The 234,379-nt window shown below is 41.5% G+C and overlaps 8 protein-coding genes and 1 long non-coding RNA gene across 23 annotated transcripts; 2 read left to right on the top strand and 7 right to left on the bottom strand.

Moving 5' to 3' along the window:
* Positions 1 to 4,369: 4,369 nt before the first annotated feature.
* Positions 4,370 to 23,027, bottom strand: opn4b (opsin 4b). Its single transcript, XM_028568106.1, has 11 exons — positions 22,905 to 23,027; positions 16,324 to 16,460; positions 16,042 to 16,175; positions 14,365 to 14,568; positions 12,223 to 12,394; positions 11,709 to 11,870; positions 10,239 to 10,346; positions 8,882 to 9,053; positions 8,560 to 8,751; positions 5,877 to 5,948; positions 4,370 to 4,546 (listed from the first exon to the last, which is right to left on the bottom strand). Exons 1-11 carry the CDS (start codon positions 23,025 to 23,027, stop codon positions 4,370 to 4,372), a joined length of 1,653 nt encoding a protein of 550 aa, XP_028423907.1.
* Positions 23,028 to 39,776: 16,749 nt separating this feature from the next.
* Positions 39,777 to 53,321, bottom strand: LOC114548696 (uncharacterized). The gene is made up of 3 exons (XR_003691388.1): positions 53,034 to 53,321; positions 41,881 to 41,969; positions 39,777 to 40,109 (listed from the first exon to the last, which is right to left on the bottom strand). It is a non-coding gene; the product is annotated as an uncharacterized LOC114548696 (long non-coding RNA).
* Positions 53,322 to 56,746: 3,425 nt separating this feature from the next.
* Positions 56,747 to 62,668, bottom strand: LOC114548667 (inactive ubiquitin carboxyl-terminal hydrolase 54-like). 2 transcript variants are annotated; one of them, XR_003691386.1, is made up of 5 exons: positions 62,112 to 62,668; positions 60,470 to 60,597; positions 60,236 to 60,367; positions 59,884 to 60,023; positions 57,037 to 57,102 (listed from the first exon to the last, which is right to left on the bottom strand). XR_003691386.1 is itself a non-coding variant. In XM_028568677.1 (4 exons), the coding sequence occupies exons 1-4, from the start codon at positions 62,455 to 62,457 to the stop codon at positions 57,016 to 57,018; spliced, it is 693 nt and encodes a 230-aa protein (XP_028424478.1). In that variant the 5' UTR covers positions 62,458 to 62,668; the 3' UTR covers positions 56,747 to 57,015. The 2 variants fall into 2 exon arrangements, 1 of the variants encoding a protein (XP_028424478.1); XM_028568677.1 differs by lacking the exon at positions 59,884 to 60,023 and having other exon boundaries at positions 56,747 to 57,102.
* usp54b (ubiquitin specific peptidase 54b) lies at positions 62,619 to 112,912 on the bottom strand. The gene is made up of 19 exons (XM_028568547.1): positions 112,822 to 112,912; positions 112,143 to 112,727; positions 102,876 to 103,485; positions 94,090 to 94,182; positions 86,033 to 86,167; positions 84,643 to 84,756; positions 84,412 to 84,494; positions 82,375 to 82,480; positions 77,665 to 77,811; positions 73,331 to 73,480; positions 72,504 to 72,696; positions 72,083 to 72,265; positions 71,482 to 71,701; positions 70,607 to 70,993; positions 70,193 to 70,320; positions 69,947 to 70,108; positions 65,525 to 65,672; positions 62,739 to 62,938; positions 62,619 to 62,638 (listed from the first exon to the last, which is right to left on the bottom strand). The coding sequence occupies exons 3-19, from the start codon at positions 103,029 to 103,031 to the stop codon at positions 62,619 to 62,621; spliced, it is 2,625 nt and encodes an 874-aa protein (XP_028424348.1). The 5' UTR covers positions 103,032 to 103,485; positions 112,143 to 112,727; positions 112,822 to 112,912.
* A 2,436-nt stretch (positions 112,913 to 115,348) lies between these two features.
* On the bottom strand, positions 115,349 to 123,426 carry myoz1b (myozenin 1b). Of its 2 annotated transcripts, none has more exons than XM_028567918.1 (6): positions 123,257 to 123,426; positions 120,032 to 120,118; positions 116,681 to 116,847; positions 116,509 to 116,575; positions 116,205 to 116,391; positions 115,349 to 115,846 (listed from the first exon to the last, which is right to left on the bottom strand). In XM_028567918.1, exons 2-6 carry the CDS (start codon positions 120,114 to 120,116, stop codon positions 115,612 to 115,614), a joined length of 741 nt encoding a protein of 246 aa, XP_028423719.1. In that variant the 5' UTR covers positions 120,117 to 120,118; positions 123,257 to 123,426; the 3' UTR covers positions 115,349 to 115,611. The 2 variants fall into 2 exon arrangements, with proteins under 2 accessions (XP_028423719.1, XP_028423718.1); XM_028567917.1 differs by having other exon boundaries at positions 116,509 to 116,578; positions 123,257 to 123,425.
* Positions 123,427 to 126,471: 3,045 nt separating this feature from the next.
* synpo2lb (synaptopodin 2-like b) lies at positions 126,472 to 139,176 on the bottom strand. 2 transcript variants are annotated; one of them, XM_028568228.1, is made up of 5 exons: positions 138,887 to 139,176; positions 135,742 to 135,893; positions 135,341 to 135,631; positions 134,791 to 135,179; positions 126,472 to 130,107 (listed from the first exon to the last, which is right to left on the bottom strand). In XM_028568228.1, the coding sequence occupies exons 1-5, from the start codon at positions 138,986 to 138,988 to the stop codon at positions 127,367 to 127,369; spliced, it is 3,675 nt and encodes a 1,224-aa protein (XP_028424029.1). In that variant the 5' UTR covers positions 138,989 to 139,176; the 3' UTR covers positions 126,472 to 127,366. The 2 variants fall into 2 exon arrangements, with proteins under 2 accessions (XP_028424029.1, XP_028424031.1); XM_028568230.1 differs by lacking the exon at positions 138,887 to 139,176 and adding an exon at positions 137,412 to 137,575.
* Positions 139,177 to 141,005: 1,829 nt separating this feature from the next.
* Positions 141,006 to 165,380, top strand: sec24c (SEC24 homolog C, COPII coat complex component). 2 transcript variants are annotated; one of them, XM_028568329.1, is made up of 24 exons: positions 141,006 to 141,190; positions 142,943 to 143,121; positions 145,603 to 145,683; positions 146,754 to 146,874; positions 147,984 to 148,150; positions 148,299 to 149,033; positions 149,289 to 149,431; positions 153,962 to 154,070; positions 154,316 to 154,443; positions 155,618 to 155,756; positions 155,860 to 155,975; positions 156,779 to 156,903; positions 157,276 to 157,467; positions 157,568 to 157,661; positions 159,038 to 159,154; positions 159,312 to 159,482; positions 159,693 to 159,789; positions 159,883 to 160,028; positions 160,402 to 160,540; positions 160,842 to 160,960; positions 161,795 to 161,974; positions 163,427 to 163,612; positions 163,891 to 163,980; positions 164,663 to 165,380. In XM_028568329.1, exons 2-24 carry the CDS (start codon positions 142,962 to 142,964, stop codon positions 164,801 to 164,803), a joined length of 3,696 nt encoding a protein of 1,231 aa, XP_028424130.1. In that variant the 5' UTR covers positions 141,006 to 141,190; positions 142,943 to 142,961; the 3' UTR covers positions 164,804 to 165,380. The 2 variants fall into 2 exon arrangements, with proteins under 2 accessions (XP_028424130.1, XP_028424131.1); XM_028568330.1 differs by lacking the exon at positions 145,603 to 145,683.
* Positions 165,381 to 167,135: 1,755 nt separating this feature from the next.
* On the bottom strand, positions 167,136 to 173,333 carry LOC114548097 (NACHT, LRR and PYD domains-containing protein 3). Its single transcript, XM_028567816.1, has 10 exons — positions 173,245 to 173,333; positions 172,894 to 173,035; positions 172,407 to 172,544; positions 172,265 to 172,315; positions 170,102 to 171,884; positions 169,514 to 169,675; positions 169,234 to 169,401; positions 168,946 to 169,113; positions 168,216 to 168,262; positions 167,136 to 168,129 (listed from the first exon to the last, which is right to left on the bottom strand). The coding sequence occupies exons 2-10, from the start codon at positions 172,937 to 172,939 to the stop codon at positions 167,609 to 167,611; spliced, it is 3,084 nt and encodes a 1,027-aa protein (XP_028423617.1). The 5' UTR covers positions 172,940 to 173,035; positions 173,245 to 173,333; the 3' UTR covers positions 167,136 to 167,608.
* Positions 173,334 to 188,015: 14,682 nt separating this feature from the next.
* Positions 188,016 to 233,353, top strand: LOC114548031 (calcium/calmodulin-dependent protein kinase type II subunit gamma). 11 transcript variants are annotated; one of them, XM_028567682.1, is made up of 23 exons: positions 188,016 to 188,236; positions 190,271 to 190,365; positions 202,092 to 202,151; positions 210,338 to 210,392; positions 210,555 to 210,620; positions 212,230 to 212,302; positions 213,567 to 213,669; positions 214,152 to 214,235; positions 214,666 to 214,760; positions 215,396 to 215,518; positions 215,722 to 215,805; positions 216,374 to 216,416; positions 217,233 to 217,295; positions 220,083 to 220,123; positions 220,878 to 220,961; positions 222,490 to 222,534; positions 222,663 to 222,708; positions 222,922 to 223,002; positions 225,532 to 225,672; positions 229,224 to 229,299; positions 229,502 to 229,596; positions 230,182 to 230,418; positions 230,731 to 233,353. In XM_028567682.1, the coding sequence occupies exons 1-22, from the start codon at positions 188,172 to 188,174 to the stop codon at positions 230,412 to 230,414; spliced, it is 1,851 nt and encodes a 616-aa protein (XP_028423483.1). In that variant the 5' UTR covers positions 188,016 to 188,171; the 3' UTR covers positions 230,415 to 230,418; positions 230,731 to 233,353. The 11 variants fall into 11 exon arrangements, with proteins under 11 accessions (XP_028423483.1, XP_028423482.1, XP_028423484.1 ...); XM_028567681.1 differs by having other exon boundaries at positions 222,663 to 222,717; XM_028567683.1 differs by lacking the exon at positions 217,233 to 217,295 and having other exon boundaries at positions 222,663 to 222,717.
* Positions 233,354 to 234,379: the final 1,026 nt, after the last annotated feature.

The following is a 234,379-nucleotide window of genomic DNA, read 5'->3' as shown; positions in this document are numbered from 1 at the left end:
GAGGAACAGTTAACCATAGTCCTCATAAATCCACCGGAGTTTAAAATTCCAACACAAAGAAAGCAGAAGGGAAAGGACATCGGTGAAAAGATGTGCATCCGGAGGTATTTCCTGCGGCACCGGAGCAATTCCAGAAGTGGAACGTCGTGGATATAAACTACCTCAGTTAGACATTTTCGGTGGCATTTTCGCAAGGGGGAGGTGGGTGTTGATGAGAGGCTCAATTTGGAAAATGTTGTCCCTTTCCATACTTCCGAATGGCGGGCCTCTTCATGTACATTAAATGACCCTTCTTCTTCCCCCTCAGATGTTTGTTTTCTTCTGGTTTCGCGCAAACGTCATCAACACGCCCACTCACTCGCTGTGAATTCTCCAGACAATGACCTGCTCATTCACACATGGGCTTAATCTGATATCACATTACCTAAATCAGTGGTTCCCAACCCCGAAACCGAAGTTGAGGTAACTCTTGAGATAGAGCCTTACTTTCTTTTTTGATACAAAAGAGTTATCAGCACTTTTACGTTTCTCCGCCATGTTTCATTCATAAAATAGTGATGCTGTGGCGGCAGGAAAAACGAGGATGATAGCAGCTAGCAGCTGACCTGATGACAGCAAGTCTCGCAGGTTAAGAGGTCCCGGAGGTTTGGCCTTCTAAGTAGATTGCCCACAATTTTAAGCGAGAACAAAAATATATAGTTTTTATACAGACTTTTGTATACATTATATATTCTAGTGTATTATCATAATTTGTTTAACATGTGCAATTTTTTTTTTTTACCTCAACCTTAAACCAGATAAAGACTTGCGCACCCCCTGTGATCTTTGCCGCCCCCCTAAGGGGTGTCCGGACCCCAGGTTGGGAACCACTGACGTAAATCATCTACTCATGCAAATCAAGTACCAAGTCTCAACTCTGCAGGGCGCCATAGTTCGGCATGGACGCCTATCCAGGTCAAAGAGCATGCAGATAACTTTCCATCAAATATTGGACAAATATGACCTACACTGATGCCACTCTGTTATCTGACATCGGAATGTTCCAGCTGTTATCTGCTGTGCTGGATGGCTCTCTTCCATTTAGGAAAATGACCTGATGATTTACAAAGAAATTGGTTAGTGGACACTGATGAACAGATGATGCATTAGGAGCTCCAGTGACCACAATCATTATAATGCTGCACATAAATGTGTGTATGTGAATAAATGTGTGTGAGCGGAGCAAGATGCTTTTTTTATTGCCAAACAAATACTCATGACTGATTCTTTAGAGAAGAGTTGTAGAACTCTGTAATGCATAAGTGCAAGGTGTACAAAGTGATTAATTAAAGAAATAATAGGCAGATTAATTAAACGTGGAAATTATAATTAGTTGCAGCCTTTAGTTCAATGCATGGCTAGTTTAAGACATGGAGACATGGCCACCAGTTGTGCAGAATTTAGCAACATTTTTATTTAGAAAATAAATAGCAACACAAAACATTTTGTACAAGAAAGATCAACATGAAACCATCACCTCATGAAACCATCAATTCATTAAAGCAGAACTTATATTTCATATATAATATTATATATTTGTTTGGTCAAAAAAACGTAATTTTGTACATTCATTCATGGGTAGTGCAGAACAAATGAGCAGTGGTGGGAATGTATCAACCTTCAAGTAACATTTAAATTTGTTTATCATTTAAAAAAAAAAAATTACTACAAATATAGTCAATAATGCAGCAATCTTAGGAATGTCAAAGGGAACTGCAATGTACAGAAGTGGAGAAAAAGAGCTTTGAAATAAAAAAAAAAGATGTCAAAACATAGTTAGTGTTCTGTACATACTGTCTTTGATGAGATATATAATAACAATCCTGAAACCACACTCTAATAACAGTAAAGTAATGTAGTAAACTGTCATCAGCATATCTAAAAGTAGACATTACAGCAAGGTTTGGAACCAAAAGTACAGTAGTGAGTCCAGTTCTTCAGTGCGGACACACACACACACACACACACACACACACACACACACACACACACACACACACACACACACACACACACACACACACACACAGACTCAAATAGGTATACAGTATTGGATATTGGGATGTACTATGGTGCTGTGCTACATTTGTGAACTGATCATGGGGTACATGATGACATCAGGAGTGGAAAAACCAATGACAAAGAGCCAGAGGGTAAATGATCTGAATGTATCCTCTCATGTCCTGTTGCATGTGTGTATATGTGTCTGATTACCCAGTTTAGAAGTAAAACACCTCATATTAAAGCTGCCTTAAGTGTGATTAAGTGATGAGAGACTGAGACTGAAATGAGCAGTCAATTTATCCTGGCTAACATACAGTATTAGCAGTGTTTTCCACAGGTTGATTTGATTTTAAAGCGGTGGTTTTATGTGCTAGTGTGATGCTCTATAATTTTAAAGTCAGCTGTGAAGCAGCAGCATTGCATTAGGAAGGTCATTTTTTAAAGGGACATATTGTGAAAACTCAGTGCTTGTGCACAAACATTTGGGTATCTGGAGGGCCTACCAACCCACAAACTGAAATAAGACAACCCAGGCAGTTTCCTGGTGGCTGCCTAGATAAGAAAACATTCAACAAGCCAAAGATGTGGCTCCCCTTCCTATTTCACATGCAGGTTTATTAGAATATACTGCCCCTATAATATTTACATATTTTTCTCGCAAGCCAATCAGAGCAGACTTCGCTTTCGGGAGGGGGGTTTAAAGAGACAGATGCTAAAACGAAGCGTCTCAGACAGACGTTATATTCAGACAGACAGTATATGAGATTTTTTTTTTATTAAAGCATGTAAACATGTTCTAGGAGAAACTAGTATGAACCTGAAAATGTACACACATAAACACAGCCATTTAGTGTTGGATAGGATCAAAAGCTCTTTTGTACTATTTAAGCCACTAGGTCACATTCTTACTAAAAACAGGGCGACAGCTAGCCAAGACTCTCTAAGTTTTTGCATTTTTAAATTAATGCACCACCCGAGATGACAATACAGTTAATCTGAACTTTCAGCAGATTTTCAGGCAGGTTATTTTTTAAATTATAAATACAAATATACACAAAAAATAAATATATTTTCACATTCACTATATGGGGAAAAAAGGTGCTAGAAAACGGTGTACTTTACCAGTTACTTGTTTACTTTGTCTCTCACGTTGTGTAGGAGCAGTTAGCTTGTGCTAACTCTTGTGCTGCTCACAGTTAATAAGCAGCATGGTTTTAGTTTTCTTTGAGAACGAACAAGTTTAAAGTGGCTTAAATCTCTGAGTGTTGATTCTCAGTGGGATTAGTACTACCACTAGTTCCAGGAGTCATTTGATTTAATTTTAATATAGGAAATACTGATTAATGCATCAGTATCCATAGTATATTCTCAAATGCTCAAGTATAGTTGAGAAAAACCTCACAAACAATAGAAAGACTATAGAGTTGGGTATCAAGAATTGGTTCTGAGTTGAAACTGATTTCATATTAAGAAAAAAACTGCTATATAAAATGCTTTTATATAGAATGGACAAACCTACTGTGCTTAGGTTTATTTCGCTAGATAAGTATGCATTGATGCATGTATTGTTTAAAATATGGCTGATAAACTAATTTATCATGTTTGATGGCCCTTAGTTGTAGTCATATTGCCTCAGAATCAGCTAATGGTTTGTTAATGGTAATGTTTAAACACATATGTAATCAACATCAATGTAAACCAAGACCAAAAAGAATCAGAAAATGCAATGCAATGTATGACAAAATGTATTTTGGTTTCTTCTATGCAAATATAATGACAAGAATCTGAATCAACAATCACTAAAAATACCCAACCCTTGAGATTGAACTTCTCACATTGTGTTTTTAAGGCTAATTTGTTGTCTGTGGCTCCGAGGTAAACCATCTCCACCCACTATGATATGTCGGAAATAGTAAAACACATACAGTATACTGTATGTGTGCAAATACATACACATGTAGTTAAATGTACTGGGTATTCACACTCACACACTCAGTGTGCAAAAGAATAACAGAGAGCATGCTCTGGTTTTGAGTTATCATAACTAGCAAACAGGTACTCACTCACTCACTCACTCACTCACTCACTCACTCACTCACTCACTCACTCACTCACTCACTCACTCACTCACTCACACACCCACTCACACACTCACACACTCACACACACACACACACACACACACACACACACACACACACACACACACACACACACACACACACACACACACACACACACACACACACACACACACACGGTTACACACACACGGTTACACACTGTTGCACTTCTGTCCAGCTGCTTATGATAAAGATGTCTCCAGTTAGGCTATGTCAAGGGGCTCCTTGGCAACCGGGCTGTATGTTTTAGTCAATTTGAGGTTACCTTGGAAACCAGAGGGACTAGGCAGTATAGACGGGCTGGATATGGAGGTTACAATGACGGATGACGTAGTCTTACACCAAGTTCTTGACTCAGACTCCTCCATCACTCTGTCCACCTGTGTAAAGGGGAGGAAGAGGGAGAGAGAGAGATGTTGAGGTATTGTGACTGAAACTCAACATGTCGAATGTGAATAGATGGTTGGATGTTTGTGTGAAGGACAAAAGCAGCGAAGGTGGGGGAGAGAATGAAGTTTTATCAACTGTTGCTCTGACCAGCCAGCACAAGACATGAAACAGTCACAGCTAATTAAAGGCATCGATTGGTTGGATGGATGAATGACTGTATCAAACTGTTGACCCCCTGAAATGAATAGCTCCACACGAGAAGAGCAAAGTACTAAAGCTAAGTTAGCTAGTTAGGTAATTTTTTTAAAAGGATAGTTCTGTTTTATTACAAAATTAAGTTTTGTAATTTTGGCCAAAATGTCTCTGTTAATATTTTATATATTTTCGCTCAAAAGAAAGAACATCAAATTTATTTGTATTACAAATCTTAATGATTTCAAGTTAGACTCAGAGCAGCTTATTCGAACTTGGGTGATTCTTACGGTACAATATTCTTTTCATTTCTGTAGAGCAGTCAGTCAATATTGTCCGTGGAGTCAATCTGTCTTCAAGTCAAGTCAGTGGATGGCATCCAAAACAGCTAACACAATCCAATTGATTGTAGAAAAATTGTTTTTTTGTGCGAAAATATGAGCAGAGGATATGAGCAAAAGGTTGAAGCTCCTACTTCTTTGATTTTCCACAAGGTTTGATTAATATTGATATCAGAGCAGTAGCAAATGAATGAAACTGGACAGACTGGAAATCACGGTTGATTATCTACTAGAATGAGTGGGGGATGGGGAAATAGGAAGGACTAAAGAGATATGCAAACCATTTCACATAACTTTACACTTTTAAAACACTTGTTCAGCTGCACAGAGTTATTTTCACTGAGCAATTTTAAATGTTGTAGAATCATTGAACAGTGTTAAAGAATGTGTGACATGCCCCTTTAAATAGCTATAAGGGGCAGACATTATAAGTTTTACTTCTTTCTGCTCCTTTTCATTCATGTTAAATGCTGTTGTTGCATTTGTTTTAAATTAATGAAATAAAGGAAAAAAAAACAAAAAAACCACAAATGACTTAAATATAAATAGACTTAAAACAGGTGCAGCTTTTTATAATAAATAAATCCCTAAAAACAACCAAAAACCAACAAGGAATTTATCTTACGCCAGAATGTATCTGGAGTCCTATGACACAGGCATATAAGCTAAACCAGGCTTTTTCTACACTGACAATTTTTTGCCGATTTAATTTTTTCATGGGATTTGTTGATTTTCTTGATACATAAAAAAATACATCTACTGCTCAGAGCAAGAGGTGGACTCTTACAGTAGCAGGCAGATGACTAGTTGGCTGCAGGCTGATGTCTGACATGGAGATGTCTTCAGGCTCTGTCAGAGTCTGAACAGTACGCAGATAAACACAGCCATTTAATGTTGGTTAGGATCAAAAGCTCTTTTGTACTATTTAAGCCACTAGGCTACATTCTTACTAAAAACAGAGCGACTTCAAGCCAAGACTTCATTTAAACATGGACCTTTCAAATAAAAGAGCATCTCTCTTTAAAAGTATGTCACGTTGTTTCCTCCCATAGCTTATGACAGTAACAATCATGTGCTAAAAGCCACAGGATTAGTATAAGCATTGGAAATTGGGGCAACAACAATCTCATGTTTTTTCTTTGAAAAAAAAAAAACATTCTTAAAGGAATAGTTTGAATGTTGGAAAATTTGTCCAACCAGCAACTCTAAACAAACAAGAGGAAGTGCCAATTAGTAAGCTTTAAAGGTGCTGGTAGGCAGATTTTGTTACCTTTGGACAGAGACAGGCTAGCTGTTTCACCCTGCTTCACCCTGCTTCCAGGCTTTATGCTAAACTAAGCTAACTGACTGCTGGCTGTAATTTTATATTTTGCGGACAGACATGAGAGTGGTATCGATCTCATCTAACTCTCTGCAAGAAAGTGAATGAGCGTATTTCCCAAAATCTCAAACTATGCTTTAAATTCTAAAAGTATCAGGTATTAAAAGTACTTCAGAGGTACCCTAAAGTTTCTGTAAAGAAATAAAAATAGGCAATATTCGGTAAAAATGAAGACCAAATAAACAAAGAATTCAAATATAGCAAAGGTTATACTAACCACAAAAGGGAAATATGTAATTTCCCACACTGAATACTATTGTCATTGTTTGCAAGAGTACAAGTAGCAGCTGCGATTATAGACAAAAGTAAAAGTGTATATCCTCTGCTCTGTGCAGAGATAGAAGCAGATGGAGGTCAGAGACTCCTCGACAATCAGCCGTCTTCATCTGCAACAAGTGCAGTATGTTTAAACATGAGTTGCGTCATGCAAGCTGTGGATTAAATCTGAAACTCCCAGATTATTGGATTAGTCTTTGGACCCTCAGTAATGGATTCCTGCATGACAGTATGGCTGTACAGTGTGTGTTTGCAACATGTGGGTTACTTCTGTGAACTAAGATGATTATAGAGAGACAGAAATGCTCCATATATTGAATGCCTCACATAGAATGACCTGTCATTTTTAATTGGCCTGGCAGCACAATGCTTAGAACAAAGAGGAAGCACTGTTCATATGAAAAGTTTTGGGTTTTACCTAGTCTGAATCACAGGATGTAGACGGTTATTTTGATGAATGATTGTAAAGATTTATAAAGAATATATTAAGAACATTTGTTGTCTAACAGGGATGTTCTTGCATGTTTGCCCAATGGTTATGGAGAGTTTCATATTCCAAGCATGACCTATGGTTAGGATCGGGTTATGCTTGAAAAGCGGTAGGCTTTCATAATGTTGCACTTGGTTGTATACATGAAAAGTGACAGAAGTATAGTTAGAAAGAATGAGAAAAGAGATCTTGAGAGCGAAGTTCAAACCAAGCATACTTCCTCACCTCCACACAGCTGGCCAATCATAGCAAAGTGGGTGTGTGAATGTTGGCTTTGTCGGTTTAATAAGTTACAGAAATTGTCAGATACAGACCCTTCTATTCGACCTTCTGACAAGCAGCTGTGAGTGGTCGGACAATGTCTTACAAAGTAGTTTTTATTTGGAACAAGCAGAACCTGACTATTGATCAGAACTAAAGAAGCCCTTTGGATAAAAGATGACAAGTCTTCAACGCCTTCTAAATATAACTTGGATGACGGGGAAGACGAAGAGACTTCACAGTCCATCAGAGCTACTTGCTAGTTGAACTCTTGAGTTGTGCATGCATGCAATGTGATGTAATGTAATGTGATGAACAATTGTAATGTTTTTTCTTTGTGGAACTACTAGTGGTAGTATCAAACAAATACACAGTGGCTGACAGCAATGAACGCTGATACCCTCCAATAGATCTAACCGGGGACATTAAGGGTGATTATGTTATTCCAGTCTAGGGGATGGTAGGGGCCTATAGAAAATTATGTAAAAGTCACGCTAGTCTGGGAGCTACTGTTTTCTTTCTGGAACCCTTATTCATGTGACTTAATAAAACTCATCAAAGATAGAAACGGGTAGTTCAGAGTGTTAACTAGACTCCATGTGATATGTGATACTGAGACACAGTTAAAGCATACAGTTACAGGGGAGCAAAGCAACATGACCACATCAGATTACATGCTGAAGAAGCCTGGATTACAAAAAGGCCTGTAACCACCATGACCTCATAGAGTTACTTGCCATGAAATACTGAACATAAACATGACATCTATTGGCTTTAACAGGACACCAAAACAACATGACCTCACTTCTCAAATTCAGGAGGAGAGGATTAAGATCAGCCTTGACGTAATGACAAAACAGAAGCAAAACCTCCCATCAAAAACATCATGAAACTAATGTGAGAAGCCCTTTATCAGTCTGATGTCACCCTTTTGACACTTAAAGTAGTACAGTTAGAAATGCATGACTTCACATTGCATACATCTACAGTTTAATACATACTAGTGCACCATAAAGTATGTAAGAAACAGTATGTTGAAATAAACCAGGCCCCAATACTCACTGTGATCTGTGAGAGGTGACACATTGTCGGGTCAGTGGGGTTGTGGGCGGCAGTTCTCTCGGACTCTCCAGTGTTGGGACCTCTCACCTTTGTCCTCTTGCTGGCAGGGCGCACCTGTTTGACATCACCGGACAACTGACGAATGACAGACGTCCGAGACGAGCAGTCCTCTTCCGTGTCTGAGAAGTGGGCCTTTCAGGAAACACACAGACAAAATAACACACACACACTAGACTAAAATCAGCAACTCGTAATTCAAAGCATTTGTCATTGTAAGTTAAGACAGAGACCAGATACCAGATTAGATATGAGGTAAACTCACTGATTCGCTCTCAGACAGGGAGGCCCTGTGGGGCTTGCTGGGGCGTTTGCACTCCGATTGGCTGGTAAGGGTTGATCGGCGGGTGGACTGGAAACTACTGCTGCTTAAACGGTCTCTGCCAGTAATACACAGCAATGCCCCGAGGTAGGGAATATACGCACCGAGCGCTGACCTAAGGGAGAAATAAAGAGAAAGATTCAAATCCATAATTTAACCGATTTATTATTTGATAGAGAAGTGTGGGGCTGTCTGACATCCCTGGATGCTGAGCTGAATTTCACCTTTAAATAGGAAAGAGCAATCAAAATCTCTTTATAATTAATAGAAAGTAAATGTAGTTACTATGGGGAATATAATTAACGCGATCAGACACGATACAGCCTGATGGTATAAGACATCCATCTAGTGTTTTGTTGGTGTGATACCGTTGCTATAAATCCAAACTCAGACTAGTGTCAAGAATAAATTCATCTTAACAGTACAAACATACTTCAGCACAGTCCCCACGCAACCTGGGCCGACCAAATTATAGCCCAAAGAAAAAGAAAACTACACTAATCAGCAGCGTCTATTCATGAGGGGCAGGCCGCACTAGATACAACTTATTGTTTGGACTAACTTAAATGAATAAACTGCACATCCACCAATTGAACTTTTGCTTGACATTGCCATTAATTCCTCTTTTGAGGAACCTATATGTGGACAATTTTAGTGCCAAAAATGTCACTGACCAAGTAAAAAATAATCTTCAATTCTATTAAGTGCTGATCAGAAGGTGAACAACCAGAAACTGATCAACATTATGTAAATATGGACTAAGTGAGCACCCTAGCTATTGAGATGGGTGGACATAGACACACCTGACAACACGGAGAAAACAGTGTCAGTTCTGCCAATAATAAGTAGAGAAAGCGCAATACCAAGAATTCGACACATTTTCAAAATAAAATTCAATATTTACATGGGGAGAAAACTAACAGCAGCTAGCAGCAAGCTATGTCAAAGCATGTCACAGCCTGAGGGAGAACACATGAAACTTTACTGAGCTAGTTTAAAAAAAAAAAAATCTTTTTCTTTATATTTATCAATGATTTGTTTTCAGCATCTTTTGTTTAATTTATCTTAATATTGTAGTTGTATAGTGTACACATTTGTATTATACTTGCATTGTAACCTTATTGGCCGGTTTTGGCAATACTGTTCTTATTCATGGTCACAAAAATAAAGTAAACTTGGTTTTGAGAGAAGTGAGAATGATCATGGTTGGGTAAATAGTAAATTTATCATAGTGTTATTTCCAGAGCATTCATTGAATCTGCTGTCAATGAAATTTAACACTTGAGCGTGCATACTATACCTGTATTTGGGATGCGATATGGCATAGATGATGGGGTTGTAGATCGCAGAGGCCTTGGCGATTACAGCAGGAACAGAGTTCATATACGGAGTCAACATGTCAGCGTACCTGAGAGAGACAGGAGAGATATTAAGAGAAAGACAAATGAGGGAAGGAAATGATACACATTCATGTGGTGGGTGTCTTCCCTTGTACAGGATTAGTGTAGAGACAAAGGAGTGGGACACACATTCACACACATATTCATGTTATTGTTTAAAGATCCCATACATAGGCACTTGAACTTTCTGGAAAACAGTGTATTTTTACTGAGGAGTAGCAGGGGTAACATCCAATCAACATAGCCATCTCACATTTTTAAACAATCTTGCATTTCTGCTCATCCTATAAAATCAAACAGCCTTTCATCGTTTCACATAGTTTTTCACATTATACATTCTTTTAATGAAAATATTGATTATAGATCTGTTCTACTGAATGATGTTCATGTTTATGTGTGTTATGACATAGATTAGCTCTCTCAGAATCCTCTGCTGCTCTGATGCTTTGAGAGCTCCTCTCCTAATCAGCAGAGACACTTTTTTTTTGCCTAATCTAACTGTATAACCATTTGCACTAAAAGGGACTGGATCAGGATTAATGTCCCACCTGCCAGGCAGCATATGGTTTCAATTCACTTGCTTGAGATAACGTCAGGTAATCCATTAAGGTATAAGGATGTTCTCTCCTACAGTCTCCCATAGCATTGCCGAACCTGCTGCCATCAAAACCCTGCCTAGTTAAAATGGAGTGCTAAATGGATGACCTTTGACTAGAGTCTCTTTAATTTTTATTTTTTTACCTTTATTTATTCAGGGGAGGTTCACTGAGAGGCAGCCTCTCTTTTGCAGGAACACCCTGATCACATTCACACAGTTCCACATTCATACCTGAAGCTGCCCAGTACAACCACACTCTGATCTGCTGGCCACTGAGCAGCTCCACTGGAGCGGTTGGGGGTTAAGGGCCTTGCTCAAGGGCACCTCAGTGGTGGTAATGAGGGAGGGACAAGCGCTGTTCTTTCACTTTCCCCACCCAGATTTTATCCTGTTGGTCTGGGGATTGAACCGACACCCTCCCGGTCACAAGCTCGCTTCTCTAACCTTTAGGCCACCACTGCCCCACAGTTAAATTAATAACATATTTAACTGTAAACTATCATTACTGCTTAAAAATTGTGGACCATAGCCCCCCAAAGCATAGTGCTTTGCTGGTTTTCAGTTCTTATTGACATGATTTGACATCACTAGACTGTAAAAAAAATAAATAAACAAAATCTCCTTAGTGGCCCCTGACAAAGCGCACACACACACACACACACACACACACACACACACACACACACACACACACACACACACACACACACACACACACACACACACACACACACACACACACACACACACACACACACACACACACACCTACCCAGCAAATGCAGTGAGTGCCACACAGGAGTAAGGGGCCCAGGAGATGACATATAGTAGGATGACGATAAGTGCGATCTTGGCCATCTTCCATTCACTCTTCATCTTATTGAACTTCTTTGCAGAGTCCCTGTTGCCCGCACAGCTGATCTTAGTTAGCGCTCTGTCAAACACAGACGCACCATAGTTATGAAACCTTATTTTGCTTTTAGTTTCAATATAATTTGTAATTGTAGATTGAATTTGACAATTCAAGATAATTTTTACTTTCCAAGAGAGCTTTTATTGTTTGTTTGTTTTAAATTAATTGACTACGACGTGTTGTAATTAGTATCCAGGCTGAGCAAGACATCAGTATAATGTGATAGAGAAACCCTGACACTTTATAAATCAACAAGACATCAGTATATCAACACATACACCCATGTCTTTATCGTTGCATGTGGGGCTGCATGCCGCAAGTGTGAACACAATAGGATCATGAATAAACGTAGAGTGTGTGTGCATGTACCAACCGGGTTGTGTGCCTGATGGCTCTGAAGATGCAGTAATAGCTGTAGATGATGATGAAGAGAGGGATGAAAAAGACGAAGGTAAAGAGCAGCATGGTGTAGCAGCGGACAGACGGAGTAAACGTCATGTAGTCCCAGGAACAAGACGTCATCAGACCCTCTGGGACATAAGCACCTGTGGGAGTGCACACACACTTTAGTAATTACTTCCCACACCATGAAGCCTTTGACGTTTTCAGTTGCGGTGATTGACCATTTTTGAAAAGTTAATGCTTTATGCCGTCATTGACTGCTGACTCCTCACTCACACCGTATGGTTGGGGTCGCAAGTTCTCAACAACTGCATCAGTAGCAAAAAACATTTCCAGGCATCAGGCTTGGCTAAAAACAAGCCTTACCACAACACTGATTATTTTATGGAGCTGACAAAATTGTACTTTCCCTTGAGTGTCACAATCTCCAGCGACATGGCAGCCTTCACGAGTGTCTACATTTTGTACAATTGAGTGCATTAGTGTATGATTTTAATAAATTACAGTTCCAAATACCTACTATGTTTTGTTGTCCCCATTGGTCCTCCCATAATCTACAGTATGTCCTTTTTCGACCGACACCTTATAGTAAAAGTGTCTGAGTTTTGAGAAGGAAGGTTTCCTGTCATTTAGTTCAGTACACAGTATCATGGCACAGATTGTGCTGGTAAAATGATTGCTTGTTAAGTGTAGAGAATTCAAATACCACCTCTCTGACAGCCAATAAAAATGAGAAGTGACAACCTGTGAGTGTGACAGCAGTTTGAGTTCAGTGTGACTGTGTAAGAAGTAGAAGAAGTAGACGTTTTGCTAGATGTTGGTTTGAACACATCTTATTTGGGAACACTTACACCAAAGGAAAAATAAAAGTTACTGTTGGGCTGTTGTGATGTCAGCTGGTAAACCCAAGGTAAGCCCACGGTGATTTGCTTTCTGATAATTGATTTTATATAAAATGTTTTTGGCATATTGACTAAAGGCAAAGTCAGATCTATTTGACATAGTAGTAAACATTTCAGCAGGAATTTGACATGATGACACAGATAATAACCCTGAAAGAAAGAGCTGAGAGAAAGAGAAAAAATACTAAATCCATCAGAGGATCACAATGATCAACAATGACTCAGCTTCCAGAGGCCTGTACTACGAAGCAGGATTTGGCGTTAACGAGCTAACTTAAGGCTCAACCCAGGATTTTCTGTACTACGAAGGTGGATCAGTTGTTATCGGGTTCAATCGCCGTGGTAACTCATGCTGAACACCTAACCTGGTCGGGAGCAGGTTAAGTTGGAGATCAGAGATCAACCGGTGTAAAAGCACCGCCTACTGACCAATCAATAGGTCGATTGATAACGGCGTCACCATTCTTAAAGAAGATCAGGCGGAGCTCAGTGCAGAGAGAGAGAGAGAGGGGTAGAGAGGGGTGCGCTCATAAAAGTTAAAACATTTAGAGACCAACAACCATGGGTATTTTTATGAAATATAGCCTATATATTTTAATGGGAAGGAATTAGGCTACATATTGGCTTCTTGAGCCGTGTGTCGCCAATGTGCACATCGGTTTGAATTATGTTTTTATATTTTTTATTTGCGCTCACGATCGCTTACCACTGCCAGGGTTGCAACTAAAATAAAAGGCTAAAGCAACGACAGTTTATGGAAAGCCCAAGTGTAATTATGGTTAAATCTTGGTCGTGACTGATGGGGAAGTGATATTGGAGTTGTGATTTAAACATCTACAGCGTCGGCTTTTTTTTTTTTTTTTGTCATCTTTCCTTCCTGTTTTAGGAAGCAGCAACTGTATTGCGTTTTGCCTGGAAAACCGAGTCTGTGTCCTTCATATTAATGTAGAATTATAATTTGCTCTCCTTATATATAAAATGCGGCTCTGATTGGTCGTGGTGCCCAAACACCGCCTCTTTTATGTGAACGTGCGCGTCTCTAGATTGGACAAACCTGGATTGATTGAACTAGTTGATAACCACCTTCGTGACACCGGTTATCCGGGACCACAGTTGTTAGGGTTAGTGAAGCCGGATTACTGAAAGAAATCCAGGACATGTTGATCTTGCTTTGTAGTACAGGCCTCAGGTCTAGGTGCAGTTGTACTCACTCCAGCCAAAGAATGGGGGCAGGCTCCAGCCCATTGTGTAGATCCAGGCAACAGCCAGGATGATCAGAGCTTTCCTGCGAGACATCATCCCCAGAGAGGCCAGAGGCCTGGTGATCACCATGTAACGGTCCACCGCGATCACCATCAGTGTCATCATACTGCACATACCAAACAGTGCTCCGCAGAAGGCATACATTTCACAAGCTGGAGGAGGAGAGGTGAAAGAATTAGTAGAGAGGAAGGACTGTAACTATCAGGATAAGTCCTTTTTCTGGCAGTAGATCATGCAGCTCCTGAACAACAGCTGGAAAAACATTAACTGATTATGTTTCTAAACATACAACTTAAGTTTATTACATTCATTCATGCACACTTGCAGATATACACTACTGGTCAAAAGTTTTAGAACACCCCAATTTTTCCAGGTTTTTATTGAAATTAATGCAGTTCAGTGTCTTTATGGGATTAGTTTTGTGACTTTAATTCCAAGCAAAACTTCTCAAGTATCAAACAAAAAACACTAACTCAAGCAAAAAAATTGTCACCTCAAAGGTAAAACTTAAAACTTGCAAACAAAACATTTGTGTAGTTGTAAACTATTGGTCTTTTATTTGTTTGATATTATGTCCTTTGATTTACAGTTCCCTCTGCTTCTTTCTCAATGATCAGTCTTTTGCTCTCTCCATCACGTTTGCAGTCATGCTCCCAGCTTTCTCCTTTGCGCTCCCTGAGTTTTTGCTTGCGATTCTGACACAAATATCTTGCGTGGGCGGGTCTTACAGGGGTGCGTCCCCATTGGCTAATGAGTGTTAAGGGAAAGTTTGAGTGACAGCTCAGCCTCAGTGCAGGTAAACTGTGATCTATTATTATCTGTGATCTACGTTGCAAGCATGGTTACTAGACATTTGTTGTTTTGTTGTGTTAAGTTACTAGCTAGCTAGCTAGTAAAGCTTTTTTAAGTTAGCATTTAACGTTAGCTATACTGCTAATATATAACGCAGTATAGCTAACGTTAAATGCTAACTTAAAAAAGCTGCTGTCCCTTCAGGCTCTAAGTGTGTGACAACTCCTGAAGGAAAACATAGCGCTCCGACTATCAGTGTTTGATCATTGGAGTGTGGTGCCTCTTTTACGTCCTCTTAATCTCTGTTCCTAATAGGTTGCATATTGATGTATAATGCACACTATAGTACACCCCCCTCCGAACCCACTCATGTAAAACACAGTACCAATATGCATTATTGCCTGCTCTTTGACATCAATGGAATTTGGATACTGGATGCTGCTTTTTCCACTATAGCACAAAATGATGATAGAGGATGGCAGGTTTGTTTGTGTGTGTGTGTGTGTGTGTGTGTGTGTGTGTGTGTGTGTGTGTGTGTGTGTGTGTGTGTGTGTGTGTGTGTGTGTGAACAGTTACAATAGGTGGTAGTAGGTGGAAAAAGAAAGGAGAAAAGAACCTGTGTGTGTCTGTGCACAGAATCTTTCTTGAACTGTAGGTCACACTCAAATGGGTAGGGAACCATTACAGATCCCTGTGGAATTAAAACTGTGTCCATACATTTAAAAAAAAGAGAGATCATAATATAAGTTTAGGTTTTTGTTGTTGTTGCATTAGGTACTATGTGCAGCATCTTTAAATATATTAAGTGTAAAAAGTTTAAATGTATGTGTTACCTTTCTTTCCAAAAATCCATCGCTTGTGCATGCTGTTGATGAAGAAGGTGGGTGTCTGAGTAATACACATGAGAAAGTCTGTGACTGCCAGGTTAATGATGAAAATGTTGGATGGTGTCCGCAAGCTCCTGCTCCTACACGCACAAAAAAACACACAGCTGTTGAAATATTGTCATTAATATTGAACTAATGATCTCATTATCACAGATACATAGAAAAAAAACAGTGATGCTGAACAAGTTTTTTGAAGGAAGCTCATTCTAAACTGTACAAAATAAGTACCTGCAGAAAGCATATATGACCAGGAAGTTTCCCAGCATGCCTGTGATGCCCACCACCAGGATGACAATGCCGATGGTGTAGTGAGCGTAGTCTGGGACATCTACCGTTGGAAATGCGTGGCTTGGAACCACAGAACCCTAGAAACAGGAAAACAGGGAGGAAGGGTTAACTTGTGGTGTTAGAATCATGAAATAAAGTGATGATAAGAAAGCAATGTCATTACAAAAACAATGCTGAATTTACGGCAGGTCTCAGGATCATCGCTGTGAAGGAAATGTAATAGTCAGATTTACACAGTAGAACGAGTAAATAGCTATAAGCAGAGGTGGAAGATAAATTTAGATCCTTTACTGATAAGTAAAAGAAGCAACAACACAATGGACCAATGACCATTTTGTATTGATATATCAGTTTGCAGTTTTCACTACAAATGGTCATTGGTCCCTTTTCCAAAATAGGATATATATATATATCCTATTTTGGAAAATCTTAGGTACAGCAATCACAAAATTGTAGGGATAATACAATACAATATTTCCTTCTTAAATGTACTGTATGTGGCGTAGAGGTACAAAGTAGCACACCATAGAAATCCTTGGAAGTAGCAGCACCTCAACGTTGGATTTAAATGTACGCTGCAGAGCTTTTGACCACTAGTTGTGGTATGGAGCAATGCTCATGTTTGTATCATGCTCCCGCAAAAGTACCCTGGCGGCACAATTAAGTCATTGGTGTCATTGCTATTTCGCTGATTGACAGTTGGTGGAGGTAAAGCACAACAAAGGATAGCAATGTGTCACAAAGGCAAGACTGCAAGCTGTTGCAATGCACAATTTTAAATTATTAAAAAAAACAATGTTTTAATGAGAAAGGACATGCATTCAGCCCTCAGGGCCTCAAGGATTCATACAGTGCGTTTTGGTGAGAAAGTTTTGGTCACTGTGGGAAATCAACAGGGAAACATCTTAAGAGCTCGAAGAGATGCTGCGTGAGTCAGTTTTTGCTTGTTAACTCCTACACAGTTAAACTTTGTGCCTAGAGACCTTGTATTTCCCACACTTTGTTGTGTGGGACACACTGTAAACACACATACAAACACACATCCGTACATGTGTGGAAAAAGCACTCAGATCTTTTTCTTAAGTAAAAGAAGCAATACATAATACAACAGTGTAGAAATACTCTGTTACAAGCATTTCAAACTTGTAAATGTACAAAGGTATTAGCATCAAATAAATGTAGTATGATAAAAATTAAAATATTTACCTATTTATTGTAATGAAGTAAAACTACTTAAAGGGCAACTACCGTTTTTTTCAACCTGGACCCTATTTTCCTATGTTTTTATGTCTTAGCGACTGATGGGAACAACAATCTTTGACATTGTATCTTTGACCAGTATTAAGCGAGATCACTGCAGTCGGTAGCAGCGAAACAAGCTACAATGTAAGTTAATAGGGCGATCGTGCAGCTTGTATTTAAGTTCACAAAAGTGCTTGTTTTGCCACTGACAGGCTCAGATTAATATTCCAAGTGTCTGACAACATTATGGAAATGGCTTCTAAGGAGGTCGACCTTTCTGTTAAAGAGTAAGTTCCATTTTTTTTAAACATAAAAACACCTGCGAAATTGCATTCGCCAAAGCCACCAGACTCCATGTAAATAAACATCATAATTTTAGCATCATAAAATACACTTCATTCAAAGTTGACAGAAACTAAATAAAACTAAGAAACTAAACTAAATTATGGCTGCAGAGATAGTCAGGACTGAGCATTTTAAACTTGCAGGGAAGGTGACCAAAGCACTATGACTGATTATTGAATTAGCAATCTTAAGCTCCAAAGGTAAGCGCTGATCTCAGTGAGCTATTGCCAAGATTATGACTCTACTGGCTATTTGGGTTATATTTTATTCAGTCAGCCTGGGTTGACTCAATAAAATGATTGAATTTTGAAATGAGTTTACCGATTTACATGTGAAAATATGTTGGCTCTATACACTGTAAAAGTATTTTTGTATTTTTTTAAATTTAAATTAAGCTGTTTCTGATCATACGGAAAGATCTTAAAGAAGTTTTAAAAAGGCCTATCTATGTAGGTTTAGTGGACCAAATTGACAATGAACATTTGCCCCATAGGGTTACATTGCAGCCCGGTCTGTGGCTGCTGCTTACTGCATTCAAGCTTAATACTGGACCAATTTAACTCACTAAAAGCTGATGTTATATCAATATACGTTTTTTTTCGCTTGACAGCAGCATTTTTTTTTTCTGAGAAGCTGTTGCACCTCAGAGCACAAAGCTCCACTTGGGAATTCCTTTCAGTCATTGCGACACACTCTCTTGCATTAACACCTTCCTTTGGTCTTTTGCTCTGTTTCTTTTAAGCAGATGCACACCCACGCACACACTGAAACACACACCCATACACACGGACTACATACACTAAATCTTTCTGGAACCCACGAGTCTCCTTTGACTGATCTTTGCCGATGCATTTGAGCGTGCATGTGTGTGTGTGTGTGTGTTTGTCTGCCTACACACATGTGCCTGAGTGTCCAGAATCATAATTTTAGCAGTCCTACTTTTCTGCAGAATCACAAGCTCTTGTTACTAAAAAGGATGACATTTGATTAGTACAGTAACATGTGATGGAGTGGTAATGAAAGCAAATGAGTGAAAAGGTTGTTGGGAAAGGTGCAAGGAGTGTAGGTGATATGCAGTGGTGTGTGTGTGGAACGTAATCACACTTAGATCTGGTCTGACACCGTCATATGTGACAATGTGGATCACTCAAGGTCTCCCATCCCTCCCTGTTTAATTTCTTCCTGTTTTTTTTTCTTTTCACATCCCTTACACCCTCCCTGCTGAATCTCTTTCTCATCTCTGCTGTCACCGCTGATTCCCAATTCCAGTTAATTCCCTCCTTCACGTCTGTCCAACAAATCTCTCTCGATCACTCCTGTCCTTCCTCTTGCTTTCTCTCATTTCCTCTAGCGGCTCGGGGCCAGATTAACACCAATCACACGGTTAGGAGGAAGGAGAGGCACAGCGAGCAGCATAGAAGTCTCCGCTGCAGTTTGTTTAGGACGTGAAAATGGTAGATGGTAAATAGTGGATGGTAATGTCTCTCAATAAGGAGACAGCATTTCTGTCTTTCCCTTCATCAGTGGAAAGCAAGAAATATAAATATAAATGGTCTTGTGGCTGTCTAATGCACAGCGATTTAAAACATGCAGAGACAAACTGAGGGAGAAATAAAACAAGATTAGGGAGTGAGAGACAGAGTGGGATAGAGGCAGAGAATTAAACATCCATTGTAGGAATTTAATCTGAATATAAAAAAGCACACATACACACACCCACACACCTACATAAAATCATTAACAGCTGTGTACATGTGTTTGAATGCTCATAATAACATTTACTGTTATCGACTTATATGCAACATATGTGCACAAATCACTCTGTAACAGCCAAGACTAATTTAATAAATGTGGCAGAAGGGCTTACTTCTAGGCATGCTTATAATCAGAGCAATGGCTCATTTAGAGTAGAGAAATGTATTTCCATTAGAAACAGGTCTGTAGCCAGGTGTCATATTACAACAGAGAGCCACGGGACAATGTCACTAAGCCTTGACAGTAAAGGAAGCGCTTTACTTGCATAAAACAAAAGGTGATAATTCAATATTGTACTTTAGGCACAGAGTATTCTAATTCTGATTGGCTGGAAGGGAATAATTAATTTCTAGGAACCATACAAAACCAAACACGCCTGACGAAGGATACATGTTTATTTGCTTTCTGCCATCTATTACAATCAGGTGTTATCCCTTAAATATCCCTTACTGTCTCTCAGTGGAAGCATATCGTAATGATAGTTAGCTACAGTATATGGTATATGTTTAAAATAATGTTGCCAAGACAGTAAAACAAAATTAGTTATTACATTTTTTGTTGTACTGCTTTTTTATTGTTTTGTCTGATGTAATGTATAAAACTGAAACACAGTTGATCTCACTGAAAATTATCATGTGATTCTGCATACATTTGTCATAACCTGACCTAAACACTTTAATACAAAGTACAAGATGATGGAAAAGGATACATTTAAACAAATTGCTCATTAGGATTTGGGTTAATCTTTGGTTCAGCTGACAGATTAATAGCAGGACTGGCTAGAGAAAGTAGATGAAGAAATTTCAGATTTTTCTTTTCATTAGTTTTAGTATGCACAATTAAAACCTTGTGGTCTGGCAAATTCATCTGTTTCACTATTTGATTGATTTAACTTTCATCATAGTTTATCATAGTGAATGCTAATGTCAAAACAACCAATCAAAAACTACTTCTGCCTCCTTTCTTTCAATAGTCCAGAGACTTTACAGTATTGACAAATGCTTATATATATGTATATATATATATATATATATATATATATATATATATATACATATATATATATATATATATATATATATATATATATATATATATATATATATATATATATATATATATATATATATATATATATATATATATATATATATATATATATATACATATATATATATACATATATATATATATATATATATATATATATATATATATATATATATATATATATATATATATATATATATATATATATATATATACATATATATATATATACATATATATACACATATATATACATACATACATACATATATATATATATATATATATATATATATATATATATATATATATATATATATATATATATATATATATATATATATATATATATATATATAATAAAAATAATAAAACATAATAATTGAATCTTCCCTTGCTGGATGAATAAAGTACACCTTCTTCTGCTTTCTTAACTGCATGTCTGCCCTCGAGAAAGTTGTTAATCACTCAATAAATTTGCTTCTGAAGTGGTTATCTGCAACTTCAGAGGGAAACTCATTTGTTTACCAGCCAACACACTCTAATCTGCAGAGCAGTCAGAGGCCAAAATCACAAAGGGCCACCAGCACACACGCAAAACCACATATATGCAAACGGACACACACGCATGCATTCATAAATTAGACCCATATTTTTAAATCATCCAGAGATTGTATATTTGATAAATGATCAAAAGAGAAAAAGGCAACAAACAGTGGTAAAAAGAAAAGAGGGCTCTAGAGACAAAACACAAAACACTTTTAAATGAAAACCACACTTATTACAAAGTCAAAGATCCCATCTGCCTCAGTAGAAGCTGCCCCCGGGCACTGCTTTAGTATCAGCTTTCCCAGCACTCCCATCATGAAGGCCAGACCACAAAAGCTACAGAGACTGAAACCGGCAGGTCTGAACTTCAAAGTCCAAACTGAACCATTTACACTTGTTGAACTACATTTACCGTAGTGGTGCCCCCATTTGCTTCTCCGTCTTTCAAACAGCTCTTTATTTTACGTACAGTGCAGAGGTGGATACACCGCTGTATTGGTTTACACATCTGTATAAAAAGATTTCCCTGAAGGCTAGACGTAAACCAATCCCACTGTCCGACGCAGAGGGAGACAGAGATGGAGTCTCCTTCATCAGACTTGGCAATGAAAGCATTCTCAACACATGTTGACTTTCAAGGCATATAAATGTGTACAAAGCTTGCAGAGTGAGTGATGTCAGAGTTGGCATGATTACACACCTTTATGTATTCTAATTAACAACCAACAATCCAAATCAGCATCCAAACCAGTTGTTTTATGTTTTTATGCTGCTTTGCTGCAAATGGAATTTCCTCTTTTGGGACAATAAACATTTGAATTTAAGATGCAGACTGCATGTCGTAATTATAGGATTAGGACACTGTGTGTATTAGGTCTGTTATGGGATTATTAGGGCACATGTTGTGATTAAATGGGTCTACTGTATAAAAAACTATTTAGTTCAACAACACACGAAAAGTCACTATTGTGCACAAAAAAGTCCTCTGAAATGTTACAGGATTTCTGACAGGAGATGAGGTCCCTAAACCCACTACAAATTAAAATAATTATAAGCAAGAATTCATGATTGACATGAAAGGTGAGCAAAGGTGTTAACACAAAAAAGGGATGCACGCTTTGATCACAGAGGTGACAAATATATACAGAAAACCCCACAGCAGCTTTGTACAACCATTGCAGTAGGCTACAAGCTGGATAAACATCAGAGATGACGGAAGTTGCGCTTTACTCTTGCCTTCATTCAGCTCCAGTGGTGAATGAACGGAGCGCAGATGCGCAGGAGAGGAAGATGCGACTCATTCATTCACAGAGTTAACATCTCACTCACACCTCGCTCATACGGAATTGTTTAAAATGATCTGGTGGAGGATTGAAAACTACAAAAAAAACATAAACCTGACTGTTTCTTTCGAATGTTTGCCAGATGTTGCTTTTTAGTTGCTCTGGATGGGATCGTGCCGCGCGGTTATAAGCATGGCATCACTACAGCGCACAAAAACTCTCCAGTAACCGGGGTATTCCTTCAAGCACCAAAAAACAAAATAAAAACTAAAAGAAGAGTGAGAGCCGGATACTCACAGCTGTTGCAACAGGAGCCAGCTCCATGAGCCGGTGCGGACTGATGGAGCTGATGTTCCAGGGTTCCCGGGTGGTCGGGTCCGGCGTGGGGACCCCCGGTCCAATCAGGAGCCTAGAATCCATTCCACGGTGGTTAATCTAAAGCGGTTGTGTGTGATAGAAGTGGACCTGAGAGGTGTACAATAGTATATATGAGGAGGTCTAGGAGTCCAAGTGGCCAGTCATCATCGCTGCCCTGCTCTCAAATCCCACTCTGACAGAGCTAATGGTACAGCAGCTGTGGAGGGGTGGGAAAGAAGTGCTCTTTGTGTCTCGTCCAATCCCTGCTCCAGGGATGCCTTTGAGTCTGTCTGATGTTTCTGTTTTTTTAATTTATCTTCGAGGAATCAATGGAGAAGTTTTCCCTCTCCCTTTTGCATATCATTCAGTTTCCCTATGCTTTCTCTTCTGCGAAATAAATAATTTACATTATCATGCAAAGAAGGATCAAAACAATAATTTGCCCACAGGAACACATTTGGCTTGTGTTACCAATTTACAGTTTATTATATTGCAGCAACCTGACTCATAAAAACTGTGTTTCATGGGCAGGGAGAAGATTTGAATTTTTAGCGCATTCGAGGGAAAAGGTTGAGGTCGCAGAACATGCTAACTTTGCTAACTGCAAAGACTAAAGAATGATAGGAGAAATTAATAAATAAAAGAAGGATTAAAAGGAATTTGCTTTTGGAGTTGATTTGGCAAATATTGAGAGTGATTTTTTAATCCTAAAGAAGGAGTGAGGAAGTAAGAATACAGACAAAAAAATTGAGGGAAGAACTAAAGAAAACATGACAACTCACTTAAAGGGAAAACATTTTTTTTGTGTTATTCTCATAATCATGTCCATTCTGACTACTGTTTATGGTAACTTTGCTAATGATCATTAGTTAGGTTCCTAATACAGTTGGAAAGCAAATAAGAGGCTGTGTTTACCTAATTTCAGTCAGAATCAGAAACTAAGCATTTTTAAATGTAAACTGAAGTTTATTAGGAAAACTTTAAGAGGCTGGCACTGCTTGCCCCAATATATAGGGCCTATAAATAGGCCTATATTGTATATACATGTAGTATATAGCAGTCAAAATGGCAGAAATATGGCAATAAGACCTGGTTGAAAAATACCAGAATTTGAAATGGTTTAAACCTGCAATAATTGTTTGGTTTTTTTGGGGGGGCCAATTGGGGACAGTGTACTGTAAGCAAGCGGTGAACACAACACAGACATATCATCACCCTGAGATAGCAAACAGTTTCTTATCTACACATTCAATAGATATGGAGCAACATAGCATTGATTTAGAGTTGTGTTTTTGTCCAATATTCACTCTCTTTAAACGCTTTTATTCTACACCCACTCCTGAGGAAAATATCTGGCTCATTAGCATCTGAATGCTCCACTATGTTCACCAGCTCGTCGCCAATTTTGTCTGTTTGCTGTTTGGTGCGGAGCAGGTGGGTTTTTAGAGCTTTTTCACTAAAAACAGCTGCCTCCTGTGGGCAAAATACCACAGTGGTGAGATTGAACCAAAACAGTAAAGTTTTGGGCCGGACATCTAAACAATGAGTTGAAAGATGCTAGAAGCTTCATATTGCTGAGGGGAACTGCAGAGTTGGGAGTCTCTGTAGTTTGTCACTACAAGTGACCCCTTTCACATACAAGTATGTGATCCATTGTTTGTAGAAATAAATATATTGATTACAGTATAGCAGCGAACCATCACCTTATCATGGTGGAGAGGTTTGTGTGTCCCTATGAACCTGAGGGCTGGGTTGTCTGGAGCCTGGTGCTCCTGGTAGGGTCTCCCATGGCAAAGTGGTCTGAGGTGAGGGGCCAGACAAAGAATGGTTCAAAAACCCTATGATTCATCAAGGAAGAGTTACCCTGCCCAGAGGAAGCCCGGGGCCCCGTCTGGAGCCAGGCCCAGATGGAGGGCTCGTCAGCGAGCACCTGGTGGCCGAGTTTGCCACGGAGCCCAGCCGGACACAGCCCGAAGAAGCAAAGTGGCACCTCCCTCTCCATCCCATGGGCCCACAACCTGTGGGAGGAACCGCTGGGGTCGGGTGCGCTGCCACACGGGTGGCAGTGAAGGTCAAGGGCCTCGACAGACCCGGGTGGCAGAGGCTGGCTCTGGGGACATGGAATGTCACCTCTCTGTGGGGGAAGGAGCCGGAACTTGTGCAGGAGGTGGAGCGCTATTAGGTTAGGTGCTTCTGGAAAACCGTTCCCCACCTCAGGAGGGGGAAGAAAGGACCAATCAAGCTGTGTACAGTAAGGATGGGATGCTGTTGACCACAACTGAGGTAATAGGGCGGTGGAAGGAGCACTTTGAGGAATTTCTTAATCCAACTAACATGTTGGAGTTGGAGGATGATGGGGGATTGCCAATTTCCCTGGTGGAAGTCGCTGAGGTAGTCAAACAACTCCACAGTGGCAAAGCCCCGGGGATTGATGAGATCCATCCAGAAATGTTGAAAGCTCTGGGTGTGGAGGGGCTGTCTTGGATGGCACGCCTCTTTAACATTGCGTGGAAGTTTGGGACAGTGCCTAAGGAGTGGCAGATTGGGGTGGTGCCCTGTTCAAAAAGGGGGACCAGAGGTTGTGTGCCAATTACAGGGGTATCACACTTTTCATCCTCCCTGGTAAAGTCTACTACAAGGTGCTGGAAAGGAGGGTTCGGCTGAACCTCAAATTGAAGATTCCATCCTGGTCGTGGTTTAACAACAGGCAAGCAATTCACTCTCGCAAGGATCCTGGAGGGAGCCTGTGAGTATGCCCTTTCGGTCTACATGTGTTTTGTGGATCTGGAGAAGGCATATGACGGAGTCCCCTGGGAGATACTGTGGGAGGTGCTGCAGGAGTATGGGGTGAGGGGATCCCTTCTCAGGGCCATCCGTTTCTGGGTTCTTGGCAGTAAGTCAGATTTGTTTCATGTCAGAGGTGGCCTCTGCCAGGGCTGCGCTTTGTCACCAATCCTGTGACATTCATGGACAGGATATCGAGGCGTAGTCGGGGTGGGGATCATTGCTGCTTTTTGCAGATGATGTGGTCCTGATGGCATCATCGGCCTGTGACCTTCAGCACTCACTCAAGTACCTTGGGCTCTTGTTCGCGAGTGAGGGGACAATGCAGCGGGAGATTGGTCAGAGAATCGGCGCAGCGGGGGCGGTATTACATTCACTTTATCGCACCGTTGTGACGAAAAGAGAGCTGAGCCAGAAAGCAAAGCTCTCCATCTACCGGTCAATTTTTACTCCTACCCTCACCTATGGTCATGAAGGCTGGGTCATGACCGAAAGAACGAGATCTAGGGTACAAGCGGCCAAAATGGGTTTCCTCAGGAGGGTGGCTGCTCAGTCATCTGTGAGGAACTCGGAGTAGAGCCGCTGCTCCTTAGAGTCGAAAGAAGCCAGTTGAGATGGTTTGGGCATCTGGTAAGGATGCCCCCTGGGCACCTCCCTAGGGAGGTGTTCCAGGCACATCCAGCAGGGAGGAGGCCTCATGGAAGACACAGTACTAGGTGGAGGGATTATATCTCCACCCTGGCCTGGGAACACCTCCAGTCGGAGCTGGTTAATGTGGCTCGGGAAAGGGAAGTTTGGGGTCCCCTGCTGGAGGTGCTGCCCCCGAGACCTGACCCCGGATAAACAGACGAAGATGGATGGATGGATGGAGTATAGCCGCATTAAATCTAGAAGCATACAAATATTACACTATTGAATTTAAAATTACAAACACAACTGAAGAAAATCACATTTGTGCGTGTAAATGTATTCACAGCTCTATGCTAGTGCTGCCACAGGACAGACACAGCTTTGATTTGAGCTTAGAGATCTCAGATGCACTAATCTGTGTGTAACTTCGCTAATTTCTGTCTTATGATCTCTGGGGTGGATACAAATGGATCTGAGCTTCTACATTACGGAGGGAGATAGAGGAATATGTTTGCTTGTGACTAACTGCTCCTGGGTGAACAATAAAGCATGCCTTTCACCTCTATACAAGATGAAATTTAGCCAAGGGTGCTCTCCCTTGTGGACGAAGAAAACGGTAGAGGCTGAAGGTTAGATTTGTAATATGTTGAGGAATTTAAGCGTGACCGTCTTCCAGTTTTTGTCCACTTGTGAGGGAAGTGCAAGGTCTTGTGATGCCTCACTTTTATTATATAATTTCCCCAACCTCCTTTCTTTCTCCTTACTCCATCCCTTTCTGTTTGCCTTTGGGCTTGCATTTGTTTTTTGCACAATAAAGCACACTAACCCCTGCCCCCCATAACCCAATTTACTGTTTATATAACACCCTATTCTGTCGTCTTCTGTTTTCAACAACATGTTGCTAATGCTCAACTCTGGAATGTTAAATGTTGATAAGAGGAAAATCTGGGAGACCAAGGACCATATTTAACGTGATAGGAATTTAGCATTTGGTTTGTAGAAAGATGTGATTGGTTACAGGAAAGTGAGTGACAGGAAAGAATATCTTCCACATTTCCCAGGCTTGACCCCTGTGCCCTCAAGGTCTCGGCACGTCTGCCTCTCTCATAGCACCGCGCTAAATCATTTACTTTTACATTTCTCCATCTTCTGCATGTGAGTTTAAGGTTGCAGCATGTTTAAACATTTATCTTCCATCCCCTTTCCTTTTCACTGAACTATCTAACAAACAAACACATCCTTCCTGCATGGGTGGTGCATGTTTTGATTTTATGTGTACCGCGTGTCCATGTGTGTTTATTTGCAAGCAACGCGGCCCTCTAACAGCTACACAAAGTAACTGGTCCCATGACGGGGAGTTCTGGCTGACATTAAGAGGATCAGAATCTGGGACAGCACTTACACAACCATAGCATTATACAAACAAAGCAACTAATACAAAGATCAAAACAATACAACTCTGTGTGGCATGATCCCCCTCATCCTTCCTCCTTCCATCTTACATTCCTGTTCAGGTTAAATAAGGTTATTTATTAATCATTCACTTCGAATCCAATGACCCAATTTCAGGTCATGCATCAAGTTGATCTGCCCAGGATATTGCAGACATGTTTGATTGTTGTGTCTACATTAACAACCAAATGAGTCTATTACACAACATTTACAGAAAAACAATTGTAAGTAAATCTTACATAAACATATACAACACAAATAAGTTCAACCAATGCAGGAATAACAATAAATTAAAGCCTGTAGCAAAGAAGAGTTATTTCATTAATAGTAATTATAATTAATTAATGTTTTTCATTGTAACCCTGGTTCTACGAGCACAGCCAGAATCATATTTGGGCCTGGCCACTTACTAACTGTGGAGGGCATTGAAATTTTGGATGAACAATTAAAAATAATATACATTTTGATGTTTACATGTAGTTGGAACTGGTGTTTTAAGGCTAGGTAGGCCTACATAGAGGGCTTTGGGAAATGTAGAGTCCCAGAGGCCTAGATTCAAAGCCTTTCTACATCTTTTTACTCATCCTTACCAACACATCCTTGCTGCTCAGGAGAGGCTGCAAGTGTCTTGATAAACCATTTGGCCAGCTGCAGTAGCTGCAGCTTTTTCAGTGTGTGCATCCAAAATGGCATACATGTGAAGCATGAATGCATGTAGGACCAATACATGACTTATTTGATTGTATCTCTTTATTTTACAGGAAATAACAAGAATAGAGTTCATTCTTCCTTTTCTCAGGAACTACTTAATTGTTTCCTTGAGCAACAGTTCACTGAAGAGGACAGATTGTTCTTTTTTTGCGCTTGTTTACTCAGGGGTTGAGAATCTATGAACTAGAGACAGCGGTTTGATCTTTTTTTCAAAGTCAGAAGAAGACAACCAACACACATGGACTGCAGTCAACTGTGTTGGAAGTTTCTTGTGTGACAGCTGAGGTTAGTGTCATTTCAGACAAGATACCTAAGATAAGTGACATTTAGAAAATCTGTCTGGGTGTGATGGACAGCTGGCCAGACTGTGGGACTGATATCACAAATTTCCCAGAACCACATCAACAGCTTGTGGCAAATCATAAATTAGAACTAGGCTAGAAAGATGAAAAAAAGAGATACATTGAAAAAAGCAGGGCAGCTCAAGAAAATACAGTAATATTTAGCATCTGTCTAATAAGTAACCTTAAACAAAAATATATATTTTTAAAAGAGTTTTAGATTTTATGTTATCGCCCTGTGTATTTCGTCCACAGCAATCTTGCCAATCGGTCCCAAAACGTCCCAGTTAGAGAGTAAATTAACATATTATAAACATATTCTTTGTAAATCTTTACAATCATTCCCTGCCTTGTTGCACAATCCAAATTTTCTTCAAAAACATTTTCAGTTTGTATTAGCTTGCTAGGTTCCGGTTGCTTTTCCTGGATGTGACCGGAGTTTAATGTAAACACAAAGAAAGAGGAAGGTAAGGGACATCCGGCCTTCCGGCTCCACCAGGACTATCTGGTAAATGAACAGTTGTCAATCCAGACTACTACGAAGTCAGCTTCACAGTCAAGGTTGCTTTACCTTGGCGCCCTTCAGTGTTAGTATAAAAAAAGACTACAAATGTCCCCTTCTCTCTCACACACAAAAGATCTGACTTGGAGACACAGAGAGGAAATGGCTGAAAGCAACGAATAGACAGTGCCAATTTTCACTAGATTCTTCTACAAAAAAACGCTTAACTATTAGAATAATTTAAAACATAATATAATCACATTAAAAGGGCCACACACAGTGGCTTAAGAGCTAGGAAACCCCAATACAGCAAACCAGGTGAAATGTTATTTCACTAAAACCCTGAACAGAAGCAGTCACATATATATATATATATATATATATACATACACATACATACATACATATACACATACATATATATATATATATATATACACATACATACATACATATACACACATACATATATACAGGGAAACATACTGCACCAAGACATTAACCAGCATCGGCATGTGTGTGTTCCTATTAATTTGGTTATGTAAGAGAGCTGGCAGCAGCCGCTGGTAGAAGCCGACACTGGCAAGCTGCTCCGTGACCTGGAATCGCTCCAGAACAACCAGTTCAACAACATACCAGCACTGAATGACAGATTTTCTAGGAAGTGACAGCTGACATAGACCTATCATAGAATTATCTGTTCTTCTGGCTGTCCACATGATATCTCAAACTCAAATAATGCTTCATTTATGTGACAACAACGTAACAATGAAAATAAAAGTATAACACAAGTACTGATTAACCTACGGAGACAAAAATAAATCAATAACCGTAATAAATCAAATATATAACTTCAATTCACAAATGTGCATTAGAATTTACATACAGTATTTGCTCATGCTGTATGCATTTGTCGAATTTGCCCAGATTCTTGTGCTACATAAACGGGTGTGAATGCCGGGAGTGTTTGTATTTAAAGCCAAATTTGACAAGTTATCTTTTATGTTGAATATCTGTATAGCCATCAAAAATTTCTTGAAAATTAGGTAAGGGTTATGGGATGGGTAAGAAATTAAAGGGAAAAAAATTGTGACATGTTACCCCACGATATTTTTACATTTGCATTTCTCTGTACACTGTTTTAAATTTCACTCCCTCTGTTAAGACAGCAAGAATATACAAAAGTAAATGCTGCACATAAACCATGTTTAAGTGTTTGGAAATGTGCCCTATTGAATATGTTTTGGATAAATTTGTGACATCTGAGAAGTTTATTAGGGTACACCTCACCCCTGACAGCAGCCACATGTGGCTGATGTAGATATATAATAAACATTTCAAAACTTGACAGAAAAAAGGGAGGAATTGGAGGAATCCAACAAACAGCAAACAGGTTCTATGAAACAAGCTAACAGGTGTGATTTACTGGCACGGTGCAGAACACAGAAATCTGAATGTGGCTCAGAACAGGTTCTTATCTTGTCCAATCTTAGCTCATCTACAAGAAGATATGCTGTTGATCTATTAGAAGATGATGAAATAGGGAGTTGCTACTTAAAAAACAAGAGTGTGATCAGTGTTACATTCAGTGCTTACACAGTCATCAACAAGAAATAAAGGAAATCAAACCCATTAGAAGCCTTTATGGATGTTCTGAAAACATGAAGAAATCTGCCAAAGGTGAGTCCATAAAGTCTAATAATGTGAATGAAAGATGTGTTTCAACAGTCTTTCTGTCTTCAAGTGTTAATATTTTTTTCATGTTACTATCTCTGTCTCACTTTCTTTCTGTCAGAGCTGAGTGCGGTGCTCGTGGGATCAAAAAGCTCCCGGAAATGTCTAGTTGGAAACATCATCCTGGGAAGACAGGCATTTGATCCAAGAGATTTAACATCCCGTTGTGAGAGGGGAGAGAGAGAAACATTCGGGCGACCAGTCACATTGGTCACAGCCCCAGGGAGGCTGCATGGATATATATGTATCATACACCAGAACTTTTCAAGACTGAAGCGATTCTCAGTGTCACTCTGTGTCCACCTGGACTGCAGGGTTTTATCCTGGTGATTAATGCTGAACTACCATTCAAAAAAGACTCCAAGAAGGCAACAAGTGGGCACTTGCAACACTTTTTTGGTGACAAGGTGTGGGATCACACGATCGTGGCCTTCAGCGTGGGATTTTCCCCCTTTCTGATCAACATATCCCTGCCTCTGCTCAATTTTCTTTTATCCCCAGTGGGGACTAAATGTACCGGCTACAGGCACCGCCAGATGAGGGCCATGGTAGTTGAGTTAAGCCAGAAAAAGTGAGCACCATGCGGCGATGAGGCACCTAAAACGACTTGTTAAATTTAGGAAAAAGATCGGATTTGGATTAAAACACTCCCGTGGAACGAAACAAGCGTTTCCTGGTTGAAAGTATTTTGTTTTTGCCGCAGTGAACTCTCTGCGCTGTGTTTTATGTTGACACCACGTTGTGCTATTTGAGATTATTTTCCATCGGATATTGAAGTGCATTAGTGTTTTGGCACGACCGGCCGAGTGGCAATATATCCATGGTATTGGAAGGGGATTTAATTCTTGCATTTTTTGTTTTGTTGTGCATGATAAAAACAAAAAACAAAACCACCCTAACTATTATTATATCTGACCAAACATACTGGGTCAACTTTAAAGTCCTTTGCAAGTAGTTAATGCTTTATTGTCCACAAGCATTCACAGAAATGTTATCTCATTGGAAATCCTCCGTTGCTGTGAAGAATTTCCCATAATCCTGGTCAACTACTACTCGAAGCAGGTACAAATTAGATGGCATAGTTATTCCAATTTAGTAGACTTTAACCTGAACCCATTCAACTATGTTACAATTGCAAACAGTAAGTTTCCAGAGTTTTCAACTACATCTCACAGTCTATTCATATATATTAAATAGACCTTTTAAATCTTTTGTTTAATCTTTTCGTTTAATTATTTTGTTATAAATTAAAATGAGGACCAAAACTATAAAAAAATAATACCCAAGTTTTAATGAACAACAAAAGAGATGGTGGCAGGAAACAGCTCTTTTTACATCAGTCCCTACCCTGAAACCGGTAATCCACATACTGAGGAAGACAGAAGTGACGATACAACTGAAATCAAAGATGAGAACACAACCAAGATCAGATCACAAAACAACTTTTCATTGAGTGGGATCGTAATAACTGGGAAAAACACTATAGCTATCACAGTATGGCCTCCCCACTAAACAGTAAGTATCCAGAGATATACAGAACAATATTTTTTAAAGGTGCCATTTTGCAAACACTGAGATTTTCCATGTCTTTTTGATTATAAAGCAGGTTGAGGTGCTGTATACTTCGAAAGTATCAAAATGCTTAGTCCATAGAGAAATGCACACAGCCCGTATTCCAAAACTGTGCTTTTAAAAGAGTCATACTTCCGTACTGTTGTGATGTCACAACTATATATAGGTAGAAAGTGCGGCTACTACAGTTATTCCCTGGCTGCAATGACGGTGCAGAGACCTCAAGAGTGCAGATCAGGAAGAAATGGGAACACTGAATAATCAGAGCAGAATAAGCTTTTTCAGATGGGGGCTTAAAGAGACAGGTGCTACAACGGAGTGTTTCAGACAGAATGTGAACACAGGTATATTCAGAAAGATAGTATGAAAAGAATTATGTGTTTTTTGAACATTAAAGCAGTTAAACATGTTCTAGTAGAAACCCAAAATACAGGAATGAACCTGAAAATAAGCATGATATGGGACCTTTAAAACATAATTACAATAGAACAGAGGAACTGTTGACGGTTTTGTTTATGATTTATGTGATTAAGTTCAAGTTGACGTAGTAGTATGGAAGTTAGAGATAGACCGATTTTCAGCCCTAGCCCATTATCGGCCCGTTTTTTGGCTGTTTGCAGATTATCTGTATCAGCGCATAACCGATAAAGTTAATTAATTAAAAAGTGCACCACAGCTCTGTCTGTCCCTCTGCTTCGGTTTCACTCACAACTGAGTCTGACTTAATGTCCTGCCCACAACGCTGACTATCTTTTATTGTGTATTATGTTGAAAGTTTCTAATTTATTTCAATAATTGCTTAAAGGTCCCATGACATGGTGCTCTTTGGATGCTTTTATGCCTTAGTGGTCCCCTAATATTGTATCTGAAGTCTCATTCCCATAATTCAACCTTGGTGCAGAATTACAGCCACTAGAGCCAGTCCCACAATGAGCTTTCCTTAGTATGTGCCATTTCTGTGTCTGTAGCTATTGAGGAGGAGAGAGGGGGGGGCAAGGTGGAGACTGGGGGTGTGGCCTTGACTAACTGCCACTTTGCTCGTTTGAAAGCCATGATGTCTCTCTCTCATGGGTGGGCCAAATTCTCTGGGCGGGTAAAGCAGAGAAAGGGGAGGTAACCTTGCTCCTTATGATCTCATAAGGAAGATTCCAGATCGGCCCATCTGAGCTTTCATTTTCTCAAAGGCAGAGCAGGATACCCAGGGCTCGGTTTACACCTATCACCATTTCTAGCCACAGGGGGACCATAAGCAAGCTGGGGGAACTCATATTAATGTTAAAAAAAAACTCAAAGTGAAATTTTCATGCCATGGGACCTTTAAAGCATTTAAACAACATTTTGTGTTGGAGTATGTAACATTCCAAAATCTTAATTTTTTTACTTAAATATTTTCATTTTCACTGTAAATGCATATTGGTTCCAAAAATCGGTTATCAGTTTCATTAACTACTGATAATTGGAATCGGCTCTGAAAAACCAGTATCAGTCGATCCTTAATAGAAGTATATGAAAGTAAATATGGTGCAAAATGCGGGAGCTTGTAGACTTGATGTAAGCAAGTATAAATATATTCACACACGTGAGCTGAATTAGAATGTCCACAGGTACAGATTTGTTTTGCACCACATTTATCGCAAGAAATGTTTCAAAGGTAGAAGCACGCAGATTTGTCACTTTGTGATGCTGAGAGCACATATGTGAAGTTGCATTGACCGATGCGAGAGGATGTAATCACAAAGTTGTCGTGGTGCTGGAAAACGGACACATAAAAAAAGGAACATGAGCAAATGTTGCATTACAAGTTTGCAGTCATTGTATTTATATTAATCTCACTCTACACATTTGTGAATATTTTTTCTGCGACTTTACATTCAGAACACGGGTTGTGAATATACAGTATTCTATGAATGAAAAATTCACTTTTCACAACATTTTAAAGTGCTCATATTATACTAATTTTCAGGTTCATAATTGTATTTAGAGGTTGTACCAGAATAGGTTTACATGGTTTAATTTTCAAAAAACACTATATTTTTGTTGTACTACACATTGCTGCAGCTCCTCTTTTCACCTTGTGTGTTGAGCTCTCTGTCTTAGCTACAGAGTGAGACATCTCACTTCTGTTCCTATCTTTGTTGGGAGTCGCACATGCGCAGTAGCTAGGTAAGCACTGCTAGCTTGTCAGTTGCAGAGCATGAGGTCGTGTTACAAAGTGACGCACATTCGTCACGGAAGTAAAGGCTGGACTACAATAGAGCTGTTTGGAGCAGTTTGTGAACAGTGTTTTCTGTTGGAGATGGTAAGTTCCTTTTTCACTTTGTAAACCTATATCATGCACAAAAAGATATAGGGAAAAAGCCAAAAAGCATAATATGAGCACTTTAACATATAAGTTCAAGTGTTTACATCAGGTCTACAATTACAAATACATGTTGCACCGTATTTACCTTCATAGAAGTAGTTGTCTTTGGTAGTTTACATGACATTGCCCTGTAGTGTATTAAATCTAACAACTTGCTCCATGCAGCCCATACCCAGACATAACTGCACACATTAATCCTAAAGGGCCATGTATTACATTACATTCCAGCAGCATCTTAAATTAGTTTTATCCTTTGTAGAACAAACATGTTTATTGTATTTTCTAACCAGCGTGTGAAGACAAGCAGACATCTGGGAGTTCAGAAGGAGAGAAAGAACAAATGGAGCAACGACATGAAGATGACTTTGAGACTTACTTTGGTGCTGCAAGTAAAAGGCGATGCAGCATCTGGGCCTCTGAACAGATGGATGGGACTGTTGGAGAGAGAGTGGAGCAGACGAGAGGTGGCCATGGAGCAAGCTTGGACATACTTCTACAAAGGTGAATAAATCAAATACCTACAAGCAAGTAACTTCTGTTTTCTTTTTAATTTTTGTGTTACTTTTAAAGTTTAGATTCTTTTTTTCCCACCGAAGACGGGAATGCAGACTCCGAGCCAGATAGGTATCGACTGCTGAAATCAGGAGAAAAAGTAAGATTGTGGCTGAAAATCCAACATAAACCATCTGCGCACGGGACAGATTCTGGGATAGACTCGATCACCATCGAGAAACTGGAGGAAGAAATACTGAGAGAAGACTACAGGCAGATTGTAGAAAGACACTCTGAGAATTGACACAAGACCGGCGAGCTCTGTGTTGTGGCAGTGTTGATTTATGTAGCAGTGACGTCTGCAACACATTCTGACGCCTCAGTTCCACAATACAATGAAAGAGTAAATGTACATTTATGTGTAAACATGTAAAAAGTCCTGCTAGCAAGCCTGTTACCAGTACTATTTTGGCCATTTCTTGCCTCATTTCAAGGAAATTACTGCATTTACGGACAAATAACAGCCATTCTAAAAGTTTTCGAAAAGCTTTGTTTACAGTGACCCAAAACGCCGTTTGTGTGTAAACAAAAGGCCAAAACTCATAGAAAAAGCTACGTTTAAAAAAGAAAAAAAAAAAAGTATATGTACGTGTGGACTAGTCCCCAGTTCTGGAAAGTAAGTAGTGAACATCAGAAACATTCCAAATATTGCAAAGCTCTGAGGGTTGGACGAACAGAAATTTGCTCATGCTCATAATTCCTGTATTACGATAAAGCCAACACTCACAGCTGTGACTTTTACTTTAGCTGTTTTTATCTTAATTATAAATCTGTACTGTAAGGTTGCATGTTGAGGTGGTGGGTTAGGGTTAGGCAGTGTGTGATGTGATCATTCATTTAACCCATTTTGCTTTTTGGGGAGCATAGGTCATTGATGAACTTCCTCCAGCTTGTTGGGCGGTCTTCTCTGCTTCCTTCCAGGATGATGTTTCCTTGAGTTCTGCCTCCACTTACCTTCTCCAGCTGTTACTCGTTAGTTATTGTCTTAGGCCAGTAGATTTTCGGGATGTTTCGTAATCATCCGTTTATAAGGGTTTGAAGTTTGCTTGCTTGTTGCTGTTCATGTTTCTGCCCCGTAAAATAAAACTGATGACATTTGAGTTGAAGATGCAGATTTTAGTTGTAAATTTTTTTTTTTTTAACTCCATATTTGTCTTAGAATTAAGAAGGATGATCTTGCCTTTCCTGTTCCTGTTTGTATGTATTTATCACTGCCTCTGTCCTTCCTAACAATGCTTCCCAGGTATGTAAATACCTCCACTTTGTTTTAGTGCTTCTCAGTCCAGGTTTATGGCATTTTTGTTTTATGGTTGATATTAATCACCTTGGTTTTTGATTTATTGATGAGGAGTCCTGCAGAGGCTGCAATTGTGGCGTGTTTTGTGAGTTTGGTCTGCATTTGTATTTGTGTAGACATGTGACAAGAGGACTATATCATCTGCGAAGTCCAAATCTTCTAATTGGGACTACAGTCCACTGTATCCCCCGGTTATGGTTGTCTTCATGATCCAATCAATGTGATTTGATGAGTAGGTTGAATACTGGGAAATTAGATATGCTCAATTTTCCCAGGACATACACCTGGGGAACCCAGGATAACTAGTATGTATGTGCCGGTGTGCACTGCTGTATTGTATGTACTGAAGTAAAGATGCTTTATCAAATCCTTATTAAAGCTACCACGCAAATGCCACAGCTTAATAATAAAGCCCAACCTTGAAATGTTGTTATTATAGTAATAAAGCTGGATAAAATGTTTAGGTGCAGTGTTTTTATCCCCAATTACTTTTCATACAAGAACTGCAGTTTACAGTTCAGCTGTGGGCAAAATACATTTTACAATAGCTGTGAATGTAGCAGAGTGTAAAATCTGTCAACAAAAGCTCTGCAGGCAGGTAATCAAGTGGCCGGTAGGCATGTAACTGCATGCTTTGGCAGGTACTTTACTATTAAAGTCATCTTCTGGACAAAAACTTGGTCCAGACAAAGGAAAGAAATTAAACAATGTAGGGGTATTTACTTTGTTTCACTTAACTTTTAATGATGAATCGTCAAACTAAAGAGTAGGACACAAACACAACACCCATCTAACTGATCAGGCAAAATCCCTGCACTCACGTGGTTACGAACATGCGTGTGACCATGGTTACCAAATTATTTGTTCAAACTGCACAATTCAATTAAAAACTTTTACACCAAAACAAACAAACCAATCAAAACAGGCAAAAGCACCAGAGTTTGTTTGAACCTAACCAGACAGGTTAGGTGTGAAAGCACCCTTAACTACCAAGAACAACATTCCTGTGCCTTAAACCAGCGACACAACCCGCAAAAATGGCTGCAGGAGACAAGATTTTTTCCTTCCCCGCCACTGCATACATCAACAACCTCAGATCAGCACTATAAAGATGTCCATACCCTACCATATAATATTACCACTTTGGTGAATTCAAACTGTTAAAGAGTTTATACGGAAAAACAGAAGATTAAACAATTCTATATGGTGGGCATTGTGTATTATCCACCTCAATGTACTTTTATGAAGAATTACCACATAATGTACACAAAATATGAAAGAACAAAATGAAAAAGTCATAAACATCACAGATGAGAAATAGAGGGATGACAAGGATGAGATGAAGTAGACAGAAGGGTCTGAGAGAGTAGCATCACATGAAGAGTGACAAAGAGTTGGAAATGTGTTGTTGAATCCTGCTGAGGCCCCTGAGCTCGTCAGCAGGACTGTTAGAGGGGATCAGAAGGACAAGGGATTACCGGCAGAATGTCAAGACGGGATCACAATGAACATTAATCCAGAGCTAAACCCTCTACATCTCTGTATACACAGAGACAGATATCAATATACGTATATACTGTAAAAACACACTCGCAGCAGTGATGTGTAGTGTCAGTTAACATGCAGTGTTATAGTATATAGTATAATAAAAGCATTCAATATGAAATGACATCCATACATGTTTCAACAAATGCCTTTGTGTAGTTTAGGCTGAACAATGATTTTCTTTCTTTGTTGTGACTCTTGGCTCCTCTTCAGGGAGACTTTTTAAATGACTTTCCACTGGACACACTATAGTTCACTCTTTTCTGATGCATCTATGTGACTTGAAAATGTTTCAACTTGACCCTTTATGATGTTGCAAGGACTAGAGGAAAACAGAAAATATAACAAAATAACAGAGAGAAGTGAAGTTAAGTGTTATACGTTTTATAGCTCAGTTTATACACACACACACACACACACGATTGTGGTCAATATCTCCCTTACCATAACCAAGTGCTGCAAGCGCCTAAACACAGGTTTAATCGTGTGTTAGTTGCTAAAAGGTGGGTATGGTGCTGTATGTTGCAGGGAAAACAAATTAGATAAATTGTGAAACATTTTCAGATATGTTCAGTATAAACATTTTGGGACTTGACAAACTCGGCTTTTAAAACCCTAGCATGAAATTTCTGCCTAAGCGGATTTGCTGTTGCAAATTAGTAGTATATAAACAAAATGCTAGGGCACACTCTGCACCCTCTACAAGCTTACAGCTACACAGAACAAAAAAAACAAACATGCAAAAGCCATCAAATTTAGACAAAAGTAAAACTTAAATATGAATGCACCTTTACAGTTCTGGAATAGAGGAGGACAGGACACAGATATGTGAAGCCATGGTATGGTGCGTATTGCTTAGATTACATAACATTATAAGGTGTGCATTAGGGGTGTAAGAAAAAAATCAATACACTTGAGTATCGCAATATTTTATTTTGCAATACTGTATTGATTTTCAAAAAAATATTCATGTAAGACAGTGGTTGACGTTTATGTTGTGTTTAAAACCCCTACCGCTATATGGCTATGCTGAGACACAACACTAGTGTCCTTGCGTAACAGTGCCTAGCAGTGCCTGACTTTTTGCTAGAAGCTAACAATGTAGCTATGGCTGAACTTTGGCCTACTAGAAGCATATCAAAATTAGCTCACTAAGAACCTGTGAACCACAATCCCAAACTGGCAGTTTGATTTTCTGTGTACTGAATTGTTTACATAAAGTAAACTTCTTTAACTTTTATGAACATCATGTCTTTTTTTAAATATTAGTTTTTCTAAAATTATACTTAAAAAAAATCCCAATATATCACCTATATTGCAATATATTAAATCGTGACCCATGTATTGTGATACGTATCGTATTGCCAAATTCTTGCCAATACACAGCCCTAGTGTGCATAATTTGTGGTTTTCATCAGTATCTAAAATTCCAAGTGATCTGAATGTACCAAGAAACAAACTGATCTGTCTGTTTTCCCACAAGACAGAGCATGTGTGCAGGTGGAGAGATAATAGGAGAAAGACGAAAAAGCAAAAGAAGAAAGTCCTCTTTGTGCTCAATCAGATAAAAAGTCAGAGAGCAGTGTTTCCTCTTCCTGAGTCCATCTTATTCCTTCTGCTCACTTCCCAAAGCCACAACAGCAATGACCCAGTGAGAAGCTTTCTAAGAACACAAGAAAAAAATTAAATCAGGGTATAAAGGGAAAAAAACAGTTCTTTAATTATGACAGTTATCTATATTGCTTTCTCCTGAAACAGGTTAATTTATTATTCAGTTTAGTTTTAGACAACAAAAGGTTGTTTTCACAAGGAAATAATTATCCCGCTCTCTCATTAACATATTTGTTTCAGCTGTTCTGAAACCAATGATTGGAAAGTCTATCTGCTGGGCATAAGCATTCTCTGAGGTGCCCTGCAAGTGTGTGATTCCACGGTAGCAGAAACGAACACATCCAGCAGATACACAGTAATATCAGCATGCATTTGGAGTCATTTTTCTGGCCACCTGGTTAATTAAAGTTCAATATTCACTCTCTTTTAGCTCTGTATTTGGTCTCCACCAACTCCTAAGGGAACTATCTGGCATGTTAGTTGCTTAACGCTCCACTATGTTCCCCAGCTGCAGTCAAACATTGACAGTCATACACTGGCTGGAAAAAAAACTTTGAAAACAACTGTGCAGTACCCTGGATCTTGTGCTTTCGTTCTTCATGAGCATAGGTGAGGGTAGGAACCAAAATTCACCAGTAGATTGAGAGCTTTGCCTTCTGGCTCAACTCTCTTTTCGTCACAACGGTGTGATACCAATTCAGTGAGTGCTGAAAGTCACGGACCAATGTTGCCATCAGGACCACATCATCTGCAAAAAGCGGATGTGTGGCAGCACACCCAACCCCAGCGGTTCCTCCCACAGGTGGTGGGCTCATGTTATGTACTTCTTGGCAGACTGACTGAAATGTGATGTGCATTCTTTTTAGAAAACAATTAGCTTTTAGAAATGTTTCATGATATATTGTCTCATTCAACTTTTGTTTTTTGTTAAAGAAGAAAAAAAGAAATTCGCAATACTCAATACTATTGAATCGCAATGCAAATGGAATCGGCACCCATATATCGTGAAAGAACCGAATCGGGACAAAAGCATATCGTCCCAGCCCTATGATATACAGTATGTATGATGTATCCTATTGCTGCAATCCCAGTAGACTTTGAACTCTATGGGGAGAAACTATAAACACAACACGGTGGGCTGAGATTATCTGCAGTAACACAGAAAAAGGAAGGCTTGGTTGGTTAAAGTGTGTGCAGTGTGCATGTAACTGATTGTAAGAAAATTGCAGCATCAATGATTAGGTAATTTTCTACACTGAAAGGGAGTGTAGAAGATTGCACAGTATTATGTTGTTTGTGTTCACATTTTTCATGACGACACGGGTGGTACTGACTTGGAGGATGTCAGTGAATGAGACAGAGGCCATCAAATCACAACATGACGGCGGATGTGTCTTAGTTTGAGTAACCACAAAGAAGCATATGGATGTCCCGTGTACTCCTCACATAAAAGGCAAACGGCTTAGAATAAAATGTCATACAAGAGATTAAAAAGGCACTGCGGGTGAAGAGATTTTATACAGCTGATAGACGAGATGAACGAGGGCATGTCAAAACTGACAAACAGCCAGTTGGAACTCTTTCTTGTATGTATAAAAAGAAGAGATTAGGTGAGAGAGACTGAATGAGGGAGAGAAAAATATTAATCATCAGGTTTTTGAGAGGGTAGGGTTGAAGAGTGTGTGGGAGCAGATTTTAAATGTGGAATCAAAATGAAAACAGGACAGTGAATTGACTTTCAGGGACTTTAAAATGAAAAATGATAATATGGCAAAGGGCACACAGATTTTAGCAAAAGATAAGCCTCTCTGCTCTCAACTGACCTTTGAAGTGAAACATTCTGGGGTAGAGAACACAGCCGCATTGTGGGTGGGAAGCATAATGGTGGAGCAGCAGATGATGATGTTCTTTACTAAACATTTGACAACAAAACAAAGGACATAGATAAGATTTAATTAGGATTTTGCCACCTGCTCAGCGTGTACATAAAGTAAACACACAAACCCTTAAACAAACACAACAATGTTTACAATACAGTACTGCCAATGTAACCCGCATTTACATGCATACATTCAAATCCTTCTCACTCTGAGCATACATTGCACTGTGCCTCCTTGCAACTAGTGATTATTTTCACAATTTTTTATTTGTTGACAGTTAAGTGTTTGTGCATTCTTAAACAGTTTATCAGAATCGTTCCTGATTTGTTATTTGTGATTGAGCCACTGTAAATCATAAAAGGATTTTGGAAAACATTTTGGAAAATACACATATTCGCTTTCTTGCTGAGCGTTAAATGAGAACATTGATACAACTTAGGAAACGGAGAGTGGTATCAATATTCTCACCAAGAAAGCAAAGAAGTGTATTTTCCAAAATTTTGAATTACTCTTATAATCAATTAATTGTTTAAGCATAACTTCCAAAACTGAGAAGAATGTGGCATGCAAAGCCTTTTGTGCCACTATAGGATCTCCCTGTGGGCCAATCACATGACTTGACTTGGTTAAACCGTCAAGTCAGCTAAAGATAACATGGGGTGTGGCTAACAGGCCTAAAGGGAGAAAGGGAAGATTGGTGAGATAATGGCCCATCTGTATGTATGTGTACATCAGGTAGGGATGTAATACTGAGCCTGTTAAACCTGGTTCACAGGAGGCTGCACTGATGTCCTCATGTAAACAAACATCTTTTAAGCAAACTAAGTCCACGTTTCTTGTTAGGCGGTGACCTCTCGCGGCTTTAATTATTATCGCAAGAGCAAACAAGGAAGTGTGATAGCAATGTATGAAAGGCACTAAATTCTGCTTAAGGATATTGGTTCGGGTGGTGGAAGGGTCAAACAAACACAGGAATTTCACTGAGGAGACCGGGGATCGTATCCCAACCAAAAGTCAGCCTGTCATTTCTAAATGAAGAAATGTCATCAAAACCCCTGAAAGGGAGTTCTGACTTTTATTCTGTAGAAAATAATGGCAGGTTGTTGGGTTTGTGTGTGTGTTTAATGTTGAATCCCATTAATTTTCTCCATAAGGACTTTGATTATTAATAGGGCATTTTCTATTAATTCTGTTGAGTTTTGCATAGCTTTTCATTATGAAAAGTGCCCGGCAACACAGATTCCCATAGCTGGGCCTGTGTGCACAAAGCGATAGAGGAGAGGGACGCTGCTCTGCTCTGCTCACAGTGACATGTTGGATGTCACTGATGTTCCCACCTGGATCAACGCCTTTATACTGTATAAGGACAATACTTCCAGCAGTTGAAAGTATTCCTCTCTCAGTCATCCTTCATCCTTCATTTAGTTTTTGGCTAGAAGACGACATGACCCGCCATGGCCTTGACCTGCCGCTAGTAAATTAGTGTGTACACATCATCATATAAGAAAGCCTACCTGGGACAAATAAAACAAATCACATTCTAGTAACGCAGTAAGGCAACATTACTTGGATTAGTAACTGTAATATACTGTAATTACTGTTTTGGAAATTGTAATCCCTTACACTATTCGTTAATCGGAAAGTTACACTACTCAGAAAATTATAATATTACAGTAATATATTACTGAGTAATGCATTACGTCCCAACACTGTCCTTGGGTAACTCCGTTCACAAGGATATAGATTAAATTACTTTAGTCTTGTCGAGATAACCATCTGGAAAGGCTTTGAAACTGAACTTGCCCTTCTGAAGACCCTTTTCAATTTCTGCTCAAGGAGGTTTTTTTCTGCTAGCCATCCACCCCCATCCCCTACCAATACCCCTTTCACACAAATGGCTCACTCAGGGTTATACCAAGGTCGAATATGTGTTTGAATGGGGTAACCCTCCTCGATCTACTTGGCTTTGCAACCCAGGTCGCCAAGTGGGTTTGATCAGGGTAGACTAGGGTCGATTTCAATGTGAATTGCGCACGACCTGGGTTGCTAACAGCCTGGGTGGAACAAATTATGTGATTGGTTGGAAATGACGGTGGGGCAGTAGTCAGAGATCGCCGCCTAGCTAAGTTTTCACCATAGACTGTATAAAACTAGGATTTTCACAGGCAGCTTCAACAATAGCAGAGCGGAGCGGTTCAATTCATTTCCGCACCGTCCGCTGGCAGTGGGTGCCCGTATGTTTACTAGTCTGCCTTTTGCAGAGCGGTAGCGGAGTTTTACAGGCAAAACTGCATATAAAAACCCAGCTTTAAAACGTATGAAAATAAGTTTAGTTTAATTCTCTCGGCACAGCCGCTCTTACTCCCTCTCTCTGCCATTTCTTTTTTTTTTTTTTAATAAGACGTGAAGCAAACAGCAAAACCCAACTTTACTTTTAATGAAATCAAACAAAGAGAAATGTTCTCCCCTCATCCATTTAGTACATTTGCCTTTTTTGCAGTTTTCAAAATGTTCTTTTGGTCACAATTCATCTCGTAGCTATATATAAGCATTTTCTGAATACAAAATGACGATATTGGATTGGGAAACTCACTTCCGGAACCACAGCTGTTCAACTTATGAACTTTATGAACCCATAGTCATAGTTAAAAGAACAACAGTTTGGAGGCCAGGGAGGGTGCATACAGACAGAAATAGACCAATAAATTTAAAAAAAAGTGTTTTTTACAGGACGCCTGGGATGCAGCAGAGGGACACATGGGGTAAAAATAACCTGAAAGTTTCTATTTCTCTCTGATGTTGTCTTCTCCAACTCATCTCCCTCCTCCGCTACTGCGCTATTTTTAGCCCACGATGACTCTCCTAGGGAGCATGAGCGTCTGTCTGCCACCACACGTGAGTCCTGTGCACGTGTGGTCTCCATTAGTCGTCACTAGTTCAGGCGTTAAGACACAACCCACAACACTGTCGCCGGTACCAAGGAGGGAGAGGAGGAAAGAGAAAAGGAAGACAACAGGGAGGACAGATAGATAGTAATTTGGATAGATTATAATAATTTGACTGGTTTGGTTACTGGTCTGCTTTTGTGCTGCTGGAATGTGTTCTTAAGACATCTTCCTAAAAGGAGCTGAGCTGTATTTCACAGGTTAAGAAATGCAAGTGAGGGATCACTTCCATCTGCATGCGTTTTCTTTAGCACAAATGAGACATTTTGAACTTAAATTTGACAGCGGGTGAGCTTTATGGGATATTTAGAGATGGCAATGTTGGTCTGTTGTGAACAGTCACTTTGGACTTAAATGCAATTGACTTTGGTGATCTTCTGACTTTTCCTCGAGCCCCACCAGCAGGTTGACATTTCTGGCTAGTGAAATATCTCACAACTATTGGATGGATCACCATGACATTTGGTGCAGAGCATGTGGACATGCTCATAAGTGCTCAAAGCGTCGCAGTGCATAAGTCTCACAGGGCTGCTAGCACGGCTGGAAACTCTTAGCCTCACTTTAACCTGCATCTTGGCTGAAGTGAGAAGCACTGACTGAGATCATCACATCTTTTTTTGCCCCGTATGAAAAATTATTATTTTAGATCATAAAATCACCAAAATGCATGCCCTTAACCTACATGCCCCTTCTCCATCCCTTAGTAGCAGAGAGAGTGCAGGGGCAGAGGGGTTGTTTAGTCTTTCTGACTCATTGATTCTTTATCTGACTGAGGCTTGTGCAAGTTAGAGTCTATGGCTGTGACCATGTCTCTGATTATCAGTAGCTTAACTGTGGTTATTATTGATGCTATTGATAAATCCATGGTCCGCTGTTCGTGGTGCTGAAATAGCATAACATTTTGTAATTCGCCTTTTTTTTGTGAATCGCACCCTTCTGTCAGTTTTTTCTTGAATCTAAAGTTTTCTCTAAACTATATAGTTAGTATAATACACCACTTTTTGTGCATCACTGGAATATTTGAATAAGCAACTCTGAAGGGTCTTAAATCAATGTGTGGATGCTTCAATATACCCTAAAGGAGTTAACTACAGCACTGGTTACACATTAAATGAAAAGAAAGGTAATATTTTAATACTAAAATAATCACATAGAGTTTTAAAGTCAAAAGATCTTATCTAACAACATGGCATCATGTTTCTAATCTTTTCATATGGCCTATGTGGTGAACTGTGGCTTTTTGAAAAGGTTTAACTAAAAGAGGCGTTTTTCTTGCTCAGTCCCAAATGATTGCAACCAAGCACTTCCAGTCTCAAGGAATGTGGTAGGCTACAATGATTCTGTCTCCTTTGAAGAGAATCCCATCACAGTTCGTTATCTCTTCTTTATAATTCCAGTTGTCCTGAGAGGAGCCTGGCTCCTCTTCTCTGCATCTGTCTTAGTGTATGACTTGTTTCTTTATTGTCTGCATGCTTTTACATATTATCTAAATTGTCGGTAGACACGTGCATTTTATCCTACAATATTGTGTAGTGTTGGATACTAAATTCTGTACATTTTTGGGTATGGACCGAAATACGTAGGTACTTTTGAGAACAGTTCATGTTAAATCAAACAGTGCCAAATTTCGGTACCTGAGAGTAGGGGTGGGAGATATTGACAAAAATGAATATCTCGATATTTTCTTTCAATATCTCGATATCGATATTCAGACGATATTTTTGAAATCCTTCTAGAAGTTAAAAGAAGCCCTGTTCGGAGGCTATTTTGGTGGTTCTCTTGGGAAAATGTACAAGCAAGATGAAATCATAACAATAAACAAAGGGCTCTGTTCTGTAACATATTGCACACAACCATGTCCTTATTGGAAGCAGTACTGGAGCTGGAACAGGGCCGAGTCAGACTAGGTTCTGATAGTCCTTCTACTTGGCATTATAGTCCTTCTGACCTGGATTTATGCTGGGATCAGGAGTTGGATGTGATCTGACTGGCCCAGGTGAGGGAGAGGTGCAGTTCTGTGTGCTTTTTTGATGTTAGAGTATACATGGTCTAGTGTGTTCTTCCCTCTAATAACACAATCTACATGCTAGGAGAAAGCTGGAGGGGAACAGACTTTAAGGACGCCTTGTTAAAGTCCCCTGTATCCCGTATCCAGGTGATCGCGCTGCAGTTTGTTCACTATGGTTAGCAGTGAACCAAACTTTTGCTAACATTAGCATCGGGGGCTATGTAGACTGCAGTGTGCTTTTTTCGTAGTAAATAAAATGGTCAGTATATTACCGACAGGGCTCCAGGTCAGGTGAGCCGTACTGGGCAACGATCCTGCAGTTGGTACTCCATTCATTGTGTACAAAAATGCAGTCCTCCGCCTCTGGTCGTGCCGGAGTTATTTTCTCATTCTGTCGGTAGATAGCTAGCTCGGCGTGCTAGTGCCGACAACAACTTGGAGGGCTCGGTCAGGCTATTTCCTCCGGGATGTTATGAGCCGCCTGGAAGGCTCTTGTAACGGTTGTGTTGTATCGTGGTCCTGTATTGATTAGTGCAGTGTGGCTGTACGTACTTGTATAAATATACACGACAGGAGAGCCGCTGGACAATCGCGCACCGCCATCTTTGTTGACATGAGTGAACGTCATAACTCTCAGGTAAGAACTAGTAGCAGCTTACTCTCGTGCGGGACGATCGTGATTTTGTACAAAAAATACAGTCAAACAAACCCCTACAGTATTAAAATCGCTACATATAATTGTTTAGAAGGTTATAGTGTGCGTTATTAGTTTTCTCTTTAACTTCCTTCAGCTCTTTTCATGTTTGGGGGGTCGGATTGTACAAATTATGAAATATTCAATATCCCAATTTTGCATATCGTCCAGACAACAATTTGGATATTATCGTCTAAACGATATATCGCCCACCTCTACCTGAGAGCACATAAGTCGAGCTTATCTGTCCTCTCTGCATGTTGACAGAGAGCTGGGCTCCGACACACACACACACGCAAAGGTGCGGTGCTGACGGACCGAAATTACGTTGCCTCGGCAGTTTATTTAAGTCGCAGTGAGTCATGGCAATGCCGGTAAAGCGGTTGTAATGTGGCTTTTCAAAACTCCACGCAGACAAGCGGTCGCGGTCTCTATGCCCTGGTGACAGACTGTAGCACATTTCAGCAACAAGGCAATTCAAATTGCTTTACATAAAAGAGCAATTAAAAAGAGACAAACAATTAAAACAGACTAAAATATAATAAGATTCAAATACAAGAATATAAGTTACAGTGCAGTGTAAGAAATGAATAATTATTTGATTTAATAGGATGAAGTTTCAAGTATAAATTAAAGCTGCAAGCAGCGATGGACGGGCCCTCGCGCCTCGGCGCGCGTCGGGGTTACCGGCAGACTCCACTCCTTGCGACCGTACATTTGTGCAGCACTCAGATGCCGCAAATTGTCACCAATGAAAAGGGAACTCCCCGCCGAGTTCAACGATACCTCACACAAGACTCTACATCATTTGGTTCACTCAAGTTACAACAACTTCTTTGTTCATCGCTAAACACTCAAAATGGCCGCCACGCCACGCCCACAACGTCTGACGAAACGTTTTAATAACTTTTCATCGTTAAGGTGTTGGGATGGTACAGACCAAGTTTGAAGTCCATCGGATGAAACCTCTAGGAGGAGTTCGTTAAAGTATAGCACCTTGACTTTTACGCCTACTTCCTGTTGCCACTAGGGGGCGCTATTACTTTAAGTAAATATCGGCCTTTATTTGTCCTCAGGGTTGGACTCTTATGAATCCTGAAAAGTTTCGAGGTAATCGGACAAGGTACACTCGAGTTACACCCACTTCCTGTTTCGGCGGCGAAATGCACAAAATGGGTGCCCTGCCACGGCCACGCCGTATGACGAAAAGTTTTTCTTTTAACAACTTTTCTTTTAACCCATTGATAGTCACTCGCCTGAGAATACCAGAAGCCATCACGGCTTTTAAAGAAACTTTAAATTCACAAAGCTGGAATAACGTCTACTCAAATAACAATCCAAACAAAGCTTATAATGAATTCCTGTCTTCTCTCAGTACCCTGTATGATTATCACTGCCTGACACAAACTCAAAGAAGGCAACAATATGAAGAAAAGCCCTGGATCACTAGGGGACAAGAAAATGCCTGCAAAAAGAAAAATCTATTATATAAAAACTATTTAAAATACAGAACAAAGGATACAGAAAATAAGTATACATTATGTAAAAACAAATTCACAACTATAAAGAGATACAACAAGAAGGAATATTATAATAAATTATTGGTTCAACACAAAAGCAATATACAAGGCACATGGAAAGTGCTTAACAGCATCATTATAAAGTACACAGCAAAACCAGCTTATCCAAACCACTTAAAAAAAATAATGAAACAAACATAACCAATTCAGGAGAGATTGTCAATGAATTTAATGATTATTTTGTGAATGTTGGCTATAATCTAGCAAAGGATATTGTGGAGTCAAAAGTGAAGGATGATATAGGTGAAGATAACATCAACACGCATGCCAAAACCATCTTTCTGAAGAGAATTGAGGAGGAGATAATTGAGGTAGTAAATACATTTAAAAATAAAAAATCTCCTGATTGTAATGATATTATAATAATATTATATATAAAATAGAAAATATAGCAAAACCATTAACCTATATATGTAACCAATCATTCCAAAAGGGCATATTTCCCAACAAAATGAAAATAGCAAAGATCATACCCATCTATAAAAATGGAGACATGCACTTCTTTCCAAATTACAGACCTATCTCTATTCTTCCTCAGTTCTCTAAGATATTAGAACAACTTTTTGTTCTAAGAATGGACCACTTCATTGAAACCCACACATTATTGAGTGATTACCAATATGGTTTCAAATCCAACCGATCCACCACAATGGCAGTTATGGAATTAGTAGAGGAGATATCAAAAGCAATAAGAAATTCACAGTAGGAGTATTTATAGAAACAAAAAAAGCATTTGACACTATAGAACATGCAATATTAATGACAAAACTAGAAAAATATGGCATAAGAGGTGTAGCACACACATGGCTTAGTAACTATCTGGACAACGGACAGCAGTATACAAATAGGTAATGATAAATCTGATTTAAAGAAAGTAACACGTGGGGTTCCACAAGGTTCAGTACTCGGTCCAAAGATGGTCATATTGTACATAAATGATGTTTGTAATTCGTCTAAATTGTTTAAATATGTGTTTGCTGATGATACAAATTTATTTTGCTCTGGTGATGAGGGGGTATTGCACAAAACCAAGATAAGGGATTAAGCCGAGATATTCAGGTTATCCTGGATGAATTTAGCTTTGACTTGGTTGCACAAAAGCAGGTTGAATTAAACCCAGCCAAGTAACCATGGCGAGTTATTCTTTGCAGCTAGCCTGGTCCAGAGCAGGCTAACAGGCAGGCTAAGATTAATCCCGGAGTCTTTATGTGTTAAATCAGCTGAGGCTCTGATCTAAAATAAACGTGTTTAACAGTTATTCTGTTGTCTTCTGACTGTGTCCTGCTTCATTTTATTAACATGCATTACTTGTCACTATTGCGGTCACGAGTTTGATTTAAATCCTACTACTGCAGTTGTTGAGATGGTAATGGTAAAAAGTGGGACGATACGGAGGAAATGGGCTTTTCCTCCGCTGCTGTCCCCGTGCAACGCGGGGAGGTGGGGGGAGGCAGGGGGATCCTCACCCACCGTGCAACGGACTCTAAAAGGAGACTTTTTGCCTCAATAACGACGACAATGGCACCTGATCAAATGTACTTTTTTACCAAATGGGAGTGAGAATGTGTTGGAATGCCACAAAGCTTCTTAATCATTTTATTTTGGTGCTGTCACTTGTCATCTTGGGAGTGAGAAAAAAAAACATGAATAATAACAGGCTACATTGTTTTACAGATATGCTTACAGTGTGTATTGAAGTCACTTCTTTTTCTAGTTTTTGTCCAGTCATGCTTGTTCTGTATGAACATTAATTGTAGAAAGATATTTAGAATTAGATAGCTTATGGAGATTTGCGCATATGGTTGTAAAACATATTCTCGCATTATGAATAAGCTTTGAAATTAAGCCTAGTCCTTTTCTCAGGAACAAGAATTATTATTTTTTTATTTATACAGTGCTTTACAGGCTACTCAAAGACACTTTTACTTACAGTACTGTAGGTGGCCTCTTGTTTGTTTTTTTCTCCACATGATTTGCCTGTACACCAACAAATGCTGGACAGGTACATGGTACATGTCCATTCCCACATCATTGCTTTTGAACTTTGAAGTTTGTCTTCGTTTTTATGCTTTGTATTTCTGTTTTACTACAACTACCGATATGCTGTATGTTTGCATGTTAATGTTTGTTTCAGTTGGGTTGCAGTGGTATCGATGCTTGACAAATGCTGATTGCATTTTTCAAAGAGAGGTCTGCTTCTCTTAGCAACGTCTCATTCATTAAATAAGAAATCATCCAGCTCATTATTCTATCTCTAATTAGAGACGCCTCCGTAACACCAACAAATTTGCCTCTTTTATGTTTTTATACACACTGATTGAAATGTCTCCTTGCACACACATGAAACACTTGTATTTCAAGTCCTAATTAATTGTCTCAGAAATAATTGCAATTAACAATATAATTGTCTCTTTTAGTCCAATTTATTTATTTATTACTTTGTTAAATTAAAGTTTTGAATGAATTTCAGGCTACATCTTTTGTTTTTTTATCACAGTTATGTGACTCAGATAATGTAGTAACACAAATACACAGCCTATGAAGTAAACAATGCCTGCTTATTACAATAAAACATTTTTTCTAATTGTATCCCCCCACCTTGTCATTTGTGTTGCTATGAACGTGTATAGGGTCAAGTGCCAACAACTAGCAATTGAAATAATAAAAAATATATAGTCCGACCAATAATTACTTATATAATTACTATTTGGCATATCTAAACAATTACCAGTCATACGCCTCAAGACCTTAGCTAATGTAAGCAATTAATTGTGGTTAAACAAATTGACAATTATGTAATGATTATTACAGGCCTACACCCTAGCATAATGTTCAGTGTAACCTGTGGCTCCTAGGTACTCTGACAATCTTTGTTGCAATTTTCTAAAATGTTGCCAGTCTTGAAATCGAGCCGAGTTTAATTTTGTATTTTAACAATTAACTGCAAACTGCACACTTCTGATATTGAGGCGGAAGTTTGCTTTAAGCAAAGGCACAAGAGATGTGAAAGTACAGTACACAAATGACTGCACTTAGCAAACAACATGCTACAGTATCTTTGAATTCGGGTCAATGGTTCTCAAAAGGATAGCAGGACTAACATAAACACACACTGACATATAACAACCATTAAATGTAGTATCTGAGTACCAGAGAGAGCTGTGTGTGAAAGGTAATGGCTATTGATTCATCACCCTTTCTCTGCTCTGTTCTGCAGGGATTCCTGAGTTTTCTTCTTTCTGTATTCAAAGAAATAACTTTGTCAAACCTTTAATTGTTACCTTAGGCTAAAAGAAAAAACTGACAACAAAAGGCTGTCTGTGTGTGTGTGTGTGTGTGTGTGTGTGTGTGTGTGTGTGTGTGTGTGTGTGTGAGAGAGAGAGAGAGAGGCCAGTGTATTACTGCTTACATCTAGTGGTAGAGGCACAAACTGCAGACTGGCCATCATAACACAATATTTAGGCCTCATGGACTAGTACACTTGATGGTAGTACGATGAGATCACCAGATTCACAGTAGAAGGACTGATCGACGTATAAATGTAGCCTACACACTCGGTTCATGTTACTGCATTGCTCTTTACTTCGTGTTAAATTAAACACATTTTTCACAATGGAAAATGCATCCTGAGCAGCTGAATCAAATGCATAGATATTTATGACACCGTCAGTTCTGCAAAATCTACTGCAGTGGAGTGCAGTGGTGGAAGAAGTATACTCTAGATCGTTAACTTGAGTAAAAGTAATTAAAATTAATTATCCACCTGACGTGAAGCGTGATCAATTAGCGTCAAAAACAGCATTAACTGAGTCAAATGTGAACACACAACAATGAAACACATTTTCAGATTCAGTGTGATTTACACTTACCGGTAACCCCAATGTCCATCGCAAATGACGTCCATAAATCCGTTTAGAAATCATAGAAATAAAAGACGCTCATTATAACTCCCGAATTGTCTGATAATCTTCACATTTTTAAGTTTTCTTTAGTTTCAAAGTAACGTAATGATAGTTGTATGTGCATCCAATGGTAAATTACTAGATAATTCGGCGTACTTTTAGTCGGACAAATTTGCCAAAATGTAAACAAATATAGGCTGAACAAAATCAGGGCTCAAGTTGTAGCCTACAGCTAACTAATTGACACCATGGATGGCAACATTCTACTTCCTGTTTACATCAGTCAAAGACGCCCCAAAAAAAAAAAAAAAAAAAAAGAGTATGTATGAAACGTCATTGGCAGTTTGCATGCACAAAAAAAATAGGCTACCAATCTTGTTGACATTCAGACTTAAATAACATTGTAAATAAGATGTTTGTGGTATTCTATAAAGTGCTTTGATTAATCAGATCTTAAAAGAAAAATATCAATAGCTTAATTTTATATGAGCTACTTCACACATTTAGAATATAAAACAGTTATCAGCATATTGTGTTTGCACTTTCTCCATTTATAAAAGCACAATAACATTACTATATAAAGTACATAATCAAATTAGAATTTCATGTTTTTGCTGGTGCAAACCTTGCAAAGAGGCTATGAAGGAACTGTTTGATATCAAATAAAATGGGGGCAAGCACCTTAGTGGTCCCCTAATACTGTATCTGAAGTCTCTTCCCCGAAATTCAGTCTTGGTGCAGAATTACAGCCACTAGAGCCAGTCCCACAATGAGCTTTCCTTAGGATGTGCCATTTCTGTGTCTGTAGCTTTAAATGCTATTGAGGAGGAGAGGGGGGGCAAGGTGGAAGGTGGGGGTGTGGCCTTGACCAACTGCCACTTTGCTTGTTTAAAAGCCATGATGTCTCTCTTTCTCATGGGTGGGCCAAATTGTCTGGGCGGGCAAAGCAGAGAAAGGGGAGGTAACCTTGCTCCTTATGACCTCATAAGGAGAAGATTCCAGATCGGCCCATCTGAGCTTTCATTTTCTCAAAGGCAGAGCAGGATACCCAGGGCTCGGTTTACACCTATCACCATTTCTAGCCACTGGGGGACCATAGGCAGGCTTGGGGAACTCATATGAATTTTAAAAAACCTCAAAGTGTCATTTTCATGCCATGGGACCTTTAAGACAAGATGTATTTTGAATCCAAATATGTAGTTTCTTATCCCGTCAGGCCCATTATTCAGTCAGCAAACTATAACTTTGTAAAAAAAAAGAAAATTGACATTTCTAGTATCTGAATTCATTATCTCTATAGAAATTAGTGCTGTGACATGTAGTTTAGGTAATTTTTCATGTGTAAGTAGTACAAGACCTGACACCTATTTAAAGCTTTTTCTGAGCTCTAAAAATCTATTTTACAAGTAGGCTATATGGTGTGAAACATGTTAAAATGTGTTTTAAAATGTCAAAATGCTAATGCTACCATCTAACATTTTGAGATTTAGAGAATAAAATAAATGCAGTTTTGTAAACACAAATATAAAATCATAGATTTGTGGGATAAATTATTAGCAGAAAGCAGATCATGATTTAGTTTTGTACTAGGTCATTGCAGTTCTCAGGTCGACATCATTGTTTTGTTCTTGTTTTCTTCAGATTTTTCCACAAACCAATGATGACACAGACATTGTATGGTGGTTACGCCCCCTGTGGGAGTGCATTGGTAATAACTTTATTGCAAAAATACAGGTTCCCTCTTTCCCCGAGCAACACCACCCCAGAACTGACACACACAGTCTACACACACCCACATACAATAAACCATCTGCAGTGGTTAACTCTTTACTCTCCAAACCTCTCTTGTCTTTGACCGTCACATCATTCACAAACATACACTTTCATCCTTTAGTTTACATTAATTCGCTCTCTTTCTCCCTTTTTGCTTTCTACCTACTCGTTGCTCTCTTTTTGCATTCCATTGGTTGAAACATAGTAGTTAGATGCAGAACAACAAAGTTCACCAGCAGCATTAAACATGAGATCTCCTCCACCTCTCTTTGTCTCTGCCAGAGTCCATGAGAGCGGGTGGGTGTGTCTGCCTCCTGACTGTCTCTGATACAAGATCGTGAGGGAAGGTTGATTTGCATAGCGGACTCATGCGCTACAATTGGCTACATTCTCCCACATCCAGAACCCAAAAAACAACAACAATCAAACAAACAAAAAAAACAACAACAAAATCTGAACCTAAATGAAAATAAAAACAGCAATGTTAAATACGCTCTCTGAGTTAAGTGCCAACCTTTGGTTTAGTTACAACGATCAATCAACATCAGTAAATTCATGAAGAATTTAACATGGGCCAGTTGTTGTATAAGGACTTTGTTATTTGATATCATCTTAAATAAAGCATATAATAAATGTACTCTACACACTGCTCTTCAGAAAAAGGGGTGAATTAAGTTATAACTGTTCATTACTGTATAATAACTGTTCATACAACTGAGGAATGGTTGACATCTCTGAAGAAGATAGCTCACTGGCTGAAAAAATACCTCTAATACATATATATATTATATAAAGCATATTCATATTAGACATGTCACTGTCTCAGGCTGAAGATGAGCATTTTCTATTCACATCTGAGGTCTCAAAACCAGTTTCAGTGGGAGGGAGAAATAATTAAGAGTAAATTGATAAGTGCCACTGAAGTAAACCTGAGGCCTTTAAGTAAAACAAATGCCATCGACTTCACTCCGGCTGCTCCTCAGTCAAATAGCCTTCGGAAAGTGCACTTCTGCCATGTAACCTTGTAAAGCGCACTTGAGTCAATCCCTTTTTTTCATTGATAAAGCCTACAATAAGAGAAGGGTTTCCTAACCTACATACTCTCATTCCTTCTCGACTTTGCTCCCCGTTTGGCCTTATTCTGGTGCTACTGTTTCCTGTTTCGGAAGAAAGAAAGAAAGCAAGCGCGAATAACAGACAGCAAGAAGGACAGAAAGGAACAAGTAAAGAAGCAGAAAAAAAGGAAGCGCTTTTCTTGTTTAATCTCCCGGTAGAAACGGGAGAGCTGTCATTAGGTCGGCGAGCAGTTTGGGGGCGGAAACTCCAGCTAGACACTTGTGAAGTGCACTCCACTTCTATTTGAAATGCAGACATGAGGAAGTACCACTTTAAGTTTATCAATATTTGTTAATTATCATTATCAACATTCCATAAGGTCTTATTTATTAACATACAGGTTTAATACATGACTTTTTCTGTACATGACTTTTAGTTATTAGTGAGTTCGGTCTCGGGCGAGTTTACTGTGCGCGCTATCAGGAAGAAAAAAACAAACAAACCCAAAAACAAAGAGAAAAAATATGGCTGTCCATCTGAAACAGACCCAGTTCGGCTATGTGTACGTCCAATAGGAAATGCCCGTGAAGAAAGAGGAAGAGGCGTGGCTACTAGGTAAGAGTCTCCCCCTGAGCTGAGGGTCCTGTAGGATGGAGGACGAGTCTGCCGCGAGCTCAGGACATAGTCAGACCCCGCCAGTGAGCGACCAAGCCAACAACACCACTGAAAGCGGCATGCTCGCCAGGCTGACTGCACAGGGAAACCCTCTGAAAACCCAGGGGGGAGACGAGAAACAACAGTCCCGGGAAGTAGGGGGGGGGGGGAAGGTTGAGGTTGTAGTTGGGGGTCAGAGTGACTGCATAGACAGAATAGTAGGTCAAGAGGGAGAGGGAGGGAGGGAGGCAAGAAGAGGCTAAGCGGGGTGCTGCAGGCGCTGAGGGAGGCTCTATGTCAGTGCAGATGTGCATGTGTGCGTGCATGTGTTTGCGTGTGCATGTTGTTTGAGGGAGAAGGAGGAGGAACAGGATAGGAGTTGATTTAGATCCTCCTGAGCCAAATCCAGGTCCGTCAGATGGGCCCCGGCGCTGCTGCCCCACGTGGAGCTGGACGCTGTGGGACATTAGTGAAGCAACGCGGGTCTCTGGTCAGAAGACAGCTTGACCCCCGTCAGACACAGCCAGAAACTCCCCGCACTGCCCGACAGCTCCTGGGACAAGAGAAGAGACAGACTACAGATTACAGATTACAGTAGCATGAAGGTGCATTCAAACATTAAGAGAGAATTTGAACGGCTAAACTATGAAAACGATTTGAAGTGGAAGAGGTACACCGATCATTCACGTAGAAATCAGTTTGAGCTAGCCACAAATGTTCAACGCATGCAAACACGCACAGCAGTTCAAATCCCAAACATAATGATGCTCTAAACAACATGTCATGTGCTATTTGGTGCAAGCTTATAAATTACTTGAAACCTGACGTTCCCCACGTTCTACTTAAATCTACCCCTAAGTAGGACATTTTGTCCCACATGTTTTCACCACATATATTATATATTGAATATAATCTCTTCCCTGAACCAATACACTAATTAAATTCAAACACACAAGGCCATTTTTTGTATTTCTGCACCATTTCAGTTGAAATAATTAATTAGTCATGTCTTGTACATCAATTTATAGGCCTCTTCCTCTCATTTATCTTTGGAAACTTTGAAATCTAATGTAAAGTTCTGTGAATTAGTAAAGTGCTATGACAGCGCACCAAAAGGCCTCTTCCAGCACAGGGTTGCAATGCAAAATATATAGAAGATAAAACATTCACATAAAAAGGGAAAAGCAATAACCTCCATGAATTGACTGCAGCAACCTGTGTAAAAGAGAAAAAAATTGGGGGAATATTTTTTTGCACATGGAGTAAATTGTATATGAATTTCATCAAAAGAGGGATGTTTTGCGATTAACTAAATTAATTTTGAGCTATCCACAAATTTAGGTTTAAAGGTCCAGTGTGTAACGTGTTTAGTTGTTTATTAACAAAATCTGTGTTGCCCGTTCACAAACTTTTACTTTTTTTTCAGGAATATTTACCGCCACCATCAATTCCAAGTATTCCTTTTGGCTTGAAATTTTTCATTTTCATTCACATGAACTGGGGCTGACGCTCACATACTGCTCCGCCTTTTGCGTTTTCGCTGTCACATGATAAACTCACACTTGCTGCTAACGCTGCTAATGGGTATCGTAGCTTCCCGGCCCCGGCAAGTTTGAAGAAGGAAACATGGAGGACCACATGTATTCAAAATCCAAATTTCAGGAACAGGAGTCTTCTTCTTCACCCAGAAAAAGAAAAAGGATATTGAAAAGAGCAAGAGACCGGCTTATTGAAGCACGAAGGCTACCGTAGCTGTAATACGTACTTTGAACTGCGTGGTGCAAGAGAGTTGATTGCGATATATGATCTCAACGCTAGATGGGAGAAATTCCTACACATTGGACCTTTAAAGAGTACTGAATGTGCTATTTTGTACTCAACAAAAAAGATTCAAACTTTTCTAACCAATAATGTATTTATGGTAATTTATATTCCTCTTGTCTAGTCTTCTCTAGTCATTTGACTAATTGCTTTACTGAAAAAAAAAAATAGAAACAATCTCACATACCATGACCTTTACATGGAACTTTAGAAACCTTGTTATCCATCTACCTGTATAATTAATGCAGCTTTCTGAGCATGTGCTCGCAACTGTGCCTTGATTCCAGTGAATGATAAGAAACCTGGATCAGAACTCAAGCTGGCTTATCCAGGTATTTTCAAACTGGGTTATAATATTCACATCCACAGAACAAAGACACGCAGCCGAAAACATTTGGGGAAGAAAGCCAAGTATATTGAGACCAGTTTTATTTGGATTCACCTCACATCCCAAACAGACTGAAAATAAATCTGACAGGTTTCAAGGGTCGGTGTCTACTTGCTGTTTATTTATTTTTCGGTTTTGTGTTTGCAATATCATTGTTTCCTGGTTTCCTTATTATTTAGGTACCAACACCTCAGGTACCTTGCCCCACAATTGTCATTTTCAACTTTGTTTTATTTTGATGTATTACATATTCTGCAAAAAAAAGTTTCTCTTGTCAGTGTTTCGTCTAAAAAGTTAAAAACTGAAGAGAAGTGACACATGCAGTGATAGTGATATAGGGTTAGAGCAAGTTGTTCCAAGCTCTCGTTTTGGGCAAAATGATGGACTTATTACTTTAAATAAATATTTAAGTTTTTTCTACTAGAGAGAATAAAAACATCTTGTTAAAAATATTTCAGGTCAATGTGCATTTGCCTCAGCTCCCACAGTGAGGTGTGATTTTTGCACTCTAAAACTGAAGTTGAAGGTGTGAAAACCTGAGCTGATGCCTCTGCTTGTCAGATCATAAAAAGTCTCTAAAAAAAGAGATAGCTTAAATGACACAAACAAACCAGACAGGGCTGCAGTTTTTCTCCATGCCAAGGCTTCAAAAGTTGAAAATAACCTGTGTTGTTTCTGACGGGTGCCCTGATTAAGATGATGTTGTTGTTGAGCTCATTTGTGATCTGTCCTTTAAGAAAAGTTATAGATAGTTAGTTTGTAGAAGGTAGGTGATTTCTGAACTAAATTTGACACGTGGATTTTCCCAGGGATGAAAATAACCTTTGGCTCTCCACAGTTATTACAAATTAGTGAACATCCCAAGGATATAGCTATGTGCAAATAGGGGCTTAGCCTGCTTTTGTGCCACATGTGTTTGCCAGAAAGTAAAATGCTCACCAAAAATATCACGAAAATACTTTTACTTTGCTATTCTGACCTGATTTAGAAATTGCTCTGAAACACACTCATCTGGCACTCAAAGTAGCTAAACCAAACTCTTCACAGTCTTGAGCAGATGAGTGGTATTTTCCTTAAACGATTACAGGAGTAATGCCAAATGAACTCAGCGCAGTCAGTGTTTACCTGTGAAGCAGTGGAGGGAAGTGGTGATGAGAAGGTGTTGGTGATGGGAAGAATGAAGGAGATGATAGTGGTGGAATAGCAACAGGGACTCAGAAGAGAGGAAGTAAGCAAGGAGAGGCACTGACATCAGCCTGCTTCACCTTTGAGAGAGAAAGAGAAGGAGAAGCAGAGAGAGGAGGACAGATTGGAAATCGAAAAAAAGCAGGACAAAAGGGAGAAACGAGACAAAGAGCAGGGGAGAAGAGCACAGGGAAAAGCAATGTGTAAAGTGCCACGGCCACGGGATATCGGGCAGATGCAGTTTAACAGCACGGCCACAGGGAGGCAGCAGAGCACAGGGAGTCACACTCACGAAGCTGCGGGTTGCAGTCAGCCGGCTGCGGCGCGAGGTCACTACTGTGCCGCTCAGGCTGCGTCCAATTCGTCTCAGGTTTTCCCCATCATCAGGCTCCACCCCACAACGCAGATCCCGCAACATCATTGGCTGCAGAGGGAGAAAATGTCTGTCAGACGCTGGAAAATGGATCCAACCGATGACCTGTGAGCATGTGAGGGGATTCTGTTGGAAAGACTACGTAGACAATACCTTGTTGAGGTAGGTGGGGGTGCTGGTGCAGTCCGCCCCGTACACACTCCTCTCCATGTCTGCGTTGGGGGTCTTGGAGCGAGTCTGCCCGCCCACCCTGGATATGAGCCTCTCTGATGGGCTGCAGCCTTAAAACACACACAGGCAGGTTTAAAAAACACAAAAATACAAGGATGATCTCTAAAACATGTCATCTTTCTAACAACTCCAATGTTTCCCTAAATTTAACCTTGCAAAGCCAAGGTAAAACATTATTTATTCAATACAAATTCTGTTCCTCCCCTTTACTGAACCAATATATCACACTTATATTGAGTAAACTGTTCAAACACAAGATGCAGTTTTTTATGGTTGCACCATTTCAGCAAATTAAATTATAATGTCATTATAAATAATGTCTAGTGCATCAAATTATGAAAATTTTCCTTTAATTTATCTTTGCAAACTTTGTTTTTTTGACTTGAATTTAACATAAAGTTGTGTGATTCCGGGGAAGTAATGTGAAAGCACACCAAAAGGGCTCTTCAAGGACAGGGGTGCTTGACCAGAAAAATAACAGAAATGTAAAAAATCCACGTAAAAGAGTTTCCAGAAACAGCTGCAACAACCTGTCTGCAGAAATACTCTTGTGCTGCCATTCTACATACAAACACTGTATACAGAATACATACTAATACTAATAATGTACTAGTCTTTTGCAGTTAGTATCCTGTACAAGAAATCAACTAACATCACCGTTTTATACGAACAGGGCATGATACAATACATGCACTGTCAGAATAATTCTATGACTTTTGAATAAAAGTGCTTAAACTTACAGGGACAGCAAAATGTTTTTCAAAAATCGAAATGCTGTAAATTCTTTTGCAGCCGTGAGCAGTTCATCCGTTTGTGGTTTGCATTGTGTGAGAAGGTTTTTCAGCATACGGACTGTTTTTAAGTATAACTACTACATATATTAATATTAATATAATACTACATACTCAAAACCTGCTTAGAATTAGTGTATAGTAGTGTTAAATTGGGACACAGCTAAAGGTTTTTAGCTTGTTTTTCATTTCTTAACATGGTTTTAAATACAACGCATGTGGGACTTTGTACATTTAGCCTTATCTCTAGTAGGAATCAAATTTAACGACAAATTAGAATTTATGTTTTAAGAATTAACAGAAAAGTTGACTATAGAGTACCATAGACTGCAACTAAAAAATATTTTCATCATCAATTACTCTGTTGCTTGTTTTGATGATTAATCAATTAATCATTAAGCTTATTTTATTCGACTATTATCTATTAACAATGTTGAAAATGGAAGGAATAAATTGCTTACACAGTTACTTGATTATCAAAATTGTTTATAAATGTTCTGATGATTAAATAATAGTAAATTCATATTATTATTTAGATATTATTAATATTATAATAATTTCAGCTCTACCATAAAATCTTTTAGGGATTCATAATTTAATTATACACGTAAATTACATTAAATTACGACATAATTGTATTACATTTTTAGAAGTTTTACGAAGTATTGTGGTAGCTCTTGGTTTTGTGCCTGAATGCATGTGTGTGTGTGTGTGTGTGTGTGTGTGTGTGTGTGTGTGTGTGTGTGTGTGTGTGTGTGTGTGTGTGTGCGTACCTGTCTTTCCAGCCAGCAGACTGGCCTGGTAAAGGGAGTCAAGCTCAGACAGCTCAGCCTCTTCGCAGTCACAGCAGGGATCACTGTGTTGCCCTAGGGCATGCTGGGAGCTGTAGTGCCCTGGAGAGGACTGGCAACTGTAGCTGTAGTGCTGACTGGAGGTCTGCGGCCTGATGGGGACACAGCGGTCCGGGGGCGTTTCATACGGTGTCACCACGGCGTCAGGGCGGTCCAAACTCCAGGAGGACCAATGACGTGTGCCGCTGTCGGCGGCAGTTTCGTGCCTCGGCCAATGCTGAGCAGCACCAGTGGGGGAATGGGGCTGGGGGGGCTGCCAGAGAGGCATGAGAAGTTTCCTTTGCCCGGAGGCCTCCAGAGGGGAAGATGGGGGAGGAGTAGAGGATGGAGAGAGAGGGTGTGTGTGTGTGGGTTCAAGGTGTGTAGAGTGTGCAATGTGTGTGGTGTGTGTATCCCAGAGACGCAGAGGAAGCGAGGGCAGAGAGATGGCTAAGTGCTTCCCCAGGGGTCTGACACTCACCCCCCCTGCCTGCAGCAACTCGCACAGCCTCACCCCTGTCCCCTCCCTCCCATCCTTGCCTTCCTCCCATCTCCTCCCCATGCATCCACCCTCCTCCTCCTCCCCTTGGCTAGAAGGTGCGCAAGGGTGAGGGATGCTGAGGGTGAGCAGGGGTCGAGAGGGAGCGGGCCGATAGGGTGGAGGAGGGGGCGGGTCTGGGCCCAGAGCAGCGTCCTGGTTGGGCGCTGCCTGGTCCTCTTCCTCCTCCTGATTGGGCGTCAGCAGTACTTGGACCGGGCCAGGCTGTTCACTGGAGGACACAAGAGAGAGAGGGTGTCAGCAAGTAAAAAAAAAAAAAACTAAAAAAACAGTGCTGCTCTGACGTCAGGTGAGTTACTGCATAGAGGGAAGGTCACAACAGCACTACAGGATAAACAAGCGGAAAAAAGACACACACGTATAAACACACACAAGCTCTCATACTTTCATACAGAACAAACAGCTACGAGCACACAATGATGCAGCCTTGTGCAAGCACCGCTTTGTTTATGGGATTCCACAGCCATGCTGTTAATGAGACAGGCACAAGCTCAGCTCCATTGACTCACAGATCGCTGCAGGTTCACCAAACGTAACTCTCTGATCTGAACACATCCAGCTCAAACAACCAAGGACTTGAAGACTTCAATCTGATTATCAAAACAGCAATCTACCCTACGCTGCATTGATGCAGTAAATCAACACTGAAAATAAATGTGGCTTATACAGTCTGGAGTAATTCAGTCTCGGCGGGCCACTATATTACTTTATTGATTTACATACATTGATGTGTGGAGGATATGATATATGTTGAACATTAGTGGAACGTCTCTGCAGAAATTCCGCAATCTATCAGAGTAGCTGTGTGTGTGTGTGTGTGTGTGTGTGTGTGTGTGTGTGTGTGTGTGTGTGTGTGTGTGTGTGTGTGTGTACTGAACTACAGTAGTGTGTGTGTTGGTATGTGTGAACAGCAAGTCCGTAAATTTGTGTGTCTATTTTTAAAGACACAAGAGTGTGCGCAAACCTGTCTGTTTCTATGTGAGTACCAGCCCCCATCCCCCACATTAACTCTCTCGTCTCTTTTCGGCCTTAGTAATTACCCAAGAGGCTTTGCAGCAGCAAGCTATAAATCAGAGGCTTGTGATGATCAATAGAGGAGAGGAGGAAGGTAATAAAAGAGGCTGAGCACTGAGCTTTACCTCCTCCTTCCCTGCATCATGTTGTTAACAGTTTGGATTTACAATTTATTCATTTTTAAAAAAGTTTGCTGCAGATTAAACTGAGTTCTAATGAAACAGGGACTTAACTAATTACTATAAATTCAGCTGGTTCAAAGTGCCACAGAAAGACCTCATGGGAGAATGTTTTAGAGTAGATTATATGATTTTAATGACCACGTTTAAGACATGTACGGGATTGGCTCCTCACTATATTTGTAATTTGCTAACTTCATATGAGTTTAACCCAAGATCCTCTAGGAGACTGGGTCTTTGTGATTAGTGGCACTTGAATCTAGAATTTATAAAAAATTAAATAGTTTTTAAAATAGTTTTAGTCTCTCTGTGTTTTTATTTCTGCAGCAACGGTGCCTCTGCAAAATAGCCTCGGGAAGAAACTTGTTTTGGTGTGCATGTTTTGGTGGAACATGTGCACCAAAAGTTAAATATAATTTGATTGTCGGTTCCAGCTCTGAGGTTGAGAATGCCAACACAAAGAAAGCAGAAGGTGAGGGACATCCGGCCGAAAATGAAGGACATCCGTTGGAACCTCCAGCGACAGTGGAACTATCCCGTAAATTAAAAGTCCTCAATATAGACTATATTTTATACCACTCTGATCTGTGCATTTTCTTTGTTGAGTATTTGTTTGATTAATTGATTAATAATTTGGTCTATAAAATGTAAGAAAATAGTGGAAAATGTCACTATTCTGAACAGTTGACATCTTTAAATTGCTTGTTTTCTCTGACCAACAGTCCAAAAGATATTCAGTTGACTGAAATCAATGGAATGCTTGGCCCCGTTATACTTGCCTGCAAGTCTAAATTGTATCATTTAAATATGTTAGATGTGATTATCTCAGATTCTAGATGAGCAGCCTCACTCTTTAAATATTACATATGACACTTCTTACAAAACTTCCCTGCTGAAGCTCTCTTTCCCCTCCTCGCACAGCAAAACTAACACATCCGGAGGAATGCACACTGACCTACTGTAACACACAAACACAACGGCAAAGAGCAAAAAACACAAACCACAGTGCAGGATCTGGGAATACAATCGCACGGCAGCACAGAGGACAGAAACACAGTGACGGACTGCAGCTTTACAGACAACACAAAGAACAGAGGGAAGCCTTGGCAGCACACAGCTACAAAGAGCAGCACAACAACAATGCAGGGAAGCAGTGAAGCACGGAAAAGCAGAGAGCAACTCTGTCTCTCTCTTTTTTATTCTCGATGGCAACACAGAGCCCAGCAAAGCAGATTTTTACTGCACTGCAACAAACACACAAAAACAAAGGGGATAAGACGTTACTGTATATAGCCAAGTGCTTGAGAACACACACACATTCATTCAGACACACATACAGCAGAATGTGAGAGTGCAGTGCTTGGGGTTACAAAAAAAAGGGGTTCTGGGATTTTTGGCAGCCAGAGCTGAAGACACACACATGAGGGTGTTGAGGTGTTTTTAGACAGCCAGCACCCAGAGGACACACACAGAGGAGTCCTGAGGTGGGTTTAAGGACAGCTTGAGCTGAGGACACACACGAAGTGAGGGAGGGAGGAAGGGGTGCTGAGGTGGTTTTGAGACAGGCACCGCTGCGGACACATAAGGGGGGACAGTGGTGGTACCTGCAGGGCGCCTGTGGGCGGGCGCTTCCTGTCTCCCGTTCCATTTCCTGTTCCTGCCTGCGTTTGATTGGGCCCCCAATGCTCCTCATGCACGCAGCTACAGCCAATCCGCTATGAGCGTTAGCCTCATGCAGGGGTCTGAGCACAGCTGAGGATGTTAACAACAGAGCGGGAGATAAAAAGGAGAAAAGACAGAAAGATATAACGACAGAGTGGCAGAAAAAGAAAGAGTGAGGGAACGGAAAAGAAAAGTATACCAGAGAGAAAATTGAGTAAAAGATAAAGACAGAGACAAAATATGAGGATGAAAGAACAGGTGAGACAAAAGGGGGACAGAGAAAATAGAAGCAGAGCAGAAGGAGTGGTTATGAGGGGGCCGGGCATGCATTACGCTCCTCTACTGTAAGTCAAGGTGTTTTAAACATGTACATGTTTAGAGTTGCAAAGTGGGATAAGATTGGTTAAATCATACATCAAAAATAGTAACCACTGGGTTACAACTCCCAAGGAGCATTTCACTAGAAATTGCTCTTTGTAGAAACCTGATAAAACATTCTGCTTTAGATGAATTTAATAACTATGGTGCTCTATTTTATTCCCAATTACAACAAAAGAGAATTCCAAATTTGATGCAGCTCTGATTTGCACCTTCTTCTACAAACCTATAGCTGCTGTGGCTCATGGTTATCGTAGTATTTCACCACACCAAATTGATGAAAAAGAAGATTTCTCAGAAACAAAGCTGAAATAATTAAAACTGACAATCATCAACTTCTTGTATCTTTAAAATTAGATTTTGTAACTTTCGAAAGATGAAATAGCACATTTATTCTCTTTCAAATTAAAAGTTACATCCATAAGTAATGTAACGCATTCTTGCTCAATTTAATACACTCAGGTGTTTTGCCACTAAAGGCTTTCTTGGTCTGGTATGACCAGTAATTTATGATGGCTAATGTTAGTACATTTAATATTGCTTTATAACAAACATCACTGTGTCTCTGAGCTTGTGACTTTTCACTACATTTGTTGGCAACAATGGTTCCTGTTCAGCAAAAGTTATATTATCTTTCGTGTTTTTTATGTTGACAAAAATTTGAGCATACTAATATAAGAAAACTTTGAAACAGGAAGACTTTATAATGTGACAAAATACTTCTACACCCAGCATCTAATCCCACTTTGCAACTCCGTTGTAAATCCATCAATATGTAAACTTGGACTGTAGTTAGTAAGTCAAAAAGTCAAGATAAGATAAGTGAGGAGCAAAGTTGAGGCTACGTTCATGAAGCTACACCAGACAGGAAAAAAAGGACAAAGCTTTCTATGGTGCGTAGCCTTGTGAACGCACACTGAATGGTGTTAGTCGGTTATAAAAAAAGATGCAGAAGAGGACAACAAAAGAGCAGCCATCGCCCATCCTGGCTTGAGTTTAGAGACTTTTGATTGATAGAGACAGAGTAAAGACAGGTTGATGGCAGCTCTGTTGTTGTCATTGGCTGTAATGTCCTCTAAAACACTGAGGCAGATTGTTTGGAGTTTGTCTGAAACTATTGATACGGATGTGGGAAACCAAATTCTGTTACGTAATCGCACTGATAGTGATGCCATCTGTTCATTTGCAAGTTGTCCTTTCACTTCATCAAGGTTGAGTGTACTCACAGGGGTGTGTATGTGTGTGTGTGTGTGTGTGTGTGCGTGTGCGTGTGTGTGTGTTTGTGTGTGTGTCTCAGGTACATGAGGCTGAACACACTAAAGCACACACAGTAGGACAGACAGGACACAGCACAATAATCCCTGATAGAGATTTAGTTAGTGCTGAGCTAAAGGGGGAAAACCTGCACACCTGCAGTTCAGACAAGGCTCTCTCACACAGACACACACACACACACGCACACAGACACATATTTTCTTAAAATAGTAAAGCTGGGACAGAAAAATATAATTTGTGGATGCAAGGACTAAGTATGCATGAAAAACACACACACACACACACACACACGCACACACACACAGGAATGTGGAGCACACCAGAGCTGTCTTTTGAGCCAAGTGTCCAGTCTGTCAGAGTAAATCTGAAGTCAGGTCTCGTGCCATTTAGGTCATGTCTAAGTCAAGCCACAAGTCCTCATATTGCAAGATATAAATCTTTAAAGTGTCTGAATGTTGACGGTGAAAATGACACAGCGTGTGTCTTTTTTTTGTTGAATTGTTTTTGTATTTAAATGTTTTGCCTTTGCCTTGAGCGACTTAGTACTCCAAATCCATAAAGTTGGGGGACTTGCCCGAGACAGATTAAACAAGACTAAGAGTTTACAGCCTTGCTGGCAGCTCTGTGACTCTCTGTACTTAGGCACAGCTGTGCCTTCAGCTAAATGCTAATTTCAGCATGTTAAAATACTGATGTTTACAATGTTCACCATCTTTGTTTAGCGTGTTAGCATGCTATCATTTGCTAAATAGTACTAAACACAAAGTACAGCTGAGGTTGATGGGAAAGTCATTAGATTTGCTGGTATTTGGTGAGAAACCAAAGTATTAGACAAATTAAATGTTTACTCCCGCTACAGGAAAAGTCAGGAGATCACCAGTAAGTCAGTCAGTAAGATTCCTCCTCTTTGAACCATAAATGTACGTACAAAATGTCATAGCAATCTATCCACCAAAGTGGTGGACCAACAGAGCCATCCATAGAGCAATATGAGGCGTGACTGAAAAAGCAAAATTGATGCAATTTCCAACATTAAGTTCCTAGTAATAAAACACTTGATCCTACACTTGCCATTTAGCACCTCTACATGTTTTTTGTTAGACCCTCCGTTCCTGGTAAACGTCTAAATCTTTCAATGGCCCATGCCCCAAGTTTGCAACATAAATGTGTAGTACTAGTCCCAAGCCCAAAGTGAGATTACTCATCTGGTGTAAATACAGTTACTTATTACGCCAGAAGCTCCTATAGAGCCACAGAACACATTAAAATGTCATTAGTGACTAGTAAATTAACTTTGACATGTAAAATTGGTGGAGTGCCCCTTTAAGTATGATTTAAGTCTCACGTCTACAGCTCTGGAACACACAATCTCACATACACACAAAGATACACACTACACACAGGTACATACATGACTATGTATACATTATGTATGTATAAATTTACATGTATAGAAACATGAACACAGGGAGAAACATTCTCAAACACACATACGCACGCACGCAAGCATGCACACACACACACACACACACACACACACACACATACACACACACAGACAGACAGACACATAAAATCACAAACGTTCACACAATTGTTTTGCAAACTAAGAAACACACACACACATTGTGAACTCCCTAGAAGTCTGAACTTGGACTGGGTTTGTGATTTTGAATGGGAATCACTTTGAGAAAGTTTCCCACTCAGTGCTGGTCAGTAAACATCCCAAAAGAGTTACCATGTTGGTGAAAAAAACTGATCTGACAAGGATTCGCTCTCTGAAGTCAGCTAGAGCTCAGCTGGAACTGTCAGACACAAACACACACACTGACATAAACCACTCATAGATGACATATAAAAACACAAATATATACAGTATGACTCAGAGTAACACACACTGAACTAATAGACAAATATAAAATACAGACGGGGGTAGACAGATGGAGAGACAGCCGAACAGATGGGAATGAGGACAAAGGGGAGATCAGACAGTACAGACAAGTCACTGTGACTGCTAAACTAGATAACAGGTGATAATGTGACCTTAAAGTTGCACCGGGAAAGATTTTAACATAAAAATACATTTTATTAGCCCAGATCATAACACAGCCTCACGTCCCTCCAATTGAAATACCAGAAATTTGCATTAGTTGTATTTTTTGTACGTGACAAGTGAGATTGAAATTGTTTAATAAGTCAGTGATGGCTCGTTACAATCTGGGCTTTAAAATATACAAAGTTGCCTTGTGCAGCTTTAAATTCAGTTCCCTTCTTCTTAAAGGGCCAGTTCACAAAAATGTATACAAACATACAACATATATATTTTCTCACTAATTACTGATTCTGGTATCTTCCGATGCAGACAGTTTGCATCAGAACTAACTTCCACCAAATAAATAGTCCCTATGAACTGCTGTGAGTATCACAAATGAAAATCATATTCCCATCCATTGTATGGAAGTGGAGACAGAAATCTCTGAGGCAAATTTCTTAAAACCTGGCCAAATATAACCAAAACTATCTGCATCGCTAGATACCACTAGAGGTACAGTATGTGAGAGAATGTTTTCTCTAAGTTGAGTGAACTGACCTTTTTTGCTCTCCTTAAAACCTTCCTAACCTCCCATACATCTCTTCTTTCTCCTCCACCCTTCCTCCCTCCTACTTTTCTCTTTCTGTCTTTTGCTTTATCCCTCTTTGCTTTTGCATACCCTGGTGTTGGAGCTGGTCCAGGTCCATGAATTTGCTGGGTTTGGGGTTGAATCCCATGGCTGCCTCCCGCTCAGCCTCCCTCCGCTTCTGCTGCTCCTGCTGGCGGGCTCTCCTCGCCACCTCCTCCTGCAGCTCATCCAGCTCACTGCGCCCTGAGCCGCCTTATAACACACAAACATGAAATGTTCAATCAGATCAAATGCAAGTTACAGTCGATAAATGCAAACACATGCACTAATGCACACCTGTGTTGGTGCCGCCGCCCCAGCTGGGTGAGGGCAGCTCCTGAAGGATAGCACCGCTGCTCTTCGACTTGGGCACCGAACGCCATGAAGGTCCTGACATCAGCACCCGTTTCTGTTGCCCTACCTCCCTGTGGAGAGATAGACATAAAACAGAGAGAAAGAGAGCAAGAAAAAGAGACAAAAAGGGGAGAAATGTTGAGAGTGCAGATCATGTGTCTCTTGACAAATATGTTCATTGATTGATTTGTTGTTATGGATGACTGCTGTTGGACATTTTATTGTTGTTAATGTCACATTTGTATTTCAAGCTGATAAAGTGAAATGGAAGGTGACAGAGAAACCAAGAGAGAGAAAGAGAATGAACGACAGAGACAGAAAGAACGAGACAGTAATTGCTATTTGTGAGTTTCCTACCTGTCGGGGCTGCTGCTATTCCTCTCACTGCTCTCGTAGCCACTCTCCATCCTCTGAATCAGACGTGGTTGGTGCTCCACCCCTCTCAGAGGTGGAGGGGCAGGGGGACCCATTGTCCGCCCGCTGCCCAGAGACCTGAGTTGTCCGACCAGCCCAAACCCCGCCTCCAACTCCCCAACCACCCTCCCTTCTACCTCTTGTAGCCCTGGCTGTGTGGGTGGAGTGGGTCCTGCCAAGGGAAAGAAGTCTTGGGGCTCAGGAGGGAGAGAGGGACCAGGCAAGGTGTTGTAGCCCGGAGAGGAGCCTCTCGGTCGGGTGAAGATGCTGTCGATGTTCAGGGCCTCTCTCCTGGGTCTCCAGGTTGGTCTGTAGCGGCCTCCAGAAGAACTACAATGCAAGGGAGGAAGATGTTACATGTGATGTTACATGACTCCAAGAGTGGAAAAATACTATGATATCCCAATTACAAGTTTTTTGACTGTTGAACACTACTCAAAATGTGCAAATGGATCTCTAAGTAAAATCTTCTTAAAAGAAAGTAGAAAACAAATTGTAGAGGGTAGTCAAAAAAGTAAAAATACATGACCTACAAAACGACTTAATTACAGTTCAGATAGAGCTTTTAACAATTTATTGCACCAACAATACTGCAGTGTGGTTGTATATAATGCTCTGGAACAAAGTACATTTTGTTGCTAATACTTTGTACTTCAAGTAGAGGATCTAAAAACTTCTTTCACCACTATCAATTGCAAGGTGTACTGCTTTTTGCATATGCAAATATTCAGATAATGATATCATAAAAAAAATATAATTACACGATTTGAATGTGAATTCAAAGGCAGGAGTGTTTGTGTCTTTCAGTGGTGCAGTACCTGGACTTGCTCTCACTGCTGGTGCTTTCATCCTCCCAGTGGGGTCCCCCAACCCCGCCCTCACAGCCCCCAACTCCTGACGAAGAGGAGGAGGACAGGGGACGAGAGGAGGAGGAGGAGGAGGTGTGTGGCCGGCGGGAGGAGAGGAGAAAGACGGCCGACTCTTTGTACTCCTGCAGAGGAGGAGAGGGAGGGCGGGGAGGACCCTCCACTGCTGACTCTGAACGTGGGAGAAGAAAGAAAGAGTGAATCCAATAACATTTTTATTTATCCCACAGGGGGCAATTATGTAGACAGCAGTGCAAGTAAACCAGTAACAAGGTGCATAACCTGAAGAGTCTGCAGTAATTAAGTACAAAGAACTCACTTCATTACCACTGGAACTTGAAAACTGACCATTGATTGCTCCTACTTGTACCTACGAGTACCGCAGTTTAGTACTTTCTCTTACTCCCAGAAAACACTGCAGTCACTTGTGTATTTGCAGTTGTTCGAAGCTGTCAGGGTGTTTTGACTAAAAGTGCAGCTTTACTTTGTTAGTATAGGCCACTTAGTAGTATAGTACAGGTAAATTTGCCCCTGGACTCGAATGCAGTTTTACCTCCGGCGTCAGCACCGTGTGGCGGTGTGCCGATGTCGTAATTACAGACCACTGTGGTCTGGGATTCGCTGGAGAGGTGGCTGCCCGTGGACTGGTGGAGAGATCGGCTGCGAGAGGCTCGGTGACTCGAGCTGTCCGTCGAAGAGTCGGTACGAGTATCGCTGGATATGGACGGCTCCCGACCTGAGAGAGGACAAGAGAAAGAGAGATGACCTTTCAGTTAATCCTGCATCTTTATATGTTTACAGCCAAAGGCAGGAAAATAGGTTCAAGCTCTGCAGTATACAGAAGCAGAAGTTGGATTACAGGGTTGAAGGTCAGAGCTTTAAAGCTGTAACCTCACTTGCACCACCCCCCCCCCACCATGATGATAAACACAGAGTAATCTGATCTGTAGCAGAGTGTGTCATCTTTGCTGTACCAGAGTCTTCGCTGTCGTAACCAGCCTTGCTGCTGCAGTGCTGGAGCTCCAGCTGCGGGTTGGAGCTGGTACAGGGGTTGGGGCTCTCCTGCAGTATCACCGGCGTCCCCCGGGGGTCAGCGTAGAGCAGCAGCAGGGGCTGATAGTGGCCTTTGATACAGCGAGTCACCACGTCCTTCCACTTGGGGCCAATCTGGAGGTGCAGCAGGGCAACACACACACACACACACACACACACAAAGACAAACATAAATATATATAAACACACACACACACAAACACACACACACACAAAGAGAAAGTAAATCTATCTGTATTAAGATATAAAATTACGCACATTCCACCAAAACTGGAAGGTCAAACACACATTGTGCTGCTGTGTGTCCTTATCGATGTCATATTATCACACTTTTCCATTAGCTCAATGACCTAATATGACTAATATGTCAGTGTGCACTGTGACTGATACAAGTATCAAGGACATATAGGTTCACTTTATATCACACTTTGACACGTGCTTATGTCACCGCAACATGTATATTATTTTCCAGCCTTATGGAGAATAGCTCATGCTTGAATCATGAAGTGTTACAACATAAGACCAGTTTTAGCACTTAAACCTGCGCTAAGATTAAAACAAAGACAGGGATTAAACCTGAAACACATAATCAATCTCAAGCCGCCCCCGCTGACCATGCAGCACTTGAACTAACATACAGCGTAGTTCTTGTCATTGCTGCTCTCACAGGCACAACTGGAGATGCAGCAGATACTGCACAGCACACCCTCCCCGCGTTGCAGCATGCAGACTACAAACTGTGTCTCACCTCTTTGACTTGGGCGTCGTCGAAGTACATCCACTTGCGTATCTTCGTCTGGAAGAAGAAGGTGGAGTAGTGCTTGCCGTAGTAGCACACCATGCCCACCAAGTAGAGCTCCGCCTGGCGAGCCCTCTCCTCTGTCACACGGTAGAACAACTACAGGGAGAGAGAGAAAGAGAGAGAGAGATAGACAGAGAGAGGAGGGAGGAGATAGGGAGGGAGGGATGCAGGGAAGAGAGGAAGAGAGGAAGAGGTGTGCAGTTGGGGGGGGGAGATAGAGATAGGGGAGGTAATGTGAATACAAGCACATTTTTGCTCACCTAGTATATATGCTGTATGCAGTCATTCTTCACACACTGCCTTTTCTCAAACTCTTTACTTTCCACTCAGTGTATACTGCACATACAGTGTTGTGCAGTTATGCATATATACTGCAGTTTTTCATGCAGGAATGATGCACAGATCTCACATAAATTCTATTGCTATTTGCACGTTACATAAATACACAGATCAGTGCAATAAAGTACTCAAGTTGTTGGTTTAAGAACATAAGCTTCTGTATAATCTCATTGTATTCTGAAGTGTCTTATCTTTACCTGCTGCTGCAAAGACCCATACGTTTCCTTACTTATCTAGGCCTGCATTACTTTCATTATTGATTACTTTTTTTAGTCGGTTAGTGATTGGTCTACAAAATGCAACAAATGTCAACACAAAAGTGACATCTTCAAAACTGCTTCTTTTCTTCGGTCAACCATCCAAATCCTCAAAGATATTCAGTTCACAACGACACAATAACAAAAACAGCAAATTGTCATATTTGAAAAGTCGGAACCAGCAAGTGCGACCTGACGCTATCTATTCATTTTAATAGACTAATCGTTTCAGCACTACAATAATCTAATCTAAGGAGAGAAAGAACATAAAAGAGTAACAGAAGCAGAAAAGAGAGACTGCGAGGCAGAAGACAGAACAAAGAGAAAAAGTGGAAGCAGTGGAAGAGGAGGAGGGATACAGGAGGCCAATGGATTCACTTTCTCTGATTCCCTGAACGACTAAACAAAAGCAGAGAATGCGATAGATTGTGCCTCCGATTTGCATCTGACAACAGGCTTCATCTCACAACGGCGGGATGAAAACGAGGGGAACCGCAGCAGGCGGAGACAGGAGATAGAATATAGAGGAAAGAACTTGACTCACTGTAACACAGTCATATTCACTTATCCATTATTCATAGATCTCACTTCAGAATGCGGATGGAGATGTAACAGTGGCTTTAAAATGCATCAACATGACTCAGTCCTGACAGAGTATCAGGGGTCGAACACGTGTGTGTCTGAGGTGTGAAGGCAGCAGCTATATGAGAATAATGGATAATGAATAAGGTCAGGTAGTCTATTGTTTGGTGTGCGCTATAATTTGTGTGTGCTATAATTTGTTGTTTTTCAGAGTGAGCTGGAACGGGGTTGGTTGAGTTTACTGGGCTCTGCAGCAGGCACATATTTGTATTCTGTATTTGTGTTTGTCATTGAGAGAGTATTTGAGTGTTGCACATTTGCATTTACACAAGTGTGTCTTTGAGAGTATATGTGTGTCCATGCATGTGTTCATGTCTGACTGTTGGAGCATCAGTGTGTGTTTGAACATGCCTCTGGGTATTTGTACCTGTGACGTGGAGATTAAGTTTCTGGTATCATTTATTTCATATTTTTTAATCAGTTTTTTAGCAGCCTTTAACGTCACAGCTCAACAAAAGACGTGAGTCAAGGTGTAGCATTAAGCTCAGACGAGTCTGTAAACAGCAGGACAAATGAGCGAATGCTGTAAAAGTTTTAAGACAGCAGAGATTACAGCAAAACATTTTTCTTTTTGAACCACTTAAAGGCACAATGAGTGGGAGTAATCCCTCTCAATCATCATTTATGACCCACTGGAATTGCGTGGCGGTGTCTCCATCTGCAGAGACCCTGCCCTCTGCCTGTGTTTTCTCTTTTCTTTCTATTTGGCTGTGTTTGGGATGTTTCTGCGTGTCAGCCTTTGGGCACTCGGTGTGTAGCCCCTACGCATGCACAAGCATGAGAAGCAAGAGAATGCTACAAAAATAGCGGACACAGCACCGAAGAAACTAAATTAATAAGCAAATATAGCAAGGCGGAACGCAAAGCGGACAAAGCTCGTTCCGTGAGTGAATCTGGTGTTGGCGAACACTGAAGTAGAGGAGAGGAGGGTTGCGCTTGTGGTGTCGTTGAGCCGGGGAAGAGGGGTCAACTTTGAATTTTGTTTACAAACTGCAATGCAGAAAGCCTACTCATTCTGCCTTTACGAAGAGAGCTTTGGTAAGTTTGATTGATACGGAGGAAACCAAGTTACAATGGCGCAAGTCCCTGCGCTGCTGCTGCTGTAGTTCTTTCTGCGCTAACAAAGTTGTTGTAACTTTCTAATAGCAACTGCTGTAGTTGAATGTTGTGTTTAATGTGTCTTAGATAATGAAAAGTAAACACCAGGAAAACACTTACTTTTTTCAGTAAGAGATGAAAGAAATGCTAAATGAAAGACAGCAGTAAGTTAGAGAAGCTTGTGGAACAGAGGCAGAGACTTTCTATGGGTGGAAGGCCAAAGGATCCAATAGGATTTCGTTTTTGGAGTGGATAAGCATCCGTTTGTATAATAAGGAATCTAATGTGTTAACTCTCTGGATACAACATGCTTGCATAACAACCATCCTAGAACATTCATGCAAAATTAAGGCATGTCTGCGTAGCCAAATTTGTCCTGAAAATAAAAAATTGCCAAATGTTTGGCTAAGACAATAGTTATGGTGCCTTTAAATGGGGTAAGAGTTCGAAGTGTTTACGAGAAGAGTCCACTCATTCATAATTTCCTGGAAAGCGCAGAGTTCACAAGCTGTAACATATGCTGGTATTTTAAACAATGTAGGAGCCAATACATTTTAAATCACTTTTTGTCTACCTTTTTTCATGACATGCAGAAACCGCAAAATCATTAACCATTCTTGAAAACAGGACAAGGCTGCATACGTTTTTATTGCCAGTCACTGATCAACAGTGTCATCACGACTTTAAGTACTTAAATGCCAAACATATCATGTAGCCTACGTTACTTGACTTCCCATGTGGAAAACAAGTAAGAATAAGCCGTAAGACCAGAAATGAAGCGATTGAAACACAAAAAGGGAATTGGTTCAAGAGGTTAAAGGATTTCTGAACATTTCAAGAAAGGGTCAACTAGTAGACTGGTCTATGTCAATTGAATTTTCCTTGAACATAATGTCAGGCTCAATGCATGCAATGTAGTGAAACAAAATGGGAATTCAGTCTGATTATCAGGCTAGAACTTTGCCAATTTTGTCATGACCTACAACCCTTATTTGAATGCAAACCAGACTCTCACTGCATTCCAATACCCATATTACCATAATAGTTAATATATCTGAAATATATGTACTATGTCCCTATACATAGTGTATCAAATGCAGTATGCAAAAAATAGTAGTACTGCATCTGGTCAGATGTTGCACTATGCAAGCCAGCATGCTTTTCTGGCTATTCTGACCCAGAATCCTTTGCCCAACATATATGAGCCAGAGGGTCAAAGTTCAAGTGTTATGATGAAGTAGTATGTCACAACTGGAAACTGCATGCAACAGTATGTACTTTGTAAGGGCAGCTGCAGTAAATACTAAAAGTAAAAAGAAAAAGTAAATGTATGCAATTTGGGACTCATCGAGACGCTAGCTGTTCTATGAGGCTGTACGCGGTGCTCTGAAAAAGCTAAAAGCTAAAGTCAGCATGCTAACATGCTCACTGGGATAATGCTGATGTTTTGCAGGCAATGTTTAACACTGTTAACTTCATGGATCAGCATGTTAACATTAGGTACTTAGCACAAAACAAAAGGTAGTTTTTGCAGGTATTTGGGCATACATCATTTTTACTTGGCCGGATGGTGGTGCTAGATGAAAAGTCAGAGGATCACCAAAGTCGCTAGGACTCACCCTCTAGAAACCATGAACATTCGTACCAAATTCCAAGGCAATCCATTCAATAGTTGTTGACATATTTCTGTCTGGACCAAAGTGGTGGACCACACGTCTTCCCTAGAATCCTTCCACTACAGAAGCAAAAGAATCTGGCATATCCATGGGATGTCTCATGAGCCTTATGAGGCACTGAGGGTGCAGTCACCACCACAAACATCTCACTATTGATGTCCATGTCACAATTACTAGTACCTCTGGCTCACTGGTACACTTAACGTAACATGACATATCATATATTAATGCTTTTAATGACCATATGACGTGTGTGAGATCCCCTTACATCTCCCAGACGCAGGCAGGTCCCCAGGCTGTGTATGACATCCTCCGCCAGGTCCGAGTGGTCTGAGTCCCACACCAGCCCGATGGACACGATCTCTGGTGAGTTCATCAGCACCCGGCGGATACGCAACACCTCCCCACAGTTACTCTGTGATGGAGAGAGGGGGAGGAGGTAAAAAAAAGAAAATGAAAATGAAAAAGAGAGCGTGTGATCAACCAGGTTTATTCATCCCGTGCTATGAGTGTGACATCGCTAAAACCATCCCTTTATTTGGCAGTGATGATTACACATGCACGCACGCACGCACGCACACACGCATGCAGGCAGACAGACACACACACACACACAAACTGAACAGTAGGAGGAAAAGAGGCAGAGATAAAAGGCTGGAGAAAAGAGATGATGAAAGGATTATAAGAGAGGACGACAGAGGAAGAAGCGCTGTGCTGAGTTGTATTTGTCCCTTGGGCCTTCTGTTGAGTTCAGAACCATGTGTTCTGAATACTTCCTTTGAGTCATGACCCACCACAGAGCCGAACACACACAAAAGACGTACACGCATGCGCACACACACACACACACACACGAGCATGCACGCAGTGCTGGCAGAGCAGGTTCGGAAACAGCCTGAGAACACCCCAGCAACCAGACACTTTGCCAAACACAACACTCACGCACACACATATGCACAAACACACACGGAGCTCTCCCTTTGTGGGCGACGTGCTGTCCTGCGCTGGCACCAGAGATGGCAGGAGGGTATTTTGCCAGGGTCTGCTTCTGAATTCTCAGAAAGGGACACAAACACAAGCCAGGGAGCAGCAGCCAAACAGCACTTCTGTTAGCTTAGGACACACCGATGGGACACACAGCCTCAGTTAGCTCTCTGTGCTTCCTCACTGCCGGGAACAGCAGCTGACAACATCATTCATCAAATGATCGTACAAACAGATTCGCTCTGCTTCATAATACAGCATTGATCGGTGCAGTCTCATCTCTGAATATTATATGCAAAGATTTCTTTTTTTTTTCTTTTTTTGCTGTGGCAATGCAGACCTTTCCAGGAGAGAGTGAGTTATATAATAGCACTGCTGGTCAAAGGATACTGTAGGTTTGCAGAATGCTGATCGTGGCATTTTTCAGAACAAAATGAAACAACTTTAGGTAAATGTTTGTGCTTATGCTTCCTCACGACTCATACAGCACCAAAATAAAAGGACAATCCCACTTTTATCAATGTGGTGACAGCTGAAGAGGCAGATGTAGGAAAACCACCAAACATTCATACAGACGTGGAAAGTTACTTGCAATTCACGGTAACACTTTAGATTACAGCCCACAATGTATAGCGTGATTACTTAATTTGGGGCAGTGGTGGCCTAAAGGTTGTCGGTTCAATCCCCAGACCGACAAGACAAAATAAAATCTGGGTGGGGAAAGTGAAAGAGCAGCGCTTGTCCCTCCTTCATTACCACCACTGCGGTGCCCTTGAGCAAGGCCCTTAACCCCAACCACTCCAGTGGAGCTGCTCAGATCTGCCAGCAGATCAGACCGTGGTTGTACTGGGCAGCTTCCAGGTATGAATGTGAAACTGTGTGAATGTGATCAGGGTGTTCCTGCAAAAGAGAGGCTTCCTCTCAGTGAACCTTCCCTGAAAAAATAAAGGTAAAAATGACTCCGGAGGTACGGTGTAATCTTTTATACTGACAGAGTACCAGTACAGTACACACCAATACCTATATGTAGGTACTGGGAAACAAGATATGAAGTTATGGAATAAGGGGGTAAAAATTCTAGCCTCGTGAGACCGTCCTGATCTCGCAAGCTCCAGTTTTCCACTCGCAGATCAGTCTGGCATCTTGAGATAGAGAAAATTTGGAGCCGATAGCCAGACGACCGGGCCAATCAGCGTTGGTTTTTAGGTGGGTTAGGTGGTGATAGACAGATGGTTTATCCAATCAGCTAACCAGTATTTTCAGACAGCGGTATAGCCCTAATTCTGTTAGCCGCTCGCTAATGCTTTTTTTCTCTTGGAATATGGTCCGGGAACCTGAAATGGTGCCTTTTATTCCTAAATTCTCGTTACACAAACGGCAAATCTCCTTTACCGACATGTTGCTTGCATGCTGAGCTAACGAGCTATGCTTTGCCTGCAGCAGCAGGGGCGGGCTTGTGGTTGTATTTTCATACGCTTCGTGGATCTGATTGGTTGATTTGGCCCGTCTATCACCAACATAGGTGATAGACAGATGGTTCATCCAATCAGCTAACCAGTATTTCCGCCCCTTCCCAAAAGTTCTCCAACGGAAAGTTCCCAGATGGATATGCCGAGCAAATGCGAAGCAATCCATCTGGCGGAGTCACGTTATAAAAATTCAGGATCGTACAAAAAACTTTTTAAAACTATTTTTTACCTTATTACAGGGTATGTATAATCCTGTTTACCCTGTTCTGATCATCCCCATCAGTCATGATAACATTGTACTGCAATGTACCTAATGCTGGGATCTGGGAAAGTGGGAACATGGTTACAACCAAGTCTGATGGGGCAAGGCTGTAAACTTCATTTTGAGGAAAAAAGAAGAAAGTGACTACACCTGAAAGGCAAACAGTTTGGGCATGTTTCCTCTTCCAAATAAGTTTGGCTAACCTGCAGGTTTGTTTAAAATGTGCATGATCGCCTGACTGCTTGTCTTTCTCATCACGTCGGACTTCTTTTTAGCAATTTCTATCTGTCCCCAGATCTAAGCAATTAACTTGGCGAGTACAAAGTTATTATACCAATACGAATGATGGGCCAATATACGGAAAGAGAAAAGCCTTCCACAAAAGGACTTTGCAAGCACTGTTATCATGTAGATCACAAATGGTCACGTTTCACAAATTATTGTTGCTTGCAAATTGCTGATGTATGTGTGAGTCCTACAGGGCTCTTGCATGCATATGAATAGTAACAAGTGTGGCTTTTTGTTCCGTTTTCTTTTTGTCATTGGTGAAACGTGTTAAAATTAGCTGAAGGGAATTTTCTTGTCTTGTACTTGCTACTTTATACTTGTTTTTCACTGCATTTGAGAGGAAAACATCGTACTTTAATCCCTTCTACATTTATTTGAATGCTATGGTTACTAGCTACTTTGCAGATTCTTTTTTATACAAAAGTAGTCAGTTTATGAAATATGATGCACTGTTGCAGATTAAACAACCCAGCACTATATACAGTAGTTTAAATCAGCTCTGCCTCAAGCAATTGCTTTCACATTAATACGTTAATACTTATATTAGAGCAGGCCTGGGGATTTAGCATTTAAAAACAATCCCAACTGTCTTTAGATTCTGATTCTATATTGCTAAATCCTGATTGGTTCTTGGAAATATGTGAAAACACTTTTTCCAACAAAGCCTTGCCCACAGCAAGAAGAACACAGATGGAGAAAAGAAATGCAGAAATCTTGCATGTAAATGATATAAAATTTATCCAATTTAGTCGGAACATTGTAAATGACTTATTGGAAGAAGCGGATTGGAAACAATGGTTTAATGGCCTTCAAGTAAAATGTGTTCATTTGATTTTTAAGTGGTAAAATATTGGAAAACTTCTTCCACTACACAATCTATATATTGAATTAATTTAATTAATTTTAGCTTATTTCACATTTAAAAAATTGTGTATCCAGAACTTCACTTCAGTTTCATCTGTCAACTCTTTGGCACCATCAACCATTCTCACACTCTGCTATCTTCAGCATGGCACCTACAGCATCTCACTCCAATTCAAATATCATCACTTTGTTTGAGCAAAGCCTGATGTGGTAAATTATGGTGGTTATGGAAGATAAACAGAGGCAGGTTTGTTAGACTCCCGCAGGACTACACACAACGTTTGTTTAGGCCATGAATAAGCTAGCGGTGTGTTTTAGTGTAGCTGCAGCGGAGAAGGTTGTGGTGCTGCTGCTGCTGCTGTGTGAAGAGAGGGGCATCTGAGGAGGCTCTTTGTGCGGACACTTTGGCAGAGAGCGGGTCCAAGCTGGATCTATTCAGCAGCAGCACTTTCCCATGTGGTGGCACAACACACAATCCTGCAGAACAAAGGCATCATACACATTCCTCTGTCTCTCTCTATCTTAATCCAATCTCTTTTCACTGCAGCAGACTATATATTTGAGGCTCATCATTTTTTTTTTTTACTAATTTTCACCCAACAATATAAATTTAGTTTTCTGCTCATTATGTTTTACTTTAAGGAGGTCGATGAAGAGACATTTAGAAAACGCTTCCGGTAATAGAAAGTGAAGAGAGAAAATAGTAAGAAAATGCAAATGAGCTGCTGATTATGTAACATAGACCCACCAGGAAAGATAGGGAAAAACAAACAAGAAATGATGAAACTACCAAAGTGGCTACGCTGCGCATTATATTCTTTTTTTTAAACTGATTTTCATCCTGGTTTTTGTATTATTACCGTATTGTTTTTTTCCCCCATGTCTTGATATTAGAAAAAAGAAATTTGCTGATTTGGGATATTGGATTGCATCAAAAGAAAGAAAATGAACATGGAAAGGGACAAAAATAAATGTCTAAAGCACAATTTATGTTTTGTACATTCTTTGTTTCTGTAGTTCTAAAGTTAACAGTATTGAGTTGCTGAGCGTACTGTGTGCACATTGAAGTGTGTGTCCATGTGTGTGCGTGTGTGTGTGTGTATGCTCTCACAGGGCAGTTGCGCAGGTCTCCCATGTTGCTGGCGTTGCGGAGCAGTTCTCCAAACATGTCTGGTGTGGCTTTTTCTCTGCACTCCAGCATCCTCACCGCCTGGTTACTGCAGCATTGGACACACACAACAACAATATGACGCATGCAGTGAATGTGCATGATTTCCCAGAATGAAAAGCTTTTCCAAATAGAAGAAAACATCTATTGTGAAGCCAAATAGGACTTGTAACCACCAGAAACATTGTTTCCATTATTTAAACTTGTAACGTTTCTTGGTTCTGTAATTTGCAGGCAATTGTTTCATTTCCTCTGGTATTTCTGGCTGGAAATCTGTCGAAAATCTATTAATTCTACAGTGTGTTGTTCATCTGGACGTGTGTATTGCTTAGGCAACCATTTACTCACATCTACTTCTACACACTGACTCTATAGTCAGTCCTGCATGCATTTTTTCATCTGCTTTAATAAGGAAAAGATTACGAAAGAAAAAGAAAAGAGGGAAATCTAGATATACAGTCATTAAGGCTGTAAAAAAGATTATCTGAGCAAGTTTCTAAATCCTGTGTGAAAGATTATGATCTTTGACCTTCCTTAAGTGGTCATGCTAATAGACAATTTCCCTACAGAGAGCAATAACAGTACAGACCCATTATTATTGTTACTGAAGGAGTACTTAATCTACAACTAGCACAATTTGATGAAAAAAAGCTTTACGTGTGGAACAAAACTGAGACAGTCTCTTTCGGGAAGGCTTAAAGCAATGATACTTTAATACTGAGCTGCATTTATCCTTTTTAAGTATGATTGTCCTCTGAAGGACAAACTCAAATATATGTTATTATCATCTATGAATGCCAAATGGACTTATGCAAGCCTGTCTGCAGCTCCGTACCATGTATGAGATTAAATGCGCAATGAATCAGCATTGTTTTTTTCTGGTGAAGTATTCCTTTAAGAATAATGATTTTTAAAAACCATCCAAATCTCCCCTCCTCCTCCTCCCCCATCTCTTCCCCTCTTCTCACCCTTTCCATTAGCCTGAAATGAACTCAACCTCTTCTCTTCTCTACTCTCTCTCTCTTTCTCTCTCTCTCTCTCACTCTTGATTTCAACCCCTCGCTCTGCCTCTCCTCTTCAGACGCACAGGCAGATGAGAGGCTAAGAAAGCAGAAACAACAAGAACACACCAGCGAGGAACACGCTTGTTCTTCTGTTTACTTATGTCTGACTTGTGCCTCGAACCAGACATTTGTTTGTCTTTTTGTTGCCCTCTGATTATCTTACTCCTGTTGACTTTTGCATATTTGGCTATCTCGACTGTAAACAACAGGCTCCACTGAGTGTAAAAATAGCTTGGCAGTGCTAACAGGCACAAACATAGAACGGTGGCACCGCTGTGCCCCACAACTAAATTGACACAGTGTGTTTACAGTATTTGTACTTTTGCCCCCCGTTCATCCCTCTATTTCCTCTGCTGTGTTCCATTTCCGAAAGGGATATGGAGTGATATCTCCTCTATTTCCCTCTCGTTCCCAGCCTTCCCGACCCACTGTTCCACTTATAGATTTGTGTCGCCCCCTGGGTCTACTGAATCAAACAGCTGATTGATTACTTCCCCTGTTCCTTATTTCATTGACTCGGAGCGTGTGCGAGTTTTATGTACCAGCTCTGAGGATGCTGCTCCTGTCTGTGGATTTACCTGCACTAACACCTGAACATGGCAGAGACTTTATGCACAAGCTCACCTGCTCTTGCATATGCATAAATATACATGTGTGTGTGTGTGTGTGTGTGTGTGTGTGTGTGTGTGTGTGTGTGTGTGTGTGTGTGTGTGTGTGTGTGTGTGTGTGTGTGTGTGTGTGTGCATAATGTGTGTGCTCACAGTTCAGTGTTCAGCAGGGACCCGTGCAGGGAAGAAGAGAACACGCTGTACCTTCCTTTACTGCCACCCAGCCTCCGCTTGCTGCCAGATTTACTGCAGTGTGTGTGTGTGTGCGGTGAGTGTGTGTGTGTGTGTACGAGTGTGTCTGGTCTTACCAGAGGGATGTAGTGGAGATGTAATGAACCATCTGAATGAAGGGCAGAGGGTCGGATGTGGCTCCACAGCTGTTACACACACACTGCAAACACAAATGCATCCTCAGATTCATCGCCGGACATTGTGTTCTTCAAAATCTTTGTGTGGACAGTTATTGTTGTAATTGAAGCTCCAGAAGTGAAGCACGTAAAAGCTTTTTAAAGTGACAGAGGGACTGAACAATGTCTAACCTGTTCGAACAGAGTCATGGCAAACTTCTGATGTGGTATACAGTGTTTGGCTGTGCAGATGTCCTCTCTACTCTCCGCGCTGATGTGGAAGTGGATACGCATTAGGAGATTCTCCTGAGACACATATAAAGCAAAATCGGCATCAATTAATGTGTGAGTGTTGTGTGGTTAGTTGGCGTATGTGCTTGTTTATATTGTATATTTATGTACAGTGTGTGTGTGTGTGTGTGTGTGTGTGTGTGTTTGATCGTTCTTCTCTGTTGGTGCTCCTGTTAATCTGACCGTGGGAGCAGCATCTATATTTCATAAAAAGCCGACGGATTCCCTGACTGAACACATTTACTACCAATCGATCAGACAGCAGCAACCACGCACACACATAAAACACACACACACACACACACACACACAGCGGAGGCCTTTAAAGGCAGAAAGAAAAAGACTGAAAGTGATGGAGAGAAAGCAACATAAAGGGCTGAAGAGAGAAAGGCGATGAGGAGGTGTAAAGACATTACAATAATAAAACCTGTAGACTGATGACATTTTTTTTCTTGATTTTCTCTTTAAATAAATGGCACGGTTCATCCCAAACTGAGACACCAGCCATTCAAACAAGGCACCGCTCACTGCTGAATTAAACTAATCTTTCAATCTGAGAAAGTAAATTCCAAATATTATTTGATAAAATATTTTTAATATCTTTAATTTTCTCCAATAAGGTAACACCGATTATATATACAGTAGCTGAGCAATGTTTTAATCAAATCAAATGAATCTGCAATATGTGTCACCAATGTGTAACATTGTGATGCCTCGATTTTAGAGGAGCGCAAGCAGATTGTTTTTTTTGTCCGCTACACTAAACCCCTAACTACCGAAATTCTATCTTGCCATCTTTATAAAATGTAACAATATATCAGGAAAAAAAGACACCAAAAATAAAAATAAAACAGTATACTATTAGTGCTTGTAAATGTAATGATATATTTTGGGGATTCCCAAAACAGTGACGGCTGTAATCATTTAATAAGGCCTTCGCTCTCCATCAACTTAAAGGTACAGGGGGTGGACAAAATAATAAGGAATACTTCACAACATAATACAGTATAATGAACCAAAAAACACCAGTTGCAGACTCACAAAACACAGAGTCAAAACAAAAAAGTTGAACATTATAAGCTTGGAAAAACATATTTCTTTGAGGCTGCTGTATTGGACATCCCCCTCCCCCTGAAGATTTCTGAGTTCCTATAAGCCTCTAGGCAACCCCTCACCACTCCTGTGTGTGTGTGTGTGTGTGTGTGTGTGTGTGTGTGTGTGTGTGTGTGTGTGTGTGTGTGTGTGTGTGTGTGTGTGTGTGTGTGGCCACCATGTGGTGTCTCAGACTCACGAAGCACTCTGCAGCATCGTCCATGATACCCAGCTGGAAGCGTTGTTCGTCTTGGAAAGTCTTGGCCAGCGCGCTCCGCAGTGCATCTGATGGCAGCACACGCTCACTGCTGAACTGGAACTGAGCAAAGATACTCTGCAAACCCACACACACACACACACACACACACACACACACACACACACACACATAAACACACACACATGTAAAAACACATTAATACTTTATTTCACTGAATATACATTGTGCATTAAATACTTTTTCTGAAAGGCATTGTTTGCATGGACACTTACAGTATACAGTAGACACGTTTAATTTACATGTATGTGTCTCAGACTGAAACAAATCTCTATAAACAGAGTTATCCTGTAAATCGGCACCGTGTTTCTGTCAACTGACCCCTAAAACAGAACCAGTGGAACTAGTTGTCAACTTGTCACAAACCAAAGTGCTGCAAAACAAATCTAGAGCTGGCCTCAATATCAGACCATATCAATAATAGATGGCGTCTGTAGTGCACTTTTCTCTGACAAAAACAGCTCTCAGAGTGCTTTGTAGCAGTAAAATAGAAACCAAACCAAACTGTTGCAGGGGGCCCGGAGAGAAAGCTAGGCCACTGAAGTATGTTTTGAGGGCAGCGTTCAGAGCCTGAAGAGGAGGATCAGTCAGTCTACGTCCATGCAGGTCCAAGCGACTTCCAGAGCAATACAGCAATTCTGTGTTTTCGGTGTTGCCTTAACAATGCTGCTTCATTTGTATGCGTAGGAGCGAGTGTTATTATAATTACCCCGGCCAAGGAGGTTATGATTTTGGACCTATTTGTTTCACCTATTAGTAAACAAGATATTTAAAAAAAACTACATGACACACGCATATGAAATATGCTGTATAAGAGAACATCTATCTGCACTAATCGCTTGCCTGAGTGAAACCCGCAGGTGCTTATTTATAAAGCCTTTCACATTTCAACCCATATATTCAAAACCTCTAGTTTCCAACATTTTGGGGTTATCACAATAAAGCAGTCTACTGGAAAAACATTCTGCAAGTTTGTGAGAAGTTTTGAGTTTTCACCTCTAAACTTCTCAGATTGTGTCATTTAAATGTAAAATATGCAATTTTCTGCCGCTAGGGGTCTCTCAGTCAAAACAATAACAAAAGACGCAGTTTGTTGTTGTCATGAAGTAGCGTGGGAGCTGTTGTCTTCACCACCATTCCCATCATAGCAGTCAGCTTCTCCCAGTTAGGATTCCTTGAGTGTTCGTCGTTCAGGAGGTTTTTACCGGAAGCAGAATTACCAGCAGAGGTCCTCCTCTCCGAAAACTGATCAGGTGATTATTAAAACCAGTAGAAACACTGAATAAAGCAGGTTCACGTTAAAATCGGTGTTTCTCCGACACAGTTCAGCTTAGCGGCGGAGAGCTAACACAGTTCGCTGAGCTTGTTTCTCTGACAACTTGATCCAGACGTCTGATGACTAAAATATTTCATCTGGTTAAAAAAAGGCCAAGATCTAAAAAGTATATCGGAAAAATGTGGCTTAAAACTGGATAGAAAGTCAATTTATGACAACTTCTGGGAGACAACCAAAACGCTGACTGGCAAACGGGATATGACGCCACTGACATATAATATAATCTAGTCATTTTTAGACATTTTAAAGCGGAAAATGTACATATTATAGCTTTAAATAAATGATCAAATCCCAAAGAGGTAGAACTCAACCCCAAAACCTGTGGTTTAGGGATGTCAACAAACCATAAACAGCAACATCCCCTCCCCTCCTTTCCTGTCACCTCCAATAAAAGCATAACATATTGTCCTGAAATAGAAATTAGAAAAAGGTTAGATTATCAGATTAGAGATAAATACAAAAAAAGAATAGGCTAACTTTGTTTTTCTTCATCTTCTTCTTCATACTTTTTCTTCTTCTTCTTCTTCCCTTTAATTCTCAGATTTATTGTTGTGAACTAGTGGCATTTGGACCCCAAAGCAGAGAGCGGACACAGGTGGTAAGTGAACAAAAGTTTATTAGGACAAAAATACGTCTACGAGCAGGAACAGGGGTGGCAGGGAACGAGCCGGCTGGAGATGTCCTCTGAGGCGGAGTGGAAAAACAGGAACATGGTAGGCAGCGCGTTGACATTGTAGAGCAAAATGTGATAGAATTATCTGGCAGAGTGGCGGAGTGAAGACCAGGCTTTTACAGAGAGAGTGATGAGGTGACCTCGCCAGCCCCGCCCCCTGCCACACACTTGCTTTGCAGAGAGAAGAGGAGAGGAGGAGAAAAAAAAACACAAACACAAAAAAACTCTAACAAAACCAGAACCAAACACAGGATTATAACATTTATCTTCTGATGTGCAACATTGTTTTAAATTACAAATTCCACACATTTTATACAATCTTTATCGATTTTGGCATCCTGCGCAAATTCTGCACAATTCATGCTCGTACAAAGCCCTAATATTCCTGTACAGGATTAAGATTTTCTCCATAACAGCAGGACTTTCTTTCTTTTGTTCTTGGATCAGGATTTGTTATTAAAATGACCAATTAGATTATTGTGTTGCCATGGTGGAATTTTGTGCTTCTGAATATTTTCTAGTTATCATTATATTATGGTCGCAGTAATATTAGTAGTAACAGTAGTAGTATTAGTAGACACCACAGTTTAGCAAATGACTCTATGGCTCATGTGATCCAGATTAATATGTGCTTTAAATGCAGTAAACATGAGTACGAAAAGTAGCATTCGGTTCAAGCTGAGGCAGTGAGAGTAACTTCTGGCTGAGCCTGGACTGAAGAGAGCTGCAGATTTCTAAAGACGGAGAGATAAAAGCATGGGTAACTTTCTCCAGATTGCCAACGGATAAAAAATGACCTAATTTCTTTTGTTGGTAAGAATTTGCAGCTGGAAAAAACAAAAACTGAGCAACTATTTTTGACCCACACTAAAACAGCCCAAAACAGAAGTTCGGATTGACATGCCGAAGCAGTGGTTGGTGCTCTGCTGGTTTTCAGTCCCAGCGGTAATTCAATCACTGATTAGATGGCTGGACTGAAAACCAGCAGATGCTCTGTGTCCTGAAGACTGAGAAACACTGGATTAAGAGGCAGAAATATATTCTAACCCAGTTCACAAGCACATCTGTTTGTCTCCACACCATTGGCCATTTTGGTTTTGCACACAAATGTAAAATCATGCACAGAGCTTTAGCAGAAATGTAAACACATCTTTGATATGACCAAGAATTACTATTTTGTCTTCTTAATCACACATTGATGAATGGATCTATTACCTGAAGTTACTGAATGAATGTGTGATAAACCTACTACGGCATGAAAAGACAGTTAGATGTTTGTCGCTCACGCCTTGGTTTGTCAAGAGCAACCAATGGAAGCAGTTCACTGAACAAGCAATAAAGGAAATCATGCATTTAGATATGTTTAAGTGAAAACATGAACATCTGGGTGGACATTGGAGAAGCAGTTAATGCTAAAGGGGTGATGTGAGGAATTCAAATGGATGTTTTAATACTATTTCCACCATTAAAACATTTCAACTTTGCAATCAATTGTAACCGATGTGAATTTAAGCCGACCACAGCGGATATTCTTTATGACAAGTTCACCTTTGAGATGATGTATTTAACCAAAACTACCATCTTTCTCTAACCTAAGTGTCTTCGTAGCCTAAACCCATCCACACATGGGACCAGGGGCGATTCTAGGATCAGACCTTTAGGGGGGCTCAGCCCCTGATGAGAACGTGACACGGATACAGTGCCTTGCAAAAGTGTTAACCCCTCCCCCCTGCTAAATCAGTAATTTCATTAGCCGATAATCTCTGAGCTAGATATTGAACAACAACATCAGCTAACGTTGACACTATTAACACTATGATGGAACTAAACACTTTATAACTCACAGTAATAACGACCAATTTGACACAATGTTCTAACATTCAGTAATTTTAGTTGCTTATACGTTTCAATTTGGGTTCTAATCTGCGCCATGAAATTACCAACTTCTTCTCTTCTCTCTGGGGACTACCAATGTTAAACTTCACAACCGTCTCCTGCTCTCCCTCTGACAGATCAGATAGAGACTCAGCCAAAGGCGGGAGTCTGACCACAACCTCCTCCGATTGGCCAACACTACCTTTCTGTTAACAGGTGCATAGCATCGGCTACAGCGACACAGGATATTAAACCTGTTTCAAGCCCTTTGAACCTGTAATTGTTTGTCCTCTGTCACTAACAGACAAGTTTGCAAACTCTCACTTGAAGCACAAAAAAAAAGTTTGGAGCTTGAGCCCCCCCCTAAAAAGGGTCTAAAATCGCCAATGCATGGGACACAGATTGCAATGGTCTCCACTGTTATAGTCTTTTTCTTTGTACAACCAACTATCTACCTAGACCCTTTCACTATAAATGTCCCATGGAGACAGGGTTGAAGCACCTGTTGGGGCTGCTTGGACTCCACCTCACTAAGTTTCCATCTATATGACTTCACAATCTCAGAATAACACAAGTTCTTCTACCCATACATCACAGTATTCATCTCAAGTCAAGCTTTAGTCTGTGTGAAATTCAGTAAACATTCCCTGGAGTTGTTTCCTAGTTTTATTTCCCCTCTTTATGTCTTTGGTGATACTGAAAATTTCAGAACCGATACTTGGCATTTTGGAAGCAAGATGGCTGTGATCCGATGTTATAAAACAATTCAGCCTGTGAGTGTGGCTGAGTGTGTGCAGGCTGAGGGTTGGCAATGGGAAAGGTAATGCAGTCATACTGACAGAGAGTGTGTGTGTGTGTGTGTGTGTGTGTGTGTGTGTGTGTGTGTGTGTGTGTGTGTGTGTGTGTGTGTGTGAGGGAGAGCGAGATAGAGTAAGAGACAAAGGTAGGGAGAGAGAGAGAAAGAAAGGTAAAACAGAGAAAGAGAAGAGGGAAAAGGGACTGTGTGAGCAATAGTTTGTGTGTGTGTGTGTCTGTGTGTGGGTGTGTGTGTGTTATGGTGGCTGTGCTGACTGCAGCAATGCGCCAAGGAGAATGGAGGGGGAATATACCCTACAGAGGGAGGGAGGGAGGGAGGAGAGGAGAGGAGAGAGGGATGAGGCAGAGTGAGTAAGAGTGTGTGTGTGTGTGTGTGTGTGTGTGTGTGTGTGTGTGTGTGTGTGTGTGTACGCGCGCACACTGGTCCAAGTGTGAAGACAGGAGCAATCTCCACCAACTCCCACATTCATTCATCTTTCTCTTTTCTTCTCTCCCACTTTCTCCTCTCTCATTTTCCTTCTTCTCTCTTCCTATTCCTTGTGTGTGTGTGTGTGTGTGTGTGTGTGTGTGTGTGTGTGTGTGTGTGTGTGTGTGTGTGTGTGTGTGTGTGTGTGTGTGTGTGTGTGTGTGTGTGTGTTATGTGTATGGGTCTGTGCATGCGTGTGTGAGTGCTTTGCTGTTGAGAGAGATAAAGTGTTGCAGTGATTTCTAGAGGGATAGCTACAGGCAGCTTCTGAACTTATGTTTACTACAAAGAGCGGGCGTCTTTACCTGCTGCAGATAAACCGAAATCCACACACAATCCCTTCCAAAATAAAAGAACTCAAAATGATCATTTATCTCTTTAGGTTCTGTAAAATGGATATTTGAAATTTGAAAAATTTGATATTTGTAACACGCCATTAAAGTTCATTTGGTGCGTGTCTCGACCAGTTATTCAGAGACTTTTATCTCCTTTGCCGTGGGGACCAAGCTACAAACAGACTATAAGAACAATGTTACATCTGTTTCTGACAAAGGAGAGACGGTGACGGGACAGTTAATTAAAACTGACAGGTAAATGTGAACACTTGACAGAGTAACAATACCTTTGATTTGCACACCCACGGCTAAGTCACACACAACACACCCACAAGCCTGTGTGTGCATGTGAGTGTGTGTGTGTTTGGAGTATCCCAGCGTGGAAAGAAAGATTTGTGAGCAAAAAAATGCTCAAAATGCATGTGTTTAGCAACCTAACGTGTGCAGCATGCAAGTAAGATTTGTGTGCACGCGTAGGTGTGTGTGTGTGTGTGTGTGTGTGTGTGTGTGTGTGTGTAGCATCCCAGCGTGGGCTCTGCTAGCTCAGCGCTTTCAGTCAGCCAATTAATTACAGAGAACCGCTGGAGACAGAACAGCGTGTAGAACACGCACATCGACACTGCACACACACACACACACACACACACACACACACAAACACACAAACACACACGCACACACGCACACACGCACACACACTTCCCTTCACTCAGACACATATTTGTCATCATTGATGAAACAAATGGCTGGAACAGAGCTGCATAAGGCTCGTTCATTATGAGGGTTTTATGATCTTCCTCTTCTGTTTGGTAACTTTCTATCAGCAGCTGCAGGAGAACAACAGTGATTCAACCTGACTCTACATTATAAAAGCAATATTACATGCACTGTTTCTAAACAGTTACTGTAAGGCAGCTCATTACTGAGAAAACGTGTCTGGGGCATAGTTTGTGATGTGTTTTACTCAATGGAGGAAGAAGAAGGAGCAACACTACAGAGAAAAAACGTAAGTCCTGCATTCAAGTTTACAAAAGTAAAATATGAAGTATTTAGAGTAAAGGTACTCATTGTGAAAGACAATCATTTGACAGGAAAATAAAGTATATAACGACAGGAAAGAAGGACAGAAAGAAGGAAGAAAGGAAGGAAGAACAGAAAAAAGGGGAAAGACACGAGAGGATGTTAAAGAATGAAGACACAAGTCTACAAGCCAAAGAAAGGAACCAAAGGAGGGAAGGAAAAGGGTAAAAAAAAAAGTAAGGACAAAACATAATTATCAATGGTGGGTTGGTCAGTTAGAGATGCTACACATGTATCATGAAAGGTGCGATGTTGGGTGACATCACTTCTTGTTGACGTTCGAAGTATTGTCAAACAAAAACGCAGGCTAGATCGCCCCTCCCTCCTCCTCATCCCATCCCCTCCCCATCCCTTCCGCGCACTAACCCCCCCCCCCAACCCCCACCCCCAACTCCTTCTTGTCTGTTACTGGCTGGAACACTGTTTGTTATGTTTCGTGGCACAGGTTGGCGCAGTTTGTTTTGTTGCCGTTTGTGGAGCCTGGGCTGTCTACAGAGACCGTGTGTTCAGGGGACAGGCAGCTCGCTGATAGTGGAGGGGATGTTTGCTGTAAGTGATAAAAAATGTTGTTGCCTAAAAAACATGTGACATCGCTTAGAGCACCTTTAAACTTTATTCTTGGGCGCCTGTGTAACTCTTCTGGTAGAGCGCGCCCCCATATATAGAGGTTCACTCCTCGACGCAGCGGCCGCGGGTTCGACTCCGACCTGCGGCCCTTTACTGCATGTCATTCCCACTCTCTCTCCCCTTTCATGTCTTCAGCTGTCCTATAAAAAATAAAGGCCTAAAATGCCCAAAAAAGAATTTTTTTTTAATTCTATATTTACTCTTAGAACTGTATAAATAAAGCATGTGTTTTTATTTTGTGTGCAAATGCTTTTTTGTTTTTCCATTTTGGATTAAAAGTACTGGTTGCAGTGGTTACATAACCCCGTGCAAGAATCTCCCCTGCTGTGTTTATTAGGAGACAGGTCTCTCCTACTACTACAGAAAAGATGGAAGGAAAGAGGGGAAAACGACGACACATATTAGCGATGTCATGTAAGTTCATCTCAGGCTCTGTGTCAAGTTACTCTAGTTGTTGGATAAATCCAGTACTCTGTGTCCCTCTGAAATGTGGTGGAGGAAATGTAGAAAGTCCCCCAAAAGAGAAACACTCAAGCTGAGTACTTGTACCTCATATACTGGAAGTACACCACTTCAGTAAATCTACTTTAGTCCCAACCTCTGGTTTACATTTCAACAACGTTTGTGTTTTAAGCAGAAGGTATAAACAGGAAAAAATTAAAAAAATAAACTGCAAAACAGCAACGCCAACACAGCGGAGTAATGGCCGCTGCTTGATGTTTACAGTAAGACCTCCACAAGCCATCAGAGGACGTAGCCAGAGGGTTTTACCTTTAAAGCGCAGAAGATACACGAGTCCTCCATGCACTTGTGTGTGGTCAGCTGTCGAAAGCTTCTACGGAAGATGTCGAGATGCCACAGAACCTGAGAGACAAAATACATATTCACACACAGAAAAGAAAAAGAAAAGAAATAAAGCAACTTATTTCTTTTAATGGGATATACTTTTGTATTTTAGTTGGAAACAGAAATAATATTTTGTCTCAGATCCAAATGGAACTGAGGCCTTTCTCCCTTCTACCGTTTGTTTTTTCTGTGTTGTTCATTCTTTCTTCTTGTTCTTTTTCTGAGCAACAGCAGTTTGTCAAACTTTTATTGTGAACTTGTGTAGCCGTGATGTTTGACAGAGGAAAAGGACCGTCCAGGCTCTACTGATAATAGTTCATATTTTAACTTGGTTTTCAATGGTTTCTTGAAAGGTCCATACTGCTTCTTTTTTTTTTTTTTTTTTACCAGGATCTTGCTTGAGCTAAAAGTATGCAAAGGAATGCATAAGTTTTTTTATAGCCTACTGGTAAACTATAGTCCAAAAGTCCCATTTACACATTAAAAAATCTGTATCTAGATCAGTGGTTCCTAAAATGGGTACCATGGCACGGTGGGGAGTCTTAAGGACGGAAGGGGGGCCACAAGATTTCTTCATTTCTATCTTTTTATCATCAACGTTGTAATGTGTTCACACCATAAAAATGAGGCAATATTTATTTACATTAGCTACAATTATTTATCGTGTTTTGAAACAGAAATAAGCTTTGATCACCTTTCTCTAACTGTTAAATATGCAGTTATGCCGTAGCTAAGACAGGACAGCTCATCTTTGCCGATTGCCATAGTAACCCAACATGCTTTCTGGGTGCACAGCAGTCAGGAATAGCGACTGACAGAGCGAGTGATGGAAAGACTTTAAAGGAGAAGTTATTTTTGACATGGTTTAAAAATGTTTGTGAACTACTGATCTAGATACATAATCTGGATGTCAAATGTCAGATGTTACTGTCAAAATAATGGTCAAGCTGTAATATAATATTTTCAGTTCAGGGTGTTAAAAGCTCAACAGGCTCAAACAAACAGCTTACGACTTTAAGGAAGGACTCCTCTGTTACCTTTATACTGCACACCACAGTTCAGGTACTGCCATGGCAACCTCGGCCACATTCATTTGTTGTCTAGAGCCTTCTTGATTGGGCTTGATGGATTTAATTTGCGTATAAGAGAAATTACACTGCAATCCTGGTGACTAGACTATAGTAAAATATTATCCATTTGTTTATTCATGAGTTCAATCTGATGTTTTGTCTACGTTTGGGTGCTTTAATGGTAATTAACACATGTAGATTTAGGGAAAAACACTTTAGCTTGAAATAATTAAGCAATATTTGTTAAACTCACATTGACTCAAATGACTTCCTGTAATGTGAGATGGTTGCAGAGAATCAACACCCCAGTACGCAGCTCTGCGTGGCTTTCAGCCCTTTCCAGCTAATTGTTTTTCCCAGCAGCTCCCACTGAGCGTGTTTTCTACTTTGTATATTTTCAGCAACAAAAGAGTCCGAGGGAGAGATTCAGCGGGACAGACTGACAGAAAACAACCAGCGCAAAGCAAAACGAAAGAAACGAGGAAGAACACATGGAAAACATGTCTGCATGAGACAGGCCTTTTCATGTCCGTCCTTCTCCGTCTCCGTCTCTCGCCTCTCTCTCTCTCTCTCGCTCTCGCTCTCTCTCTCTCTTTTCTCTGTCTGTCTCTCTTTAGTGCATAATTAGAGGAAAGAGCTCTTAGTACATTCAATCAGCATGCTGAAAGATAATATTGACAGAACACTGTCCCTTAGGCTCCGACTGAGCTCGGCAGCACACCCACTTACAGTATGCACATACAGTTGTAGGTCTATGTGTGCGCAAGACTCTCACACACACACACACACACACACACACACACACACACGCACACAAAACCAATATGTATGGCAACCATAGCAATATGAGTCTGCACTGTGTGTGTGTGTGTGTGTGTGTGTGTGTGTGTGTGTGTGTGTGTGTGTGTGTGTGTGTGTGTGTGTGTCTTAAGGAGAGAATGATAGGTGGAGGAAAGAGGGGGCGGAGGATGACAGACTGCATGCTGACGCTAGTGTATGCGTTCTACCTTTCCCCCCTCTCTGTTTCCCCTCCTCTCTCTGTAGTGTATTTGGTCGTGATGAATCGGCACCCTGCACAGTACTGCAGCAGCCACAAGGAGGGCACACTCTCTCCATACCCATTTCTCTTCATCAGTATCTATCTATCTTTTTTTCTCCCACTCTAAACACATCCCTCTATCGCTTTCTCTGCTCTTCTTCCATTTGTATCATTTGTCTCGCTCTCCGTCCCCTTTTAACTTCCCTTGTTTTATCTGCAGGAGCATCTCAGAGAAAGGAAACTCCAGTTTAACTAACTAACAAAGTGAAGAAAACATACATGGAATAGAAATTGAGCTCATCAGCTCATGCTTTTAGGAAGTCGTCATGTTCCTGCTGCTTGTTGTCATTGTAATTTGAGTCACAGACAACTCTAACCAGTGATACTGGACGCAGAAATGCCAGTATTTGATTGGCTGTGGTGGTCTTGGAAGATAATTCAAAAAGTAAAGTGTGAGAAAGAAGAAGGAGATTTTTAATGAAATCAAACCCAATTTTTTACATTCAGTAATTATCTCTCCGTTAATTGCTTGTGGCGGAGTCTGCCATTCCCACGCTTGATTCTGATTGCCTATAAGCAAGAGGGATTTACAGGAAAGCAATGCATGCATCAAATCCAGCGCAATTGTATCTCATTGATAACAACCTCCCTGTTCCCGGTTTGCTCTTTTTACACTGTATCAGAGCTGTATTAAGTTACAGCTAGAGCACACAAACATTCCTACTGCTTAGCATTAAAAGTGTTCAACTGGCGAAACACTTTTATTTTAACTTTTATTGTGAAGCAGCAACAATAAATGCAATGTGTTTGTCACCCCAGTAAGCACTAACTGCAATCTGCAAATAGCTGCTCAAAGAATATTTGCTGGATTATTGCACCTTTATTGCTGTTGCATCAGTAACCACTGGAGTCCAAATCGACAAGGCGAACTTTAACATCCTCTGCTGAGTTCAAACTGAATAACCACGACACCAGATCATAGAACAGGTTATACCAGCTCTAAACTGGGAAAGATTGGTTTCTGGTACTACCCACATCACTACTGGAATGAACTGCAAAAAAAACTGCAGTTAGCGACACTCGTCCCTCTGAGGCACTTTAATGCAAAACTATTAAAACTAGCTGAACTAACTTTTACTGATTAACAGCAAACATGGACACAAGTGACAGAACTGTAAGAAAAACATTAGTACACATAAATAAAGCCGTTAATTATCACCTCTACACCCCTTATTATGTGAGTTTGTTAATCTGGTACCTATTATTTGTACTGTTGCAAAAATGGTATCTGTGCACAAATACAACCACAAAATTGTGTATAGAGATTAATCTAAAAAATAAATAAATAAAAATAAAACAGTTTGGTCATTGAGGTGGAATGTCTGGCAGATTTACTGGTGTCTACATACATAATCTGATCAGCATCAGATGTATATAAACACTTATAAACACCAATCACATTCAATCACCGACTGTATTTAATTAACACAATAAAAGGTATCTATCTGATCTGACAAGCTCTCACTCTCATAATCTGCTCTACCTGCCTCACACCGCTCTTACTGGCAGTGCTGGCTGATTTCTGCTCTCCCCGACCTCCTCCTGCTCCTCCTGTTCCAGTCTCCTATTACCACACGAGGCACTGGCTTCTCTTTTCCTGTACATTTTGTGTGCTGCCATGGCGACAATCACTTTCCTAATTTTTCTGCCCTTTTGACCTCGGTTATCTATCTCACAGCAGACATTTTGACTTGTCATAGTAGCAAAAGCACAGGTGTCACTAATAACATTCAAGTGTCCCAGTAAACCATGACAGTGTGATAGTGAGCCAGGATGAACTTTACCAGGACCCTGAAACTGAAGCCGCTAAATGGAATTCAGCCATCATTCATTTTAATATTTAAACCTGTGCTTTACTTACTGTGACACGTTCGAAATGTCTTCCTCTCATCATCATCTGATCTCCAAACCAACCTTTGCACCTGCTCCCAACATCTTCATCAACTGCTGAGTAGGCTGTATAGACGTAATATACTTTCCATTTTATCCAACCTGCTTCTTGCCAAATAAATGCTGAGAATCGTTGGGAGGCCTAATAAAAGTGTAAAACAATCTATGCAGTGCATGGTCCTGTATCCTCTGATGTAAGTATCTTAACAGAAACATTAAGGCAGACCATCAGCAAAAGTACTTAATTATAATTATTATTTAGCTGCAGTGCAACCCTGTGTTCTAGAAATTGCGTTTCTATTTTCCTAAATAGTTTTCCCAATTACGCTGTGATGGTAAACATAATCGCTGCCTGGATTATTGCAGGACTTTGACACCAGAGTCGGGGGTTCACATCCTGAGTCCCGTGTGTGGTTATGTTTAGGCAACAAAAGTACTTTAAGTGCTTGAAGTCACTGCAGACTTTTTCTATATTAAACCAGAACAATGGTATTTGCCAAACCTTAGCCAAGTGCTGCCAGTGTCTAAATATAATAATGAAAAATTAAATAATGTTGTAGTTGTTACTGGCAGATATTGTGTTGCAAGATGTTTTAGCAAAAAACAAAGAGAATAAGTTGCCAGTGAACATTTTACTGACATGTTCAGTAATAACATTTTTGTGACTGGCTACGTTAATTAACAACATTTCCTCATTACAGTATGTTAGATTACGTTTCCTTCAAATCTTATTTGCTTTTGTAGTAGTATAAAAATGTAATTTCTAGGGACAGAGATGCTGCAGTGAACATGCAAAGAAACATGCAAAACTCAATCATGAGAAATTATGAAAACTAGTCCTGCATTGGAGCGACTTCCCTGACAGACAAACATCGCTGTTTTATTTGCAGTATCTGTGATTCTGAGAATGTCCTCCCCCAAAAACACTTTCATAGGTCATTTGTTCAAGCAGGGTTATTGTGGCGGCACCCTCTAAAGGCCGTAGTAGTTCTGACGGGAGAAAAGCAGAAAGTAACGTGACAAAGTACAAGAGTGCCAAGTTCTGTGTAAGGAGGTAGGTTGGGTGGTGGATGGGTCAAACAATACAGGAGACCTGTGTTCGTGTCTCATTAAAAAAGAAAAGTCATCAATAACTTTACGAACGTTACGTTTAGTGTCACCTGTGTAAACGGAAGTGAAGTAACGTCTGATTTTAACCCAAACCACAATGTTTTTTAAAGCTATTGTCTGTTGTTTCTGTCGCCCCCATGAGGAATGGGGGCGACTCATTTGGCAATGGCTTGAATGTAACGGACGTTTATTAATATCCCATGTTTCCGTAACTATCATGACTAACTGACTAACTGTCACTAACCCCCACCCCCTCCCCCAACCATCTTGTCAGTGATTGTCTGGAATGGGTTTGTTGTATTTTGGTGCACAGCCTGTGCCTCTAGTGTTTGTTTGACGTTTATCTCCCGAGACCGGGCTTTTTCACAGTGTATTCAGGGGACAGGCAGCTAGCGGATCAAGGAGCGATGCCTACGATTTTAGACAAAAATGAAATTGCGCCGAAACCATGCAGGAACTCATAGTGCACCTTTAAACTTAACTAAGTTTTGGTACCTAAACGTAACCAAACTGCGACCATTTCTCTCTCTCTCTCTCTCACACACACACACACACACACACACACACACACACACACAAACACTGCTGGATGAGTGAACCCATGTGTTTCTGCTTCATCAAAGCCTATAACTCCTTTAGCTATTTTATTTTTGCATGTTTACACAGTGAAAACTTGCTGATGGTGTACACACACTTCACCTCAGAGCACCTTCCTTCGCTCTCATTAAATTTTACACATCCACACAAAATAACCACCGCTGCTGGCACCCAGCAGCTCCACTGCAGCAGCGGGGGGTTAACTGCCTTGCCCAAAGGGCCCTTAGGGGCCAAGAAGCAGCAAAGAGTAGTTCACTTAATATCAATAAGTGCATTGAGGAGAAAACAGCAGGAGATTCATCGCCAGCAGCTTTTATAACTGATTAATTTGTAATTTTTTTAAGTAAAAATAAAAAATATTTGATGCTTCCAGCTTCTGAATCTGAGGATTTGCTGCTTTGATGGTTTTATTCATTTTATATTGAATATCTTTGGGTTTTGGACTTTTGGCCGGACCATTTGAGCAACTTAAAGACATCGTCTTGAGCCCTGGGAAAATGTAATGGACATTTTTCACTATCTAACATTTTGCATTCATACATTTTTTAATAGACAAAAGAAACAAAGTCTCAAAAATAAAAACAAAACAATGAATCAATAATTTCTAGTTGCAGCTGTAATGCCAATAGAGCGAGTCTGTCCTAAACCTGAACTTTGACCCCTCATACTTCACTGACGCACACTCCCTTACGTAAATCTATCAAGATGATATAAGCAAGCATGTACACATGAAGCTTATCCTCACTCATCTGTATCCTGAACATCCTCTCTCCTCTGTATGTGTACGCTGTGCTGTGTGTGTGCTATGTGTGTGTGCGTGTGTGTATACATGTTCGTGTGTCCTTGAAATGGCCCACTTCTTTCCCCGCTGAAGCTGCTATACATGCCGTTGTTGAAAAATTTTCATTTCACAAATAAACCTTATGTCCTTCACTTTGTCTTTTCATCTCTCTCTCTTCCTCTCACCACAAACACTCTATTTTTTGCTCCTACCTCATCAGACTCTTTCATTCCAATCTTTCGCCTGGCAGCATCCCCTTTAGTCTTCTCAGTTTTTTCATACTGTATACTCCTCATCCCTCTTTCTTCTCTTCTCCTCCTTAAGCAACTTCTCTTCTTCGTCTATCCCTCTGCTCTCTTCAACTCTCCCTTAGCTTCTGCCCCATCATCCCCCCTCCCTCTTCAGCTTACTCCAACCTTTCTCTCTTCTTCCCTTGCTCTTGCTCTCTTACAAGCCAGCAGTCAAGAGAGAGAGAGAGTGTGTGTGTGTGTGTGTGTGTGTGTGTGTGTGTGTGTGTGTGTGTGTGTGTGTGTGTGTGTGTGTGTGTGTGTGTGTGTAAGGAAGGTAGGTTTGTGCCAGCTGGAAGTCTTGGGAGGAGGGAAAAGAGTTGTGTGTGTGTGTGTGTGTGTGTATGTATGTGTATGTGTATGTGTGTGTGTGTGTGTGTGTGTAAAGAGAGAGAGGAGATGCAGCAGTAGCAGCGCAGTGTAACCCACTCCACACACAGACTGGACGTCTACACTGAAGCCAGACTGACAGTGGTGCCAAAACCCACCAAAACACGCAAACATCCATTAATATTGCCCTAATCTCATCCTTGTCGTGCTTAAATATCAATTTACTGCAGTGTGAGGGGGGGCGGTGGGGCATGTGGACTGTGGGTGCATGAGTGTCTGTTTCAGCATTGTGCAGTTAGTGCAAATGATAAAGCATGCCTTATTAGAAAGTATGTTTTGCCAGTATTGCACGGACAAATCACAAAATTCTAAATTGTAAAGACAAAATTACAGCTTTTAAAATCTTTTCAGTATGCAAATGTGAAGAGTATGAGAGACACAGCTTCTGTCATAAAAGACATTTCAGAAGAAACACTATTGCAGTCACTATAAAGTAAAAGCACATTAAGCACTGATATTGCATTGTTATCTGTAAAAGCCTGTACTTTTATGTCGTTTTTAGCATGAAAGGGTGCAATTTTAAAGTGTTAGTACTAGAGATGGCCCAATACCATTTTTTGCTTCCTGATACCGATTCCGATACCTGAAATTGCGTATCGGCCGATACCGAGTACCGATCCGATACCAGTGTGTCATATATTTTAATATGTTTTAACAACCGTATACTACTATCCCTGTATGAATGTGATATTATTTCTATCTTTGTTGTTGAATGCCACAGAACTTTCTTTTATTATGCAGTTTGACAGTCAGTTATAACGGAAAAAGAAATAAACTACGTAGATTTTCTTTAGGGCTTTATCGTGGTATCGGATCGGTGCATAAACTCAAGTACTTTCCGATACCGATACCAGCGTTTTAGGGAGTATCGGAGCATCTCTCTAGTAAGTACAGTCACACATGTTGTCATTGTGTTGGCTCTGTACTCCAGCACCTTGGATTTGAAATGAAAGAGTATTCACACCCACATGAGATAATCAGTCAGGAATTGTGTCCCTTTTTTACAACATCTGTCCACTTTTAGGGGATAGAAAGTAATTGGAGTAAAGTAAAGTGACATAAAATAAATCAAATTAAGTCATCATATTTAATATTTCAGTGATTGTCTAATGTCTCCAACCCAAAGACTTCAGCAGACACTTGGTTTCTTCTTGTGCTGCTCTGCAGGCCTGCCCTGCTTCTTTTGGGGGGCTTTTTGGTCAGAGTCTGGTCTTCAGCATATGCAGAAAAGTTTACACTCACTAAACAGTCCAAAAGGATACAAATACTGTAGTTTTGACATTTTCTATTAGCAAATAAAATTGCTAACAAAATTGTTAATAAATCATGCCAAAACTATTTGGAGCCTTTGGACCAGAGTGCGATACTTTTCTTTTATGTTTAGTTTAGTTAATGCCAGTCAAGACCACTACATGGTCCTAAAAATCTCCATTAAAAACATTTTACTCCCCTAATACTTGTGTATTGTGTGTGTTTTTCCAACTGACCTGCAGAGCGCTGTTGAGGAAGCAGCTGTTTTGTCCCGGCTCGTTGCTCAGGCCTTTGCTGGGTGCGATAGAGGTCATGGTTCTCGGGGTCACCAGCCCCTGCACCCCGCCTACTGCTCCGCCACCCGACGCAAAGTAGTTCCTCTTCCACGACATCACTACCTGGACGCCCCCGTTTTCACGGCGAGGCGGGTAAGGGGCGGGGCAGTAGACCAAGCAACGGCCTCTATGTCACTCCCATGAGAGAGAATGAGGGAGAATGAGAGAAAAGCGGAGGAGGAAGAGGAGGAAATGGAGAGATGTGGAGGAGGGAGGTGGCAGCCGTAGATCGAGGAGATGCGGTGTGTCTTGGAGGGAGATTTGGCCCCCATACAATGCTCCCCCACTACAGCCGTGTCTTTACTTTAAAATCTGTCCACTTGCTGGAGCCAGCAGTTGGCTTTTTCTTTTTCTTTTTTTAGCTCCTTGGATTTAGCAGTTTGTGTCTGAGGACATGAGAGCGTGTCCAAAGCGAAATTTGGCAGAATGTGATGGATAAATGTTGATTGGGCAGCACTCCTGCTCACATGTGGGGACCCCTTCAATGCTTCCGTCTCCTCTTTCACTTTGCCTGTAAGACACAAACACCAACCTGTTAGTAAACCTCACACAAGCAGCTAGCAAGAACACACATAGATATTAACTTTATATACTGCATAATATTGTGATGGACTGTGTTCCATCAGTTGTATAAACAGTGTAGCAATGCAATGCAGATAAAAACTCTAAATGCTGTTTGGGAGTTACTGTAGATGCCCTCTCCTGGTTTGAAAATGTGACCACTGCTGATAAGCTTATCGCATCCCAATTGATTATGACATACTGACGATTATGAAGTGACTTATGTGGGAAAAAGGCTACCCTGGTAGCGTTCAGCTCTATAGTGTTAGCTAGCTAACTGTGGGGAGTACTGACCTAGCCTAGCCCAAAGATTTCACTGATTTTCAGATGTTTGGCAGACAGGGATATTGTTACTTAAACATTCCTTGCATTGCTTTTAAGGATTACATCAACATTAAACCTGCATTAATCAAGCACGTGTATGTGCAATGTGGCAAAATCAAAGAGGATTAACATCCAGTGCTGCAGCCAGGGATGTAGCACAAAATCCTGGGCCCTGTAGAAAGGCATTCTCTATGGGCCTCTCCCCTCATCCACAGCTATTTATTCAAGCATCTTTTTGGGCCGTCCTCACATGAGGGCCCTGGGTACTTCTATTTCCGCCCCCAGTCCGACACCCCTGGCTGCAGCTTTGTGTTGTGTTTTAGCCTTGTAGCTAATTGTTTTGGCTTTATTGCATATTTTCTGTACAGCATAGTCTCAACATTGTCAATAAACACACTGTACACTACCTGCCCAGCGCCAAACAGCAGACAGACACACTTAGCGGCTAGCTCATGGAGAGGCTAGTTGAACATTTAGCAGCTAGAAGAACCAAATATATTTAACAGAAGTTGGTTGAGACTAAAACAGAGCTACTGTAAAAGGAGAGTAAATATTGAACTTACATTTTTTTGTTGGACAGAAAGACGACACCAAAGTAATACTAATGTTGCTCCCTGATTGATATTTAAAGGGGAACTATGCAATTTTTTTTTTTAGCTTAATTTACCTTAACTGAACAACTTCGGAGTCATTGGAATGGTTATATGACTTTTTTCGAGTTGAATGGTGGTCGTCTCGCTCCCCCCTAGCACCTGTGAGCTGAAAAACCACCCTTGCAACTTTGGGCCGGCAAATCGCTGAGTTTTGGACACTACTGTCATGGCTAAGCCGGCAAAAAAGAAGCAGAAAGCTAGGAAAGCATTGATGGAGGAACAGAGAAATCGAGGAGTCAGACACAAGTAAACATCGGAGCTGCCAGATATCTATTCCAAAGCTGTAGGGGGACCTCTATAGAGAAACCTGCGAGCAAAAAGCGAAGAAATGGCCAAAACTGCATAGCGCCCCTTTAAGCAGGCAACTGTTTGCTAACACATTAGTCATGACAGTTATTAAAGCTATGGAAGTGCCTGTGTTTGTTGGCTTGCTTTCATGTTCTTCTGCCCCCTAGATTAATCTAAATGTATCATTTCATTGCTTCTGCACCATGAATCATGAAAATCATCACAGTGAACAGAGTAGCACTGCATCAACACAGGGAGCGTCTGGAGAAATCTGTTATGTCACTTCATAATCGGTACTTAGGGACATTATCTGGAGCTTATACTGGTTCAAGCATCACTATGTACGGCGTCCGAATGTGTGTGTGAGGGAGATAAAAAGGGGCAGTTTGTGTTTGTCACCCTACAGTATTTGTGCGTGGGTGTGTGTACATGAAGTTGCATAACACCATAGGGCAGTAGCTAACAGATCCGCAGTGCCCCCCTCCACCGTCCCTCACTGCCTCCCTCCCTTCTTCTCTTCCCCTATAGCTTCCCCACTTTTGGCAAAGCTCCCTCGCCTGGTTGCCGGGTTGCGTTGCCACCACAGCATCCCCTTGGCTAAAGGCCAGAGGGCGCAGGGATGTTGCGGCGAGCAGGCGAACAAGCAAGCAGCGTGGGCTGTCGCTATGGCGATGGCCACATGGGATTGGGGTGGCGAGGTGGGGCAATGAGGGGGTGGGATGGAGGTAGGGGTGATGTCGTGACAAGGATGGCAAGTGAAATGCTTTAGAGCAAATATAGAAGGAAAAAGTATGCAACTTTACAATGTCAGTTTATCTACTAGTCACATAGTCCTACCGCATACTGACAAATTCCCATACTTTTTTATCTATCTACATGAAAAACAGAAATTCACATTCAATACATTCATCCATAAACAAACAAATCCAAATTGCCAGAGGATTTATAAAGAGAAATGGCTGGCATGCCCCTGTGTGCCATTTTTCCTGTACAGCACAGTATCCTGAGCTTCTGTCTCAGCATAAAGTGTGTGTGTGTGTGTGTGTGTGTGTGTGTGTGTGTGTGTGTGTGTGTGTGTGTGTGTGTGTGTGTGTGTGTGTGTGTGTGTGTGTGTGTGTGTGTGTGTGTGTGTGTGTGTGTGTGTGTGTGTGTGTGTGTGTGTGTGCCACTGTGCCTGTGTGGAGTGTGTGATCACACATCCTCTCTCTGACTGCACCAGCCACACACAACCGAGATAGCTCTGGCAAAACCTCACACAACAGCTGTTTATGTGGCCTGTGTGTGTGTGTGTGTGTGTGTGTGTGTGTGTGTGTGTGTGTGTGTGTGTGTGTGTGTCCACATCTTCGGCTAGTTACCATGGAAATAGGCCAAGCAGCAGGCACGCGGGGGAAAAGCCGACCCATGTGATTTAACTGAAAAAAAAACACTGTGCTGCACTGGTTGAGAAAGCACACACAAACAGACACACACACCCAGACAAGCACACATTGAGACACACCGGGCTGACTAGTGATGATGATGTGTATTGATGGTGGAGAGTTCCTGGAAGCCAGAGTGAGTCAAGGCACAAGTCAATCAAACTCCCTGACCCTGCGCTGGCATAAGGAAACCAGGACCCGTGGTCGCAGCCCAAACAGCGACTACACACGGAAGACATTTTCCACATGAGATGTTAAGATCAAGACACCCATCCAGACACAGCGTGTGTATGTGTCGTCTGTGAGGCCTTAGTCTCACTTTGCCAGACCAAGTCTAGCTACTCCACACAGCATTCGGAGATGGGAGGAAAACGTGCTCTGGATTATTGGCATTTCTTTACACCAATCAGAATCATCATGGGCGGCGCTAAACTCTGCACAGATGCTCTGCAAAATACTCAGATTGGACAGATAGTCTAGCTAGCTGCCATTTACCCTGCAGAGATCTGAGGAGCAGTCAACAATAGTCCTCATAAATCCACCGAATTTAAATCCCGGAACAATCCCGGAAGTGGAACGCGAAGAAGATAGTGAGGCCTAGAGTACTGAGGCCTTATCTTCTACCTTATGGAAACCAGTTTAATTTTGAGCGTGGGGAAATGCCACAAAATGAGGTCCCGAATTCTTCAAGGCTCGGGATGTGGATTTAGGGTCAGGTGTTGAATTATTGGTTTTGGTGTTTGTTGACAACAAGAAAATTGTTTATTACTGCCAACCTTATGCTTTTACAGTTTTACAACATGTTTTACATTAATTTAACATTACATACATACATTCTTTCTTTTCTGGTCACTCAGATTGCCTTACTTACAACAAGTGTGATATTGCTTTAACAAATCACAGGAACAAGCACTGATTGTATACTGTATGTGATGTGTGGAAGAGGTTTTACCTGACTCATCAAGTTAATGACCCGGAGTTAGGTATAAGGTAGGTTTAATGTTAAGTAAGACTTCAAAGGGACGTTAAAATGGTCTTTTTTTTCCATTTGTATCTAAATAGATGTGTGTATCAGTGTGACAGCAGATGATTACTTGTGGATCGATAAGAGCCAGCGAGGGCACAACAGGGAGCACTGAAGACAGACAGCTGTTTTCAAGGTTCCGCTTTACTGTCACCACTGCTGTTCCTACTACTCCCACCCAGTGACGTTCATTTTACTTCATACCTTCCCTTTTTCTCTGCCTAACTTCCTCAGACTTTCCAGCCTGTCCCTTGCACTATTTCAGATCCCCCCCTTTTCACTATCAAACCCACTGCTTTCCTCTTCACCTCGGTCTTCTCCATTCTATCACTTTTTTTCCACTGAGCTCATCAAGCGACATGCAGAACTTCAGAAGCTTGCAGGAGTTTATTCGAGGACAGAATCCAAAGGATGGCTCGACGCCTGTTTGATTCCCGGTGCAAACTGTGAGGCTTCCTCTCTGATCCACATCTCATTCTGCGAAATCGTATCCCACGATCTTCCTCAGCAGATGGAGTTTGTCATGGAGTTGTAGATGTTGAAATCAAAACCTCCAGTAAGGAACTGGAACTAAAGGACGAACCATGAAAACCAGCCCCAGAACAAAAGTACAGTTTCAGGAACTGCAGGTTTGGACCCAAATGCAGGAAAATAGATGAGGAGGTAGCAGGGAGAGTTTCAATGATTTAATGATGAAAATAACCACAGTCCAAATAAAGCAGGCATGAAATCCAAAAAAACAGGGTAAAACAGCACTTGGACACTAGAGACAGGCAGAACTTCTAAACACAAGATACAACGACACCAGACAAAGGGAGCACACATACTAAATACACAAGGCAACGAGGGTTGTAAGGAGAGACAGGTAACATGAGGGCTGATAAACACATCACGTGAAACACATCACGGCGGGGCAGACGATCTCAAAGGCAGGAAAACACACAAGGCAGGAAGTCAAACAAGACATGACAAAACAGGAAACGAAACGAAACGCAGGATCATGACAGTGTCCATATACTTTTGTCCAACGTCTAAAGTACGACCTTCCGGAAAGGTCCCATAATTCTTCTTTTTTCTCTCTCTCTCTCTCTCTCTCTCTCTCTCTCTCCTGTGGGTTAGTGGGGCTTGGTGACAGTGACACTGGTGTCATGCAGGCTGAACAAAGAGCTGATACTATCCCCGAAGACAATAGGCTGTCTCTCACACTGTCTCCCTCCCACTCCAGCAAATATAAAAGGCGAGAAGTATATTTATATATCCCTGTAAAAGAGAGCGGTCTTGATCTTTTCTTTCACAAACATGTCTCTTTCCTTCTCCTTTGGCTGCACTTTCCTCTCTTTCCCTCTCATTCACTTCATTCCTGTCCTGTCTCTCACTTTCTTCCACTGACCTCTATTTTCCATTCTCATTCACTCACTCCCCTTCATCCCCCATTCTTCTCTGCCTCCTTTCCGTTTCCAAAAAACTTTACATGCATGTGCACGCACACACACACACACACACACACACACACACACACACACACACAGGTTTCCCTGTAACTGGGTTATGTGCAACTTCAAATAGCATTAGTTGACAATAGGGAGAGCCCAGAGTTCATCCTTCCCTCTGTGTCCCCTTTCTCCTCTTCCTCAATTCAAATCTATAGAGAAGTTATACATATGTGCGTGTTTCAAGTGTGTGAACATACAGTAGGCACATGTGCGGCTGCATGTGTGAGCATATTAACAAGACTGAGATCCTTTTTTTTGTACGCTTCAAGGTCATTTCCCCGCTTAGACTCTGTAACATTAAAGTATAGATCTACATGTGAAAACACACATTTGTCGCATGCATGCACACAAAACACACACACACACACACACACACACACACACGCACACACGCACACACGCACGCTATAACCTAGATGCAACCCATTTTCGCCATGGCACATGTGCACATCCAATCCTATTAGTAGAAAATATGAAGAGGGGTGAATATTTCCTTAATATTTAGGCTATTACATAACCATCCTCATTTACGATTCATGCTGGGAACCATGTGGAGGGTTTTTTTACAGTTTAAGGAGGAGAGGAAGAAAAAAGGAACGAAAGGAAAGGAAAGAAAAGCAGAGGGGAAGAAAAGGAAGGGAGAACAGAATAGAGGAAAAGAAAGGAAAGGAGAAAAAGAAAGGAGAGGAAATAAAATGAAAAGGAGAAGGGAGATACGAAAAGTATGAGAGGGAAAAATAAGAGAAAAGAGGAGAACAAGGGAGTCGGAAAGGGGAATGAGAAAAGAAAAAAAGGAGACAAGAGGAGAACAGGTGGGTGGGAAGGAGAGAAGAGGAATAAGTGGGACAATAGATTAAATAACCAACCACATGCCAAAGTGGAACGGCTACAGGGGAAAAGAGAGAAAGAGCACTCCTGTGGATGGTAAAGGTCAAAGATGACATACTGTATAAGCATTTGTTTCATTTCTTCTCCTCCTCCTCCTCCATAACTTAATCTGCTCTTCCTTTTACCTCAACCCTTGTATAATCCCATACATGTGGACCCAACCCTGAGCAGAACACTGAAATGTCTGCAATAATGAATTCCTCGGGAAACCGAGACACAAGCTGGGATCATTCACACGCGTCTAGAAAGAAATACTCAGAGGATTTAAACCAATTAAGTGAATTAAATAGACATATTAGATTAAATTGATTCACCACATGATGGCAGGCACATGCAATAAGTCAATGAGTCCTTGAGATTGATTGTTTCACAAAGACAAACTAATTTCCCCAGACAAGCAGAATGTGTATCTGTCAACAAATAACTGAAATACAAGACATAATCTATATTTTAAATAAATATGAAGTATAAACAATCACAGTCGGAGAACTAACAAACAACCTAAAAATAGATCCAACAGCCAAATCCTGAGCACAAAGATCTTCATCCTTAGCTCTGAGGGTGTTCTTGTCAAGTTTCAAGTTGCCCAATTGTCCACCATAGCAACATACAACATCACATATGATTGGTTTGAGTATTTAAATAATGCCTGTGGAACCCCCACCTAACTATCGTGTAGATAAAAGGTTAAGTGTGTTTTCCCTCGAGGACATACCTATAAGGGCTGCACGATATAAAGTAAATATGCAATAACATTGTTAATATCGCGATAGCAATATTACTTGACAAATAAAGTGTAGGCCTACTCAGTTCTGCATTTCTGCTGCTTTCAGAATTCTGCTAAAATATGACGAATTGCTTGTTGAATTTAAATAAATGAAAGGAAATCATTTCCAGCACTTTTATTTGGAACACTGAACATGGAATTAAATATAAAATGCACCACTAAAAAAAGAATGACAGTTAAAATTTTATTTTAAAGTGCAGTTTTCTACTGTCTTTCGCGATATGTCGCAGCCTTTAGAGATATTGAGATGACGATAAAAAAAACAATATTTTGTGCAGCCCTAATCACTGCTAGCCTACTCATACACTATAAAAGACAAGATTGAACCAAAGCTACAGTGACAGCTCATAAAATATGGAAACAGCGGAGTATATATGGTCATGTTGTATTAAAGAAAGTACTAGCCTAATATTGGCATTGAGCTGATGTTTCTAAGCTAAAACAGGGTGAGTGGGTATTGCACATTTGTAGTCAGAAGATAAATCACACACAATATTATGGTAACTATTTACAAACAACAACAAAAGTACACAAAGCAAAACTTCACTGCCTTTCCACAGTGTTTCATCTCCATGAACTGAAATTAATATAATAAGATAAGTCCAACTTAAATGTCGAGGCGGCATTTCAGCTCAGTTTGAAGGGTGAAGGCGTGCTGCTGAAGTGGTGTGTGTGTCCTTGTGTGAGTGGTTTGTATTGCTTATGTTGTGGGGACATTTAAACTTGTTCAACCAGCCACATTTTATCTCCCATGTGGATAGAGCATGCTAGTGTCTGCAAGATTAAGCATTTATTTTAAGGTTAAGACTGGAGTACTATTAGGGCTGGGATTGGGCATGTATAGTATAAGGTTTGGATTCAGAAATGACTGTAAGTCAGTGTAATGTCCTCACAAGTAGCCAAAACAAAAGTAGCCTATGTGCTCCTGCTTAATGATGGGGCTGACCAGTTAGTAGCCTACCCTATTTTCCCTTTTATTTCCTAAGAATGCACGTGTGTGAGCGCGCGTGAGGCAGTCAGCAGAGGGCTGTGTCACCATCGCTAATGTGGCGGTGATGCGGGCCAAAGTCATCAATCACGCGGATCGAACCCGCAACGTTAAATCAATAGCGGCCCCCGGGAGCGAAGACAGCGGAGCGTGAATTCGCCGCGGTAAAAGGCTGCGGTCTCTCGGCCATCCATCAACAAGTCCACACAGTGTATAGAGTCCAAAACATGCAGTACAGGACTAGGAGCGCACAGCAGTGGTATGTATTCTACCTGAGTGGCCGGATGGGACGTGAACAACACCTGTAACTGTAACTTGAGGGGAAGGGATGCTGTTGTCCGTTGAAGCGGCAACCAGTGTGCAGCACGAGGGAGAGTTGCTGCGTATAGGGGAATTACCGACCCAAGACCATCTGATTCAAATAACACAACTGACAAGACAGAGAGCAACAGAGGGGGGAAACCCAGCACGAGGAAACGACGCTGCTTGTGGTGCTGATGAGAGTAGGCCTAATGATGATGATGGAGAAGAAGATGACAGCTATCCTCTGAGACTGTCAAGAGAACACATCTGTTGAGGATCACATCTGGCCGACACGCTGACTCCCCCACCCCTAACCACACACACCTACTGATGGTGTATGCTGTCCGGCCACATGCGCGTCCCCCCACACACACACACCCCCGGCCGCTCTAGCAGCGATGGAGCCCATGCAGTGCGTAGTGTGCAGGTTATTTTACTCACCCCGGGTGCTCTCGCCGCCTGTCTCCGTCCGCTCGCGTGTCCTACCGTGTGATTTAACGGGAGAGAGGGCGAGCCGTGGGTGCAATCAGCCCCCACCAGCGCCATCCAGCGCTGCGTTCGCTCTCGCGATACCATGCCATCTTCCAGCTCTCCTCCTGAGGGTGTGTGACGTAGCGGTTTTATCTGGCAGTTCTCTCAGCCCGATGCCGCCGTCTTCTGGGCAAGAGACGAAAAGAATGCGAGGATGGTGATGATGTCATCCCGTAGCTGACCGTGTGGCCTACCTGTTTGAGGACGCACGTTCCCTCTTTTTGTCTCTTATGTGCAGAAAACCTGTTTGATTCCTATCACTGAGACCCGCCAGCACCAGTTAACAGTCCCAAACAAAACACACTGCTATTCACAGAGCAGGTGAGAGGTCTTGGGGACTGAAGGAAACACTGGAGAGCTGACACAGTTGGTGTCATGGAACGAGAAGCAGGCCTAAGCAGGTGGCCAGTTAAAGCAGAGCATTTATTGACACAAGGCAGATTCGATTCATTTTCTTTGCTGCCTGTTTCTGTCCGGGTGTGTGTGGTTTTCACTCTGCAATGAGATAACAAAAACTCATTAACAATAAATCAAACGTACAAATTGTGTGCATTAATGACAATCAAAACATTAAAGTAAATCAACTTACAGGACGGTTGGGTGGAAAAGAATGAACAAAGGGAGGAAGGCTGTATATATGGCCTCTAATCAGGTGGATTGACTGAAGTGGACAATTCCTTCCCATAAAGGAGTGTTTGATTTTAACTTCAGGTGTAGTCAGGTGGCCTCTGTTTGGGGACTTTTAACAGGGACATTGTTTAGTGCGGCCATTAGAAATTGAAAATTACTGAAAAGTAACAGCAGCATTTACAGACATAGTGAAAGATTTTTTGCAAATACCATTATTCGCTGTGTTGCCAGGAGCTAGGTGAGTGCTATCAATCATCTCATCTAGCTCTCAGCAAGAAAGCCAATAAGCTTATTTCCCAAAATATCAAACCGTTTCCTTCAAGTTAGATAACGTGTGTCAAAAAAACAGTTTTCAGTCAGTTATCACTTTTGTAATGATGATTTTATTTGTATTTTTTTATTGCATTTTTGCTTTTAAATGGATAGATTGGTCAGTGGGAGTAATGACATGCAATCAAGGGCCCAACTGAAACTGCACCAGAAATGTTTCATGTATGCATCTCAAGCCACTCAGCCACCAGGACATCCTATAGCTATACAATTTGTAACCCTTGTGTTGTCTTCGGGTCAAATTGGAGCCGTTCTCAAAATGTCTATCTCAGAAATATGGGTTTCTTTTTAACTACCTAATTTTAATTACCCAAAAATAACATGGATGGATGATCCCATACAACGTGCTTCGCGGGTACAACAAAAGATCGGATCTCTTCTTTGATTGAATTTTGGGTGTTTTATTAAATTTTTTAGCATTTAAAAAAAAAATTGAAATGTTTTGGAGCAGTATCCTCGCTGAACGTTGACCCTTCTGTGATTATCCTTCCTAATATTAGTCTAAATAATTAATAATTTCTGCTTCTTTAACTCAAGAATTAGGTATAGGTTCCTATAAATGAGGTTTTTAATTGACCATGAATTCCAAAAATAAGTGTAAAACTATAGTGGTAAGTTGGTGTTAGTGGCGTTAATACATGGTAGTGAAAAGAAGCGTTAAACGTAAAAAAAAAAAAAAAAAAAGCGCCAAAAACATTGAAAAAGGCGCCAAACATGTCGACAAAAAGAGACCAAAACATCAGAAAAAGTGTTGATTTTTTTGGACCCAGAAGACAACACAAGTGTTAAATTAACTTGGTTGTTAAATGTGTAAATATGTTAAATCAACCTCAATTAAAATCTGAAGAAAGAAACAAAATAAATGAATGGTTAAAACAAGTCTGTTCAGTATAGTTCTTGTGATGGCTGCACCTGCTGCCACACTTCTGATTGAGATGTCAGTAAACCTGCACACCTTCTTTATAGTTTACACTTAATAGTACATTTTCTCTACATGTTTTTGACCTCGCATTGCAGGCTACTTATGCATTGCACATACTGTACATCAGCAAACAGTAAATGACGCCACGTAACTTTTGTTATATACGTCTACTCAGTTTATCACTTTACTTTGTCTTTAGATATATTTGCCGTAAGTAATTTCTATTTCTTTGAGTTACTAGTGCTAAAAGTTCTGCTGCTGGAGGGACATCTTGTCAGGACGGACCAAAAGATGTACCTCCTAAAGCAGAGCTATTAAATACAGGAAGTAACCAATCAGAACCAGGTGTCCCCACATAAGGGGGATTGGGATTTTTTTATTTGGTTAATTGCTAAAATATTTATACTGCTAGACTAATTGTGCGATTTTGTTTTATTTGTAGTTTAGGTGGTATGGGGTTGGTCTTTGTGTTGCCTCTGTTTCAAAAATGGTTGCATCAGCCATTTTACATGTTCCACTTTGTGGTCAGATGTTGTCATAGTTAGGTCAGTTTAGTCTGTTCATTTCTATTCAGTTCATGTGAAGGTATTATGTAGTTTAGCTGTGTTTAGTTGACCTCTTTTATGAGCCCAGAACTTTGTGACATGTTGTTCATTTTTGGGCTTAATAAAACCCACCTGTGACTCCTCATGCCTGCCAGCTCTGTGCCTTGCAGTTCCCTTGTTATAGAAATACTGAAATTGTGACTTCTTCTTCCGCCTATTTTCCCTTACTGGGGCATAGGCCGCCTACAAGGATTCTCCAGCTGTCTCGGTCCTGAGCAAGCCTCTCCAGCTGTCCCCAAGTGTGGCCTGTCCTCTTGACGTCGGCGTCCAGGTCTTGCCGCCAGCTGTTTCTGGGTCGACCTCTCTTCCTATTCCCTTGGGGATTCCATGAAAAGAACTGTCTGATGATATTGGAAGCCGGTTTGCGGAGGGTATGCCTTTACCATCTCCAAAAAATGGACAGAGACCCTTAATATTTCTATTAGCTTGTTGTTTGGTGGCTGTATGGCCCTATGCATCTACTTCATTAATGTTGGACCTTGGAAATAGTAGTACACAAAATAGTTGTAAATAGTGTCAAAAATAAGTTTTTTTTTCCGTTTTTTTTTTTAAATAATCAGAATTTGTCCTTTTAATAACACTTTTCCAAGACATGCACATGTAGTGTTAACATCAGAAGCAGACAGACATTCTGTAAAGGGGAACTTTATTGCATAAATACATTGTTTTAAGAGCGCAGAGTGCTCATCTGTATCTTTATCACACAGGTCTCACATTAGCTCACAGTATGTAAAATCATAGTAATACTCAATCATAGTTGGGGATCAAACGATTAGAAAGCACACAGGAGACCACGGGGAGATACTTTGTCCCTTTCCATCAAGTCAGTTTTAAATAATTTTTGTGTGTGTGTGTGTGTGTGTGTTTGTACTTCTTGTGTGCGCATGCGTGTTCACAGGTCGTCTGTTTCTCCGTCGAAGGGCATGTTGTCCAGTTCTATGTGGATGTTGGAGTTGTCCTCACTGCAAACCCAGCCGATGGGCGTGCGGTTGAATGAGGGGCGTGAGCTGATGCTGGCGTGCGGTTTGGCCATAGTCTCCGACTCCTCGGTGCCATCATTGAGCTCTGGGAGCTCAAAGGTCAACATCTTGGGCACCTTATCAAAGCCGCCGAATGGCAGCGCCGTCCTGGGGAGAGAAGAGGGAGAAATCGGAAGCTTTGTACCTGCGCTGCTGTCATATGTGTTTAATATCTGTTTAATGCTTTTTGCACTTTTCCATTTGCAAAAACGGTATACAGATTCTGTACTCCACTTAGAATTTATATTTGATCTGTATTTTTTGTAGACTCTTTATTGTATTTTGTATGTTTATATTGTGCGTATTTAATGTGTAACACGTGTTGTGCCTTTGTCTTGGCCAGGTCGTCATTGCAAATGAGAATTTGTTCTCCCATCAGCTTACCTGGTTAAATAAAGGTTAAATGAAAATTAAAAAATAAAACAACAACCTTCAGCTTACAGCTTCAGTTTGTGTCTGTGTGTACCTGTTGAAGCTCTTGTACAGAGGCAGTTCTAGGTGCATCTGGATGGGTCCTGGCATGGAGGACTTCATGGTAGCTGTCAGCTCCTGGTTGCCATGCATGGCCCGTTCCCATGGCGATACGTAGGTGCGTACATAATCCTTCCTCCTCTTCTCCTTCTCCGCCTCCTCATCTACCTTCTCCTCCACCACTGAGACACACAGGGGCAGGGAAGAAAAAAGAGGGGAAGACCAGGGAGATTAAATCCAACATTTTAATGGGAAGAAATATTGAAAAGAGAAAATATAAAAAGCATCTGCGACCCCACTTTCTTCCTTTGGTATCTCAGGCTTTGGTGGAACTGGGGGAGGGAACATCAGCAGGTTCTCGAGGTTCTGCTGGAAGACCAAAAAAAGGAAGAGAAAGTTTGATCAGTACACCCATATACACATAAGCTATACACAAACACACACTTGTCCCTTTCTCTTCTTTACTCTTACCTTGTTCTCGTTTGTCACAATAAACTTTTCCACTCTCTGCTGCCTCTTCCTGAACAGCTTGGAGCCCTTGTTTGTGTTTAAGGAGAGCTCCTCCAGCATGGTGTCCTTGGGCGTCTTGATCTTGGTGCCCAGGTCGAGCTCAGAGGCCTCGGGATCTGACTCATCGTCTGACAGGAAGAGGGAGGAAGAGGAGGAAGACAAAATGAAGGGAGAAAATATGGAATTGCAGGTGGGTGCATGCAGAGAAGAGTTAGAGGGGAGTTGCCATGGTTTAGCCATTGCTTGAGAAACATGCAATGTTGTATGAAGTACATCATTTGGGGGGGGGCGGCTTTTTATTTTATTAGATAGTGATACATAGACAGGAAAAGGAGGAAAGAGAGAAGGGATGACAAGCAGCAAAGGGCCGCAGGTGGGATTCAAACCAGGTGGTTGTCCCAGAGTTTTTTATTATTTAGTTGCATTGCGTTCCTGCACCAACGACTTATGTTTTGTTTTAGTTTTTTATTGATATTTTGACAAGACAAAGATGTTCCAGAACTTTACGACATTCCATTCACAATTGTTTTTCCTTGTCTCCAATTTTCTTTTTATACAACATAAAACAGAAGCATCCCTTAGAATACAACAGAGGGATCAATAATAGAAATCAGACTACTACCCAAATACTTCCCCTCTTTGATTAAATTAACTCTGCAGCCATTGAATACAATTTCAAATGAGACACAGCTGTAGACAACACAAAACGAACCTAACAATACGAGGAATACAAACCAATAAAAATAAAATAAACAAAAACAACAAAAAATGTATTAAAAATTAAACCTTGATAGAACCAGTTACCAAGCCTACCAATCCATTATCTTGCCTTATATTGGTAGTAAAAACAATCCGACTTGTGTTTTTTATTTCATTTGATTGTCTGCTCATTAGTCAGTAGGAAACGCAAAAGTAGGTTTAATTTAAATTTGGTGGAAATTTCTCTGACGTGAGAGGTGACTTTTTAGTGCAAATTGAACAATATTTTCAAGGAATAGTTCAACATTTTGGGAAAAATTCTTATTCATTTTCTGAGAGTTAGATGAGAAGATCGACACCACTCTCCTATGAGAGAGCTGTATCAATTATCTCATCTAACATGAAACCCAATAAACATATTTCCTAAAATGTCAAAGTATTCCATTGAAGATTGTGTCATTTGTTAACATTAAAAGACATGTTTAAAACATTTTCTCATGAACTAGAGCACATGAATGAATGAAAGGATGAAAGGAATCTGGTTCATGTATCCAATGATGATTTATCACTGTGCAGACTAACAATGTTTAAGCATTTTTGTGTTTGTTAAAGCGGATGTGGTACACACTCTGAGCTGTTCTGTCTTTTATCAGCAAAACCCATTTGGCAAATTAAAAGATGGTTTTACATCCCACTAGATATATTAGGGGGATGTATAAGACTATTATTCTCTGCTTGAAACCTGTTGTATGGTGTTAGAGGTGTGTGTGTGTGTGTGTGTGTGTGTGTGTGTGTGTGTGTGTGTGAAACCAGGGGAGTTGTAGGGGTTAGTAGGCTAAAGCAATATGAAGAGAGAAGAGCACTGGGGAATGTCACGGCAGGTTTTCTGGTAGAACTGTTGCTGGAGGGGAATCCTTATAACACTCTCTCTCTCTCTCTCTCTCTCTCTCTCTCTCTCTCTCTCTCTCTCTCTCTCTCTCCTCCTCCTCCTACTCCTCTCTTTCAGTGATGGAGAGATCTGATGGATTTTACTGCTCCACAGAGCTCCTCATAAAACACTCTTCTCATCCACCACATGCACTCTGATATCACTCATAACACCTGGAGTCCAGCCATAAACCAACACACACACACACACACACACACACACAGAGAAACACATCTATAAAGCGGGGAGTTGGCATTACAATGCTGCAGAGAACTGTTAGCAGTACCTAGTAAATCAGACTTGAGCAAGTGGGTGTGAGAGAGAGAGAGAGAGAGAGAGAGAGAGAGAATAATTGAGACTGTTGAGCAGAGCGAACTCTCCCATGGGGATATTGATTAGAGTGTTAATTCAGAAGAAGGTGAAACTGGAGCTGGCTGCTGACTGGGATAAATTGGACAGACTGACAGAGGCAGGGGGTGGACAGACGGACAGCATACAGGCATGGGACAAATGTCAGAAAGACACAGTGGCAGGGATGATGGATAGATGAGTGGGTATTAACTGGAGAAAAATAAGGGATGAGCAGGGTAAGCTCCTGACTGACTGAAAACAAACTGGTGGAACGATACAGATGTAGCTGCAGATGTTGACAGCAGAGGAAGCGGTAGCGAAAACAGCAAAGGACACAAATGGGGAAAGACATCAACAGATTGTTAAATGACAGATGTAAGCATGTTCTCAGACACTATGAGCATGCTCAGATTGCAGATTGCAGAGATTGGCAGAGAATACATTGTGGTTGGTAATAAATTATGCAACAAGTAAATGTCAGCTTTGACACTGATAGAAAAAACAACATATTAAAACTAGACTTAGAAGCCACAGCCATGCTAGCAGCTCTGTGAGGCTGTATTTAGTCTAGTCAGTGGTGGTGGACCAACCGACTGAGCAACAGACAAGACGACATCGCTATCCCTAGAGTCAAGCCACTAGTGTTTGTAAAAATAATTAATAAAAAATGTTAAAAAAGAATTTGTTGCTTTAACCTTTGTGCACTATTATCAGTAGTGGAATTACTCAATTACAAGTAAAAGTCCTATAATTACAATCTTAATCAGGTAAAAGTACAGAAGTATTAACAGCATATTGTATTTACATCATCTACATCAAGTATTACATCTTAAAAGTGCTCATTATACAGAAACAAATGCCCTATGTGATTGTTTGATTATTATACTGTAATCATATTGGATTATTTATGCATTCATGTATAACAAGCCTTTAGTCAACTATCTAATGCCAAGATGTGAAATATTTGACACAGTTTTACAAGTTTTTACATTGATTCCACTTCCGTTGCCCCAAACAAATATGGTGGGAGCAGAAACACCGTCTGGTATTTTGTGTAGCCTCCAATGGTGACAGATTTGTGGCTGCTCTGCCATCTGATAATAACCGTCATCCCTCCAGGAGATGCCACATGCATGTTAAATATTGTGTTACTGCTTGGAACTGCTTGTGTGTGTGTGTGTGTGTGTGTGTGTGTGTGTGTGTGTGTGTGTGTGTGTGTGTGTGTGTGTGTGTGTGTGTGTGTGTGTGTGTGTGTGTGTGTGTGTGTGTGTGTGTGTGTGTGTGTGTGTGTGTGTGTGTGTGTGTGTGTGTGTGTGTGTGTGTGTTTGTTTTACCATTCTGGCTAACGTTGGACAGGTCAGTGATGATCTTATTGGCCTTCTTCCTCTTGTGAGAAGGGACAGGAGTATTGATAGGCATGGCTAAAGGAAAGAACAGAGACATTGTGACGTCATAATCATCAGCATCATTATCATCAGCATCTTTTTAGAAAAAGAACTGCACCTACTTTACACAGAAAGAAAAATACATCCATACAGTCAAATAAATCGAAATTTCACAAATATTCTTTACTCTGGGTCCACTGACTAGCTTCTTCCGGATCTTTCAACTTCATCTTATGGTCTTGATCAGCAGATGGAGTTTGCTATACTGATAAACCTCCATTCTTGAGTTAAGATTTTTTTTTTGTCAAACTTCTATTTCCAAGGTCAAATGAACGTTAACAGAAATTAAAAAGGTTTAGATTAAAATTGTATATATTAGATTTTATATTAGAGATATATTTAGATTTTAAAATTTAAAAAGCATTTTGCAGTTAAACAGCCAGATACAGTAGTTCCCCAGGAGTTGGTGGAGACCAAAAACTGAGTTAAAATAGAGTTAATATTAGATTTACTTTCACTAGGTGATCAGTAATATAACTCCACCCATTACTGTTGCTTCATATCTGATGCAGGTATGAATAGGCAACTATTTGCTGCCATAACAAGTTTATGAGGTGATAATATTTAAAGGTCCCATGGCATGAAAATTTCACTTCATGAGGTTTTTTAACATTAATATGAGTTCCCCCAGCCTGCCTATGGTCCCCCAGTGGCTAGAAATGGTGATAGGTGTAAACCGAGCCCTGGGTATCCTGCTCTGCCTTTGAGAAAATGAAAGCTCAGATGGGCCGATCTGGAATCTTAGGAGGTTACCTCCCCTTTCTCTGCGTTGCCCGCCCAGAGAATTTGGCCCACCCATGATAGAGAGACATGATGGCTTTCAAACAAGCAAAGTGGCAGTTGGTCAAGGCCACACCCCCACTCTCCACCTTGCCCCCCTCCTTCTCTCGTCCTCAATAGCTTCAGACACAGAAATGGCACATACTAAGGAAAGTTCATTGTGGGACTGGCTCTAGTGGCTGTAATTCTGCACCAAGGCTGAATTTCGGGAAAGAGACTTCAGATACAGTATTAGGGGACCACTAAGGTCTATATAAAAGAGACTTCAGATACAGTATTAGGGGACCACTAAGGTCTATATAAAAGAGACTTCAGATACAGTATTAGGGGACCACTAAGGTCTATATAAAAGAGACTTCAGATACAGTATTAGGGGACCACTAAGGTCTATATAAAAGCATCCAAAGAGCACCATGTCATGGGACCTTTAAGTGCCGTGTTAACAGTAGACTTTCCTCCAAAGAAGAAAGACAGCAATTATCGTTTCAGCAAGTGCCCCTAAATAACATATGTTAACGTTCAAGTGACAAAGCACTGGACGTAGGAATTCTGATTATGAGCTTGGGGTGGATAGACAAAACATTGGACTTTAGGAGATTACTGTTTATTTCCCCATTTCAAACCAACATGTTTTTTTTTCATCATGACCAGGATGGACGCTAACTTTAACCACATGTTCATTTGTTGTAACCATGACAACAAACATCCCTTCACCTTAACGATGTAGTTAACCCAAACTAAGTTTCCTTAAATCTAACTAAACTTTGGTCGTATCGTATTCATTTTTCAACGATGACGTATAGTTTTTTGAAGGCACAGGGGCATCAGATCAGAAAGCACAGACGACATATTTGGTGTTTAATATAGAGGACTTGTTGCTGTACAACTTGTTGCACTGCCCCCAAGTGGCCAAACAATCTATTAATCAGAGAGAATCAGGGGACTAGGAATAACAAATTCTAGGTAATTCTAGGTCTTTGTGTATTTCACTTGTATTTAATTGTAATTTTCTATAAAGCATTTTGTTCAACATTTGTTTTTTAAATGTGCTCTATAAATAAACTGACTTAACTTGATCTTATGCTCTAAGAGAGACTTGCTAAAGACGTGCTTAAACACAGTTGGTCTCTCAGGAGTTTGGCAGAGAGCACGACAGAATTAGCAGAAGTGAAATGTGATACAACAAAACTGCCCATCATATCCCAAATTCTAGCAAACTCTAGCAGGAACCTCGCTGGGTTCCCTAATTACCTTAAGCACACTTTAAACATTGTGTAAAGCCCAATGCATGAAGACACTAAATTCCCAGTGGCAGCTTGTGTCTTTTTTGTCTAACCACTGAAATGGGGGCCAGCAGTATGTCGCTGTCTATTGCACAGGTCGAAAGCAATTATGTAAGGCTGGAGGTGAGTCCCAGTACAAGAGAAAAAGCTGCAGGGCCCGTCTGCAGGGAGACAGGTAGTGTAATTGCTTTTCATCCACTGTAATTGAAGCTCGTTTCCTAGCCTGGGATCCAGTCCTGCTGTGGGAGCTATTTATTGTACCCATGATCTATAGCACTGTGGTGAGTGTACATACATATAAATGCACCAGCACACACACAATTTGCACTCAAATAGCTTTTCTCTTGTGATTAATGTGAGTCACTGGCCGTGGATTAAAAGCTGGAGATAACAGGTGTTTTTGGATGTTCTGGGAAAAGTCAAGATGGAGGCAAACTGCTGTGCTGATGGCGACAACGGGAGCGACACGAGGGCCTGGGTCCTGTTACCGCCTCTCTGAGTGAAGAGGCGCTCCTGTCCCCCCCATGACCAGACTGTTTTAGCTCCTGATAAATCTCCAGGGGACAGCTGGGGAGGAAGGGCATCAGTAAGCACATTCCAAAATACACACATGCATCCATACCCGCAGACTAAAAACTCCACTGCAGAGGGCCACATTCCTCACCTACCACAGTGTTAGGTACAGTAAGAGCTGGTGGAAGAAAATGACAGACATATACCAGCTGGCTCTTGTGATTCAGATTTAGTTTAATTGATATCAAAATTAGTCAAGAAATAAAAATGAAAATCTGTAAATAACATCTGCAATAAAACTGTTAAAAATGTATTCATTAATTCATCCAGATACAGAGGCATCCACAGGCCATAGATGGGGCCTTCTCCTGCAGCCACAATCTGCGATTAAATTGCACTGTCCCCTTGTACTCAAAGAGGATCCAGTATTATTTGACAACTCAGTAAACTGTCGGTGCTAGATAACCCACAAACACTCAAGGCATGTGTGAGACTTCTTTATCGATGCGGTCACACATTATCACCTCTAATGTCTTACCTAAGACCCAGCTATCCACAGGAAGACACAGGTCCCAGACGGTCCCAGATAAAAGTTTGGCTCAGAGGAATATAGATTCCCAGGTAGATTTGTGTCCCAGAGTTTGTATTGTACTGCCTGCCCTCCTCTTCGCCCCAGAGAGAGTGAAACCCTATCAGCAGGGCTGCTCCAGTGCTATGGACCTGGCTGCGGGGGTGGGAGGAGGGGTGGGGGTGAATTGGGGGGTAAAGAAGGAGGTGGGTGTGGTGCTTCGAGATCAGAGGTTGGTTAGATAAGTGATAATAGGAAACTGATGATGATTTTTTTTTTTTATCAACTTTATCCGTAAAAGAAAATCAAAGAATGTGAAATTGTAAAGACGTCACATAGCTCAAAATATGTCCTGTAGGTATGTCACCTCTTTCAGAATAACCAGGGCTATTTGGAAATGTTGTCTTCAGCCTAGACTTTAAAACAACCAGAAGAGTTGTGTATTGGTATCTTAGGGAGTATGTCAAGTTTTAAAATCCCGATCTTGAAAGTCAGCAGATTCTACTGAAACGACGAGGATCAACACGATGATTTCACTGAATTCCTCCAGGTTGTAAACACCTGAATCATTTGTCCTACCTCCAATCACAGGGGAACCGGGCCTTTTGATAAAATGACAAACAACTCCAGAGAAGAGAGAAGAAAATATGTTTCCAGCAGTTACTTTCTTCCCGTCAGTCGGTTTTACGTGCTTAAGGGCATTAATGCTTTTGGCGATGTGTTTTCTTCGCATAGTCTCTTTATTCATCCTCCTTCAACTTACAAATGTGTAAATGTATGCCTCGTTTGTGCCTGGAAGCAGTCATACATGCAACATCATGTTGGTCACAGTCCCTTGTCAGTACCCTGCTTTTTTTTAGATTTAACTAGTAGCTTCTGTAAGTCACGTTGGTTTGTTAACTTTTGTGTAATCGTGGAAAAAAAAAGCTATAGAGGCTCTATATTTCTCTGCTGTGTCCCTTTCACAGTTTTGCTTAGTAAGTAAACAAAGATTTGGTTTGGATTGATCATCTGGAATAGCAATAATTTCTTCAGTGGGTTGGATGATGACACTGACAAGAAAATGTATTTTTAAAGCAACTATAATCTTTATTTTTTAATAACAATATATCAACTGACAATGTGAAAGGGGTCGCTCAGGAGTTGGTAGAGACGAAAAAACAGAGATAAAAGAATATTGTAAATATTGAACTTAAATTCATCAGGTGGCCAGAAACATGACTCCAAATGAATGTTGCTCCATATCTTTATATTAGCATGTTAGCATTTGCTATTTAGCTCTAAACAAAAGTACACCTGAGGCTAATGACCGGGATGTCTTTAGTTTTGCAGGTATTTATCTTAAACCAAAGTATTGGACACATGACAAAATGATCTAAGGAATCACCAAAGTCCTTACAATTCATCCTAAAGGGGAACATGAATATCTGTGTGTCTGCAAAACGTTTACCTGCTGGTGGCACTAGCTGAAAATCCAGAGGATCACCAAAATCTGTATGATTCATCCTTAGGGGAACACAAATGTCTGTTCATATTTACAGTAATGGCATCTAATAGCTGTCGTGATATTTTAGTCTGGACAAAAGAGCTGGTCAACCAAGCGGCATTACCAACAGACAGTTTACAGTAAGATTACCATCCTTGGTGCTATGCCACAAGCAGGGATAAAAATCACCCCTGCACTATGAAAGTCCTAAAATTGGACGGGCCAGGTGGCTTTGATACAGGTGTGTGTATAGCTGGATTATAAATCCATATGGGAATATAACTCCTAGTTAGAAAGTGAATATCCAAAATGGCTGGTTATTACAAATCACTGTTTAGTAATACTTTATCAAGCCAAACAGATCAGTTATTTATGCATTATAGAACAATAAAGAAACTCTAAAATTATTGATCCACATGAGAGTGAGAACGACCATTATTTGTCCATTTTCTGACCTGCTCCTAAACCCCGACCCTTGACCCCAAACACTCGTATCAGTTGACCCAGAAACACGGTGAGAGGGAAGAGCCTCTTTGGCAGAACAGCGTGAGGAGACAGGATGTACGAGGGAGCAGCGCTTCCCCTCCACTCTCGATCACATTGTAAAAAAGCCATCGGAATTAAGCGTTAAGCACTGGGCCAAATAGCTGGCGATTAACAGCTCAAAAATACCGGTAGGTCAAATGGTCTGTGTGGTTGTTTGTTTGTGTGTGTGTGTGTGTGTGTGTGTGTGTGTGTGTGTGTGTGTGTGTGTGTGTGTGTGTGTGTGTGTGCGCAATTGAGTGAGAGAGACAAAGAGAGGGAGAATTGTAGAACTAATTTGGTAATTTGGCCAGGAGTTGAAAGAGCCACTTCAGTCATTACTATAAGTGCAGTTACAGCTTTAATGTATTTCTAAAATCCGGTGACCTAGTTGGTAGAAATGATTGTGTGTGTGTGTGTGTGTGTGTGTGTGTGTGTGTGTGTGTGTGTGTGTGTGTGTGTGTGTGTTGTACCTTCCACTAGCACAGAAGCTAAGCTTACCAGTGGACGTGAACAGGACTGAAGTTAGCAGCTGAAGTTAGCCGCATCCGTCACCTGATCCCAGTCAAGGGTTAGAGGTTAGATCCCTCTCTGTGGCCATGGTTGGGTTTCATAGCTCCAAAGCCATCAGGTGGCTGTCCTGCCGTGAAATGTTGGCCTACAAGGACATTTTCAACTGTAATGATACATCTAAAATAGAAGAATTAGAAAAGGGATGCATGTATGCATGTTTAAAAATTATTTTTAGTTCTTCACATTTCAAATATCCTCTCTGTTTACAGTGCTCTATCTGTAAAAAGGGAACTAGAAAAGCTAAACTATAAAAATATAGTATAAAAAATGGAAACCCTGCCAGGTTTATTACTGTTGCTTTGAATGTAAAATCTGTGATGAGACAAGGGAGGAAACCATAAACTGTAATGGTGCAACATGTCTGGATGACAGATCCTACAGTGCCTCCATGTGGTGAAAGTCTAAAAAACAACCTTGATGGCTAATATCACTTATAAAGACTGTGTATTTGATCTCTAAACTACTTAAATCCCGAGAGATCAAATGAGCTTCTAGATCAGTTGGTAAATGCCTGAAAGAGAAAAAAGGGTAAAAACTAACAGGAGGAGGAAATACTGGGGCCCGGTGTGGGAGCGGGTGACACAAGCAGAAACAGAGTGACAGCTGGGGTGAGTCATGTCTATTTTTATTCAGCCGCATGTCTCTGTGGAAAACAGCTAAACCAACATGTAATACATCTCGTTTCATATCAACAGATCTGAAATCAAGGCTACTGTAAGGCTTCCCTTCTTAATGGCAGCTGTGCTCTTCACCCTATGAAAAACTACAGAAAACAAAGCACACACTGCTGCAGAGTGCAACTGCAAAAAAAAAAAGACACTCAAACACAAATCCTTAGAATATATATAACAGAGGGGGAATTACAGTACTCAAATATGTTAGTAAAGCAACGTCTCTGATACGATAATGCAGGATGGCAACAGGTGCTGTAGGATGTTTACAGATTGGCAAGTTATGAGTCAAATCTGCATCTTTTACACCTCATCAGACATTGTTTCTATTATGTCACTTCATCAGTGCTTTCCTTTTCATCTCTTTACCATCTTCAACCAAATCTCTCTCCCAAAAGTCTTGTCCTTTCACATCCTCTATTCTTCTTCATGTTTAAACTTCATCATTCAGTACAATATTTACAGAACTTTATTTTAGTTTCACTCAGCATCTCTTTCTGTCCTTTCAATCTGCCGTTGATGTCCATTTTTCTTTTTACTTTTCTCAGGTTTGCACACTACGTTTCCTTTGCAGAACACAGTGTTCCCACTAACTACAGCCAAATGCATTGGATAAATGAGTCAACAAGGTTAAATGTAAGTGTTAAAATGTGCTTTACGGGTGGCTGATCCAAACAGATCTTATGATAAAATGTGTCTGGTTAAACCCTAAGCTGCAGCCCTGAATAACATTGTTACAGTACCAAAAACACATAGACCTATTTAAAAAAAAATGTTGTTCTATGTTCCCAAAGAGCCATGGCTTATTATGTCCAGACCAGAGTCTGTTCAGTGCATAGTGGATCCAGGGCGCCAGACGCAAGGCTGAAGACCCAGGTTGGAAGTGCTGAACCGGGGCCTGGGGACCCTGTTAGGTTGCGTGGTGCTAGATGCAGGCCGGGAGGCACCAGCGGGGCCCATGGGACTCAGATCTGGGGCACTCTTAAACTGCCTGTTGGCCTGCGCACTGTTGGAGGGCTGAAGGTGGGAGAAAGTAGGAGACTGGAGTGGATTTCGAGCAGGAGCAGCGGAGAAGGTGGGGAGCTGAGGAAGTGGAGCGGTAGGGGCAGGGGGAGGTGGGGGAGACAGAGGGGAGGTGGCCCACTGAGGTTGGTAGGGTTGGGTTTGAGGCTGATAGGGTTGGTAGGGGGCGGGGCCAACTGTAGGTGGAGGAGATGTGACATCAGAGCGCCACAGGGGTTCTCCGAGTGTCGTAGCTGATCGAGGTGCAATAACTTTGAGAGCGGGCCCTGTGGATGTCGGCGGGGGCGTGGAGAAGCGCTTTACCTCATATACTCGTGCTGTCTTCTGAGGACTTGTCAGTCCTTTCTGCTGCTGATAGGTGGAGGTGTCCATGGGAACCCCACCCCCATAGCTGAACAAAGAAGAGTTGAGCTGGTAGGGCTGGTGGCTCATAATGTCCACAGCCTTGAGGCCTTTTTTCTGCCCTTTAGATCCAGCTGGTCCAGACTTTGTGACCTCAGGCTTCTTTTGGGCCTTCAGAGGGCAGGAGGGGGAGAGAAGTGGGTTGTAGCTGATGGGAGGAGGAGCACGGATGCTGGACGAGTACTTCCAGGTAGAAGGAAGAGAAGGCGTAGGCGAGGACTCCCTTGTCTGGGCAGGAGAGAAAGGTGCCGCAGCAGCAGAGGGGGAACGCTCCACAACGTACCGATCCATCCTGTTCTGCCTGCGGGCAAACAGCTCACCTCCCTTCCCCGCCAGCTGTGGCACCTGAGGGGTTTGGGGTTTGGGAGCTACAGGAGGTGGCCTGGATCTCCGCTGGGCTTGCATGAAGTTGCAGGCCTCTGCCCCCAGTCTCAGCCAGTCTTCCTCAGGCCCCGACTCATGTCCGGTCTCACCACTGGGTGTAGCTCCAGTTTCAGCACCTGGGGTTCTCACAAAGTGGTCATCCATGTTCTGGACCATCGACAGCAAGTCCGGGTTTGGATTAACATCTTTGTTCTGGACTGCACAGAACATTGGCTTCTTGTTGCCACGGCGACGGGCATCATGCAGGATGCCGGTGCGAGCGGCAGGGACCGAGATGCGCTCCTCTCGTGTCCCCAACAAATCGGCACCCGGAGGCTGGGGTGGAGAGGCAGTTGCCATGGCAGCACAGGGGCCAGGAGTCACTGCACCTGTCATGTTGATGTAAGGGTGGACAGCTGAAGATGGAGAAGGTTTGGTGGGAGGAGGACAAGGAGGAGGGCTGGGCTGGGCATGGAAGGAGGCCTGAGTCGGATCAGAGGGATGTGGTGGGGAGATGGGAGAAGCAGGAATGCAGGTGGAGGGAGGTGGATAAGTAGGAGCAGGGGGAGAGGGAAATGGCTGTCGAGCTGGAGCGGAGAAGGGTTGAGCAGGTGATGGACAAAACAGGGTACTTTGAGCTGCAGAAGGAGAGAACGGGATGGATGGGGAAGCATACACTGCGGGCTGAGGGGAAAATGTGGGTGGATTTGCGGCCGGCTTGGAGAACGGTGCCGAAGACAGAGAGGGGGGAGGCGAGAGAGCTGAGGGGGGAGAGTTAACAGAGGGGGGAGTGTTGTTGCTGTTATTTCTTGGGGGGATGTACAGAGAGGTGCTAGACACCGCTCTCCTTGCATCTGGCCCTGATGGATGGTGAGTAGGTTGGATAGTCACCATGGAGACAGCCGCAACAGGTTTGGTCGCCGTGGTCACGGCTGTGGGTTTGGGTTGGGGAGGACGGAACATGACAGACGTTACAGATGCACGAGAAGAGGTAGGGCCTGGGGTGAAGGGGCGTGCAGTGCGGTTGAGAACACCTGGATTCAGGTGATGATCTAAGTCTGTGATTGGGCTAGGACTAAGATTAGGGTTAGGACTCGAATTAGGGTTGCCGTGTTGCCCATTTTGAGTTGGAAGGGACGTCTGAGAGGGCGAGCTCAGAACAACACTAGCCCGACTTACAGCTACCAACCCCCCATTGGTCAGAGCCACCGCTGGAGGAGACATGTGTGCAGGGTGGTTACTGATCAGCTGCTTCGTAATGCTGCTCTCCAGCCTTGAGCCCTGATAGGCTGAGCTCTCCAGCCCTGAGACCTCCAACCCTGGGCTTTGATTGACAGAGCTCACAAGTCCTGGAGTATGATAGGCTGAGATGTCCAGCCCCGAGCTGTGCTTGGTTGTTGGCGTTGTTGGAGTACTTGGTGTGGTAGACGGGCAGGCAGAGCTTTTCCTGTCCAGCACGTCTAGATACCCGGTATCCCACGTAGGGTCAAAAGATGCTGAGAATCCCTCTTCATCAACTTCTGAGCCACTCAGGATTGAGCTTCCTCCTTCCTCTTCTGTCTCCCCTTCTGTGTCTCCTTCTGTCTCGCCTCCTCTATCTTCCTCAGCTTTGCCAAAGCAGGTCAGCGTGTACTTCTTGGCCCTCTGCCGGCGTTTCTTGAACATAAGCACCCCTTTCGAGTTGGGGTTGGGAGCATCAGTCAGCAAAGAGGCAATGGATCGGCATTTAGTACGAGCTTCTTTCACCTGTTTCTCCACCACACTCTCCCCACGATGCAACTCTGCAAGACAGAGAAGAGTAAAGAAAGAGAGACCAAAATAAATGTGCTGAAAGAGAGAGGAAACAAAGGAGAGAGCTGGCTCACTGTGGCAGATTTATATGGTATTATCACAGTGAGGAGCAGCTATGAGGATTACCAGCGACAGACAGGAGTGTGTGCTGTGGATTTAGAACAAAGAGTTCCTGCTGCTTTCCAAAGTTAAGTCACACACCCCTAGAAGTTTAGATCAGAGTGTCTCTCCTGCACAAATGCTTGTGTGTGTGTGTGTGTGTGTGTGTGTGTGTGTGTGTGTGTGTGTGTGTGTGTGTGTGTGTGTGTGTGTGTGTGTGTGTGTGTGTGTGTGTGTGTGTGTGTGTGTGTGTGTGTGTGTGTGTGTGTGTGTGTGTGTGTGTGTGGGCTTGTTTAACTATATTTGTGGGGTCCATAAACCAGGAGTCCAGTATACTTGTGGGGTCCCAACAGCTTTGTGGGGCCAAAATCTGGACCCCACAAGTTTAAAGGGCTGTTTGAGGGTTAAGACTTGGTTGTAGGATTAGGGATATAATTAGGTTAAGGTGAGGGTAAGGGTTAAGGTCAGGCATTTAATTGTGATGGTTAAGGTTAGGGTAAGGGGCCAGGGAATGCATTATGTCAATGACGGGTCCCCACAAAGATAGTGCCACAAACCTGTGTGTGTGTGTGTGTGTGTGTGTGTGTGTGTGTGTGTGTGTGTGTGTGTGTGTGTGTGTGTGTGTGTGTGTGTGTGTGTGTGTGTGTGTGTGTGTGTGTGTGTGTGTGTGTGTGTGTGTGTGTGTGTGTGTGTGTGTGTGTGTGTGTGTGTGTGTTTCGCTGCTTAGTCCAAGGCTATTTGAGTCTTTTTAGTATCCTGGCTCACCTCACTACATAACTATAGTCTGATGCAGCCTCTGTGCACACACATTCACATTGTATATAACTTTTATACGGTCAAGCTCACCGAGACACACACAATCCCAATATCAAACTTGATATTTCAGTTGCGAAGTTCAGATCTTACTGATGCAAAGACTTGACATAACAAGGTTTATAGGAGAACTACACTCTACAGCAATGCTAGTGGCTCTGTTAGATTTGTGCAGAGCAGTGAAAGGGGCTATATGCTAACACATTTTACTTTAGCATATTAGCATTTGCTAATTAGCACTAAACACAAACAACACAATTCATCATAATAGGAACATAAATGTCTGAACCAAATCTTATGACAATCCTTATAACTTTCGAGACATTTCACTCAAAACCACAAATATGAACCTCATGGTGGCAGGAAAGGAAAAGTCACCAAAGTCATAATATCTGCACCAAATTTCCATTTAATAGTTGTTGAGATATTTCAGTCTGGACATACCCACAGACTGGCTTTGTCATCCCACTAGCAGACCTAAACATAACTATAAATATTTTGTAACTTTTTGTTCCATTATTTAAATTGTTTGCATTATGTTTTCGGCCAACAATAAGCAACACAGCTTCATTACATTTATAAAGCGTCAAAGTATAGACACAGCGGCTTATATGATCCTTCTATACGGCGTAAGCCCACAAAATAAGATGCACAATCTCAGTTAGAGTAAGTTATCCTCACGTCTAAATCAGGATCATCAGTCAAGTCTACTGAGCACAACAATGACAAATAACCTTGACATTATGTAATGATCAACTTTCTAAGGTGCTGACATAGCATAAACATTAAGTAGTTCCTCTTAATATGAAAAACAAAATTACTGAGAAAACCAGTGTGTAAATGAAGTGCGTGTACATAAAAGAGTTTTAATGTGTCTTACCTGCGTACACGGTGTGTGCGACTGTGTGTCCATCTACGTCTGAACCTGAAGGAGATGTGAGGTCCCGCATCTCAGTAAAGTGAGTGTGTGTGTGTGTGTGTGTGTGTGTGTGTGTGTGTGTGTGTGTGTGTGTGTGTGTGTGTGTGTGTGTGTGTGTGTGTGTGTGTGTGTGTGTGTGTGTGTGTGTGTGTGTGTGTGTGTCCTTAAAATCCCTCAGACCCTCCCACACACACCCTCACAGACTCCAGTTCTGCTCTGAGTGGGGAACTGTTTTGTGTCTTCCACCTCTTTCGGGGGGCACAGCCCATGTAAAGACCTTTGTCTGTGTTCAGCAACCCAAACCAATGCATGATGTCAACCCCCTATTTCTGTCTGTCTGACAGGCATCAAACACCTGTCCAGTCTCTGTCTCACACACACACACACACACACACACACACACACACACACACACACAAACAGGAAGACCCCTCACTGGAGGATATTTAGACTGTGGTGTCACTGACTTTGTGTATGTGTGTTTGAATGAGTTCATAAAGCCAATTATAGTTTATAGAGGAAAGCTAGGTCATAACTCTTTACTGATGTGCCGTTCTCTGCTGCTGACACTTCATACCTAACAACCACTGCACACACAGACACACAACTTTATAGCAGCAGAGCTAACAATCACACATCCAAAGCCAAAAGCAATGTGTGTGTGTGTGTGTGTGTGTGTGTGTGTGTGTGTGTGTGTGTGTGTGTGTGTGTGTGTGTGTGTGTGTGTGTAATGTGAGAAAGGACAGGTCCCTAAACACCTCATCATTCGTCCTATGGTAAAGCCCTAATCCAAGTCATTCAGCCCCTCATTACTGCAACATTCGCTCATGTGAAGTCACAACTTTGTCACTGCATAGCTATTCAGTTTGATCATCATTTTTGCCTTGTTGAAATAATAAGTTAACCAAACAAGGTTAATAAAACTTTATTAAAAACTGTATTATTATATTAAAGGAATAGTTCAACATTTGGTGTAATACTCTTATTCGCTTTCTTGTCAAGAGTTAACTGAGAAGATTGATTGCATTTTTGCATCTTTTCACTTTCGGCCAGTTGTTCCCAATCTTTTGCTTCTGACCCATTAATACAAAGTAATGTCTATTTGCCATTTACTTTTTTGAGGCCTAAAGAAAAAAAGCAAAACTAGATAACACTTTTTTTTTTTAGGTAGCAGTTTTAATACTCTCATTTCCTATCTCAGTCATCATTTCACAACCCCAAATTCATCTTGCACACCTTTGTCTACGTTTGTAAATTAATTGTTTATCCTATAAAATGCCAAAATCTGTTGAAAAATGCACATCATACCGTTCCACACACAAAGGGGACGATTTCAGAATGACTTTTCTGTCTGACAGTTCAAAACACGAAGATATTTCATTTACAATAATACAAAGCAGAGAAAAGTAGTACATTTTCACATTAGAGAATCTGGAACCAGCAAATGTTTGGCATTTCTCCTGGCAGATAACTTGATTAATTAACTTGATTCATTTTCTGTTGATTGACTAATCAACAAATCGACTATTCTTTTCAGCACCAGAATCAAAGACTTTTTACTGGTACCTAGCCTAGTGTGCACACAGGGTAAGAAACACACACACCGCAACTTTCACAATCATGCTAACACTCATACATCACATATTCAGCTGTGTGGCCTTTGAGTCAGAGTCTGTTGATCAGAAGCTTGAATGCCTATAAATACAGTCAGTGAGGCAAATGCTCCGAATACTGACAGGAGAGATGGACTGCTGTTTCAGGGGACAGAAGAGGGGAGGAGGGGGAAGGTGGAATACCTCTGCAGGTATCTGGTATATCTCACCCCATCGCCACAAGCCTGTAACTGTAACTGGATGCTCCAGTTATAGAAAACCACCACTAGAGGGTGATCTAGCTATTGATAAGCTTTCAAGACTTCACAGCTGATGCCCTCGGAGACACCAAGAAAATCTTTGGAATTTAAATTAAAAAGCAAAACCACTGTGGTCATGACTGAAATAGTTGCTTCATCATGAGAAACAAGAGATGTTGCTGTTTTTGGTTAGTAGCTTGTGTGTCATACTCAAACTTGATAGACAAAAAAGTTTGGATCCAACTAAACAAACTCCCATCCAAGATCCAAACTGTATTTAGCAACAATTATTGTTTGGAAATCTTATGGGTGGAAGTGATATACACATTCATTGTATGCTGTAAAGGACTACAATTAGAACTGTAACTCAGTTATACATTATTTTCAAAATAACTGTGATAAAGTGGTGTATTAAGCATACACAAATGAGATCATGGTAGCCTTTAACATAGCTGAATTATGTTGTTTTTTTTTAAATTAGGACTATTTTTTCCATAAACCCTGTTGCTTGATTCCTCAAACAGGACATTTAAGCTTTTTGTCATGACCTTTCTGGTGTTTCTTGCGGCATATTTATGTTTTAAATGAATAAAAATGTTGGAAGGGATTTTACCATCATCTTTTAACTTATTTTTACAGTAAGTCAAACTGACTTAGTAGCATACAACCATGATTATCCTCATTTGATTTCAGTACTTACAGTGTCAGCAATCAGGTAGTAATGCTTAAACTGCTGCACATAGCAATCCTAGATTTAAAAGAGTATTCTCTTTTAATCGCATGTCTGTACTTATGTGCACGCAGACTGGCATATATAGAATTAACATGTTATAAAAAAATAACGTGTTAATAACAGTATGTTTGTATGGTTTATTTTCTCTCATTGTATGCAACAATATCTTTTTCCTTGTAAACCATTTTGTAATCTCCAGATTATTTAGCCTACTTGTAACAGTGTAATTCAGTTTTGTATGAAGATGTACCACTCACTAGCTTGTCGTGCTTTGTCCATGTAGGTGGTGGAGAGCTCGCTGCTGACTGGGGTCTGCTGTGGTCCCACCATGGGCACCAGATATTTACCAGAGCCCGACATCAGAGCCTCTTTCGCCCGTTCAGGAGACACGAGCGGTGGGCAGGCCAGCCCGATGCAGCCCCCCGTCTCTTGGAAGCCACTGTCCCCTTCTCCCTCCGCCTCCATCAAGCCCTGATCAGGGGTCGGTGTGAGTGTGTGAGGGGTCAGAGTGTGTGGGGTGTGTGCTGGAGTGGTCCACTCGGTCTGGAGTGGCTGGAGGATGAGCTCTCTGCGAGGGACGCCAGGAAGACACTGACCGTCCCACTGCCCCTGCATGGAAACCACTGCATCTGTGGCGCTCTCATACCTCAGAGGAAACACAGAACACATCAAAGATTATAACACGGCAGTGGAGTTTGGATAGAATATGGACAGGAGACCCCCAGTATGATGTTTCAGCTTTTTGGGAAGATTGGTAAAAAGAAACCTTCCATGATATAGTACATTGAGACAGTTTCCCTGTCTTACCCGCTCATCTCTGAGGTCTCCTCCTCCTCTTCTTGCTTGTCATAGCGGGCAGGTGAGCGTGCGTGAGGAGGTGTGCGGCGCTGGCGACGGTGCGTGAGTGACTGCGTGTCTGCGTCACTGTCTGTCTCTCCGTAGTAAGCCTCGCTGTCTGGAGGGGAAGTGATGCCCCCGGGTATGCCAGTGGGGGAGAGGACGGAGGAACGGTGAGAGGGCAAGAGGCTCACGGGGGGAGACAGAACCCTCATAAAGGAGCGGGGCGATGCAGATGAGGAGTGGAAATCAGAAGGGGCCCTGGAAACATACAGATGACTAGTTGTGAAAATATAAAACATGCATCAAATTGTTTAATATCGCTTCATGGAACAAAGACTGTGTGATGTTCTGTATGTCAGTGCTCTGACCTTTTAACCCTCAGGTTGAGTGTAGCGCTCTGTGTGTCTATGAGCCCCATGGCCTGAGCATGACTGAGCTCTGCACACATATGGTCGCCAATGGCAACCAGCTCGTCATGCTCCTTCAGTCCAGCCTTGCATGCTTTGCTGCGTCTGCGTACCTGCAGAGAGGAAAGGGGTTAATAACACATTAATACTTTAAGATGTGGTAAAAGCACATTGAAATGCTATAATGACATAAATATTCATGGAGGCTTTAAAGGGCCTAAATACATATTTTCTTATCAGCTTTTTACTATGAGTGATGGTTTTCTACATTAAACAACTATTTTCTGCCAAAGTTTGAAGACAATATTTCAGTTCACGAGAGATTTCAGAATAGGTCTGTGATCTTCTCACTGACCCCAGTTAGGATTCAGCAATATTTTAATGGATAATATTAAATTTGATGACAGTTGTGGGTTTGTTTGCTCATGATGCCAGTCCACTGTCAATTGAAACTGATCAATCCTGATGAAGGATTGATCAGATCTCCAAATAAATAATTTTTTCTAAACTTTAACCTGGCTGTTGCTTATTTAATCATGAAGATTTAATGTTATCAAAAAATTACCAGATTGTTTACAGATTAGGCCTACAGATAGACTTTAGTTTGTTACACAGCTTTGTTGAGTGCTCTTTTCTGATTGGTCAATTACGGCATTCTACGGTGTGTTACCGTTGCTTTGGACACAGTTCTGATCATAGACTCTGGACAACCATTTTTTAAATCATTCTAAAATCATTTTTTTGTCTCAAATTCTTGATTTATTTAGTAAGTAGCTGTGTAATAAGCAAATAATGTAGAGCAAGCGGGTCATTATTTAGAATTCAACCTTTTCAGGCCGATGAAGGAACCCTCCGCTTTGCATCGGGGTCCTGCGTCACTCTGTCACAGCTAATAATGACCCGTTTGCTTTACATTATCCCTCTTCACCCTGTCAGTCCTACAGCATCGTGTGAGTCAATCAGATCATTCAAGGATTTAAATCTCAACATCCAATGAACAGTGTTCAGCAACAGGCGGCTCTCCTCTACTGCCAGCCATCCATGTCCCCGTATCAGAATAACTCGTGAAGTCATGCAGCTGTTCCCTGGAGGTCGCTAAGAGATGATGTCATAGGATTCTTCAGGAAGTATGTCTATGGGGGGTGGCTGATAGATGGGAAGGCTAGTATTCCTGTCCACTAGATTGCAGTTTCCTTTATAAGAAGAAGATAAGGCACTCACCTCTGTCTCCTCACATATACACACTAATACACACAGCTTATCGCTGTACAAAATGTTAAGAGGAGGAAAGTGTGTTCCCACACCTACTTGGACTGTTAAGAGAACACAGTATTTGCTTTTATCAGTATCTCTTGACCCAATAATCCTAGTGCGGCGCCACACAAACACATGCAAGGACAAGCTATGTCGTACTTTCCCACTCAGAAAAAATTTATACACACAGCAAAAGTGAACATCATGAAAGAGGGGGCTTGAACAGCTGCATCGCCGGTCTGGATGCCTGTCATTCACCATATGTTCCCCACATACCCAAAATAAAACCTCGCAGGAGAATCAACCACATTCCTAGACAGATGAAGAAAGACAGGCGCTAGCCTACTGTGGTGGCTAAAGACAGAAAAAATACTTACAATAAGAGAACACAAGACAGGATAGTGTATGAGTGTGCAAGGCTCTGTCTGTCAGAGGCCTTTTTCCATGCTCAGCTTCCAGCTCCTCTTAAATGAGCTATTCTGATCCTCTAGTTTGTGCTCCATTCCCAACCGGGCTTATCTGAGGTATGCCCAACCACACACACACACAAACACACACAAACGACAGGTCCCACACACACACACACACACACACACACACACACACACACACACACACACACACACACACAAATAAGAGGAAGCACACACCGATCAAACTCTCATCAAAGGTGACCTTATCTTCTTGAAATTCCAGGATAAAAAGAGGCCTTTGGTGGCAGAGCCACTCCACCTCCATTCTGTTTTGTTTGAAGTTATGACGGCTTATGAGTGACCAGCCAACTTTTAACGTCAGTGTGAGCGAGGTCGCATTCCTCCTCTCCAGAATAGATTTTCTTATTAGAGACAACATTCTGTACTGTCAACAAATATAAACACAGACACAAAAAGCTTACCAAACCTAACTGGAAAAAAAGAATACTTCCTCCCGGGCTTAAAGTTAGATTAGTATGTCTAATAAATAAGTGACAATGACAAATCTGAAACAAGTTCATTGTTGACTGTTTGTGTTCACAGTAGACGCATTCATGTGCACAACTACACAGACATGCAATAAGTGTGTGTAGTTGTGCACATACAGAAAAGTAACATAGAACATATGCACACGTACTGTAGGCTACACTACCCTATTCAAAAGAAACCCCTACAAGTCTCTGATACTGTACGATTGTTATCAGGATGCAGTGATGAAACCCGAGTCAAGATCAATCCCTTAACATGTGTTCATGCTGTTCTTTGACCCACAAACCCAACTAAATCACAGCAGGGCAAATTTAAATTGGCTGCAGCCAAATGAGAGAATTGTATTATATCCTTAAGGTACTGTTGTAGAGGGAAGATTACTTCTGGTCATAACTACTCAAAAGTGGCATTTTTCTGAGTAACAATTATTTAGATACAGAAGTTAAACGTTAACCAACATCCTGCTTGATATCCAGATTATAAGCCTTTCAATACAAATATTCCCTTGCCAATTCAATGATGCTCTCTGAACTAAGGAAATGATTGCCCTTCAAAAACTAGCTGTGAACAAACACTTGCTTGTGTGTGAAAAAGCTAGACGATTACACTCACATGAGCACTTGTATTTATCTTTTTCACACCCCTAGAAATACCCAGAAGCTACGGAGATTTAAACTCACAGCGACACCAATGCAATGAGCTACTGATTAATTTATTGCGATTTTATGTGGACTATAAACACAACAAACCACAGGACTGACCATCAAGGCCTCAGGCCACAAGTAACAGCTGAAGTATTACAGTAAATCCATCTACTCATGTTACCACCTTGGCAGTAAGCCTTTTCTTCAACATACTGTATGCACACACACTTATGAGCTTCACCGTACCTTGGCCACCTGTAGAGGTTTTTGCTGCTCTGCTCCTCCCTGCAGTCTGAAGCCCCACGGGGAACCCCCTGAGAGGGAGACAACAATCTCCTCAGCTACCATCTCTGCTCCCTGCTCACAGCCTGCCGTGTGTGTGTGTGTGTCACTGTGACTCTGTTGCTCTCCCCTTCTTCCGTTCCTCACACTCTGCGACTATCAATGATTGAGTGTGAGGCTTCTGCCTCCCGCTCCTGTCGGTGACCACGGCAAATCACTCCAACCATGAGGAGACAGGGGGTGGCTGGCTTTCATCTGCTTAAACTGGAATGCTGTGTCAGAGGGTGGGCAGGGTTGCTGTGTGTGTGTGTGTGTGTGTGTGTGTGTGTGTGTGTGTGTGAGTGTGTGTGTGTGGGTGTGTTCATCCTCTCTCGTATTCAACACTTGCCATGTCACTCTCAAACACACTGTACAGGATGGGATGTTTTCTGATAAACCCTCCCGAAATAACCACTGCCACCACTCCCTCTTTGACCCCCAGCTCAGCCAGTCTGGCCAGCAGCCGCGGCTCACAGATTTGTCTTCTACTACCCACAGCACCCTAATCTTAAAGCACAGAGGGAGGAATATTTTAGGAATTTCAGCTGGTTTACTGTCTATCTAATACAGGTGTGTCAAACTCAATTTCACTAAGGGCCACACTGGAAAAAGAGAATCACACCAAGGGCCAGACATAGAGTTTATTGACGTGCTTTTTGTTACAGCGTGTTTTTAAACATTTTGGTAGCTTTTTTCCTCATTTTTTGTTGTTTTTGTTCCGACTTTTTTGTGGCTTTCTCAGACATTTATCACCTTTTTGTAATTTTGTTGCTTTTTCTGACATTTATGTACGCTTTTTGTCACATTTTTGTTGACATGAAGCCTTACAAAAGTCATCAAAAGAGTTCCTTAGCCATCAAATTTAGCAAAGCCTGTTTCACAGCCTGAATATGAAAACGCTCTGCTTCTGGGGGGATTTCTGAGTCTCAGAGTTGGCAATGTGTTTTGGTTTGGTGCACAACTAGGTGGGCAAAAATGTATTGTGAACCCAAATTGATATACGGGCCGGATCTAAATCTGTAAGGGGCTGGATTTGGCCCCTGGGCCTTGAGTTTGACACATGTGGTCTATACAATGTATCGGCGGCATCAGAGTGGGGTACTAGATGGAGTTGACCTCCTAGGACATATCTTTTTCTTCTTCTTTTTTTTCGTACAGACGTCAAAAAACACAATTTAACACAGAAAGCCCTGCCCTTCTGCAGTGTTGGGAAATATGATCAATACTGCATGGCTCAATACTCAGGCTGCTGTTCATCTGATTCAACACCTCTGATCTTGCAGAGGAAAGGCAGATAATTACAAAATTTAGTTAGCCAAAATGACTTGGCCCAACAACAGCTTAAATCTGATCATCTAATGTTTGTGATGAATAGTCACATGTAAAATAATTCCAAATTGGACCTGATGCAAGGTGAGCTGGGCCAAAATTTGGCACAAGTCTCATTAAGGGGAGCAGTTTTCACCACCAAAATGTAGCCAAATCTGGCTAGCATTTGGCCCTGACACTTTGGCCCAATTCAGATGGCCACCTCTTGTCACACTGTAATTATCTGATTGATGACTGGAAGGATCACCATAGAAATACTCGCTGTGTCAAACCTAGTGTGAAAACAAATATTGTTAGGTGTGTGTGCATAAAATATTCAATAAGGTTTCAAGTGTAAAAGTGTTGTCCGTGGACTGTCTACCTTCCATTGCGTTGTCATACAAAATGCTCTGCTAAATCTTGAGAACAAAGTGTCAATTGTTATTAATATTATTTTACACGTCAGTAACTGAGTTTATAGTAAACTTCACATTGCATTGGACTGCTATCAGTAACCAAAGCCTTCCTTGGGACATACAGCATATTTTCATCATATTCATATTCATATTTTCACTTTCATCACACAGCACTATAGTTTATGTAGTTTATTAGATTTCTATATTTTCAAGGCCTAGGGCTATATGTGTTATTATTTTTTCGCTGTTTTGTGTATATATTTTAATATTGTTGAGTTTTATCTCTCGGTGAATGTGTGTGAATGTGGAGGAAGTCGCTGTACGGTGCCCGGATGTGGACGTGGCACAGCGCTGCAGCAGTTCCGCCGAATGTCCGCTTCTGCTCACCAAGAAGGGATTAGTGAGAAACACCCCGGGACGACATCGGCTTCACAGTTTGTCGGACACCGGGTTTCACAGATTCTCCCGAGCAGAGGATAGCCTTACTATTTACAACACTTTGGAGGTAGGTTTCGATTTGACACCAGTTAATGTATGACATCTCTTCCCGGCTTGACAGTAGAGCTTGGATTTTGCTACGTTTGCTAATGCTAGCTAATGCTATGGCACGGCTAGCTAGCATCGCTCTGTGAAATAGCTGGAGGTTACTAGCTTAGCTGAGCTAGTAGGCTAATATTAGCTATCTCCGGTTGTGGCGTTTTGGTCACAGCTGATTCAACCACTGTTGCTGTCATTATGATGGTCGTCTGGTTGCTAACTTTAGCAAGCTAAGTTAACCCTTCTGATTTGGAAGTTTGTTGTATCAAATTTGGTTAGACTCGTAACCGCCCTATCATGTTAACCAGGCTCTGTTTTGAGCGTTTTTGGTTGACATGTTAACGTAAGCTAGCTCGCGAGCTAATTGTATTGCGGCACTTAGGTTGTTTCACGTTAGCACATACACACTGCTGCTATCACACTTCACCCCTAACTTACGAAGCTGGCATTTATTATGCTCAAAGAATACGTTGTTTTACTCGTTTTGAATAGTGCACTGTTTCTAATGAAATTGCTTACCTAGTTTCTTAAATATGCAAATCAGACAGGAGAGCAGATGTGGGTCACTTGGTAGGCCTGACATAATAAATAGCTGTAGGCTCCAGCGATTGTATTTCTCGTTGTGGCACCTGCATTGCTGAATTATTCAAAGACCCCGCTCGTTTAGCCCATGTTTGTCTGTTAGATGATACTCCTCACTCATGTCATATAGGTTCTCCAGAAGCCAAGTGAATAAACAACGGCACTCGTGAAGCTCGTGTTAGCAAGGTTAAAGTTGACATGTGATATGCAGGAATTCTCTTGCTCATAAAGTTGACTCACTGCCCCACTAAGTTACCTTCTGGGGTCTTCTCATGAACTGTAAACATTTAGTCTCAGGTAAACACTCAGTCTCAGGCACATGCATGCGTACAGTAGACATTACACATCTTCACAGTATCAGACATTTTATCTCCCCCTCATAGTTGAGAAAGCAGTAGTTACTAGTCTTGTGGCTTGTGTCTGTTTTGCTTTAAGTTATTGAAATTTTTTGGTTTAAGTTTTGGTCTAGTGTGTGTGTGTGTGTGTGTGTGAATTCTGTGATTGAGACACAAACTGTAGGTGTGGTCAATGTAAACATACAAAGCCAATAAAGGTGTTGTCACTGAACTAGGACATTTTACCGTCACAGAAAAAGTTTGATCTGTGTGTGAAACTTGTAGAGCCAAGCTGTGCAAGCTTAATGTGTTTTGCATTACTCTTCCTGTTTGTTAGTTCAGGTGCATTGTGACAGCACACTCAGTTGGGGTTATGTATATCTTAGGACTGCCTTAAATTCTCTTTGTTTTTAGTTGAATATGGAAAAGTTTCCTCTATATGCTGAAGAACATTAAACTGAATTGCTGAATATTTTTTCTTAAGAGAGAGAGAGTTGGCAGGATACATTCTTACTAAGATCAATTGTTTGTGTTTTTTTAACTTCTATCTATAGTCCACATTTTCCTCATGGAGTGAGAAGTGCTGTGTGGGCAGATTCCCCCCCACTCCTGGAAAGAAAGCCCATCTCTTCAGGATCAGGGGAACCCGGGACTGCCTTAACACCCTTTGTCATTAATACCATCCCTGTCTTACAGGATTTTACACTCCGGACGTCCTGGTGGTGAAATCCCTGTTTAGAGCCTGCAAACAGGCTAAACAAGTTTAGTCTTGAATTATGAGAGTAACACTTTTTTCTCTCCAGATTTAGGGATGAACTGAGGATGAATGTAAACCAGCACACTCCAATGGCCTCTCCATATGGCCAGCCCCAGCCTGGCTATGGCCAACCCGGCTACGCACCCCTGGATGGGGGATACCCCGCACCTTACGCACCCTACAACGGCCCTTCTTCAGCCTATCAGCCTGGGGCTCCACCACAAGGTAAAGTGCTGCTTCTGAACAAGTTTGCGTACAAGTGAGTTGAGAGGGAGAGACACCAGGGTTGCATCTCATAACCCTTAAATTACATCCCTGACTCCTCCACTTGCCTCCCTTCCTCGCGGCGTGCACCTCTTAAAAAGTGAAAGTGCACGTCGCCGTGACTCACGGCGCTTGGCTGTGGCTTGGTAGCTTTGCATTTCCCCAGACTCATTTCCTGTTTCTCCTTCTTCACAAACAACATGAAATCAAGGAGAGGGTGAACTTCTCCTTGCACAGATTTCCCACCGTGGTTAGAAAGCACAGGGGAGACACTTTGTTTCTCTCAATATGACTCTAGAGCCGGTACTCGCTCCGAAGCTAATCGCCGTCACTCTCTCACTCGTCTTACCCCACACTCACACACATGCTGGACCAGCGCACCAAATATAAACTTCAGGACACTTACTTAGGCTACGGCGAAAGCTCTGTGTTGAGCCTCCGCAGCACCATAAATCACGCTTTAGTCCCTCCCACCGCGTAGGCACCGGAGAGACGCGAGGAGAGAGGCAACGAGCAAATGTTTTTAGAGGGATGAGACGTCCTTTCCTCTGAAGCGTCACATGAATTCGTCAGCGATTTGGGCCGAGTTAACAACTCCTTACGCTGCACGGCTTCCGGGAAGGCCGCTCTCGTGTATCCTCGCTCGTTGGCTCCTCTGTGATCCCTCCTCGATGCCCGCTCCTCGGTTTTTGGGGCAGAAATTAGAGCTTTGAGACGGCCTTCACCATGGAATGACAGAACAGCTTCCAGTTCAGCAGAGGACCGAGGAGTCGAGTAGGGCTGCAACTATCGATTATTTTAGTAATCGAGTATTCTACCGATTATTCCATTGATTAATCAAGTAATCGGATAAGAAATACTTTTGTTTTATTGAAGAGCAATAATATACAATAGTTTGGTTTAATTTTCGAAAAAGCAACATTTATATTGCCTACATTGCTTAAAATATCTCTCAAAAAACTAAACATTAAGTGCATTTAAGTGCCGTATTACATTGTTTTTAAAGAAAACATTTTCTGAAATGCAATAACAACCTCAAACTAAGACATTAAACATACATAATCATTACCTTAAGTTGTGCAACTTAACTTTCAGAACTACAAGTTTCAACCTGAGACTGATCTGTATATAGGCTTATAAGTATATATAAGTTATACTTAACCTATTTTCATTTATATATTTGATTACAATGTCACACAGCTCTGTTACACTAGATCCGTTGATCAGCTGTTTCTCCGTGAAGAGAGAGTGAGAGAAAATGGTGCGCAACAGTCAGCTGTTTTTCCGAAGGGATAGTCAACAAGTCGGCTCTTTAGATCAAATTGTGGTCACCACTAGGTATTTTCTTGTCTTTGTTTTTGGTAGTTGTTGTGTTTGGTGTAGTTTCACGGTCCATACGACTCTGTGATTTACTTTTGTCGGGTCCGCTTCGTGGAATAGAGGATTAAGTTAGGCTATGTTTTCTGTTGAGATGCTAAAGCACTGACGTCGTGCTATTATTGTGGTAAGCTAGTTCCATTTTGCAGTAGACACACTCTACAGAGTTTTTGTTTTAATTACGTTTGAACTGATTCCAAACTTTGGGCGCTTTCTGTCATTTTCTCCAGCCTGTCTCTTATCTTAGCCCCTCGCTATTTACGCTCTAGCATGTGTCGCTAGTGCAGCAGAAACGTCTGGTGTGCGACAGTAATAATGCTCCATGCGCAAACACCGCCCGTCAGCGATACAACGTTGGTAACATTGATTTAACGAAGCTTCGAGGCAAGTCATTTTGCGTCGAGGATTTTTTGTAATCGAATTATTCGAGTTATTCGAGGAATCGTTTCAGCCCTACAGGATATTAAACCTGTTTCAAGCCCTTTGGACCTGTTATCGTTTGTCCTCTGTCACGTTTGAACTGATTCCAAACTTTGGATACTTTGTCGTTTTCTCCAGCCTGTCTCTTCTCTTAGCCCCTCACTATTTACCCTCTCTTTCTTCATTTTGTAAACTGCGCCGTCAGTTTCATGGCAGGTGTCGCCAGCAGCGCCAGACCAGTGTGCGACACTAATAATCATCTGTGCGGAAACACTGAGCGATACGTTTGTAACATTGTTTAAACGAAGCTTCGAGGCAAATCATTTTGCATCGAGGATTTTTAGTAATCAAATTATTCAAGTTACTCGAAAAATCGTTTCGGCCCTAGAGTCGAGGAGCTATCAAATAAGGGTTACAAGATGCAACCCTGGTCAGCTGTGATGCTCTTTATGCACTCCTAGTCCTAACCTTGGAGTCCCCTACCTACCTTGTTCTCACCATGTGATTGTCCCTGTATGTGTGAGAACAACACTGTGCCTTTACACACTAATCTGAATCTTGACTGCCCCTCTTATATCTTCACATTGCTTTTAAGCAATTACCTACATCATTCTGTATTTGCCTTCCTCTTTTCTTGTATTTCAGGTTATTCTCCTTTCACAAACTTTCCCTCTAAGGCTGTGGTTGCCAACCCAGTCTCTGACCTCTCCTCTCCTCTTGACTTAGGTAACGGCCTCCTCTCTTTTTCTTACTCATTTCACACTCCGCGTGCTCTGCAATCATTGAATCCCTTTTCTACCTACAGACATTATTATTTCTGCCATGCGCTTTTGTCAATCTACAATAGAAGCTCTTTTGAGTCTACCTAACGCCAGTGATTGTTAAGCATAACAGCCAGCCAGTTACTAACCTTTTTTTTTTTTATATTACCAAATGTTTTGTATTACCTGGAAATGTGAGCTATGCTTTTATTATGTGTGATAGATTTTCCAAATTCAATCTCTGCATCCCCTGGTCATATTTATTTTCTATTTTGTTCACATTGTATTTTTACATGCATATTGTTGTTGTTTTTGAGTGACCAGTAGGGAAGGTAGAGGTTTTTTTTGTGCTTTTTCTCTCTCTCCTTTTTTGTAGGCTAACAGTTTCTCATGACTGCAATTTTAAAACCGTAAAAAAACAAAGACAAGTTGTCAAGATGTTTAGCTAGATTTTACATCCTAAAATTGTCAGATGTTTGGTGTCTATTTCCAGCCTTCATCAGAACATCAGCCCCATGGATTTGACTGGCCCTCTTACCAGTTTGTAGTATGTAGTCTGTGCTCCTAACCCCGGAGGCAAAATCTGGGAATGTAATCAGGCAACACAGTGGCTAGGGATGCAAGATATATCGACTCAATATCACTATCGCAATATCACGTTGCGCAATGTTATGTCTAGGGGTGCAAGATATATTGACTCAATATTGTTATCGCAATATCGAAAGTGTTGCAATAAGTATGCAATATTTTGTTTATTTTGTGGAGCGCAGCTTCCCGTCCGTTGGCTGTGTGACTTAGTTGTGTTTTGATTTAGAGCCCGCTTGAAACGCTATAATGATCATGTTTCATTGGCCAGTTACCGTGCTACTTGCATATGTTAGTGCACGTCAGCATACGGGTCCACTACGTGACAAACTTTATGGAGCGTACCACGTGTGTGCATATTTCAACAGCGGGACAGCGTAAGTGATTTGTTGCAGGGAGTGGTTATGCTTTTTGCAGGTATGTTAGTAATCTTTTGTCCCTGCATTTCAGGTCCTGCCAGGGGTCCTCCCACCTCTGGCGCCCCTCCAGTCTCGGCGCCTCAACAATATAATCAGTACAGTCAAGGAGACATGCAGAATGGACCCCCACCCTTGACACAGGCCCCATCTAGGTAATTACATTTTGATTGATTGATTATTTCCTTGAGTGTATTCAAACAGCCTGTGTTTTTAATGCCAACTATGATGACTTTTTTTTTAATTTCCTATTTGAGGTTACCTTGTAGCAGGTCATTCAAATTCTACGTGTTTCACTTCATAAATTCAGCTCATTCAAGCAGGTGACAGAATCCATTTAGACACCAAATAACTGCACCGAGACTGTCTAAATCTGTAGGACCTGGTGCTCCTCCAAGAAGACTGTCAAGTTAGTTGGGAGTGAAAGTGGACTCCAAACCAACCAAAGCATTATTGTTTATAATTATTTAAAAACACACTAAATGTAATTGTAATAAACTAGTGCTTCAAACGCCTAGCATAGAAAATTATCTGAGAGAAAACCGGAGTTCCAGTTGCTGCTGCTATTCAGTTTTCTTTTTTCTAAATATGCTGGTATTGAACACAATATAAGGCCAGGTAGTGCAAAGGTAGTATATCATGTTAACCAGTGCGTTTACATGCACTGTAGTAGCCAGGTTACTGCACTCGGGTGCATGTGGCAGGCCAATGAGATTTTTCCTCTACCCCAACAGTATTTTGGAAACATGGCTTTCTCTTTTTAACTGTGTTAGGGATAGAAGATGCTGCATCATTCGATCCTGACTATTTTTGAGTGTATGTGTGTTGAAGCAGACTGACTGAGAGGACAGAGCGGGGCCTTCCCTCCCCCTGTTGCGTCTGAATTTAACAAATGGACTTTTTTTTTAAACTTCTAGAAGCTACTTTGTGTAGAATCCATGAATATGCTATGATCTCTCCTTTCATTCAGCCGTTCTGTTGCTACTTTCCCTGTGTGAAGTCGTTGTCCTGCACATGCGTACATGTTAAAAACCGGGTACTCATTAACATGGCCAAGAAATCAGCGTTCTCCAGGAGAAATCTATCAGGGGGAATCCAGTTTTCTCTAATCCCCTACCCCGATTACAGAAATGTACATTTTCTCATCTACGTGACGTTAAATCAGCTTACTCCAGATAACTGACTGTAACCCGGTTACTTAAGTACATGTACACACACACACACACACACACACACACTCACTGAAAGATTTATGTGTTTCCAGGCCTGCTGCTTCTCAGCTGTACAACCAGGGAGCTGTGAACCTGTCAGGGCCACAACCCTCCTATCCCCAAAACTACGGGCCCCAACCCTCAATGCAGCAGGTCACTAGCCAGATGACTGGGATGCAGCTCACCTCTGGAGCGCCAACCCCTACAGGGCCAGGATATGGTAAATTTGGATTGATTTATACTTGAGTGTAGTGTAATTAACTGGAATATTAATGTAAATAGAGAATGATGAGTGTGGGCATAACAAAGATTTAAATGTGAGTGCTGTAGCTGCATGTATCATGGACTGTCTGTTGCTCTCTCCTTAGCTCCACCTCGCAGCTCACAGCATCCTGCCAGTTCCGCCTACTCAGCCGCACCCCCACCATCTTACACCCAAGCCCCTCCCCCTGCGTCCTCTGCCCAGACCCAACCACCCCCTCCCAGTGGCCCTGCAGCATCTCAACAATACTATGGAGGCCCACCACCTCCTTCTCAACAGCCATTTAACTCTTCTCTTCCCCCTACCTCTCAACGACAGTTCCCCTCTCCTGGGCTGCCACCTTCTTCCTCTCAGCAAACTTTTCCTCCCTCCTCCTACTCGGGTCCTGTGTCTCCACCCAGCCAGGCACCTGCTCCCCCAGTGTCCCAGCCACAGCAGTCATTCCCTCCCACCCAGCCGCCCTTCTCCTCAGCACCTCCACCTGTCAGCCAGCCTGCCTTCGCCCCCGGCCCGCCTCCCCCCACCCAGGGCTCCTTCCCACCTAGGGCACCCCCTCCTTCCTCTCAGCCTGGGTCTTTTCCACCTCCTGGTCCTCCTCCAACCTCAATGCCCTCTGGCCAGTACCCAGGCCCCATGCCACCCCAACAGCAGCCCCCTCCATCACAGCCACACTCTTACCAATCAGGCCCCCCTCCTATCAGAACTCAGATGCCTCCCATTTCCATGGCCCAGAGCAACCACCTGCCTCCAGGACCACAGGGCCCACCATGCCCTCCTGGGCCCATGCAGCAGCCTCCATCTCAGCCTGGCATGCAGGGAGGATACCCTCCCCAGCAGAACGGTGAGGAGACGGCCACTAAGGGCCCATTCAGACCAAAATAAGCAATCCAGCAATTTGTCACAGGGTTGTGCGGCGGTGTCAACGAAATGGCCTATCTGTGTTACGTCCTGTTGTGTTCTTCAACCCCCCAATGTAGCACAAGAGGAATTTATATTTCACAGTAAATGTTTTCCGTCAGATCGTATATAGATCTCGGCGTTTCCGAGAGATTTGTGTTGGTTCTCCATCACTAATTTATTTTCTTGTTCTCTTCAGGTGCGTTTGGACAGGTTAGAGGTCCTCAGCCTGGCTATGCAGGTCCTTATCCCGGGCAACCAAACTACGGAGCCCCTGCACCAGCCCCTGCTCCTGGTCCTCCTGCACAGAAAAGACTTGACCCAGATGCCATTCCTAGCCCGGTGAGCAGTCGCAAAAACACACACATACTTTTTAAAACCAAATTTCTTAGTTTACGACCCAACACCCATGCTGATTGTTTATCTCTGTCCATTTGTGTTCTTTACACCATGTTTTGAGATAAGTAGTAGTGAGGAAAGATGACTTTTCCAGAGGCATTGTTGAGTGAGTTTGCAAGTGACATGTACACTCACGGTCCACTATATTAGGTACACCTGCATAATCTAAAGCAATTTGATACTGTTAATGCTACATCTGATGTAGCATAAAGTCCAATTTTACGATGCGTATAATTGTTCTTTTTGACAGTCGGAGGTTTTAGTTCAATATAGTATTGAGGACATAGTAGTGTTGTACTGAAATGCATTATATTCAGAGGTGCTTTTTTAATATTCTGTCCCCATGTATGTAAACATAAGCTGTCCAGTGGGGACAAAAAAATAGGAACACCTCTCAATATAATGTAGTTCAGTTCACTACACTACCACCTTAAACCATCAATAAATAAACATATAATTGAATTTAAAACGTTTCTGACCATGTCAACAAAAACAGAACATTATAAACTTCATGAAGGTTATATAGCTGAGCTGTTGTATTGAATTGCATTAGATTGTACAGGTGTACCTAATAAAATGGACACTTGAGTGCATATGATTTTGCATGGACCGCTTAGGGCTGGGCAGTAAATCATCCTTACATTGAACTGGATTTCTTATGATATTATCACATTGTGGTATAATAACCAGAGCTGTCATCTTAATTTATGATACCAAGCACTTAGCATAGAGTATTTTGAATGAATGAAACGACCACCGTTTTAGTTCAGTATTACAATTGACTTTACTATGCAGTCCAATATGAATCCAAATATCTGTAACTGGGTAATCTCAGTTTTTCATGGCCTGTTAATGTTGTATTTATTGTCATAATGCTGTTCATAATTGCTGCCTTCTAGGCCAGATCTCCTTTTAACAAAAGAGATTTTAGATTTTTTTAAATTGAGAAAAGTTAAGAAATGAAATGAGCATAAATGTATTAACTTAACTTAACCTGAGACATCACATTCACTACTGGATATCACAGTATAGTGATAGTATATGTTGATTTTTGAGAATGCCCCTATGAATATCTTGATATTGCCCAGCTCTAGCACCACAGAAGTCTAACAGTAATGTTTTAACTTTGTAAGCTTCTGTAGCCGTCTTTACATTTAGAGCTGCTTAGCATGTGTGTCAAACAGGCTTATATTAGTTTATGTCTACTCACGCTTGACTGTCATAGTCTACAGTACCACTAATCTATAATCAATACTACTGATCAGTTTCTCTCTGAATAACAGTGCTGCCTGCTACTCAGCATAGTCTTGCTGAGTTTTCTCTTCTCACACTCCTTTTTTATATTTTCACTTTTTTTTTTTTTTTTTTTTTTATTATTTTGTCCTGTTTTGCACAATTTGCTGGACAAACTTTTGAATGTAAAGCAAGCGTCTGACATGCCGGCTGTGCAGAAATCAAGACATAGAATAGATCCAGACGCTATCCCCAGCCCAGTAAGTTTCCTGTGTGCCTGCCTTTTCATCTGCTTCATCCGGTCTTCTCTGCCCGCTTGCACTAACCCACAGCTTTCACCTCCTGTTCTTGTCCTTCTAACCACACAAAGTCAGTGATACTCACAATGTGAAAGATGGGCTCCTGTTGGAAATAATAATAAGAACTTGCACTACTTACGTTAAAGACATATGTTGTGTATGTATTTTGTTAACGGTTCAGCCATCCCTGCTATTTAATGTTTCACCAGAATTGTTCCTACCCACCTGGAAACATACATTAATGCTGTACATGTATCACAGATATATTTTGGCATCTGATATATTCCAGCACTAATGCCCAAATAAAATTGTCGCGGTCCAAACAAAACACTAGTGAAAATGACATTGTTTAAAGGAATAGTAGTAGTTTGACATTTTGGGGGAAATGCTTATTTGCTACTTGAGTAAGATCATAAGATTCATACATCCCACATGTCTGTACGCTAAATATAAAACAGCAGCCAGCTAAATTAGCAATAGGACTGGAAACAGGGGAGATGGCTAGCCTGGCTCTGTCCAAAGGAAACAAAGTCTGCCTATCTAGCACCGCTAATTAACATGTATCTCATTTGTTTAATTCATACAACAACATAAGTGTAAAAACGACAAATCCGCATTTTACATGTGGTTCTCATCTAACTCTGCAAGAAATAACATTTCCCAAAATGCTGAACTATTCCTTTTAAGAATCATTTCTGTTTTAGAGAGTGTGATAAGGATTATTTTATGTAAGTCATATAGTTGTGGCCCTCCGTAGAATACTAATAATCTTAAGGACATTGTCCAAAGATATGTCTCCATTTAAAGCAGTCACTGTCAGTTTTCCCCTCCACTTCTCATCATATGCACTTCATCTTAACCCTGTGTTGGTCATTCCTACTACCTCACTCCCATCTCACTGTTTCTGTGTGTTTGATCAGGGCTTTGAGGCAGCCTATCTTAGTTTGAGAACTTGAGAGTAGTGTTTATGGTTTGTCAATCCTGCTCAGACAGCCACCGCCTCAAAACCTCTCTGTGCCCTGCATGGTACCCTGCGATGTTTTGAATTGCCCACAATTCCATGCATTAATGGCATGCCTTGATAAATCCTGTGCTTTTTACAGGAAATGTCATTCAGTTTTGATTTTATAAGTATTTTGTCATATTTGTGACTCTACACAACGTACTGTACTTTAGCATGAACTTGTGCCATATGTCACCTACGTCATGACTATGATTTTCATTTATTATGTTTCCCTTTATTCAGTGTGTGTTTTGTAGCTGCAGATGTGTGCGTGGAGGGGTTGTGTAAAAGTCGTCTCCTGCATGTGTGTTAAACGTTCTTTTAGAATTTTTGAGACCCATGGACAATATATCGTGAACTAACGTGTAGGGGTGTGACAAGATCTCGTACCACGAGATATCGCGAGATTAAAACGAGAAAAGATTTCTATTTGAGGTAAAGTGTCTCGCGATATCGGTACACAAATGAAGAGCAGCAGTCAGCATGACGGATGAGTCTGACTTTGACCTCGAAATTAGCATAGAAGATCCCCCTGCCCGTTCTCCAAAGTTGACTCAGAGTTAACTTTTGCAGAGCAGTAGCGGAAGAAAAAAGCTGCCTGTAAAACCCAGCGTTAGAACGTTAGAGCGTACTGTCTCTCGCTCTCTCTCTCGCTCCCCCTCTCTTGGCCGAGACACACACACACGTCTGCAGCGTGCAGTTCACTGTGCGCTGTCTTGCACAGACCACTTTCTGTCCTTTTTTAAAATGAGTCGGGAAGCGGACAGCAAAACCTAACTTTACTTAATGATATTAAACAAAGAGAAATGTTCTCCGTTCGTCCTATAATGGTCCTAAATCGATACTAGAGTAGCCTTCTTGTTTGCTGCTGCAATGAATAAAATGCAGAGGAGAAAAGAGCATCTGTCTTCATAAAAATCTGTTGAGTGTTTGATGGTAATTTGCTTGTGCTTTAGAATGTAATCAATGTGAAACATTAGTAAAATAAGCTTTATTTCTCTCTGTCTACAGTGACAAATCCAAGTACTTAACTGGTCTAAACTACTGCCAGAAAACCCTTGGTTACGTTGTAACCTTGGTTCTCTGAGTGAAAAGACTCTCTCTCCACCTACATACAGTACAGGCCAAAAGTTTGGACACACCTTCTCATTCAATGTTTCTTTATTTTCATGACTATTTACATTGTAGATTCTCACTGAAGGCATTAAAACTATGAATGAACACATATGGAATTATGTACTTAACAAAAAAGTGTGAAATAACTGAAAACATGTCTTATATTTTAGATTCTTCAAAGTAGCCACCCTTTGCTTTTTGCTCTCTCAATGAGCTTCATGAGGTAGTCACCTGAAATGGTTTTCACTTCACAGGTGTGCTTTGTCAGGGTTCATTAGTGGAAGTTTTTCCCTTATTAATAAAAAAGCAAAGGGTGGCTACTTTGAAGAATCTAAAATATAAGACATGTTTTCAGTTATTTCACACTTTTTTGTTAAGTACATAATTCCATATGTGTTCATTCATAGTTTTGATGCCTTCAGTGAGAATCTACAATGTAAATAGTCATGAAAATAAAATGAGACTCATTTGAATGAGAAGGTGTGTCCAAACTTTTGGCCTGTACTGTATGGAATAAGTAACAGTGTAACTGTTAGTTATACAGGAGAGAAGCCAGTCATTTGAGTTTGTGGCAAAACCTTTCATTGCTCTTTTTTCATTTTGAGACATTCGATTGAATAAAGGACTATTTTTCCAGTCGTATTTTTTCATTGAAGTTTTCTCTAAAATAGTGTTAAAATCTCGTCTCGATCTTGTGAACCCAATCTTGTGTCTCGTCCATCTCGTGAGCTGGGTGTCTCGTCACACCCCTACTAACGTGTGTATTTATGCTGTAAACCTGTATAAATTATGGATATTGTTGTCGTCCTCCCTCATTTTTAGATCCAGGTAATAGAGGACGACAGAGCTAAGTGCACGGAGCCATTTACCACAGGGGTCAGAGGTCAGGTCCCACCGCTGGTCACCACCAACTTCCAGGCCAAAGACCAAGGTATGTTCTACTTCCTGTAAGCACATTCACATCTGGCCGCTTCTCACCCACATCTTCCAAAAGGGTTCAGGAAGTTAAACGTGTGACCTTTTGATCACAATCTCATAGAATTATCCTTAAGGTCACTTTTCTTCGCCCACTAGCAAAACAAAAATCAGAAACATTAAACAAACTTTGAATCTCGGAAAGGTATGTGGATTGTGTAAAGATTTTGATATTAACGGAGAATCTGTGTCTGTGTTTAGGGAATGCCAGTCCTCGGTTTGTTCGCTGTACGGCCTACAATGTGCCTTGCACAGCCGATATGGCCAAGCAGTCTCAGGTGCCTCTGGCCGCTGTCATCAAGCCCCTCGCCACGCTGCCGCCAGATGAGGTGAGCAATGCCCCCCCCGTCTGTCCATTCTCTCCTGTATTGTAAATGCTGTAAGCCATATATAGACAGGGCTCTTTTTTTTCTGGACTGTTGTCTGAAATTGTGGCAGTTATTGCATGAGACAATATAATCTAAGAGATAAACTGTGTTAATCTTAAAACCATCAGAAAGCAAAAGAAGACGTCATTAGGGGTGTGCAAAAACATTATTCATATTCAAATCGCGATTCAAGCTCTACCGATTCAAATAGATACGATTTATTTGTTTATTTTTATAATTTTATGTCTACTGCAATCACATGGAAAAGTAACTACACTTCCATACTGTGAATCGTTTTTTTAATCGAGAATTGTTTTTTTTTTTATTTATCAAAAATCGATTTTGAATCGAATCGTGAACCTAAAAATCAATATCAAATTGTGACATTTTCTGAATCGTGCACCCCTAGACCTCATGCAAGATGTAAGAGTTTACTGAATATCTTTGTGCTTTGGACTGTTGGTCAAATAACAAGAGAATACATGCCTTATGGCTATGGTAAATTATAACAGGCACTTTAAAAAAAAAAAAAAAAAAAAAATATATATATATAATACCAAATTATCAAATAAACACAATTGTTAGAATCATCCATAATAAAATAAGCGTTAGTTGCAGCCCTGCAAGTGTTTAGATAGTAGTGTTAATCTGACCCAACAACAAGCTTCCTTTGCTCTCCACTCATCTGTCGGTTCAACAGTGCAGCTCTATCTTCCACTGAGATTTTCATAACAGTTGGACCGTTTTAACCCTTAACCTGATTTGAAAAGAGATTAATTTTCAGGGCAATGCCTGGTACGTAGTTTTTAGTGCCTGTGATGTCAGTGGGATAATCTGTTTCAAAATCACAGAGGTGGGAGTGGCTGCCTGACCTTGTTTCATGCACTCATCACAAAGTAAATGTTTGGACTAGTTTTATGTTGCATCACTTGCGCAAGAAAACCCACTTTATATGAAACAGGGTGCAAATATTATATTACATCACATTAACACCTGTTTCAGTAATTCTGCCCACATTAGGGTTTTAGAGGAAGTCACCCTCATAGCTAAATTATATGAATCAATTCTGTCAGCCTAGGATATCCAGATTATTGGATAAGACTTCTCTTACTCCTTTCATCGCATCTCTCGTCAGACGCCTCCATACCTGGTGGACCACGGCGAGGCTGGTCCAGTCCGCTGCAACCGTTGCAAGGCCTACATGTGTCCATACATGCAGTTCATAGAGGGAGGTCGGCGCTTCCAGTGTGGCTTTTGCAGCTGCGTCACAGAAGGTGAGTTTGTATCTGTTTTCATGTATTAAAACTTTAACAATTTTTTCTATTAAACTCATTCTACTGACGTTATCTGTTTGCCCTTCCTGCTCTTTTCCCATAGTGCCTCCACATTACTTCCAGCATCTAGACCACACCGGTAAGAGGGTGGATTGCTATGATAGGCCGGAGCTGTCGCTGGGCAGCTACGAGTTTGTGGCCACGGTCGACTACTGCAAGGTATGTCCTTACTGCAGGAAACAAACCTTTTGCTCATCGGACTCTGGACTCATATAGATTTTGCAGCGGATCGTTTACCCATGATTCCCCTCAGGGATCTGCAAAAGTAATTTTCTGGAATAGAGGCTTGTTTAATTGTATCACAGGTCAGAATGACAAAATAATGAACAAAGCTGTTAACAACAATCTACGAAAACAAGCCAGTCTTACTCCGTTATTATCCAATGACCTACTAAAAGCAAAGCCTGTAGGTAACTGTCTCAATTGAGTTTCGCTGAAATTGGTTTGTTCTAAATTTTATTTCATTGGTATCCGCTTGGAAAGGATTCTGTGCAGGTCACTGTGACGAGTGCTGGACCGATATTGGTATTTATGGGATATGGAGCTTACAAAACCAAAATAAGGACCTGTGCTGTCCAGTTTCTGTCAAATTAGTTATTAGAGTAGATAAATGTACCCACATACATTTTTACATTAATATACCACCCTGATGACTTTTGACAAAAATAAAAGATGCCATTTTGGATACAGTGTATTCAATTGCTTATACAATGCTGCAGGTGTGACACCAACCGTATGATTGGTCATATGCTAAGATTGAATCAGTGATTACATGTATTATTGTGAAGGAAATGTTAATTTTCTTTGGATACTTTCAGAAAGAAAGCCTTTTTGATTTTTATTGATACACAAAGCTGATGCTATCCAGCTGATGAGCAAATTAAGTTGCAGAATCTGTCTGATTAACATGTTACTATTATTTACACATGACTTCATACATAGTATTTAATTGTCTCCAACAGAACAACAAGATTCCACAGCCTCCAGCCTTTATCTTCCTTATTGATGTGTCCTACAACGCTGTGAAGAGCGGGATGGTCAACATTGTCTGCCAGGAACTCAAGACCCTCCTAGACTACCTGCCCAGGTACTCAAACACAGAAACACATAAGGCACGAGCAGGAGGAAAAGAAAGGAACAGAGGAAGAGAGGGGAGAAGGGAGACACATTGAACCAGTGAGGAAAAGACTGATAAAAGGAAAGATGGAATAGACAAGGGAAATTCTATGAAGGATAGGATGGGAAGAAATTAAGCATGCAACAAGGAAGGGAAGTGAGAGTGATGGAAAATAAGGCAAAGAGAAAGAATGAGAATTAAGTGAGGAGATACAGAGAAAGGAAGGAAGCAAAGAGAATCAGAGATGGGAAGTGAGGATTTACATGGAGCTGAAGTTCCAGCTCATATACGGAAATTAAAACTTGACCATTCTCCCATTTCATCCTCTGTTTCTGCATCCAGGGAGAACCCAGAAATGGACTCTGTAGTGCGGGTGGGTTTTGTCACCTACAACAAGGTTTTGCACTTCTACAACGTTAAGGCGAGCCTGGCCCAGCCCCAGATGTTGGTGGTGTCAGATGTATCCGACATGTTTGTCCCCCTGCTCGACGGCTTCCTTGTCAACGTAAACGAGAGCCGGCTTGTTATCGAGAGGTGTGCAAACACACACGCACACTCACACATTAACAAATACATGAGGTGTATGGACAGACTAATGGATCGGGTTTACTGACATGCTGTTTGTGTTTTCCAGTTTGCTGGACCAGATCCCAGAGATGTTTGCAGACACCAGGGAGACAGAGACAGTCTTTGGACCTGTTATCCAGGCAGGACTGGAGGCACTCAAGGTAAGTCTGGAAAGTCTTTCCAGGGGTCTATTCCACAAAACCAGGATAAGGGATTAAGCCAGGATATTCCAGTTATCCTGGATGAATTAAGGCTTGACTTGGTTGCACAAAAGCAGAAGCACTTGAGTTACCATAGAGATTTATTCTTTGCAGCTAGCCTGCTGCTGACCAGGCTAACAGCCAGGATTTATTAATCCTGGGGCCTTTTCTGTTCACTCAGCAGTGGTTTTACCTCATTTTTATTAGCCTGCATTAAAATACAAATGGTACATATTGCTGTTCAGTAAAGCACCGTTATTATTTAAATTTTTGACCATTATTTTTTATAATTATTCATGTGACTTTGCTGTATGAAAACTGCTTGTTGTTGGTGATTATATTACAGCAGTTGTTGAGATAATTAGAAAAAGGCTGATACAGTTGCAAATGTGTTTTTAAATGAAGTCCGTGATGAAGGACAGTAACTAAAGTGCTATACATGTGTTAGTGGTTCTACCAATGGCAGACTGGTCAGAGACCAATACACCTTTAATTATTTTAGATGACCTAGTCTAATCTGTGCAGCCTGGCTTGGTGCATTTCACGAAAGGCCAAGCCAGGCCACACAGATTAGACTAGGTCAAGCCTCGCTTTCATCAGGTATCCTGGATTTATAAATTCTACTTTTGTGCAATACCCCTCAGGTCTTCTTGATACATTTCTAAGCAGTCGATCTTTCTTGTAAACAAAGTTTCTGTGTGGATTCTTGAGGTCTAACAAACATGTTGAATGCATTTCCTTCCTCATAAAACACTTGCAAAGCGGATTCCTTTTTATTCTTTTTTGTAAGGCACATTACTGCCACCTGCAGACCACTGGTGTAGTGTGAAACCACTTTGTCCTTGTGCGTACAAGACAAACCTAACCAGGCACCCCACAGAGAACCATCTTAAATAAAACATTTTTGGTTAAGTTTATACCCAATTTGGGGGGCATTTTGCCTTTATTTGAAAGCTGATAGTATAGAGTAAAAGAGGCAACAAAGGTCCACAGCCAGAATTTAAATGTGGACGCCCTGTAATTTAAAGCTTTAACGCAGACCCTTTTCCCCAGCACTTTCCAGGAACCATTTTAGAACTATGAATTTCAGTTTTTGACACTTAAAATTCCCGGAACATTTTGGATTGAACGAACTAATGTAAATACACCTGAGGTGACAAGCAAATTTTGAACTGAACCCCCTGCTGCTATTCTGAAACTAAAAATGTATAGGAATGACTCGGCGGGATGACTCCGATGGATCTTGACCCAGTCTAAATACATCCGGATACGTGACACCAAGTCTGTACTGCTGACATGCCAGATGATTTATATGTTACTGTGTGTCACTTTCTCAGGCTGCAGACTGCTCGGGGAAGCTGTTTGTGTTTCACACCTCTCTGCCCATCGCAGAGGCTCCTGGAAAACTAAAGAACAGAGAAGACAAGAAGCTGGTTGGGACAGATAAGGAGAAGGTTGTAGCAAGTTTATTGTCCACTTTTATTGTTAAAAAAAATGATCTGTTGTATGTAGTATCGAAATATGTACCTCTCATTTCTTTGGGACAAAAATTCTTATATTAGCAAAAAAGATTCCACACTGACTCCCAGTCCTCTCCTGTCACATCCACAGTCTCTGTTTCAGCCCCAGGTGGGATTCTACAACACCCTGGCTAAGGAGTGTGTAGCCCAGGGCTGTTGTGTGGATCTCTTCCTCTTTCCCAACCAGTATGTGGACGTTGCCACGTTAGGGGTGGTTCCTGTCTCAACTGGTGGTTCCATCTACAAATACACCTATTTCCAGGTGAGAGAAAGTCACCCTCTTCCTTCTTCCGTCTCATTGTGCTGCATGGTTTCTCTCACATTGGTTATATTTAGGCAACCTGAGTTGCATTTTATGATGTATAATGCTGCCATTTCTCAGTGTTTTTTGCTCTGAAATACCAACTGGATCATTAAACACTGTAACATGTACCTTTTAGTGTTTAACTCATGGTGTGTTATGTCATCCCAGGCTCAGTCGGACACGGAGCGATTCCTGAACGACCTCAGACGAGACGTTCAGAAACTAGTCGGCTTTGATGCCGTGATGAGGGTGCGAACCAGCACAGGTGAGGCTCCCACACTTGTAAACAAAACAACAGGCAGACCGAGAGATTTGTAACAACCCGACTTTATGATCCTCCTGCCTCCCCTCCCCTCAGGTATCCGGGCGACGGACTTCTTCGGCTCCTTCTTCATGAGTAACACCACAGATGTGGAGCTGGCAGGCCTGGACTGTGACAAGGCCATCACTGTCGAGTTCAAACACGACGACAAGCTCAGCGAGGAGACGGGGGCACTCATGCAGGTGTGTGCCACAAAATCCTTTGAGGAGAAGGGGAACACATTTTCATTTATAGTTTCCAAATCAGACATTTTAGAATAATTCTAAGCTTCGAGGTGCCATAGTTGATTGGAGTCACCTAACCTGGCATCGCTGACGTCAAATCAGTCTGTTAATCTGGCATCAAATTCCTCAATGGTGGGAAATTTTAATACCAACCAGTTTTTGGGGTGTTTTTTTAGATTATGCTGCCTCAACTGCAATTTTAACCTGCGAAGCTTGATCCACAGCTAGGTTTTGTACATAGTACATTTGGTAGAAAGGGAAAAACTAAATGTAAACACTGCCTTAGTCAGCTTATTTGTAAGAAATGCACGTCTTGTTTGTTTCCCTGTAGTGCGCCGTGCTTTACACCAGCTGCAGCGGCCAAAGGCGTCTCCGCGTCCACAACATGGCGGTCAACTGCTGCTCTCAGCTGGCTGACCTCTACCGCAACTGTGAGACGGACACAATCATCAACTTCTTCTCCAAATATGGTGAGGACGAGCTCACAGAGCAGAATATCTTCTTCGTTGTTATTTACTATCAAGTAAATCCACAGCTGAAACGTAGCCAACAGTAGAAAGCTGCACCTGTTCTTGACAGCTTGTTGGTGTAAATGTGCACAGCTTTGTAAGTTTGAAGCAGGGTGTCGTTCACTCACCATCCACAGGATAAAGTAAGGTGGAAGATGATAAACTGTAGATATCTCTTGATTTTGTGACAAGCCGGTTGTAATCGGTTCCCTTTCAGGGATCTGTATGATACACCTTATTTTATTGTTTTTGTGTGTTGCAGCTTTCCGAGGCCTCCTGAGCAACCCCACTAAGGCGGTAAGAGACACTCTGATCAACCAGTGTGCTCAGATTCTGGCCTGCTACCGAAAGAACTGTGCAAGCCCCTCATCAGCTGGTCAGGTACGGAAAACCCCTTAGCGTACTGTGTATCTATACATATTAGGGGTGTGCATCTCTCCCTTACAAAACCTAGCGGTCGCATGCAGTTAGCACATGTATTTTCTATAGACCCAAACAAAGGCGCTGGTTGGCTGATCCTTGCCACCCCTGACGTGAATGACCAAGTCCTTTATCACACATATGGGAGGCTTTAGTCTCCCTTGCACATTAACACACACCCGTTATTTTCAACGGCATTGCATAACGTTACAACCGGGGCATCAGCCAAATCTTGGTCCATTTGGATCTATCCACCTCTGTATAACGATAACGTAGTCATATCTGTCATAATACACCCGGATACCAATTCGTATCAGTGAATCTTTACACTTCTAATATATACAGTACACACACACACACACACACACACACACACCCCCAGCAGACATCACACCCTCCGTGACTTTGTGGAATACCAAGTGTTAAAGATCACATATAGTTCAATATCAGATATTGAATAAAAAGAGAAACAAAGTACACTTCAGTGCACCACAATCATATCAAGCATTGCAGAGTTATTATTATTATTATTACTGTTATGCAACATTGGGCAATTTTGGCTCAGGGTCCCATTTTCCATTGCGCTAAATGTCAGAGATTTCTCAGGCTGATATTTTGTTTTTCTTGAAAAGTAAATGCATTTAGAGCAGAATCCATGCACTTAAAAATAATATAAACACCAAAGTATCTCCGTGTCTCAGATAAAGTTACGAAGCTCTGCCTTCACACATATTACGTGTCACTTTAGGTATTTACTGTACATCCCTAAGCGTACCTGTGTTTGGGTTTCCCCAGCTGATCCTTCCAGAGTGCATGAAGCTGCTACCGGTCTACCTGAACTGTGTGCTGAAGAGTGACGTGCTGATGCCGGGAGCTGACATCTCGTTGGACGACCGGGCTTACCTGAGGCAGCTGATCAGCGGCATGGACGTCGCAGAGAGCCACATCTTCTTCTACCCCCGCCTGCTGCCACTGGTGAGACCACATACACACACTCACACTCACACACACTCACACTAACACACACACACACAAAGATCTCCTCTCGTCACTTTACCTATTGGATGGTTCGGCCCCTCAGTTATGAAATCTTCCTGTATTCTGTGGCTCAGTACCATTGTCCACCATACTCACTGAACCCTGACAATCTTAACATATCATCACCTGTGTGAAAATGAGGAGAGAACGGTGATAGGTGTTAGAAATAGGGCAGCTCTTTGTGAAACCACATTTCATATGAGCAGAGGCATTTCTGGGATCATCAAAGAGGCAAGGCTCATCTTTGATATGGAGTTTCATAAAACAAGTCTTTGCTGCTCTGCTACTCAATAAGATAATAGCCTGGGTTTTATTAATAATACAGTTTTATCAAACCATATGAAAATAAATCTGCATATTTATGCTCTTTTATAGAACAAAGATGCAGACACAGGGCTTTTATTTTTGATGGTGACGCTTTTGTACTTCCTCCATGGAAACTATTTTTATCATTAGAATGCTATATTGTGAAACTCTTGTGTAACGTCTGCAGCATTGTAGACTTTACTACCTTACTTGCAAGCTTTGCACACTAGTGTTCAAACTGAAAAATGTGAAAAGACCATTGTAAGGCTAAAGCTGAAAATGAAAACTTAAAAAAAAAAAAAAAAATTCTAGATTTAAAATTTCAGCTTTTTGAGATGCAAAGAGAATATACACAACACATATATTGTATGCACAGGAAAGAGGATGATGCTGTGTGCTTTACTCCCTCAAGTCTCTGTTCATCTCTGCTATTAAAGGTCCGGTGTGTAACGTGTTTAGTTCATTCTCAAAATCTGTGTTGCCCGTTCACACACTTGTCCTTTTTCATGAATATTTACCTTCACCATCAATTCCAAGTATTCCTATCGGCTTGAAATTTTAGATTTGCGTTTGCATGAACTGTGGTAGACGCTCCATATTCATGCGCCATCTTGAAATACGTTAGCCGGTAAGGGACATACAGGACATACTGCTCCACCTTTTGCGTTTTCGCTGTCACATGATAAACTCACAGGTGCTGCTAATGCTGCTAATGGGTATCGTAGCTTCCCGGCAAGTTTGAAGAAGGAAACATTGAGGACCACACATATTCAAAGTCCAAATTTCAGGAACAGGTGACTTCTTAACCCAGAAAAAGAAAAAGGATATTGAAAAGAGCAAGAAAATCATCATCAGAAAAAAGCGTGAAGGCTACCGTAGCTACGTACTTGTAACTGCATGGCATGAGAGAGTTGATTGTGATATGATCCCAACGCTAGATGGGAGAAATCCCCACACATTGGACCTTTTTAAAACAATACAAAAAAGGGGAAAATTAATTTTTTTTTTTTTTTTTTTTTTGACTAAATGCACTGTTTGATCAGTAGATGGCAACACTAACACATTCCTCTGTTGTTTTTTTAGACGAAGTTGGAAAGCGGGTCGTTGCCCTTGGCGGTGAGGGACTCGGAGGAGAGGCTGTCTAAAGGTGGAGTTTACCTCCTGGAGACGGGACTGCACCTCTTCCTGTGGGTGGGAGCCAGCGTTCAGCAGGAACTGCTGCTCAACATTTTCGGCACGCAGAGCTTCAGCCAGATAGATCCGAGCTTGGTGAGAGGAAACAGATCAGCTTCCGTGTTATGTCTGACTCACTGCCTGCAGCTTACAGTAATCCTGGTTTGTGTTCATGAGGGAAGGCTGACCCGATTTAACACGTTGCGAAACTCGTATCCAATATACCACGCTTTATCCGCAAATGTTTTCTGCAATCTTGCTTTCATCAGCCATAATATTAATAATAATATTCCAAGATTGATTTCATACTGTCTTTGTTTGCCTAATTTTCAAAGTTGTATATCATTTCGGAATGTCACTGCTCTGTGTTTCAGACAAGTCTGCCAGTGCTGGACAACCCCTTCTCTCAGAGACTCCGAGACATCATTGAATCCTTCAGAGCACAGCGATCACGATACATGAAGGTAAACTTTCTCTTTTCCTTATTACCTCACTGGTGTCCAGACACTTTGTCTTGCTTTTGTTATTTTTCTCTGTCCTGTCTAGGGCTGGATACGGTTTAAAATGTGTTTCGATATATCAGTGCCAATACAGTAACTGAGTGTTAGGGAAATTATGATACATACTTTATCTCTTGTTATTATTAAACTGTTTGCATAGAATAATATTACACTGAATACTCTAAACAAGATAACATGGAGCCATTGCGTGTCCTTGTCTAAGCACGGTGTGTTCTGAGGGCATACATGCCCTCCCAGACCAAACAGGGGAGACGTCATCGACTCTGACAAGATAACAATTGACAACATCTACTCTGTATCATGATTTATTACATTTATTATAAAAAGCAGCTGTAGAGAGCTTTTCGTTAGGTCATTGTCTGTACTATTCTGTAGGGCAGAGACTGCCTCCTTATTGGGTTCTCAAGTAAAATGAACTTTAATATATCTTAAGTGGTCTCTGTCTATTCTTGATAATGTAAATTATTCTAACACTGAGTGAGTCAATTTATTGATAAAAATCTAATATGCGATTAATCAATAGTGAAAATAATCTGTGCTGCAGCCCTACTTGACAGTTTTTGATACTCGACTGGACACATTGAGGTTTGATCTCTCTCTCCTCTCTTTCTCCTCCGGTTTGCAGCTGATGGTGGTCAAACAGGAAGACAAAGCTGAGCTGATATTCAGGCACTTCTTGGTCGAGGACAAAAGCGCCAGCGGAGGAGCGTCATATGTGGACTTCTTGTGTCACATGCATAAGGAGATCCGCCAGCTTCTCAGCTAGGCCTACAGACACCCAGCTTCACCAGTGTGACCCAAACACTAACACCCCCCACCCCCCCAGGTTCACCCTCTTACTTGTGAAAGAAAGCGTTTTTTTTTTTTTTTTTTTAAACCCAAATAAACTAAAGCTCTCCATGCTGTCTGTCAGCTGAGAGACGAGCTGACAGATCGTGTGTGCGAGTGTGTTAGTGTGTGTGTTAGTGTGTGTGTGTGTGTGTGTGTGAGTGAGTGTGAAAGAGAGAGCTTTACTCTGCCTCAAATCTACTACTCCTACACAGCTAGAGCAAAATAACTAACGAGGGAGGGTAACGTATATACACAATTAAACAATTATGTATGCAACTGAGTGAGAGACGGAGACAGCTGGCTGATGTTGACTGTAGTCAGGGTACTGTCTGGATTACTAGCACTGAAAGGCTGTTTTGGGTGCATTAATGACCCTCCGATAGCAAACACATTTTATATGATTAAATCCCAATAGAGTGAAGGACATCTACATACCAATACATACATGGAATTAAATAAATGCTGTTCTTTCTGTCTCTTCTCCCCTTTAATCATGGCCTTAGTACCCCCCCCCCCCCCCCACCCCCCCATGCGGCTCCAATCATCCATAATGTGTGTTTGTGTTTTTCCAGATGTGAGAGGATTAGACAGAACAATTTTTTTTTTTTTTTTTTTTTTTTTTTTTGGTGTCTCTGGGTGTGAGCATCCAAATTTAAGCCTACATTAACCGCTCTAACTGGAGTCTGATGAACTTTTACCTACATAAGTATCCTGAAATGTAAAATCTGGTTTTAGTGTCCACAAGTGAACTGAAAATAAAGGTGCACGTGGCTGCTCTGTTATTACAATAATTGGTATAATCTAAATTTGTTGCGTTATTGATTTGGCTCAGATGTTTGGTCACTCATGAACCAGATGTGCATTTCAAGTTGTTTCATTAGTTCAAAGTCTATGCAGCAAAGCGAAAGGCCAGACACAAAATAAAATAAAATGAAGAATAAAAAGAAATGGACGGGTGTGAACTTTTGATCTCAGCATCAAAGCGGCGGTAAATCCTCGTCATGGGTAGTTTCTGTGGGTGATTCTGTCTGTTGTTGATGTGTAGTGCTGCGGACTTTATATTAATCAGACCTTCTGATGTCAAAAAGCAATTTCCAGCAGACAGGAATGAGCACAGAACGACAGCGGATACATGGTCATCAGTTAATGTTTGCAAATTTTGAGTTGTCTCCGCACTGATGATGTTCTGTGTGTAAATAAAAATATATAATCTGTACAGAATTAATAGAAAATAACAATTTTAAAGATCTGCCTGAATAGCTGTGGTTTGTTGATGGTTGGTTTCTCTGTCACAGATAGCCAAAATATAACATCATGGCTTTTAGTGTGTGTGAGTGAGTGAGAGGGTGTGTGAGTGAGAGAGAGAGAGAGTCTGGGGTCGGTCCTGGTGAATTTCTGCTGAGGAACAGAGGGATCAGCCAACTTGCACGCTACCCGTGATACTCAATTCATTCTTCTTCATTTATCACTTTCTGTTCCTTTTTTAACAGTGACTTTTGTTTGTTTGGTGTAGCCCTCTGTTCCGTCTTTACGTTCACTGACCTTGATTGCCCCACCGTCTTGACTAATCTTATTTTCTGTTCCTTTTTTTCTTTGATTTTCTTTTTTTCTTTCCATTGCCTCTTGGGACTGCTAATAAAATGATTGTTAAAAGTGAAACTCCACATTGCGCTTTAGTGGTTCGCTCTGGTGGTTTTTGTGTCTTCACTGACAAAAAGCTTTATTCCAAAATATTATACATATTTTCAATTTCATCAAAATACGTTCTATTCATATTGCTGTTCAAGGGAAACATTGCAAAACTTTTTTCATTTACTCTTAATATCTAGACATTCAGATTTGGTTTTAGTTGAGGGTTGGAGGAATATGTTCTCGATTTCTAATTCCAATCTACACAAATACAAAGGAGGTGATGGAGTTTGTTGTTCAGGGATCACCAAAGCTATTACAGTTCATCGTGAGGGGGGATCGTGAATGTCTAAACTAAATTTCATGGCAATCCATCCAATAGTTGTTGAGACATTTTAATCAATCCCACAATGTCAACCTCATGGCAGCGCTAAAGGAAAGGTCTGGGGATCTAAAGTCAGCAGGATTCGTCCTCTGGGAATTACAAAGGTGTGTTTAAAATGTAATGGCAATCCATCAAATAGTGGACCAGCTGACTGCCATTGCCACACTGCCAACCAATTTAAGGGATCCTTTTCCCAAAAAAAAGGTGTATAATACGTGTTTATGTAAAAAGAAATGAACTGCGCCCGATAAAGTATATCTTTATCCATTTTATTTTTCAAAAAAATCCATTTTTAGTTGGTCTGAGAGACTGATATCTCGAAGCCTGGCAAAATAAACCCCAAACTATCTGCATGGCTAGAAGGACACTTTACAAAACCAGATAGAGAGACAGTCAATACATAACAAAGTTAATAAAAAGATGGCAACAACAATGGCAATGAGATATATACACAGATAAAAGAATACATTCATTATGGACAGATTAAAAGAGCACCAGGAAAGGCTAATCTAAAAATGTGTTTTACATTGTGACTTAAACAACAGGGGTGTAGTAGTGTGGATATGTTCTTCAGGTGGAAAAATACAACTAGAGGTGAAAACATGTTCATTTGTTATGTAGATAAACCAACCCTTTAATGAAGTTTTAAAGCTCAAGAGCAGGGAGAATGAAAATAGTAAATGGTGTGGCATGTCCTCAGTGTCCTACTCTATGTCCAGGTAATATCTAGCACAGGTACACTGTGGAGTCCACCCAGCCAAGCTGAAAGCCCGGGTAGACGGGCTCAGTGAAGGTGGTGTGGAAGGTGTGGACGAGGGTCAGTGCACCACAGGAGACCCTGAAGAAGGACAGCCTCCCCGCTGGCCAGTCCAGATACACTCCTACTTTATTGGAGCTGGGTGGCACGGTTACAGCAGTGCTCGTGCCTGCGTGCCAGGCCATGTAGCCATCTTTGGTGCAGTTCAGTCCCCAGGAAGAGTCATTTCTGCCTAACCAGCCTTCGTGACCCTCTCCCTTCCTGCACATCTTTCTGTAGGCTACTCCTATGAACGATCTCCCACTCCATTCTGTCTCCCAGTAGCAGCGCCCAGTCAGCCTCTCCCTGCACAACACCTGTCTCCAGAAATCAAACCTTTCCACGTGATCAGGATATGGCTGCTTGGTCCAACGTGTCGCTTTCCTGTTTCCCTCGGACAGAGAAAGGTCTCTGTGTGCTGTGTTTGGGTCCAGGGTAAGTTTTTGGGTGTCTGATGAAACAGATCAAGAATGTCAGTATTATATGTTACTCAATGCTGATTTACAAGTTTGCAAAGAAAAAGTTCTGGTTACTCACATTTCCTTGGACCTGGCTGAATCCTGGATTCACCACACTTCTCCGCACTAAAACATATCAGAAGATCAATTTTCTGACACACTATCCGATTCATGATGATTTATATCACTGTTTTTCCTTGTCATAACCTGGCGCCTACATTACCCATAATGCACCTTGACCGCCTTCAGCCCCCCTACCTTATTAATAAGACTTCTTGCAGCTCCCTGGAGCCACAAAATGCTTTATAAAAGTTGTTTTTATACATGTAGTAGTACTCTGCAAGACCTGTAAACAGACTTGTGTAAAATATGTGGAGTTCCTTTTTATTCCTGTTAAATTAAATATGAAGTAGATCATTTTATAAATTTAATTTGTCCAAGAAAAACTAACTTCTTACATGAAGATAAAAAAATAAAAATACAAGATTTTACCAATACAGAATTTTGAGGCTGATACTGATTTTTTTAGAGGTAAAAAAAAAAGTCTGATAACAATACATTGTTCAATATTCACATTTTAAATTAAACTTGTGAAATAAAAAATGTGTAATAAGGATTTCCCAAGTTTGGTATTAAAACAGACTTGTGACAGATACTGTATGCACTGAGATAATAATCTTGTCAGTGCTCTGCGGTAAACTTAATTATCTCAAATATATCTTAGGTACTTCTACACTGCAGTGTAGTGTTATAAGCTCATTTCGTCCAGTTGGTTTATCATTCGGGCTCTAGTCGACACCACCACCCACCTGAGCTTCTGCAGGCTGCATTGTGGGTCGTCCTGCAGAGCAGACAGCAACTGCAGGCCAAAGTTTCCTGGGTGGTTGTAGCTCAGGTCGAGCTCTCTCAGAGAGGATGAGTTCAAAGCCGATGCCAGGAACGTGCAGCCTTCCTCTGTCACTCTGCACAGGACCAAACTTCAAAACACACACCAACACATGTCATCCAACTGATCTCAGAAACAGCAGCTGCTGAATGTGGCTCTATTCTCCTGTTAAATAATTCCTCCGGCGTGGAATTTCACTCAGGGCACTTACATGAGTATTTCCAGTTTACTGTCAGGACTCCCCAGTCCACCGGAGAGTCTTTTGATTCCTACGTCCTGAAAGTCATTGTCAGAGAGGTCCAATACTTTCAGCTGGCAGGAGCTGATAACTGAGGCCAGGGCATCGGAGCTGTGCTCTGTTAGGTTGCAGCTCTTCAGTCTAAACAAACAGAAAATGTTAAAAATTAAAAAATAAAAACACTCGCTTAGAACTTGTAAACACAACATCTTTATTTGACTCGGAGAGAAAAAAGAAAAAAAAAGGTTTTGACCTGAGTGTCTCCAGTTTGCTGTGCTTTAATCCATCAGAGAGCAGTATCATTGCTGCATCCGTCAGGTTGTTGTTACCCAGGTCCAGCTCTCTAACTTGGGATGTTTTGATGCCATTTGCCAGGTCTTCACAGCAGGTCACGGTGAGATTACATGCATTTAGACTGCAGGAGGAAAGACAGTATGAGAGAGATGAGTAATATCATGAAGAAAGATTAGACATACTGCATATTATTCACCCCTGCTTGGAATATTAGATAAGACGCTGGAGTCTCATGCAAAAAAACGGTCCAAATTTTAGCCAACTAAAAGGCACTAAAACTGTCCGTATGGCGGAGGGAAACTGTAGTCTGAGATCATTTTCTGAGTACACATTGACTATAGCCACTCTAAGTTACATGCTAAAAGTGTATTACCCTGCCAAAGGAGTCCCACAGGCTTATCTAGTGTTGAAATACATTTTTAAATTCCTTAAATTGCTTTTTCCCTAATGCCTGAAAAAATCTGAGCACTGAAGCTGACTATCTTTAACTTAAGATAAAAAAAAAAAGCTATAGCTAGCTTTCTATCTGTTTTTAGAAAGCACTTACTTTGCCACTCGGGCTGTTTTCACGACAGGCAGCAGCCTCAAGAGACCTTCCTCAGATCTGGTGTAGTTGCTCAGTTCAAACACATCCAGCTCTTCTTCTGATGTCAGTAATACAAAGACCAGAGTGGCCCACTGGGCAGTCGAAAGTTTGGCCTTGTTAAGACTGCCCGAGCTCAGGTAGTTCTGAATCTCCTCCACGAGAGAGTGGTCGTTCAGCTCGTTCAGACAGTGAAAGAGATTGAGGCATCTGTCTGGGGACGGATTTGCCCTGATCCTGTCCTTTATGTGCTTAATGATCTCTGTTCTCGTCCTCGGGTTTGTTCTGTTTCTGGTCATTAGATGTTTCAACAGAGCCTGGTTGGATTCCAGAGACAGGCCCAGAAGGAAGCGTAGAAAGATGTCGAAATGTCCATTTTCGCACCGCAAAGCCTTTTCCACTGCTTCTTTATAGAGGATGAGCTCGGATGAGTCTCTGAACGGGAAACGTCTCGAGGCGGACGACTTCTTGACCAGGACGTTGATGTTGTCGTTGTTGAACGTGAGGTTGACGTACAGCGCAGCAAAGAATTCCTGGACGCTCAGGTGCACAAAGCAGAACATTTTCTCCTTGCACAGTGTCAGCTCCTCGTTGAAGATCTGCGTGTAGACCCCCGAGAACGTGGACGCCTGCTTGACATCTATACCGTTGAGGATGAGGTCGCTCTCGTAGAAGATCAGGTGGCCCTTCTCGAGCTCTTTGAAGGCCAGTTTGCCCAACGCGATGAGGTTAGCTCTCATGCGGTCAGCGTTTGACTCTCTTCTTCCAGGCAGCTTCTTCATGTCCTCCGCGTACAAGGACAAGAAGTGTATGTACATCTGAGTGAGAGTCTTTGGCATGTTTTTACTGTCTGCCGTCGCCAGCAACCTCTTCTCAAGAACACTTGCCGCCATCCAGCAGAAGACCGGAATGTGGCACATGATGTGAAGACTCCTGCAGGATTTCACATGCGCGATCACACTGTTTGCTAGGCTCTTGTCACTGATTTTCCTCCTGAAGTACTCATCTTTCTGGGGGTTGTTGAACCCCCGCACCTCGGTCACTAGATCAACGTACTCCAGAGGGATCTGACGGGAGGCCACGGGGCGAGATGTTATCCAGACAAGGGCCCAAGGAAGCAGTCTTCCCCTGATGAGGTTGACCAGAAGCACCGCAATCGTGGTCGTCTGCGACACATCGGACATTATTTCACTTTTGTGGAAGTTCAAAGACAGGCGGCTCTCGTCCAGACCATCCAGGATGAAGAGCATTTTGTGTTCCCCATTGGTGAAGATCCCTGTGTCTTTCGTTTCAGGGAAAAAGACACCGAGAAGCTCCACCAGACTGAAGGTTTTCTTTCTCATCAGATTCAACTCTCGGAAAGAGAGAGGAAATACGAACGCCAGGTCGGCGTTTTCTTTCCCCTCAGCCCAGTCTAGAATGAATTTATTGGCAGATACCGTTTTTCCGATGCCAGCAACTCCTTGTGTGATCACGGTTCTAATGGACTGGTCTCGCCCCGGTTGAGGAGCAAAGAGTTTATTGCAGACAATTGATTTATCTTGTTCCACACGTATCCTGGATGCCATCTCAATCTGTCTCACCTCATGCTCCATATTGACTTCACCACTTCCGCCCTTGGTGATGTACAGCTCTGTGTACATCTTATTGAGGGGTATCTTGTTCGTGGTCATCCCCTCGAGCATGAGGCCAAACCTCCCCGTCAGAGTAGATTTCACTTTCTCTCGACATTTTGCAATCTTATCGTCTGAAAGAGAAAATGCATTCAAAGGTTATAGTGAGTTTTTTTCCCCCCTTAACCCTCGTGTTGTCTTTTTGTTGTCACTCTTTTCCGATGTTTTTGTCGGGTTCTTTTTTAGACATTTCGTCCATTTTTTCAATGTTCTTCTATAATTTCTTTTTTCAAAATGCTATAAAATTGACTAAAACACCCAAATTCAATGAAAGTAGTGAACTGATCATTTATTTCATGGCACCATCCCCATCATTTTTTTTGACAATTTGGTTGAAAGAAACCCAAATTTCTGATATAGAAACTACTTGAAAATGGGTCAAATTTGACCCGAGGACAACAGGAGGATCAAGGTGTTCCGTCAATATGCGAACTTTAAGAAGTAGGCTACTCACTTAGTAGCTGCAGAGCATCACTGTCTGCTGTGTCATGGTTCAATGTTTCTTCTGATGAAACAACAAAAGAAGAAAAAGATAAGCAAAGCCCAAACCCTAAGTTTCAGCCACTCCTGCATCTTATACTGTACATCTGCTGTACCTTGGTTCGTTGAGATGTTGATGTTCATGGTGGTTATGTTAGAACCAATGATCACGGGGGCGACCACGGTGCCTCCACTCTGAGCCGTGCAACTGGGTTGGAAATTTTGAACTGCAGCCTGAACAGAGGCAGCCATCTCTGAGAGGAACCACAAAATACTTCAGCTGTTTGTTACAAAAACACAGTGTAATAATGAATGATCACTGGAGCAGGTTTAGAGAGGGTTTTTCTTTTATGTTTCTGGTGCTTTTCAGATGATTAATGACCACATTATAGAGTCTGGTCTAGACCTACTCTATCTGCAAAGTGTCTCGAGATAACTCTTGTTATGATTTGATGTTATAAATAAAATGGAATTGAAAATTGAATTGAAAAATTAATGTGTTAACAGTTCCTCAGCCTTATATCTTATATTTACAATTTTGGTACTGAACTGGGTCCCATTCATTGCCACAGGAACGTCTTAGTCTTAATTTGACATACTTACCTCGAGACGCCTCGTCTGTTTTATCAGCAACACTCTTTTGCTCCATGTTTTTTTCTCATCAGCTCCCTCGCAGCCCACGTGATTTTGATCAATTCATAATCCTCATCAGTGGTCCTAAATGGTCCTCAGTGGTAAATTGGCCCTATAAAATGAGACGTAGACTTACATCTGCACAGTTCCTCTCAGCTACTTCCAGCGGATCAAATAACTGGTCATACAGACTACATAACAAAAAAAATAAAACTTACAGATACATATTGAAAAACAAAACCAATTAACACATACATATTGACAGTACAGTCAGGTCTTATATTAAAATCCAACAGATTCGAAATTGAAGGAAATGCTTACCTGCTCAAATAACAACTGCGAACACCATCTGATTCACACGCTGACAGTGGCTGCTCGTAAGCAGACTGTACAGATGTAAGACACTCTTGCTTCCTTCCTGGGGGAAGATAACAGGAAACTGGGGTTTCTTGCGTGGAGAATAAACCGCAGCTCTTAAAACAGTTTAATTTACTAAAAAATGAACTTACTAACAGGAGTATTTGGCATCAAATAAAAACATTGAAAAGTGCTGCAGTATTGCCATTGGTGGAATAAGTACATACATATACCCAAAAACTATAATTAAGTAAAAGTTTCAAGGTACTTTACTTGAGAATTTCCATTTTATGCAACTTACTTGAAATTTCTACATTTGTCTGACAGCTTCAGTTACTTTTCACTTTCAGATTACAATTTTCAGACATTTCCTGGCCTGTGAAAAACACGTATCTCCAGATGTGAGATTTGTGACACACTTAAGGATGGAGTGTTTCTTTATGTTAAGACAACTTTCCTACTCATAAGCTAAATAAAGTTTTTTTTTAAAAAGCCTCTTGGATACGTTGGAAGATACATCGTCACAAAGCTGAAAACAGGGCTGTTTTTCTGACACTTTTTGGAGATATATGGTTCTCACAGGACAGCTGCACTTGACTGACATCTGGTGGAGAGAGCCTTGTATTACATCACACTTGTGCCAGTCTAATAATAGTTATAAAAAGATGAAGATGAACTAAAAGAATGATGATGATGATGATGATGATGATGATGATGATGATGATGATGATGATGATGATGATGCTACTGCCCAAGTTTAAAGGATAGCATTACATTTTTTCACATCTGTATCAAAACAGTACCCCCTGTGCCTATGTGAACAGAAGTCAGGTGCACATATGTTTTGCATGCTGTAATCATTTATCCTGATCACATATTATAGTCTGTCTGAAGTTAAAATGCAGCTTCAGCAGCCTGAGTTAATTAAATGAAGTTGGGATCCAAAGTTCTGTGTTTTGTGTGTGATCTGAATCATCAGGTCAAGGTTCTAAATTCGCAATAACGATCGGCTCACTCTAGATTATCCCATTACAGTCATCGTCAATGTTTGAGTCATCCTCTTCCACATCCAAATCTGGAAGACCTTTGTTGTCCTCGTGGTCGTCCGACAAATATATTGGCGACAAATATGGCACAATAGGGCCTACAGATCAAACAGAAGTACAAAACAAAAGCACTTCAATGGTGACTTTCCTGATCCAATATATATACAAATAGGAATTTATTCAGAGCTTATGTGCACCAAAACTTACATTTTACGTTGCTCAACATCTTCTCCAAGACCCTGCACTGAAGGTTTTCCACATGTTTGGAAACATTTATCAGTGCTTGTGGAAGTAGCCGTGGATTTGGCAGTGCCTTCTGAGCTCTGGATCAAAATCAAGAGTTTAAGGGTTATGTTCATTGTTTGTTAGTAAGTTTGTACGTTTTGTAAAGTTAAAAGATTTTTTGTTTATTTCCACGACGTTCCACTTCCAGGATTTCTCAGTTGCCACCAGAAATTCCGCCAGATGTCACTTTTTTGGGCCAGATGTCCGTTACCTCCTTACCGTGTTGGAATTCTAAACTCCGGTGGATTTATGAGGACTGTGGTTAACTGCTCCTCAGATCTCTGCAGGGTAAATCCAGACAGCTAGCTAGACTATCTGTCCAATCTGAGTTTTCTGTTGCACAACTAAAACAATTATGAACATATACTGTACATGTTCCACCAAAACAAGTTCTTCCCGAGGCTATTTTGCAGCGTCTCCGTGCAGGGCTTAGTGCCGCCCATGATGATTGTGATTGGTTTAAAGAAATTCCAATAAACCAGAGCACGTTTTTCTCCCATCTCGGAATGCTGTGTGGACTCGCCAGACCCTCCTCCACAGCGCTGTCGAGGAAGGTCTGGCAATGCGAGACTAAAAGATATTTAACTCGCATGTACAGTATGTCTTCGCCACAGATCGCGCTTATATGGGAGATGCGATCTGTGCAAAATGTAATTCTTAAGATCAGTCGATGCTAATGTGAGGCTTCGGTAGTCTTAGTAAGTCAAAGAAGGGGGTATTTTCCAAAGTTACAATTATGAACATTATGAAATTCCTTTTTTGTGTGTGTTATCCAGCTCAGAAAACATTAATAACCTTACAGAAGGCAAAGGCTCTAAAACACACACAAAAAGATGAATAATACTTACCATTCCATTTCAGTCCTAAAGTTCTGCAAATAAAACAAGAAATGCATTAGCAGTCTCCAGATTACTTCGTATGAATTGGACCTTTCCTGAGTAGTTTAATAATTACCTGTACGAACCAGTTGTCAGCCCCTAAGTCTTGCATGTCTTTCACAGTGTCAGAGAGCGAGAAAGTGTCTCTGCTGATCTCTGTTATCTTCTGCATCATACCAATCTTCTGAGTCTCTTCTTCTTCTAATTCAGCTATTCTGGTTTTTTCCTCTCTCTTGAGGAAGAGATGAAGCTTCTCAAAGTCGTCCTTAATCTTCTTCTCTGCGTCGTGTCTCTGACTCTGTGGGACAATATAATAAATATATCATCCTCTTCACTTCTTAATATGTTTAAGATTTTCCTGATTCAAATCAAAGCATACTGCTAACAAACCTTAATCTGCTCAATGGATGAATCACAAAATTGTTTGACCTTTTCGAAAGCTTCCCGCTTCTCTGTGGTGGACCTGGAAGGAGTCTGAAATAAAAATCTCTTGAATTTGTTAAAGAAAAAAAAAACTTAAGTAAGACCTGATCCAATGTAAATGTAAAGGAGAATAGCATAACAGTATAATGCAATACTGTGTAACAAAAAATAGACTAATGCATTAGGATTTAAATAGTAAAATAAAATATAGATGTAGTAGCATTTTAGAATGAGTGACACATAAACAAGAGTCATGCTAGCAGCTCTGTGGGACTGTTCTTAGGCCCAGAGCTGCTTTGAGCTATATGCTAACATCAGCATGCTAACATGCTTACAATGACAATGTTACCATGCTAATGTTTAGCACGTACAATGTTTACCTTAATCACTGCCTTAGCTTAGCTTTTAAGCATACTAACATTTGCACAAAATACAAAGTACAGCTGAGGCTGATGGGAGTATCATGCAGTTGTTTGGTCAAACAAAATTAAGTAGGAAACTATCCAATACATTGTTGAGACATTTCACCCAAAACTACAAATATCAACCTAATAGTGCTGCAACAATGTTCCATAAAAAAATGCTGAAACTGTAACTTTAATGCTGATTGGTACAATTTTCCATAAGGTGCCCCCAGAATCTCCAAAACAGTGGCTTCAAGGAAAGTAACAGTGTCTAATACATGTAATAACTAAATAAATAACTAAAGTGACCTCCCCTGATATACGTCACTGCTGTGTCCTCCTCCTCTTCCTTTTCTGTAGTTTTCACTCAAACTCTTCAGAGCATAATTAATCGGAGGTTCAGTGTATATTCGTATATCTTGCTTACAAAGTGGGCATTTCAGACGGATTTTTCCCCTCCTCTGTGTGTGCACTGTTAAGAAATGTCTAAAAGACGCGTTTTTCGATTTCTGGAAGAGAAAGGAGAGGCTGGGGTCGAATTGAAAGTTAAGCAAAAGGTTTAATGAAAGTACATGAAAACGACAGTCAAAACGCAATAAAACATAAAACATAAAACACTGCCAGCAGCAGACTGCAAAACATGCTTCCCCTGTCGGGTCACAGTTAGCAGCCATGCGACATGACAAAACAAATGTTACACTGCAGCTGACTGACTGAATCCATGCATCTCCTTGTGGAGTCACATCGAAAACAGTCCTGAGACAGTCTCCGGATCACACATTTATTCCCTACACCTGGGTGGTTCCTCAAATGAAATCTTCCCCTATTGGTCAGATGTCTCTCAAAAGAAAAGTGTACGTTCCCAATCAATCCAACTATATGAATACACATTCATTGTTCTAATCACATAGCTCAACAGGGGATGGCTCTCCAAAAAGAGACAACAGTTACCTTTCCTGTGGGGACAATGAGTCTCCTACAGTATGCTAAATAACAGCCATGACCTAATTAATTCTTTAGAATCTAGGTTTTGGGTGAGGCAGTCAAATGCTGATTAGTGTGGTGTGATGCAATCGGTTGATTCAGTGCTTCCTCCAGCTACAGTGTTCATTCAACTAAAAGTACATTTTTATCAGACATCACCAATGTTTTAACTTTTTTAAACCTACCAGCATCACCATCACCATATCGTGGTGGAGAGGTTTGTGTGTCTCTGTGAACCTGAGGGCTGTGTTGTCTGGAGCTTTGTGCTCCTGGTAGGGTCTCCCAAGGCAAAGTGGTCTCAGGTGAGGGGCCAGACAAAGAATGGTTCAAAAACCCCAATGAAAAAGCTAAGCAGAGATGGAGTGACCCTGCCCGGAGGAAGCCCGGGGCCCCGTCTGGAGCCAGGCCCAGGCGGTGGGCTCGTCGGGCGAAGCGCCTGGTGGCCGGGTTTGCCACGGAGCCCGGCCGGGCACAGCCCGAACAAGCTACGTGGCAACTCCCTCTCCATCCCATGGGCCCACCACCTGTGGGAGGAACCGTTGGGGTCGGGTGCGATGCCACATGGGTGGCAGTGAAGGTCAGGGGCCTCGACGGACCAGACCCGGGCAGCAGACGCTGGCTCTGGGGACGTGGAACGTCACCTCTCTGTGGGGAAGGAGCCGGAACTGGTGCGGGAGGTGGAGCGCTACCGGTTAGATCTGGTGGGGCTTACCTCACGCACAGTCTTGGTTCTGGAACCATACTCCTGGATAGGGGTTGGACTCTTTTCTTCTCCGGAGTTGCCCAGGGTGTGAGGCGCCGGGCGGGTGTGGGGATACTCACAAGTCCCCGGCTGGCGCCGCTGTGTTGGAGTTTACCCCAGTGGACGAGAGGGTCGCCTCCCACGCCTGCGGGTTGTGGGGGAAAACTCTGACTGTTGTTTGTGCATATGCACCAAACAGGAGTTCGGAGTATTCGGCCTTCTTGGAGACCTTGACTGGAGTCCTGCATGGGGCTCCAGTGGGGGACTCCATTGTTCTGCTGGGGACTTCAACGCACACGTGGGCAATGATGGAGACACCTGGAGGCGTGATTGGGAGGAACGGCCTCCCTGATCTAAACCAGAGTGGTTGTTTGTTGTTGGACTTCTGTGCTAGTCATGGATTGTCTATAACGAACACCATGTTCGAACATAGGGATGCTCATAAGTGTACCTGGTACCAGAGCACCCTAGGCCGAAGGTGGGTCAATGATCGATTTCATAATCGTTTCATCTGATCTGAGGCCGTATGTTTTGGACACTCGGGTGAAGAGAGGGGCAGAGCTGTCAACCGATCACCATCTGGTGGTGAGTTGGGTCAGAGGGTGGGGAAGACTCTGGACAGACCTGGTAAGCCCAAACGTGTAGTGCGGGTAAATTGGGAACGTCTGGAGGAGGCCCCTGTCCAACAGACTTTCAACTCACACCTCCGGCGGAGCTTTTCGTGCATCCCTGTGGAGGCTGGGGGCATTGAACCCGAGTGGACAATGTTCAAAGTTTCCATTGCTGAAGCTGCAGCGAGGAGCTGTGGTCTTAGGGTCTTAGGTGCCTCAAGGGGCGGTAACCCACGAACACCGTGGTGGACAACGGTGGTCAGGGAAGCCGTCCGACTGAAGAAGGAGTCTTTCCGGGATATGTTATCCCGGAGGACTCGGAGGCAGTTGCAGGGTACCGAAGGGCCCGAAGGGCTGCAGCCTCTGCCGTGAAAGAGGCAAAGCAGCGGGTGTGGGAGAAGTTTGAGAAGACATGGAGAAGGACTTTCGGTCGGCACCAAAGTGCTTCTGGAAAACTGTTCGCCACCTCAGGAGGGGGCGGGGAACCATCCAAGCTGTGTACAGTAAGGATGGGACACTGTTGACCTCAACTGAGGAGGTAATAGGGCGGTGGAAGGAGCACTTTGCAGAACTCCTGAATCCGACTAATACGCCCTCTATGTTAGAGGCAGAGCTGGAGGATAATGGGGGATTGTCGTCGATTTCCCAGGCGGAAGTCACTGATGTAGTCAAACAACTACACAGTGGCAAAGCCCCGGGATTGATGAGATCCGTCCAGAAATGCTCAAGGCTCTGGGTGTGGAGGGGCTGTCCTGGTTGACACGCCTTTTCAACATTGCGTGGAAGTCTGGGACGGTGCCAAAGGAGTGGCAGACTGGGGTGGTGGTTCCCCTTTTAAAAAGGGGGACCAGAGGGTGTGTGCCAATTATAGGGGTATCACACTTCTCAGCCTCCCTGGTAAAGTCTACTCCAAGGTGCTGGAAAGGAGGGTTCGCCAATAGTCGAACCTCGGGTTGAGGAGGAACAATGCGGATTCCGTCCTGGTCGTGGAACAACGGACCAGCTCTTCACTCGCAAGGATCCTGGAGGGAGCCTGGGAGTATGCCCAACCGGTCTACATGTGTTTTGTGGATTTGGAGAAGGCGTATGACCGGTCCCCCCGGGAGATACTGTGGGAGGTGCTGCGGGAGTATGGGGTGAGGGGTCTCTTCTCAGGGCCATCCAATCTCTGTACAACCAAAGCGAGAGCTGTGTCCGGGTTCTCGGTAGTAAGTCGGACTCTTTTCAGGTGAGGGTTGGCCTCCGCCAGGGCTGCGCTTTGTCACCAATCCTGTTTGTAGTATTTATGGACAGGATATCGAGGCGTAGTCGGGGTGGGAGGGGTTGCAGTTTGGTGGGCTGGGGATCTCATCGCTGCTCTTTGCAGATGATGTGGTCCTGATGGCATCATCGGCCTGCGACCTTCAGCACTCACTGGATCGGTTCGCAACCGAGTGTGAAGCGGTTGGGATGAGGATCAGCACCTCTAAATCTGAGGCCATGGTTCTCAGCAGGAAACCGATGGAATGCCTTCTCCAGGTAGGGAATGAGTCCTTACCCCAAGTGAAGGAGTTCAAGTATCTTGGGGTTGTGTTCGCGAGTGAGGGGACAATGGAGCGGGAGATTGGTCGGAGAATCGGGCGCAGCGGGTGCGGTATTGCATTCAATCTATCGCACCGTTGTAGACGAAAAGAGAGCTTAGCCAGAAGGCAAAGCTCTCGATCTACCGGGTCAGTTTTCGTTCCTACCCTCACCTATGGTCATGAAGGCTGGGTCATGACCGAAAGAACGAGATCCAGGGTACAAGCGGCTGAAATGGGTTTCCTCAGGAGGGTGGCTGGCGTCTCCCTTAGAGATAGGGTGAGAAGCTCACTCATCCGTGAGGAGCTCGGAGTAGAGCCGCTGCTCCTTTGCGTCGAAAGGAGCCAGTTGAGGTGGTTCGGGCATCTGGTAAGGATGCCCCCTGGGCGCCTCCCTAGGGAGGTGTTCCAGGCACGTCCAGCTGGGAGGAGGCCTCGGGGAAGACCCAGGACTAGGTGGAGGGATTATATCTCCAACCTGGCCTGGGAACGCCTCGGGATCCCCCAGTCGGAGCTGGTTAATGTTGCTCGGGAAAGGGAAGTTTGGGGTCCCCTGCTGGAGCTGCTCCCCCCGCGACCCGACACCGGATAAGCGGACGAAGATGGATGGATGGATGGAACCTAACAGCACACAGGTCCTACAGAAGCTGTGGCCACACTGCAGCATCACAGGCTCAGTGAAAATGGCTAGGCAAATTGAACAAGAAAGATCCTGAGTGATAGTCAAATCTGAATCTCTCTGTGTGTCTCTCACAGTGGAGGGCAATGGCTCATGTAATTGCTGCTCCACGTTTCGGCTTATTATGGCTGCAAATCAAACAAACAAGTTATTACGGAATATTACTCACAGATTCCTCAATGGAAATTATTATATTTGCCATACTCTAAAACTGAAACACTGAAATTTGGAAATATAAATTCTCTCTCTGTTTCCACATGAAGCTCATAGCAACAGTTTATAAAAATGACAGTATAAATGGATAGATGACACATTTGTTTTCTCTACATATTTATTATTCATAATAAAAATAAATAAATAAATAAAAAGCTGGCCCTATTACTAAGCAGACAGGAAACTACCATACTAAGAAAGTTTACCTTGAGTTAACCTTGTTGCCAGGTCATTGTAATTCATGCAATTCATGAGGATGTCCACTGTGATCTCTACAGCGTCGCTTTCCCCGTAAAAACGCACAGTTTCCTCTCTGGTAGCGTTTTCCAGCTGGCTCTTCGGGATGGGTTTACAGTCACCTCTGTGATTCGTCACGTACCACTGAAATAACTTCAGCTCGGCTTCAGTCAGCTCGTCCAGGGGTTCTTTCAGGACTTTCTCAATTCGCACAGGTTCAGGTTCAGGTGCAGGTGCAGACATTTTTGAACTTTCAGTAAGTTCACAGGGTGTCAAACTATCAATCAACAAACTTTTCTAGAGGTGTGAAGTGACTGTGGAAACAAAAAAAACAAGAAGTTAGAATTATTTATAGAACAAAACAAAATACACTTACAAGCATCAAAAGCCTCACTAAACACATGTAGAACTGATTTGACTAAGAGAGGTAACACAGCTCTTCAGTGAAAAAAAACTTTTTTGTTAATCTACAATTCCTTTGAAATGTTTTATTTGCTCTTATATGAAAATTTGTTACAAAAATGCACTTTTAAGAGTCAGTTTTGCAAATGTCTTGACATACTTATCTGACTACAGACATCTGCAGTATCTATATCTACCAACAGAATAACTCCACATAACAAAACATTTTCTTATTAGTGGATTAGTCATTCAAAGCACCAATGCAGTTAATGGGGTCTAAGGTTCTGTTTTTACAGTTTCACTTTCTACATGCTGCAGCTTTGCCTGTTGAACAGACGGTGGAAGCAAAGTCCTGCTTTGTGCTGTTTTACTGCCTCCATGTACTATGTGATATGAGTTTATGGCAGATAATGCTGCCAATATTTGTTTGGACCAAGGTTGTTTTGAAATCCTTTTGGGAAGACAGTCTCTACAGTACCACAAGTAATTAGAATATACAGCCAATTCTGTATGTAACATTAAAAGGATAATAGGTAGGCCTACATTCAGTACAATAAGTACTTCCTTCTGTGATGGTGTGCCTGGTGTTGCTTCCTGCTATCTGAAGCACATCAAATTGAACAGATTTTGAAAACCATTGACATAGATATACAAATGGATGAAACACATACGTGTGTGTTAATATATGTTTATAGATATGTATTTATGTGTTGTCTCCAGACTAAATAAATAACTCGTACTTTACCACAAGGAAGCAAGCTCGTCGTCTCAGTTCTTCAGTGGCCTTTAATGCAGACACTTTAATACAATTTCCAGTGTTCACTTCTGTCCGGTAACTCTAGTTTATCTACAAGCTGAACCTGAATTCCATTAAACACATGATATATGGACTAAACAAGGCACCAGACAAAAGAAGGTTCCAACACAATGGAAAGCAACAGAACTAGTGACATAACACAACCGGTTATACAGTAAAGCCTATCTAGGTCATTTAAACTAATGTCAACAACTGATTATCATGCCAAAAAATTAAAAATAAACTCATTTTTAATTGGCGACTTTTGTTGCTCACATTTGTTCCATGGGCTAAATCCTATATTTTCACAAATATTTAGCTATCAGGAGTTGTTCTTCTTACCTCTTTATATCCTTGTGCATGCTCTTCCATAAGTGGTTTCGGTTTCTGGTGTCATTCGCTTTTGTTCAGCTCTGCACTTGATTGACAGAGAGCACTGCATTACCTTTCACTTGTGCCAGTAATAATATTAACAATACTGAAGTGAAAATAAACAAAAAGAAGAATGATGATGCTACTGTCCAAGTTTAAAGTGCTCATATTATGCTTTTTGGCTTTTCCCTTTCCTTTGTTGTGTTATATATCTTCTTTGCGCATGTTATAGGTTTACTAAGTGAAAAAGCCCAAAGTCCCCCCCAAAGGCACTTACCATCTTCCAGAGAAAACACTGTTCACAAACTGCTCCAAATAGCTCTACTGTAGTCCAGCCTTTACTTCTGTGACGAATGTGCGTCACTTTGTAACACACGTTATAATGCTCGCCTAGCTGCTAGCGTGGCACGCCCTCATACTCTGCTTCTGACTGGGTAGCAGCAAGGGGGTAAGCGAGCGTCCACAAACTGTATCTCCTATGGAGCCATTTTGTTGCTAACAAGCCATCACCCGCCGTTAGCATCCCATTGACTGGCATTCATTTTGGCGCCACTTTGACAGTGAATAACTTTACATCTGATGCGTTTAAAGACTTTTTAAATTTGTCCATTGTTTATTTCTAAAGAAACACGACAATGTATAAAAGGCTCCATTACCTTGTATCTCACGTTGTAGCTCAGTAGTAGACGTTTTTGTAAAAATAGGCTAACCACGCGACTTACTGTCACACAGTAGAGGAATTACCGTACAGTACAGGAGAAACTCGCAGGCAGTTTCGACTCACATTAGCTGTTTAAGTTTAATTACTAATGTTAACTAGCATTTTAGTTAGCAATAATTAGCCTGTGCCCATGTTATCTCCTTACATATACCTACGCTCTCCGTCTCTGCAAGATTGGGAATGATTGAGATTTCTCTTGGCACAGCTACCAGAAGACTTTCAGACAGGTTACTCACATCTACGTCTTTAAGCTCAGTTGGAGGCTGCGCAGTAACGCTCAGCCATCACCGAAAAAGTGCTTCTAATGTCCTTCACTGGTCTCCGTCCAGAGCTGGGGGGTCAAATTCATTTTCCCAGAGGGCCACACTGGAAAAAGAGAATCACACCAAGGGCCAGACATGGTGAGGTTATTGACGTGCTTTTGTTACTGCATGTCACTTTTTTTTTAACATTTTGGTAGCTTTTTTGTTGTTGTTATTGTTCTGACGTTTTTGTGGCTTTCTCAGACATTTGTCACCTTTTTGTAAATTTGTTGCTTTTTCCAACATTTTTGTATGCTTTTTGTCACATGACATGACATGAAGCCCTACAAAAGTCATCAAAAGAGTTCCTTAGCTATCATAGAATTTAGCAAATCAAGCAAAAACAATGATTAAATTTTTTTAACAACAACCTGTTTCTCAGGCTGAATATTAAACTCTCTCTCTCTGCTGCTTCTGGGGGAGTTTCTGAGTCTCAGAGTCGGCAAATCTGCCAAATTCTGCTTTGAATATCAGCTAATTACAGTTTAAAAAACACCGTCCTGTGTTTTTGATTTGGAGCACAACTAGGAGGGCCAAAATATATTATGAACCCAAATTGATATACGGGCCGGATCTAAATCTGCAATGGGCCGGATTTGGCCCGCGGGCCTTGAGTTTGACACATGTGGTCCAGAGACACGGGATCTGTTGGTCCATTTCTTTAACTGTCTATGTGTAGTAGTCCTTACTTAGCTACTGCGCATGTGCGACTCCCAACAAAGATGGAATACAAGTAGCTAAAACAGAGAGCTCAACACAGGGTGATGAGCTGCAGCAATGTACAGTACAACAAAAATATGGTGTTTTATGAAAATTAAACCATGTAAACCTATTCTGATATATATTCTGGGATAAATACAATTATGAACCTGAAAATGAGCATAATATGAGCACTTTAAAGGATAGCTTCAAGTTCTCTCAAGTCTGTCTTAAAACAATACCCACATCCCGTGTGTAAACTGGAACAGTTTTCGCTTGCTGTAATCATTCATCCTGTTCATATATTATAAAGTTTGTCTGAAGTTAATTGAAGTTCTCTCTATGCGTTTCTCCCAACAGTGTTGTTGAGCTGAAGCAGAGTGATATTAACACAAAATGTAAAACACTGTAACGTTGTGTTTTTGCACAGAACGAGGCAGACTATAGATTTAGTTCTCCATCATTTACATTGGAAGTGCACTAGGAAGGGATCTCTTAATGGCCGGCATGAACAGGAATGCTTACAGCAAGAAAAAAAACTGTTTCAATGTGTTGTATGGGCACCTCACATTTGTTAAAAGACAGACAGAAAAATTTGCAAACCTATCCTTTAATTTTTCTCATTTTTATTTTTCCCAGCAGATTTGAGGTGGTTATGATGAGGTTTCTCTGAGTAGAAAATAACAAACAAAAAAGTATCATGAGGAGACTCTACACTTTAAATGGCTAAACTCTATAATCATCAAGAACAAAGGCTGAGTACATGTAACCTCTGATTTTTGCTGTGATGTTTAAAAGCACCATTATTTATTTATCCTGGCAGAGCTGACTGAGCACACTGGCATTTTATAAGCAACACCGCTTTTCACCCAGACAGCCACACATACCGGCGCCCGGTTGCAACCAACCTGACCACAACCATCGACAACTGAGCAGCTGGAGGTCAGTGGCCTATTGCCCTGGGTCATCAGGACGGCATCTACTGAAGGAGGAATGATCGTTACTCATTCACTTCCCCCCAGTCAAATTATTTCTCCATTCACTTCCCCCCAGTCAGATTTTTTCTCCAAAGCAGTGCAGAACAGTCATGACTCAGCTCTTGGCCCCATCTACTCTCTCAGTTGTGATGATGTAACAGATGGCATATTCACCCTCATTAGTCACAACAAAGGAAAAGTCATGCCTAAATGTATCACAGCAACCGAAGCTCTGATTTAACAATTACTCTATTCTGGATACAAACAGCGCTTTGGTTAGCCATAGGAGTTTCTGCTACAAAGAGAAATGTGATATTGTGGCTCTGCAGATCATACCACAGGACTGTTTTAAGTCCAAGAAGGCATGAAATGTAAGCATAAATCCTGCATGGGAGTCTGGCTGCAAGCTTCAACTGGCCCCATGCAAAAAGACAAGTGACATGAAGCTGGATAAATCTCTCTACTGTTGATTCTATTGGATGACACTAGATATTTCTCTACTGCATGCAGCTAAAGGAAGGTAGTGAAACATGCACAATGCAAGACATCTCCATCAAAGCACTACTCACTTCTAAATGTGGCTGAAAAACAGTATGACCATAATCATCTAGTAACAACGCAGCTTTCCTGTTTTCTCTGAGCTTGTATTCACATTTCAAGGTGCGAGAACATCAATGTCCTCTTGCCATTTTCAAACGAGCTGAGTGTGTTTTCCACAGCAGGGTGGCATGGGAATGCCGAGGGATGTCAACATACAGTACATATAGCTGCCATCCTCATTTAACTTTTTTCACTGCAGAATCAAGAGGGAAGTTGACATAAAGGGGCTAGACTTATTTCTCTTATCACAATGAAGTCAGAGTTAGCTGGTGGTCTTGAGTCATATGAGCAAGAACTGGAGTTACGGACACATTAGGTGCATAGTGGTAAATGAGGATGGCAATAGGTCTGACTGTAATAATACTACAATAATAATATTACAATATGGAAAATGGCACACAGAAATTCTTTCTCTCACAGAATGCCTATTTCAGCTGAAACCATGCTACTTTATCTTCTCTCGGCCTCCCGTGCTCTCACTCCTCTTCCCTCCTCTGCTTCTCTGTCTCTCATCAAGCGGGCAAGGCGTAGTGTGTGGTTGGTGTGAGATAACAAAGGCTGAGGAGTTCACCATTATATAACTTCTGTGGAGGCTGAGGAGATGGAGGAAGAGGAGGAGAGGCAGCAGGGTTAGCACGTAGGAAAAGGAGGGCAGGAGAGGGCTAGTAGCCTACGTTGCGGTGCTCATTTGTCTTCTACATAACACACACGTACACACGCGTACACACACACACACACACACACACACACACGCTGGCCTCCTTTCTCTGCTCTCTATCGCAAATTCAGCAGGCTGCACTTGCAGATATGGCCTCATCATATTTGAACTTTTTCAGCTTTGTGTTCCCACGCTGACAACCGCACATGAAGATTTTCAAGTGAAATCACAAATTTCTTTCTCTCTGACAGTGTCTATGTTTCTGTCCCACCTCTGAGCAAGAATGCTGAGCAGGCAGCCAAACACACACACACACACACACACACACACACACACACACACGCAATCACATACTGTACACACACAGGGCCTCTTACTCTCAAGTTCTATGGCTCCCTCCAGCCGCACCCACCTGTCCTCTGATGGCCTCCCACTCATGCCACATTAAACATTTAGTGAGACACTCTGGATCTGTGTGACACCATCTTTTTGCACCGCCAAGCTAACAGCCCTCACACTGTGGAAAAACATAGGTGCATGTTCGTCGGTGGTAACCTGATACAGCAGTCAAACTATTCCTACTACCCATCCCTATCTCTCTCATGAACATACATGAACCCAAACACAAAACCAGTGGTTCAGAAAGGCCTACTGTGTGGAGTGCAAGACTTGCATTAATCAATATTGATCCCTGGAGTGTGTCTGCATGTGTATACACTTATGCTATGTTGTGTGTGTGTGTGTGTGTGTGTGTGTGTGTGTGTCAGTATCATAGTTTGCCTTTCTGCTGCAGTGAGGTGTGACCCATGGTTGGGTGTATCCCAACCAGTGCAGTAAAATGCTGCTGTGATGTTCCCTGCAATATTTTGAAGATATGAGAAGAGACAGGGGACTGGATTTATTTTTTCAGCCAGTCATATGCACCATCGCTGATCGTTTACCTTTTAACAATATGTCTCCTAATTATGATCTACTGTCCCCCAAATGTATTGAGTCTAAACGAGGCAAATAATTCAGCACCATCTCTCCACATTTTGACTTCACTGAACTAGAGGCCTTTAAGTCTCATGCTGCACGAGACTATTCTCGCGAGGATTCCTCCCTTTTAACACACACACCATCATCACTCCTCCCTCCAGCCCCTCCCTTTCCGCCTCTGCTCGCCTCTATCCTCTTCAGCCTTGCCTGCCTGTCAGAAAGGTACTCCAGTGTTGGAGGCTAGGCTATCCTCCTCCCGGACCCCGTACTAGAGCCAGCCGCCGTCGTACCCCAAGGCTCAGGCTCCCCACTCACGGTTTCAACCATGGCAACCACCGCTACTTGCACCCGGTTTACCGACGAGTACCAGCTGTACGAGGAGCTCGGAAAGTAAGCAGCAACCGTAACATTACAGTGTGCATCGTATTTGTCTTGTCGTTTTGTCCCCCACCCCCGCAACCTCGCCTCAAATTATTTCTGGTTAGCCAGCTAGCAGGCGATAGCTAGCCAAAATAGCTTACATACTAGTTCTGTTGAGTGCCTTAATATTGTGTCAGTTTATATGAACTGGAGGCTGTTATTGTCGTGGTGCAGTCAGGCTAAATATCGGCTAGCTAGCTGCTCCCGCAGTAACTGAGAACAGCGCACTATCAACGAGCTACCATGCTGATATTGATAGACTAGCCGAGTTAGCCCACTAGCGTTGCGTCTTTTAGTCGCTAATGGTGATGAATACACCGCACAGAGGTTGGTGTAGCTAACAGCTGTTAGCCCTTCCGTGTTTCTTGTCTGCTGGAGCCGTCAGCGGGGCCCCGAGAGACGCCGGAGACGTAGCCCTGTGACATTTCACCGGCCCACGGATCTGACAGCTCCGTGCTGGCTCTATAGACCAGAGGCTCTGGTCGCTAGCTAAGTAGGCCGACCACTTTTTTCCCCCCGAGCAGCTGCAGATGATTTGTGTAACCGTGTTGAGTAACGTCACGTACCCCTGGATCACTTAATGAGGAAGTTATTCGGTCCAGGCTGCTCTACGTAATGTTTGCACAGTAATGCCAATACGCTCCGCAGACCATCTGGCCCGATCATCATAAACACATTGTCTTTGTGGGTCTTAAACGGAGGTAATCGTGACGCGCAAGCGGTTATAACTGCAATTTGGCGTTTACTATGGAAGAGGCAGTGACGTGTTTTCTCGGTATTTTGATGACGGCAAGAAAACTGGGCCACAACCTCCCTTGTTTCATCATCAGTAGTAGTAGCAGCAGCAGCATCTGTTGTTCTTGGCCGGCGAATGCTTTTTTTCTACCCAAACCAGCGGCAGAAGGGCGACACTGTCCCTATAGAGATACACCGGCCTTAATTTCCAGCTGCCATTTCCAATCTATTTCCACTCTCTGCCTAATAATTGGAAGTAATCGATGGCACTGATTGCACAGCCACTGCACTGGCACACATACACACCTACACATCCTCTACTGCTCCTGATTCTTCTGCAGACTGACCGCTTCACCATGGCTTATGTTTCTGCACCCATATGTTAATGCTTTTTGCTCCGTCATAGGTTATTAACGTCAAGGCACTGACTTGTACTTCTGTCACCTCTCATTTACTGGTAACTAATTAAAACTAGGAGTGCAGGAGTGCAGCAGAATGTAACTACCCTCTATATATCATCCAGAGTAGTACAAGGCACTCTTCCTCTTTCAAGAAAACTGCGTAGGGCCAGATACTGCAGGTAGTACAGGCTGTGATATAGGCACTATGAAAATCATGCATAATTACTTGTTCTGTGATGCTCAAAATTGAACAATCAGCATAGCAGTTAGCAGGTGAAACATATGGAACATTAATCTAGTTCAATATGAAACTCTTTAGAGTAGGAGTTGATCTATTGTGTGCACTTCCTTTTCAGCTTGAGCAGATTTATAACTGAACGTTGTTACCCTGTGAATGTATTAAATATTGCCCATTGTTGTGTGATATGCAGTCCATTCTTTGTGCTGGCTGTTGCAAATAAAATTTCCTTTGGGGCTGTAGGTTGCATTGTATAGCCTGTCAAAGATTAGCCAAAGTACTTGGCCATTCATTTATGATCCAAGCCCTGAGCTGATATCGACACTCATGCTGAGAAGCTTGTTATAATGATGCTGGTTTGCTTGATTGTTGCCCACCTTTTTGTGTGTGTGTGTGTGTGTGTGTGTGTGTGTGTGTGTGTGTGTGTGTGTGTGTGTGTGTGTGTGTGTGTGTGTGTGTGTGTGTGTGTGTGTGTGTGTGTCCCCAAGGTTGTTGGCATAAAAAGAAAACTACTGCCACATGAGTAGATGCAGTTTCAAATGTCACACTTAACCCCTCTGTATGTGTGAAAGAGGGCATGCAAAATGGAACTGAGTTTTGGTTGTTTGTCTTTTATGTCTTTCTTCTTAGGGGAGCTTTCTCAGTGGTGCGTAGGTGTGTAAAGAAGTCATCAGGACAGGAATATGCTGCAAAAATCATCAACACTAAGAAGCTGTCTGCAAGAGGTATGGTAACACCATGCACACTCACACATGTGTTTGTGATGTATGTTGTGTTTTATTTGTGGCTGAAAGTCTAAGCTACATGGTATATACAATTTTTATATTTTGATAGCCATAATTTCTGGCATACAGTAACTTTTCTTTCAATTATATTGAAACAGTTAATAGATAAAACAACAAATGGAAATGACCGGTTTGTGGCTAATCCCGTGAACTACACACTTAGCAAATGAAAGTACTTCATCCTATTGATGCATTGCATCATTCAGATCATTGATTTCAACTTTGTCTGCTATGGCTTACCAGAGATATTGAAGGGATAACTAATCTCTACTGGTTCACGTCTCACTGTCTACATCGTCGTATTGCCCAGCCTTATTGGAAAGTCTGCACATAAACCACGAGTCCTATAATTCCAATGACAGAGGAAATCTTTTATTCAATCATTGTCTGTGGGGAGTTTTTATCTGCAACCTCTTGATGGTTTAATGACCCTCTTTATAAACACTGTATTGAATAACTCTCAATCGCTCCTCTGTGGTATGATTAGACAACCGCTGTACAATGAATAGATCAAAATTTCTGAGATGCTCTTCATGAAAAGGGCACATGGATGGGACTGAAATAAAACCATAAGAACTGGCAGGACATGGAAGATGTTTCTTGTCTGATATCTTGTTAATTGTTGCTTTTGGAGTACGTCATGCAGCTCCATAGTCCACTCCTGAATTTTGGTTGTGCGTGCCTGCAATAGATTTACACCCACGTGCACATGACTGGTGTGGCATGCTGTGTTGTAATGATGACGTGAGCTCATGTCATTGTGTCAGAACCTCCCCTGGCTTCAGACTGAGATACTTAATTGCTTTCTCCTTTTTGTATCTGACAAATTAGGCCTGCACTCCTTCCTGACATTCACACACACCTGGCTTCCTTTGTTCTCCTTTCCTGTACTCTCATTACCTCCGTGCCTGTCTTTCTTTGCTAGCCTCTCTCACTCATTGCCTTTCTCTTGTCTTCTGCAAAGGGGGATTGGTTTGTATTGAGGCTAATCCACTTATGCTAAATGTATCTCATCAACCACTAAGACCCCACAGATTCCATAGGCGCCTCCCTGTTTGCCCTGTTGTCTGTCTGATGGCATTTGTAGAGACAGAGCGAGCAGGGCGTAACACTAATAGAGCATGTCTGTATTGTGAGGCATCTGTGAGTGTGTTGTAATACCCTTATTGTTCTATCTCTGCAATCAAGAGTCCACATAGGGCAGCTCCTGGTATTAATGTCCCACCAAGGAAAAGTAAGGGCTCAGCAGAAAACTGTTGGCTCTTCGCAGAGGCAGGCAGTACAATGTAGGCCTGTGTATGTGTGCATGTTTGCCAGGGGAAAAGAAAGCTGGCCAGGAGAGGAGGAGGAGGACAAAGGAGGAGGAGATTTTTAACAATATAGTCTTGCAAGGAGATTGGTGACACAGAATGAGACGAGACGCAATACGGTGAGTGAAGGAGGGAACGAGATGATTTTGCGCTAAGAGAAGAATTGCGGTAGGCTGCCTGGCTTACGTAACATGCACCTACACGCATACAAAACACAACGTCCACACTCACAGGCAGCCAGTGCGTGAGCAGGCAGCTTGCCTGCTAGGATTTGGTTGTTTTTTTTTTAGCCCGATGGGGTGAGTGTGACCTCACGCGTGGCCTGGTGGGTAAGTCTCTCAAAACTCTGGTAAACACTGCAGTAATCTGAGGAGGGGTAGGGGGAGGAGGTGGGGTGGAAGAAGGAAAGATGGGAAGGAAGGAAGGAAGGAAGTGAGGGAGGGAGGACGGGATGTCATGGATGGATGTTTGCTGTTGTTGGCTGTGGGATAGTCCAGCCTACAGGCAGTTGGGGGTGGATGTGAGTGGGCAGCAGGGTACACAATATGCACACAAAAAACATACACCTGATTCTCATCCCAGAGATTCAAGGGTCTTTAACGCTGTCTTGTTTGCCATGGCCAAGTGTAATTAATTAAAATGACCCAAAGAACAAGATGCAGCACCAAAAAACATTTAAGTCAAAGGTGTGTGTGTGTGTGTGTGTGTGTGTGTGTGTGTGTGTGTGTGTGTGTGTGTGTGTGTGTGTGTGTGTGTGTGTGTGTGTGTGTGTGTGTGTGTGTGTGTGTGTGTGTGTGTGTGTGTGTGTGTGTGTGTGTGTGTGTGTGTGTGTGTGTGTGTGTGTGTGTGTGTGTGTGTGTGTGTGTGTGTGTGTGTGTGACTATCCACTTTAATGCATTACTCTAATCTCTTTCCTCCAACATTTTTTAGTGTCACAGGCCTGCATATTTGGCCCAGTAAAACACATTTAAGTTATGTTACTATTATTATTTATGTATATTATGTTCCTTGCTCACCCCAAAGTGTCTCTCATTATTATTAATGGCAAACATCTAAGATTTAGCAGTCCCCCTCCCAGAGTGTAGCCTGGTTCCAGACCTCTGAGTCACAGCCCACATCTTCAATTTGTTCAGTGATCTGTGTAGACCTGGTGTTGTACTCATTTGTGGTTATTTTTCGCTGTTTAGATGCAGTCGACCAATCAAAAACAAAATTGTAGGTGGGATTAAAAATGGTGACATATCTTTGTACAGTGCCTTGCAAAAGTATTCACCCCCTTTGGCTTTTTACCTATTTTGTTACATTTACAGCCTTTTAGTTCAATGTTTTTTTAATCTGAATTTTATGTGATGGATCAGAACACAATATTGTAAGTTGGTGAAGTGAAATGAGAAAAATATATACATAAAACTATTTTCTTGAAATAAAAAAATGAAAATTGGTGTGTGTGTATGTATTCATCCCCTTTTGTTATGAAGCCCATAAAAAGCTATGGTGCAACCAATTACCTTCAGAAGTCACATAATTAGTGAAATGATGTCCACCTGTGTGCAATCTAAGTGTCACATGATTTGTCATTACATATCACACATAACACACCTTTTTTGAAAGGCCCCAGAGGCTGCAACACCTAAGCAAGAGGCACCACTAACCAAACACTGCCATGAAGACCAAGGAACTCTCCAAACAAGGGACAATGTTGTTGAGAAGTACAAGTCAGGGTTAGGTTATATAAAAAAAAAAATCCAAATATTTGATGATCCCCAGGAGCACCATCAAATCTATCATAACCAAATGGAAAGCACATGGCACAACAGCAAACCTGCCAAGAGACGGCCGCCCACCAAAACTCACGGACCGGACAAGGAGGACATTAATCAGAGAGGCAGCACAGAGACCTAAGGTAACCCTGGAGGAGCTGCAGAGTTCCACAGCAGAGACCGGAGTATCTGTACATAGGACGACGACAAGCCGTACGCTCCATAGAGTTGGGCTTTATGGCAGAGTGGCCAGAAGAAAGCAAAAAACAAAATGGCACGTTTTTGAGTTTGCGAAAAGGCATGTGGGAGACTCCCGAAATGTATGGAGGAAGGTGTTCTGGTCTGATGAGACTAAAATTGAACTTTATGGCAATCAACGAAAATGCTATGTCTGGCGCAAACCCAACACATCACCCAAAGAACACTGTACCCACAGTGAAACATGGTGGTGGCAGCATCATGCTGTTAGGATGTTTTTCAGCAGCCGGGACTGGGAAACTGGTCAGAGTTGAGGGAAAAATGGATGGTGCCAAATGCAGGGATATTCTTGAGCAAAACCTGTACCACTCTGTGCGTGATTTGAGGCTAGGACGGAGGTTCACCTTCCAGCAGGACAGTGACTCCAAACACACTGCTAAAGCAACACTTGAGTGGTTTAAGGGGAAACATGTAAATGTGTTGGAATGGCCTAGTCAAAGCCCAGACCTCAATCCAATAGAAAATCTGTGGTCAGACTTAAAGATTGCTGTTCACAAGCGCAAACCATCCAACTTGAAGGAGCTGGAGCAGTTTTGCAAGGAGGAATGTGCAAAAATCCCAGTGGTAGGATGTGGCAAGCTCATAGAGACTTATCCAAAGGGACTTGGAGCTGTGATTGCCGCAAAAGGTGGCTCTACAAAGTATTGACTTTAGGGGGGTGAATAGTTATGCACATTGACTTTTTCTGTTATTTTTTTTTTATTTGTTTGCTTCACAATTTTAAAAAAAAAAAAAAAAAGAAAAAAATCTTAAATTGTGGGCATGTTGTGTAAATTAAATGATGCAAATCCTCAAACAATCCATGTTGATTCCAGGTTGTGAGGCAACAAAACACGAAAAACGGGTGAATACTTTTGCAAGGCACTGTACATAGCTACCAAGCCACATCCATGAAATTAGGTGACAGAAACATCGCCACAAGAATGGTGATGGGATTAACACAGCTGTCCAGGTTGTTGTGAATCAACAAAAGAGGAACTCCACAATAATCACATATATTCTTATTAGCATATAATGTTAATACAAGTGTTTGGTTTTTTTTCCCCCCAACAAAATATTTTAAAAAAAAAAAAAAAAAAAAAAAACTTTTTCTACTCAAAATTAGCTTGTATGTTTGTGATTTGAAGTTTGGTTCAGCCGAATTCTTTAACCCCTCCTAACCCGGTCAACAGAGCTTTACCAGATCTTTAGGTAGACTAATTGACAGTAATGTTAACCGTAACAAACGGTAGGTCAAAGCTCCACCACCCCCTGTCTTTCCAGCAGAGAAACAGAGAATACAGAATTATATCTGCAAAATTTACTTTAAATAGCAAACCCAGATATAATCTGCCCATGTAACTTCTATTTTATTTTAGATTATTATTATTATTATTATTGTTAGGTGGTTGATATACTGATGCATTAAAGTGAAAGAGACAGAGACATTTTCCTGTTGTAGTTGGTCAAGCTAGTTTTAAATTTTAGCTCAGTGTAGGCCTGGCAAACTCTATTCCTTTTAAGGATTCGGGTTATTCTGAGTCCCCTCACTAAACTGATCCGGGTTGTGCGAGTCACTTGAGTCAGTATTGATCTATAGGTGAGCCGAGGCGGACTGTCTGCTCGACCTAATTGCATTTTAATATACTACATTTATACACCAAACCTACAGTAGGTCTAGCTAGGCAATGTGCAGAACAGTGTATGTTATTTCAGAAGTGAAAGAATGGCTTTTGTTGTGGATTTGCTTTACCCTGAGTCAAAAGAAATTCACTCACTCGTCTGCTACAGATCCACTCATGACAACGTAGCTGGCTGATTCGCATGAGTGACTGGCTCACGCGAGAGCTCGTGGGTCATCAAGGGTTTGTGAATCATCGAGGACTTGAGTCCATGGTCTGCGAGCCGAGGCGAGCTTTGCAATGTTTTGGACTGTCTGCTCGACCTAATTGCATTTAACATACTACATTTATACACCAAACCTACAGTAGGCCTAGCTAGGCTACGTGCAGAACATTGTATGTTATTTCAGAAGTGAAAGAATGACTTTTGTTGTTGTGGATTTGCTTTACCCTGAGCTCGAGGAGAGACTTACTCGCTCGTCTGCTACTGATCCACTCATGCGAACGTAGCTGGCTGATTCGAGTGAGTGAGTCGTCGAGGACTCAAGCTTGCAATGTTTCCGGCTCTGAGTCTGCGGGTCGGGAAGTTGTGTCTCAGACTGTCTCTCTGCTCACTCAGTCGATTGAGTTGACTTGTGGAGTTGTTGTTGCCAAGAAATTGTAAGTTATAAAGCTTTTTGCAGCTAAGATGGCTAGGACTATTAGTAGCTAATGTTGCAAGAGGTTTGTGTGTGGCGCTGTTATCATTTTAGTTTGTATTGTAGTAGGCCTCAACTAGGGCTGAAACGATTCCTCGAGTAACTCGAATAATTTTATTACTAAAAATCCTCAATGCAAAATGATTTGCCTCGAAGCTTCGTTTTTATTAATGTTACCAATGAGCGTAAGGGGCTAAGAGAAGAGACAGGCTGGAGAAAACAACAAAATGTCCAAAGTTTGGAATCAGTTCAAACGTAATTAAAACGAAAACTCTGTACAGTGTGTCTACTGCAAAATGGAACTAGCTTACCACAATAATAGCACGACGTCAGTGCTTCAGCATCTCAACAGAAAACATAGCCTAACTTAATCGTCCATTCCACGAAGCGGACCCGACAAAAGTAAATCACAGTCGTATGGACGATGAAACTACACCAAACGCAACAACTACCAAAAGCAAAGACAAGAAAATATGTAGTGGTGACTGCAATTTGATCTAAAGAGCCAGAAAAACTGATTGTTGCGCACCATTTTCTCTCTCTTGAGAAAACAGCTGATCAACAATCTACTAGCATAATTGTAACAGAGCTGTGTTGTAGCATTGTAATCAAATATATCAATGAAAATAGGTTAAGTATAACTTATATATACTTATAAGCCTATATAAATTGTTCTGGAAGTTGTGCCATCTCAGGACGACGTCTGCATTAAGTGGTTAAATGTCTTAGATTTAGGAGTTATTTGTATTGGTGAGCTTGCATTTACTCACCTTGGGTATTTTTTTAAAAATGGCTTCAGAGAAGCTAATTTTTGTGTTTATTATTATTATTATAAGTCTCAGGTTGAAACTTGTAGTTCTGAAAGTTAAGTTGCACAACTTAAGGTAATGATTATGTATGTTTAACCACATAAATGCACTTAATGTTTAGTTTTTTGAGAGATGATATTGTAAGCAATGTAGGAAATGAAAGCATTGCTTTTTCTGAAAATTAAACCAAACTATTGTATATTATTGCTCTTTAATAAGATAAAAGTATTTCTTATCCAATGGAATAATCTGTAGAATACTCGATTACTAAAATAATCGACAGCTGCAGCCCTAGACTCAACTGATCTGAGTTAATGATACTAGAGACTCCTGACTCAGGAGTTAATTTAAAGAGTCGGGTTAAAGATCCGAGTGAGTCACGACTCAAACAGGTTTAGTCCAGGGGTGGGTCCTATCCAAAGGGTCACGAGATAAATCTGATGGCTCGTGAGATTTTTAAATCTGAATAAAGAAAATGTTTAAATGTGTATGTATTTTTTTGACCTTTTCTCTGACTGCTCATGGTTGGCTTGCTTTGACTACCAACTCCACATCTCTATCCATGCCTCACTGATCGGTGGTTAGTCTCCTCCGTGTCACACTACGTAGCCATGAGTCCTTGCCTCATGCAGTCGTTGCTCCCTCACTCCTCTGTTGAATTTTAAAATATGCTGTGAGGCAGTGCTGTAGCAGAAATTGAGCATATAGTTACCTTTTAAATCAGCTTTATTCAGTTTACAGTCTTTATTGTTGCGAAAAACATTGAATGAACTGCTCCTAGTAATCACTGCCACAGCTTCTGTGTCGACTGAAAATGTCTAACAGGTAGGTGGGTTACATGTCTGTAATTGGTAGCCTAAATACTGTCTATAATTGGTCTTACAGTTGTTTTTCAGTTAATTTTAGGAGGGAACTATTTTTGCTGAGTATAATAGGAAATAAATACCTGCTCCAAATTATAAACAACCATTTCTTAAAGTGCTCATATTGTGCTTTTTGGCTTTTCCCTTTCCTTTTATTGTTATATCTTTTTTGTGCATGTTATAGGTTTACAAAGTGAAAAAGCCCAAAGTCCCCCCCCAAAGGGACTTACCATCTCCAACAGAAAACACTGTTCACAAACTGCTCCAAACAGCTCTATTGTAGTCCAGCCTTTACTTCCGTGACGAATGTGCGTCACTTTGTAACACACGTTATAATGCTCGCCTAGCTGCTAGCGTGGCACGCCCTCATACTCTGCTTCTGACTGGCTAGTAGTCCTCACCTAGCTACTGGGCATGTGCGACTCCATGTAGCTAAAACAGAGAGCTCAACACACAGGGTGAAAAGAGGAGCTGCAGCAATGTGCAGTACAACAAAAATATGGTGTAAACCAGGGGTCACCAACCTTTTTGAAACTGAGAGCTACTTTATGGGTATTGAGTCATACGAAGGGCTACCAGTTTGATACACTCTTCTGAAATGACAAATGTGCTCAGTTTGCCTTTAGTTATATATGATTTTTAATGATTAATGACACTCATCTATGTGAAGACCCTGATCATGTTAATGATTTCTCACAATAATTATCAACAATGACTTAACAAGATGGGAAACAGATATCAATATTCAATTTTCATTTTTAGAACAGGCCTGAGGGCTACTCATGTGGTCCTTGGGGGCTACCTGGTGCCCGTGGGCACCGTGTTGGTGACCCCGTAACTGTAATTACAAAACCAGAGCAAGTAGCAACTCTCACCTGATAACAATTACCAAACGGGCTGGGTATCAAACCACTGTGCTTTTTGGGAACCATCTAAAAGATATTTGTAGCTTGGTCAGATTATTAGTCTTGTTTATTCTTTGGTTAGATATTAGTCTATATCCTTGATGTTCCACTTTCCGGGATTGCTCCGGTGCCGCAGGAAATTCCGGCAGATGCAAGTGTTTTCACTGATGTCCGTTTCCTTCCGATTTCTTCGTGTTGGATTTTTAAACTCCGGTGGATTTATGAGGACTATGGTTAACTGCTCCTCAGATCTCTGCAGGGTAAATTAAGACAGACAGACAGCTAGCTAGACTATTGGTCCTATCTGAGTTTTGTCTCGCACGACTATTTTGCTGTGGCTCCGTGTGGAGTTTAGCACCGCCCATGACGATTGTGATTGGTTTAAAGAAATGCCAATAAAAATATCTGCATTTTATTTTGGCACTGTTCTTGTTTAGCTGCTTACAGGCAAAATTAAGTAGTGATGTATTGAGAAGTCTGGCTTATTGTATGAAATAGAAAACCTTTTTATGTTCCTCAATGTGAGTAATCAAAAAAGTATAGTATCATATGTAACAATACACAGTCCTACACTACCATAGCACCACTGGCAAAAGGAAAACCGCATAACTAGGTTTGTTTAATAGCTATATTTGTGCATAAGAATGGAGTATTGCACTGCGATCAGTACTCATGCTGTTGCTGAAAAAAATGTGCTGTAGAGCCATCTTTGTTAAATATCCTCCTAAAAACATCTGTACTCGTATTTCCCAGTCAAAAGTTTGCATGTAAACTTACCTGAAACAAACTGAACTAAATCCTTAAACCTTCAATCAGATGTGGCAGAAAGAGGTGTGTGTGTCGGGCTCTCTCCATCCTCCTCAACTGTAAGATGGCTGTGGGCCCGCCCCATGGCAAAGCAGATGGCCAATTAGAGAGCAGCAGGAAGTGCTAGTAATTACCCTCCAGCCCTCTCTTTCCTGTCTTCTTCAACCACACACTCTAGCACCAACAAGTAAGGAGATTGAATGAATTAGTGAGTGCTGCAGTGACACTGCACCAGGGTAGACAGCTATACACAAACACACTCGCACACAGGGGAGCTCTGATCCTCTTTGAGCAAATGGACGTTCCATGTAATCCTCCCCCCTCCTCTCGGTCTGTCTATCCGTCCTGCGTCACTGGTGTAATTAGAAAGAGGTTCAGGTCTCTCACTCGCTTTCTCTCAGATGAGGGAAATCTATACCTGCAGGGAGGTTGGTGGAAGGTAGATGTGGAGAGTGTAGCACCGTGTTAGAGAGCTTCAAAACTGCAGCTTTCAAACAAGTTAGCAACAAGTTGGAGAAAGTCAGGCGAAGGATGCAAAGGGGTTGCAGAAAGTGATGCTTTTTATAATAATGGGCTCCTATATTATGCCTGTACATACTGTATTGCAGTTGCAGAAGAACAGTTGGGTACGTCAATAGGTGATTGCTCAGCAACAGCATGTGACTTTTATCTGAGGCCGTTGCTGCACTGGGGAAATGAATGCAAATCTTAGTGAGGCTGCCTCTGTGTGGTGTAATCGCTACGGAGCTGTGGGGTTGAGTTGGCTTCACCACAGTGTTAACGCACACATGTACACACACTGAGTCATACTGGATCTTCACTAAAGTTACCCCAACTCACTTCTGACCTCAGCTGCATGGCTCCCAAAGAGATGGGAGGGATACTTTTAACAGTCATGTGGTTGACAAGCCGACATCTTGTACAAACACATGCATGTACACACATACTGCAACAGGATTCAATACAATCCTCAAACAAGGATGTTGGTGTGGACATGAGGCGTCTGTGTGTGTTCTTGCTAGCTTTTCTACCCAGCAGAAATGCAAACACGCCGATGTTCTATAACTGGGCTTCACACTAACCCATTTCCACAAGCATGTACTGTATGTGCTTGCAGGTGCAAACTTGCACCCCCATTGCTACACACAGCCTCATTAATTTCCACAAACAGTTTAATATCATTAAATAGAATCATACCGGTGGTCTGTGGAGCTGTGACTGTTACCTTTTCAGAGGCCTTTTTTTTTAAATATTTGCATTCATATAATTCATTTAAAGCTGCTATAGGTAAGATTGTGAAGATCCAGGACTTTGCCAACAAATTTGAACATTGACAACTTCTCAGTCCCTCCCCCCTTTCTGCTGCAGCCCAAACCGTCTCCTAAGCCCCTCCCACACAAGGGAGTTTGACAGAAGTGCCGGCATGTCGGACAACATTTTCAATAACTAAACACTAACACAATGTTAACTTTACTCACCAACAGTAAAACGATGCTAACTAGCAGGCTAGCGTTAGCCATTTCTGCATCATATCAGACCGACCACTGTGCAAACGTTACTATCATCCTCACCAACGTAGCTTTGTGGACTTTTGACTACTAATAACCAAGTGAAAGATAAATCATTCATGGTAATTATGTTACCTCTCAAGAAGAAACGTGGCTACATCTGCATCGTTCTTCAGATCTTTAAAATCCCGGAGCTCACGCCACCTCTGAAAAGCCACTCCAATATTCACCCGAGTTTTGGGAAACTTTTCTGCAGCTCGTGTGCGGGGAAGGGGGAGGGGAGAACACTATTATATGCGTGTGCGTGCATGAGCAATGATTGACAGGCAGACACCCCCCGTGGCCCTGATTTGGAGAAAATCAACCGGGAGCGGTGGAATTTTGCCAATCGCAGTACAGGCTGTAGGTGGTGCCAGAGGAGCTGGATTTTTTGTGTGTAGTTCTACTGGAACATTGGGTCAGTTTCAGCAAATATGACAGAAAGTTAGTTTTATAAGACTGACCTACTGCATCTTTAACTGTTTTGTTTGGGTTGTGACTGAAGCTCCAGTTTATCGTTATTACATAGGAAACTGCAGTCGTGAGTCAAATTTAAGTTTAATACCCCTTATTGTGCATTAGGTGTAGATGACAGACTAATACTCTATGGTGGAACATGGGTCACAGGAAGAACTACTTCTCTGACTGAAAGACATTGTTGGGGGCATGTCAGAAAGCCTCAATAAAAAGCAAACAGAATTTTTTCTAAATTGGTGCATATGAGGAGCCCAGTGGCCTGTTAGTTAAGACCCATACAATATAACCACTATGTCCCTGTTTTGATTCAGGCGGGGGTGTTTGTGGCATGTCATGCACCACCGCTCTCTCCCACCTTTCTTGTTGGCATCTTTACTGTCACTATCAAATAAAGGAAAAAGTGGCCAAACTATTAAAAATAGAAATGTAAAAGACATATTTGTCCAGCACCGCAAATGAAATGCCTATATTGCTAACATCATCCTGAATTAACTTATTAAAAACCTTATCTTATTTACTGTTGTGCTGTTTTAAAGTTGGCTACTGAACACAATTGTTTGACCAGGTAATGGCGCATAAACACTTTGCTGGTCTATGATTTAACTCGTCTTTAACTTTTTTCTCTCCTCAGACCATCAGAAGCTTGAAAGAGAGGCTCGTATCTGTCGTCTGCTGAAGCACCCCAACATCGGTGAGTTTCTGTGCACGTGACCAAGTGTAATGTGTGGTTGTGTATTGTTGCTCATGCTCACAGGATAATGTTCTTCACTGGAGTGCACCGAAACTGGTGCTGGCATAACATTGTAGGATAATGCTATGGTGTTATCAGCATAGCATTAACTCTGTAACAGAGCTTTGTAACAGAGAGTTGCCCAAATAGCTTTACTCAAAAATATGTTGAGTGTAAAAGTTTATCCTTGACCTTGGAAACAGTAGTTTGATAAAATAATCTTAATTTGAAAAGGAAAGAGCTACAGTGACACTCATACGTTTATGAACCCATGCTAAAGTTGACTAAAAAGAGGAATAAAAAAAATCATCTTTTGGAAATTGATCTTAATGCCTTAATTTAAAAAATGAGGAAAAATTCAACCTTTTAAGGACACCAATTTTCTTTGAATGAATAATGTATTGTAAATAAATAAATGTTCTTTCTTAAAATACAGGGGGCATAAGTATACATACCCCTATTTTAAATTCCCATAGAGGCAGGCAGATTTTTATTTTTAAAGGCCAGTTATTTCATGGATCCAGGATACTATGCATCCTGATAAAGTTCCCTTGGCCTTTGGAATTAAAATAGCCCCCCCACATCATCACATACCCTTCACCATACCTAGAGATTGGCATGGTTTTATTTCAGTTAGCCTAATAGCTAGTTTTATTTGCATTGAGAGATGATTTTATGGAAAGTACCCCATGCCAATCTCTAGGTATGGTGATGGGTATGTGATGATGTGGGGGGGCTATTTTAATTCCAAAGGCCAAGGGAACTTTATCAGGATGCATATTGTCCTGGATACAATGAATCCTGATAAAGAGATGATAGAGAGATGATTTTATGGAAAGTACCCCATGCCAATCTCTAGGTATGGTGAAGGGTATATGATGATGTGGGGCTATTTTAATTCCAAAGGCCAAGGGAACTTTATTAGGATGCATAGTATCCTGGATCCATGAAATAACTGGCCTTTAAAAATGGAAATCTGCCTGCCTCTATGGCAATTTAACATAGGGGTATGTATACTTATGCTCCCTGTATTTTAAGAAAGAACATTTATTTATTGACGATACATTATTCATTCACAAAGAAAATTGGTGTCCTTAAATGTAGGATTTTTCCTCATTTTTTTTAATTAAGGCATTAAGATCAATTTCCAAAAGATGATCTTTTTATTCCTCTTTTTAGTCAACTTTAGCATGGGTTCATAAACTTATGAGTGCCACTGTAGTTAGGTGGCCCTTGAGTTAAAATTGTTAAGATGTACACTAGAGGACTGCAGTGGGATCCCACGGGACCCAACACAAATCTTTCGGGAGTGAGCATTTCTAACGTTTCTGCGGGTTGGAACAAGCGGTCCAAAAATAGACAGCGTGTCCCGGGATTTAGGAGCGCTGCTCCTTTATCAATGCTGTAACCGGCTGTTCATAGGTTTGCCCAACCAGGTTTTATAAGGAAATAATAAACGTACACAGAGCATCCAGTGAAACGCCAGTCACGCTTTATTAACACTCCTCTACTCCCTCTCTCTCTCTTTATTCTCGGGGCTCTCTGCCCTGCCCTTTTCTCCTATGGCAACCTGAGGGACGCAATCAACAGGGACTAACAAACCACAACCATCAACGCATGTCATATAATAAGTGAAATAAATAAATACAATGTAATTTTGCCCTTATTGCGCTAGAATAACTAATTATTGCACTAGAATGTAATTTTGCTACTTATAACTGACAGTTATGCATATCTTTATCAATACTAGAAAGTAAAATAACGAGTTTGCCTGCGGGAAGGGAGAAGACACAAAATCAATGGTCAATCTATTGACAATCAATCTAACTAGTACAGTGCCAGTTGAAAATGTGCCTGTTTGGAACGGGCCAATTGCTTGGCCTGTGCTATTGCTGCTTGAAGAATTCTCCAAAACCAAATTGTACCCCAAAATTACTTACAAAAGGACCCCAAAACCACTTAATATGCAACTCCACTGTATAGCCTACTACTGACTTACTACTGTAGGCTACTTCTACATCGGAGGAAGACATTGTACTACTGTATTTAGTTAGCCTCATGGACTCATGGCAGTGCGCTACCCACTTATGAGAGCCAGTCAGCACCTATCTGCGTTAATGAACCACTAGAACACTTCAGCAGAGGTGTTAAAGGTGCTCTAAGCGATGCCACACGTTTTTTAGGCTACAACATTTTTAGTCACATACAGCAAACATCACCTCCACTATCCGCGAGCTGCCTGTCCCCTGAACACACTGTAAAAAAATGCGGTCTCTGTAGACAGCCCAGGCTCCACAAACGGCAACAAAAACAAACTGGCCAACCTGCACCACGAAACATAACAGTGTTCCAGCGTTCCAGCCAATAGCCAATAATGGAGAGGGGACGGGATGAGTAGAAGGGAGGGGCGAGCTAGCCTCGTTTTGTTTGAAAATACTTTGAACGTCAACAAGAAGTGCCGTCATCCAACATCGCTTAGGGCACCTTTTGATTTCCATACCGGTTTAGTGGCTTGACGGTTAACGGTGAAGTATAGCTTTGATTCACGGGGTATTTTTGTGACGGTAATGTTATTAGTATTGTAATTGTATATTGAGTTTACTCTTAGAGAAATAATACACTGAAAAGCCAGCGTTACGTAGCGCCCTTTTTCTCCCAACCTTATTATTATAACAGTTGCTCGTGCTCCAGGAAAGTGAAGAAAAGTTAGTTTGGTATATCCAGCAATCATGTAACTAGGGAAGGGCATGATTACTCGACGATCGATAATTGATTATTAAGAATTTCGTCGATCACGTTAATTTGTTATCGATTAAACTAATGCTGGTTGCGTAGTGTGAGTCTTGAAGCAATTAAACGAATTTCACATTGTGGCAGCAATTAAACATTTTACCACCCGGGGGCAATATTTGACTCCATACTCCGTTACGGCTGCGAGTTGACATTTTGATTTCAAAAGTAATCATGAAGAGGACACGGCTAAGTGTGGCCTGGGACCATTTTGATAAAAAAAAAAGACTTAGTTCACTGCAAACACTGAGATGCTGTGTACAACACGGCCACGACTCAAATGATGTAGCCTTCCACTAAACAGTCTCAACCTAGCATAAACTCGGCGTTAGCACGGAGGAGCCGCGATGCACAACGAGCAGAAAATTACCCAAGGGACCTGCAAGTTCCTTGACATGGATATTGGAACCAGCATATCACATTTTGTCACGACGTACCATCACCAGACTGGTAGAAACTCACTCACTACGAAGAACGGAATAAGGTCCCCGGGCTGGCCAAGTTAGCGCGGAGCTACCTGTGCATCCCGGCAACGCGGGTGTTTTCGGCGGCTGGAATGATGGTCACCAGGTAGCGGTCGCGTCTGACCCCACATCATGTCAACATGCTTATCTTTCTCAACAAAAATCAGTAGACTGGTGCAGAAGTTGTATCTGAGTTAGCCTACTGGATATTTTGTTTTCAGGCTTTGTCCGTGCCTTGCATAGTTTTGAGTTAGCCCCATTTTGACAAAACCTGTTAAATCTAAGTATTATGTTTTTGGTTAAGTTATTATTGAACATAATTATTTTTATTTATTATTTTGGAACAAACGATGGTCTCTGTTTAAGAACGCTGGCTCGCAGCTGCAGGTTCTGCTGCTTCAGAGCACCGCAGCGCATACCTATAATCTATATCTATAATCTTTATCTATAACCTCCAGTTTAACTGCCACAAGTTGTTCTTCTTGTCTCGAGGAAAAAACATGCTGTATTTTTGTATCGAAAAATGTAATCGAATGCCCATCCCTACATGTAACGTTGGCCTGCTACGTTGGAAGCACGAAAAACTGCACTGGAGTCAAAGGTGGTACCCCCCGCTGCTGTTAAACGTTCTGTGTGTGGTGTCTGCGTGTGACTTGCAGGTTCCACCCCAAGACGGACATAGATACAGACAGACAGACAGATAAGTCTCATCTTTATTAGATAGATGGACGGGAGCAGATACACACTCTGCGAAAGCGGGCGGTAATGGTCAGAACTCCACTAGGAGCGGGATTAAGGAAGCAGTCATTAGAGCAAGGCTCTAATGTACACTGTACAATTATTCTGATTGTACTGTTGTTTTTTTATATCCCATTAATTCACACGTAAGCATCATAATCTGAACCTTTATCCAGACAATGAGGAAACCACATATGCTAGTTGACTGATTTATTCTGAAATATCAGTTTCTGGTATTATCTTGGTAGATAATTGCTGTGCATGTGCTTTCATGAGTTGAGTAACAAAGTGCTTAAATCGTTATGTCATTCAAATATAAAAAAAAAAATAATGATTTTCGAACGAATATTAGGCAGTCCTTAATATTCAAACCTGTTATGGGCATTATTTTTTGTAAATGTGTTTGCTTGTAAACGTTTTCAATTCAGATTCCGAGGCTTTTTCATGCATATCAAAATTGAACGACCCGTCGCGGCGACGCACGTCTCTCAGCCGTGGTTTGGTAGCGTTGCATTTCCCCCTAATTCTCAAAGAAGGCTGGCCAGCTCAGCGGCGTCTTTCTCCCGTCGTGTGCCGCTGTCTCTCCTACCTACACCAGCCCCGGCACCCTGTCCCTTCTCCCCTTTCTACCTGCCTGCTCAGTGCTGCTGCACATGAGGAGGGGGGGGGGGGGCTGCTCCTCAGTCACAGAACAGAAGAGAGAGGTGACTGTTTTGGGGCCCACAGGAGAGAAATACCTTCCGTGCTCGCTGGACAATACCGCAGAGCTCCGAACTTCCTGTCGAAAGTATAGTGTATCGTGTTTAATCCAGGGTCTGACTTAAGGTTGATATCAATATAGGTCTTACTGAAGGCATTTAATGGTCAAAATATTATTAATAAATATTCAAATATATTCAAATAATAAACAAACAAACTTCGAATATGATTTTTGGGAAAAAGTCAAAGCCCTAATAATTATGTTATCTAATCTGGCATATACATAACCAGAGGCCTTTATCACAAAGCAAGTTCATCTAAGACTGGCTCTCTGGTATCCTAAAAGCTGGTTATCAAACTCCTGGGTTTTCTTATCCAGCTATGAGTGTGTTCACGTGAAAGAGGCAAAGTTGTCAATTACAAACCATTCATATCATCAGAACCACAGATGGAGTACTTATTAGTCTATGCAGAAAAGGACTTCTTGCTTCAAATGGTGTATTTGACCACACTGTCCCATGTATACTTTACTGAGGCAATAAACAGTGTGGGTATACTTTAAATTTCCATTTATCATATCATTCAATGACCTGAATGATAAATGGCATTACGTCTAAAAAGATGCTCTAACTTTCCCAGTGATCACTCATTTAAAATGTCAATATAGCCGATTTCACAGCACAGCTGCTGTCCGTTATGGACATTGTTGCAGAGGGTATAGCTTTTGGTGTGCAGCCATATGGAGAACGGAGATGGAGGGTTTTGACAGTACTTGTTAGGATTGGCAAAGGGGGTTGCTTTAAATTAAGGATCAGTTACAGTTACTTTTTTTTTTACTTTTTTGCTAATTAACAGTGATCATCTTTACCACTCCACCAGACACAGTAGGGAGCAGATTTAGATTTAATAGAACAATTTAGTTCCTTAATATTGGATTTGGTGGCAAAAAAACAATCTGAGATCATCATCTTCAATTGTCAGTAGCCAACGTGATCAGCAATCGGCACAAGCTGAACTGATAATTGGTATATTTGCAGCCACGTAAACGTACTAAAATACGTACATTACTGGCATTGGTATCAAGACACTAACCGCTCAGGACTGCTGCCCGTGGTTAGACTTTTGTGAGTCTTGTTCAAATCAGTTGTGCAGTTGTGGTGACAACAGAAACAAAATATATGTAAATGACATCACCGGTATTGCCTTTAAACACAAATGAAGTAAACCCAGGTGGAGTGAGAGGTGACAGAAGATTAGTTTGCTCTCTGCTCTGCCTGCTGAGATGTTTGTCTGCTTTCTTGACTTTCTGGTTTTATTACTGTTGACCATCGCCCGTAACAGTGTGTTAATTGTGGAAACTTGTATTGCCGTAATGTTTAGAAAATTAAATGACTTGTGCTGCTCTATTTGAGATGTCTAGAGGAGATGGGTGTTAAAGGGCAGAAAGGGGGGATATGACAAAATCAATGACACCTTTCCCACTGCACTCATTCTCTTTTCCTTGTGTCCTAGTTTTCTTCTGGCCCCCCCAGGCACTCATTTGCCTCTCGCCTACTTCTGTTCTCTCTCTCTCTCTCTCTCTCTCTCTCTCTCTCTCTCTCTCTCTCTCTCTCTCTCGGTATAGATTTTCTCTCTCTCGCGCTTGTCCTTTCTCTTCTTGTTAACATATTTTGGCATCGTCTGCATTCAAACTTTGGACAAAAGAGGGCACACAAAAAAGAGACAGATGGAGAGAGAAAGCAGGAGGAGTAGAAGACAGATGGAGGGAGAGCGAGAAGATGGGAGGAGGAGGAAAGAGCAGTCGCTCTTGTTTCTTGCTGCAGGGCCATCCTACTTCATCTTATTATACAACTGATATTCATTTTACATAATGATAACTGGCTCCTCGAAGCTAAACCTAAGCTGCATCTCAGGCCCATCTTATTAACGCCTAGATCCTGCTGCCTCGCTCCTACTTTGTCATTCTGCTGCTGTTCTGTTGTATTGACAGTGAGACTTTGATGGTTACCGCATAACCGCAGTATCGTGGTATTATGAGCTCATAACTGTAATCACCACTTTATTTATTTTTTATTCTCGATCATGCGCTCACTTATCTTCATCAGTAATCGGGAAACATTGCTGATAACAAGCACTTGTGTTTTTTATTTAATCGTATTTCTTTCTTTATTTTCTATGATTGTATTTCTTTCTTTCTTTCTTTCTTTTCAAACATAACATTTCCTAGCCTGGTCCCAGACCTTTGAATGGCTGCCCACATCTGCAATTTATTTTTTTGTTATTCTTATAGTTCTTGTATTGTGCTCTTTGACTGTTATTTCCATGGTAGCAAATCAGAGTTCTGTGTACAAAATTAAGAATGGGCATGTCATCTTCCTGTACCACTGCCATAGAAACATAGCTCTGCAGTGCGCTGTAGGAGGACATACAAAAATAACAATTCATAAATCTGCACATTTCTTCGATCAACTTGATAACTCCTCAGCAACTGTTAGATCAGCTTTTGTGTCCTCTGAAAATTATGTCAACATGACCGATTGGTTAGGCAGCCTTATGGTTAAGACACATAGCATCTAACTAGGGCTGCAGCTATCAATTATTTTAGTAGTTGAGTACTCTACTGATTAATTCTATCTAGTAATAATAAATATTTTTGGCTTTATCAAAAAGCAATAGTAAATATAAAAAAAAGAAAATAAGACAGGTCTCTTTAAAAAAACACTAATAATCAGAATATCATAAATACCCCAACATTAAGTGTTGGTATGTATTTGCTTTCTGTTTTACTTTCTGTGTGTAGATACATTTTGAAATATTGCGGGGAGGACAGGTAAAGGAGAAACCCCTATAATAAGCTGATTGTGATGAAGGTTTGTGTGTGACAGGCTGTTACTACAGTTTGAAGCACATCAAACATTCAACACTTTTGACATGGTTGGCTACAGTGCAGTTAGTCCTAGCCATATAGATATTTGCCACATGAAGACTGATTAATATAAAGATGCATTTCAAACTACCAGTAATTTGACCTCAAACTAAAAGCATTCTCGACACATTCAGTTTCAATAATCATTGAGTGGGGTAGAGTTTGATTAAATGACAAGAAAAAAAGCTCAATATGTCACATAGTTGACATTAATTTCTCCAGCTCTGCCTTTGGTCTATTTCTCTCTTCAAATATTTTCTCCATCCTCAGTTTATGGAGAGGTTTAACAGTCAAAACACTGCAGCTTTTATATATATATATATATATATATATATATATATATATATATATATATATATATATATATATATATATATATACACTTGTTGACGGATGGGGGGGGGATGGGGAAAAAAAAAAAAAAAAAATATATATATATATATATATATATATATATATATATATATTTTTTTTTTTACCCAACTCCTGTCTTTTTATCTCTGTCTCAATGTCCACCCTCTCTCTTCCAGTGAGACTCCATGACAGCATTTCAGAGGAAGGCTTTCATTACCTAGTCTTTGACCTGTGAGTATATTCAGAACACACACACAGTGACATTTTATCCATGCGTGCGGCTGCGGTATGTTTGTGTATGCTAACAGACTTCTCTCTCCTGTCTCCCTGTCTTTCTTGCTTTCATCCTCCTTTTTCTTCTTTCTTGCTTTCTTGCCTTCCCTCCCCCCACAGGGTGACAGGAGGAGAGCTTTTTGAAGACATTGTAGCCAGGGAGTACTACAGTGAGGCTGATGCCAGGTAAGCGCTTCATATGGAGCTGCTCTGAACATAATGCACACATCTGCTGCAAACATACATTACTTATTGTGAGTGTGAACACAGGCATACAGGCGTAGATGCAATTAGTTTGCTTGTATTTTTGCCCATCCCCCCTCCCCCATCCCGTCAACAAGTGCATCGATATACTTGTCTCTCTTTTGCCACATGCATTGCTCTCCATCCTCTACATTGAAGTCGAGTACTGCCACAATCAACGATCAATTATTTTTCAAGTCATTCATCAGGCAAAAATGCTGGTTCTTGCTTCTGAAATGTAAAGATTTTTTGCTTTTCTTTGGTGTTATATTATTGTAAATTGATTAACTTTGTGCTGTTGATTGGACAAAACAAGCATTTTTAAGACATTTTCTGACATTTTGTTGACATTGTGACATTTAAAACATCTTTCCTCGCCACTTTCTCCTAATGAGAGTTTCCCTATGTTTTTCCTGTGGCTGTATGGTGTGCAGCTTATGAAGTCTGTTGTACAATTGGATTAGGGGTCTTTGTTCATGCACACATGGGGGCTTTGGAAAGACACAAATGCATGCACACACACAAACCACCCCACATGGATTAAGCCTCTCTAGCTGTAATTAACCTTTTTTAGAGACATGACATGAACGTGAGCCTTAAATAGTGGCATCGTGAAGCCTCACACCACAGTGCGTAGGACAGTAATAAGGTGGACGGGTTCTGGCTTGCAGGGAAATTGAACAAGACCCATCATGAGCCAACGCACTCAACAGGCTAGTGTGAAAACATGCTCACCAGCCAAAATTGAGAAATAATGGTATTAGTAGCAGCTGAGTTGACACCCCATTATTAAAATTGCTATTGGGATAGAGATTTATTGACTGGGTGGTGTAAGACCTCCCACATGTTTCTTAGTATTGATTGTTTCAACTGCAGTACCTGGATTATGTCTTGTGATTGTAAAGTAACATTTTTAAACTAAAGTTTAACCTCCACTTTCTTAAATTGTAATAGAGGTGATTTTTCCCATGGTTCTAGGCATGTAAAAATAATAATTTTTGTTATCAATTTTTATAAATTAATTATTTTGTATTTTGTCATCATTTGGTCTTGTTGTCCAAGTTGCAACAACAAAAAAAGCCCAAAACAATTTCCTAAAGCCCACAGTGACGTCATCATAAATGCAGTCTTTTTTTTCTTCTTTTTTTTTCTTTTTTTGGAGAAATTTAAAAACATACATATCCAATTATATAAAACAGAGAAATTGGAAATTCTACTAGGATAATGGCTCAAATGAATACACTATGATCAAAATAGTTACTTTTCTGTCAAATAACTAATTGTTTCAGCTCTACATCCTAAATGTAAAAGGTTTCTTTTAACAATACTATGTATACAGTATACAAGTTGTTTGAAGTTCATATTTCAGTCCCTCATAACATTATAGTGAACAAGAATGACGTCAAGGTTTTTCTTCCTAATGAAATGCATCAGTGTTAGATCCAGACCATAAATACTCATGTTGGAATATATGTGATTTTATTTTTTTGTAATGAAGGGCAGTGACTGACATGTCTTTCTCTCCGTTTGACCCCCTTTTCTCTCTCCGTAGTCATTGCATTAGTCAGATCTTGGAGAGTGTCAATCATATCCACCAGCATGATATTGTGCACAGAGACCTCAAGGTGAGTGGCTGCCCGTTGCTGTGACAACCACACACACACACACACACACACACACACACACACACACACACACACACACACACACACACACACACACACACACACCTCTGCTCGTGGCCATGGCAACACACAAATGGCTCTCGGTTGCTCCATCTCCCTCTCTCGTATCTCTGCTTTTCTGCTTCTATCTCTTTTATTTTTTCCCTGGGTCCCTCTCCCATCCATTGTTTTTACCCTCATATCTGTTCTCAGATCTGTCAGCTTGTCTGTCCGTCACCAGAACTCTGTTTGTCCTATGCGTGTGTGTGTTCGTACACGCATGCATGTGTGTTGATGTCGAGCACACAAAGATGGTGAGTCATGGTCACGTGCAGGGGTTTGTCTCTCACCTATGGCAAGGAAAAGACAACGACTCAAACGCACATACGCACATGAACACGCACACAAACACACACTTTGTACTGTTGTGAAGGGGGTCTATTATGAGAGGAGGTGAAGGCATAGATGAACCTCGGGAGTTGCCAGGACAACCCATGTGACATCATACCCACCCATATAGCAGCGTGGGAGGAGGTTGAGTTGTCCCAAATAGCTGATAGGCTCAGATGCAAAGAGTAGAGGAAGAGAGCGTCTCTGCTACCTCCAGTTTCCTCCTTAAGACAGTTCAAGGTGATAATAGACCTGGTGCGAAGGACAATAATAATATGTATTGAATACCTTTTTTCAAGCGCCGCAAGGTGTGGAAAAAAACACCCACAAGGGATGTCGTAGACATGTGTGGGCAGCTTTTGTATGTGTGTTTGTGCGCGCTCTGTGTCGGACAATAACATTATTAACTTTGAGCGCTGCCTGTCTGATTTGTTGGCCTTTTATCCTGGGTGGGCTTTTACTGCGGCCATTTATGTCCTACTGCCCAAACAACGGCCATTTAGAACGCTGCCACACACGCTGCCTCTCGCTAAGTACACTTTCCATTTAGCATGCAGTCTGCAGCGCTGCCTAAATGACTCCCCAAGTGGTTTCCATGGCTACGGACCCATGCCCATATAAGGCATTGTGGAGATTCACAACCACTCATCCTCTCTCTACATCCTCCGTCTCTCCATCGCACCCCTTTACCCAACCCCCACACGAGCTGTGTCGAATACATCAAATATAAATATTTCTAAGAAAGAGCTTTACTGAAGAGTGCCTGTCACTATCTGTCTCTCACTGTCTTGATCTCTTGTCATACGTTCTGCTTCACCGTGTGTGTGTGTGTCAGCCTGAGAACCTGTTGTTGGCCAGTAAGATGAAGGGAGCTGCAGTGAAGCTGGCAGACTTTGGCCTTGCTATTGAAGTGCAAGGAGACCAGCAGGCTTGGTTTGGTAAGAAAACATAAACAGTGACACACACATGACAAATGAGCTGGACCATTACCTGATCTGTTATTCTATCTGGGTGTTTAGCACGCAGTAGTTTCTATGTTAAAGCACACAAATCACTGCTGAACAGACCCTCTTTGATACAGTGGGTCTGTATAGCTACTCGCCCACTCCAAAGAATATTTATGCGAGCATTGCTTAAGAGGCTCACGGACACTGTCCAGTTCATGCTTAGGCCATTGTGTGTTGGCGAACAGCCGAGCTGCCAGCATTTGGCTGACTCTTCAGCGGGGCCGAGATGATTAACAGGCATTTGCTTGTGACTCTACGCTGTCATAATCTAGTCTGGCATTGGAGTCCAACAGGTCACAATCATCGGAACCATACAGTACATAGCTGCACAAACATAGATAGAATTGAAAAGCATACAGAATTGTAATAAAAGGCTTCAGTTAATTGTGTCCTCTGGTTTTTCTGGCGGACAGGGTTTGCGGGCACCCCTGGCTATCTCTCCCCTGAAGTCCTGAGGAAGGACCCCTACGGCAAGCCTGTGGACATATGGGCTTGCGGTGAGTTTTGAGCCTCAATTTTGGGCAATAAACCTGTTGCAATCAACCTGTTATTTTTATTTTTTTTGTGGTAAACAAACTGGGCATGTTTTGTCTTTAGACAAATTAGCCAATTTGAGAGCCTTACGAAGGACCATTTGGGTGTAGATTTCATTTCAAAAATGTAAATGGTTAATAACAAAAACTGAGGCAGGATAACTTTTGAAAACCTCCAACCATTGGCAGAGGAAAAAAGAAGGGGTTGCATTTTCTTGTATTTAATTCACACACTAATTGAAAATGTTTCTTTTTGCTTCATGCATTTAAATGTAAAGCACAAGTTTATTTGTAATGAAAAGTGCTATATAAATAAAACTGCCTTTCCTAATTTGAATGAAAAATAATTTGAAGTATTGTAACATGATCTCTTTCTCACTTTGTTTTCTGTCAGGTGTTATTCTCTATATCTTGTTAGTGGGATATCCCCCATTCTGGGATGAAGATCAACACAAACTCTATCAGCAGATTAAAGCTGGGGCATATGATGTAAGTGTGTGGGTGTCTGTAGGGTGCAGTGCAGGGGTTTACTAAGCACTATTTAAATGTTTATAGTCTTCAATTGAGAGCTAGTCCAAAGCTATTGATCCTATCAGGGCCTCCCTGACGCATTGCAGAGGTGTGTGTGTGTGTGTGTGTGTGTGTGTGTGTGTGTGTGTGTGTGTGTGTGTGTGTGTGTGTGTGTGTGTGTGTGTGTGTGTGTGTGTGTGTGTGTGTGTGTGTGTGTGTGTGTGTGTGTGTGTGTGTGTGTGTGTGTGAGGATCAGAGAGGGGGTATCCTCCTTTTTTCAGTCTGTGGTTAATCAAGTCACATTGCAGTTTTCAGAGAGAGACTGGGGAGATCTCCGGCAGCCTATTTGTAGGGAATTTACTCTTAATAAATATGGTTTAAAGAACTGAAACAGAAGCATGTGTTCGGTTAATCCCAACAAAAAAAACTAGCAGTTTTGTTCTCCTATCGGCCAAATTTTGACAAATAAACTCAAAACTGGGTTCCCAGATGGTGTAGATTTGCCAGAAACATGCAGACTCCTAACCAGTCTTTCAGGAAACCTGTATCGTTTCCAATCTGCTTTCCTTCTGTCCTTTTCAATTGTTGCACCTACTTCCTCTATTTTTCCCCAGTTCCCATCCCCAGAGTGGGACACAGTGACTCCAGAGGCAAAGAACCTGATCAACCAGATGTTGACCATTAACCCAGCCAAGAGAATCACTGCCGAACAGGCCCTCAAACACCCTTGGATCTGCGTAAGTATTCATCTAACCCACCAGAGAATTATTGGAATTACTGAGGATGGTACAAATATGTGTGCATAAGTAGATCTGGACATGAAACATACTCACACAGCACTTGAAGAATTACTGTATTATAAGTTTCAAATAACTATAACTGTGCAGAAAGATTGACACAGAGTTTATGGGTTTAATTCTTTGTTTTTGTCGTTCTGCAGCACCGTTCTACAGTGGCTTCCATGATGCATAGACAGGAAACTGTCGAGTGTCTCCGCAAGTTTAACGCTCGCCGAAAACTCAAGGTATGCATCTTAAACTTTGATTTGCCACCTTTCTGTTTTTAGACCCCCTTGATTATGTGCTGCTTCAGCTTTCACTCTTGTACAAAGTATTACTATTTGTATATCTACTTATTTTATTTAACCTTGAACAATCGTATCGGCAGCACAAACGATACCCGGCCCTGTAGTTTGCATTCACAGCCGTACATGCAAACTAGTGGATCAAGAAGCAGCTGTTCTTTTTTGGTCACATTTCTATTCATTTGCATAAAAGAATATGTAATGGGACTTGGAGATGTTAAGGCTTGCAGTTAACGGTGCGTCTCACCAATAATACGGTTCATAAAATGTTTTTTAAAGATCGGATATTGTTTGACAGAGAACAAATGAAGACTCAGCCTTGACGGGATTTAGCTGTTGAAAAGAACTGATGAAAGCACTGTTGTTAAAAAAAGCAGAAAGATAAAAATATTACTGTCCTATTATAAGTGAATATGGAGCAGTGAAGAAATCCTGTTAAATAAAAGAAAACTACTTGCACTCATTATACCTCCTTCACTTATTTCTCCTCCTTCGTCTCCTCCTCCAGGGAGCCATTCTCACCACCATGCTGGTGTCCAGAAACTTCTCAGGTGGGTGTGCCCTTCGCCCTTAGCCTCCCACGTAGCACGTGCAGAGGGGGAGGAGGAAGGAGAGTGGATAGAGTCCTGCACCTCTTTTAACCACACAGACACACACATACACACTCACTCACTCACTCACTCACTCACCCACTCATCCTCAAAATAATGTTTTTGTGTGTGCACAGGAGTTTACTTGATTACAACATTAATACCGATTTTGAAACATGAAGTTCCTTCTATTCATGGTAGAAGCAGTGAATTGATAATGATTAATATGAGTGCATTTCATCCTGATATATGTGAGCAGGCTAATATGTGATATTCTTTCATGTACTAGATTTGTTGTGCCAGTTATGTTCATGCTAATGTATCTCTCCTGTGTGTGTGTGTGTGTGTGTGTGTGTGTGTGTGTGTGTGTGTGTGTGTGTGTGTGTGTGTGTGTGTGTGTGTGTGTCTTTTCTGCTGCCCATGGAGCGTTTGCATGTTTGAGAAAGGGAAGCCTAGACTTATATGAGATTTTTATGTTGGGGGGCAGGGTGACTGCTAAGGTTCTGTGTTTTTATCTCAGTATGCTGAGAGTGACTTGCTTTTCGTTGAAGCTTTGTTCTCAGCCTCTAAGTATTTGGCCAGTCGATGGCTAATGATTTCAGCCCTGGGCCTAGGAAACCACAGGGGTGCACGTCTTTGCTTTAGCCCATTTCTATCAAACCTTGTGATGTGTCTGGGCTGCAGCCAGCACACCCTGTAGCTTTCTAGGCCCATGATTGAACATAGACTTGCCTAATTTGTACAGCCCCTCCCAACTGTAGCATTTCTGTCCAATAGTGGGCCGGCAGCATACCAACTCTGCTGCTGCCGCCTCCTCCACGGCCTCACTGGCTCAGGAAGGTACGTCCCAGAGACACGCCCATCCACTTCCTCTTCACACAAAGCTTACTTTTTTTGGTTCATAGTGGGACCCCATAACCACCCCCAAACTCCTGCATGTAGCCTCTGCCAGCAACTACATTAAACATGCATACAACATTCACACATGCATGCATACTCACACAAATTTAGTTAATTTAGGGTCTTATAGATGTGTGTTGTCTTTGCTGTAATGCAAAGATATCACGTTTTACGCACACGGTCCTGTATATCTGCATCACTTAATGGTAATCGAATCGGTTCAACCTGCACTCCAAAGTGCTTTTTACATTTACACCTCACCACCACTCAGCCTTGACATTGTAACCTCCATTTCATCTCCCAAATAAGTTATGTCATCAGTTCTAGATAGCTCCATCCTGACTTCCAGCTTACCCCATACGCCCCTGTGCTCTCCCCACGGCCGGAGCCGTGAGGATGGGCACAGGGCAGACTGGGGCAGGGGATGAGGAGAGGCATGTATTTCTGGGGCAGGGAACTGACACAGCAGGGGGCCGGCAAGAGCTGGGTTGGCGTGCTGCCATCGTCGAACCTGGGTTTGGTGGGGAGGAGAGGGGAAAGGCAGATGTTGAGGAGCTGGGGGAGAGGTTTATACTGAGACGTAGGATGGCTGTGCTGCCTTTGCTGCTGCTACCGGAGCCAACTGTTGAAACCATCACCATTGTGCAGCCTTCCTGATGAATCCCTTGAGGTTAAAGGCATCCAACGTCTCATCTCCCCCTCCTGAGATCTGTTTTAGTGCTTTCAAAAAAGTCTCATTGACTCGTCAAAGGAATGCCACAAGCTAACGCGGCCGCAAACCTGCCGCCATGATTTGTTAATGACATTTTCCATAACTTGTTGGATGGATTCCTTTGTTTTGAAAGTACTTAAATCAGGCTTTGCGCTCATCCTGCTGGGTGGGGTCGGGTGGGGAAGGTCGGCGATTCCGATGGTGGCTCCATGGATTGAGTACTTTAGAAACAGTGTGGAGCAGACTGGATTTTCTGTCACATTTTCAGACGAGAAAACCTTTGCTCTACAGTGTACATAAATCTCCATAGCTAACTAGGATCTGTGTGTAGGTAGGATAAAGGTAAAATGTGGGTAGAAGGGTAGATGACCTCAGTGTAGAAACTCCTGGTATGTGTGATGGGTGCGCTGAGATTCTGTGTGTTTGTGGTGGTTTGATTGTGAGCTAGAGCCCTCAGAATGCGGGCTTCCTCACTGAGACTGGACCAAGTTGCCTGTCTTGTAAGTTTTCGTGAATCTCATGTGTGACATCATCACTCCAGATTGGACTCGTTGTCTGATGATGTCACTCATCACTGTAAAATCCTGGCTCTTTTTCTTTATTATTACTATAACTGCTTCCTTGCACATCTCTGTAGAGTTTGGCTGAAGCAAGGCTTGGCAGTTTGCTCATGATGTTTCCTTTATAATGACATTAGAGCAAAATGTGACAGTGTGTGTTTTGTAGTATTTCTGTATGTTTCTAGAAAGGTGTTTGTCTTGCAGCCTTTTGCATGTGGGTGTCCTGTGGAGTTATATCCTGTAAAATGTTCTCGGGAGATGCAACTTCAGATGCTCTCTAATCGGTCCTTCCCTGTTCATCATCGAGCTGGTTATGTTGCTTGAGTGGTGCAGCCCTCCCACTGTGGGTCGTCTTGACCTTATCCATCCTGTCGTGAAATTGGTGATCGTTCTCTTGAGGAGCAGAATGGAAGGACGGATTTAGAGAGCATGTGAACATGGTGGTCCCATGCTGTCACAATTAGTGCCCTGGTGGCTATTTGGTAGAAGATTTAGCCGAATTAGGAGCGGATGTTTGCGCTCCGAACAATCAGCTCTCCTTTCCCTGGTTAAGGAATGAAAACATTTATTTATTTATTTATTTATTTATTTATTTATTTATATATATATATATATATATATATATATATATATATATAAAATTTCTTTTTTACTTTGGATGCTGCATGGCCAGGCCAAGATAGAAGCTGCATTTCGACGCAACAGCCAAGATTAAGGAGCATGAGTTGTCACTTGATATTTTCTGCTGCTGTAAATGCTGTGCCCCTTATCTCAACTCTCTTGTATTGAAATACTAAGCCCTCTCTTTCAACCCTCCCCTCTCTCCCCCTCTTTCCTTTTCCCATTTCTTATTGGAAGGTAAGAAACACAAGATTTTTTGGAACCTGTGTGTGTCAGTAGAAAATTAGAGAAAAGAAAGCAACAGACAGCTGAGAGCTTTAGACAGAAAGGGAAAGTGACTGGGACCCTTAAAGGAAATCAATGATTTACATTAACCTAGCTCATTGCCGTCAGTCCTGGCGGCAGTTTGAGTCTGACCATCACTCTCTTTCTAGATCTGCTGGGATCTTACAGACAGGAAATGGATTTAGGAAGTTTACTTTGCTCTCAGGTTTCTCTTTTTTTTTCCCCAGATGGCAATGAATGGATTATGATGTGAATGGGTTTTGCAGAGTGTAGCAACTTGTACAACCAAGGGAAAACCTACCCAAGAAATCCATTAAATGCATGTTATTCTTTGGCAACATCTAGACTTATTTGCCCTTAAAAGCTTGGGTATTGGGGATTCATAGATATGACAAATGTTAGATCCAGGTTTTTGCTAAAGTTGTGGATTTCTATAAAAGCTATACAAAAAATCTTTTGAAAGAGGGCTGTACGGATTGGCATGGATGCTGTTGTCAACAGTTAAACTTGTACCGGTTTCTCTCCCTTTCTATCTTTTTATTTTTTCAGCATGCAAAAGTTTACTCAACAAGAAGTCAGATTCTGCTAAGGTAAGGTTGTCTCGTCACCTCTCTGCCCTCTTCTGTTCTGCTACACTGTGTCCTGACTCTCTATTAGCTGACCCCTTTTTTGCCTTCTGTTCTTTTTCTGTACCTCTCTCTCTTAAGCTCACTTTCTCCACCTTGTAATTATGTTAAGGAATATCTTTTTCGTTCAGTAATGATTTTGTTTTTCAGGGGTTTTCCAGACTTTTGTTTTTTGGCTCTAATTTCCCGTTCATTTCTGTAGGGGATAATGCTGCATCTCAAGGTTTCTCAACTTTTTAGATCCCAGAATTCCTGCCGTTCCATCCACAAGTTTGAGAAACTCTGTTGAAGTGCCCCCCAGTTTTAGTCACATTATTTTGTATAATTATCAATCAATTCTTTTTTATGTTGGTTTTATTCTTTCACCTTTAGTCTCAGTTAAAGGTTTGCTGCTCTCTTTTCCGAGCAGTCACCATCATTCTCTGCTGCTATTAAGCATTTCCCTTCCCTCATGCCTCCCTCTCTTTCTCCTCTGCCCCAGGGGTCTCTCTGTGCAGTTAAGTGGCGGAGGCATAGAGAGTTAGTGAGGCAGTTAAAAGGATGATCTAGAGGCCATTTTGTAGCACTCACCCTCTCATTTACCCTGTTAGCTCTCAACAGCCTCGGAGCCTTGACCAACATTAGCCCCATTCCCTAAAAGGCGTATGATTCTAATGCATCTGTGTGTGAGTGTGTGCAACGTATGTGTTCACTTTGAGTGTTTGCGTTCTCGTCCCAGCCTTCTACCAACAACAGTAAGAACAGTATAGTGAGCGCCATCAATGCCCTGAAAGACACCAACATGGCAACCAACGCCCAGATGGTACAGTAGGCCGCCGCAGTGTTGGTTCCCACCTCTTAACCCCCCCCCGCCCCCCTCCTCCCTCCCAATAGTTGCATAGTAGTCCATTGTGCCTCACCCTCCATCGTCATAGTCGCTGCTTGTCATCCTTCATCTACCATCCAGGAGGTGTTGCACCGTAACATTGCCTGTCCCAGCAGTACCCATCCTCTGGCCATTTTACCCCCCAAGGTGCACATGTGTTACTGAATTTTAAATCCGTTGAACTTTGTGGAAATTATTAAAAATGCTCATTACCCTAAATCTCAGGCTGCACATGTGCACCTTTTAAAATTCTGAGCATGAACTTTATATGATTATAAGCCTCTGAAGTGGCAGCTCAGAGAACCGTAGATTCCAGGTTTAGCTGATATCCAAATGAAATGTAGTCTTATCCTGTAACTGCCTCTGTTATTGTCTTTTCTCTTATACTTAATCAGCAATCCCTTAACTTTTCTACTGCCTTGCAACCATTTATCCTAACATTCAACCATCTTTCTCACTCTAACCTGTTTATCTTGCCATCATTAACATCCCCATTGACATCCTTACCATACTGCCAAACTTAACTTATCCACTTCTAGCATGTTGTAATTTTAAGACGCTTTATTAGCATGCATTACATATTACATCTTGGGCTGGTATGCTTACATTATTACGCTGTCTGGTCTGGTAAGGTAGTGCTTCTCAACTGGTGGTGCAGGACTCCAAAGTAAGCAATGGGTCGGCCTGGGCGATATGGCTGAAATCAATTCAGAATATTAATTAGAATATTATATAGTAGATTTTGTATCTTATGCTAAATGTATGCAAAATCACATAACTTATTGATGTTCAATGCAAAGAACTGCGTTCCACTTTTATGTACCACATCAGATGAAACCAGAGCTTTAGTTGACAGACTACAAAATTAATCAGCAACTATTTTGATTATCAATATTGTTTTAACTTGAGGAATTAATCAAGAAAAAGATAAAGCTGCAGTAACTAATTAAATTTTGTAGCCCAGTGTGGTGATATCATCACAATTACAATTTGAGTATAAGTCAATCAACAGAAAATGAATCTGCAACAATCTTGATAATAAATTTATTATAGCCATTTATTTAAGCAAAAAGGCCAAAAATTCATTGGTTCCAGTCTCTCAAATGTTAATATTTGCTGGTATTTGTCGTCTTCTATGATAGTAAAGTTAAATATTTTTGGGTTTCGGACTGTAGGTCAGACTACAGAAGCTAATTAAATATGTCTACCTGGGCTTTGGGAAATGCTGATGAGCATTTTTCACAATGTTATGACGTTTTCTAGACAAAACAATGAATCAATGAAATAATTGATAATGAAAATAAACATTGATTTGTCTCCTAGCCCTATCCATGGGTGTTCTTGACACCTTTAGGTGATCACCCCATGGCTGATGTAGAGTATAGGGCCCAGTTTAAACCCAGTTGAGAGGCACTGATTCCAGGATTCGGATGTGTTGGACTAACTGTTCTCTTCTACATCTCAGGAATCTCAGAGCACAGTGGTGCACAACCCTCCTGATGGAGTCAAGGTGAGATATGTGTTTTTGTCCGTCTGAAAGCCCAAGCATCACCCAGCTGCTGCACTCTCGAGCCCATTGGACCTTAAAGCTGGCTGTGTTAATTTTAGTATCTTTCTGTTTGTTTCTCTGCACTCCAGGGATCAACAGAGAGCAACGCCACCAACGACGAGGAGGAAATGAAAGGTAGGAAAGGTACTTGAGTGTTTTAGTCCCATATTCCTTATCCACTCTATCTTTCTCTGTCTCCCATTTAGTGAAGTGTGTGTATTTGACTGCAGTGACTGGCAGGTTTGCTGAGATACAACAAGTGTCTCTCGCACTCTTGACTGTCTGCCTGTGGTGTGTGGATGTATGTATTTATCGTGTGTCTGGCTGCGTTTTGTGTGTGTGTTCTAGCGGACAGTTCGGCGCTGAGTCAGAGCAGCGCCACAGAGGAGATGCCCCCACTTCTGCCCTCACCTCAAAGCTCACCTGCCAGTAAGTTTATCCATGGCAACCAGAAGCTATACGGTCGCCACTGGCAAGGACCTAACACCCCTACCCACCCACCCAACCAACCCCCCACCCCTACTCGCACCCTGGCTTTTTGTAGTCACTGGCAATCTTACATCTTTGAGCCCCCTCACTCTGATCCACCAAGCTTTTATTGAGGGTTCCCACTGGTTTTGGAATTTGTGGAATATTGTTGATTTTTATGTTTTTAAATTTTAAATACTACATTCAGGGCAGTCCAGAAAATGATTCACGGAAACTCAGGGAACATAAAATTTGATATTGTGAAGAGCAGTCAGACAAGTTTTAAACAAACTCGCAGGTTCCTGTTCTTTGTTCACCGAACTAAATATAGTTTGATTTCATTGATGATTTGCCACAAGTCTGGATATCAGTTCTTCAAAAGCTGGATTAAAACGTATCTGCAGCTTATTCACAGTTAGCTGGTCCATGACCCAAACATTTTAGAGAAAACCCCCATATATGAACCCATTTCTAGATACAAATGACTTATTTTCTTAGAGGCATTAAGATAATAGATGAGAACATTTAGGTAACTGTTAGCGTAATTATTGCAATTTAGAGTGAAATACCTACGCACATGGAGGAGATATATTTATATTTTTATTTATTTATTTATTTAATACAAGAAAGAATAAAGTTATAACTTTTCTGACGGTTAAAGGACCAACATTACATTTATCCCAATTAAGCAGGATGAGGATTAACCGGGTCATTTTAGCCTGTTAGCATCATGTTAAGCCACATTTAAAGAACATGGCCCAGGTCAGCAAAAATGTATTTAGAAGAAACGAGGTTAACCGTAAAATGATTACCCAGATGTTTGTTATAAATCACGGTTTACATACTAACTTTCCAAATAAAATTGAATTTACCGTACTTATCCTAGGATTATTGGCAATAATTCAGGATATCTGCCAATATAGTAATAAAAATCTGTATACCTCAAAGTCATTGTGGACCGCAGTGGCACTATAATCTGAACCGGCAGCCCGCCTTTATGAGGAATAGTGGAATCAGTATTTTGTAACATCCATATAAACATCCATGAACATTTATTATATCCATATCGGCCATGTTCTTTGTTCTTCAATTATTTTGAGTGCAGTGTTGTTGTAACCAATCAGCCAAAACTACAATAATAACCCAAGTTGTAATAAACCGGAATATTTCTTTTAACAGGGATGCATTACTCGGATGCATTTTACAACTTGTTATACACACTAGTTGCAGATGGTCATTTCCTGCTGTGTTAGCCATTAATACTGTAATATACTTCCTAAGAGCAAAACTGGACCTGAACTGCCTCACCAGCTGGACCTAACTTCACTGTTCTCAGAACAAGTGAACAAACTGTCTCTAAACAAGTTGTTTAGAGACAGCAGGGACTACTTTTGTAGGTCACGGAGACATGTTGACCTAATTATGGAAAGCCATGAAAAGTCTTGACATTTTTTACATCAGGGCCATTGTGGGAACCCTGAAGTGTGTGTGGGTGTGGGTTTGTGTGGGTGTGTGGGTGTGTGGGTGTGTGTGTACACTCCATCTATCCCCTTATCCTCCTAATGTGACAGCTTCACCTGGAGGAAGCCTTGCTTACCTTGCAGCTGTGTGTCCTAAACCAGTCTGACAAGCCCTTGTCTGACTTTACTGGAACCATGCACACCATAGAGCATCAGGTTCCTCATTGTCCTTGCATTTTCTCCTGCATTCCTCCTTTTACTCTGCTTTATTCTGTTATGTGCTTTAATCTTCTCTCTCCTTTCTTCTCCGTTTCTCTCTAATACACCATTCTTCTGTACGTCGTTATCTCACCTCTTTCCCCCTATATACTCTATAATCTCTCCTCTTGTCCTCCTGCTCTTGTTAGACACACCTGCACTAAAGTGACCATCTGATCTCTTTTCCTCCTCCTGTGTCCTTCCTCCGTTCCCACCTTCATTCCTGAACATGCTTAGTTTGCCCACAGGCATAACATGAGCTAATATCAAACAATTGCTTCGATCCGCTCTGTGCTGGGTGCTGCAGCTCATCAGGCGAGGCTTTGTTAATGTATACGAGCATTAAGAGTAGAGTTGATGGGAGCAGAGCAGGCAGATAAATGACTTCCACATCACAGAGCATCACAACCAGAGCTGTACAGCTCTCGCTTCCAGCTGCCATCCTGTTCTCATGCTACCCATCTGCATGTCTGTCATAAACCCACACTTAAACGCTTTGTGTTTATTTCTCACTAATTCTACTGAACCCACCACAGCTTTGTCTTGTGCTCAGTTTTGTGACTTGTTTTACTGCATACTGTGTGTGTGTGTGTGTGTGTGTGTGTGTGTGTGTGTGTGTGTGTGTGTGTGTGTGTGTGTGTGTGTGTGTGTGTGTGTGTGTGTGTGTGTGTGTGTGTGTGTGTGTGTGTGTGTGTGTGATCAAATACGTTTCTGGCATCTTGTCATCCATCCATGTGTTTTGTATTTGTTGACCAACCGTTGTGTGTTTCAGTTCCACCGCATGACGTAAAGCGCATGGCATGGAACAGCACGGGCAACAGCTCCTGCCTTGACTCTGAGCTCTCGCAGTCCTCCATGTCTACCGCTCCACTAGGGAGCAACACTGTCGCTGCTAAAAGCAACACTAAGCAGAGTAAGAACACAGTCTTGACTAACTGACCTCTGCTTTCCTTGCCGTCTACTCACTTGTAGCTGTTGTTGCACACTAAAACCTTGCATCTCTGGGGATGAGGAAAGCAGCCTGCAGATAACGTAGGGCTGGGCGATATGACGATATATAGTGTCAAAACGATATATAAAACTTTTCTATATCGTTTCTATCATGTATCATTTCTTAATCTTTATACACTTTACTTAACCCTTGTGTTGTCTTCCCGTCGACCATGCAACTTGTTGTCCTCCTGGTTAAAATTTGAAAATTGTCACTACCACCGGATTCACCACAAACATCAATCTATTACCACTAGTTTTACACTTTAGTGTGGAATTCATGGTCAATCAACCTAATTTATATGAAATTGTACCTAATTTTTGAGTGTAAAAATTATTTTGACAAAGGGTTACCATTGAGTGGATAACTAACTTTCAAAGTTTAGTCAGGATACTGTTTAGAAACGGTTTCATTTTTTTTAAATGCTATAAAAATGTATTGGAACACCAAATCACATTCAATGAAAGTAGTGATCTGACCTTTCATTTTACTTGCATAGAGCATTGTATGGAACAATCCATGTTATTTTTGGGCACTTTGCTTAAAGGATACCTACATTTCTGATGTGGAAACTTTGAAAACAAGTCAAGTTTGACCCGAGGACAACAGGAGGGTTGAGAACTTGAATCAGATTTTTTTTTTTTCTTTTGTTCTACAATCAGATTTTGCTTTACTTTTAGTTATTTAATGAGCATTGCCAACAACTACTTCTGTTATTGTTGTGCACATGACAAATAAAGAACCTTGAACCTTCTATTAATTATCATTATTATTATTATTATTATTATTATTATTATTATTATATCGCAATGTAAAAAAATTGGCATGCCGATTTACTTCAATATTTACTTTTTTGAACGACTCTTTACGTTCTGATCCTTGCACGTTGCGCTTTAGAATGTTTGTTTTTTATTCCGTGGTGTTGTGGTTCTTTCTTTTGCTAGTCCAAATCATAGACTGTATAAAACTAATCCAAATATAATTTGCTGTATTACAACTACAAATGAGACCAAAATGCAACTTATATTGCAGTTACAGGGCTCCAGACTAACTTTTTTCACTAGGAGCACAGTGGCCCCCTACTGAAAATTTTAGGGGCGCAACCAGAAAATTTAGGGGCACACTGTAAATCAACATGCTAACCAAATATTCACATTTCTACTAATTTCCACTGTATTACTAATAAATACTTTGATAATAGATGCAGAAATTACCATGTAGTGTTTCAAATTCAGTGTCACTTTTGAAGATGCAATATAGAAGGCACCATTGCTGTCATGACAGTAAACAAAATATTTAAAAAATATACCAACTATAGTCTACAATTACAATTAATTCACCTTAAAATTAAACATGCATTGTTTAGGCTACTACCCTTAGGGTTGGGTACCTTTCGCATCTGAACCAATATTGGTACAGATACCTGAAATTATAACGGTACATTTTTTTTGGTATTTTCCCTCTGTAATTACAAAACAATTATTTCAGTTGTAAAAATAATTCCAAACCTATTTATCCTATGTAGTTAGAACATTATGTTTTTTTATTAGAATATGTTACACTCTAAAGAAATTAAACAAAAATAAAAAATAAAACCCCTCTCTCTCTCCTCCCAAACCCGTCCCTACAACCTATTAAATTGAATAATAATAATTTCTTACTCACTGTAACTTTTTTAGCCTGTTGTATTTTCATCATGACCGTTTTTAATTGCTCTTTAATGTTTCATGTAAAGCACTTTGGGTTGCCTTGTTGCTGAAAGGTGCTGTAGAAATAAAGTTGCCTTGCCTTACAGCCTGTCAGTCAGTCACCAGGGCACAGTTGCACACTGTTGAGCCTGCTGCTTGTCTCAGAGGAAGTGTAACGTCAACATCACCGTGACTGTTTTTAATATCATATAGCAGCATCGCTCACTGTGACTTCAACAAAACAGCCGACGTAGTTTGCGCCGATCGCAACTCTGCGCGCGTGTGTGTTTGTGTCGGAGCACCGCTCTCTGTCAATTTTCAGAGAGGACAGATAAGCTTGCGCTTACGCGCTCAGGTACCTACGTTTCGACATTTAACGTGTAAAAAAAGGGGGCAAATTTACTGGTCGCACATGTGCGACTGGATGTAAAATTCAGTCGCACACTCTCAAATTTTGGTTGCAAAATGCGACCATTTGGTCGCAGTCTGGAGCCCTGAGTTAATAAGATTTTGTGTTATTATTATTATCTGGCGGCCCTAGCATTACCTCCACACTGGCTAGGCCAGACCCACACAGCAGCTCCGCAATTCCCGTAAACCACCTCGGTTTCGCTCTTGGATCAGAGCCAACACTAAGAGCAGAGGTGCTCTGTGTCCTTAACACGGTGACTAGACACTAGTCCTATAATGCGAATGAGGAAATTGGGGATTTTTTTTTTTAATGTTGCGATATAGGTCTTAAATTGCCTTCATACTGGTCTTAAAAAGTCTTAAATTTGACTTGGTGAAACCTGCAGAAAACCTGTATATAGATATTTTTTTATGAAAAGGTCAAGTAATGTCCTCAACCAGCTGGGCAGGAGGAAATAGTGCAGTTGATTATTTTCAGCTGTGCATTAATACACATTTGGTGCTCCAGTCACTAAAACACCAAAAGTGTGGTAATCCACGGTGCCACCATTGGCCATGATCATTGATGTGTTTTTAATAGTCTTTGGACAACAATGGAGCTCTGTGGCACAGAGGAATACTTGTTAGTAGGATCAGTTCATTGTTTGTTTTGGTCTTTTGATGGGATTTGACGACGAGAAGTAAAATGGAGAATATCGCCAGCCTTTTCTTTTTTTAAGATGGCTTTTTGTAGTAGGGACAGTTACAGTATGTAGTGTTGGAACTTTGTGTGTGATTTCATTGAGGTTTTAAAATGTGTGTTGAAAAATGAGGCATCATAATACTCACTTATATTAATAAACAGTAGATTTAAAGGAACACGTCAACTTATTGGGACTTTAGCTTGTTCACCGTATCCCCCAGAGTTAGATAAGTCCATCCATACCCTTCTCATCTCCGTGCGTGTCATAACTCTGTCTGACGCCCCCAGCGCTAGCCTAGTTTAACCCAGATCCTGGAGGTAACCGGCTCCATCTAGCCTACTGCTCTCAATAAGCGACAAAAGGATTTGTAGTTGTTTTGGTGGCAGTGAGAGAGCAGAGAGTAGTGTTCAGTCAGTTTTTGTGTCGTACAGAAGATGAGAAGCAGAGTGACAGACAGTGATGCGTTCGAGCTGCAGTTAGGAAGCTGCGTCGGGCCGAGTGATGAGGTTAAAGAGGAGCGTCGAGCTGTAGCTACACGGAGAGAGCCTGAAGGGAAGGCAGGAGCTGGAAGTGATGAGAGAAAATGTCATCAAGCAAAACCACCACACAGTTAATTGTTGTCTCGCCTCCTAACTGGCTTCTCATCATTTACCTTCTGTCTGTCTCTTTCTCTCTCTTGTTCTTTCTGTAGCTCGTAAACAGGAGATCATAAAGATAACGGAGCAGTTGATTGAAGCGATCAACAATGGAGATTTGGATGCCTACACGTGAGTAGAACTGCACGTGTATAACAAAAAAGCAGCGGATGAATTGGTGCTTCTGCAAGAAGGGAAATTTATGTATTGGGACAGGATTCATTAGAGCTTTGTTCTCTCAAGACTCTGCTTCTCTGTTCTGATTTCTCTAATGTCTTTTCACCCACTCATACTTTCTCACCGTCTCCGTTTCTTTCTCTGTGCTCTTTCTCAGGAGGATTTGTGATCCTGGACTCACCTCTTTTGAACCCGAGGCCCTGGGGAACCTGGTGGAGGGCATGGACTTTCACAAGTTCTACTTTGAAAACTGTGAGTCTCCTGTTCCACTCACGCACACACCCACATCACAGCCATTTATTTTAATCCGCCAGCACCGAGAATACCACCCAGGTAAAGCTTCTGCTCAAAGGATCACTAGAAAGTGTAGTCTGTTTTTTTTTTTTATTAGAAATATCAAGCAAATGTGTTTTTTGCATTTTTCTTTTTGGTTGACGACTTTCCTGACAGCATCTGAACTGTCCCAATGTGGTAAACTCCACAGTTAATCTGCTAAATACTTTGTTTATTAATCATTTGTTGTATAAAATGTCACTCCCAAGTTCCCAGAGCCAATGTGACTTCTTCAAAATCCTTGTTTTGTCAGAACCGATTTCAGAGGATATGCAACATCATTTCCCTTCATGAGTATTTACTTACTTACTTACTTACTTCCATTACTTGTGGACAGGTATCTTTTTCTCATCATCATCATCATTATAATAATAATAATAACTGTTACCCAAGCACACTTAACATACAGAAAATAAGCAAAATAACAACTTTTAAAACAAAATCCAGTCTATCTGGTTTTTGCCTTGATACATTTTTCGGTCTGTCTCTGTTTATTTTAACCAGTGCTGAGCAAGAACAGCAAGCCTGTGCACACCACTCTGCTCAACCCCCACGTGCACCTGATCGGCGAGGATGCCGCGTGCATCGCCTACATCCGGCTCACACAGTTTGTGGACACCACAGGCCGCCCTCGTTCCAGCCAATCAGAGGAGACCAGGGTGTGGCATCGTCGCGATGGCAAGTGGCTCAACGTTCACTTCCACTGCTCAGGAGCACCTGCTGCACCACTACAGTGATCAGGTAGTCTCCTCACACACACACACACACACACACACACACACACACACACACACACACACACACACACACACACACACACACACACACACACACACACACAGCTTCCCACAAACAGAGCTCCTTTTAAAGCCACCATGTGTAGAAATTGAAAATGTTTCACTTTTTTTACCCAGTGGTAGTAACAATTTAAATTATGATACATTATTTAAGTTTAGTTTATCTTTTAAAAAAAGAAATGAAATATTTAGATTTGTTTGTGTCCTAATTGACCCATAACTGACATTCAGGCCTGTTTCCTCCTCTCTCCCCCAGTGGTCCTGAGCCTCCAGTCTACTGGAGTGTATGTTTTGGGGGGCAGTTTTTTTCAGCGAGCGTGTTTAAGAGGCACGTCCTCTGCGTGGATTGGCTAGTGCCAGGAGCCCGGCCGGGCGAGATCGCATCCCTCTCCACGATACCAACCAATCCTGTCCCCCCTTTGACCTGCTGGGGGCCGGCTGAACACAAGACACCGCCCCCAGGGGATGATGCATGCATCTGGCGCCTGATTGGAGGGCGAGTCTTTGCCCTCTATCCCTCCCCATGGCAGCCATCTTTTTTCTGCCTGCGCGAGATGAGACGTCCTGCGTGAGGAGAGGGTTTACAGTTGAACTTGTGACAGTTTATGAGTATGAGTTATGAATATGCTGTGTAAATTATGACTAGATGTATCAGAAACCACCAAAACCCAACCAAGCATTTATATTCACTATCTAATAAGGGAGGAACAGAGGGGAGTTGTAAGGTTAGCAGCTGAGATTTTGGACACATTTTTGGCATTCTAGGGATGTCGGGTAGAAAGCTCGTTACCCGGACGGTGATGTTAAGATGCAGGGAGATTTTTCCCCATCTGAATTCTAGAAGGGGGGGAAAATCCAGTCGGCTCAGTCAGAGAACTTGATGGCAAGAGAAACTTGATATCAAAAACATGAAGCACCAAAGTGTAGAACTTTAGGCTTTTTATGTGTTTTTGTTTGTGTGCTTGTTTTTCCGACCGAACGGAAAATCGTGTTGTTGTGGGATTGGGGTGGGGGGCTGGGGCGTTTTTTGTTTTTGTTGTGTTTTTAGCGTCCTGTTCCCTTTGCGTTCCTGTGAATAACCGGAGCCTCTCTGTTTTTAGTTTTTTTTTGTTTTTTTTGTCTGATCGTATATTCAAGGCTCCTTTTTTTTTTTTTTTAAAGCAGCTGAATTTTTAAAAAGAGGGATTCTATTGTGCAAAGTTTAACCTCTGCGTGTTAACAAGTTCTGTTGCCTGCAGTGGAGGGAGAGAGTGGGCTGGGATCGGCGTCTGCGTTTTGCATGTTTGCCCGCCGCCTCTCCCTCAAATCCCTCCCCACGCTCTCTCTCCTTTTTTTTTTCTTCTCACTCTTAAACCATTCCCTCTTTTAACCCTCCCACTCCTTTTCTCTGCTTTCTGCAAGGGCCTGGTTTGTTTATAATCACTGTGTAATAACAGTGTATGTATAGATATATGTAGAAAAGTGTAATATATGTACATGTATCTAAGAGACGCTCATCCTGTGCATCTGGGAATCACCCCATGACCTCTGTGACCCCCGATCTAGTTTAGTTTTCACTGATTTTCAATTTGGTTTAATTCTCCTCCTTTCAGTACTTCCTTAAAATATTGGTAGCTCTCAATCTTTGACGACAAACAACACGCTGAATAAACGCACTCATGTGGGCTACCAGCTCTAGTCCCGTGGACCTAAGACTGTTTTCAGAGACGGGGGAATAAAAGAAATAACTGGTTGAAAAAAGTTAGACCCCTTAGCCCAAAAAGAGTTTTTGAACATGAAGACCTTCATCATAGTGTCCTCAACTCGTGATCCCCCAATGCTGTGAGCTGTCTCTTCATATCATATGCACACACACACACACACACACACACACACACGCACGCCTGGTGGTGTGTTTAGGCTTTGTAACATATCTGCACCACTGCTGTGTGACCATGGTGCCACCCCCTGCTGTGCTGCTTAATTGTCTCCATCCATCCGCGACAGTCGTATCTTAAACCCCCACCACCTTCACCCTCTGATATCTTCCACCCCCCCCTCCGTGTACCAACAAGTTCCTGCTCTTGAGATGTTTATTTGTACCTCTCTCTGTTGTTTCTCTGTTTCTGTGTTACTGGTTTGCGTTTTTTTGTTGTCGTCGCTGTTGCTGTTTAACTTGTCGTTTGGTAATTTGCCGATCTGCCAAGCTGGAGTTCTGCACTCTCCCTCACACACAGAAAAAAATAAATCAAAAGGGAAACGAGGGAGGAAGTAAAGACAACACAAATCATAGATTGATTGATTGATTGACAGGACTAAATTATTTATTAATGTAATCTACCCTATGTGATTTTAAATCTTGCCTGCTCAGTTGAGATGAGTTTTAAAAGCCAGAGAAAGAGTTGGTGTGGGTGTGCAGGTTTTTATGACCTACACTGTTGAATCAGAGCTGGAGACCTAGTTATATGCATGTTTCAGTTACGCATTTCTACCATGTACCTACCTGAATAAGGATGGAGCCTAGTGTTAATATATGATATTTGCATCTTTTGAAATAAGAATATCCTCCATCCAGAATGTTGAATAGGTGACATGAAAAATATTTTAAAAAAAAAAAAAAAAAAAAAAAAAGGATTCAGGAGCCGTAGCTTGGTATGAGGCCCTCGATGTTAGCGTTTTCCCTGCGTTGTAATGATATACTATTGGGCTGCGCTTTCTCCCCCAGCCTTCACATGGATGCTGGAGTTTTTTTGCATGATCATGATGTACAATGAAATACAACCATGAATTGACGACTATCAAGTGTTTGTCTGAGTGTTAGTTGGTCTTCATCATAGCTTTGTTATTCTTCAAACTTGGATCTTGAAAGTATTTAATAAAAATACTATTTCAGCACTGTTTTATCTCTCTCGACTGGTTTATTTTGTTAAACACATTCTTTTCATGTCGGATTTAGTTGTCATACGGAAACACTTTTGTCTCCAACAAATATCTTATTGGTAAGGCGTCCATTCCCTGGTAATGTGCTCCATCCATCCCCAGGGCAAACAACCTGCTAAAACAGTTTTGTGTTAACCCTGGATGTACTTTTAACACCTTTTTTGGCCTCTGCATTTTTTATCTGTTCAGCCTGGGTTTTGAGAATGTTTCATCAGCAGAGTCTCGACCTGAAATCACCAAATTTGGAGCTAATAGAGATATGCAACACGCATTTCTGATTATGTAACTGCAACATTGATTAGTCATGCTGAATATCTGCTCATGTAGTCTCTTCTAGTTTGTTTCAGGTTACAGTTAACATGAAGTCGCTGGCTGTTAAAGCCAAAAAAAAAAAAAGGTTTTGATTTGAGTAAAATAAGCACAAATAAAACTGGACAATGTTTCTGTGGTTGGCTGGATGCTCTGAACACCACCCGGCATCACAGCTGGCATAATATTTGCCCTCCATATTTGTCTGTCATCACATAAAGTCAGATTAAGCCCTGCATAACGCTGCATATCCTCCAGAGCTATTAACACAGGATAAAACAATCACTGCTGTCCGTTCAACAGCTCGTGCGTCGTCTCACCACTTCAGCCTTTGTACTGTCTTCCATTGCTCTTATTTTAGCTGCGTTGAGCGCTGTGAAGTGTTGAGTAATGCTGCAGCCTTATTTAAAAAGGTTTTGTGGTGTTATTTATGATGGTCCCAGTTATTTTAAGGATCGAGTCTGTGTGTGCGTGTGTCCATGGGATGTAGGACAGCTCCCCCTGGTTCCTCTGCTTTCTGTGTGATTAATGAGGAGAGCTCAGCAGTTGGTTAGCTCACACTTGCTTTCTCAAAGACACAAAAAGGGAGAAAGTCTTGAGGGAATGGGTCTTGTTAGCCCTCTCTGACCTCTGAATCTTCGTGTCAATAAATTAGGAGAAAATCTGGCCCAGAACGA

This window comes from Perca flavescens, chromosome 21, assembly GCF_004354835.1.
Source record: "Perca flavescens isolate YP-PL-M2 chromosome 21, PFLA_1.0, whole genome shotgun sequence".
Lineage (NCBI taxonomy): Eukaryota > Metazoa > Chordata > Actinopteri > Perciformes > Percidae > Perca > Perca flavescens.
This window is presented reverse-complemented; position numbering and strand designations above follow the sequence as displayed.

What these genes read in the sequence shown, in the direction of transcription:
- LOC114548097 (XM_028567816.1), bottom strand. Translation starts at nt 172,939, where the DNA reads ATGGAGCAAAAGAGTGTTGCTGATAAAACAGACGAGGCGTCTCGAG. An exon ending in AAAACAGCCCGAGTGGCAAA is followed by an intron (nt 169,676 to 170,101) that starts GTAAGTGCTTTC and finishes TTCCTCCTGCAG; the next exon opens with TCTAAATGCATGTAATCTCA. An exon ending in AGTAAACTGGAAATACTCAT is followed by an intron (nt 169,114 to 169,233) that starts GTAAGTGCCCTG and finishes TGTGTTTTGAAG; the next exon opens with TTTGGTCCTGTGCAGAGTGA.
- myoz1b (XM_028567917.1), bottom strand. Translation starts at nt 120,116, where the DNA reads ATGCCTATCAATACTCCTGTCCCTTCTCACAAGAGGAAGAAGGCCAAT. An exon ending in TTGTGACAAACGAGAACAAG is followed by an intron (nt 116,579 to 116,680) that starts GTAAGAGTAAAG and finishes TTGGTCTTCCAG; the next exon opens with CAGAACCTCGAGAACCTGCT. An exon ending in TGAGATACCAAAGGAAGAAA is followed by an intron (nt 116,392 to 116,508) that starts GTGGGGTCGCAG and finishes TGTGTGTCTCAG; the next exon opens with TGGTGGAGGAGAAGGTAGAT.
- LOC114548667 (XM_028568677.1), bottom strand. Translation starts at nt 62,457, where the DNA reads ATGCCTCTCTGGCAGCCCCCCCAGCCCCATTCCCCCACTGGTGCTGCT. An exon ending in CCCCCACCTACCTCAACAAG is followed by an intron (nt 60,368 to 60,469) that starts GTATTGTCTACG and finishes CTCCCTCTGCAG; the next exon opens with CCAATGATGTTGCGGGATCT. An exon ending in TGACTGCAACCCGCAGCTTC is followed by an intron (nt 57,103 to 60,235) that starts GTGAGTGTGACT and finishes CTCTTGTCCCAG; the next exon opens with GAGCTGTCGGGCAGTGCGGG.
- usp54b (XM_028568547.1), bottom strand. Translation starts at nt 103,031, where the DNA reads ATGTCGTGGAAGAGGAACTACTTTGCGTCGGGTGGCGGAGCAGTAGGC. An exon ending in TCCTCAACAGCGCTCTGCAG is followed by an intron (nt 94,183 to 102,875) that starts GTCAGTTGGAAA and finishes TTTGTCTCTCAG; the next exon opens with GTTCTGTGGCATCTCGACAT. An exon ending in GGGCGGCGGCACCAACACAG is followed by an intron (nt 70,109 to 70,192) that starts GTGTGCATTAGT and finishes GTGTGTTATAAG; the next exon opens with GCGGCTCAGGGCGCAGTGAG.
- opn4b (XM_028568106.1), bottom strand. Translation starts at nt 23,027, where the DNA reads ATGGATTCTAGGCTCCTGATTGGACCGGGGGTCCCCACGCCGGACCCG. An exon ending in TGGCTCCTGTTGCAACAGCT is followed by an intron (nt 16,461 to 22,904) that starts GTGAGTATCCGG and finishes TCCTGTTTCTAG; the next exon opens with GGTTCTGTGGTTCCAAGCCA. An exon ending in GCACTCACTGCATTTGCTGG is followed by an intron (nt 10,347 to 11,708) that starts GTAGGTGTGTGT and finishes TGTCTCTCTCAG; the next exon opens with GTACGCTGACATGTTGACTC.
- synpo2lb (XM_028568228.1), bottom strand. Translation starts at nt 138,988, where the DNA reads ATGGTAGCTGAGGAGATTGTTGTCTCCCTCTCAGGGGGTTCCCCGTGG. An exon ending in AACCTCTACAGGTGGCCAAG is followed by an intron (nt 135,894 to 138,886) that starts GTACGGTGAAGC and finishes TCCTCTCTGCAG; the next exon opens with GTACGCAGACGCAGCAAAGC. An exon ending in GGACAAAGCACGACAAGCTA is followed by an intron (nt 130,108 to 134,790) that starts GTGAGTGGTACA and finishes TCTGTCTTGCAG; the next exon opens with AGTTGCATCGTGGGGAGAGT.
- LOC114548031 (XM_028567681.1), top strand. Translation starts at nt 188,172, where the DNA reads ATGGCAACCACCGCTACTTGCACCCGGTTTACCGACGAGTACCAGCTG. An exon ending in GGCCTCACTGGCTCAGGAAG is followed by an intron (nt 217,296 to 220,082) that starts GTACGTCCCAGA and finishes TTATTTTTTCAG; the next exon opens with CATGCAAAAGTTTACTCAAC. An exon ending in CAAGTTCTACTTTGAAAACT is followed by an intron (nt 229,597 to 230,181) that starts GTGAGTCTCCTG and finishes TATTTTAACCAG; the next exon opens with TGCTGAGCAAGAACAGCAAG.
- sec24c (XM_028568329.1), top strand. Translation starts at nt 142,962, where the DNA reads ATGAATGTAAACCAGCACACTCCAATGGCCTCTCCATATGGCCAGCCC. An exon ending in CCCTACAGGGCCAGGATATG is followed by an intron (nt 148,151 to 148,298) that starts GTAAATTTGGAT and finishes CTCTCTCCTTAG; the next exon opens with CTCCACCTCGCAGCTCACAG. An exon ending in AGCGATCACGATACATGAAG is followed by an intron (nt 163,981 to 164,662) that starts GTAAACTTTCTC and finishes TCCGGTTTGCAG; the next exon opens with CTGATGGTGGTCAAACAGGA.